The 266,024-nt window shown below is 50.4% G+C and overlaps 1 protein-coding gene and 3 long non-coding RNA genes across 6 annotated transcripts; 1 reads left to right on the top strand and 3 right to left on the bottom strand.

Annotated features, from left to right (window-relative positions):
- Positions 1–83,536: 83,536 nt before the first annotated feature.
- LOC132668955 (uncharacterized) lies at positions 83,537–96,158 on the bottom strand. The gene is made up of 4 exons (XR_009605896.3): positions 95,955–96,158; positions 87,809–87,898; positions 87,202–87,349; positions 83,537–86,775 (listed from the first exon to the last, which is right to left on the bottom strand). It is a non-coding gene; the product is annotated as an uncharacterized LOC132668955 (long non-coding RNA).
- A 67-nt stretch (positions 96,159–96,225) lies between these two features.
- CORO2B (coronin 2B) lies at positions 96,226–229,746 on the top strand. Of its 2 annotated transcripts, XM_060618178.3 has the most exons (13): positions 96,226–97,039; positions 98,523–98,616; positions 166,937–167,137; positions 206,699–206,815; positions 215,876–216,025; positions 216,691–216,855; positions 218,878–218,994; positions 219,120–219,224; positions 219,764–219,860; positions 223,425–223,537; positions 223,876–223,966; positions 224,168–224,307; positions 227,763–229,746. In XM_060618178.3, exons 3-13 carry the CDS (start codon positions 166,937–166,939, stop codon positions 227,892–227,894), a joined length of 1,428 nt encoding a protein of 475 aa, XP_060474161.1. In that variant the 5' UTR covers positions 96,226–97,039; positions 98,523–98,616; the 3' UTR covers positions 227,895–229,746. The 2 variants fall into 2 exon arrangements, with proteins under 2 accessions (XP_060474161.1, XP_060474160.1); XM_060618177.3 differs by lacking the exon at positions 98,523–98,616.
- On the bottom strand, positions 203,079–210,126 carry LOC132668956 (uncharacterized). The gene is made up of 3 exons (XR_009605897.3): positions 209,677–210,126; positions 208,086–208,240; positions 203,079–205,721 (listed from the first exon to the last, which is right to left on the bottom strand). It is a non-coding gene; the product is annotated as an uncharacterized LOC132668956 (long non-coding RNA).
- On the bottom strand, positions 219,853–227,802 carry LOC132668954 (uncharacterized). Of its 2 annotated transcripts, none has more exons than XR_013556338.2 (3): positions 227,719–227,802; positions 220,968–221,074; positions 219,853–220,846 (listed from the first exon to the last, which is right to left on the bottom strand). It is a non-coding gene; the product is annotated as an uncharacterized LOC132668954 (long non-coding RNA). The 2 variants fall into 2 exon arrangements; XR_013556339.1 differs by having other exon boundaries at positions 219,855–220,191; positions 220,530–221,074.
- Positions 229,747–266,024: the final 36,278 nt, after the last annotated feature.

Genomic DNA, 266,024 nt, shown 5'->3' with positions numbered 1-266,024 from the left:
ATAGAATGTTCCTTCCCTGGGGCTTCAGTAATATCATTTCTGGAGCTACTAAGGTTTCTGAAAATGCCTCAGTAGCTGATGAACTGGGCGGGCTCCAAATTCACTGGCCCGTTGCTCACGCATACTGTGCATTTATTTGTGTTCAATACTATTTATTGAGTGTCTGCCCTGTGCCTGACACTGGGGATACTTTGCTGAAGAAAACAGACAAACATCCTGTCCTCATAGAGCTTACTTTCTAGTGGAAAAGGAATAAGCCCACATGGGTACAGAAGAAGAAAGGAGATTACAGCAGCAGGTGAGTGATGTTAGCTCTCCTTTGGAGGGATAACGTGCAGTGAGATGTGGGGTTGAGACATAACAGATAAAGGTGACCCATGAGGAGGTCATAAGGAACGTCCAAGGGTAGAGGCAGGGTGGGGGGTAGAAAGGATTCGGAAGATGATTAGCGACCATGTCAAGATGAGATTGGATCTTATGTCAAACTAGAGGGGGCCAGGACTTATGCAGTAGACTGACAGCTTATTGACAGATAGTAGCTGTACGTCGGGTATGTGGGAAGGAGAGGGAAGAAAAATGTCAAGGTGAGGAAGTGTGAGCCTGACATTTTGGAAAGAGCTATAAAGCTGGGTATACAGAGAGATGAGGTTTCAGTGTGGGTCCAGGCAACCTGGACAGGGCTGAGAAGGCACCAAGCTGAAAATTTGCCAGTGTGGCTCATCCTTATGTAATTCCACTTCCGCTGAATGTAGGGCACTGGTCCTTCTCCGGATGAATGGGGTGCGACAGAGTGGAGGGCGTGGCTCCAGGGCTCCCCAGAGACACAAGCGAAACATGTGTTCTGAGCACCTGACAGGAGAGAGGGATGTCACATCCAGACTCACACACAGTCACCCTCCTTCCTTTGTTATACCAAGACTGTCGCGAACGGGGTGGGGATGAGGTCGGTGCTACCACGGCTGCTGGGGGCGTTGGTCAGGACACCCCAAGTATAGAGGTTAGAAGAGAGAAGAGTATGTGGCTGCTTGCTGACATCTGAGCAGAAGACCCGCGACAATCTCGTTCCGGTTCAGCTCTCCTCTTCTCCCCGTCTGCAACTGGACTTTTCACAGCGACTTAGTAATAATAGTAACGACGAAGGCGAGAGCTCTTCAAATAGCACCCAGCTGGCGTTCATCCTCCCGGAGACTGGAAAACACATTTTTGAGGTCAGATTTTTTTATGGTTGGGAAGTCATTTTGACCAAAGCAACTAGCCTCGTGCTGTGTCATTTTGACAATACGATTTTATGCTCGTTATATTTTTAGTGTACTCTTTCCCCCCATCCTTCGATGGATATTTTCTCTCGTACCACTGTGTGCCAGGGAACTGTCCAAGATGCTCAGTGGGAATGAGGGGACCAGCCCTGGCTCTCTGGGAGCTTACACCCTAATGCAAGATCAGGCTTGGGGAGCCAAGAGGTTTTGTGGTGACCAAAAGGGCTGGGAGTCCTCACTGAGCCTGCTGTGGACCTGCTGGGATGTGCAGCCTTCCCTCCACTCACCCAGAAGACGCACTGGCACCCGCACCACCATCGTTCACAGAATGCAGTCACGAGTGTGCAGGGCTCAGGGAGGTCCCGGGGCTGCTGAGAGAGGAACCATGTAGCAGAGATCGGAGTCCAACGCTGTCTGCTCCCAAAGACCAGACCATGCTGCTTCCTTCTCCCGCTCCCTCTCCTCGGGAGACTTCTCCCTGCTTCCCACACGGGACTCCCCATAGTCCTGGGGGTGGTGGGGAGGGAGATTCACTTTGGGTGTGGCCAACTTCCTGGGGAGACAGCGACAAAACCCCACAGGTCTGGGCGTGAGTCTAAGGCAATGCTAATGTTCCGGTTCTGCCCCTTCGGAACGTGCCCTCCAGTCTGCCCACCGTGGGAGCCCTGGCCACCCAGCTCTGTTCAGCGCTCTGTGCTGAACAGCGCGTCGGGCCCTGGGGACACACAAACAGAGGAACCAACGTGCCCGTTGTGCCTGGAACAGACACATGGTAGCTTGATGAAGTAAGAGCAGGGGCCCGAGAAGGTCAAAGTTGGGGACACTTAACCCTGAGGGAGATGTGCCCAGACTTAAACAGATGCCGTGTTCTCTGTAGGGGAGCTCCCCAGCACAGGTCCGCCATGGCACCCCAGAGCCTAGCACAGAGCCTGGCACGTAGTAGCTGCTCACTAAATTTTCGTTGAGTAAATGACTACAGCCAGGTAGTGAACATGGGTGAGGCCACTGGTCTTGCCTCTCACGTGTCCTGGGTTGTGTGGCCAAGCCGTGGTTTCTCTTCCAGAGGAGCTCTGGAGAGGAACAGCAACCACCACTGCCTCAGGGCTGGAGGATCACACTGTTAGTGAGCCCCTAGAAGCAGAGTGGATTACTCACAAGCTTTGGTTCCAGACAGGGCGGACCGTGGAGCTAATGAGAGAGAAGCTTCAGGGCCCCCTCTTGCCTGGGCCCATCCAAGGCTAAGCATTCTTTACTCAGTGCAGGATATCTGTGAGCCTGCACCCTGGTGATGTCAGCACCACCACCCCCCCCCCCATCCGTAGAGCTTCCCTGAGGACTGTCACTGAGCGTGCAGGTCCTGTTTTGAAAGCGCACGGAGAAGAATCTGAAGGAGCCAGCACTAAGACGCAGGCCTTACCGTCACCCTGCTCCATGGGTACCTGTCTGGCAGGTGGTGGTACAGTGATGACTGGGCAGAGCTGGGCCAGGTGCCCAGGCACGACTCCCTAGGCATAAGCACCAGGTAAGCAAGAAACTTGACAGAAAGTTTTATGTGACATCACCAGTAACAAGCTATGAAGCTGACTTTCCCAAACTATCAATAGCACAAAACACATTCCGATAACCCATGCCGGAGGGAAGACTGAATTATCTTTCTTTCTTCTCTTTAGAAAAGGATTTTATAAAATCCTTATTGCATAAGGAGGTAATCAAAGAGGATGCAGTCAGCAATGTTAAAATATGGGAGGGGGAGGGGCGCCTGGGTGGCTCAGTCAGTTGAGCGTCCAACTTTGGCTCAGGTCATGATCCTGGGGTTCATGAGTTCGAGCCTCGCATCAGACTGGCTGCTGTCAGCCTGTCAGCACAAAGCCCGCTTCGGATCCTCTGTCCCCCTCTCTCTGTGCTCTCCCAAAACTAAATAAATATTTTAAAAAATATATTATGGTATTCTTCTGGATTTTGTGATGTTTGTGTTATTTGCCATATTTTTAAACTTTTCATTTATGATTTCTAATTCTTAAAAAATTCACTTTTATACCTGATTCTGTGTATGTATTCTGTGTATTTTTTTTTTTTTCCCTTGGAAGGTCTCCCCTCCCCCAAACTGTGGAAGCTTCAGGATCCATATAAGGTGGATACATCTGTATAGTGCATGACATATGCTCATCCTTGCTGTGGTCATTGCCTATTTTTTTAATGTAGGTATTTAATAAACACCCTTGAACCTACTACCCAATACCAAAACATAGACGACTGGTGACTTATTTCTCCCAATCCATTTTCCTGCCTCCTTCTGCTGAGATAATCAATATTCTGAAACTCGTATTCATGGTTCCCTTGCTTTATTGTATTTTTTAATGTGTATTTATTTTGAGAGAGAGAGAGAGAGAGAGAGAGACTGAATGAGCAGGGGAGGGGCAGAGAGACAGAGGGAGAGAGAGAATCACAAGGAGGCTCCACACGGTCAGCACAGAGCCAGATGTGGGGCTGGAACCCAGGAACTGTGGGATCATGACCTGAGCCAAAATCGAGAATCGGACACTTAACCGACTGAACGACCCACCCAAGCACCCCAAGTTTCCCTGACTTTAAAACTATACAGTAAAACCTTGGATTGCAAGTAACTTTTTCTGTGAGTGTTCTGCAAGACAAGCAAATGTTTCGAATAAAGTTTAACTTGGTAAAAGAGCGGTGTCTTCGCCAGTCAGAGTGGCCAAAATGAAGAAATCAGGAGACTATAGATGCTGGAGAGGATGTGGAGAAACAGGAACCCTCTTGCACTGTTGGTGGGAATGCAAATTGGTGCAGCCACTCTGGAAAGCAGTGTGGAGGTTCCTCAGAAAATTAAAAATAGACCTACCCTATGACCCAGCAATAGCACTGCTAGGAATTTATCCAAGGGATACAGGAGTACTGATGCATAGGGGCACGTGTACCCCAACGTTTATAGCAGCACTCTCAACAATAGCCAAATTATGGAAAGAGCCTAAATGTCCATTAACTGATGAATGGATAAAGAAATTGTGGTTTATATACACAATGGAATACTACGTGGCAATGAGAAAAAATGAAATATGGCCTTTTGTAGCAACGTGGATGGAACTGGAGAGTGTGATGCTAAGTGAAATAAGCCATACAGAGAAAGACAGATACCATATGGTTTCACTCTTATGTGGATCCTGAGAAACGTAACAGAAACCCATGGGGGAGGGGAAGGAAAAAAAAAAAAAAAAGAGGTTAGAGTGGGAGAGAGCCAAAGCATAAGAGACTGTTAAAAACTGAGAACAAACTGAGGGTTGATGGGGGGTGGGAGGGAGGGCAGGGTGGGTGATGGGTATCGAGGAGGGCACCTTTTGGGATGAGCACTGGGTGTTATATGGAAACCAATTTGACAGTAAATTTCATATATTAAAAAATAAAAAAAAATAAAAATAAAAATAAATTAAAAAAATAATAAAAAAAAAATAAAAGAGCAGTGTCTTGTAATACGAGTAGAACGTGATGCAGGACATCACATGATCATAGCTGAGCCAATGGTTCTTGGAATTCGCTTTGCTATACAAGTGCTTTGGATTGCAAGCACGTTTCTGGAACAAGTTATGGTCACAGACCAAGGCTTTACTGTATTTACCAAATACGTGTGTTTAGCTTTAGTGTGGCTTCGTTTTCAATCTTTACAAAGGCGCTGTTGATGTGTTTGTGTTTGTGTTCATGGCTGGAAGACTCAATATAGTAAAGATGTCAATTCTCCCCAAATTAACACATAGGTTCAATGCAGTTCCTACCAAAATCTTAGGCAGGTACTTTGCAGTTATAGACAAGATTATTCTAAAATTTATATAGAAAAACAAAAGAACCAGAGAAGCTAAAATCATTTTTAAAAAAAAAAGCAAAAGAAATTGGGGAAATCAGTCTACACAATTTCAAGACTTACTAAACAGCAACAGCAATCAAGATTGTGTGGTATTGGTGGAGGGACAGACACATGGGTCAATAGAACAGAACAGAAAAGTCAGAATTAGACCCACACAAATATATCTAACTTAGTTTTGACAAAAATGCAAGAGAAATTCAACAGAGAAAAGGTAGCTTTTCCAACAAACAGTGTTGGTGTAAAACCACTGGCAGAAAAATGAACCTTGATCCAAACCTCAACCCTTGTACAAAAATTAATCCAAAATGAATTATGGACTTAAACGTAAAGCATGAAACTCTAAAACTTTCAGAAGAAAAAAAACAGGAAAATCTTTGCGCTCTAGGGCTAGACAGAATTCTTAGACTTGATAGCAAAAACATGATCCATAAAAGGAAAAACTTGAAAGTTCGACCTCATCAAAATTAAAAAATTTGATTCTGAAAAACACCTCGTTACACCCTGTGGATAAAAAACAAGCTACAGACTGAGGGAAAATATTTGAGCAAACCACTAACTGACAAAAGACTAGTATTTAGAATATCTAAAAAGGTCCCAAAACTCAACAGTAGAAAACCCAAACAATCCAATTAGGAAAAGAGCAAAGGACACGCCTAGACATTTTACCCGGGAGGATACGCAGATGATAAGTAAACACACAAAGAGATGTTCACCATTAGCTATTAAGGTAATGCAAATTTGAAATTTACCATGGGATGTCGCTATGCTCAGAATGGCTAAATTAAAAAAGATAGTGACAGTGCGGAGAGACTGGGTCACTCAATCATTGCTGGTGGGAATGTAAAAGGGCACAGCTACCCTGGAAAACAGTTGGACAGTTTCTTAAAAAAACTACACATACAACTACCATATGACCCAGCAATTGCACTCCTGGGCATTTACCCCAGAAAAATGAAGACTTTTATGTTCACCTAAAAACCTGCCCCCAGATGTTAAGAAGAGTTTTATTTGTGATAGCCAAAACCTGGGACGAACTCGGACATCCTTTGACATGGGTCGCTAAACGAATGTGGTATTAACTGTGCCGAATCTCCAGAAATCATGCTGAGTGAAAGTTACACACCGTATGACTGCATTGATATGATATTCTTTAAATGACAAGCTTATAGGAAGAACGTGCAGCTCAGCGGTTGCCAGGGTTAAGGATGGACGCAGGAAAGAAGTGTATGTGGCTGTAAAGGTCCTTGTGGAAATGATCTGTCTTTTCAAACGTGTCAAAGTCAGTATCTTGGTTGTGATACTGTGCTATGGTTTTACAAGACACTACATGGGGAAAACTGGGTATAATGGTTCTCACAGCTGCATATGAATCTACAATTAATCTACATGTCTTGCAGTTTTCTGGGGGTGGGGGAAAAAGTATCGGTCAAAGTAATTTGAAAAATTAAAGGTGCCCTATGGATTGAACAGCGGCCATGGCTGCTGATGTTGGCCATGACAGTGCCTCTGGTACTGGCTAAGTGCTATGGATCACAAATGCTGTGGTGTAAAGGAACCAAACCTTGTCTTGAACCCAAGACAAAAGACCTGGGTTCAAATCTCAGCTTTACCCCTTACTAAGCCCTTGACCTTTGGCAGGTCATCTGGGGCTCAGTCTTTTGTCCTGCCCTGATCTTCCCCTCACTCCCTGTGGTTCAGACAGGGCCAGCCTGTCCTTACTGGCCAGGGGTGGGCACAGGGCTGAGGTCCAGCCATTCAAGGACTCATCAACTGAGCCAAAATTATTGGTTCTGGTGTTAGGCTGTGACCAAGGCAGGACCAATTAGAGTCTTCCTTAAGCCTTCTTTTTCTTTCTTTTTTTTTTTTTTTTTTTCACCAAAGCTATCATTAAAGTCACTTTCTCTTCCTCTGGGACCATAACTCTAAGAATGACATGGTGACTGGTTGGGATCTTCTTCCCTAGACACATGGGAGAAGCAGTAACTTGATATTGTTCGAGTTCCTAGATGGAGCCAGACCTGAAGCTATTACTGCAATAAATATCTTTTTTAACTTATGCTCCTTTCAGTGAGCCAGTCTCTATCACTGGCACCTAAAAAAAGTACCATGATTGGGGCACCTGAGTGGCTCAGTGGGTTGGAGCGTCTGACTTGACTTTGGCTCAGGTCAAGATCTCACAGTTCATGAGATCGGGTCCCGTGTCGGGCTCTGTGCTGACGGTGTGGAGCCTGCTTGGGATTCTCTCTCTCCCTCACTCTCTGCCCCTCCCCTGCTCGAGTGCGTGCGCTCTCTCTCTCTCAAAATAAATAAATAAACTTTAAAAAAAAAGTACAATGAATATCATTTCATTTAACTACTTTGAGCCTGTTTTATTATCTATTTATAGATAAATATATTTATCCATTGTACAAGTCGATGTAATAATAATAGTAATAATCTCATGGATGTACTTAAAGAGATCATGTGCATAAATCTTTTTCCCCTCCTCCATCCTTGACCTGTTGATTAACTTCTTGGTTGGACTCACAGACAAATTTAAAACAGATGAGACTGTAGTTAGAGGGGACTCACAGGCATCCAGAGCAACCATTCAATACTTAAATCTTTTCTCTCCTTCCCATTTAATTTCCTGAGTCTATTTATTTATTTATTTATTTATTTTACAATGGGGATGACATAACCACTTTTTAAAAAAAAAATTTTTTAATGTTTATTTATTTTTGAGACAGAGAGAGACAGAGCATGAACGGGGAAGGGGCAGAGAGAGAGGGAGACACAGAATCAGAAGCAGGCTCCAGGCTCTGGGCCATCAGCCCAGAGCCCGAGGCGGGGCTCGAACTCACGGACCGCGAGATCGTGACCTGAGCTGAAGTCGGACGCTCAACCGACTGAGCCACCCAGGCGCCCCACCACTTTTTTTTTTAAAGCATGTGTCGTTGGGGGTATAAAATGGCTTGATGCATATCAACGCATTTTGCATAAAATGGAAGAAAATAGTTATTATCTTACAAGGAGCTTGTGGTCCGGCTACAGAAATAGGGAATCCTCCCAGAATCTTCTTGGCAGAGGTTCTGAAGGTGCAGTGTGCACAGAAATAACCTGAGGAGGGGGGCGGGCCGATCAAAATGCACATCTCTTCCTTCTTACAAACCCGGGGTCACGTCAGTGTCACGGTCTGAGCTAGCTGCACTAGAGACTTGAGGAAAAGACCAGAGCACAAGGAAAGGCAACACTTGACTGCTTGCTGCTGATAACCAGAGAAGGAGTCGACAGCAAAGTGCAGAAAACACAGCTGGTGTGGAGTCGGGACGGGCTCCTGGAAAAGGGCTTCAAGGGGCGCTTCTCCCAGAGGCGGACTCAGAGCCACGGAGTCAGGTGCCCTGGACCGGCCAAGCAGGTGCTCCCACGGAAAACCGGTAAGGGAGCCGGCCAAGCAGGCTGTGCCAGGGGAAGAAACCAAACTGAGTGCTGTTCCAGGTCCCGGGAAGGGGGGCTCTGAAATGTGAATTACACCTCCGTACCCCCACATGGCCGGTCATCAGCCGTGGGGCAGGTGGGTGGGGATCGACTCCTACCTCGTCCAGCTGTCCCTGTGGGGACGCTGTCCCAGCATCCAAGCACAAGGCTCTGAGGGTCAAGGGTGCCAGCCAATAGCAGCGAGAAGCTGGAGAATGGGAGCTGGGAGAATGTGGGTGGGGCATTGGCATCATCCATTCCCCGGGCCTGGGACAGCACCTTGAGGCTGGATCTAGGAAGGAGGAAAAGGAGGGTGTTTCAGAATCCTAGACTGAAAGCACCACAGGATGGATTCAACGTGGCCGGAGTTGCCACTTTGCTCTTATTTCTTGTATTCCCAGCAAAGCGCAAATAAGAATCCAGAGCATTTGAGAATGTGATCCACCCACCCCCGACCCCTCCTTCTTAGCCCCCCACCACACACTTCAAAATGAAATATTTTTAGCCGTGCTCACTTGCTGTCTGTCTCTCCAGACAGGGTTGCATAAGAAGGAGCTGTTTTCCTCCCTGTGGGAAGCTGTGCACGGATGGGAAAGCCATTGACATGTGGAGAAGCAGCCAGTGTGGCTTAGGGGGTTGGCAGGTCCCAAGCCTCTCGGCACATAAAGGGAAACCTGACGAATGCCAGGGAGGCGCGATGACTTCACACAGACGCTGATTTACTGCAAAGAATAATGCACAAGCCCTCCCCCTGCCCCTGCCTTTTGGACTTTGGGAATCAGAAAACGTTACAACTGGGAGCCTTTGCAAGCAGATCATCTGGCCTGAACTGGTCATCATAAAGATGAGAAAACTGAGGCCCCGAAGTGGGGAAGGGAAGGGGGCTAATACCTGTAAAACAGAACCACTACTAGGCCCGGGCCCGGTGTTGGACACTTTTCCAGACTGTTCCATTTTAGCTCCACAATGGCTCTGTGGGGTAAGATTATGAACACCATTCTTATAAACAGGGATACAAGCTCAGGGAGGTGACACAGCTTTCCCCAAGTCTCACAGCCAAGCAGGAGCTGAGATTCAAACCCAGGTGCCCTGGATGTCCAGACAGAGAGCCCTTGTTTGTTTGTCTTAATCTTCAGGGTAATTTGGGGAATGATTTTCCAGCCAGCCACGAAAGAGTCTGTGCCTACAGCTTCTCACTCAAGTGTCAGTGCCACAGGGCAGGGCACTGTCCCTTTTGTTTCCTTCTACATCCCACTGCCTAGAACAGGGCCCATAGGTGCTCTGGAAACATCCATCGGATGAGTTAGGTGAGGCGAGCAAGGATTTATTGCACACACCCTTCATGCTAAAGGAAATAGCACTGTCCCTTGGGGTGCTCATGCTAGAGTTGATAGGATAAGATGTACACATGGAAAATGCCAGAAAAGGGTCCTAGGTGACATAGACACATATGAGCTAGGGTTGTCCACATGGGTCTGGGTTCAGGGCAGCTTTGGGGGTGCGTGTATATCACCACTGCACTACCCGCTTCTGCCCCACCTACGCTCCGGCTGAAAGGAACTAGTCCTCACATTTTCCCAGCCAGAGCCTTGGTCTGAAATAGGCTCCTTTGGATTCCCCATGACCCACCAGCTTTCAGGGATCAGTTTAGATACCATCTCCTAGAGGATGCCTTTTCTGATCCCTTCAGCTGGAGGGGATTTCTCCCATCCCTGAGTTCCTGTAACACTTGCCCAGCACCTCTCTGGTAGCATGTGACGCGTCTCCTTTGCTGACCCCCAAGACAGGTATCAGCCGCACCCCTGGAGCTCCAAACACTTGATAAAGAAACTGCGCACGCTGGTGTTCCCTAAGTGTGTAAGGATGAAATGGAGGAATAGTTGGGGACAAGGGTACTGGACAGACAGGAGTGCCTGGTGGTTTTTGGAGTCGGTGGCTATCTCCATGCTATGATTCAAGGAGCACAAGATTCAGCTCCCTTGAATTGAACATTCCTCAGCATGGTGCTGCCCCTCACATCTACTGTTCACCACACACTGCCGTGAATTAAGGTAGGGGTAGGAAGTCCTCTGTCCCCTTGGCTAAATGAAGCCCTTGGCTTAATTTCAACTCCCTTATGGAGAAAGCAGAGCAAGTGATGTATGTCCCCATTTGGCCGTTATAGTTGCAAAAAGGCATATGGCTCTAAACACCGTTGGTATAACAGCCTAGAGAGAGGTGGTTTTCAAACTGCTCCGAGCCACTCTCAGGGTTCCATAAACAACTTGCTTCTATCTCTCATTGCTTTTATGTTTCTCTCATTCAATCTATTTGAATGAATCTTACACGAGGAAGTTTATGGGGTGCCTGGGCCGGTGCTCAGTTGGTTGTCTGACTTCGATTTCGGCTCAGGTCATGATCCCAGGGCCATGGGATCCAGCCCCATGTTGGGCTCTGTGCTAAGCGTGGAGCCTACTTCGGATTCTCTCTGCCTTTTTCTCCCTCTCCCCTCTCCCCTGTTCATGCATGATCTCTCTCAAAATAAAAAAAAATAAAGCAAAAAAACAAAAACGAAAACACACCAAAACACCAAGACAACAACAACAACAACAACAACAACAACAAACAGAAGCTTATGGACCTGGGAGATGGAAACATCATATCCTGGGTCCCACCTGCCTGTCTTTCTCTGGTTATCTGGGTCCTTCCAGTCAGCACGGGTGCCCGGACACGCACAGCATTCAGAAATCTGCCTCAAAGCCCGTATTTCCTCCTCGTAGATCACAAGCTCTTGGAGAACACTGAAACTTGCTCATCGTGTGTTCCCCCGGGACCCAGGACGTATCCTGTACCCGGTAGGTGATGAGTGCTGCTTCTTCTTTAGTTTCTTCACTCAAGAGGGGGAAAATAGAGTGGATGGATTAGATGATTGGAAGTATTGGGGTATCTGGTGAAATTATTGATGAACATTTGAAGGTAATTTTGGAACACTAGGACGAGATGACTATGGGAATATAGAAAAACCAAGTAAAGAGAGGTGGGGGAGGGACAGGAAGAAGGCCATTATTAAATCTAATCCTGCCCCAGGCTGAAGTCTGGGCCCACATCCTGCCACATGAGGGCTCTGTGCACGTGTGGGTAGACATTCATGCTTCGTGTCCATGTTCCATCTGCAACCCTCCAGAAAAGCATCCACCTCTTGGCCACCCCCAGGACCTAGGGGTGTGCGCCCAGCAATGTGGACCCTCCTTGGGAGAGAGATTTCTGGAGAAGACCCCCCACAAGGGGGCTATAAGGGGGCTTGGGGCCATTTAACCAGGAAATTCTGCACTCGTCCCAGGTAAAAGTGCTAAATCCCCTAACTACCGCCGCAGGAAGCGAAGAGATTCTGCTGAAAACAAACAATTCAAGAAATTGCAGGATAAACGTGCATCCTTTCCTTTTTAAAAATCTGAGACTCAAAACCAGCAGAAAGAGCTGCGGCAGGATGAAAAGCCGGGGCCATTAGGAAGAGTAACCAAGGGTGGGGGGCAGAGGGCTACAGGTTTTTGTTTTGTTGTGGGTTTTTTGGGGGGGTTTTTGGGTTTGTTTTTTTTTTTTGCGTTTTAGCAGTATCTTCTAAAAGAATGTGTGTGTGGTACCTGAAATACAGAAATATTAAAAAATTAAAGAGGGCTTTGGTAGCCCTGTGGAGGGTGGACACAGATGATGAGACTAGAGGCAGGGAGGCCAGGGGAGGCCGGGACGAGGGGCAGCAGGACAAGGCCTGTGGAGGAAGTTTTCTGGGGGAGGGGTGCCGAGGCAGGGCCCGGTGAGGAGCTGCAGGTCTGGGTCCCGAGAAGACTCAGTGTTGGGGACCGAGGGGTCAGTTGAGGACAGGAACACCATGGAGCAGACGAGGCGGGCGTCCCAGGCTAGCCTGGGAGTGAGGCGTGGGGTGTGGAAGCCCCGTGTTGCCCTGACTGCGGCAGCCCCAGTGGCCTGCGAGCCCCTCCATCGTCTCCCTGGCCGTCCAGCAGGCATCTTCATGACAGCTTTGGAGGGGACCCGGGCTTCCTCTGGTTGGGGGGGGGGGGGGGGCAAAGAATCCCAGGAAAAGAGAGAGAAAATGATGAAATCGAATCCGGCTGTGAAATAAATACAGCCAATAGTTGAGATTTTTAAGAAAAGGGGAAAACAAAAACAGCATTTGGTACGTGAGTCACCCCAACTTCTCCCAATTACCAGCTTTTAGGTTCCAAAGAAAGCTTCCGACAGAGGAGCCTTGGAATGTCAGTGGTGGTGAGGCCGCCAGGCTCCGACCCCTCCCGCCAACCTCACGTTTGGCTCTTTCCAGTGGAAATCGTCAGCCTGCCTGCCCAGAGCTGCATGCCTCCTCCAGCAGCTGGATGCCAGAGAGAGGCCAGTGGACTGGGAGCCAGGAGAACTGGTGCAAGTCATGTCCCTCTCGAGGCCTCAGTTTCCCCCTGCAAGTGAGGAGGCTGGACTGAAGGGTGTGAAGGCCCGTCTGGCCGCCATGTGGTCTGCTGTGCTTCAGGTGTGGCAGAAGCAGCAGATGTCGGGGCGCCCCTCTGGCCCCCGGGGTGCTTAGACCATTTTGGTATGTTTCAGGGGCATGTTGTCTTCTCAACAGACCATAGAGACAACCTCAGCCCCTGGCAGGGGCTCCCATTCAGAGAAGACTGGGTGGAACTTTGGGGGGAAATCTCTCCACCTTCTGCGTCTGGACGAGGAAGGGGGTCTATCTGTGGGCTCACCTTGTCTGGCCAGGGAGGCTTCTTGAGGTGTTTTCAAGCTTGGAGAATCAGATGGATGACCGCCCTCTTCGGCCGGTTCAGGAAAGGGTGCCGGATGCAGGGGGATGGACCAGATGACGTCTACAGAGCTCTCTGCCCCATTCCCGACTTCGAGGCAAGCTTAATAGTAACTTTTCCTCTCCCCTCCGTCTGCACCACCTTGCTGTATCCGCACATTCCCCTTCCTTATGAAGCAGGGGCTTCACGATTTCCAAGGATTGAAGTGTGCACGGTCAGGCGGTGAGAGAGAAGTTAAGCGGTGTGGGGCGGGGATGGCTGTCATTTCGGTCAGTCAGGACTGGGCGCTGGAGGCGTGGCAGTCATGTTCTGGACCCTCAGCCAGTCCCGCGGCCACGAGCCACCCTTGGTGAGAGCTTCCCGCTGAGCCTAGTGCACCCGTTCTCCTAGTGCCACGTTCTCCTAGTCAAGGACCACAGGGCCCGGGCCTGCAGGATTCCATGCAACAGACCCTTATGCGCTGCTGGCCTTGGTTGACAAGAGGCTCCTGGTAGCCCGCAGCCCCTGCTTCTTGCTAGATGAGTGATCTTTTTTAAAAATATTATTTATTTTTGAGAAAGAGAGTAAATGCGAGCAGGGGAGGGGCAGATAGAGAGAGGGACAGGGGGTCTGAAACGGACTCTGCTGACAGCGGAGAGACTGATGCAGGGCTTGAGATCATGACCTGAGCCAAAGTGCGATGCTCAACTGACTGAGCCACCCAGGCGCCCCCTAGATGAGTGATCTTGAGCCCCAGGAAGCAGACAGCACCTCACAGGGTCTGACTGAGCAGATCTTCCAGAAAGGGCAATTTACAGAGGTGTGCACAGGGGTAAGGGAACCCACGGAGGATGGGGCGGCCCCAGGGGCTCCCGCACAGGATGTGTTCCACTGTAGATGAACCTCTCAGGGCACAGAGCAGCGGAGAGAATGTGGAGGGTGGCTCTGGAGGGCAAAGGCCAGCACACGGGACCTTTCTGTGCCTCAGTTCCCTCATTTGTAAAATGGTGGTGATAACCATCCCTGCGCCATGGGGCTATTGTCCGAATTAAATGAATCAATCTGTGTCTATTGCTTAGAACAGTGCCTGGCACAGAATACTGGAGGTGAAGTGCTTGCTAACAGCCGTATTATTACCACGCTCCCACACAAATGTGTTCCCATCCTCTAGACCCCCAAATTTCCTTCTTCCCTCTTATCCAGATCTCTCCCCTGCCAGCTAGCTCTTGAGAAGGGCCTACTCACCAGTTCATACTAAGGTGTACAGAACTAATAGGCTTCAGGAGTTACGTCTGCCTGGGGGCAGTTGCATTTGCTGGGAAGCACAGCATCCTCCTGAATCTAAGGCTGTAACTCAGCTGATGTGATTCCAGGTGAGCAGCCTCCTCTCCAGCCGGGAGGTTTTGGGGTGAATGCAAGCTTCCTGCGGCCCCTGCCCAGGGACTGAGCTGTGAGCATCTGACAGGACGAGGTGGTCGAGCTCCACCAGTTGGACGCTTGCCAGCTCCTGAGAAGCCAGCCTTGACCCTGAGCTGGAGGGGCCCTCCCTTGCCTTCAAGGCTGGGGACAGCACAGCCAGCGCCCAGACAGCGAGGCGCCTACAGAGGGGTGGAAGTTGAGGCTGATGGTGAGGCCGGGATTTGAACCAAGAGTCTTGATCCCCAGGCCGAGGTCCTTCCTTCACCCCGCCCGCCCCCCACCACTGCCCACTCTCAAGTGCACACCCTTGAGCGGTCAGAGACATCCCTGGGCAGCCGTCTGAACTCATTAGTTGGCCCTGGAGCTTGGCCTTCCAGCCAGAGGGGAATGTGTGACCCAGGAGAGGCTCCAAATGTGACTCAGGCTGACAGTGTGGATGCTTCAGGGTGCCGAAGCCTCTCCTGGCCCCAGTGCCATCGGTGAGTGGGACCCTCTGTCCAGGGCATGTGGCCATGGAAACGACTCCCCGCTCCCACCTGTGGAGGTGCCCCCCAAATGAGGCTTCCATGGACCTCAGAGTGCCCCCCTCCCCCCACCTCCCGGCCATTGGTCACATGCTCTGGGACAGTGTGAGCTGATTGTTTATGCAATGTTTGCTCACAATAGCAACAAGCGCCCCTTTTTCCTTCCACAGACCTTTGATCATAACATGCCGTCACACTAGGAGGGGCTGTAAAGTAGCTGGCAGCAGGAAGCATCCAAACAGCAAGTTGGGGCTCGGGAGAGCCTTGGAAAACAAGCTCCGACTCAAGAAAGCATCCAAACAACACACTTGGGCTCAGGCCCTCTCCCCAGCTCCTGACTCAATGCACACGGCCCCAGGCCTTGCTCCTTGGTGACAGTCCGTCCTCTTCTGCCACACTGCAGTCCCCAACCCAGCATGACCCACACCCAGGTGGCCCCACTTCCAAGGCTGAGAAGAGGAAGCCGTGGGGCAGTGAGGATCTTCGAGATACAGTGAAATCTTATGACATTAAAATCGGAAGTTTCTTGATTTTGCATGAATGCACAGTGTTATTTTTTTGTGGCCCCAGCTTTCATGGGATTCCCAAAGGGACCCTGTGTTGGTCGGGATAGACTAGGTAATGCTGAAGTAACTAATGGCAACAGTGAATTTCCAGAGATCCTTGTTAGGGTCTGTCTCCTGTCCCTGTTCTCCTTCCCTGACATCCAGCTGCCCACCGACGTAAGGACAAACTGTTTCATTAAGTTACCCTTCGTGTAGCAGGCTCACAAGGAACCGGGTGTTTTATGAAGTGCTGTCTTGTTTGATCTTGTGGGGCAAAGGAGGAAACTGAGGGCTCACAGAGGGGAGGTGGCTTGTCCAACGTCACCCAGGTAGTTGTGTAGCCAGAAGCTGGGCTGGGGTTTAAAGCCGAGCTGAGCCGACCCCAGTAACTATAGCGACTGCACTCAACCTCATGCAACCCTCCCAACCACAGTGCGGCTGGTCCCGGGGTCTGTATTGGGCCCACAAGTTTCCATAGGATTTTTATTTATTTGGGAGTATTTGTCAGCACCTCCCACGTGCTGGGGACTGTTCTAGGTGCAACGGTTCAAGTGGTGAATAAAATGGACCCAGGGCACAGGCAGGGGGAGGGAATGGGCTGGGAGTAGTAAAGAGAGAATACCTGGGTCTGAGGCTGGTTTGGAGATTAAACTTGATCTGGAAGGAAGGGTACCTGGTGGGAGATTCGGGCTCCGTACAGATTAGCCAGAGTTAATCACGAGCTTTCCATGGTAAACCAAGTCACCGTGTCTCCAGGATGGGCAACACAGCCGCCTAGAAGGAATTTTAGGGACTGTCCCTGTACCACTGAGCCTCAGATGACTTTTTTTTTTTTTTCAACAGTGCAATCGCATTCAGCATTTTGTCTCCAACAACGTGGGGTCTGGTTTAGGGAAAATGTTCCCCAAATGCTTGTTCAATGCATGAATGAACAAGTGAATGAATGAATGAATGAATGCTGGCCAACAGGGGGCAAGCCCTTTCCATTCTCTGGGCCTCAGTTTCCTCATCTGTCCACTGAGATGTTGTCTCAGGGTCCCGTGACTGCTGGCATCTGATGACTGATGTGGCAGCAGTGTGGCTAGGTGGTGGGAAACCCCACTGGCCCAAATGGGACCTGTGTGTCAGAGCAGGCCACTGGGGGATTTTGCCCCAGAGACAATTGCTCGCACAACTAGCAGGGGAATCAGCCCCTGCCGCATTATTGTGGAGTCGGTGAGGAAGGCTAGGGTGGCTGGACTCAAGGGCTCCGTGGCCAGGATTCACAGTCAGACGGGTGTGACTCCAGAAGTACAGACAGGAAATGTCTTTCCCCAAATACTTCTTCTGCCGGGGCCTGAAATTTCACCGTTTGTGATTTATTCCACTGGGTTCAGCATCGGTTTTGTTTTCTCTTGTTTTGTTTTGGCGAGTGCTGTTTATAAATGCTAAAAACTTTGGCAGAGCGATAGGGCTTTGACATAACATTCCATTCTCCATTTCCTTTTAAGTACCAGCTTCTGTAGTGGGGAAGGGGGGCAGTGGAGGTAGATGCAAAGGTAATAATAAAGACGTTAATATAATTACCACTTACTGAGCATTTACTATGTGATGTGTTCTGTGTATATTGCTTACGTAAGCCCTTACCACTATCCTGTGAGTACAAATTCTGGGCTTCATTTTAAAGATAAGGGAATTGTGTCACAGACAAGCTAAGATACTTGTCTGATGTAACATAGGTGGGTCAGTCCTTTCCTGTTTAACCGCTACACTACAAACCCCCTGGTTGTGGGGGATTATATATAACCAGAGAAAGATACCAAAGTTGAACAGAATCAATGCTAAATAGAGGCATACACAGTGAGTCATGGGGGGAGCTATGCGTGGTCAGAAAGGTGAGGAGATTTTATTCCAGCCTGTTCCTGAAGGAGAAGAAGGGTTTTCATAGACGGAAGTCCTGAAGAGTGGTCAAGACACTCTGCCGTACTGTTGTGCTAGGATTGTCCATAGTCTCCTGTCCTCGGGCTGGGATTTACACCGTGGGCTCTCCTGGTCCTCAGGCCTTGGGATTCTGACTGCTAAGCCACATCCAGATCTGTCTGCTGGTTGGCATTGGGATGGTTAGAGAATACAACCAATGGATGGAAGAAGAGGGAGAGTAGGATGGGCCAGGCCTTGAGAGGCCATGGAATTTGGCAATGGGGAGCCATTGAAGGTTTTTGCACAGTGAGATCTCAGATAAAAAGGCTTATTTAAATAAATTGAAAACAACACCCTCTGCAGGCAGCACGAAAGATGGACGGAGTTGAGTGGGTAGGGCCACGGTATCCTCATGGTAGTGAATGCCTGAGTTCTGTGGGCAGCAGAGGATGGGAGGGAAGAAACTCAGGCAGCAGGGGAGGGGGGCTGGTACAGGGCTTACCAGCTGTCTGGAGGAGGTGAGAGCTTGAATTGGAGGCACAGGTCAGAGGTGATGAGCCAGCCAGAGCCCAGTGCCGGGCCTGAGAAAAGAGGGTAGGTTGCACTCGACCAACCCAGGCAGCTGGGGGGCAGAGGAAGTCCCCCCAAGGCCAGTAGACTCTGAGTATCGCCCTGCTCTGATCATAATGGTGTGCCCTGGGCGGCCAGATTCTTCACAACAGTGCTTCCCAAACTACGGGTGGTAAAGGACCAGGTTTTTGTTTTTTGTTCTAAAACCGTGTGTCCAGCCCAGCGAAGATCAATATTTTGATCTACACCCTTCAGTGAGGCAAGTCCACCGATCATGTGCTTGGAGGTCGGGCAATTTCAAGGCTCTATACACATTTCTGAATGCTTCCCCTCCACCGTTATTTTGACCTCGCTGCAGACCAGTAAAAACACAGTTCATGGACCCTACTGTCCACTTTCACCCTCACAACCACCCAAGAGTTAGGAACTATGGTTCTCGTTGCACAGATGAGAAAACTGGGACCCGGACAGGTTTCTAACCGATCCAAGGTCACACAAAACTAGAAAGTTGTAGCGAGCGGAGATTTACTCTGTCCCCACTCGAGTCATATGACCCCGTCAGGCAGCCCTGTCACTTGACCTCTTTTCCTGGGGTTCTTCAGGTTGTTTTCAGTGCTCTTCACTCCTTTTCTCTGGAGGACGAATCATGCAGTGGCTTTGAGTCAAGAAAAGGAGGCCGTAGAGGGGAGAGCCTTTGCCAGAGGTGACCTCACAGACCATGTCCCCAGGGCACAGTGGCTGGAGCATGCGGAGAGCTCAGAGCCGGTGGGGACCTTGCCAGAGTGGCCAGGAGCACCGACCCTGAGCCGGGCATCATTCCTAGGGCTCTGCTACCAACGTGGGCTGAGAAGGGGAGGAGGAAGTGTCCCATGGCGTCCTGCCCAAGGACAGTCCCTTTAGTGACCCCAGCAGGTATTTAGCAGCGGTTACAAGCAACAACAGAACATCGGAGCACCCATCACCTGCCAGGCACGGGGCGAAGTGCGGAGACATTCTGTGTTTGCTCTTGCTCTGTGGAAGGATCTAGAGGATGAAATCTTGGGTTTTTTTCTTTTCTGCATCGAGTTCTTTCCCGCTCTGAGACTGAGGCCAGGCTTTCGGGTTCCCTCGCCTCAGGGATATTTGCAGAGACGCAAGAGAATGGATTTGGAACAGTCTCCTTTCCAGGCTTCCGGGAAAGCCTACGCTCAGGAGGAGACTGTGTCAGAAAAGGGGACAGGCAGTGCCTCTGGGGCAAGCGAGGTGGCAACCAACAGTGAGAGATCCCAAGTTCTCAGGGGAGGAGCTGGAAGCCGCTGGGTTTGTGGGTAGGGGAGGCTGAGGTCCATTTCCTGGGGCTGTGGGTGAACTGTGGGCCCAGAAAGATTCATTCATTCATTCATTCATTCATCAAATGTTCACCAAAAATCCATCTGTGGATGCATCCGTCTAGGTTCTCAGACTTAAAACAAGTTGGACTTTAGGAAAACAACAGCACACTCATTTCATAGAGTAGGAGTCTCTCCTCCAGCCCCAGGCTGTGATCATCCCTGCAGCCTCTGCTTGCTCGTCCTGCGCCCCACCCCCCCCATCAGGACACTCTTGCTCCAAACTTTGATATTCAGTGGCTCTGTCTCAGCAAAGGATAGGGTGCGTATTCCTTGCTGGAACACGCCAAGCCACTAGAACGGAATCAACTAGGCCTGCACATGATCACCGCTCGCACATACTCCTTGACACCCACGTGTGCACACTTGCCCCTCACCCTCCACCTCCAGGCTAGCTCTTCCCCTTCCTGCCTCATCCCCAGCACATCCTTTCCACATGTTTCGTGCTCAGGCAAGGCACGGCCGCTCTGTACAATACGCTCTCAGCTCTCCGCTCCCATCCTTACGCGGTTTCCTCTGCCCCAGATGATGTTTGGATTTCCCGTTCCTCATCACACCGCAATCTTACGAACTGCCCGAGGCCCAGCTCACGTCGCCTCCACCGGGAAGCCTTCTCTGATTTCCATGGTCAGAATGCATGCTTACCACTCCCTGCCTCCAGCCAGCCTGACTCACAGGACTCACTATACCCTCCTCGCTTTCCAGCCGTCACCTTCCGGTTCCTCTGCACAGCACGCTGCTGCTGGCTACCCTCGAGGTGGCCCACACGCTCCCTTCCCACCAGGCTAGAGTCTCCTGCCCCACTTGTTCCTGTTATCGCCCGGACGACAGACGCACACAGGCTCAGCGAGCGCCCAGCTCGGACAGGAACAGGTACACACAGGCTCCCGAAAGGGACAGCCCAGGAAGTGCCTCCGCTTATGAGGTGGATTGAACCTGCTGGAGGAATGTTCTCCTTTTGAAGGTTGGGGGCTGAATTAACCCGGGGTTTATTGAGAAGCAAACCGACAAAAGAGGGAAAACGATGATGAACTCCTGAAAACGATCAAAGCTGTTCAAAAGAAAATGTAATCGTGGCACACCATGTGTATTATACTTTTTTAAGTTTATTTATTTCTTTATTGAGAGAGAGCCAGAGAGAGAGAGAGAGAGAGAGAGAGAGAGAGAGAGAGAGAGAGAACAAGCGGGGATGGGGCAGACAGAGAGGGAGGGAGAGAGTCCCAAGAAGGCTCTGCGCTGAGAGCCACCCAGCTGCCCCACAACATGTGTTCTTATTTTTATATAATCATAATCATGTCAGTACTGAGCAGAGATTTAAGTGAAAACTGTGATACACTCTGGGAAGTGCTAAGATGCTTGCCTCACTTCCGAAATCGGGATGCCGCATGTTTTCTGTTTTGTCATTTGACGGTACTCATCGACTTCTTAAAACCGAGCACGTACGCGGGGCGCCTGGATGGCCCCGTAGGTGGAGCACGCAACTCTTGGTTTCGGCTCAAGTTCGCGGGATCGAGCCCCGCGTCGGGCTCTGGGCTGACTGCAAGGAGCCTGCTTGGGATTTTCTCTCTCTCCCTCTCTTCTCTGCCCCTCCTTTGCTCACGTGCTCTCTCTCTCTCTCTCTCTCAAAACAAATAAATAGATATTAGAAAAAAAAACCTGAGCGCAGGCATTGCTTCGAAGACAAGTTGACTGCTACTACTCCCCTGTAGCAGACCCTGACATCCGTGCCTCCCCCTGGGGAATCCGTGGCAGAGCCGGGCTGCAGAAAGGGAGCCCCGGCCCTTCAGCGTTCAGGGCAGCTCCCTCGGGAGGGGTGTGGGGAGTCTGCTGGGACACAGCTGATGCATCTCGTTGGGTGTTATTGTCATGCCTCAGAATCGTGGGGCAAACTACTCCTCCTTAACTGGCACGTCCCCTGGTAGGTGGAGGCGAGGCAGAAGACGTTAGGGAGAAGGGTGTTTGGGAACGACGACGGGCAGGCCAGGGATGGGTGTTTGTTTTCCCTCGGAGGCCCAGACACTTCTGGTAACCATTGTTCCCCAGCGTGGTTTTTTGAAAACTCACTCTTTTCGAATTCCACGGGCCGCCCAGACGGGTTCGTCCGTCTAGGAATTTGAGGAGCCGAGAGCAGAAATAACATTTTATGAGAGAAGGGGGGGGATCAAAGCCAGCAGGCTTTCTGCAGAACCCGCTCCGGTCTTGCACTTTGGGGATCGCACCTCGTTACTGGCCCCCCAGCCTCACCAGGTTGGTTTTTAACAAGCTGCCCTCCTGCGTGCTCTGGCTTTTTGTCAGCATTTTCCAGGCAAACTGCTGTTTCTCCTGGTGCTGGGACAAGTCCCCCGTGACCCCAAAGCAGGACCCAGACCCCGCCATCCAAGGGGTCTTGTGCTTTGTCTGCCAACATACCCAGGTCTTCTTTTATGATGTTCTTTTCACCCATAAAGCAATGGCTTCGATTTCTCTACATGCTTTATGGTTCATAAAAAGCACCTCGTTGATCTATGTTATATCATCATGGGATGGGCAAGGATTATCGTTTCCATTTTACAGGCAGGGAAACTGAGGCTCAGAGAGGTAAAGGGACTTGCCCTGATCACACAGCTAGAAAGGGCAGAGTTGGGAATTGAACCCAGGTCTCCTGAGGCCTCCTCCAGAGCTCTGCCCAACATCAGGCACTCTGAAGGTGTGCCAACTCCAAGCAGTTGCCTGTGTACCCTCACCATGGCATGGCACCAGGGCTAGCTTGCCTGCCCACCTGCCTGCTTTACAAGGAACTGGGTCTCCAGGCCTCTCAAGTTCCTGTCCCCTCCCCGACCACAGCCTTCTTTCTAGGTTTCAACTATGAATGCCAGTTGGACAGATAAGGCTAACTCACTCTAAAGGGTGAATGAGGGGCGCCTGGGTGGCTCAGTCAGTTAAGCGTCCGACTTCAGCTCAGGTCACGATCTCACGGTCCGTGAGTTCGAGCCCCGCGTTGGGCTCTGGGCTGATGGCTCAGAGCCTGGAGCCTGCTTCTGATTCTGTGTCTCCCTCTCTCTCTGCCCCTCCCCTGTTCATGCTCTGTCTCTCTCTGTCTCAAAAATAAATAAACGTTAAAAAAAAATTTTTTTTAAATAAAAAAATAAATAAAATAAAAAAATAAAGGGTGAATGAATGCCACTCAACCCCTCCCAGGTCAGAGTAGCCAGAGCCAGGATTTGATGATACTTGGAAAGCCAGCTCTGTCACTGGACAGCTGTGGCATTGGGCAAACCTTAAGGCATTCTGGGCCTCAGTGTCCTTTCCTCTAAAATGGAGGCAGTAATGCCTATCACAATAAGGTTTTACAGATCAGACAATCAAAATAACTTATCACCATACAAAGGAAAAGGATTATTAATATCAGCTATAATTATAGCTGCCACGGGCCCCACCCCTTTTCTATGAAGGAGCCATCATTCTCCCCATTTCACAGATGGGACTACTCACACTCACAGCTAAAATTCGACTTGTCCTGGGTCACACAGTGAGTTGGTAGACATTCCAGGTCTAGACCTTAGCTCTGCTCCCTCCGAGTTCAGTGTTCTTTCACTTTCCGGAAGTCAAACATTTGCCTCCCCATGTAAATACCCACCTTGCGCCTGGGTCAGTCCACGTGGTTCAGCTTGCAGAGAGTAGCTAGCTCATCAATCCTTTCACTAGGAACTCGTATGTGTGTTAGGATTCCTTGGGCTGCAAGTAGCAATCCATACCTAAAACACGAGGAAAATATATGACGTCATACAACCAGCAATCTAGCGACCCCAGAGCTGGTGAGTTTGGGCTCAGTGACATTGCCAGAGAGTGGCAGTGTTGATGCAGCATTTCTAGGAATTCACACAGGCAGGATGGAGCTGATGGAAGAAGGGAGGCTGTTTCCTGCCTAGTATCTTTGCTTGTTAGTGAGGAAGATTTTCCAGAAGCTACCCCTCCTTCCCAAGCAGAATTTCCCTTATATCTCACTGGCCAAGGCTGCATCACAGGCCCGGACTAAACCCATCACTGGCGAGGAATAGAGAATTGCCAGGATCAGCTCAGGCTAATCAACACCCACCCCTGGGTGTCACCTTCCGGAACACATGGGAAGGTGAGTGCCTAAGAAAATCAGGGTTCTGGCAAGAACCTAGAGCAGTGCTGCGCAGTAGAACTTTCTGCCGTGATGGAAACGCTCTGTGTCTGTGTTGTGCAATATGGAGTAGTATACCTACCATTTCAGGCTTGGCGGGCCTAGAGGGGCTATGTGAGTGTGCATGCGTGCACGCGTGTGTGTGTGTCTGTCTGTCAGATAGGTAGCCAAGGGTCTGCTGCACAGTTAATGAGCTTTCCTGGGGATACTTATGTTCTCTTTCCCCCAAAGTGGAAAGAGAGGCTAATTGCAGGTCATAAACTGGTGGGTACAGGTGGAAGATGAAAAGCCCCCAGTGGTCCCAGGTTAAATAGAAGGTGAGGACCCCAGAACCTTGGAGGAGAGGCCCCCACTGAGCAGCCTTGGCCGAAGCAGACACCAGGACCTCCTGGACAGAGTGGGGGGCAGAGACCCTGAGACCTGCCCTCCTCATGTGCTGTCTCCCTTCCCTTGCCCGCCTGTTCCCTTCATCCTTCTCCCTACTCTCCTCCCTTTCTCCCCCCTCTGTCTCTTCTTTCCTCCCCCTCCCTTCCTGTTCCCTCTCTTACCTCCCCCTTCTTTTGTGTCTCATCATCCCATCAGATTTTCAACTGTTGTCAAAGACTTTCTCCAAACCCCTTCTCTTTCCTGGGGTTGCCAAATCCTGCTTCCCCCTGTCTCCTTTGCCCAGCTCCCTGCCTCTAATTCATCACTGTCTTTTCTAGCATGTGACCCTCACTTGGAAGAGGAGCCTTCTGGAGACACAGTCCCTGGACCCCAAGTGATGAGTCTGACCTTGGAAACGCCTGGCCCCCAGAGCAGGACCGTGGCAGGAGCTGGAAGAACGGTTTGGGAAAGGAAAGGGGCTTCTCGGAGCCCCTCAACTCACATAGCACAGTAGGAGGTGGGGACAGCTTGGGGCAGCTGTGGTGAGGACTCCGGTGCTTAGAGATCATCCCTCTCTCTGCATGGCCTGGGATTCTTGGGCAGACCGTGGGGGTGTGAGATGAGGCAGGGTCTTAAATCTAGGCAAGGAAGTCAAGGGACCAGCCACAACTCTTCATAAGCAGGGTGGAAGCAGCTTGAAACTCTCCTCTGGGCCCCCCACCCCTCGCTGACCGAAGTGGTTTCAGCAGATGCGGGCACAATACCAGCACAGGGCCTTGGAGCTGAGCTGGCCCATCGGTCCCCTCTCCTTCCGCAGCTGGAGGACCCGGGCCAGACGAGAGAGACGGGAGGTCCTGCCTATGTGGGCCGGGACCCGGAGACCCTCTCCCTGTTCCCAGCAGGCTGTGCCACGGGTCTCCCTTGTCCCGGAAAGCTGCTGTACCTGACTGAAAGTGCCACTCTCTGAGGGCTCCCCAGATTTCTAAAACCTGGGAGTCCTGTCTGGGCCTATGCAGCTCTCTGGAAGGAGGGATGACTTCATCAGGATGCTTTCCAGGCTTCTGGTCTTTGCCGTATGTTTAAGGGCAAGATGCCATCGCCCAGACCCTTTCAAAGAGCCCAAATGGCTTTCAAATGGGACAGAAAGGGGCTTCTGCTCTCCAGGAAAATCCCCCACCCCAAGTCATAAACAGCCTGGGTAACCCTACCTCGGAGCGTCCACGCCATAAATGCTGGCTTTGTTCAGGGAAGGGGCCTGGGAGAGGGATCAAGTCTGAGCGCGGTGATTGCTTTCCCTCCTGGGGTCTGTGTGGGTGGGAGATGTCCGTGTCCCCGTGCCGAGCAACACGGCCCACCCAGGTGGTGATGGACAGAGCTGGGACCGGCCTGGACCCTGAACACAGAGATGGGGGTTGGGCGATATGGCCCGGCTGGAGGGCTTTCTCACAAACACGCCTGTTCTGCTACCAGGCAGACTGCCTCTCTAAGCAAACAAGTCCCTGGGTCCGGCCTCACTCCTAATCCTCCCTCCATCCATCCCTCCTGCCCTCCTTTTGCGCTGGCACTGACCCTCTAGCGGGGTGCCAGGGCCCCTCGCCCTCTTTATCTCCTTGCCTCTGTTTAACATGTCTCTTCCTCATCTGCTTATCCGGTCCTGGGCTTCTGTCAAGGTCTAAGTCAAAAGCTGCCACTTCCTTGAAGCCCTTCCAGATTTCCAGCCAGAGTTGAACAATTTCCCCTCTAGGTTTGTCGATGACCGACTCTTTTTCAAGACTGCATCCTTGTAATACTAATAGCTAGTATTTACTGAGCACTTACTATGCACTTGTCCAAAGTCTAAGTCTTCTATGATCACTAACTCACGTACCCTTATAACAGTCCTATGAAGTAGGTACTGAAATGATTTCCTTTTACAAATGAGGAAGCTGAGGCACAGAGACATTGAGCAGACTGCTCAGAGCCACACAGCCAGTTAAGTGGCACAGACTGGATTTAGTTCTGGACAGTCTGGGTCCAGAACCTGGGCTCTTTGACCTCCTGGCTCCTCTCTCAAAGTGGTTTGTGAACACGGGGCTGACTTGTGGCTTTTTTTTTTTTAATTTTTTTTAACGCTTATTATTGAGAGACAGAGAGAGACAGAGCATAAGCAAGGGAGGGGAAGAGAGAGAGAGAGGGAGACACAGAATCTGAAGCAGGCTCCAGGCTCTGAGCTGTCAGCACAGAGCCTGAGGTGGGGCTGGAACTCACAAACTGCGAGGTCATGACCTGAGCCAAAGTTGGACACTTAACCGACTGAGCCACCCAGGCGCCCCTGACTGGTGGCTTTGAATCAGGGCTGCACCTTCCCTAACAGGGTGACCTTGGTGAGGTCACTCGTGTAACCTCATGTGGGAAATAGGGACAACAATAGTTCCTATGCTGCAGTATTGTTATGAGAGTTCAGTGAAATAACGTGTGCAAAAAGGCTTTGCACAGAACTCGGCATATGGAGAGCATGCTCAAAAAAGTGCGCTGTGCTTACTGTCCCTACCGTGACCCCTCAGCTTAAAGAATGATCCTGCCCAGGGCGCCCGGGGTGGCTCAGTCGGTTGAGCGCCCGACTTCGGCTCAGGTTGTGATCTCGTGGTTGGTGAGTTCGAGCCCCGCATCGGCCTTGCTGCTGTCAGTGTGGAACCCTCTATCTCTCTCTTCCCCTCCCTCCCTTGCTTATGCGTGCTCTCTCTCTCTTTCAAAAATAAATAAACATTAAAAAAAAAATTTAAAAAAGAACAGTCCTGGCTTGTAGGCCCAAGCATGGAGGGCCTTCCCAGGGAGGCACTTGGCAAAGGACTCACACGGGATGAGCCCAAGTGTAAGGACCACCCCTGCCCAGGACCCTGGCGAGGCCTGCCCATGTGGCACGGGGAGGGGGGTGGTCCAGGCCAGTGCTGCCACCTGGCACTTCCCCGTCTTACCACCCCAGAAACAAGGCACCCTCATTTTCACAGAGCCATAAGGGCAAAATTCCAACATCAGAAAACTAGCCAGCCAACCAAGGAACCAACCAAAGACACTCTGGAAATAATAGGATTGAGGTCAGAGGCCCAGAGTGATAAGATTCCTTTGTGTCTTTTGTGAGAGGAATCAGTCACATTGTCTCCAAGCTCAGGTCTTGACCTCCCGGTTTGTGAGTTTGTGAGTTCCAGCCCCCTGTCCGGCTCTGTGCTGACAGCTCCGAGCCTGGAGCCTGTTTCCGATTCTGTGCCTCCCCCTCTCTCTGCCCCTCTCCTACCCATGCTCTGTGTCTCTCTGTCTGTCAATAATAAATAAACATTAGAAACAAACTAACTATTGTCTTCCTTGCAGACAGTGGAATCGTACTATCTCAAAAGATGTATGTGTGTGGACAATAATCCCTGGAGGTAATGAGCAAGAGTAAAAGGAGTTGTGATGTTAAGTGTGGCATGGAGGGGGATGTGTTTCCAGAACATTCTTTAAGGGTGTTGTTATAGCCCCTCACCCTATTAAAAAACATTGCAGGTAAACAATGTTGTTTCAGACACATTTGTTGTGCTGTACCTGTTCCCCCTGTCTTCTGGGCAAATGTCCTCTCCCCCCAACTCCCAGGTCACGGGGTCCTGGGCTTCTGATTCCACACCTGGCTCCCAGGTTGGACTTGTGACCCAATTCTGGCTTTTTAGAGCCTCAGATGGCTTGGGCCATGGAGGGTGGCTCAGAAGTGAACGTATGAGACTCATTTCAAGGCCTTTGGTTAGAACAGTTGGGGGAGTGTGGGCCTTGGCTGCTGGTGGCCACATGAAGAGGCCTCACCTCCACACAGGACCATCCCTGGCTCACCGCCTCCGTTCGCCCTTCCTCCCCATTTCGCCCCACCGAATTTTAGGTTCCCGTAGCTTGCCAGCGGGGCTCTTACTGATCTTTTCCCTACATGTTAGTGTCTGCTCTGAGAACCCTGGAGCCCGTCCATAGCTCAGAGGGTTCGCCCCAGCACCATCTAGCCCACTGACCTTGAACTACCCTCTCACTGCCCACAGGCTCATCTCCAGCTATCCACATCTGGCCCGGTTCTGCTAGAAATTCTGTCCCCAAGGGAGCAGGGGGACTGCTCTGGGCTGCTCCAGAGTCAGCTAGCAAATTCCTGAAGCCTTAACAGGTTGGTTTTCATTAAAGGCTTGAAAATTCTGGACAGCCAAACACGTCTCTTTGGGGTAATGATATTTGCAGGCCCCGAGCCCTGACTTCCAGCTCCTGGGAATGGCTGCTGTCTGCCTCCCAACAGCCATCACTTTGGGTCCTGGACTACCTGAAGCCTCTTCCACCCTCCTGGAACACTCCAGAGGCTGGGATCTTACTGGATGGAACAGAACCCAACTATTACAAACTAGACATCCAGACAGGAGGGACCAGAGGGCCATAGGCACAGGCCCCAGAACGCACAGCCCAGCCTCAAGCCTGAGTCTCCAGCACAGCCAGCATCTCCCTCTTCCTTCTGCCCTTGGGGGCCCCCCGGGGTACAGTTCCTGCCCTCCCGTCTCACAGGCTGCCGAGCAAACAAAATGATGCGATTATGTAACTGTAAAGTGTCAGACACTGTTTCCCCAGTTCTTTGCAGGAATTTGTACCTCTTTGGTTTGAGGGGTTTTTTTGTTTTTTGTTTTCCTTTGTACAGAATTCAGTTCAGGCCACCCCCTCAGCACCTCCCACCAAGTAATTTAAAGGGAGTGATGCTCCTAGAGCTGGAGGAATAATCATGATTATCTGCACGGACATTTGTGGTGCCAGGGAAGAGACCCGGATCCTCTCATGTGAACCCATGTAGCAAGTGAACAGTTAACTCCGTGGTGCTAACTGTGTGTGGTCTGGCAGCTACAATCAAATCCAGACAGGCCACTAGGGCAGGAAGGAGCCAGCAGATTCAGTGGGCACAGGAATCCATTCACTCATTGGATCAGCATTCCTTCATTCAAAAAATATTTGATGCGCTATGTGCCAGGCCTTGGGGATGGAATGGTGAGGCTGACAGTTGGGGGCCCCTCTCCCACTCTGGTCAGGGAGTAGGCAGTGGTATTGCAGTGTGACAATCACTGCTATGCCACGGGAGCCCACGACAGGGGCACTGCTGTGGGTCCAGTTGTGCCCCCCATGCCCCCCAAAAAAGATATGTCGAAGTCTTAACACCTGGCACCTATGCATGGGCCTTTATTTGGGAACAGGGTCTTTGCAGTTGTGATCAAGTGGAAGTCATTAGGGTGAGCCCTAGTCTGCCATGACCAGTGCCCTTCTCAGAAGAGGAGAAGAGACAGACACAGAGATACTCAGAGAAGACGCCATAAGGGAGGCAGACACTGGAGCGATGTTTCTACACACTAAGAATTCCTGGCAACACCAGAAGCTTAGAGAAAGGCATGGGACACAGTCTCTCCAGAGCCTTCAGAGACAACATGACTCTGTTGACACCTTGATTTGGGACTTCAAGCCTCCAAATCAGTGAGAGGATATGTTGCTCTTCTTTAAAGTTACTTGGTTTGTGGTATTTGGTTACAACAGCTCTAGGAGACTAATACAGGCACGTCACCTGTCTGGAGGTACCAACTTGAAAGCCTTGGAGGAGGAGGAGAAGGAAGACGTGGAGGAGGAGGAGGGGGAGGAAGAGGAGGAGGGGGGGAAGAGGAGGAGGAGGATGAGGGGGAGGAGGAGGGGGATGAGGGGGAGGAGGAGGGGGAGGAGGGGGAGGAGGAGGAGGGGGACAAGGGGGAGGAGGACGAGGGGGAGGAGGAGAGGGAGGAGGAGAGGGAAGAGGAGGGGGAGGGGGAGGGGGAGGAGGGGGAGGAGGAGGGGGAGGTGGGGGAGGAGGAGAAGAAGGAGGAGGGGGAGGAGGAGGGGAATGAGGAGGGGGAGAAGGAGAAGAAGGAGGAGGGGGAAGAGGGGAATGAAGAGGGGGAGAAGGAGAAGAAGGAGGAGGGGGAGGAGGAGGGGAATGAGGAGGGGGAGGAGGAGGAGGAGGAGGAGGAAGAGGTGGAGGAGGAGGGGGAGGAAGTGCACGCCCCGTGGCATAGCAGTGATTGTGACACTGTAACACCATTGCTGGTCCACCTGCCTACTCCCTGACCAGAATGGAAGAGGGGCCCCCAACTGTCAGCCTCACCATTCCATCCCCAAGGCCATGCAAAGTCCCTTTGGCAGGCAGAATAATGGTCCCCCGGAGATGTCCATGCCCTAGTCCCTGGAACATGTGAACATGTCACCTCTCATGGTGGAGCAGTCTTTGCAGATGTGACTAAGATAAGAAACTTGAGGTGGAGAGATTGTCCTTGACCATCTGAGCAGACTCAGTGTAATCCCCAGGGTCCATGTTAGAAGGAGGCAGGAGGGTCAGAGTCAGAGAAGCAACGTGACAATAGAAGCAGAGTAAGGGAGGGAAATAGAAAGACGTCACACTGCTGGCCTCTAAGAGGACACAGCCATGAGCCGGGAAATGCAGGCAGCCTCTAGAAGGAAAGGCAGAGGCAAGGGAACAGGTTCTTCCCCTAGAGCTTCCATAAGGAACCTGCCCTGCTGACACCTGGACTTCTGCCCTGCGAGACCGATTTTGGACTTCTGACCTCCAGAACTGAAAGAGAATAGATGCGTGTTGCTTTAAGCCACTAGGTTTGTAGAATGTGTTACCAGCAGTAGGTGACGAATACAACCCCTGTCTGTTTTGTTTCAGTGTTAGTTTTCACCCCCCAAAATGAGTCCAGTTCTCCCGCGCTGACATTGGCCTCTGCTCCAGCGTCGGTGTTAAATGTCATGTGTGTGTGTCTTGGGGAAATGTACAGTGCTCCTTCATGTGTATATGTTTTTTTTAAAGTTTGTTTATTTTGAGAGAGAGAGAGAGAGAGAGAGAGAGAGAGAGCGCGCGCATGAGTGGGGGAGGGGCAGAGAAAAAGGGGGAGAGAGAGAGAGAGAGAGAGAGAGAGAGAGAGAATCCCAAGCAGACTTCATACTGTCACATACTGTCAGCACAGAGCCTGATGCAGGGCTTAAACTCACGAACCCTGAGATCACGACCTGAGCCGGAATCAAGAGTCAGACGCTTAACAGACTGAGCCACCCAGGTGCCCCGATATTCTCTTCCTTTCTAATTTTTGCCAGGATTATTGGTGTCATAGTTGTCTGAGGGCCATGAGCTTGCATATGCCTTCACATAGTTTGTAGCCACTTGGCATTTTCCTTCTGTGAACTGCTAATTTGTTGATTTGTGGGAGTTTCTTTTGTGCCTTTCCATATCCATATACCATTTTAGTCGGTGAAAGTATTTCCTCCCAGGTTATCATTGTTCAACTTGTACATTAGGTTCTTTATTGAACAAAAATTGTTAATTTTGATGTAGACAAATCATCACTTCTCTTTGTAAGGTTTTGTATATTTGGTGCTTTCCGTAAGAAATCATTCCCCACCCCCAGTGAAAGCCCTCTAGCATGTCTTCTGTAAGATTTTATTTTATTTTATTTTATTTTATTTTATTTTATTTTATTTTATTTAAGACGTTTATTTTTAAGTAATCTCCACACCCAACTTGGGGCTCAAACTCACGATTCCAAGATCAAGAGTGGCTCACTCTACTGACTGAGTGAGCCAGGAACCCCTAGAAGTTTTTAGCTTTGCCTTTTGCAACCAGATGGTATTTACCTTTCTTATAAAGCTTTACAATTTGATCTTGCTGAGTTTTCACTCGGTTCATCCCTAGAGGATTTACAAATGTGTTGCTTTTGTAAGGAGGTATTTATTTTCTACTTATTTCTGATTGATTATTGGTATTTTAAAGCAAGGCTAGTGAATTTTGTGCGTTGATCTTGTATCCAGCCATCTTGAAGAACTATTTTAGTTCTATTAGCTTGCCTGCTGACTGCTAGTTTTTTTTGAAGAATCATAGTTACTTCCATAATAGTTGTATTACAATTTTTATTTTGAGAGAGAGAGAGAGAGCAAGTGGGGCAGGGGGGCAGAGAGAGAGAGAAGCAGGCTCCAAGCAGGCTCCAAGCAGGCTCTGTGCTCAGTGGGAGCCCCAGTCAGGGCTCAATCCCACAACCCTGGGATCACAACCTGAGCCACTCAACCGACTGAGGCCACCTAAGCACCCCATACAAGTTTTTATTTCTTTTTCTCTTTGATTGCATTGGCCAGGCCCTCCAGCCTTACACTGAATCATAGGATCATGGTAGGCATCCCTGTCTCGTACCTTAATGTATCCGAACTCAAATGTACTTGAATTCAAAAAAAAAAAAAAAAAAAAAAAATCTTATTGAATATATTTGCTATAGGACTTAAGAAACTTTCTAAAGTTAGATAAGTTCCTTTCGGGGGTGCCTGGGTAGCTCAGTCTTAGGTTAAGCGTCCAACTTTGGCTCAGGTCACGATCTTATGGTTCGTGGGTTCGAGCCCTGTGTCGGGCTCTGTGTTGACAGCTCAGAGCCTGCTTCAGATCCTCTGTCTCCTTCTCCCTCTGCCCCTCCCTCACTAGTGCTCGCTCGCTCTCTCTCAAAAATAAATATTTTGAAAAAGTTCCCTTTTACTTTTTGCCTCTAAGAATTTTTATCATAAAGAGACGATGAACTTTTCAAATACTTTGTATGCATCTGTTGAGACTTCATGTGATTTTTCTCCCTCAGTTTATTAATGTGGTAAAATACATGCATAGATTTCCTGGTCCTGGAGCTTCCTTACATTCCTGAGATAAAACATTCTTCGTCATGATGTGCTGTTTTTAAAATAATTTGCCAATGTTTTATGAAGCATTACAACTATGGCAGGAAGTGAAATTGCCTACAATTTTCTTTTCTTCCTGTCCTTATAGCTTTGAAAGCAATGTGAATAGGGACCTCTTTCTTCCTGTTAGGACTCCTTTGGGGCTAGGCTCTCGTGCTGCAGGGGCCCGGAGAGGTGGCTGAGTCAATCTCGCCATGTGTTTTCCTCAAATCAAGGTTTTCCTCGGAGAATACAGGTTACTTATGTGTTTATAGAGAGTGACCGTGACCTCCTTTCCCCCAACCTACTGGGGGTCTAAGTATTCTGCGGTGAAGATGTGCTGGATGGACCCACCTGTCCCTCTTACTTGTGTGGTCGATGACATGTGCTCTGCATCAGGCTGTGCTAAGGTCAGACTTGCCAGGGCACGAGAGGTCAGCCTAGAACTGCGGTTTGAGGTCAGTCTGTGGTCAATGAGCATTCGTTCTCTGCGGTTAGGGGCAGCCCTCGACGATTGGGGCCAATACGCAAGGATGGTTCGTGTTCACGGTCGGTCTCTAGGTGGGGTGACTGTGACGGGGCTCATGGTCAGCCTGTGCCTGAGTTTAGAGCCAGTTTGTGCCTGGTTTTAAGGGTGTTTGTGTGGCCAGGGTTGAGGTCAGTCCTGGCTAGGGCTAGGAGTCAGTGTTTGGCTGGAGTCATGGACCAGAGAGTGGTCCCACCACGGGGCCTGAGGCCGGCCTTGGCTCCATGGGCAGCTCTCACTACCCTAGGAACTGCAGGGAGCCCCTGGCTTTATCACTTTGGCCGAACAGCCTCTGCTCTGGGCATCCGGATAGCGTGTGGTCTGGCCAGATCCTCCTTAGCAACCTGGGCCATGGCAAACCTTCGCCTTGCCCTCTCACAGGGGCTCCACTCAGCCCTGGAGATGGCCTGTCACTCTGCTTCCAACACAGCCAGGTGGGACAGCTGTGAGACGGCATCGTCCTGGTCCCCCAGAGCCAGCAACCCCCGGGCCACCCCTCCCCAGAGAAGCTAGAAGCTAACCTAGAAAGAGAGGAACGGGCCATGGAGAAAAATGTGGCTGGTTAAGGCAGGCCTGAAGGTGCCCTCATGTACTACCCAGTGGCACTGCTGTGTGGAGGAAGGGCTCCTGGGTTCAAATCCTACCTTGCCCACTCTAAAGTGAGCCACTGTGGGTAAGTTATCACTCTCTCCAAACTTCAGGGGGTTTTGGTTTTGCAAAGGGGGAATCAGAATTTCTGATGTCACCAGGCGGAACGCAGAAATTGATAGTTAAAACTGTAAAGTGCTATTCCAAAGTAGAGGGTGGTGGCAGTGGTGGTGACCGTGATACCAGAGGCTGGTAACGGTTTCTTCTCCTGGTGGGGCACAGAGTTTCTGCCGCAGGTACAGGGAGGTGAGGGCCAGCTGTGGAGTCACACAGCCTTCGCTTCCAGGCTCAGCCTCTTCCTAGATGTATGTCCACGGACAAAGCATGTTACCTCTCTGAACCGCCTCATCTGTAAAGGGGAACACTCAGCAGAGCCAACATTTTGGAGGTACTTATTACACGTAAGCGCTTTTTGTGAAGTATCTCATTTAAATCCTCATGACATGGTGCAGGTGAGGCTACCGAGGCACAGAGAGGTTAAGTAAACTGTCCAAAGTCACACAGTAAGGGCACAGTCAGGAGTCGCACCGCGGTCAGCTGGCCCAGGTCCTCGCTCATGACTGCCACTCTCCGCTGATGCTCTTGGTGCACACTACTCCCTCCATCCCCGAGTTACCCTGTGGATACTGAAGGAGCACGAGGCAGGTGCAGCAGGGACCGCGCCTGGCCCAGGAGATGAGGAGGAGGGGGGCCCTCCCGGTGTTCTCTGATCTGGCTGCCGGGATGCTGGAACCCAGGAAGAAGAAACAGTATGCTGAACACATAGCACTGTCTCAGCCACCCAGCGTGTTATTGTCCCTCGTTTTACAGATGCGGATATTGAGACTTGAAGATCATGTGGTTCTCCCAAGGTCACACGCCGCAGAGGACCTTTGACTCCTATTTTAGGACTCGTGCCGTGACAGAGGCAGCCTCAAGTGTGGAATGTTCCTGATGGCTGCTTTGTTCTTGCCTCTCTGGCAACATGGTGCCAGTGTCCCTGTCACAGCACAGTGATAAAGATGAGAGCAGGGGTTCACTGAGTGGCCCCTATTTTCCAGGCACTGTGCTAAGACTTTAGACACCTCCTTTCTTTTCATTCTCTTGAGGACGTTTAAAAGTGAGGTCTACCGTCCAGAAGGCCAACCGACACATGAAAAAACGCTCAACATCACTCATCATCCAGGAAATACAAATCAAAACCACAATGAGATACCACTTTACAACTGTCAGAATGGCTAACGTTAACAACTCAGGTAACAACAGATGTTGGCGAGGATGCGGAGAAAGAGGATCTCTTTTGCACTGTTGGTGGGAATGCAAGCTGGTGCAGCCACTCTGGAAGACAGGATGGAGGTTCCTCAAAAAACTAAAAATAGAACTACCCTATGACCCAGCAATCGCACTCCTAGGCATTTATCCACGGGATACGGGTGTGCTGTTTCGAAGGGACACATGCAGCCCCATGTTTATAGAAGCACTATCCACAATAGCCAAAGTATGGAAAGAGCCCAAATGTCCATCGATGGATGAATGGAGAAAGATATATACGATGGAGTATTACTCGGCAATCAAAAAGAATGAAATCTTGCCATTTGCAACTACGTGGATGGAACTGGAGGGTATTATGCTAAGTGAAATTAGAGAAAGACAAATATCATATGACTTCACTCCTATGAGGACTTTAAGAAACAAAACAGATGAACATAAGGGAAGGGAAACAAAAATAGTATAAAAACAGGGAGGGGGACAAAACAGAAGAGACTCATAAATACGGAGAACAAACTGAGGGTTGCTGGAGGGGTTGTGGGAAGGGGGATGGGCTAAATGGGTAAGGGCACTAAGGAATCGACTCCTGAAATCATTGTTTCACTATATGCTAACTAATTTGGATGTACATTTTACAAAGTAAAAAAATAAAATTAAAAATAATAAGGGGTACCTGGGTGGCTCAGTCAGTTGAGCGTCCGACTTCGGCTCAGGTCATGATCTCACGGTCCGTGAGTTCGAGCCCTGCGTCGGGCTCTGTGCTGATCGCTCAGAGCCTGGAGCCTGTTTCAGATTCTGTGTCTCCCTCTCTCTCTCTGACCCTCCCCCCGTTCATGTTCTGTCTCTCTCTGTCTCAGAAATAAATGTTAAAAAAATAACAATAATAATAAAAAAATAATAATAATAAAAGTGAAGTCTATGGAAACCAATTTGACAATGGTGCCTAAGTGGCTCTGACAGTTAAGCGTCCTACTTCGGCTCAGGTAACGATCCCCTGGTCTGTGAGTTTGAGCCCCGTGTCAGGCTCTGTGCTGACAGCTCAGAGCCTGGAGCCTGCTTTCAGATTGTGTCTTGCCCTTTCTCTGCCCCTCCCCCACACATGCTCACTCTCTCTCTGGCTCTTAAAAATAAGTGAAGTCTACTTAGGCCTGAAGACCCCAGGAGGAAATGTCGTAGATGGGTAAACCGAGGCTCAGAGTGGACTCCCATTGTCCCACGTGCCAGCAAGTGGCTGAGCTGAGACTTCTCCTCGGCCTCTCTGGCTCCAAAGCCTGCTCTCATCCCCTCTGTGTTGTCTGAAACCAGGCTGAGACTCTGACCTCTGACCTCTGGGCCTTCCGTGGCCCGCAAGGCACACCTTCGTGTTACTTCGAACTTGTCCCGCATTCTGATTTGGAGAAAATGAAAACTCTCACCAGGCCTACGTCCCAGGGGGTAGCTGAGGATATATTCAAAAGGTCAACATGTTGCAGGAGTGGAAAGAACTTTTTAATACCCTCCAAACTCTGCCTCCACTCTTCCTGACTTTCCTTTCTCCTCGGCAGTAACAGAGTTAGGATAAAAGTGATGATTATTCGAGGGGCATAATCAGGGTCTGTCCCTTGGAAATGCCTCTCCTCCCAGCCTCCTGGGGGTTTTCCAGTTTGGGGGCTGTTCCCAGGGACCCCAAGAAGACTGCCACCATTTCCCTCCACCGCGATAGAAATAATCAGCCCCTTTCTTGCTATTTGGATGGCCATGCTTGGTTGGGCTCTTAAATATGATCTTTGTTTGCAGTGCATTTTCAACCCCTGACAGGTTCTATTTTTACTTCTCCAGCCAGAGGAGCTCTGGGAAGGCGATTCCAGCACAAAGGGCCCTAATTAATTTCCCCTGCCTTTAAATATTTTTTCAAAGTATGTGTTTGAAAAGGACATTAGGAAAAAAAAAAATTTCCATGATTTTGGAGGCGGATTCCAACATACTTCTCACCACTTTCCACTTGGAAAGCAGCCTCCCCCTGCCAGCAGTGACTGGCTCATGCCGTCTGTTTTGCAGCCGTTATTTCTTGTCCCTCCTCCCCACCGACCGGAGGGACCGCCTTCTCCATCCACCACTCAGGCCACAGGCCGCCTTCGGTTCCAGAGTCTGGGGGCCCAGGGAGCAGATGGTCCTGTCTAAGGGCCGGGCAGAGGTAAAGGGGGGCCTCTGAGGGCCAGAATCATGGAAGCACAGGACTGCGCCTTTGGAAAAACCATCAGGGAGATTCCTTTGCCCTGAATCCCCTCTCCCAGAAGGGCCACTGAGCCAAACCATACATGTGGGACGGTGATTTATGGCCACCCTAGCATTGAAATGACATTCCTCACACCGGCCGTGTGCTCGTGAGGCCACAGAAAGCGTGAGCGCGCCATCCCAGGGTGACAGAGAAGCTTCTGTGGTCTAGAACATGGGCTTGGAGGGAGGCCCTGTTCTGCTTCGGGAGTGATTCTGGGTTTCAAGCCTCTTGCTGAAAAGTTGTTTTGAAAGAGCAGAGGCTTTTGAAAACATTCAAGAAAGGCCTTCTCTCTTTTCCAGCTCTGGGTTGCCAGGGTTCGGTTCCAGATTCCCGGGGTGAATCCTAAATCCAGGCAGGGAAGTCAAGAGCCTCGCAGCCCGAGGGGCATCTCAGGCACTTGAGAGCGCTGTGCCTGAAATCCCACGTGAGTGTTTCTCGCTCTAAGAGTTGAGGCCCCATCTCTGGCAAAATGCGAATCCTCTTTCAGCCAGCATGTGAAAAGTGCAGGTGGCCATGACCTAGGGACAAGATCCTCTCCTCCCCTGTCCCTCTGCTTTCGGTCCCCTTCTGTTACCCCTCTGCTTCTCCCCTCCCCCATGTCCCCCCGCCCTGTTCTGCTCCCTCCCAATTTCCTCCTCTCTTCTCTCCTGCCTCAGGGCTCTCCCCCCCTGGCATCTAGATGCTTTCTTCCAGGCAGTCTTTGCTGCTGCAGTTGCACTTGAGCTGCAGCTGAAGAAACACGCTGGGGCTGGTCTCCACCCTAGGGCTTCCCAGGGGCTCCCTGGTAACCCCATGATGACGTCTCTTGCTCCTTTCAGATGGAGCCAGGGGAGGCGGGAGTTGAAGGCTGGCGGCAGGAAAAAACAGGTCTTCTCTTTATAATTGTAAACACGGAGAGGTCAAGGGGCCTTAAAAGACATGGAGCAAGCCAGATGGGCTTGGTCCCTCAGACCCTGGGCCTCCAGACCCTTAGTTCAGTGCCCTGGAATGACCTCCAGTCCAGGAAGAGAAGCTCAGGCTGTGCTTTCTGGTCACTTATTCTAAACGGCACGCCCTAGCTGTCCAGCTCGAGGCCCAAACCTACCTATACAGGGGCAAAGGCAGAGCATGCAGGGTCTTGGGGAGCCCCTCACACTTGGGGAGCCCCTGATCCAGCTGGGCATCACGCATGTGTGGTTGGTCGTACCCCCACGGCCCCCACCCCAGGACAGAAGTACTCTGCAGATGACTCCTCGGGAGAAACCGGGTCCGAGTAGCCTGCGGAGCATGTGGCCAGGGCAGACAAGGGCCAAGGAGATCTGACTTCAGAAAGTTGTGCAAACACAAGAGCAACATCCATAAGCTTGTGTGACTGGAGTCTTAGAAGGAGAACAATGAAGAAATGGGGGAAAAGCCATACTTGAAAAGACAATGGCCAAGAAGCTTCCAAAACTGTCGGGCAGGTTAATTCTACACCGTTAACTCTACATTGATATTTCTGTTCTATTTCACTTTTGTCCAGATTCATTGAGATATAATTGACATATAACATTGCTTAAGTTTAAGGTGTACCTGTTGATTTGATACACTTAACGTATTGAAAAATGGTTGCCACGGTGGCCTTAGCTAACGCCAACATTGTGTCACATAATTATCATTTCTTTTCTGTGATGAGAACATTTAAGATCTACTCTCTCAGCAACTTCCAAGTATATAATACAGCATTATTATCTATAATCACCCTGCTCTATGTTAGATCCCCAGAACGTATGCATCTTATAACTGGAAGTCTGTACCAACTTCTCCCCTTTGTCCCCACCCCCAACCCCTGGCAACCGCCATTCTACTCTGTTCCTATGAGTTTGGCTTTTTTACTTTCCACAAATAAGTGATATCATACAGTATTTGTCTTTCTCTGTCCTACTTATCGAACTTAGCGTAATGCCCTCAAGTTTCATCCATGTTGTTGCAAACACTAAGATGTCCTTTCTTATGGCTGGAGACTATTCCAATGTGTGAGTGTGTGTGTGTGTGTGTGTGTGTGTGTGTGAGTGTATACCATGTCTTTATCCATCCATCCATTGATGGACACTTAGGTTGTTTCCTTATCTTGGCTATCATGAATAATATTAATTCTATTTTAAACCCTAAAGACCTAGGCATGCTGGCTTTAGAAACTCTGTTCTTAACTACGCTGCTATGGCCTGTATAAATTCATAGTGAATATTTCTTTTTTCATCACTGATATTGGGAATCTGTACCCTCTCCCTTTGTTCTTAATTAGTCTTTCCAGAGGCCTATCAATTTCATTAATCTTTCAATCAACCAACTTTTGGTTTTGTCGATTTTCTTTTATTATTTATGTTCTATTTCATTAATATCTGCTTTTATATCTACTATTTCCTCCCTACTATCTTCTTTGGATGTAATTGGCTATTCTTTTTCTAATTTCTTGAGATGGAGATTTACACAACTGATTTTCAGCCTTCTTTTCACACGGGAATTTAAGGCTATACCTCTCTCTCTCAGCATAGCTTCTGCTGTATCTTTTTTAAATGTCTATTTATTTATTTTGAAAGGGGAGAGGGGCAGAGAGAGAGGGAGAGAGAGAATTGTAAGCAGGTTCCACACTATCAGCGTGGAGTAATCTCACAAACTGTGAGACCATGAACTGAGCTGAAATCAGGAGTTGGACCTTTTTTTTAAATCTTTGAAGTTTATTTATTTATTTTTTGAGAGAGAGAGAAGGAGGGAGAGAGAGAGAGAGAGAGAGAGAGAGAGAGAGAGAGAGAGAAGAGGAGGGACAGAGACAGAGGGAGAGAGAGAGAATCCCAAGCAGGTTCCACATTGTCAGCACAAAGCCAGACCTGGGGCTCAAACTCACAAACCGTCAGATCATGACCTGCGCCAAAATCAAGAGTCAGATGCTTAACTGACTGAGCCACCCCGGTGCCCCAAGGGTCTGACTTTTAATTGACTAAGCCAACTAGGTATCCCCTACTGTATAGTTAGGTGAATATTAGATATATTGATTTGAGCCTTTCTTCTTTTCTAATGGAATCCTTTAAGGTTATAAATTTTCCTCTAAGCACAGCTTTAGCTGCACAAGTTTTGCTATGTCATATTTGTCATATCATCCAGTTCTAATTCTATTGTGTTTTTTTCGATCCAGGTGAAGCATGATTAATTTTCCAACATCTGGGAGTTTTTTCATTATCTTTGTCCTACTGATTTTTAGACTTAGTACACTATAGTCAAAGAACATACTTTGAATCATTCTATTATTTGAAATTTGTTAAGATTTGCTTTATGGGTTAGCATGTGGTCAATGCTGATAAATGTTTCATGTGCACTTAAAATGAATCTGTTTTCCACTGATGTTAGCTGCAGCTTTTGTGTGTGCCAGCTATGTGGATTTTGTCAACCCTGTCACCCTGATTTCTAACCTTATAGATTTTTGTTGCTTGTTTCATCAGTTTCTAAAAAAGATATATTAGAGTCTCCCCTTGTACTTGTAATTTTGTCTGTTTCTCCTGTAAGCCCTGTTTATTTTTCCTTTATACAGGTTTAAACCTATAAACAAGGTTTATACAGTAAAACCTTGGATTGCGAGTAACTTGTTCTGCGAGTGTTCTGCAGGATGAGCAGACATTTTTAATAAATTTGAACCTGATGAATGAGTGATATCTTGCAATACGAGTAGTATGTGTCACCGAATGTCAAGTGATCACAACTGAGCCAGTGGGTCTTGAAATTCGCTTTGATATACAAGTGCTTTGCATTACAAGCATGTCTCTGGAACAAATTAAGCTCATAAACCAAGGTTTTGCTGTATGTGTTTTCATGAACATTGTTCAGTTATTTCAAAGTTAGTGACTGACAACCTTAACATCTAGGTACTCGTGGGTTTGTTTTCCCTGTCTGTTCTTCTTGTCTGATTTTTCCTCTTGGCCCGAACTTGGTACACCAGTTTTTCTGATTGGATACTGGAGGGCTTATACAAAAATGTGTGGAGGCTTTGGATGTTCTCATCCTCTTCTGTAGGGGATTCACCCTATCCTCCGACAAGCAGCTGGAGTAGGGGCCGTCTGCCTGCCTCAGTTCAGTCAAGGACTTAACTGACTGAGGCCTAATTTCGGGCTTTGTAAGACTCGGTCTTCCTCTGGTTGATCTTTCACCCCACCCATAGCCCTCCAGCGGTCCCAGCTTTGAACCTAGTGCCATTCCTGGGTCCTTTCTCCTTGGCAAATCATGAATTTAAATTTCGCTTGATGTCTTACCCTGCATAGCTAAGAATTGGCAGATATCTCAGAGAGATGGCCAATTGCCAGATTCACTTCTCTGAATCTACATTGTCTCTTGAATCTTGACTCCTTGAGTCCTGGCTGGTTTGGCAGTCAGGAACTGTGCTTTTGCTTCCTTGCTCTGTGAGATGACCTAAAGTTCTGCTGGCTTCTCTGCCTCCTTGTGGGTAACCTTGGCCAGGCCCTCCACCTCTCACCCTACACCAAGTGTCCCAATGGGAAGAAAGATGACCAAACATTGAAATCTTTCAAAGAGATTTCTTTATTTCTCCAAAATCCTGGCCCCTTGAACAGTGACTACCTTGGGAGTCCTACAACTCTACCAAGAAATTTAAATAAATATTTTATCCAGCTTTTTTAGTCAGCCTCAATGAAAACTTGCCTTTGACACAAGCTTCTCCGTCATAGCCCAAAGTGGAATTATACCTTGTTATCCTTTAAAATATTGCTTTAATGGGGTGCCTCAGTCAGTTGAGCCTGAGACTCTTGATTTAAGCCCAGGTCATGATCTCACAGTTTGTGGGTTTGAGCCCTACAATGGGCTCTGTGCTGACAGCTTGGGGCCTGCTTGAGATTCTCTCTCTTTCTCTCTTCGCCCCATCCCCCGCTCACATGTGTACACACTCTCTCTCCCTCAACATAAATAAACATTTTTAAAAATAAGATAATAATGTAAAAAATAAAATCAAATAAAATCTTGATTTAATGATTTTCAAGTCAATCAGAAGTATTCTTCCCCCCCCAATCCATTTTTGCTGTTCTATGAAGGTACACACAAATAAAGCATATATATTTTCATACACTTTTCAACCCATTGTCTTAGGCTTATCTCCCTCAATCATATTCTAATAAATGAACTTTACAACTGTATTGCATGTATATTTTATAAACTGACATCCTAAGCATTATCCTCTTTGACTTCCGCCTTAATCTGGTAGAGTACATAGGGATAAAATTTTCTAATTTGAAAATCATGGCACTGCAGTTCATAAAATTCATTTAGCAAAGAAGTTAAGAAGTATTCTCTTTTTTTTTTTTAATGTTTATTTATTTTTGAGAGTGAAACATAGACAGAGCATGAGTGGGGGAGAAGCAGAGAGAGAGGGAGACACAGAATCCGAACTGTCAGCACAGAGCCTGATGCGGGGTTCCAACTCACGAACCGTGAGAGCATGACCTGAGCCGAAGTTGGTTGCTTAACCAACTGAGCCACCCAGGCACCCCCGAGTTAAGTAGCATTCTTGAATGAATGCTGCTAATTATGTGGAGGAATTCTAACTAAAATTCAGTCGTTTTAGCTCCAAGTCCAGCCACTCTTTTTTTTTTTTTTTTTTTTTTTTTTTTTACTGTGGGCTCCTTGAAGCCAGAACCTTCTTCTGACTATTCCATCGGGCTCACCAAGGGTCTGAGTACAAAACAAATGCTCTCGGGATGCTTGCTGAATTGATTTATATTGTGTTGCAGCAGCTGATTAGAAGGGGAGGTTCCCAGCCTGACACTGGCCCTAACTATTGCATCAGATTTTTATTTGAAAGGAATGGAGAATAATAAATTAAATTCTGGTGCCAAAAGAAACCCACAGGAATTTATGAGAAATACAACAAATTCACTAAAATTCCTACTCAGTATTTGCTCTTCTCTGTCTTATATTTAGGCACATCTGGGTATAACTAAATCAGATAAGTCTGCCCCTCTCAGTCAGGCAGCTTAACCCAGCAAACCCCCCCCCCCACTAAAACCCCAAAATAAAGCAAACTAACATCATTTAACCATTAATGGGGCCTATTATGGTCTAAAATGACAGGCATATAAATTGAAGCCTTTTCTGAAATAAGTCATTCAGAATTCCAGGGGTGGAGAGAATACAACCTTTATTTTCAAAGTACATTGTCAAAAAGGTCAGGAAAGACTACAGATGCCTTGAAGTGAATTACTGGTTAGCTTGTCATAATTTAGAAGAAGAGAGTGTCCCTCAGTCTGGGTCATGAGATTCAACCAGGCTTTATGAGTTACTGAGTTGAGGCTAAACCAACTCTTGACAGAGGCTTTTACAGGGTTTGGGGAAAATATTCTTCATTCATTAAAAAGTAGAAATGCAATTTCTGCTATTTGCTTACTCAGTGAAAATCCCTAGACTCGTGTCTCAAATTCAACCTAATTCACATCTGTCCCCAGCACAGAAACCACAATCCATGGAGGAGGTCAAAATTGTCAGCATTGTTTATGGAACAGGCTGCTGGGCAGAGAGTGAAGCTTGGCTTGCTGAGTGTTTTTAATTGTTTTAATCAGCTTTATTGAGTTATTATTTATACGTATGTGATACATGTACACATATGCGTATATGCTTATACACAGTAAAATGAATCTATTTAATTTCTTTTTGAATGTTTATTAATTTTTGAGAGAGAGAGAGAGAGAGAGAGAGAGAGAGAGCATGAGCGGGGGAGGGGCAAAGAGAGAGGGAGACACAGAATCCGAAGCAGGCTCCAGGCTCCGAGCCGTCAGCACAGAGCCCAATGTGGGGCTCGAACTCACGAACTGTGAGATCATGACCTGAGCCGAAGTCGGACACTCAACCGACTGAGCCACCCAGGCGCCCCTAAAATGAATCTATTTAAAGGGTACAGTATGAAGAGTTCTAACACATGGATGCATTCGTATAAATAACATCAAAAGCAAGGTAAAGAAGTCTCCTCACCCCCCACAAATGTGCTTGTGCCCTGTCCCAGTCCATCAGAGTGGTCCTCAACCAGCCCGAGGCAACCACTAACCAGCTTTTTGTCACTCTAGCAAAGATTTGCTGTCTCTAGGGTTTCCAGCATTTCAAATGCACGGAATTCTAAGTATGTGTTCTTTTACAACTGGCTTCTTTCACACAGCACAATTATTTTGAGATCCATCCACATGGCTATATGTATCAATAGTCATTCCTTTTTATTGCTGATTAATAGTCCATTATATGCATGAACCACAATTTATTTATCCACTCACTAGTTTATGGACACTTCGGTTATTTTTAGTTTGGGGCTTTTATGAAGCTGCTAATAAACATTTATGTGTGAGCCTTTCATGGACGCATGTTTTCATACCTCCTGGGAAATGCCCAGAGGTACGATTACTGGATCGTAGGCTGAATGCATGCTTCACTTTATAAAAACCACCCAAACCTTCTGAAAAGGCAATACTGTTTTACAATATCACCACTATTCCCCGTCTCCACATCCTTCCAATTCCTGAAATGTTCCGGGTTTTAGTACCAACCACTCTCACGGCTGTGTAGTTACAGGTCATGGTGGTGTTTAATTTTCCTTTCCCTGATGACAATAACGTCACGCACCTTTTCACCTGCTTCTGGCCACTCCTACATTTTCTTTTGTGAACTGTCTCGTCCAATCCATTGGACATTTTCAGTCAGGCTGTTATTGTTGCAATTGTAGTAGTTCTTCATATATTCAGGATATGAGTCCTTTGTCAGATATATGACACGTAAAGTGAATATTTTCCCCAGGCCTATGGTTTGTCTTGTCATTTCTTAAAGGTGTTTTCCAAAGAGCAACAATTTTTAGTTTCGATAAAGACCGTTATGAATTGAGTTGTGTTCCCCCTAAAATTCATAGGCTGAAGCCCTGACCCGCAAGTGAAGCCCATGCTCCTGAATTTGGAGGTAAGGCCCTTTAAGAGGGTAACTGAGGTTAAATGAGGTCATGAAGATGAGGCCCTAATCTGATAGAACTGGTGTCCCAGAGGAAAAGGAAGAGACCCCAGGGATGCAGGTGTGCAAAGAAAAGGCCATGTGAGGACACAGGCAGCCATCTGCAAGCCAAGGAGACGTATCACTAGAAACCAACCTGCCATCACCTTGATCTTGAACTTCCAGCCTCCAGAATCTTGAGAGTAAACATTTCTGTTCCTTCAGCACCCCCAGCCTGTGGCGGACGCTCTAGCTGACTAATACACAGACCAAGTGATCCATTTTTTTTCTTTTCACGCCTTACGCTCTTTATGTCCTAGCTAAGAAATCCTTGCCTGCCCCAAAGTCGCAAAAATTATCTCCTATTTCTTTTTCCTGCAAGTTTTCTAGTTTTACCTTTAGGTCTCTTACTTATTTTGAGTTCATTTTTATGTGTGGCCTTCAGAAGGCATTTCGGTTCATTCCCCCCACACCCCAAATCCAGACATCTACTTATTCCCCCACCATGTGTAGAGACTATCTTTTTCCTTTATTGAAATACGTCAAAACCCAAACACCAATGGAGGGTGTATCTGAATTATTATTATTATTATTATTGTTATTATTATTTTAGTCTTTATTCTGTTCCACTGATTTGTGACTATTTCAATACCAGCACCAAACTTTCCTGGGCTTCATAGGAAGCACCGAAATCAGGTCATAGGAGTCCTCCAACATCTTTTTTTTTCCCCAAATTGTTCCGTCTAGCCTAAGTCTTTTATACTTCCATGTACAATCTAGAATAAGTTTGTCCATTTTTAAAGCGGGCGCCTGCTGGGATTTCGTTGGGATTGCTTTGAATCTGTTGGTCAGCATAGGGCGGATTACTGTTTTAGCGATATTCCAATCCATGAACAGAATATAGTTCTCCGTGGATATGGGTCCTCTTTGATTTCTCCCAGCGACGCTTTGTAGCTTTTAGAATACAGGTCTTCCATGTATTTTGTCAAGTTTATCCCTAAGTATTCCCTGTTATTTGGCAATGCCGTAAATGTTATTTTGTTAAATTTTGATCTCGAGTTGTGGTTGCTAGAGAAAAACAGTTGATTTTGCATATTGGCCTGGTACCCCCTCACCTGGCTAAAGTCCCTCATTGGTTCGAGTAGCTTTTCTTAAAAAAACAATGCCTTAGGATTTTTCTATGTGCCCAATCATGTTGTCTATGAATGAAGACGGTTTCTAATTCAGGTGATCTTTGTTTCTGTTCCCAGTTTATGGAGAAAGTTCCTTTCTGTTCCCAGTTTATCGAGAATTTTTGTCACAAACTACTGCTGAATCTTCTCAAATACTTTCTCTGCATTTATTGAGATGGCTATATGATTTTTATTCTTCATTCTATTCACATGGTAAATTCCACGGATTCATTTTTAATGTTAAAACACTGCAGTTAATGGTTGCATTCCTAGGGAAAACTCTACTTTTGCACGATGTATTATCCCTTAAAATACCACAAGTTTTACTTTGTAAGGATATCTTTAAGATTTATTTAAGGATTAATAATTGGCTTTTTGTAAGTTCTATTTTGTTAATATTTTGTAAGGATTTTTTTGTGTATGTTCATGAGAGATACTAGTTTTGTTGTTGTTTTAATAATGTCTTTATGTTGTTTCAGTATCAGGATATGATGATCTCACAAAGAGTTGGGACGTGTTCTCTCCTCCTCCTCCTTTTTCTGAAAGAATTCCTTTAAAGTTGGTATTATCCCTTTCTTAAAGGTGTGCTGGAATTGACTGGTGAAGCCATCTGGATCTGGAGTGTTTTGTTTCGGGGGGGAAGCTTTTAAATTACTAACCCAGTTTCTCTAATAAATTATGCTTTGTGCTTGAGTTTCCAATTTCAGTTTCAATTTCAATTTTACTCAGATTTTAGCAAAAACATTATGCAGAAGCAGAACTAAGACACCCCCAATGACTTAATGAAACATTACACTTTCAAGCAATTCTTTCTTTTGAAAATTAGATGGCGAAAGCCAACTTAAAAGGTGTGATGGGGGAGACAACCTGAATCCCTGAATCAGCCTTTTTCTCTCCCTAAATCAAGATCAGGTGTCTTCTGATCCCTGACAGTTCAGTGTTTCTTGGAGGAACACAGGCAGCCAAGCTTGAGGATGATGTGACCAATTGATACCTTAGTTCCTGACTCTCTCTGGTCAGGAGATACAGTGTTTCTCATCAGCATGCTTTGCATATTTAGCATCTTGATAAGCATAACTCTATTTACTAATTTTTGCTTTATATGTGCTTATCAATTTAGGAGCAAGTAGCCCCAGCATTTTATTTGCTCATGTTCTTTCGCATTATGCCAGTCCCATCGATCAAAGTGGGCCACAGTAGGTAACACAAACAAGTTGAAGGAGAGATACCACAAACCTCAAGATACGTATTCCTAACACATATAAAGCTACTGTGGGTTTCTTATTTCCTTGTGAGGCAGTTTTGTCTTTAAGCAGTTGGCTATTTCATCCAATTTGTTGATTTTATTGGCATAAAGTTGTTCATCACACTCCCTAACTATGCTGTTATGGTCTCTTGAGTTTGTGGTTATGTCTTCTCTTTCGTTCATTATGTTAGTAATTTTTTTTAAAAAATTTTTAACATTTATTCACCTTTGAGAGACGGAAACAGATGCAAGGGGTGGAAGACCAGAGAGAGAGAGAGGGAGACAGAGAACCCCAAGCAGGCTCTGCACTCTCAGCACAGAGCCTGACGCAGGGCTTGAACTCCAAACCGTGAGATCATGACCTGAGCTGAACCTCAGGCACTCCATCACATTAGCAATTTGTATCTTCTCTCTCTCTCATTCTCAGATGAATCTTGCCACAAGTTTTTCAATTTATTGGTCTTTCTGAAAGCCAGCTTTTGGTTTTGTTGAAGCTCTCAATTATTTGTCCATTGTCTATTTCTGCTCCTTATTATTTCTTTCCGTTTACTTGGAGTATTATTTGCTCTTCTTTTCCTAATTTTTTTTTCAGAATGAAGCTAGAAACATTGATAAAAATATCTTTCTAAAATAAAAATTTAAAGCCAAAAATTTTCATCAAGCAGTACCCCCCAAATTTTATGTCAAGTTTTCTTTTTTTTTTTAATGTTTGTTTATTTATTTTTGATAGAGTGCAAGTGGGGGAGGGGCAAGAGCGAGGGAGAGAAAGAATCCTAAGCAGGCTCCATGTTGTCAGCACAGAGCCCAACTCGGTGTTTGAATTCACCAACCATGAGATCATAACCTGAGCCGAAGTCAGATGCTTAACAACCAAGCCACCTGGGTGCCCCTATGTTGAGTTTTTGTAATCACCTAGTTAAGGTATCTTTGTAAATATCTTTTGTGATTTCCTTTTTTTAGAGAGAGAGAAAGAGAGAGCATGAGAGAGAGTGGTAGAGGAAGAGAGAGAGAGAGAGAGAGAGGGAGAGAATCTTAAGCAGACTCTATGCCCAGCACAGTGCCCAACATGGGACTCGATCTCACAACCCTGAGATCATGACCTGAGTCAAAATCAAGAGTCAGATGCTTAACTGACTGAGCCACCCAGATGCCCCTGTGATTTACTTTTTGAATCAAAAAATGTGTTGTTTAATTTCTACATATTTGGAAGTTCTGTTTAATTCCATTTTGTTGGAATTAAACAGACTTTATTTTCAGTCCTTCAAATATACTGAGATTTGTGTTCATGGCATCTTGATATATGTTTCATGTGCACTTTTAAAAAATATGTATGCTGTTGGTAAGTGGATGCTCAATAAATGTCAGGTCCAATTTGCTCAAAGTGTTCAGGTGTTTTTTGCCTTTACTGATTTTTTTTGTAATTTTTGCTCTATCAGTAATTGAGAAAAAGTGTTGAAATCTTCAACAATAATTGTGAATCTGTCTATTTATCTTTGCAGTTCTATAAATTTTGCTTCATGCACTTCAAAATTATCTTAGTAAAACTATACATGTTTAGGATTTGGGATCTCCTGATGAACTGTATTTTATTATAACTAAATATTCATTTTTTTGTCTCTGATCATATTTTTTCCCCAATACCACTTTTTCTTTTCTTTATAAGTTTCAGATATTATTTTTTTAAATTTTTTTAATGTTTATTTTTTATATTTGAGACAGAGACACACAGCGTGAGCAGGAGAGAGACGGAGACAGAATCAGAAGCAGACTCCAGACCCTGAGCTGTCAGCACAGAGCCCGATGCAGAGCTCAAACCCACAAGACACTGATAGGCAACTTCACGGGCAGATTCTGGCGGCTACACCTTAGAACAGAAGTTAACAAACGGTAGCCTACAGGCGAAGTTAGCACATTGTATGTTTTTTGTAAATAAAGTTTTATTGGAACAGCTGTGTTTACTTTTGTCCACGGTTGCTTTCATGCTACAACAGCATAGCTGAGTCTTTGCTGCAGGGACCATGGGTGGCCTAGAAAGCCTTAAATACTATCTGGCCCAGCACAGGAGAAGTTTGCCAGTTCCTCCTGCAGAGTAAATGGTCAGGGTGCTGTAACTTCAATTTAATAAGTATGTATCGAGTATCAGATGGCTGGCATGGGGGAAGGGGAGAGTCTTGTTCATAACATGGGTACCATTTAGAGGGGCAAGATAAAGTATATCCAGGTAGCAGGTCTCCCACTTACTTGTGTCTCCTTCAGACGTTCAAAGAAATATACACTTTTACTTGTCTTTCCCAGTAATTGATCTGAGCTCTATCAAGTCACCATCCGCTGGGTAACAGAGGCAAGAAACATTATATTTTAATCTACCCCAATAATTCTAAACTGCATAAAATAATTTGTTGTGTGTTTGTTTGTTTGTTTGTTTGTTTGTTTTTGAGACAGAGAGAGACAGAGCGTGAACAGGGGAGGGGCCGAGAGAGAGGGAGACAGAGAATCCGAAACAGGCTCCAGGCTCTGAGCTGTCAGCACAGAGCCCGACGCGGGGCTCGAACTCACAGACCGCGAGATCATGACCTGAGCCGAAGTCGGACACTTAACCGACCGAGCCACCCAGGCACCCCTGTTGTGTGTTTTTTTAAGCGATGCTTGGTTTCATTAGGTAAAAACGTACAGGGTGTGGCAGCTGGGGGAGAGATGGGTCTTTGGATTTTTGCGGTGTCCCCCTAAAGTGCCGACTCCAGATGCAGAGGGTTAGTTTTCAGTGCTCTTTGGGCTGGTAACTGTGAGGGGGTCTTGGGTGTGACCCTGATCTTGGAGTCTGTGGTTGCTCTAACTCATGGATTGCACTCCCTTCTCCTCTGCACGGTCAGAGCCTCCATCGCCCCAACTGATTTGGCCCCACTTTGGCTCTGACTTGATTAAAGCCTGGTCTTCAAGTTCACTCTAAGTGAATAGGTATTTCCCTGGAAACTCACAAGTTTGCGAAAACACCAAAAGTCAACTTTATTGTCATTTTCTAACCTCCTTAGACCCACTAGGAGAAAACAGACAATTTCTGGACCCATTAGCACTTCTTGCACTCTGGGCAGGGCACTGGGACCCCTAAGGAGGGGACCAGGTGTCATTATAACAGCCTTCAGGTTCTCACAGACCTGGATCTCACTCTGGCTCATCAGAGAAGGACAGATAGCTGGGGGTCCTCATTTCTGTTATACGAGCTTATTACAGTTCCGAGGGGTTGATGGTTTGGAAAACTATTCGTTTTTTAAATTATTATATCACAGAATGGCAATCACACGCTTCTGTTTCAGTTTTTGTGCCTAAATTCAAGCATTTGCATTACAGTAGAATTTCAAGAACTGAGAGTCAATAAATTGATAACTGGCACAGATGGGCAGTGCCTATCCATAATTCCCTTCTAGAAAAAGGGAGACATTTTTGCACTATTAATTTATTTTTTAATTTTTTTTTAATGTTTATTTATTTTTGAGAGAGAGAGAGACAGAGCGTGAGTGGGGGAAGGCAGAGAGAGAGAGAGAGAGAGAGAGGGAGACACAGAATCCGAAGCAGGCTCCAGGCTCTGAGCTGTCATCACAGAGCCCGACGCGGGGCTCGAACTCACAGACCATGAGATCATGACCTGAGCCGAAGTTGGACGCTCAACCGACTGAGCCACCCAGGCGCCCCAATATTAATTTATTTTAAAATAACAACAATAATGGGGCGCCTGGGTGGCTCAGTTCAGCGTCCGACTCTTGATTTTGGCTCAGGGTTCATGAGTTTGAGCTCCGTGTCGGGCATGGGCTCTGTGCTGACAGCACGGAGCCTGTTTGGGATTCTCCCTCTCCCTCTCTCCCTGCCTCTACCCTGCTTGCTGGTGCTTGCTCTCTCTCTCTCAAAATAAATAAAATAAAATAAAGTAAAATAAAATAATAATCAATATGATGCATGTTATGAAAATAACTACATTTTCAAAAATAAATAAAATCAGTGAAAAGAGTGGCATTATTTTACATTTTTGGAAATCCCACTGATGTTTGACTTAATGAAAAACAGCTGGATTCTTGTATCTGCCTTTGCAGTCAATCTGCTTTGATATGTTGTTTTGGTTAAAGTATCTGAAGAAATTCTGCTTCTTACCACACACACACACACACACACACACACACACTATGGTAACTATGTGAAGCGATGGATATGTTAGATTGTGGTGATCTTTTCATGATGAATATGTATATCAAAACATCAAGTTGTGTACCCTAAGTATATACAATTTTTTTTATTTGAGAGAGAAAAAGAGAGCACGAGTGGGAGGGGGACCGTGGGAGAAGGAGAGAGAATCCCAAGCTGGTTCACCCTGTCAGCCAGGGTTCAATCCCAGGACCGTGAGATTATGACTTGAGGCGAAATCAAGAGTCCAACACTTAACTGACTGAGCCACCCAGGCACCCCAAGTATTTCAATTTTTATATGTCAATGATATCTCAATGAAGCTGTTTTTAAAAACTTTTTTTTTTAAAGAAAATCTGGCTTCACACAAATATGTAGTTAGAAAAAGGAGGAGTATTTTAAGATTATAAGATGATGGTGAATATCCTGCTTTAATGGTGCACCAAAGTTCAGAAGGTGGTCGTTTCTTAAAGGGTAGTTACAGTGAGGGGTGCCTAGTTGGCTCAGTTGGTAGAACATGCAACTCTCAATCTCAGGGTCGTGAGTTCAAGTCCCACATTGGACCCAGAGCTTACTTAAAAACCAAACAAAAAACCCCAGCTTAGTTGTAATGAATGAGGAACCTGAAATCCTATCAGCGAACTTTTCATACTCTGTTACATTAAAATCCACTTGTCAGTGCGCCTGGGTGGCTCAGTCTGTTGAGTGTCAGACTTGATTTTGGCTCAGGTCATGATCTCACGGTAGTGAGATCGAACCCCGAGTTGGGCTCCATGCTGGGCATGTAGCCTGTTTAAGATTCTCTCTCTCTCTCTTTCCCTCTCTCTCTCTTTCTCTTTCCTCTGCCTCCCTTACTCATGCACTCACTCTTTCCCTCTCTTAAGAAAAATAAATAGGGGTGCCTGGGTGGCTCAGTCGGTTAAGCGTCCGACTTCAGCCAGGTCACGATCTCACGGTCCGTGAGTTCGAGCCCCGCGTCAGGCTCTGGGCTGACGGCTCGGAGCCTGGAGCCTGTTTCCGATTCTGTGTCTCCCTCTCTCTCTGCCCCTCCCCCGTTCATGCTCTGTCTCTCTCTGTCCCAAAAATAAATAAATGTTAAAAAAAAAAAGTAAAAAAAAAAAGAAAAATAAATAAATAAAATCCACAGTCAACTTTGCACTTCAAGTGTGTCTTCTGCCTATGCACAGTCTTCGAACATCACGCACTGAGCATGTGGAAAATATTGGTTCACTGAGTTATTTAGATCTTCCAAATGTTGATACATCTCATTATACAATATAAAAAACAACATGCCTTAATGTCATGACCAACCACAATGTATTGGAAAGCTGTCGATCTCACAGTGGCAAATACAAATTTTCCAAAATTCTGATTTGCACTTGAAAGCTTGAATTTTATATCTGGCGACAATTATTGTCAATTCTTTTCCTTTAAGTGGCAGGCTTAGTTCATTCATTCTCAAGATTGTGTCTGCCAACTACCCGAGTCTGGGTAACTATACTTTATCTTTCAAGTAAAAATGGTGTTCCATGAAAAAATGTCTAAGTTTAGCTCACGATTCAATCAATCACACAAGTCCTCGTCCTCTAAATAACCCTCATACTTTTGTAGGCAGCTGAAGGGCTTTGTGCGTTTTTCCCATTTTGTCACACAGAATCAGAATATTAAAAAGGCATGTACTCAAGTTTCAATATTTAGTAAAATGAATAATTTTAACTGCTTCATCAAGTATATGCTTAAACCGAACATGACTTTTTCTTTTTTTTCCCCCACTGCAAGTATGTAGTGGTGAAAAACAAAATCAATGAGGGGCATCTGGGTAGCTCAGTCGGTTAGGCGTCTGACTTCGGCTCAGGTCATGCTCTTGTAGTTTGTGGGTTCGAGCCCCACGTCGGGCTCTGTGCTGACAGCTCCGAGCCTGGATCCTGCTTCAGATTCTGTCTCTGTCTCTCTCTGCCCTCTCTCTCTCTCTCTCTCTCTCAAATATAAATAAACATTAAAAAGATAAAAATAAATAAACATTTGATAACTAAATATATTATCATGTGATTTTAGGTCCCAAATGGTCATTTGAGTTGAGGGTCCTGTTGGCACCAAGGAATACTATTTTATTTTATTTTTATTTTTTTAAATTTTTAATGTTTACTTATTATTGAGAGACAGAGCATGAGCATGGGAGGGGCAGAGACAGGAGGAGACGCAGAATCCGAAGCAGGCTCCAGCCTCTGAGCTGTCAGCACAGAGCCGGATGCGGGGCTCGAACCCACAAACTGCGAGATCATGACCTGAGCCGAAGTCGGACGCTCAACCAACTGAACCACCCACGCACCCCTACTATTTTATCTTCAAGGGCTCATGAGCCTAGAAGGAGGTATAGCACACGGATGACAAGTTTACACCAAGGGATATCAGGCCGTGTGAACAAAGGTTTTGGAGTCGTTTGCTTAGCTGCAAAAGTGATGGAATAGTTAGGTCATGACACAAGATTATAACAGGCCAAACCCAAAGGAATCCATATCTCTGCAGTCAGCACCATAGTAAAGGTGCCAGTGGTGACGTTGTTTCATCAAAACAACACCTTTGAGGGTTAACTATCCCCGACTACTGAAGCGAGAGCCTTCTGAGTGCTTTGCCCAATGCCCTATGAATTACGAGGCTGTTCCATCTGGCTGGAGGACAAGCGTTCTTCCCGGCCCCGGAGTGGGCTGTGCTAACTGATCCCTCTCACTCTTCCAGATGGTTCCTCCCCTGGTCGCCATGTCATTTCCTCCATGCACGGGCTTCTCGGTGCTCTGTGAAGACTTGAGGGGAGCCCTCTGGGGATCTCTCAAGTTCCTTCTCTCTGTGGCTTTATCTCTCCTCTGTGCCCTATGAATTCTACCTGCCTTGGTCTCCCTAAATTTAGTTCTATCTTCTCAGCTGAGAGGGTCCACTGGGATCTGTCCGTGTTTCCTTCTGCCCATTCTGTGGCCTGGAAATTCTCTCAGGACAGCGGGATGGGGCAATCCCAGGACTCACCTCCTTTGTTTCTTGGCTCTTAGGGATCATTGTTCTTTATTGCTTGAGGTCCGGCATCTTGAAGCCATTGTTTCCTATTTTTTTTTAGTTGTTTCAGGTAAGCCAGTAAGTCCAGCCCCTTACTTCTTCTCGCCTGGAATTGGAAGACCCAAAATGTTCCAGATCTCATCCTACCATGGGCACCCATGTACTAGGCCGACCCATCCTTAACCGCACAATTTCCGAGCTCATCACTTTTTTGCAGTACTTTGCCAAAGGCAGCCAACACTAAGAAAACCACACTGTTAACTTCTACCTTCAAACTTCTTTGTCACCTGCTTCGTTAACTCCTAACTACTTTTCCTAGAGTGCATTCCAAGTAGCCACAGTAATAATTTTACCAAAAGCTCCTCCCCTACACGGATCATCAACTTTCCAGCGTCCAACATCGGTTTTCTCACTGCCTGCCACTGAACCTCTAAAAGAACGCCACATCTTCTGGTTTCGTGTTCGTTTCAGCAACCCTTCACTTCCAAATACAAATGTCTGTGGCAGTAGGAATGGGCGAAGCTAAACTATGCTAGCAACAACCCCCAAATGAACCAGTTTATTTCTGGCTCACCCTGCACGTCCAGTGTGGGCCCGAAGGAGGTGGCCTTGCTGGTAAGTCACTCAGCAACCAGGCCATCTGAGGCTCTGTCTCCACACCTGCCTTCATACCTGCTGAGCCAGGAGAAGACGTGGCCGAAATTGTGCACTGGCTCTCAAAGGCCCGCATAAGGGTCACATATCACTCTGTTCACATCTCAGAGGACAGGGTAACTTATATGGTTTCACTTAACTTCCAACGAGGGCGGAGACATGCAGTCCTACCTGCCATATGCCGACAAGCGGGGAAATAGGAACACTTTTGACCAATCCTAATGCCTACTTATACGTTGCATATGCTCCTTTGATAATCAGTGGATCCATATGGGATTTATTAAGTAACGCTTCACCACCTGGCATGTTTAACAAGAAATACCTTGCTGCAGACTTCTGGGTTGTCAGAATTTATCGTAGAACAAAGGACTTCCAAGGCAGTGCGAATCCAGGAAGCATCTGGTTGGACTAGTGGAGATAACTCAGGAAGGTGTCCGTCCAGCAGGGGGAAGTGTTGCGAGCCGGAAGGGGCCACAAGGACAGTGTCCCAGGCTCAGGTCCTGTGGAGACTTCTCCAACACCGGCTCTGCTGCTTATTGGCTGGGTGACCTTGGACAAGTCGTGTCCCTTCTGCAGCCCTCAGCTTTCTCTCCTCTAAAAGGGGAATAATGTGAGTGGAAATTTCCAGAACAGTGGCTGGCTTGTTCCCTTCCCGCTGGCTGGGAAATGTCTCTCTCCTGGACCGGAGCCCAGGGCTGATTCACAGTCACTATCAGCATCATTCTTAGGCCTGGGCCAGGTCACTAAGCTGTTTATCTTGGTGTCTGAGTCCATTCCTGACATTGTAGAGACATAGAGACTGAAATCATCTGAGGGCCAGGGGGATCACCACCCCCACCTTTCTACCCTCTTCCCCCCACCAACACCGATCACCCCAGGGGCTTGTGGGAGTGACTAAAAATGCAACTCTGAGTCCAGTGAGGCCAATTTTCCCAGGGGTGGAGTCATTGGTTCCCATGGAGACTTTCCCCTCTGCTTCCAAGGAACCTTCCCTTGTGATGACTCTTGAACTTATGCCTTCTTTCCAGCCCCTGTGCCTGTGTCTGAGCTCAGGACTTCCACTCCTCCTCCCTGGGACAACTGTAGAAATATCCCCTCAATCCTGCCCTGGTCTCTCCCCAACCCTTCTCATCCAACCTGCCGGTGATTCCCAACCCAGGCTTCCCAGCTTCGCCTTTGCCCCAGCAGCCTTCAATGGCTGTCCACGTGAGGGGACAAAGCCCCACTTCAGCTCTGGACCCTTTCCCTTACCTCTCCCCAACCCTCTATCTGAACAGTCAGTCTGCTGGACAAGTCACATGCTTGCCTCCGGAATATCCCCTCACCGTCCTTCTCTCTGACTGTCTGCGGACTATTCAGACCCCACCCTGGTGACCACACCAGCCAAGTCCAAGCACTTACGGCCCCCACTGTAGACAACCAACTGTGTAGGGTAGTGGTTAAGAGCAAAAACAGGGTCCACACCCTGGCTCTACCCCTCCTGAGCAAGTGGCTGTATCTCTTGGTGGCTCAGTTTCCCCATCTGTGGAAGGTAGATAATGATGGTGTCTTCCTCAGAGGATTTTTGCAAAGAGCAATTGAGAGATCACATATAATAATGTTCAGTGTGTGTGTGTGTGTGTGTGTGTGTGTGTGTTGCTGGTGAGCTGTGGCATTAGTCATCATTCAACCCATTGATTGACCCACCCACTGGCACAAATGCACTGTACCCCTCATTTTTGCCAGGCTCTGAACTAGCTGCTGGGGACACAGAGATGCCCAGGACTCAGGCCATGCCCCTCGAGGAGCCCTCTTACAACCAGACAAGAGAACCAGGTCAACAAAAAATTGGACACTGTGTGACGTGCGTGTGCAGATCTGTGTCCAGGCAGTGGGGACAGAGAACAGGCGTGGTCCTTCCCCCTGGGGGAGAGCACCTGCTCCGGGCTCCCCAGGTGGACAGGGCTGACGGCACCACACCCTAACTTGACCCCGAATACTTAAAGGATGGGGGCGACAGCACAGACCGCCCAGTGCTCCCTCTGGTGCCTGGCACAGGGCCCCAGCCCTGCAGGAATCCAGCAATATTCATTAAGGTGATGAAGCACAGACAGGTTGAATCATCTGTTGATTCTGTAACTTTTCTGTGCCTCGTTTCCTGCCTCTGTGAAATGTTGGCAACAAAACGGTCCCGCCTTCGTGGGGTTGTGCGGCTTGAAGGCGTAATGATAAATCAGAGTTATGATGCCTGGCACGTATGGGGTGTTCCATCAATGAGAAAGGCACAAATAAATGAAAACCTTTCCTCTGAGCTTTCCTGGGTTTCCCCCTAACTTTTCAATCTGGGGAGGGGGGGTCAATTCATTTATTTCCACTTTCTCGTTGTTTTGATATGGAAAAGCGATTGCTGCTATAAATGTTAGGTCTCAGGTTTAAGTGACTCCCAAGTGTGTGGCCTTCCTACCAGACCTACGTGTGCCCCTGGCATGCATCAGGTGGTAAGTTCAACCCTTTGAATTGAATTGTGAATATAATTAGAATAGAAGAGAATTGCATGCTGTGTAGGAATGGATGCTCCGTGCATTTTAAAGTTCTTGACACAAAGAATGGGGGTTCCACACTGACGTTTCCCACCATCCCTGAAGCTCCCAGAGGTGAAGGCTTTATACCGTCCTCCCGCTGGAACTGGGGGCAAGGAGGTGGTGATGGGGGGAGGAGAGGGGAACAGAGGGACAGCCAAGGCTGCATCTGAAGGAGCCAGAGAGGCTTCCCCTTCCTTACGTCCTGGCCACTGAAATGTTCCTTTCTCAGAAGAGAAAACTCCCTTTCTCTGGTTCAGTAGAGTAAAAATCCAGGGTAATTGAGGCATGCATGCACCCCATGGGGGTGGCAGGAGCCAAGGTCACCTCCTGAGCTCAGGCCCAGACCTCCCTAGCCTCCAGCCCCAAGTTTGTGTTTTGGAAAATGGCACAAGGTTGTGCCAGGGCCCAGAAAGGCTGCCAGGGTCGGTGGCCACCCAGAGACTTGATATTTCCCCAAAAAAAGGTCTCCTAAACCCCCGACTTCACCCGACTCACTCTCCCTTTTTTGCCAACTCTTGTCACTTATTTTCCAGGGCGAAATACCAACAGTGAACTGTCCTCTCTGCTCTCCATTTCCTGAGCAGAAAAAGGACTTGAGGCTTTTTTGTGAACACAGAGCCATTCTCTCGTTAATTGTCCATTATTTTCCAGTACTCTCCCCCTTCGCATTTCCTGCCAGGAGTCTCGCCAGACAAGGGACGGTAGTGTTCGTCTTGCAGATGAAGAAACCCATCTCAGAGACATGGAGTCATTTGCTCCCAAGACCTCCCAGGACTTGGCTTAGAGATTCTGCCGTCCGGTTGCGGGCTTTCCCCCTTTCCTCACTTTTCCAATACGATGCACCGATTCGGGTTGTACGTGGAACGAGTTTCTGTAGATCGAATCCTGGCTCAGCTCCCCCATGGACTTCCCAGGTTTCCAGGGACCTGGGGGAGTCTTGTCAAGATGGGAACAATGGGCCATCCCCAGCCCAGATCCTCTGGCTGCTCCTTGCTCGTTTCCCAAGCTGGGTTTTTTGCTAATTCTAGAGCCTGGGATATCTAGATGGGGCACCAGGAGTCGACCTGTCTTCACTGCCCTGTGGAGCACTTTTTCTTCCTCCCCTGCAGACTGCCTGCTTCTGATACACCGTCTGGTGCTTAATAGTTATCGGACGAAAGAACAAATGAATGTTGCCTTGTTATGTCCTTGATCGACACTTATTCCTGTCCCTCTCTGATGTTACACTCACCTTTTCCTCCACTGACCTTGCCCTTGACCTTAGCTGGTGTTTGCCTTCTGTCCACTCTATCACCTGGTCCTTGGGGCCAGGACAAAAAAAACCCAAAACCTACAAATACGGACTAATATCTTTGGCAACCACTCAGGATATTTTCTTCTTCTCTTGTTAGATCACATTTTTTTCTATTTGATGGATCGGAAAAATAAATTAACTTATAACCTGTCTCATTCCAAAAAAGATCCCGTTTTGGTCTATAAGGTTTTTTTTTAAAGTTTATTTATTTTGAGAGAGACAGAGACAGCACGAGTGGGAGAGGGGCAGAGAGAGAGGGAGACAGAAAATCCCAAGCAGATTCCACGCTGCCAGTGCAGAACCCGACGCAGGGCTCAGCCTCACCAAACTGTGAGATCATGACGTGAGCCAAAACCAAGAGCCAGATGCTCAACCAACTGAGCCATCCAGGCACCCTTGGTTTATAAGTTTAAATACAATACAAAATGAAGCAAATTATAAAACACTTGGCCAGAAGTACAGCCAAGTGAAATGATGGTAAAAAAAAAAATGTAAAATAAAAAATGAGATATGGTTGAACTGGATTTTTTGTTTCTCTCTCTTTTTTTTAGATTAAGTAAATTGAATTTTAAAAAATATCAAATTGTTTCCAGGTAATTTATTTTTTTTTTTTTCAACGTTTTTTTTTTTTTTTTTTTATTTATTTTTGGGACAGAGAGAGACAGAGCATGAACTGGGGAGGGGCAGAGAGAGAGGGAGACACAGAATCAGAAACAGGCTCCAGGCTCCGAGCCATCAGCCCAGAGCCTGACGCGGGGCTCGAACTCACAGACCGCGAGATCGTGACCTGGCTGAAGTCGGACGCTTAACCGACTGCGCCACCCAGGCGCCCCTGTTTCCAGGTAATTTAATTCCCTATAACAAAGTTTAAAAACACACATTTACAGTACTACAAAAATATCCATCACCCAACTAGGTAAAATGCACAACACCTGACATCCAATAAGAAACTAACAGGCATGCAAAGAAGCAGGAAAATATGACCCACTAATGATAAGAAAAATCAGTTAATAAAAACAGATCCAGAAATGATATGGGTGATACATGTAGCAGACAAGGGCAATAAAACAGTTATCATAACTGTATGTTCAAGGCGGTAAAGAAAAAATCGAGTATGTTGAGTAGAGACATGGAAGGGACAAACCAAACTTCTAGAGATGAACAACAGAATATCTAAGATGAAAAATACACTTGATGGGACCAACAGCAGACTAGAAACTGCAGAAGAAAAGGATCTGTGAATTTAAAGGCATGATCATAGAAACTGAATGAAACATGGAGAATAAAAGAAAAAAAAAAAATGAACAGACCCTCAGTGAGCTGTGGGGTGGCTCCCAGTAGCCTTCTGTACATCTAACAGGAGTCCCTGAAGGACTTCTCCCGGCCTATTTAAGATAGACACGTTCAGGGGCGCCTGGGTGGCTTGGTCGGTTAAGCGTCCGACTTCGGCTCAGGTCATGATCTCACGGTCCGTGAGTTCGAGCCCCGCGTCAGGCTCCGTGCTGACAGCTCAGAGCCTGGAGCCTGTTTCAGATTCTGTGTCTCCCTCTCTCTCTGCCCCTCCCCTGTTCATGCTCTGTCTCTCTCTGTCTCAAAAATAAATAAATGTTAAAAAAAAATTTTTTTTAAAAAGATAGACACGTTCAGGGCACCTGGGTGGCTCCGTCGGTTAAGCGTTTGACTTTGACTCAGGTCACAATCTCACGGTTCATGGGTTCCAGTCCCGTGCCAGGGTTTGTGCCTGGAGCCTGCTTCGGATTCTGTGTCTCCCTCTCTTTCTGCCCCTCCCCAGCTGACACTCTGTTTCTCTCTTTCTCAAAAATAAATAAACATTAAGAAAAAGAAAAAGAAAATAAAATAAACATATGCATGCATAATGTTGATTATTGTTTTTAATCTGCACAGTCGTATCCTACTGAACATTTCACTCAGCCACTTGTGTTTTTAGCTTAACTGCATGCTTTTTAGATCAGTCCGTGTTGATATATGAATCTGATTCTTTTAACTTCTGCACCCTATTCCATCGGAGAAGAATACCACATTTTATTTCCCTATTCTTCTGTTAACGGGCATGTAAATTAGCCAGCGTTCTTCCTATCGAACTCAAAGCTGCAAAGAACATCTTTGTGATGGTGTGCTGGTAAATGTTCAACCATCAGCTCTCCAAAAAAAAAAAAAAAAAAAAAAAGAATAGAAGAAGAAGAAAGAAAGAAGAAAGAAAAGAGCCTTGCTTTGTAGTGTTTGTTAATTTCCACGTTGTAAATATTCCCATCACAACCGATGCCACCAAATGCAGAGTTGGGGAGAATCGGACATGATAAGGTCCTGCGGGTTGGAGCCACCAGGTCCACACCTCCCTGTGCGTGTACGTGACCGTTTCTCTAGCAATAGATCTCCAAATGAAGCTGCTTGGGCATTCTCTCAGATTTACCGCTTACTGCCAAATTGCCCTCCAAAGTGGCCTTACTCATTCATACTCCTTCCGGTAGCAAATGAGAGTATTCCCGTCTCCCCGTCTTTACCAGTACTCAGTACCTTCAGACTTCCATTTCTGTCACTGTGATGGATGATGAGAAACGGGCCAGCCGGTGAGGCCGAACCCCTTCTCATGTGTTTATTGATGACCCAACTGCCCTTCACATCCTTAGCCCACTTTTCTCTTGGATTACTTACCTTTTTCTCAGTGATCGCCAGAAGTTCTTCCTCCATCATAGCCTGATCCCTTGCTTGGTATACAAACGGCAGATATTTTTAGTCTGACTTCCTAATCTTTCCTTTGTTGGTTTATGCTTTTTGTAGTTTAAGAAATTCTTCCTCTCCTTCCTCAACTCATAAAGATATTCTCCTCCATGCTTCCTTTTTACAAATCACTTTTTTGTCTTATTACATGAGCGATACCAAGACTTTGCGGAAAAATTGGAAAACATATATAATCAAGGAGAAGAAAAATCACTTACAATCCTCCTACCCATAACCACGTTTGGTATGTTGGTCTGATGTGTGTGTGTGTGTGTGTGTGTGTGTGTGTGTGTACCTGTGCCTTGAAGTGGGCTTGTGATGTCACCCTGCTGAGGGCACCTAGCTGTACAGCTGTAGTTCCCTAGAGTTTGGTTGCACTTTTTAACCTGTCAATCTTCCTTTCTAGCATTTTTTATCTGGACCTCCCAAGCTTGGTTTTTGGTCTATTTAATGGGCTTGTTGATAGTTTCATGTGTCTGCTCTTGTGGCACCAAAATCTCCTGCTGTCTTGGGTAAGGACTTCCAGCTCCTTCCCTCCTGTTCCCATTCTGGCCCTTGGCTAGCCTCCAGCTGAAATGGCTTATGGGGGTCAGGGTGAAGGGGCCACGGGGAAGACAGAATGGGAAAAGCTCTGAGCAGGCAAATTGAATCACTACCATCGAACTTCTGGTGACAGTCGCGGGCAAGTCACTTGGTCTCCCAATCTTGGTAAGCTCTATGCTTCCTGCTTCCTGGAGGGTGCAATCTAGACGTGGGGGGTGGGGTGGGGGGTTTCCATGCCCGGGAGCAAGTGACGTCAGCCAGGAGGCCAAGAGAAGGATGCCAGACCCCAGGTGTGCTTGAAGCTGGGTGTTCGCCATGAGGGATGCTGCTTGCCTCAAGCAGATTTGAAGCTCCTTCTTTCCTGCCAACAGGAAGATACAGCGCTCCCCAGACAAGCCCCAAACAAGCTTGAGGAGCCCCCTGGGATGGATTGTTTCTTCTAGCTGATTGAGGTTCCGGCAGCATTGAATTTCACCCCCGCCCCCGATCAACTTAGGCAACTTATTTAACCTCTCTGAAGCTCGGTTTCATAAGCTATAAAATTGGAACATGATAGCACCTATCTTGAATAATTTATTGATCCGGGCAAAATGAGGCTCAACAGGCACACTTTAATATAATGGCTGAGTTCGGGGGATTCTGGGGTCCCCTGAGAAGAGACGGGCGTCATACCCAGAAGGGCCAGCAGGTGGTGCTGTCTCAGAGCAAATCTCCCAGCCGCTCCTGGGAAGGTTTTCTCCAGCAGGCGGAGAGGTCCCTTTGGGGCCCTAGAACACTGAGATTGGAAGGGCTCTGGAGTCCACCTCCCTCACTTTCCAGAGGCGGGCTCTGAGACTAAACGGGGCATGCTGCTGTAGTCATGACAACCCGAGCTCAACCCCAGGCCACTTGCATCCCAGAGGGAGCTGCTGAGCCCCCCCTGCTCATACTCATCCCACACCTCCAGCCTCCCCACCGCCCACAGGCCACCCCTTCCCCCGTGGGCGTGGGCTGTTTGGTGGGCAGAGCCTGATCGAGAGGTTGAGATGATAGGCTTCCTGAAGCTTTGCTGGATGTGTGTCTGGGTGGGGAAATGGTGCCTGGCCCTCCAGGGGAAGAGGACCCAGACTGCCCACCCCTTGGATGACCCTGGACAGGGTTCCTCTACTCAACCCTTCCTAAGGGTCACTGGCCCAGCTGGATGGAAAGGGGTGCGGTTAGGAGAAACTAAGGCATGACCCACAAGAGGCAGATTAGAGGGCACAGAGCCGGGATGCTCTGTGCTCTCCAGGGACTCATTCTGTGTGAGTGACTGGCCCCCAGCCCAAGCACCCAGGTACCTCACTCTCTGGGTCTGGGAATTGGGACACCCAGCAAGTGACCCCCAGGGGCTCTCCCTGTGGGCCCAAGACACAGCCTGGCATTAGAGGTGGCTCATCTCCCCCTGGAGATCCTTAGCCACAGGTCCCTACACAGGCTATGCACAAGGCTGTGCTGTCCCTCGCTCTTGTTTCCATCTCCAGGAGCAGAGAGAACAGAGAAGGACCGTCCCCCAGCTCTGCCTCTGCACCCCCTTCTTCTTCTCAACATCAGCCCCCTCCTGCATCCCCAACAGACCTGGGCCTTGACCAGACACCTCACTCCCTCTGAAGGTCCTGCATCGTCTCCAGGCAGCTCAGACCCTCAGAGCCCCTGGGAGGGACACTGAGTGGCTGAGACCCTGGGGCCAGGGAGCCACAGGGCCCTGACAGGTAGGTGGGGGCCTGGGCTGCTTCCATTTCTTCAGCCCATGGCCTCTTTGAAAGATGAAAATTGACGACTAGAGTTACAAAGACTGCAGCTTCTTTTAAATACTTCTGGTTCCAGATTAAAAGTTGCCACATCTAAAACACGACAGTGACAAACTCCCTGAATATGACTTCTAAAGTTGAGATTTGGGGCCCTTCGTGAATGTAAGGCCCTCCTTACATTCTCCTTCCCTCTCCGTCCTATAGACCAAGATTAGCTACTGCGGGCTTGGGTGGGTTAGGGGAGGGGATAGCGGTACAGAGACTTGGCCCGAAGCGCGGAGCCCGGAGTCTGCTCCGTCTCTGCCCCCTGAGGTCCTGGAATCACAGAATGTCAGGCCCAGAAAGGGCCTTGGTGATCCGCTGGCTTAGATCCTCCCATTACAGGTGGAGAAACTAAGAACCAAGGAGGCGAAGTCCCTTGCTCAAAACACCCAGCAAGTGAGAGTCAGACCCAGGCCAGGATACCAGGTCTCCTGACTCCCAGGCTTTGCTGCAGTAAACATGGGAAAGGAAAAATACCCAGGAAAGATTGAGGCTGAAACATCCCCTTGTTCCTCTGTCTTCACTTAGGCCAACTCAGCCCGCCTCTCTCCTGATGCCAAATCCATGACCCCGGCCACGGCGGTCACAAAAGCCGTCCCTTTCATCTGCTATCCTTGGTATTTGGACACAGAGGGAATCCGGTTCCATCTAAACACGAGAGCAATCTAGAAAGGGCACAAAGCTCCCAAGGGGCAGAAACGGCCATGAGAGGGATGGAGGGGGTGGGCCTCGTTGCTGGGCAACCAGCTTCATCTGTTGCCTCGGTGACAGTCCCATCAGAGGGAGGCTGTGTGCGAGTGTGTGCCTGCGAGTCTCCAGTCTTCTCAACACCAGCTGGCTGCAACCATCTTCTCCCCGATTGCAAACTGCTTCCTGGACACGATTGAGGCCCCCCCAAGCATGATCAGGACCCTCTCCTGCCTCATTCCCTGCCTTCTCCCCCATTCTCATCACAGAATCTCCCGTGATGAGCATCTCAGCCTCCCCAGGTTGTCAGCCTTTCCAATGACAACAGCATCCTTGATCTTGCCTCCAGACCTTTCCTCTAGCGGTTCTCCCAACCTAGTGGCTTGCTGGGTCGCTGCCTCCTAGGAGCAGAGGGGGTGGGGAAGAGGGAGGCTCACTGCTTGATCAGGATGCTTGCTTGGCTGGGGCAGAGGCTGCCTATGAGCGAGGCCCCCTGCCGTCGGCCTTCGGGTGCCTGAAGAAGCCAGACAGGTAGCCATTCATACACTTCAGTGAGCACCGCTGGCATGCCAGGCAACGTGCCAGTCCCTGGGAACATGGGAGCTCATAGGATGGTCCAGTCCCTGCGGTGTGGCCAAATGGGGGAGTCGGACAAGGAAACTGAGGGTAATACAGGTGGGTGTGGTCCGATAAAGAGATCTCTGGAAGCCGCGTAAGTACAAGGAGAGGTATCTCATCCTTAGCTGAGGAAGAGAGGGGTGTGCTAGGCTGAATAATGGCCCCCCAAAGATGTCCATGCCCTAAATCCCAGAACCTGCGAGGGTTACCTTATGTGGCAAACGTTTACAGGTGTGATTCAGTTAAGATTCATGAGATGGGAAGATGACCCTGGATGATCTGGGTGGGCCCAATGCAATCACAAGAGTCATAAAAAGGAGGCAGGGGCACCAGGTTGGGCATCTGACTTTAGCTCAGGTCATGATCTCGTGGTTTGTGAGTTTGAGCTCCGAGTCAGGCTCTGTGCTGACAGCTCAGGGCCTGGTGCCTGCTTTGGATTCTGGATTCTCTCAAAAATAAATAAACATTTAAAAAATTAAGAAAAAAAAGGAGGAGGAGGAGGAGGAGGCAGGAGCATCAGAGAGAGAGGACCCAGGATGATGTAAACCAGAGGCTGGAGTGACTTGAGGAAGGGGTCATGAGGCAAGGAATACGGATGGCCTCAGAAGCCAAAAAAGGCAAAGATCAGATTTACTGCCTGAGCCCTCTGGGAGGAACAGAGCCCTGCCGACAGCTTGATTTCAGTCCTGTAAGACTCATTTTGGACTTTTGGCCTCCAGAACTATAAAAGAGTGAATTTTTTGTTGCTTTGAAGTTTATTTATTTGGAGAGAGAGAGAACGTGCACAAGCAGGAGAGGGGTGGAGAGAGAGGGAGACGGAGAATCCCAAGCAGGCTCCACACTGTCAGCACAGAGCCCGATGCAGGGCTCGAACTCACAAACGATGAGATCGTGACCTGAGCCAAAATCAAGAGTTGAACACTTCACCAACTGAGCCACCCAGGTGCCTAAATGTTTGTTGTTTTAAACCACGGAGTTTGTGGTGGTTTGTTACAGAAGCCACAGGAAACTAACGTGAGGGGGAAGGCTTCTTGGAGGAGGTGATGTCCAGCAGAGTTTTGAAGAGTTAATAAGAGAGAATCCAGCAAAGGGGCAGAGGAATCAGCTTGGGGAAAGGCCCGAAAGCAGAAAGGCTCTTGGCACTCTCGTGCCCCATGCATGATACAGTGAGGATTTGGGGACGGGGTGCAGGGGGTGGGGAAGTGCTGTCAGCGATGAGAAGGGAAACCAAGGCAGGGACCAGACTACGCAGGGCCTTACCAGCCATGAAAAGGAAGTGTGGATGTCTCCCTGAGAGAAATGGGGAGCCATTGAGGGTTATAAGCAGGGGGTGGCTGGATCCCATTGGAATCCTAGAAAGGTCATTCTGGCTTCCGAATGGAGAAAGGATTGCAGGGGACAAGAAGGATGTGGGGAGGCCAAGGTGAAGGCTGAGTAGCATTCCAGCAGGAAATGAGCTGGAAAGTGGCAGCTGGGAGAGGCAGTGACAGGGTGGAAGGAGCTCAGCAGACTGGTTGATCTGCTACTATGGAGAAGAGTCAAATAACACGGAGGGCTCGGCTTTGCCAGTAGGTGGTGCCATCGGTCACATTTGGGGCACTGGGGGAAGCAGCTGGAGGAGGTCAAGGAGACTGGGCTCAGACACAGCAGTGGATGGACCACCAGGGGTGCGTGCCACAGGACGGGGGCAAGTGGGTGGACTCCTGAGCTGAATCTCATCTGGGCTCCACCGAGGGCTTCAAGCAAAGCCAAGCCCGCAGGAGGCCTGGAGACGCCTACCTGGAGGCCTGGGGGTCCCTCCTGGAGAACTTGCGCTGCCAGGGCCTGAACGGATCTTACCTCCTCCCTCAGGCAGCCCTCCAGCCCAGGCCCTCTCCTCTTCGCAGACCTAGTGAAAGAAGCATATCGGTTCTAAGACCCTATGACTGCCATTGCTTGGGCTGGAGCATTTGGCCAGGTTCCTGGTCTTTGATTCCCTTCATTCCCCTGATAAACCACAGACAGAGTCAGTCTGGGTTTGAGGGAGGGCTTCCCTCACTGTCAGGGAGAGTTGGGGGCTACCATTAGCCCCCTTCACACCCTGCATGACCCCCATCTTGGGTTAGGGGGACTCCATCAGCAAATGACTAGGAAACAAATGGAAAAAGACACTCACCTTTATGAGAAATCAAAGAAATGGCTATTTCACTGCGGAACGTCCTCAGGGTCAAAGGTGGCTGGGCTGGCGGAGACCCTGGGAGCCTGAAGCGTGTGTCTGGAGGGTAGCTTCAGAATCTGTAGCTCGGAAAAGGCTCATTTGTTTTTGCTCAGTAATTTCCCTGCTGGGAATGGGTCCTAAGGAAACCAGCAGGGATGTGGAAGAAAAGATCTATCTACAGAGCTGTATCTCATGGCCGTGTTATAATTGGGGAAATGGAAACAGTCTAACGAATAACAGGGCAATGGTTATGGAATTCAGGGTCCCTCGTAGGAAGATTATGAGGCCTTAAAAAAAGATGTTAGAAAAAAAAAACCTTAATGATGTAGGAAAATATGTGTAATGTAAAATACTTACATCATGTACAGTTGTCTTAATGGTATAAACAAATCCAGCAAGGAAAGTTGCAAAGAAAGAAACTTAAAAGCAATATGCCAAGGGGTGCCTGGGTGGTTCAGTCGGTTGAGCGTCCGACTTCAGCTCAGGTCTTGATCTCACAGCTCGTGAGTTCGAGCCCCGCGTCAGGCTCTGTGCTGACAGCTCGGAGCCCGGGGCCTGCTTCATATTCTGTGCCTCCCTCTCTCTCTGCCCCAACCCACTCGCATTCTGTCTCTGTCTCTCCCAAAAATAAATAAACATTAAAAAAAAAAAAAAAAGGCAATATGCGGAAGTGAAACCTTGATGGGCTATAAATCTGGTACTTTGGGTTTTTTTGTTTTGTTTTTGTTATTTTGTTTCCTCTGTTGTTGCTTGTCTGTGATTTTCTGAATTTTCTACATTTTCTACAATATATAGATATTACTTTCACAAAAAGAAAAAAATAATAATAAACCAAAAAATCTACTGGAAATCAAGAGCGGGTCTGCTTCCAAAGCCCGGGGCTTTCCTAGAACAGATCAGGGTCTAGACCTCACTCCACCACATCCCGTGAGACTCAAAGGGCAGGGAGCCCCTGGGTGCTCCTGGCTCTGACTCGAAGTCACCCGGTGCCCTGAAGGAAGAGAGGAGAGGCCTCATTCCCCCCTGCCCACGCCCCACATGCCCGATGCAGCCCCAACACTTTGCCCACACCCTTCGGTTTAACTTTCTTATCTGCCCTGTGGAAAGGGTATTGTTCTCACGTGGTAGGTGAGGAAACGGGGGCTCAGAGAGCCTGAGGAAGCGGACAGGTAAGTTGCTCAAAGTCCCACAGCCAGGAAGGGTGGAGCCAGGGTTCAACCCCAACTACCCCAGTGTTTGGGCCTAAAGTTAGACGAGGCCGCCCTGACAACCGGTAAACGGCAGAGCTGGGATCTGAACCCAGGCTTGTCTGATGCCCAGGGGTTGCCTTTAACTAGAAGGCGTGGATTTAACTGGAACAACACGGTGCTTGCTGGCCCCGGGTGCACATTAGAGTCAAACCCGTGCAGCTTTGTAAGAATACAGATGCTGGGGCACCTGGCTGGCTCAGTCGGTTAAGTGTTGAACTTCGGCTCAGGTCATGATCCCCTGTCTGTGAGTTCGAGTCCCTTGTCGGGCTCTGTGCTGGCAGCTCAGAGGCTGGAGGCTGCTTCGAAGTCTGTGTCTCTGTCTCTCTCAAAAATAAACACTAAAAAAAAAAAAAATTTTTTTTTAATACAGATGCTGATGGGGCACCTGGCTGGCTTAGTCGCTAAAGCAAGCGACCCTTGACCTCAGGATTGTGAGTTTGAGCCCCATGGTGTGGGTAGAGTTTACTTTAAAAAATTAATTAAAAAAAGATTTTTTTGTAAGGTTATTTATTTTGAGAGCCAGAGAGAGCAGAGGAGGGGCAGAGAGAGAGGGAGAAGGAGCGAGAGCATCCCCAGCAGGCTCCATGCCGTCAGCACGGAGCCCAATGGGGGCTCAAACTCACGAACTGCGTGATCGTGTCCTGAGCGGAAACCAAGAGTCGGATGCTTAACCGACTGAGCCACCCAGGAGACCCCCCCCCCCGCCAGTTTTTTTAATAATAAAGATACAGATGCTGAGGCCTTGCCCCCAAGCCAATTAAACCAGACTCTGGGTTGGGGCCTGGGCATCTGCATTTTTAATGTCCCCAGGTATTTTCAGTGTCCACACCGGATTCTCTCTAAAGTCCCTTCCTACTTGAACTTTCTGGAGGCTGTCTTGTCCAAGGTCACACAACTAATTAGAGATGAAGTGAGAGAGTGGGCCCAGACCTCTGGACCCCTGAGCAGGCTCTCTGTCTGCTCCCTGCCCACTCTGGAAGGTCTGAAGAACAAGAACTCCTGTGCTATTTTTGGAAACGGAGGGATGGCTGTTTCAGCTGGTCCCCTGCCAGTCCCAGCCCTATGTACCAGACAGTTGTCTGACTTCTGCTTCTCTCTCTGGGGCCCGGGCCCAGCCCGCCGCACACCCCACCCTGCTGCACAGCGGGCGCTGGGGTGGGAGGCCCTTTCCCACACCGCCCAGCCTCAGGCAGGCCAAGTCGTCCCGCTTCGTGCGTACCTGTCCTCACCATCACTGAAAACGTTGTGTCGAGAAGGCCCCTGTGCCACTGCCTGCGGACCGGGGAGCAGCCCGTGTCTTCTCCATGAGGTCACGGAACAGATTTGTTGGCCAATGAATGGGTAGGACTCGGAGGCTGAGAGCCTGGCTGCCCCTGGGTCATGGTCCTCCCAGCCTGTCCCCCACTGATGTCCCAGCAAGACCCTCCTCCTCAGTCTCTGCTCCCCAACCCCAGGCCAGCCAGCCGCTTGACCCCTAGACCCCTGAGTCCCCTGCATGTGCAACTGGTCCTCCGACCAGCCCTGCTTCCTCCTGGGTTGTTGGGAGGGTCAGAGTGGATGACAGGCTTGAACCCCAGTGACATGGCCTCCACGCTGGGTGACTTCAGACACCCAGGAGTCCTGATTCCCCCCACTCAGGTGCCCAGGAAGTCAGGGCTGGTGGAGGCTGGGCTCTCCCATCTTGAACCACACCAGGTGGCTTTCCACAAACGGCTAGTTCCCTTCCCCCACTTTCCCCCTCTCTGCAAAAACTGGAGAAGGTTCCAGGCCAGGCCCAGTTCTTTTTGCAAGTGAGCCAACAGAGGGAGTGGGGGAACAAACGAGCCTCCTACTCAAGGTGACCCAATCTGCTTATGTCAGAACTCACGGCTCTCCATCCCAAATCAGTGGTCTCCTCACCATGGACCGGGGGGCTGGCCATTACGGATGGCAGGCGACGGCCCCCCAGGACTCTGGGACTCACCTGCCTCTCACCTGGGTTGCCATCCTGTGTCTGGGCTCAGGAGTCTGTGTGCAAGATGTTGGGAGAGGGGCCCAGATTCTCAGGGTCACGGTGGGGATCAGGGAGCCAAAATGGACCCCCCCCCACTCCCGCCATGGGATATGTGTGCCATTCTTCAGGCTGTCCTGGTTGCCCAAAAACAAAGGAAAGGGAAAACGTAATGGTTAACTGATAGAGGTCGCTGTCATGCAGGATGTGAGTCTCCATCAATTTATGAACGTCTTAATCATTTACAAGAAAAGGAGCAACCTCCAGGAGCCTATAGACTCAGTTTCCTGGAGCCCTACCATCCCCCTCCACAGTGACATGGGGAACAAAGGCAAGAAGAAAATGTAGATCAAATTAAATTTCTTTATAACCTGCAGCCCGCTGACAAATACTTGAGACAGGCAGCGTGAACCGTTCCTCCGAGAAAGTCCCAACTGTCTGGTCTTCATGTTACTGCCTTACTAGGGGGAGAAACAATTTTAGCTCAACAATAGCAAGGCCTCCAGTATCCTAGGAATCCTCTTTAGCATATGAAAGTCCTTTTAGAAATCTCCCTTTCTCCTTCCCTTCCCCCAACCCCCAAGTATATAATCAGTCACTCCTCACAACCCCAGGGCAGCTCTTTCTACCCAGGGTCCATCCCACGTGCTTTAATAAAATCACCTTTTTTGCACCAAAGATGTCTGGAGAATTCTTTCCTTGCTGTTGGCTCTGGACCCCCACCCCTACTGCCAAACCACATCAGTGGTAGGGGTTCTTGTTTTCCATCTTGATGAAATTTATGCGACACTGCATTGTCACCGACGAGAAGAGAAGGACTTTGTTCCCGGCCGATGGTTTCCCCAACTCTACAAAGACAAGAAGAGGTACACGGCCATCTCCCCTTTCCAATGCTCTTCTGATTATGCAAGGCAGAGTCTGGATGGAGGGAAGCAGGGGCTGGGTTCCCTCGGGAGTCAGAGGTCAAGGCCCGTCAGGTCAGTCTCAAGGCCACAGACGACCACCTGGTCCTCCCTCCACGACCTGAGTGCTGGGGAAGACGGTGTGGGCGCATTAGAACTGGAAGGAGTAAAGGTTGGTGCGGAAGGGGGGCAAGTTCAGAAAAGGAAAGGAGAGAAGGCCCACCTATCCCTGTACCCCTGGGAGTTCCTGGCTGGGACCCCAAAGGATGACAGGAGGTTCAGGGGCCGAGAAAGGAGACAAGTGCAGACGAAGGGAAACGCTCTCATTTTTACCGTCTTTCCACAATGCCTACTGATAATAAGGACGCATGGTGGGAAGAAAGATGAGGTCACGAGAGCCGGGGCCGCCAGGAAAGATCAGAGCTCCCACCTCCCGGGCTCCACAGGGAGCCAGCGGGGCAGGGCTCACCCAGGCTTCCAGTTGGGTGGGTCACCGCTGGGAGGCATGTCCCCCCTTTCCCAAACTAAGCCCTGGTGCAACACACACAGGATGCCCTTCTGCACAGTCAGTTGTTACCTTTAGTAATGCAAGTGTAAGCGTACAGGGGCGTGGGCCTTCCCAGCTAGAGATCCACCATGCTCGAAAAGTCCACACATGTAAGGTTTATAAAGCCCAGACCCGCATGGCTCAGGCTAGAGGTGCTGAGGTCAAATGGACCCCCAAGAGCAACCCCGGAAGAGCCAAAGCGCTTTGTGTGAGGAACAAGGTGAACCCCAGCCCATACCCCCAGGGGTGTCTGAATGGCTCTTTATTTCCATGAAATCACCTTCATTTTGCAGAGAGCTCAGCCCACCAGGTTGGAAAGAAGCCTGTTTGGTTATTATTGGGGGTCTTCTCCCCCTCCCAGAATTGCACCAGAATGGGAAGCACTTGTTCTGTGGCCCCGGCTGCCGACATCCTCACTCTCTAAGCCCACGTGATCCTTGGCCGGAGCCACCTCACAGACACCTGAGTACTTCCTGGGGCCCTCTTGAGGGACCAGTGGGCCTCTTGTCCCTACCTCTCAGAACCAGTCCCCTGCAGACCTCTCTCAAGGTCTTGGCATCCAAGCTGAGTCAGGCTTCCAGCTTTTGGAAGCTCTTGGAAACAAACAAACGGCTCTTGTTGGCCGTGAATGTCCCCGGGGTAGGAATATGCAAAGCCTAGCTGCCTCATTGAGAGGAAGGGGACACAGAGCTCAACACAAGATCTGTCCCACTTATGTTCTTGCCAGGGCTCTGAAGGGGACGCGTAGAGAATTGCTCTATGGAGTTTAATTCTCAACAGAAGCCTGGGAGGGCTGCAAATGAGGAAGCTGAGGTTCAGGGCTAATCCACCTAAGGTCCCACGTCTGGAAAATGGTGGTCTGACCTGCGCTTTGTATGCCCAGGTTTTCAAAATTAAGGCCACATCGTAACCATAACAGCACCTTCTCTGAGGGCTTACTAGAAACCAGTCACTGGTCTAAGTGCTTTACATGTAATCCAGGGAGGTAGACACCATTATTTTCGTTATCACTTTGAAACACAGAGAGGTTAAGTGAATGTCCAAGGCCACAGAGCTGATGGGTGGCAAAGCCGGGACTTGACCTTGGGCAGTCTGCCCTCAGAGTCTGCACTGCTAACCAGGCCTCCATAGGCAAGGACAAGGGTGTGGTGGATGATGGGTGAGAAAGTTGCTTGGCATCGTCCCCCTCCCAGGAATGTCATTCCTGCGTTCCCGTTAGACTGAGCAGGCTCCTGGGAGGTCCCAAAGACATACCTCAAGTGGTGGGCGTTTGGGGACTGTGATGGGCCTTTGGCGGGAGGAGCGCGGTCCTGGCAGTTGAGGGATGTCTTAACCCAATGGCAGGCAGGGCAACCCAACAGGTACTTGTGGGCACCTCCTAGAACGGAATGGCAGGGAGGGTAGAGGGGGCACAGGGTCTTCTTCAGGGACCAGTGAGCGAGCTGGGGCTGGCAATGGCCTGGGGGAAGGGCAGGCAAGGGGAAGCTGACAGGTGAGGCTGGGTCCCAAACCGCTTTGGGGATACACTGAGGGGGGGTTCGGTGGGGATCCCCCCATACATAATGCATCTCTCAGCTAAACCCAGACTCTCTGGAAGCTGTCTCCTGCTGCCAATGCCTAGCAGGCCCAGGGGTTCTGCTGGAGCTCCAGATGGCTGGGAGGGTGGGGGTAAGAAGGAGAAAGCAACCGCCTTCCCCTGGAGAGGAGGAGGAGGATATGGGGCCATTGGCCTCCCTGCTAACTCCCTGTGGGCAGCTGTAGGAGAGGTAGGTGCAAAGAGCTGGACACATCTTGGAGCAAATCCCAGCTCTGCCCCGACTTGCTGTGTGACGTTGGGCCAGTTAATCCCCCTCTCTGAGCCTCGGTTCCCTCATCTCCAGGTCCTGCTACCCACCCCACTGAGGGGTTGTGGGGAATAAAAAGAAGCAATGGGTGAGGAAGTGACCCATACAGGCCACGGAGGGCGCGTGTTTCCCTTTCACCGCAGTACTGTCCTCATCTCGGCAAATATTTACGAAGCACGTTTCACGCTGGACACTATTGCGTGCACTAAGAGAGGGGCGGGTCGGCAGATAAGTGTGAGACACAGCCGTGCTTTACCAGAAGAGCCATACATCTGAGGGGCAAGGAACAATCATAATCCAGTCACACCCCTGCTAGTTCAAAGCGGCAGGGTGTTTTACTAATGCTTTAATGCAGAAATTGTCCTGTGCTTTGTTTTGCCGGGAGCAGTTGCATAAGAAAAAATAAGAAACGGGCACATTTTCCCTGCCCCCTGGCAAGAGGAGTGATAGCCTCTGGGGGAGTTTAGGGCTCCCTGGCCCGGGGCAGCAGGTGGGACTTAAAAGCCTTTAATGAACTTACACACGGGCATTTGTCTTAGAAGCCCAGCCCATCTTTCTCAAAGTGTGATCAGTGGACTGAATCAGAAAGACGCGGAGCACAGACTTAAGCACATTCCTGGGCCCCCCTCCTACTCTGCTTTTGTAGCATCTCTGTGATGGGGCATTTCAGCAAGCGGCCCTTGAGATCCGGAGCACGCAGAGGTCTGGGAAATCCTGCCAGGCCACTGGCAGGACAGGCTGGGGGGCACAAAATGCAGGATCGCATCGTGGGCATTGAAAGCTGGAGTTGGAAGGCTGGGGAGGTCAGAGGCCAGGCCACACGGAGCCCCTGAGGAGCCAGGGCCTGGGAGGGACGGCCTCAGTGAGCCCCGGAGGACCAGCCATGAGCTGGGAGACCTTGCAGCCTGCGGTGGGGGGGTCTCCCCGCGCAGCGGAACCAGGCCTGGGAGGATGTCTCTGCCCCCTGCAGCCCCTCTCGGGGAGTGTCAGTGCCAGCAGGGACTCCATGCAGCTGACGTGGTTCTCGAAGTGTAAAATGAAACAAACAAACGAGTGATAAATAAAAATTTTAAAAATAAAATGAGGGCTGCCAGGGTGGCTCAGTCGGTGAAGCGTCCGACTCCTGATTTCGGCTCAGGTCACGAGCTCACGGTTCGGGGGTTCAAGCCCCACGTTGGGCTCTGGCTGTGAGCACAGAGCCCTCTTCTGATCCTCTGTCTCCACCTCTCTCTGCCCACCCCCTGCCCCCTCTCACACTCTCTCTCTCTCTCTCTAAATAAATAAACTTAAAAAAAACAATACAATAAAATAAAATGAAACAGACAACTCCTGTTCCATGTTAAACGCTCAGAGACCAAGAAAAAATGACACAGTGACTTGCGGGAATGTGAAAACTGAACTAACTGAATAGTCTGCTGACAACCAGATCAGGACTCACTTCAAGGCCCTCCGGTCCCCGGGCGCCTCCAGTTTAAACTCTGAACACTTTCCTCAGTCCCAGCCAGCTCGCTGCCTGCCTTAAAAATCCTGTCAGTACTCTTCCCAGATTTCCTCATTTTGGCCCCTGCTCACAGCCTGTGCGGGTGGACTCTCCCTTTCTGCAAGAGGTCTAAGAAACTGAGATTGACTTCATCAGCGGATCTCTGGTGTCTTTGAGGAAGTCCATGGTCAATTGCTTGCCAACAACCTTGGCTGGCGCCTGTGACGTAAAAAGAAATACAGATGGTCTTTGTCCCCCTGAGTCTTAAAACCCTTGGAATTTCCCAAATATTAGGAGTGTCATTCATTAGGAGTCCCTTTAGAGCACACCTCAATGTAGGCTAATGGGCTGACTTAGGATGGGGGCCCTGGATAGCCTCGGGATGGGGCTGGCCACCAGAAAGACCGAGTGATCAGAGGGTTAGAACATTCAGACCCAGACACCGACCTCCTGGAAAGGAGAAGGAGGTGGTGGCCACAGATTAGGCTCTATGTGACCAGCAGGAGTGGATGAGCTTCTGGACTCCTGGAGATTTGGGGAGGGGGCGTGCTCGGAGAGCATGGAAGTTCCGCATCTTTTCCCACATCCCTTGCCCTGGGCACTTCTTCCACTTGGCTCTTCCCGAGTTATATCCCTTGTATTGCACTGGTAAATGTACATAAATGCTTCTCTGAGTTCTAGGAACCGCTTTAGCAAACTGATCGAACCCAAGGAGGGGGTCGTGGGAACCTCCAATCCACAGCCAGTGACGGGGCACCTTGGGGGTTCAGTCACTTGGGAGACCGGCTCTTGATTTCAGCTCAGGTCATGATCTCACGGTTCGTGGGTTCGGGCCTCCTATCCGGCTCTGCACTGACAGCGGGTGAGGAGCCTGTTCGGGGTCCTCTCTCCCCCTCTCTCTGCCCCTTCCCCACTCGTGTGCACATGCTCTCTCTCTCTCTCTCTCTCTCTCAAAATAAATAAATAAACTTAAAAAAAAAAAAAAGCACAAGTGACAATGTGGGACTTGGGATTGGCATCTGAAAGGCCTGGGGGGTAATCTCTTAGGACTGTGCCCTTACCCTGCAGTATCTGATACGATCCCAGGTAGATAGTGTCAGAATTGAGTTAAATGTGTGGGACACCCGGTCAGTGTCCGTGGAGAACTGCAGAATCGCTCAGTGGTATGAGAAAAAACAAAACAAAACAAAACAAAACACTGGAGTGCCTCAATAAAGGTCAGTTTGATTTAGGAAAATAAAGACTTGCCCCCCTTCCTACACTCTGAAAGCCTGGGTTGAACCTTGCCTACTGAGTAGTGGCCCGAATAGGTAGGCTGCATAATGAGCCTCCCGAAGGAACCACCCTTGCTGATGCCTTGACTTTAGCCCAGTGAGACTGAGATTGGACTTTGGGCTTTCTGTAAGAGAATAAACTTGTGTTGTTGTTAAGCCACTAGGCTCGTGGTAATTCGTCAGAGCAGGAGTAAGGAGCTGTTACACCCGCCATGTGAGATAAAGGCTCTGAGATGGGCCGTGGGTGCAGCACGCTCAGTCCGTGTGGAAGAAACAACTCGCCTGGGCCAGGGGGACATGAGACTTCTGCGGTTCTTAGGTGCTTGGTGACAATTGGGTGAGGGAAGGGAATGGCCAGGTGGGAGGCACCACAGTGCGGAGGGCCTTCTAGGCGAGAGTACCGCAGTATAGGTTTCAGGCCAGAAAGGAATGGGCTCTGAAGGTCAGGCTTCCGGAAGGTCGCCTTGGCTGCAGAGAGGTGGAAGGACCAAAGGGGCTTGTGGGGGGCCAGCCACAGTTCGGGGAGTGCGGGTGAAGGCCAGTGTTAAGAAAGGGAGGAGGAGGGCAACTTTGACGGTACCCAAGCTGGGCGCCCACAATTCGAGCTGACGGGACAAGATGGAGGGCAGAGGACAAGATAGTGTCACCCCCAGGGTCTATCTGTCTTTAATCCTTCTCCTCTCTGGGCCTCAGTCTCCCCGTTGGTAAAGTGATCCCTGACAGTCTCACGGTGAACCTGAGGCGGGAGCAAGACTGGCCCATGCTTCCCACCTGCCTCCCCTCCTGGGGGTGTAGTTCCAGAGGGTGTCCACCAGAGGGCGGGGCGGCCCACAGCCTCCTTCACGCCGGGACTCCGAGACCTCCCCGGGTTTCCGCCCAGGCGCACGCGACTGCCTGCGACTCTTGGCATCTGTGTCACTTTGAGTTCTGTCGTAGGAGTTACGGGTGCCGGAGGTTTGTCGGGGCTTAAACTTGTGGCAGCTGGGGAGGGAGGAAGCGGGACTGGCAGGGAGAGCGGCAGCCCCTGACCCGAGCCTCACTAAGTCTGGCCACTCAGCAGGGACCCCTGGAGCCCAGTCGGCAAGCTCCTTCCTGAAGAGGCCCAGGAGCCGCAGCGGCCTCCCCTCCCTCGAAGCACAAACAACCCACTTCCTGGGTCATCCCTTGCCGGCTGGTCCCCCCGTAGCTGCCCTCGGTAGGCCCTCCCCTTCAGGCACAGCTTCGGGGCCTGGGGGCCAGGCGGCCAGGCCTTCTGACTGATGGATTCAGTGTTGAGGGCAGAGCGAAGGACCACCTGAGGCGCCCAGAGGAACCAGGGCCCAGCCCTCCTCGCCCTGTGGTGGGGTTTGCACAAATTAGCACCCACTCTTTGGGTTTCCTATGGCACAATCAGGGTACTCTTCCAGGCCAGCTCCCCCCACCCCAGGGGGGCGGGTGAGGATCCAAAATGGGAGTGTGGGAGGGGCCACGTGTCCCCCAAAGGAATGGCACAGGAAGGGCAAGAGCCCTGAAGCCCTGTGGTTTTAAGGGGCTTGTGTGCTCCCCACACATGCTCCCAACACGACTCCACCTCCCCGTGTTGCTGGGGTCCCAGGAAAGGGAGCTTTGAAAGGGTTTTTTTTTTTTTTTTTTTCCAGAATCAGTGAGGTCCGGGGGTGCTTGTAGAGGAGTGCTGGGCTGCAGACTCTAGGCTGGGCTGGGTCCCTCCGCCCAGTGCCTCTCTGGCACCATGATGCCCATCTGCCATTGTGGAGCACTTGGGCAAGGGCCTGCTGCTCCACTCTCCTGGGTCCAGATGGCCGTCCTGTGCCCTCCTCTCCCGTGCTCTCCCCACTGCCCTCGCCCCCAGCCCCACTCAGAGCCAGGGCCTGGGTAAAAGCCAAGGCTGCCTCCCAGCACCTTCTCCTTCCCGACTGGAGGGTCCTTGGTTGTCATGGAGACCAGGCCTGCCCACGTCCCTCAGCCTTCCGGCAGGGAGGGGGAGATGGCTGGGGTGCCCGAGTGGAAGAGGGACAGATATCCAGATAGAGATAGCAGGAGAAAATCCACCCCCCTCCACACATGCACACACACGCACGCACACACACACACACACACACTCACACGAGAGCCTGAGAAAGGACAGGCACAGTGTATGAGGTTTGTCGTGACTGATCTGTTGTTGGGTTAAGAGAGTATAACCAAGTATGCAGATGTGTGCGGGGCCAGGTGTCTGTGTGAACAGAACATGCCTCAGGGAGCCTGAGCGGACGAGAACATGTTTATCCGATGGTGTGTTAGGAGGTCCTGTTTGTACAGCACGCATGGGAAGGTGTATCTAGTAAAGACGTGCCTGTGAACGTGTACCCGAGCTGTGGTGACTGTGTGCACGTGGGCAGGAGTGTGCATGCACTGTGGGGGGTGTGAGGGCCCGACTCCCTAGCTCCTACGCACTGGGTGAAAAGGTAGACTTCGGGTGCCGGTCATTGGGTAGACGATGAAGTATGGGTGGGAGAACCTTGGGAGAACCAGGAAGGAGCAGGGACCACGATGTAAAGACCTGACTAGCCCCCTTGCCTTCATGGTAATATCGTGCTGCCTCTCCCCTTCCTCCTTTTCCCCAAACTGTAGGCCCCCTGTACCAGGATTGTATTCCCCCCTTGAAGTGGGAGACCATCCAAGCCAGGTCCTGGTTTGTCCCCTTAAATCAGAAGTTTCCAGAGTGTATGGCTTGACATTCTTATTGGAATAGGGTTCTCACTTAAATTTGAATTTCAAATAAAAAGGGAATAATTTTTTTAGTATAAACGCATCCCAAAGAGTACATGGAATTTACTTATACTAAAAAATTACTCATTGTGTCTTGAAATTCAAATTTAACTGGGTGTCCTATATTTTTATTTGCTAAATCTGGCAACCCTATCCTGGAAGCCCCCCAAAGACACAAATAGGTTGGAATGAAGGATAGAAAAAGATATTCTATGCAAATAGAGACCAAAATAGAGCTGAGAGGGTATACATACTAATATCAGACAAAATAAGATTTTAACTCAAAACTTGTTACCAGGGGTGCCTGGGTGGCTCAGTCGGTTGGGCGTCCGACTCTTGATTTCGGCTCAGGTCATGATCTTGTGTTTCATGGGTTTGAGTCCTGCATCAGGCTCTGTACTGACAGTGTGGAGCCTGCTTGGAATTCTCTCTCTGTCTCTCTGTCTCTGTACCCATGCTGTCTCTCTCTCTCTCTCAAAATAAATAAACTTTTTTAAAAAGTTGTTACCAGAGACAAGGACGCTGTATATTCATAAAAGGGTCAATCCAACAAGAAGTTATAACAACATAAACTAATGTGCATTTAGCAACAGAGTCCCAAAATAGATGAAGCAAACGTTGACAGCATTAAAGGGAGAAATATACAGTTCTACAATAATAATAGAAGACTTTAATACCCCACTTTCAATAATGCATAGAACTAGAAAGAAGATCAATAAAGAAATAAAGGACTTGAACAGAGCTATAAACGAAATGGATCTGGAGGCACATACAGAACATTCTAGCCCACAACAGCAGAATCTGCATTCTCCAATGCTCATGGAACGTTCTCCAGGATAGACCATATGTTAGGTCACAAAACAAGCCTCCATGGATCTTAGACAATTTAAATCATCCAGGCCATCTTCTCTGACCACAATGGAACGAAAGTAGAAACCAACAAATAGGGAAAACTGGGAAATTCACAGCTATGTGGAAATTAAACAATACACTCTTAAGTAACCAATGGGTCCAAGAAGAAATCACAAGGGAAATGGGAACATTAGAAAATACTTTGACACAATAAAAACAAAAACACAACATACCAGAAATTCTAGGATTCAGGGAAAGCAGTGCTTGGAGGGAAATTTGTAGCTGTAAATGCCTACATTATGAAAGGAGAGACTTCTCAAATCAGGAATGTAACTTTATACTTTAGGAAACCAGAAAAAAGGGGCAGCTAGTGGCTCAGTTGGTGCAGCATGAGACTCTTGATCTCAGGGTTGTGAGTTCGAACCCCGAATACTTAAAAACACAATCTTAGGGGCACCTGGGTGGCTCAGTTGATTGGGCGTCCAACTCTGGCTCAGGTCATGATTTCGCAGTTCGTGAGTACGAGCCCCGCGTCGGGCTCTGTGCTGACAGCATGGAGCCTGCTTGGGATTCTCTCTATCCCTCTGTCTCTCTGCCCCTCCCCTGCTCAGGCGCTGTCTTCTCTCTCTCAAAAATAAACAAATAAACATTTTTTTTAAAGATTATGAGAATATGAACAATTAACTGTATGCCAAAAAAACTGGATGACCTAGATGAAATGAACAAATTCCTAGAAAGACACTAACTACCAAACCTGGCTCAAGAAGAAAATGAATATCTAAACAGAATTATGAGAAGTAAAGAGATTGAGTCAATAAGGGTAAAGCTCCCAACAAAGCAAAGCCCAGAACCGAATGGCCTCACTGCTGAATTCTACCAATCATTTAAGGAAGAATCAACATCAATCTTTCTTCAATTTCTAAACAATAGAAGAGGTAGGAACACTTCTAACTCCATCTGTGAGGGCAGTGTTACCCTTATACCAAATCCAGACAAAGATGTTACAAGAAAGCTACAGGCCAATATTCCTTAAGAACATTAGATGGTCTAAGTTCCAAATAACTGCAGTATTTATTGTTAAATATGTGTGTGGATGGGGGTGTATTGTAAGTCAGCATTTTTTGCTTACTTACCCTTTAATAAACAGTGTTTTCAACATGTGAGTCAATATGGAGAACTTCCAATTATACAGCAGGTCCTGTATATGTGAGTTTCCATATGGGATTGTTTGGAGAACAACTTAATTACAGTGAGATCTTTCAAACTTCCTCGCATAGTTTGTGTCTCAGTAGATTCAAAATCATCAGTGACTACAGGGTCATTGTCAAAATAAAGAATAGCACATGACTTCTTCAATTCTGTCATCTTTCTAATGGGTCCAATCATGTCAATATTCTCTACCTTTCAGTCATTTTCTCTGATTTTTGGAGAAGAAAAACTTCAGGTTTTGCCAAATAGAGTGAAATGTTTCTAGCGAAGGTATTTTACTGGAAATTTTTGACTATTGAAACATTTGTAAGCCACTATAAGCCACTTAGTTTCAACTAAAGAAACAAAGATATAAACATATTGCAATTTCTACATTTTGTTGTGAAATAATCTCTACCAAATTGATCCTTATATTTAAGACTTTTCCTATTTGTTTATCTGTTGCTTCGTGTGGAAGGGAATCTTCAAGGGTAAGATTAATAATTGTTCTTTCATGAATTATGAGCAAAGATGAATGGACAAATATGGCTTTAGTGTCATGAATTGAATATGATTTGGGAAGATTGATTTAGACATATTTACACATTTGCAGAGGCTATAATGTGATTATTTGCTACTATAACAGACTAATACAGAGATACAAGTTTTTCGCTATTTTCAAAAATATATTAATGTAACTAAAAAGTATTACTCATTGCTATTTTCCTTTTTTCATACTTTTATTTTTAAAAATTTTATTGGCATGAATAAATAAATGTATATATATACACGTATATGTATATATATGTATATGTGTGTGTATGTATGTGTGTGTGTGTGTATATATATATATATATATGTATGTGTGTATGTATATATATATATATATATATATATATATATATACCTCTAAAACCCACTTTTAGGAGTACCTGGGTGGCTCAGTTGGTTAAGCATCCAACTTCAGCTTCAGCTCAGGTCATGATCTCGCAGTTTGTGGGTTCAAGCCCCACATCAGACTCTCTGCTGTCAGCATGGAGCCCGCTTCAGATCCTCTGTCCCCCTCTCTTTCTGCCCTTCCCCTGCTCACACTGTCTCTCTCTCAAAAATAAATAAACATTTAAAAAAAAAACATTTTTACCATCTGTGTTTCTTTTCCAGCCATTTTTATTATTTCTTTCATTGCAAGAGCATAGCTACAAGTTCGCTGTGTCAGGGAAGGGATGACCCCCACACCAGATGTCAGATGCACTAGAAAGGGTCACTGCCTGGAAGAGGCATTTGTCTATGTCCCCAAGACCAGGCCTGCCTGATGCTCTGTGTCTGCCTCACTGCTTTCTGGAACCTTCCTGCCCAGCTAGGAATAATACCTGCTGGGGGGCCCCCAGTCTTAGCCGATGGTTCCACAACATCCCCCTCATCCCCTGGGCCTGGCTGCTTCCTCTGCCATGTGGTTCTCGGCCCCAAGCCAGCAGGGAGGCAGACCAGGATGAGAGCAGAAGGGAGCCTCACGGTGTTAATTGCGCTAACGAATTCCTGCAGCCCCGTCTTTCCGGTCTTTCCTTCACCGCTGCGGGGAGGCAGCTTTGCACTTTGCATCCTGAAGTCAAGCAGCCCCTTCCCCACGCCCTAGGTGCCCTGCACACATGAGAAGGGTGGGAACAAAGAGGGTGTTAATGTTAAAGATAGCACCTTCTCTGTGCCGGGGTCCTTCCTAAGCACTTTTCGTGGATGCTACTCATTTAAGCTTCGCAACAAGGCAGGCATTATTCGGAATCCCAATGTATAGCAGATAAGCAGCCAATATATCCTGAGTCTTTACTCTGTCTAGTCTCCATCCCAGGCCAGGGACAGACTTTCCCCCAGCAGGTGGCTGCTGTCAATCATTTTCTCTGTTTGATAGAAGAAGAAACAGGCCCGGAGAGGTTAGGTAATTCAACGAAGGTCACACAGCCAGCGAGTGGCAGAGACAGGATTTGGACTCAGATGGGGCTGATTCTAAAGTCTGACGCTCCTTACCACCACCCAAAACATCCTCTCTGAGGGGCCCCCCACTTAAAATCCTGTCTCAATCTTGTGGATACAGGAGGTGCCTGTAGAGACCCCGGGCCGTCCCCTCCCCTCCAGCCTCGGGTCACACCTGCAGGGAGTCACATGCTGCAAAGACTTGCTTCTGGCCCTGGATGCCTCGCTGCTCCAGGCTCCTGCCTGCCCCCTCCCTACGCTGTGACCTATCCATTCTCCACAGGCCTCCTCCGTGGCGTGGCGAAAGAGCAACTTAGACTCCCCTGCTCCTGGCTTTCCTTTCCTGGCCTGGAATGTGGCAGCAGAAGTCACAAGGGGGGAGGAGCCCAGTAGTGCTGCCCGGTGCTCCTGGGGTGAATGTGGCAGGAGCCAGGGCGCTGGGGGCCCAGGTTTGGCCTCTCTTGACTATCGATTTGCTGGGGTCCAAAAGGAAGGATTTTGCAGCAACAGCTCAGCACAGTGTGCATTTCTCTCTCTCTCTTGCTCACTCATGCCTGACCCTACTGACCTCGTAGCAGCTCGAGGACCTGGGGGGCGGGGTACAGTGATGCAAAGTATTCAATAAAAAACTCCGACCCGCTGATCCCCACCCTCCTTCTTGGGTCTGACGCTTCCTGTTCTTTGACTTCCACGCTTCAATTTTCTCATCCGAAAGTGGGCATAAAAACAAAACCGGTTTCACAGAGTTCTTGTAAGGAATAAGTGAGATGACGTATGTCACATGCTTTAAAGGATAGTCCTGGCTCACGGTGAGTCCTAGAGGGATGTTGGTTATGGTCCCCATTTGTTATTATGAAGCTAATCCCCAGGGATCAGGCAACGGGGGGCCAACCCCTGAAGGCATGGGGTAAACCTGGAGATTGAATACAAGCATTGGGGCTTCCAGAACCTTCTTTGCCACCGACTAGCTGGGTGACCCAGGGCGAGCTGCCTGCTCCCCACCCCACCTGCTGCTCCCCCCCTTACCCCAATCTCATGCTTCAGTTTCTCACCTGCAAAATCCGGATGGTTGTAAGGATTAAATGAAATAATAAGTATAGAGTGCTTAACACAGTGCCTAGACATAAATGGTGGCTGTTATCATCATTATCACTACTTACTCTCTGAGAGGTTGTCATGGGGACGGGAACAAAGAGCAAGTTTTTTTTTTCTTGGTTTGTAACTAAGGACACAGGGATCCAAAAAGTCAAAATGACTGACCTGAACTCCACCGCCGATTTCTGGCACAGCTGGGATTTAAGAACATAGTATCACCAGTCCCTCATACTAATAAACTGACTTGCTGTCTACAAACTGTCTCCAGGGGCACAGGCTTGTTTATCCTAGCCTGAGACCTGGTCATTTTGCTTCCGTTATTTTTTTTTCTTTTTTTAATGTTTATTCATTTTTGAGAGAGAGAGAGAGAGAGCAGGGGAGGGACAGAGAGAGACGGAGGCACAGAATCCGAAGCAGGCTCCAGGCTCTGAGCTGTCAGCACAAAGCCCAACATGGGGCTTGAACTCATGAACCGTGAGATCATGACCTGAGCCGAAGTTGGACGCTCAACCGACTGAGCCACCCAGGCGCCCCTTGCCTCCGTTTTAGAAAATGGGTTTTTATTGGGGCGCCTGGGGGCTCAGTCGGTTAAGGGTCCGACCTCAGCTCAGGTCATGGTCTCACGGTTTGTGAGTTCGAGCCCCGCATCAGGCTCTCCGCTGTCAGCGCGGAGCCTGCTTGGGATCCTCTGTCTCCCACCTAAGCCCCTCCCCTCCTTGCACTCTCTCTCTCTCTCAAAAGTACATAAACAGACATTTAAAATAGATTTTTATTTTTTAGGGCAGTTTTAGGCTGACGGCAAAATAGAGCAGAAAATACAGACTGCCCGCCCACCCCTGCCCCCAAACACAGACATCGCCTTTCTATCAACGTCCTGCACATGGCAGAGAGGGACATTTGCTACGATCCATAAACCTACACTGACACGTCACTGTCACCCAAAGTCCGTAGTTTGCATCAGGGTTCCTGCCTGGTGTCGTTCAGTCTGTGGGTTTCTACAAATGTGTGATGTCCTGTGCCTACCATTACAGGAGCTTACAGAATAGTTTCACTGTTCCAAAATCCTCTGTGCCCTGCCTGTTCCTCCCGTCTCCCCCTTCGCCCCTGGCAGCCTCTGATCTGTTTGCTGTCTCCATAGCTTGCCTTTTCCAGAAGGTCATGTAGCTGGAATCATACCATATGTGGCCTTTTCGGACGGACTTCCTTCACTTCATGACATGCGTGTCAGGTTCCTCCGTGTCTTTTCCTGGCTTCAGAGCTCATTTCTTTTTAGTGCTGAATGATATTCCGTTGTCTGGATGTACTGTTGAGGGTTACCCACTCCCCTGCTGAAGGACATCTTAGTTGCTTCCAAGTTTGGGCAATTATGAACGAGGCTGTTTACCGCTATAAACACCTCGTGTGGGTGTTTGTGTCGAAGGTTTGTGTCGAAGGTTTGTGTCGATGTAGGTTTTCAACTCCTTTGGGTAAATGCCAAGGAGCATAATCGCTGGATCGTATGGTAAGAGTATGTTTAGTCTGGTAAGACACCGTCACCCTGTCTTCCAAAGTGGCTGTGCCACCTTGCGTTTGCACCAGCGATGAAGGAGAGTCCCTGTGTCTCCACACCCTCACCCTTGTTTGGTGCTGTCACCCTGGGGAGCTTTGCTCCCATTTTGCAGGTGGGGAGACTGAGGTGCAGAGAGGGGAAGGCTTGGCCCCGGCAGTGACAGATCGTCCTCCCCCTCTCCCTTCTCCCCGTGCCAAAAACTCACAGTGTGGGGACCGATGTGTGTTCTTTGGCTCAGGAGTCATTTTTCCGGTGGGCTCTGTGCCCTTCCCAGCAGGCTCGGGGCAGAGTGTCACCTGCAGGGAGAGGCTCCTCTGGTGGTCACCTCAGCAAGCATCTTCGCAGAGGTGATCCTGGAACACAGGGCAAAGCTGCAGGCCGGGCTGTTTCTCTCTCCTTCCGTGGATGGTTGGGTGGTTATGGTAGGTGCTGTCTGGCTTACACTTCCCCTGGGGAACCCCAAGTAGGAAAGTCGGGGCCCTTCCATGCTCTCCTTTCTTTGTCCCCTGGGGGACCACAGAGACTGTGGAAGACAGGCCTGTCCCAGCTAAGCAGCAGGGGAGCACAGAGAAGGATCTGTGTCCAAAAAGACAAGAGACCAATGCGGTGCGGCAGAAAGAACCCAGGTTGGAGCCACACTGACCCAGAGGCGAATCTTGCCTCCATCACTGCCTCTTGGGTTGACCTTGGGCTCCAACTCTCCGAGCCTCCATTACTTCATCTGTAAAATGGTCATAAACCCCTCTAGGACTGTGGGTAAAGACAGATGGAGACAATGGACCTAAAGGGACCCAGCCCCTGAAATGGCTCACCTTGAAATCCTTGACCTTGGGTCCCCATGTCTGATGATGGCAGAAAACACTCATCTTCCCACCTCCAGGGGGCCCTGGCAGGATTTTGTCCTTTGGGAAGGAAGTTTGGAGGAAGACGATTAAGAATTTGAATTAGCACATGCGGCTGCGGGCGACTAAAGACCATGCTCCGGGCTGAGGAAGAGTTTGGGGATGGAGATCATCTGCGAGCTTTTAGAGATGCAGAGGGTTCGTCCAGCCCCAGACCTACTGCACCAGAATCTACATGTTAACAAGATGCCCAGGGCGTTCATTCATGTTTGAGGAGCACTGCCTTAACAGCAAGTTAAGGAGAAGACACCTCCAGCTAGCCTTTACCTACCCCAGCCAATCCACGAGGAACTGTTGAGCACAGAAGGCCAAGGCAGAGAGGGAGAGAAAGAGGCAGAAAACAAAACCCTTCCCAGGACGGCAAAGATCTACCTAGGACAGTATTGCCCGCACCTCATGGAGTACCTTCTTCAAAACTTTTAAAATCCCCTGCTAGTTAGTACCTGAGACCAGTCAGGGCCTACAGTGCCCCCAGTGCAAGATGCCTGGGAGCCTGGCCTGGACCCCACCTGAGCCTCAGTCCCCCATTCGTCTCCTTCGGGTACCCTTTCACCTTTCCCCCCAGGGCATGGGGTTGGCTAGATAACCCTCCACCAGGAGCACCGGGACTCACACTTGGGGAGCTGTCCCAGAGCCCTGTAACCAGCTCTCAACTCCAAGAGGGCGGACGGGTGGGTGGCTGGTTCCCACAATCGGGCTGGTGCTATCGTTTCTGCAGGGTGGAGGGCACGAGAGATGGCGCCACTGAAATGGGGCTGCCACACTGATGAGGAGCGATTCCCGTGCAGACTCAGGACAAGTTCAGGCCTCTGGGCTGCCATCAGTCCGCTGCTGACCCTCGGGCTCGAGCCCTGTGCGTGAGTCTGTGTGATGGCTCTTGCCCATCCATGATTTGCCCATAGTGTCACCTCTGGCCTACAGCACAGCGTGACGGGGGTGTTAGCGAACGACCTTAGCCCTGGTGCCAGCCTCCGTGACCAGCCAGGGCACGTCTCCACCCCAGTGCAGTCTTCTGTGGCCTAAAGCACTTGTCATTCCCACCCTGGCATTCTGAATGGTCAACTTATGACCACAAAACGAATGATCCTTCTCGGTCTCCCACATATTGGGTAAGACTCGCATTTATGGGCATCATCAATAAAGCAGATGAAGACGCTTTGAGAAAGTCAGGGGAAGCCGCTGTTTCTGGACAACCCAACGGATGATGCAGCGTCATGACTGATCCAACTGGCATGAAAGAAACAGGAGCAGGGGGCTGCAGAGGTGAGCAGATCCATACTGTTCTGATAACAAGCAGGTTCCTAAGAACCGCGGCGTTGTGAGTAATAACAGCGTTCTCGTCTTTTTCTCATGGTGGAAGGTAACGGATTAACCAGGAATGACATGTTGGACGATAAAGAACAGGAAAAGAAGATGGCTCTTGGATTCTGTTGGGAATCTTCATCCGCATGGACTGGGCAATAAACAAGTAAGTTAGTTTCTTTTCTCTACGCGTGATTATAAATCTTCATTGATAAATCACCGTGCCCCACATGGGCCAAGAATCGTGTGGTGCATTTTTTTTTAATGTTTATTTCTGAGACAGAGAGAGACAGAGCATGAGTGGGGGAGGGGCAGACAGAGAGAGGAAGACACAGAACCCGAAGCGGGCTCCAGGCTCCGAGCTGTCAGCACAGAGCCCAACGCGGGGCTCGAACTCACAAACTGTGAGATCATGACCTGAGCTGAAGTCGGACGCTCAACCGACTGAGCCACCCAGGCGCCCCTGTGTAGTCCATTTTAAAATCAAATTGTTTATATAGACATGGATCCTCCCCCAACACACAAATTTCCACAAGGCCCCCACGCGCCAAGGGCAGCTCCTTCTGGGGGTGGAGATAAGCCTTGTTCTTGTGAACCAGAATCAGCACATCTTGCAGTGGGCAGAGACCTTGGCCACCATCTGGTCCAAAGCCTGCTCTTTACAAATGATAAGGGGCTGAAATGCAACAATGACACCTCGGGGTATTTAACATGGACGAGCTGGTGAGTGCTGGGAGCTCAGAAAAGGGAGAGGACAGAGTGTCCGGGTGACGGGGGTATCCTCGGAATGAAAGGGCTTTTTCTGCTGAGCCAACCTGGAGGAGACTGGCGCGGAACATTCCTTAGGCGGCGGTAGGGGAATCAGGCACCGAGGGGGAGAGTGAGTAGGACCTGGGGCGGGGGGGGGGGGGGGGGGGGGGTGCGGGCACTGTCGGGGACTCGTCTGGCTAGAGTGCATCTGGGAAGGGCGGCTGGGCTGTAAGCGGATCTCTGAGACCCGTCTCTGAGTCTCTTGAGGCCCCACCCTTGCCCTCCAAATCGAAGAGCTTCTCTCCCATGAGGCAATCTGGATACATGCCATTCTCATTCCTGGGGGCATCTTCGGGAAAGCCAAGGGGGGCTAACCCTGGGTGGTACCTGGAACCACTGAGTTTGCACACTGTTTCAAGCCAAAGCACGGAAATCCAAAGCCACGGCCCCTCTCTGAAGCTGTTTCAGGCCGACTCCCCTCGCCTCCTCCTGTCCCTGACGTGCCTGTAATCTTGTCTTCAGTGGAAAGATTTTAAAAGCCTCTGGCTAAGATTTTGAAGCCCAGGTTAACATTCAAGTACGTTGCCTGAGAGATGGAAATGAAACAGCCCCTTCCTCTCGGTTCTGTGTGGTTTGTAAAGCACCTTCTTACCCGTCCACCAACGGGGCGCCCACCATACTCTATGGTGAAAATCAGTGTTTCTCAGAATCCCAGGAAGACTTATTTAAACACACTGCTGGACCGCACCTCCAGAGTTTCCACATCAGTGAGCCTGGTGTGGGACCCAAGAATCTGCGTTTATAACCAGCTCCCAGGCGAAGCTGCTGCTGGTCTGGGACCCACACTTTGAGAACCACTGATGTAGGTGTGATCAAAGTTGAGGTTCAAAAGGAACTCAAGGCTGGATATGTGGTTCCCAGGTCCCAGGTGGCTCTTTACAAGGAACCGCTCACACCCTCTGTTGGTAGTTGGGGGCATGGCAGGGTGGTTTTCCCCCTTTCTTCTTTTTTTCCCAAACATTTTTCATCTTTATCTATTTATTTCAACTAAGTTCATTTATTTATTCTGAGAGAAAGAGGGAGAGAGAGAGTAAGTGAGGAGGTGGCAGAGAGAGAGAGAGAGAGAGAGAGAGAGAGAGGGAACCCCAGGCAGGCTCCGCACTGTCAGCACAGAGCCAGATGCGGGGTCCGAACCCACGAACCGTGAGACGGTGACCTGAGCCCAAGTGAGACGCTTCACCAACTGAGCTACCCAGGTGCCCCAAACATTTTCCAACTTTAATAAATGTTTGCCAGTCGGTATTTCTAGAGTAGATGGGTTTCTGTAATCTCATTCTGTAAATGAGTAAACCGAGGCTTGGCGAGGCCATGGGGCTTTGGTAAGCCACATGCTCACGCGTGGCAAAGCTTGAGCTAGAACTCAGACCTCCTGATTCCTTTCCCTGCACCCCGGAGGAGTCCTAACCCACAAGCTCCTCAGGCAGATACCCTGTCCCCAGTGCTCTGTCACTGAGATCCCATAACAGTTCTCCGCGACCAGTGTTGTTATTCTTCTCCGTGTTGGAGAGGAGGAGACCGAGGTACAAGGAGGTCAAACAACTGTTCTGATCACGCGGATAGTGTGGGGAAACCAGGATTTGAACCCAGGCATCGTGGCCCCAGAGCGCAGCCCTTAACCGCTGCACGCTATGCAAGTAGGCGGTGTTTCTGGAACACGTCTGTCTCTGGGCTGCGCGTGCAGTGTCTGCCTGTGCAAACCGTCTTCCCTCCCTGCAACTAAACGTGTCTGTTTACCATCGTGGCCCCAGAGAGAGCTGGAAGAACAGACTGGGGGCAGGAGGCGGGGAGGCGCTGACCTCCGGCTTCCCTCCCTGAACCCCGTTCTGTGGCTCTTCCTCCTTCATCCACTTCCGTGCCTCCCACATATGTGCAGCACGCCTGTGGACACACACACCCACACGCGCTCACACAGGCTCACAGAGTGGGGCACGGGTGAAGAGCCTGTGGCCCAGGTGAGGGTGTCCCCAGCCAAGGACACACAGATGTGCCTACTTTCAGGAGGCTCACCGATCACCACCCCTCAGATACAGGGTGAAGGATGACACCCCACGTCGGGGGCCCCCTTGCCAAAGTCGGTATTATGTGCATTGTCTAGGGGCCAGGGAGAAAGGGAGTGAGGGACAAGGAGAGAGAGAGTGGGCGAGAGACGGACCGAGGCAGGGACAGGGACGTAGAGACAAAAGCACACACAGACATGAGAGGACAGGGGGGCAGAGCTGGAGGACAGACAGGAGGAAGAGAGAGCATGAATGTCCAGCGGAGGGAAGGCAAGAGGAAGGAGAGCCCCCAGCCAGGCACGAGGAGCAGTGGAGGGGGTGGGGGGTGAAGGGCAGAGTGGGAAAGGCAGGCATGAGTGGGGTCTGTTGGTGCAGAAGTGTGGAGAGGTCACAGACACGCAGATTCGAGGCATGGAAAGGCGGGGGCAGTGGCGACACGAGGTGGAGAGAACTCGGGAACTGAGGCAGGTAGCGGGGGAGAGAGACTGGGAAGACAATGGAAAAGAGATAGGAAGGGAGAACTGGGGACCAGGAGAATTGTATAGAGGGAAAGGGCCGAAGCGATGTGCTGGAACCACCGAGAAAAAGAGCAGTCCCTGTCCTCAAGCAGCTCCTCCTCCTCCAGGAAGCCCAACACACAAACAGGAAATGACAAAACAATGCGAAAGTGCAGAAGGAAGCTCCAGGAATATGGAAAGTGGCACAGAGGCTGGCATCTGAGCCATCACAGTCCTGGTCATAGTCCAGGGAGGCTCCCTGGAGGAGGCAGCATCGGAGGAAAGAAAGAGGAAGACTCCGATGGGCGCTGAGCGGGGAGCGATGGGCAAGCGTGTCACGGAGACAGGAAGCCTAGGAATTAAAGGGGCTGGGGTGTGCCTTGGAGGGCCCTGTTGGGGCTTCATCCTGAAGGCATCAGGGAGCCCCTGATGGATTTCAAGGAGGCAGGTCTGTGTGTGTTTCCTCAGGGAAGCCTGAGCTGCTGGGTAGAGAATGATTGGTGGGCACAAGATAGGAGGCAGGAGGATCAGTCAGGGAGGCCCAAGCAAAATAAATGGCTGCACTCGGCAGTGGTAGTGGAGATGGAGAGGAGGGGAAGGATTTGAGGGGCAGTGAGGTCTGCGGGGCCTGTCGACCGAGCACCCAAGGGCAGGCGGGATGTGCCTGTAGGTCAGCGGATGGCATGAACGAGGCGGCCAGTGAGCACAGGAGGAACACCCCCTTCCTCTGGGGCTCCATGGCTTTGGAAATTCCCCTCCGTTCCCTGCTACGGTGTAGCAGGTCTGGGATGTGTCCCCACGTCCGTGGGCAAGGACCAAGCCCTTCTCACTCCATACGGTGGCACCCAACATGACACCCGGGCAAATGAACACGCTAGTAAGGGCGGAGCCTGACTTTGAGAGACCCAGCGCCTCACTCTGGGGTGCCGGGACCGGAGCCAAGGGGTTACTAAGGCAGAAGCTAAAGGCGACGTCTTATTGGATTGGTTGAGCCGTTACCCAGCATGTCCCATGTGTCAGCCATGCCTTGTGATTAGAAAGAGAGAACACATGGTCAGAGCCCATCCAAAGAGGACAAATCTACTGAGTTCTGGCCATTATGACACAGTTTGGATCAGGCCACTGTGGAGGTCGTGTCAGGAGAGCCACCTAGAGGAGGTGCCATTTGAGCTGGGCTTTGAAAGATGAATAGGAGTCTGCCAGGCAGAGAAAGCGGGGTAGAGGCATCCGAGGCCAAGGAGAGAGCATAGTCTAAAGCATCGAGGCGCCAAAGTGTCTAGGGGAGACAAGAGCTGCTGTCACGCACTCTCATTTACTCCCCAGTTTGCAGGGCATTCCCTCAGTTTCCCTCGGCTCCCATCGCAGCTCCGTGCCTGGTCCCAGAGATCACCTTCCCATTAGACCACCTGCACCCAACTCCTTTTTCAGGCTCTGCTTTCGGGAGACTCCAAACTAACATGGGCTGCGGGGTGGGAGACCTGGGGCAGGAGGTATCGTGGTATAGACAACTGCACTACAGAAAACGCATTTCTGAGTATCTTCTCTGGGCCAAACCCTTGATTTGGCAAGTGGATGCAGAGTTCTTTGAGAGGGTCCTCACGCTCCCAGACCTCCGTCCTGACTGGGGAGATGAGACAAGAGGGGTGAGCCACCAGCACGTGAGGGATCAGGAACGTTTTCTGTCTGCCTTTGGAGCGCGTCACATGGGTTGTGGGCAGCAGATTGATGTTCCTAATTACATTTGGCTCAAGCTGATATTAAGTATTTGTCTCATTCCCAGAGCCCACAATGCCGGCGGATGGCGGGGAAGGTGCCAAGAGGGATGCTGGGTAGCTGAGGCTAACAATCTGGGATTTTAAATATCCATGAGAGATAAAAGTGGACAAGTCACAGCCATGGGGGAAGGGTGGCTGGTGTTCTTGAGTACCTTTAATGGCTTCCAAGAAGGACTGGAGGGGCCCTGGAAAAGGTCCTGAGGTCCATCTTCCTGTCTTGAAGGCTGACCTACCCAAGACCGTGGAGACAGGGAATGCAACCCATTTCTGATGCTGGATAGCTAGATGACAGAGCTGTTTTTGTGGATCTAATTTAAATTTCTTCTAATGCAGGTCAAAGGTTTATTTTGCTTGATTCGTTGTTAATGGCATTACAGATTCACCAAGCACCAACTGTTTGCGGGGGGGGGGGGTACTCAGTAAGAGGACATGCCTTCATGCTCAGGACACTTGTCAGCTCACCGTCTCGACTGACGGCAAGCTCATGAAAACAAGACTAGGCACTCAGACCCAAAGACAACAGGGGGAGTATGGGGGCTGGAGTTGCCAAGCGTACAGCTTCAAGCAATGTGGCCAAAGGCATGAAGTCCCACATGGAAATAGGAAGGGTGTGCACAGAGGAGCATCTGCTCCCCAAGAGAACTGGTAAGTCATTCCAACTCCTCACCTGTGGAACCAGGACTAAGAGCTGTCCTTCCACGTCCTAGGACAAGTGTGAAGCTCAAACAAGGAAGCAGGTATGACTGCACCCCAGAAGCCACCGAGCCAAGGCACAAGGCTGTGCCTGATCTAAAAAGACTTCTGGGGGCGTCTCGGTGGCTCAGGTGGTTAAGCAGGGGTTCTTGATTTCAGCTTAGATCGTGATCTCAGGGTTTGTGAGAGCTGTGCTGTCAGCACGGAGCCTGCTTGGGATTCATTCTCTCTCTCTCTCTCTCTCTCTCTCTCTCTCTCTCTCTCCCCCTCTGCCCCTTTCCTGCTCAGGCGCTCGCTCTCTGTCTCTCTCAAAAATAAATAACCATTTAAAAAATTAAAAAAGAAAAAACTTCTGTTCAAGTCCTATCTCCGTCACTGTGTAATCTTGGGCAGGTCCTCTCCCCTCTCTTGAGTCTGTTCACTCAACCAAATGAAGATGATAATTCCTTCCTCATACTCTTGCATGTAGGATTACAGGAGGAAATGAAAATAAAAATAGCAGGGCGATCCACAAAGCGCTCTACAGGTGCTGATTACTCTATTATTGTTGTAGTCTACTCGGTGGGCTCCTTGGAGGCAGGCAGCCGATCTCCCCTGTTCTGCCAGCACCTGCCACGGAGCAGGTGCCCCTACGCCACTTGGTCCACTGGGTCCTAGTTCATTACTTGCTACAATCGCGGTAGAGCTGGAAGCCAGCACTTCCGGGCTTGCAGAGGGAGAGGGGTGCGCGAAGATCCCTCCCGCCTCCGCCTCCGCCTCCGCCTCCGTGTCCACTAACCCCTCCTCTCCGGAGTCTCAGCGGTTCAGTATCTGCCAAACCTGTTCTGCTCAGGTGCTCGGGAGGGGGGCCTCCCTTCCAGTGGTTGTCCCTGAAGTCCATCAGCAGCTCCAGGGCATGGTGTGACCCAGGTCAGGATGAGTGTACCACACAGGTCGCGCCTATGTTCCCCCAGAGCAGCGCTGCACCCAAGCGTGGACTCACCTAGGGCAGGGTTCGTCCAACCTCGAGAAGACAGCTTTTGTAACATGGGGTTCCGTGGAGACCGCGTGGCGACGCGGAAAGAGCGGGCGCCAGGAGAAGCGCCTGGAGCCAAGTATGGCCGTGTGCCCTTGTCTAAGTCACTTCCCAGTCTGGTCCTCAGTTTCCTCCTCTGTGAAACTGGCTGCAATTCCCTCTGGGCTGGCCAATCGCTGCGGGACTTAGGTTCAAAAGACTGCTAGCGCGGCCCCCTCCCGCGACCCTGTGCGGGTCCGGCGAGGCCTGCGGCCGCCACGCCCCTCTCCGCTGCCGCGCGGCACTCTCGGCCGGGGCGGACGTCGCCAACCTCCAGGGGGCGAGCCCGCGGGCTTCTCGGCCCACGCGGCGCCTCGGTCGTCTGGCGTGTGACTTCAGCAGCGTCCCCGGGCCAACGGGGCCCTCGAGCGCCGGGGTGGCCGCGCGCGCCAGCAGCCAGCAGGTGCCAGGGCCCGGCCTCTCCCGGACGCGTGGCGTCCGCGGGCGCGAAGGGGTTAAGGCCGCGGGGCCGGGGCGCCAGGCCCGGGCTCCGGGAGCGGCGGTGCCCGGCGGCGGGCTAGCGAGCCCCAGGCGCAGGGCAGGGCAGCGGGCGGGCGTGCGCTTCCTCCTCCTCCTCTTCCTCCTCCTCCTCCTCCTCTTCGTCGTCCTCCTCCTCCCTCCGCCTCCTCCTTTGTAGCGAGTTCCCGGCCCCTCTTCCTCCCCCCGCCCCCCAGCCTGGGCCCTCTCCCCCTCTCCCTTTCTTCCTGCCTCGCCTTCCTGCGGCGAAGGAGGCTCATCTATTATAAATGCACATTCGGGGCTGACATCAGCGGCGAGCGGCGGGCGAGCGCCGACGAGCGGTCCCTGCGCGCTGCCCGCCCGGAGCGCGGCCCCAGGCTCAGCGGAGCCGCCCGCGGGGCGCGGGGAGCGGGGAGCGCGCCCAGAGCTGCCCGCGCCGCGCCGGACCGCTTCCCGCCGCCGCCTCGGGCCCGCGGTGGACCCCGGCCGCCGCCCCCGCACGCCGCGCCCGCGCCCCCGCACCGCCCCGGAGTTTCTGCATGACTGTCACAAAGGTAAGCGCCGCTCGCCCGCCCTGCGCCCGGGACCCGCCGGCGCCTGCAGCCCCCGGCCTCGGCTGCTGGGGGCGCGGGGGTGTGGGCGTGGGGAGGGGGGCACTGGTGCCGGGAAGGTGCGGCGCGCGCCTCCTCTGCTTCCCCGGTCCCTCCAGTCGTTCCGGGCCCCAGGGACTGCGGAGGGAAGGGGGTTGGATGCCGCTTTAGCAGCCGCGGTGGTTGGGACGACATCTCTCCGCACCGGCCCACCCGCGACTGCATTTTTAACCCTGCTTAGGATGCTGCATTTTTAACCCCTGGAGAGCAGTGTTAGGCGGCTGCGTGGTGTCCCCCATTGGAGCGCGCCACGGGGAGCGTCGCTGGCAGGACAGTGGGTGTGGGAACGGGTTTGTCGTCCTGGGGAAGGCCATCCGAGGGGAAAGCCCACCCCACCTGCTGGCCTCTGCCGCCCATCCCGTGAACTCTGGCCCCACTCCAGAGTTACTCAGTGGAGAAGGCGCTCCCCAGCCCCGGGAGTTGCTACCAGGGATAGGACAGGTTCTGTGGCGACTGGCTTAAAGAGGGAACGTGACAGGGAAGGGAGAGATGCGCATTCTGGCAGTTCCCATATTGGAGGAGAGTTCTTGGACTCTGGCACTGGGGCCCAGGTTCATTGGAGAGACTTCGGGGCCTCCCTGGTATGGAAAGCTGACCAGGGTGGTAGAAAGTGCCCAGGATTAGGAGACCTGAGGAGACCTGAGTTCACTCCCCGGATCACCCCCAAACCCTGTGGATGACCTTGGCTGGGCCCTTCTGCTTTGGGCCTCAGTTTCCTCTTGTGGAATATGAGGACGATAATGTGGATCCTGGGGCTGGTGACAGACAGTGGAAGAACCAAGAAGAAGATCCAGGGTGTGAACCCACACTTCTCAGAGCGCTCCTTCAGGGTAAGGAGCTCACAGCCTGGCTTTGGCATTCGGTCTGGCAATCCACACACCCAAGGCCAGATTCCAGTAGCTGCCCACCTGGCTGTCAGAATCGGAGAGTCGGAGGCCAACATGGAGAGGGCAGCTTACTCGTGGTCAGAGTAGTGGACCAGATGGAGGGTCAGCTGTGGAGGTGATGGGAGGGGTGGTCCTGGCTCCTTCTGATAAGCCAGGGGCTACCACTGCCCCCATGAAATCTGCCTGCCATAAGACAGCATGTCTGTTCAGGGTCTTTGAGCTCAGTGCCCAAATTGTCTCTTAGAAACACTGCGGGAAGATGTGCCTGGGGGCTGAGGGTCTGCTTTGGCTAGACCTGCTTTGGCAGGGCTGGCTGGGAAGGATTATTATCATTAAGGTTATTAACGTCGAAGACGCAAGCAGGCCGAGGCAGAAGAGTAATGGATGGGCCTGGATGAGAGATAAAGGATACGAGATTTGTAATAATAGCACTCACATCTGACTCAATGCCTCCCCTGCGCCTCTTTATGTGCATGAGCTCAGGTAGTCTTCCTTCCCAGGAGGCCTGCAAGGAAGGAATGTTCAGCCCCCTTTAAGAGAGGAAGAAGCAGAGGCTCAGAGAGGTCAAGTGACTTGCCTAAGGTCACACAGCGAGTAAGTAGCAGAACTGGGGTTTGCCTTCAGATGCGTCTCAATCTATGGCCTGTGATCTTTCCATTGCTCTACACTGTTGAGTACCCTGGAGACTGGGTTATTCCCATGGAAGGGGGTCAGTCGTTGGAGGCTCAGGCCCTGGGGTGGAGACGCCATGAAGGAGGGTAGTTGTCTGCTAAATTCATTGGCAGGCCAAGCCTCTCGGTATCTAGTGATTATTCACTAATGCCCTCCCCTTTCCCCCACCCCCCGCCAAACCCTTCTGCATGTTTCTCCTGTTTAACCAATGTGGCATCGGTTTAAGCCAGCTCAGAGGATTAAATAAAATCCCCACATTAACCCTATCTTCTCTCCCCTTGGCCAGCCCTTCACAGACCGGAAGTGTTCATGTGGGGAGGGCTACAAGAACAGGAGAAATGCAGGAGAGGGGTCCGGGGGCAGTCCTGCTGCCTGAGAGCCTGCCGGAAGAGGCTCCGCCATGATTTCCAGAAGAGCCACAGTGCCCTGGGAGTCTGAAGCCTGGCCTCTAGTCCTCAGTCACCCACACACAGGCTGTGTGATCTTGGGCCAGTCACTCCCATCTCTAAGCCTGTGTTTTCCCATCTGTGAGATGCAGCAGTGAGTTTCATTGATGTCTTGGGTCCCTTCTGCTGGGCCTTGGTACCGCTTCGGTGAGGAAGTCCGCTCTGATGGAGACTGGGGGGCTCTCTGTTCTGGGGAGGGAAGGGGAGGGGTGGGTCTAGTTATAAGCCAGATATGAAGAAGAATCCTGAAGGGGGTCTGGAAGGTGGAATCACTGCTTACCAACTGGAGTGACAGGCAGGGGAGGAATGGATTAGAGGGCGAGACCCCAGCCCTTGCCGAACCTCCTCGAGCCAAAGGTCCTCCCTCTCTGGCGAGCCTCGGCTGCCTCCCCCTTGGAGTCCTTGGGGCCAGGGTTAGGTGTGGATTGCAGCAGTTCTTATTAGCTCAGAGGGCCTGGAAAGTGCACAAGAGGAAACCAGATGACGAGCTGCTAGAACTTCAGTAGGACTTCCTGAGAGCAGGTGGGCCTCCGTTTTCCATTTACCATCCCCCCTCCCACACGTAGCCCAGCCGCCTTCGCCTTTGCGGTGAGGTCCAGCCGCTGAAGTGGCACATAGATCCTGGGGGGTTCTGGAGGGACCCCTGCCCTAAATGGCACTAGAGCTAAAGAGCCCTGCGGATCTCTGGAGGGTGGCCTTCTCGCCCGATGGCATGATTCCTGGTTGTGACGTTTTTTCAGCTCTATCTTATTGTGTGTAGTTTCGTAAGCTGTCTTAGCTTCTTTATGTAACGAGGAGGAAAAGGAAGAAGAAAAGAAGGGATGCGGCTTCCCAGACCAGAACCATCCACGGGAGTAAGGTCCTTCCTGCCCCCAGTCTCAGTCCAGTATCTGTCCAGAGGGCAAGTCAGTGGTGAGGGAACGAAGGCCGCTTTCCCAGGAGCAGGATGATTTTGTTCTTTGCGTTCTCGCGCCTGCTCTTCATACTTTTTCTGTCTCTGTGCCATTTCAGTCATATGTCAGTGCTTCTCTGGTTCTAAATTGGTTTCTAAACTGCCATCAACTAGAAGAACAGAACAAAATACATTAGAATTGTGTGTAGAGCACAAGTCAACAGGCTATAAGAAAAGTCTGCACGGGCGCCTGGGTGGCTCTGTCGGTTAAAGCGTCTGACATCGGCTCAGGTCGTGATCTCGCGGTTCATGAGTTCGAGCCCCACATCGGGCTCTGTGCTGACAGCTCAGAGCCCAGAAGCTGCTTCGGATTCTGTGTCTCCCTCTCTCTCTGCCCCTCCCCCACCCGTGCCGTGTGTCTCTCTCTGTCTCACAAAAACAAATAAACATTAAAATTTTTTTTTTTTTTTAAAGAAGTCTGCCAGCTGTCATGCAGGACTTTGCAAACCCCTTTTGTTGCTTCTAGGGCCTTTGGAGTGATTTCTTGGCTTTTGTCTGGATGTGACCAGACTGGACCCTGGGGCTTGGAGGTAAGGAAGGTGATGACTTATAGTGACTGGGCTGCCTTGTTCCCAGGTGCGACTTGTTGGGTTAGACGCCAGTGAGCTCGGTGCTTTCTGTGTTCCCACAGTCGGCTCAGAGGGTCAGCAGTCCAAGAACAAAGTGCCCTGAGGAGCAGGAGTGCCTGACGCACCTCAGAAGGTCTTAGGAGAAGGAGTGAGTGCAAGGAGAAGACTCCAGATGCCAGCATCCCCCTCTAAGCAGCCAATTCCAGGTTCACAAGTGTTATCAGCAGTCACACCATGGCCCCTCGTTCCGTAGGTCACCCCTTCTCTCTTCTGTGCCTGTCCCAGCAGAGCACGGCTCAGGGAGGGGAGCCCATGGCTCCTCCTGAACGCAGTGGGACTGAGGACAGGGTTGCCTTGCCCAGGTAGTTACTAACAGGCCTTCATTTGGAAGGTCATGTGTCTCTCGGGCCCCGAAGAGTGGCCCCAAGTCATCCAAATCTCTCCCTTGACAAATAGGGGAACTGAGACCCAGGGAGCAAATTATAACTTGCCTAAAGCAAGTGCTTTTCCCACCCGGCTGCCCTGCAAGGGGGCCCCCAGGCAGCCTGAGTGGGGACAGGGCCCCACTCCAGTCACCCTACTGCATCGTCCTGGCCTGGATGCTGGTGTCTGAGATTCCCTCTGCTGGGCAGCCACCCCCCTTGCTGAAAACTCCTCAGGGGTCAAGGTGTACGGGAGCCCTTGCTACACCCAGGGTCAGGATGGGGAGGAAGAGATACAAAGCCCTCTGCCTCCGACTCCTGGACCCAGGATCTAGCCTACCCAGGAGATGCCTGGACTCCCAGACATTCCACTTCCCAGCACTTCTTTCCTGTCTGGCCCTTACTGGGAGAAGAAATAAGAGAGCAAGCCTGTCACAGAGCCAGCTCAAAGGCGGAGACATTACCCGCACAGACCCAGCTCCCAGAAACCTGGGGGTGGCGTGGGGCTTCTGCTTCTCTGTTCCGTGTACCCATTATACCTCCTCCCTCCACTCAGTTCTTCTTCCAGAGCCCTGGCATTCTCATGCTGAAGGTCTGTGGCTAACATTCACGCATTTGTATCTGAGCTCCTATTCTGGGCCAGGCCCCGTGTGAGGCATTAAGGTCACAGAATGCCTGAGCCACAGGCCCTGCTGTCCAGAACCTTGGAGAAGATGGGTGGGGAAGGAGATGTGCCAAAGTTCTGAGTTAGGAGTCTCAGCGTCCTGCGGGCACAAGCCCGCTGTCGTCTGCATACTTTAAGTGTTCATAACTTCAGGATCTTTCCTTCCTTACTGTCTTTCCCTCCAGGCAATGCAGCTCACTCTCAGAAGAGCTCTGATGAGTTACTTTCTTCCCATATGTGCCCAGATGCCCCGTGTTCTCTTGCCTGGGGCATTGCCACCTTAGCACCTGTGGCAGCCCGCAGAGGCATCTGGGATGCGTTGTGGGGCTCCCCAGGGCCCCAGAAGCCCCCTGGCTAGCTGGCCGTGTGGAGTCAGACTAGACTTGAGCTTGGCCGGTCTGGGAGTGTGGACACTGGCTAGACCAACGGCCTGGCAGCATCGGTCCCTGGCAGCTCGGAGATGGAGTGAGTTTTTCCATTTCTCTCCCAGGTTGGCTAGCCTGGAGCAGACATGGCCTCAGCCACCGCCGGCTCCTGGCACCGGGGCGGCCCAGATTCTGATTTGGATATGCTAGCCACAGAATTTGTCTGGTGTCCAGGAGATGAGAGAATGTGCAAATTCCCTCTGTGCCCAGCCCCCTCTCCTTCCGGCTTCTCCTGATCAGCTTGTTCTGTTCCCCTTCCTTTCCCTGCCTGGGGACCCTGCAGGCTCAGGCCCAGCCCCCCGAGTAGCCTGGAGCCTGGGAAGCTTAGAGCAGCTGGCACGGAGCAGGCCCTGCCAGGCAAGGACAGATGCAAATCCAGTGGCTTCCACATGAAAAGAAGCTGTTTAGAATGAGCCTCTCCTTTGTGGGCCTGGAGTGTGGAACCAGCTGCAGAGAAGGCACAAGTCCGTGGGGTGGGGACAATGGAGGAGGAGCGGTCACCCGCCTTTCTTTGCCCTCTCCCTCCCCCTCCCCCAGGAGGCCCCTGGAGGGGCCTTCCTAATTGGTTTCTGGCTGGCACCCTCCTTCCAATTAATTAACACAGCAACGGGAGGCACCCGGGTCTGCTTGGGACAGTCCCACTTACAGAAAACAAACATGGGCTACTGCACTGAATCCCTCCGAGGGTCCCAGGGTGAGGAGGGTTCCCCCTATTTACAGATGAATAAATAGAGTCTCCGAGTGAAAACATGGCCACACCCAAATCACAGAGCTAATGTGGGTCAGAGCTGGGATGCACACCCAGGTCTTCTGACTTTGAGCCAGAACCTTCACAATCCAATCACTCATGGTCCACATCCTATGAAGATTAATCACCGTCCTCACAAGAATAAGTTATTAAGCAGGCATTGGGCACACTTGATCGCGTTGACTCTGTGCAACCATGAGGTTGATTCTAGATCTGATGAGGTTGATTCTAGATCTGATCCCATTCTCCAGAAGATTCAGACGATCCCATTCTCCAGAAGAGGAAATTGAGGCTCAGTGAGCATAAGTGAATTGCTCAAGGTTGCAGGTTTCGCGGGTGGGGGAGTGGGTGGGGATCCGTACCCGGCCATCTAAGTTCCAGGATTGTATTCTGTCCCCCACCCCCACCCCGTGGCAAAGGGCTCTTGTCTGGGCATCTGGGGCCCTGGCACCAAGGTGTGCTTGACAAGTGCTGCTTGCCTTGGGGGTGACATCTGTGGATGTGGTCTGTTTAGGCTTTCCTGTGGCCTTTGCTGGAGCTGGGAACCGCGTAAATAATTTGGGGGGAAAAAATGTAAGCTGAGCGAGTGAGGAGGAAGGTATCCTGCACGTGGCATCCGACATCAGACGGGGCCTCTTAGGCAAGGTGGCCAGCCCAGGGGGAGAACAAGTGTGATAGAGGCAGGGCCACCTTCTCCATTTCCACGAAGCTAGCTTTGTGTAGGGAACACACAGGTCTGTGGTCCAGACCTGCAGCCCTTACCCTCTTGAATATGCAAATTCCCTCTGTGCCCAGGGTGGGTGGCCCTCTGGAGATGGCCCCTGATTACCAGGGGGCGCTGGTGGCTGAGAATGCCAGCTTTAGAGTCAGACAGATGGCCCTGTATCATTTCCTTGCTGTTTGTTCTTGGGCAAGTTGCCTAACCTCTCTGAACATCTGTTTCCCCATCCATTAATTGGGATTGATAATAGTAGCACTTAAAAGGATTATTATAAAGATTAAATGAGCTGATCCGTGTGAAGCACTTACCACATGCCTGGCAGTTAGTGTTAGCTATTAACGTCGGGTAGACAGAAAATTAAACACGCTTACAATGAGTGTCCTGGGGCTTATAAGATGAGAAGTACAGGGAACTCTGGGAATAACAGCAGAGGGCCTGACCTAGTCAGAGGGGCGGGAAGGTGACTTTTAAGCTGATTCATGAAGGATGAGTAGGAGGTAGCCGGTGAGAGGGAGGAGCTGAGGAGTGGGTAACGGAGGTAAAGGCACAGGCAGATGCCGGGAGTCAGATCACTCGCCAGGAATGCTCCCCACATGCCAGCATTGTTGGTGAGAGCTCAGCACATGGATTTGTTCCTTTTATGCTCAGAGTGACTTTATGGTGTAGGTTACCGTCATCCCCACGTCAGGAATGAGGAAACAGGCACAGAGAGGCCAAGTAAGCTGCAGAAAGTTGCCCAGCCAGGCAGATTAGAGGCTGATCCAGACGTGGGCCTCTGGACTCCCGCATTCTTTTTCTCCTCCTCTCTGTGGCTTCCTGATCTCGGGAGGATGGCTTTTCCGTGGGCCACTTCTTAAAGTCGACCTGGACAAGGGGGGTACGGAAGTGCCACATTCAGTGGTCCAGCCTCTGCTGCCCCTCAGAGAGCCTCCCTGGTTAGAAGAGCTTTGTTTGGAAGGGCAGGGCCTCTCCTGGCTGGCAGGCAACTCCAGGGAGGGGTCATTTGTTTTTCCAGAAGGAAACTTTGCTCTGGCAGGAAAATTTCCACCTTATATTTTTACTGGGCCCGATTCTAACCGGTTTTATTCTCGAAATCTTTATGATTATCTGGGCTGGCTCTTGGTCTTTAAAATAAAACTGTAGGGACATATACACACACGTATGTATGTATGTATGTGTGTGATGTTTCACAGGGCATGGCGCTCGGGCCACAAGGTGTGAACTTACTGGCCCCTGTGTGAGACAGATGATAACACCCTTGAAGGCTCCAGCTGCCCAGCAGGGGGATATGGGGACGCTCCCTCTGGATGGGTGCTCACACTAATCCCTAGAAACAAGCCCCCGTGCTCGGTGTTCAACTCCAGAGCTGTCTGAGGTCATCTGGTCCAGCCCTCTGCCTCCATGGCACGCCACGCTTTCTAGGAACATGAGGCTGACTCCTAATCTTAATTTAGACCCGTTTAACAAATACTAGTTTCTTGTAGGCAGTTCCCGGGCTCTCGCCGGGTGTTAGGTCCCTGCTTTCAAGAGGCTGACAGTGAAATAAGCAGTAACAACAGCAGAAGGCGCTGACCTTTCTAGGGTGCTTTGTTTACCCCGGGCACACAAAAAGTGTTTCGCGTGTATTTACTCATTTAATCTTCCGGTGTTCTTACTGTTCCCCTTCCTGTAGGTGCAGGCACAGAGGCCCAGAGAAGGAAGGGAGGTAACTTACTAAGGTCACCAAGCCGGTTGTGGGGGGTGGGGCGCGTAGCGTGCCTTCCAGGCCTTTCTTACCACTCAGTCTGGCAGGTAGCGGCAGGTAGCGATGACCCTGAGGCCTGTGGCCAGGTCAGGGGATCTGGAGGCAAAAGACTCGGGCTCTGCTCTTGTCTCTGCTCCTCCCTGCGTGACCTTGGGCTAGGCCCTCAACGTCTCTGAGCCTCTGTTTTTCTCATCTGTGAAAAGGAAATTCATTTCTCCACCTCACTAGGGCACGGTAATATGTAAGTAAGGCACTCTCTGTAGATGTCATGAGGGGGTAGTTTAGTGTCTGTAATTGGCACCTGTCCTGCTCCCTTCCCCCACCAGTGTCCCACCACTTTGGGAGTTAGGCAGTCCATCCAACAGCTAACCCCCTTCTCCCCTGCTGTTGTCCTGACTGAAAAACTGTTTCACACTGTGTCGGCAGAAAGGACCAGTTCATCTCCCCCAAACAGCTTCTATCTGTTTTAACTGTCAGGCTACTTTGGGGCAGATGAAAAGTTGCTTTTCCCTCTTCCTGTCCTATTTTGGTTGTTTTAATATGCTTGGGACAAATAATCTGGCTATAAAAATTGGATGTCCTGCTTTCGTTTGAAAAGTGAGGCGAATAAAGCCTCTAAACCTTGATCTGGATCCCTGCAGGCCCGAGCTCCCTCTGGAAGGTGGGGGAAGGTTTGTCCCAGAGCACAGTCTTGCCCAGGTCTCTGGGAAGAGAGACCCAGCCCCCACTGGCAAACGGCCTTGACCTTTGCTCCAGATACATCCTGGCACCCCTGAGGCTCAGACCCATTTTTCCTTTGAGTTTATAGAAAGAAAGACCCTCTACTAGCTTGAGGGATTTGCAGTAAACCATTTAAACATCTCGAATATGACTTCAGAACTAACAGCATTACGATCTGGGATCTGGGGGGAATTTCCAGGACAGCTGATGGAAAGAAAGGTGTTGGAGGAAGGGGACAAGAGGATTTAATTCCTGAGTTTTTGGTTTAGCTTCATGAAGAAAATGTTGTTCACACTTGCCCTGCTGACCTCCAGGTGAAAGATCACGTTGCAGGAATGCATGGGGAAATTTGGGATTCCGAGAAATTTGGAATTCTGGGAAAGGGGATTTCTGTGTACCTGAGGGTCCATCTGATAACTTTTTATTATCACAACTGTGTCCTCTAAAGACCCTGGGTCTGCCTTCCTGCCATAGTCATTATAATGAGTGAGAACAAACTCAAGTTGTTATGGACTGAGGCTATTCTGTCAAATTGGCCTTTTCAGGGTCCGGATCTGCATTAATTCCCCTTTTCTGGGAGTTCCTGTGGGGCCCCCGTCTCTACCACATCAGCTGTAGGTAAAGGCCCGATGTGTTCTGTTGTATGGGAATTGTTTTCGGAGCATGAACCTTGACTCCTTGACTTGATTGTGAGCTCTCAGGCCAGAGATGATGTCTGATTTTTTTGGTATCTTTCACAGCACTTGTCAAAGATGTGGTGTAGACTTTGGGGTAGCCGGTGCAAAATACAAGGTTGGGTGGGATTTTGAGGAAGCCCAAACTATTCCCTGTATGTTGCTGCCTGGGCTAAATCCTTACTCCTGTACGTCCGTGGACTGTGAGAGCTGGAAGGAACTCTGAAGAGGTGTAATGGGGTCCCCCATTTTGCAGAGGAGAAAAGTGAGGCCCTGAAAGTTTTACCTAAGGGGGCACAAGTGGCCAAGTAGGGAGTGGGGCTCCCTCTGGTTGATGGCAGGCTCAGGTTGGGTGAGTTTCAGTTCAGTCGGTTTTTCTAGGCCAAGGGCTGATTCAGAAGTAGGGGAAAGTTTTAGAAAGGAGACCCTGAGAACTTCACCTAGATGGCAGGGGGCACCCGAATGGAGAGGCTCAGCTCCCGAGGTAACCAGCAAGGACCACCCTGCCTGGCCGTGGCCATGGCAGAGGCAGTAGGAGTGAGCTCTGAGGCTCCTTCTGCTTGGCCAGGGGGCTGTGATTCCTGAGATCTGGCAGCCAGGGCCCCCACGTTCCAGGCTGCCACCGTGGCCGCCACAGAGGCCCGTGAACCCCACTCTCCCTCCTGGAAGCCAGCCCTCCTGGCACGCTGGGCTGCAGGCAATCTTTCCCTCCTTTGTTTCTCTGAAACCATTAGAAGGGCCTCTGGGTTGGGAGCCTGGGTTGCTAAGAGCTTTCTTCTGGCCAGACCTTATCACTGGCTTGAGAAGTCTCCGGGCAAAGTTTTCCCTGGAACTCTGGCTTGGAGGGAGGGAGCCAGGGAGGGAGAGTGGGCGGAGGAAACAGAGGGGGCTCAGGAGCAGCAAACAAAGCCACCCCTCTGGGGGGCCCCTGGAGACCCAGAGTGCTGGACAGCAAGCTCTGTGGGCCTTTGCTTTAGAAAAGAGCAGGAATGATGTCGAGCCTGCCCCCCATGCTGAGCGTGTCGCATCCGTTATCTCACGGACCCCATAATTCTGGTGTTACCCCCCGCTTTACAGAGCGGGAGAACAAGCCTCAGAGAGGGCAGCAGTCGCCCCGGCTTGCACAGTGGGAAAGGGTGGACTGAGACCTGACCCTGACCTCTCTGACTGCACAGCCCCACGGACATGCAGAAACCTAGGGGCCCCCTGGCCAGATAGTGGGAGCTGACCATGCTGTGTGATTGCTTTTTTAAGATCACCCTCCCAGCACCGTGCCCAGAACCACTACAGTCTTCAGTTCCTTTGGGCATTTCAGATGTTATTAAAATATAAGTTCCCCCAGGAGGGGTAATACCTTACTTAAGTGGTTATCATTGACTGGGCCCGGCCTGCAGATAGCAAGACCCGAGAATAATGAGACTGGCCACTCGGGAGAGGTTCCCAAGGAGGAGAGTGAGGCGGGAGGGGAGGACCAGTGAGCCAGATTTGCTGGGGGGGACTGAGTGGCGAGGGTGGCCATCAGTCCAAGTTCCTCTCCACCCTGACTGCCCCGCTGTCCTGACCGCTGACTACCCTCCCCTTCCCCTAGGCAAATAAAATGAGGCCCTAGATTCGTTCAAAAAATATTTGCTGATGGGGCGCCTAGGTGGCTCAGTCGGTTAAGCATCCGACTCTTGGTTTCGGCTCAGGCCATGATCTCACGGTTCATGAGATCGAGCCCCACATCAGGCTCTGTGCTGATGGCGTGGAGCCTGCTTGGTATTCTCTCTCTCTCTCTCTCTCTCTCTCTCTCTCTCTCCCTCCCTCCCTCTCCCTCCCTCCCTCCCTCTCCTTTCCTGGCACTCTCTCGATTTCTCTTTCTCTCAAATAATTAATTAAAAAAAAAAAAGGGAAAAAAAAAGTTTCCTGAGCACCTGTGTGCTAGGCCCAAAGCATGCAGCACCCAGCATGAGGGTTACACTCAAGCAGTCCCCTCTGGGGGGAATCCCCGTCTAATGGGGGAGACAGGCCGCCCAGAGGGATACACAGCTGCGGGGATGTGGCAAAGGGAGGCCGGTGAGCTGCGGTGTGGGACGGCAGGGGTGTGTGCACAGAGTTCTGCAGCCAAGGGGACAGGCCGAGGAGGCCAGGGAAAGTTTCTGGAGAAAGGGAAGGTTTCTTCGCTCAGTCTCCGAGGATGAGTAGGCAGAAGCACATGAAGAGGAAGGAAGGGCATTCCAGGGAGAGGGGATGGCATGAACAAAAACATGGACGTGCACACGGGTCTGGCTTATTCCACGAGAGGCAAGAACTGGGTGCGGCTGGGTGGAGAGGGCAGCTTAGCGAGCGGGGGAACAAGGCCAGAGGGGCAGAGGCAGGAGCCAGAGGGAGCTTTGGCTTGAGCCCTGTGGTGGCTCGAGGTGCCCCGGAGGGGTTTTCACGGAGGAGTGAAGTGATCAGACTCGCATTTTGGGTGGTCTGCCCCAGCCTGACCTTAGAGGACATTCCCAAAGCCTGGGCACAGCGAGGTGGGTGTAGGGGTTTCAGGCCCCCAGCCCGGATTCCCTGCATGTATCTCCCTGTGTCTGGGAGAGAGCACCTGTGCCCCTTCTCCCCCAAGGAGATACCCCTGGCGGGACCACTCCATGGTACTGGCCTCTCCCGTCTGCCTGGGGCTGCCTGAAAAGTTGGGTCTGGGGTTTGAGAAAACAGAAGGAGGGGACAGAGGGCCAGAAGTCTCCTGCTGGGAAGACGGCCTAGGGGGAAGACCTCTGCAGAGGGCTTCTAGCGGTCCTCCTAAACCCCAGCTAAACCCCCATTGGGTCAGTCCTGCCCCCCTCTGGTTGGGACTCCGTTTCCCCTTCTATCTTAGGATAACATCACCTAGTCCAAGGCTGGGTGCAGGAGAGAGCTTACGGATGTACTTACTCCCTGTTCTGCCCAGTCTCAGGCCCTGCCCCATCCTCCTCCCTCTGAGCCTAGCGCGCGCACACACACACACACACACACATACACACACACACACCGCAGACTGCCAAGGTTGTGAAAAGCTAATAAAACTTGGGGATTGAGGATCAGGGTTAGAGTCCTGGTTCTGCCATCAGCTTGCCCTGTGACTTTGAGCAAGACCCTGAGCCCCTCTGAAACTTTGTGCTTATTCCCTCTCATTTGGTGTGAATATCAGCCCTTCGCACATGAAGGGGTTTTATCAGTCGGCCCTTTCCATGTCTCTTCCAGACCCCCCCACCTGTGCTCATTCTCCCTCCTTCGGCCAGAGAGCCCTTCTTCAACGAAAATTCTATCCACTTCTTATTGGTGACCTGGCATAGGACAGGGTGGGGTGTGGTGTTAACTGGGATAGGGCACGAGAGAACCTTCTGGAGTGACGGTCGTCAGGCGAATACAGGCACGAGTAACAATTTTTCAAGCTGAACACTTAAGATCTGTGCACTGTGGGCACGTTGGGAATATTTTCATATGTTAATATTAAAATATGAATCTCTTATTTTCTTCTGTTAAATAATCATTGGTGTAATACATTTACCTATTAATAATACAGTGTTAATATTTCATATATTTATATTTGATTTTAAAAGCAAGCGGAAAAAAGATCCTTCCCAGCGTTCTGGTTCAAGCGTCATTGCCCTCCGTCTGTTCCTGTGTTCATTCCCTCTGCAAATGTTTGTGCTTCAGGCAGCCCAGGCATAGAGGTGTGTGCATTGTTGTGGGAGCTCAGAGGTGCAGGACCTGTAGTGGCCCCCATTGTCCTTAGAGGTGGTTCTCAACGCTGGTCGCACATCACCTGGGGAGGTCTGAACGCTTGCCCCCACGGCCGGCTTCGCGGGAGTGTGACCTGTGTGACACTGGGTCTAATGTTCTGCTGGCACTGTCTTGAAATGCTTATTCACTTTTGGTCAAGGGTCCCTACAAATTATGGGGTTGGTCCTTTCTGCCCACCTTCCCCCCAGAATAATAGAATCCGAATCTCCGGGAGGGCGGTCCCAGGCATCAAGATTTCTTCAAAGCTGAATTCCCTTCTGGAGTCATGTCCAGGGGCAGCCCTCATCCCCAGACACCTGGCTGAAACAGAAGCTGGCACCTGGCTCTCTAGAGGCTTGTAACTGAGTTGGAACAATAAGACCTCACACGCGAGGGTGTCACAGGAGCAGTTCCCTCATGGCAGCGGTGGCAGGGACCCATGAGGGAGCTCAGGGAGATGAGGGGGGATCCTTGTGGGGGTGGGATGGTCTTGGAAGGCTTCCAGGAGAAGGTGGTGCATTCGCCCTCCTGAAAATGACGAGAGCAAAGAAGGGGAAAGGAGAAAAGGCAAAGGCAGATAGCATTTAGGGAGGGGAAGGACAGACGGGTCTAGGGGAGGGAGGGAGGAAGCAGGCTGACTGGAGCGTGCACTGTGACTTGCGTGGAGGGAGGTGTGGCTGGGAAGCCAGGGCAGGGCGGGGTTGGGAAGTGCAGGAAATGACCGTCTGAGGAGTCGGAATCCAGTTGGCAACGGGGAGCCGCTGAGTGTTCCGGCCCAAGAATGATGTGCTCCATGGACGTCCGAATGAATAAACAAAAGGAGGGTTTGGGGGAGCCTTCGGGGGACTGGCCTGCTCAATTGCCGAGGTTTCCAGCCTGAGCTCTGGTCCACCTGTTCTTGGACGCTCTGCACCCTCTTCCTCGTGGGCGGTGCCTGTCTGTGCAGGAACCTCGTGTCCCCTGCCGCGTGGTCTTGGGCAGCAGCGATTGAAGCGTCCCCAAAAACAACAGACACTGAGCAGACTATGTTCTCCCATTTCTAGGAACAGCAAGCAGTAGATGGGTAGGCGGGTGGGGTGCTTCTGGTAAAAAACAGGGCCGTTCTCTCCCGCTCCCACCAGGTTCCCAGGTTCCCCAACCCAGGTGGGCATCCCTGGCAGGAAGGGGGCTGTCCCTGCCATCGTGTACTTCCCGTGGCCTGGAGGACAACGCTTTGCCTGGGAAGGGGGTGAGGGTCCTGCCTGCAGTTGGGGAGCCCCCATTTCTGAGTAGCCAGCAGCAGAGCAAATGCAGATCTGTTTGTTTCTCAGCCTCCTGAAATATTTATGCAGGAAGATGAGAAAGGGGTTCTGTTTATTGAACGCATCCTCCAGGGAAGAAGCCACAGGGAACGGGCTGCTTCCCGTGTCTGAGAGCCAATGAGCAGAGAAGGAATTTCTTTGGATTTAAAGCCAGACAGAGCCTGTGTGCTTGCAGAAGGAAGGGGGGGATTTCTGGAGGGGACAGAAGGCCCTCTAAACCCCCTACCTCCGGTCCCAGGAAAGCCTTTCTGCACATGCTTGCCTGGTGACTCCAAATAATAACAACTGAAATCTCAGCCTAGTTTCTATTCTGGGCTCTGCCTCTAACCTGCTGTGTGCCCCTGGGCAAGTTGCTTAACCTCTCTGGGTCTTCGTTTCCAACTCTGAAAAGAGAGAAGTATCTATGCAGTTCTGTCTCTCTGGTTAGTGTTTTTGGAGACTCAGATGGGCTGTGGAACGGGAAGCAGTGAAGGGGTAGGAAGGGGTGCAGGGAGCATTATACCATGCAAAAGTCCCAGTTCTGGTGTTCAAGGCCAGAGAACAGACTAGAGGCAGGACCGAATGGCCAGCCCAGCCAGCAGCCTCAGCTGTGACCTGCGGGCACCGGCCAGAGGGAATGCTCCCAGGACCAAAGCCCCCCCCCCCCCAGGACCCCTTCCCTCCTTCCTTCTCCAGCTGAGCCCCGCTGTTGATGTCCCTGAGAACTCTGGCAGGATTTCCTCCCAGGAAGGGGACGTGAGTGTCCAGTTTGTATCCCCTGGGAGTTGCGGGCACCAAGGAGCAAGGCTGAACTTTCCCCTGACAGTGGGACCGTCCTTGTCTTCTCAGAAGAAAGTCTGTGGCTCTGTGCCTCGAGCTTCACGGCAGGCCTCGGGTCACCTGCTGTCCACACTCAGGGCCCCGGGACTCCCTGTCCTCAGTTTGGCCCCTGGGGCAGGGCTTCAGAGGCTTCTCTTGGGTCTGGGGTTCTGTTCCCAGCTGCATCCCTGGCTTTTGCTGCTTCTGTGTCCCGCGGTGGGCCTTGCAAGAGGTAATAGTCAATCACAGCTTTCGCAGTAGAACAACCTGAATCTTAAGACACAGCACCATCCACTAAGCCCCTGCTCTGTGCCAGGCACTGCGCGGGCTCAGAGAACGCAGAGGGGACAGACTTCTCTGACCTTGGAGGAAGCTGGATTCTGCCTGGGAGGCCGACACAGATACCAGTGACGTGCTTGGGGCAGCGCTGGACGCAGTTCCTAAAGGCCGTGGGGCACTGGGGAGACTGGACAAGGCCTCTGAGAGGAGGTGATGTTTAAGTGTGATGTGCAGGACTTGGGAAAGGGCCGGAGCGGGGGCGTGCAGCGTGCGTAAAGGCAAGGATAGCCGCGCTCCTGGGGTATTCCAGAGTTTTGACGTTGTCCGGGGAGACTCCAGCGTGGAGGGTCAGGGGCTGGGAAGCTGGGGAGGGGGCTAAAGGAGTAGCCAGAGGGGAGGTGAAAACGGGGGCTGGGGCCTGTAGGGGATGAGTGGGTAAAGAACTTTTCATAGAAAAGAGACATGATGGGGGCGCTTGGGTGGCTCAGTCGGTTAAGTGTCCGACTTCGGCTCAGGTCACGATCTCGCGCTCTGTGGGTTCGAGCCCCGCATCGGGCTCTGGGCTGATGGCTCAGAGCCTGGAGCCTGCTTCCAATTCTGTGTCTCCCTCTCTCTCTGCCCCTCCCCCATTCATGCTCTGTCTCTCTCTGTCTCAAAAATAAATAAAACGTTAAAAAAAAAAATTAAAAAAAAAAAAAAAAGAAAAGAAAAGAGACATGATGGCGTCAGTAGATTCCATGACAATAAATATTCATTAAGCACATTCTAAGTGACAGGGCACAGCAACATCAGTGAACAGAAGAGAAAAAGGCCCTGCCCTCAGGGCATTGGCGCTGGAGGTGGAGGAGACAGGACAGAACAGAAATATAGAAATATTAGGATGTCAGGGGGCGGTAAACATTACTAAGAAAAATACATTAGGGTCGGGGCAGAGCAATGGAAGGGGCTATTTTAAACGCGGTGGCTCTGAAAAGGGGGACACGGAGGCCCCGAGTGGAATGAGGGGAGGGATGGAACCACGTGGAATCTGGGAAGACCTTTGTGGCTGAGAGCAGCAAGCTCAAGGCTCAGAGGAGGAGGCTGCTGGTCACTGAGGGCACAACCAGAGTCCCTCGTCCGGGGCAGTGTGACGGGGAGAGGCTCAGAAAGGAGGCTGAGGCTGGGTCTGGGTCACACTGAGTCCCCCTCCCTCCGGCAGGCTGGCCCATGCTTCCTGCTCACTGATGTTTGTTGACTGACTGCTTGAGAGTGACCACTCATTGGAAGAAGGAGAGGAGGTGGGAAAGGTTGGGGGCTGGGAGCCCGGCAGCCACATTGAGCTGATGACCCGGGGCAGAGGCAGTGGCACCAGGGACGAGGACTGTCCATGCTTGGTGATCAGGTGGGAGGAGAGGCAGATTCCCGGAGCCGTCCAGAGAAGAGCCGGGTCCACAAATGCACGGGGCATTACCACTGGGGGCTCCCACATCCCCTCCCACGGCTGCTCGCCTGAGCCAGCCCAGCCCCTGATGGGGGGGGGCCCGCGAAGCAAAGCCAGAGCCTCACATCCCACTTGCCCTCTTGAGGATTCTCCAAACGGGGCTGCGTCCTCCGGCAGGACTGGCTGGGCTCCCCGCCCCCGCCAGCTTCACCGGGCGTCCAACCTCATTAGTATTTTGAGCAGAAGCATATTTATTATTTCCTGCGGGGAATTGGTGCCCTGCTCATTTCAAATTGAGTAAAACCAAAGAGCAATTAAGAGGCACAGCCTTCCCAGGTCAAGGAGGTGGGAGAGGAGAAGTGACGTTGCCTCTTTGCAGGGTGCTGGGCACCTCTGTTCTGGATTGGCCAGGGTTTGGGCGGCGAAGAGGGAGGTGCTGTAGGATTTGAATTCATCGGTAACAAAATACTAATGATCAGTGTGTACTTGGTGCTGAGCAAACTTATACATGCATCTTATGACATTCTTTCAACAGCCTGTAGGGCAGCGGGGGATGGCTTGGGGTGCTGTTATGTCCACTTTATGGATGAGAAAACTGAGGCTCAGAGCCTGCTGAGGTCACACAACTGGTAAACTGATGGGGCCAGGGTTCCAGCCCATCCCCGCTGCCCTACCGAGTCCATGTTAGCTGCCTGGCCGTTTTGTCCCTCAAAAATACTGCATGTAACCCAGAGCTTTTCTTCCTAATTTCTGTTTCCCTCCCATCAAGTAGGGAAAAAAGGACCAAACAAACAAAAAGCTCTCGTTGGGATGGAATGCAGAGGCTTCACCAGAGTAACTAAGGTGAACCAGGGCAGGGAAGGGACACAGCTAATGTCCTATCTGGACCGCGGTACCAATCCCAGGGGCCTACAGCTACACCCATTACTCTTGGTGGGCCTGGGGGCAGCGAGACTGATAGGGGGCCATCATGGGGGTCCGGGCAGGAGGCCCAAGCTGGCCAGATGGAAACCACAAGAGCTGGAGAGGAAACAGGACACAGGGTGACGTTTCGGAGGTGAGGAGTTGGTGGACGTGCGTAAGAGGGAGAAGTCAGCGGAACACTGGGGTTCCTGGGGCACAAATGAGGAGGCAACCCGGATCCGTGTCCCAGATCCAGCCCCCTCAACCAGACCATCTACCTGTTCCATAGTCTTGGCTCCGAGAGCACTTTCAGTTTCAGAAAATCAGATTCCCCCAGAGGCTGAAGCTCAGGAGGAAAGGGATGACAGCCATCTGGACCTGGGGGTGTCCCAGCTCCCAGGGAACAGAGCTGGGTTCTTGGCCAGAGAGAGAGAGATGGGGGAGGAGGCTGGGAGGGAGAGATTGAGAACAAACAGGAAGTTTTGGCATCTCTGCTTCTCTCTCTTGCAGGGTCAGTGATTTTTGCTAATAGCAACCTCCTGGAAAAAAAAAAAAAAAATGGATCCCGTTTTCTCAGTAGAGTAGGGCTGCTTTCTAAAAAAAAACCCTGGATGGGGCGCCTGGGTGGCTCAGTCGGTTAAGCGTCCGACTTCAGCCAGGTCACGATCTCGCGGTCTGTGAGTTCGAGCCCTGCGTCGGGCTCTGGGCTGATGGCTCGGAGCCTGGAGCCTGTTTCAGATTCTGTGTCTCCCTCTCTCTGCCCCTCCCCCGTTCATGCTCTGTCTCTCTCTGTCCCAAAAATAAATAAAAAAAAAAAAAAAAAAAAAAAAAAAAACGTTGAAAAAAAAAAAATAAAAAATAAAAAAAAACCCTGGACCTTAAAGAAGTCTGGAGTGGGGGCAAGTCCCTGGCAAGCGTCCCTCCCAGAGCCCACCAGGCCCTGGGGTCTCTCTGCCTTCTCTCCCCAGCTCCTTACTTCCCATTTGTAGCTCTGAAGCAAATTCCAACCCTCCTCACTCCCTTCCGCTCTCTGTGCCAGGCTCCTTGCTGGACACCAAGAGGCTAATCTGTCACCTGGTCTCTGTCTAGAATGCCGGGGGTTTTGTGCAGGAGCCTTGCCAGGAGAAAGCTCCTATTCTGCCTGAAACTTCTGGAAGCGGGGGACGTTGACACTGTTTGAGGGAAGCTGGGGGTCGAGAGCTAGGGGGAGGTGGGCTGGGGCAGCCCTGCTCTGAGCCTGTCCTGGGTTTAGGCCTCAGCTGGTCTGGGCTGTCCTGGCTTGGGGGTGGGCTGGGGGAAGGAGGCCCTACCAGCCTGGGCTCCTGGAGTCCCTGGTCCACCTGGGTGGCAGTGTTCCCACTGTCCCGGACGCTTAGCTAGGTGTTCAAAGCCTTCCGTCTCTGACCGCGTTTACCTCCTTGGCTCCAGCCCAGACCCATCTGGCCGCATTGGTATGCTTGCTCTCCCCAAATTCAACTTGTGCTTTTCGGTTCCCTGTACTCAAAAGGGCCCCCAATCCCTGCTTTCAAGGCCCAGCCAAAAGGCCACCTCCTTCACGGAGCTTTCTCTGCTCTGTCCTCATTCCAGACCCCGTCCCTTGTCCCGTCACTGCTGTGTTGAGATGGTTATAGCTGAAGATGCCCTGCCTCCCCTACCGGAAGGCAAGCCCCCTGTCCTGAGTGGGAGGGAGCGTGGGATGCCACGGATCCCATGACGTTTTTCTCGTGCCTGGCCCATGTGTGTTCGGGCAGAGATTTTTGAATGACATGTTTGTGTTTTGCGCGGATAGAAGAATCTATTCTGCGCACGCAGCATAGCCTCAGCCATGTGAGATGCATTTGTTGGCAAATCTATCAAAGGGTGCAGAATAAAGCCTCCCAAGCCTGACCCCGGAAGGGCCTGGGACAGATATAGGGAGTTTATTCTTCTCCCTCCTATCCCCCGCAGCTAGCGCCTCGCTGCCCTTGAAGAATTCTAAAGGAGGGAAGTACTCCCCAGGGCCTCACAGACCCCCCGCCCACCCCTCCAAGAGAGGCAGTGGCCTGGTGACCTCGTAACAGCGGTATGCTCCCCTCGGGGGCCCTGCCATCCCCTGGGAGGCTGCCATATGCTTTCCGGACGTCCGGGTCTCATTATGCTCCAACTCAAAAATTCATCTTGTCTAATTGTGCTCAAGGCCTGAGTAAATTCAGGAACTATTCCCCAGGTTCTGGGGGCCTGGAGTTTCCATGGCAACGGAGGATGCGTCCTAATGAACTGCATCCTTGGAGACTGGCTAGGGGGTCCTGCCTGTCCCTCCATGTAGACTGTTGCTGCTTGGCGGAGGCCCCCTCCAGAGGGGGCCTGGGGCTGGGGAAAGGGGGTGGAGGCAGCCTCTGCAGAAGCCACCAAGACCCCTAAAATCCCCCCAGTGCCGCAGGGATAAAAGACGCTCATAGATGATCTCACCACCTCATTGCAGGTCAGGGAGTTTCCCTTTCCTCCACAACCAAATAAACGAACACCCCTTCATCTAAAACACACACACACACACACACACACACACACCCCAAATTCCATTGGTTTGAGTGCCCTTTGGTTGGCAAGTTTTTGAAAATCTGGAAGTTGCTCTCCTCCTTGAAGGCCTGGCTCAAATGCCACCTCCTCCAGGAAGCCTTCCTGGAATCTGTCTCTCCCAGCTACCTGTGCTTGGTCTGTGCCTCACGACTGTTTTTCAACACCGTTGCCGAGGAATGGACTTTGCCAAGTATACACCGGGTTTGCTTCATACCAGGTGGCAGGCTCCTCTCTGGAGCTTCAGATGTGGGGCCCCCCCTGGGGCTCAGAAGGAGAAAGGGGTCTTTGCTAGCAGCCTCTCTCTGCCCTCAGGCCCACCCTAAAGCCCAGGCCTGGGAGCTTCTCTGTTGATGTGGCCCCCAGGGCCTCCGGAGACCCTCCCGCCTCCCATGACTGGGGGTGACAGCCAGGGGACCACACTCTGCCTTCCTTATCTGGGGAAGAAGGGATGCCCTAAAACCAGGCCTTTGGGCAGAGTGGGAACAAAAAGGAGACTAGAAGAAATTAAGACAGCAAGCGGGGGACAGCTCTGGCCCAGCCCCCAGCCCCCGGGCTGCTGGGCCCTTTGGCCCTGCGCCTGGCCCCCTGCAGAAGAAGATTAGCGTGGGAGGAAGGCTGGGGGGGTGGGGATAGAGATGCAGACCCAGCAATTTTCTGAACATCCGCCACACTTCCTTCTCATCTGTCCTGCTGGCTCTTAGTTTCCAGAAGTGACCTGGAGACAGAGGAATGAGAGAGGGAGGAGGGTGCCTATCTGACTTTTAATTAAAAGGGAGAGGATACCTCCCAGCTGGCCTTTCGGGCAGTGGCACTCTATGACGTGGGTGTGTCCCTCAAGGGATGGGAGCAGTGGGCAAGTTTCTGGGTGTGTGAATGGCTGACAGACAGTAGAGATTTGAAATCTGTTCTCTGTATCCACTCCCCTTAAGGCAGCAGACTGTCCTTGAGCACCTGCTGTGTGCCAAGCCTTGGGCCAGGCCCTCTAGGGATGGAGCGGTGGATGAAGTGCGTCCCTGGCCTCTAGGGCTCCAAGGAGGGTGGTGGGGCCCGTGTGTCACTGGGCCTCCCTTCAGCCAACACCCCCTGAGCACCGCCTGTGTGCTGTGCCTTCTGATAAACACTGGGGGTACAGTGGTGAAGGTGGCAGCTTACAGTCAAGGGCAGCATGCCGGCGGGGAACGCAGGGTCTGACCCTCACAGCACTGGATGAGGAATGTAGGAATGAAGGAAGAACCAGGGGCCCAGAGGAGGAGCAGCTAACACAGTCTAGGGGGAATCAGGAGGCTTGCCTGCGAAGGTAGCTCTGAAGCAGAGGCCCAAAGGAAGAGGAGGGTTTGACCAAGAAAACAGTTGGGAAGAGGAAACCGGCATGTGCAAAGGCCCGGAAAAGAGAAACAGAGGCTCTGCAGAACAGGAAGGAGTTGAGTGTATCCAGGGCACATCGGGCCCCAGATGTGCCGGGGTGGGGCCGAGGCCAGCGAGGGCCACCGTAACCCACCTTGCAAGGACTATGGACCTAATCCCAAGAACAGAGGAGGGAACTGCTTACTGGATTTACCCAGAGGAATGACACCATATTTATGTTTAAAGGGGCCACTCTTGCTTGTGTTGATTTTTTTTTTAATGTTTTTATTTATTTTTGAGACAGAGAGAGACAGAGCATGAGCAGGGGAGGGGGAGAGAGAGAGGGAGACACAGAATCCAAAGCAGACTCCAGGCTCTGAGCTGTCACCACAAAGCCCGATGCGGGGCTCGAACTCACAGACTGTGAGATCATGACCTGAGCCGAAGTCGGACGTTCAACCAACTGAGCCACCCAGGTGCCCCGCTTGTGTTGATTTTTGATTAAAAAATTAAAAATATTCCCAGTGTTTCATGGAAGGTCACCCTCTCGGTGCCGTGAAAGGAAACAAGTGAGGGGCAGGGAGCTACCACAGCGTCTGGCTCAGGACACACGCACGTTACCTAGATGTTTTAATTCACCTTGACAACAGAAATATCAGGCCACTAAGGAGAGAGATGAGCACGTCACTGCCCTTTATGATGTATCTTTAACTCCCGTCTGTCCCTGTTGTGTCCCAGGTTAAGCAGGGGCCAGCCATCATGTCCATGGTTCCCAGCGCTCTTGTTGCCCTGCTTGGCGGGGGTCCCCTAGCTAGGTGGTTTCTCCTTTTATTGCCCCTCGTGGGAAAAGGTGTGAGGGCCATAGTTCTCCACTCTAGCGATGGAGGTTCAGCGAGAGAAGTAACTCCCACCCCCTTCCTCTCCAAGAACACAGAGAGGCAATTCCTTTCTGTTTTCTAACACATGGTTCATGGAAGCAAACCTGTTTCTGGGGCAAAGAGGGACCACTTGTACAAATCTTGCGCCTGTGCGCGCGCACACACACACACACACACACACACACACACACTATTATTTCTCTTGGTGGGGCACGTAATTTTATTTTCTGGGAGGCGCACAGAGTTTTGCAATCCCTTGCTTAGAAACAGCTACCCATTGGAGTAACACCTGTTTCCCTTGAGAGGGAAGACTTTAGAGAGCCCCCTGCCCCAGTTTGGGTTTGGGAGGGAGGTGACAGTTGTCAGGTGGGGCCTTTAAGGAGGTATTAAGGTTGATTCAAGTAAAAAGGGTAGCCTTAATCCTGTAGGACTGATGTCCTTATAAGAAAAGGAGGAAGGGCATCTGGGTGGCTCAGTTGGCTAAGCATCTGACTTAGGCTCGGGTCGATTTGTGAGTTCGAGCCCCACATCAGGCTCTGTGCTGACGGCTTATGCTGACGGCTCAGAGCCCAGAGCCTGCTTCGAGTTCTGTGTCTCCTTCTCTTTCTGCCCCTCCCCAGCTTGCACTCTGTCTGTCTCTCACTCAAAAATAAATAAACATTAAAATTTTTTTTAAAAAAAACAAGGAAGAGACACAGGAGGGTGTGGAACACAGAGGAAAAGCCGTGTGAACACATACGCCAGGAGGAGAGGTCTCCCGGGAAACCAGCCTTGTTGGCACGTTGACCTTGGACTTCCAGCTTCCAGAGCCATGAGGTGGATTAAGCCAGCCAGCCTGGGGCATTCGGTTACGACAGCCCTAGCAGATGAACACATGTGGGGATGCTGGGGCTCCGTTGGGAGGTCAAGGGGGACAGAACATGGCGGGAGGAATTCAGAAGGGCAGCTGGTCTCCTTTGGAGGCTCATACTAGAACACATGCACCCTGGAGATTCAGAATAAAAGCGGGAGCTATGGGGTCAGACTGCCGGCATCCAAATCCTGGCTCCTTCCGCCTTCTAGCTGTGCGGTCAAGGACAGGTTGGAAACCGTCAGTTTCATCATCTGTAAATGGGGCTAATAACCGTAGTTGCTGTCCTTAACCCCCTGTTTTACAAGCAGCATTGTGAGCATTAAGTTTTTGCTTTTTTTTTAATTTTTACATCCTAAAACAGTGCAGAGTCTGTCCTAAGTAAGTCCTGCATAAACAGAACGCCCCTCTCCATCCTTATTGTGTTGGCTTGTCAGTGACATCACTTGTGGTGTCCTCTCATGTCACCTGAACTCCAGGGGCACCAGCCGTTGTCCAGAATACGTTAGGACCTACTTGAGAGCAGCATTCATTACCAGCTTCTAAGGTCAGACAATCATTTGGAGCCTCAGGGCCAGTCTCCCCTCACTCCCCCAAACCATCTTCCCCACCTTGAAGGGACCAGGCTTGTGTCTAAGTGACTCCCCTTGTGGCTAAGGAGAGGAACCCTATTGATGAAAAAGATATGACCTCACTGAAGCTATCCCGAGCCAGTCCTACGCAGGATTTCATACCAGGAATATTTAAAAAGTGATTTTTTTGTTTAAAAAAAAAAGAGTGATTTGATCTCAATGGTGTGGTTAGAATATGCACATGTCCTTTCCAGGGGGCTAGTCTGTGTATGTAGAAATAAGCCAGGACTCTCTGTGTGTATAAGCCCTGACTTAAAGCAACCATCCCTCTTCTGTATAAATTCCGCGAGTTCCTTGTGCTAGGATTCCGACAATCGGAAGTCCTGAGAAATGGAGGCACTTCTGATATATTTGGTTCGACATCTCTGTCTGCCTTTCTATGCTGTATATTTATTATTTTGATAGTTACGAGACAACTAAGCAAACGTTTAAGAAGTCTTTTTAAAAAAGAGAGACAGAAACTCCAAACTTCCAGCTGCCCTGGACTGTCCTGGGTCCTGTGACTGTGTACTCCAGCGTCGTAGAAGTCATTATCAAAGACGCATAAAAGCAAAGGAGTGTCAGCCTTTTGAAAAGCAATTTGGCAACATGCATCACAAGCCATAAAAATGTCCATATCCTGTGACCTAGTAATCCCACTTCTGGGAATCTGTCCAAAAGAAATAATCCAAAGGCGGGGAAAGGCTCTGTGCATCAAAATGCTCATCATGGCATTATTTATAACAACAAAAGATTGGAAGCGAAATAAAGGCCTAACAATATGAGACTGGCTAAGTAAATGAGGCAGCATTTATTCAGTAGAACATTCTGCAGCCGTTAAAAATTATAACACCAAAATGATATGGCAATGTGGAAAGACGTTCATGTTAAGTGGAAAGGGAAGGATGCAGAGTTTTTTGCACACCGCGATGATCACTGTGTAAAAGTTCTGCGGAAAGTACGGATGCTCTGAGGCTGAAAAATGGAGGGAGAGTGGACAGGACCTAGAAGTGGGCCTGGGGAGAAGGGCGGGGGATTTGCAGGTGCTCTGAGGTTTGTGAGATCATCCGCTGGGTGGATGGAAGTCCTGTTTACTGGGAGTCCCAGTGGCAGAAGAGGGGCGGATAGAGGTGGGGAGGAGATCAGTAGTCCGTTCCCACATGTCTGGGGAGCATCTGAACGGTTGGGTCTAGAACTCAGAAAAGAGGCCCAGGCCCTGGGGTAGAAAGCCCAGAGCCGGCAGCTTGTAGATGGTGTGAAATCCGAGTGTGGGTGACCTCAGGCAGGAGTTTGGGGCAGTGGTTCTCACCCATGGCACTGTTATGTCGGGGTTGGGGGGGGGGGGGGCGGTCCTTCCTGGCAGGCAAGTTCAGAGTCTCTGGGTGGGGTCACATCAGCATTTGTTCAGAGCTCCCTGGTAATCCAGTGGTGGGGGCCGCAGGATCAAAGTGGAAGAGGAAAGGCGGGGTTTGAACCTGGCTGCACAGAGGACAGGAAAAAACGCTGAGGTAACAGAGAAGGTGTGGCCAAGGGAAGTCAAGGAGAGGGAATGGTGATCTGCACCAACTGCCGTCCAAAGGGCAGCATGAGGAGGCCTTGGCCTCTGCATTTAGCTGTGTGGATGAGGCCCTGCCAGCCCTGGGATTCCGGCTTCTAGAACCGCATGCATGGCCCTGCGGCGCCCAGTACAGGGCCTAACATGCAGGCAGCAGGCTTTAAGCATCCACTCTGCTGAACTGAACAGAACAGTTGTTGGTCGGTCACTTCCCTTAAAGTAAGCGTTTTCCATACCCCAAATTCTGGCACATGGTCTGCGAGATTTTTGAGCCGCTTCTGGGTGGAAGAGGCCACGGAGAAAATGCAGTGTGGATATAGAAGCATTGAAATGATGGGGATGTTTTGCTAGCTCATGGGTACAGCAGGGCAGAATATTTGGAACTGGGACAGACAGAAAAATCTGGAGCATAACTTAACACAGAGTTACACATCCCCCAGTCTCTCTGGTTAGCCTCTGATGGCTCCAGGTAGAGAGTGGTTTCTTGAGCACAGAGGGGTGGGCACGGAAGACGTTTCTGGCATCCCTTGGAGCTGCTGGCACAGGGCAGGCACTTGGTAGGTGTTGGGTACGTCCCTCATTAACTGTGGATGATTCAGAGCCATGGAAAGCGTGTCCCAAATCGGAGAGCACTACAAAAAGGAGCCTTGTCCCAAAATTCTGAGTGTCTCCCTGCTTTCCCTCTGGCTCACCAGGATAAAGACAGATACTGGGTTTGTTTGTTTGTTTGTTTTTTGTTTGTGTTGTTGTTTTTGGAGTTGGTGGAGGGGTTAGCAAGGAGTCTTCGTGGATTCTGTCGGTCAGGCATTTAGACATGGCACAGGGAGACTAGCTTGTCTTCTGTTCCACAACATCTGGAGTCTCAGCTAGGATAATGCACATGACGAGGGGGGACATGAACCTCTAAGGGGCTGGAGTCACCTGGAAGTTTCTTCACTCTGATGTCTGGTGCCTGAACTAGGGTGACTTAAAGGCAAGCTCATCTGGGGACTGGGGACTGGAGCATCTACACATGACAGCTCTGTGTGGCTTGGGCTTCCTCATGACATGGTGGCCTCAGAGTGCTCAGATTTTTTACGTGATGCTTCAGAAGCAAGCGTTGCAGCAAACAAGGCAGAGATGCATGGTCTCTTATGACCGAGCCTCAGAATCACACAGTCCCTTCCACACCTAGATTCAAGGGGAGGGGGACATGGAGCCCACCTCAGAGTCCTTTTCAAAAACTGCTTCTCCGGCTCTCTCCAAGGTGGATCAGACTAGATCTCCAGGAGCAGACATTGTCCTGTGTTCATGTCTCTGGCTTTCCCGAGACCCTCCAGTCTTTATCGTCTTCCAGTCACAACTCGGGCATGTACTTCATGAAGTGGGGGCTGGGGAGTGGGGGTTCGCAGGGCTCAGCCGCAGCTGCTAGACAACCTCATACGGGGCTTTCTGGACTGAAATGCTGGCCTCCTGAGTGGACTTACCACTCAGCCTGTGCCTTGCCTCTGGGCCAGCCTTTCCTGTCCTTTGGGCCTTCAAACCCCAAACCAGACCTGGAGGCCTTCCCAGGGCCCCTGCAGGCCTGGAGGAGGGAGTCACAGGCTGTCCTGTGACCTGGGCTGCGCAGGGCCCAGGGGGAAGTGATCCAGGTTTGGCCTCCTATGGCTGCCAGGCCAGATCCCAGCAGTGGTGGTTACAGTTTCCAGGTATCCTGGGGAAAGGGCCAGCAGGGCACGTTCTCCATCCCCTATGCTCTGCTCCCCGGGCTGGGCCAATCTGTGCAGTATGACCTGATGGCTGGCCCGCTAGCTGGCGGGGAACCCTGCTCTCTCCACCTTCTCATGCGTGTGTGTGTGGGGGCGGGGGGGCATTTCTGTTTTTCAAGAATTTGACTCTTTATGCAGTGAAGTGATTTTTTTGGAAGATGATGTGAGGACCAAGGTCAGGGAACATACCCTCCTCTTCTTCCCCATTCCTTCTCTCCTAGAGAGGGATGACCCTCCGGAACCAGAACCCAGAGCCCCTGAGTGGTTGGAGCCTCCAGGCTTCGTTCTCCACCCCTCCCCTTCCAGACTCCCAATCCCCCTTTCTCAGGACTGATGGGGCTGCAGGAGGCGACGTGGAATTCTTCCTCGTGTCACCATCATTGCCATCATTTTTCACCTCCCCTTGTGGGCATGATCCCAGCCCTTTACCCATCCAAGTAATGACTAAAGCTCGGGGAGAGAGAACCCCGACTCAGACCTGGTCCTCAAGGGGCAGCAGCGGGAGGCGCCCAGGGGGCTGGGGGAGTAGGGCAGGGGTCATGGACAAGCAGTGTTGACTTGCGCCTCTGGGCCTTGGCCCCAGCAGGTGGGGCCTGGAGAGGGGGAGGTGACAGGAATGGCCTTGTGGGGACCAGGGTGCAGGCCACCCCCGTGGGGGCGTATTTGCTGCGGCAGGAGAATTGGTCTTCATCCGCCACGGTCCCGCTCTTGAGCCTTTTCTGGCAGAAGGGGAGAGGATATGGTGACCTGAATCACACACGCCAGGCCGGTAGGAATGGGCCTGCATCTCTCTCTTGGCAGGGTCCGTGTTTAAGGGGCTCTGGCTGCGTGAGCGCTGGGAAAGGGGATCCATCAGTGGTCACACCAAGCAGCTAGTAGGTGGTCACAAGGGTCTGACCCAGGGTGGGGTCAACGGAGAGGAAAAGCAGAGTTGGAGTCGGCGAGCGTTGAGGTCTCCCCTTTGCTGCTGGCCTCCAGCTCCTTCCCATGCTTGGCTCTACGGCTTCTCACTCCCATTCTTTACCCAGAGCATCCTGTGTGACTCAAACAAGACATAAGAGCTACTGATGGAAGGCCGCGGCTCGGGCTGCCCGGGGGGTGAGCTGGGGTCAGTCGGTGAGGACATGGGACTGAGAGCTGCTTTTCACTGCACACGGTGTGGACGGGCCTTCTGGGCCTCATCACGAGCTGTGATGGCAGACAGGATGGAATGGGGTGGGGGCGTGCCAGGAGGTCCCGTTCAGTACACTGGCTTGACCTGGAATCCGCGTGAATCATCCAGATTGGCCCCCTAGCCCAACCCCAAGGGGCTCCATAATTGTGCAACCAGCTTCTCCCCGCCACCCTCCCAGTTTTCTTAGTGGAAACCTGGCCAGAGACTCAGGCACAGAGAGAAAATGGTTGCGGTGGCGATTCCATTTGTTATTCAGAATTAACTAGGTGAATATCTGTGGGGTGAGCGTTGGAGATCTGTCCGAGGTGGACCCTGTCTTCAGGGAGCCACGAGCCCTCAGTAAATGCAAATGGGTGCAGCCCAGAAGTGGAGCTAGGGCCCCCAGGAAAGCACAGGGTCTCTGGTGTCTGGTTTACGAAGCAAGCAGTGAGCCACTCCCTGACCCCATGGGGGATGGGCTGGGGGCTGGCTTAGGTCCCAGGTGCACCCCTTCCCTGCCTACCCTTGATTTGACACCCAAGACCCCTTGCTGCCTGGCCCCACCCATCTTCCCAGGCTGATCTCCTGCCCTGCTCTCCAGATCCTCTGTTCTGCAGCAACAAGCTCCCCGCTCTTCCCCAAGTGGCCCATGATCTTTCCCCTCTTTCCATGCCTTTGTGCCGTTTCCTCTACCCAAAATGCCAAGGCTGCCGCTCCCCTCCCTTGCCCCTGGTTCTGCGCTCCGATTCTGGAATCTGAGTTAAGCTTCGGGCAGACTCCCATGCCAGCTTTTCCTCGACGCCTTCCGCATCTTTCTGTCAGAATCAATCAGGCATTGTCCTGCCTCCTGTGCAGCACTGCGGTTAGTTGTTTAACTCGGACACTTACTGGATTGTGAGTTCTTTGAAGGCAAAAGTGGTGCTTTTTTTCTTAGAGGGAGGTTGAGACCTAGTGGGGTAACTTGGGTTAGGCTCTCAACTCAGCCACTTACCATTTTATGATCGTGGGCAGATGACCTAATAGGTCCGAGCCTCAGTTTTGTTGTCTGTAGAATGGAGACAATAATACTTCCTAGGATTGTCACTAATGCTCAGGGTGGCTCGGTGCCCGACAAGTATCGCATGTTCTGTAAGTGTGGTTCCCTTCTCCTATTCTGCTGGTCCTACTGTTGTGCCTTGCACAGATAATATGTTCAGTGATTGATGAATAAAACGAGTGGCTTGAGCCCAGAAATAAACCCAAAGCATATACAGTCAGCAAATGTTTGATAAGGACGCCAAGAATATACACAGTGTATATTCCCAAAACACTGTGGGAAAAACAGTGTTTTCAGTGGTGTCGAGAAAACTGGATATCCACCTGCCAAACAATGAAGTTGGACCCATATCTTAAAGCACACATAAAAATCAACTCAAGATGGATTAAAGACTTAAATGTAAGACATGAAACTGTAAAAATTCGGGGGGAAAAAACATAGGGAAAAGGCGCCTTTGCATTGGCCTTGGCAGTGATTTTTTAGATATGACACCAAAGCTCAGGCAACAAGAGCAAAAATAATAATTGGGACAACATCAAACCGAAAAGGTCTGCACAGCAAAGGAAACCATCTACAAAATGAAAAGGCAGCCCACAGATTGGGAGAAGACCTTTTCAAACTGTGTATCTGATAAGAGGTTAATATCCAAAATATATAAGGAACTCCTACAACTCAATAGGGAAAAGAACAAAACAACCTCATTTTAAAAAGTGGGCAAAATTTTTATTTTATTTTATTTTATTTTATTTTATTTTATTTTATTGAGAGCACAAGTGGGGGAAAGGGGCAGAGGGAGAGAGAGAGAGAGAGAGAGAGAGAGAGAATCCCAAGCAGTGCAGAGCCCTACACAGGACTCGATCCCATGACCCTGGGATCATGACCTGAGCCGAAATCAAGAGTCAGCCAGCCGCTGAACTGACTGAGCCACCCAGGCACCCCTGGCAAAGAATTTGAATAGACATTTTTTTTTCCAGGAGAGACATACAAAGGGCCAACAGATACATGAAAAGATGCTTACCATCCGTCATTATCAGAGAAATGCAAATCAGAACCATAATAAGATATCACCTCACACCTGTTCATATGGCTGTTATCAGAAAAATAAAAGGTGACAGGTGTTGATGAGGATGTAGAGAAGAGGAAGCCCTCAGGCATTGTTGGTGGAAATGTAAACTGGTGCAGCCACTATGGAAAAAAGTGTGAAAATTCCTCAAAAACACCAAAAGTAGAAATCCCATATGTTCCAGCAATTCCACTTCTGGATACATAGCCAAAGGAAATGAAATCGTTACCTTGAATAGATATCCGCATCCCATGTTCATTGCAGCATTATATACAATAGCCAAGATATGGAAGCAGCCTAAATGACCATTGGGGGTGAATGGATAAGGAAATTGTGATATGTTCGTGATATTTGTGTGTGTGTGTGTGTGTGTGTGTGTGTGTGTGTGTGTGTGTGGAATGCAGCATGGCTCAGCCTTAAAGGAAGTCCTACCATTTGTGACAATGTGGATGAACCTGGAGGATGTTATGCTAAGTAAAATAAGCCACAGAAAGAAAGAAAAAAACTGTATGATCTCACTTATATGTAGAGTCTAAAAGAGCCAAATTCATGAAAGCAGAGAGCAGAATCGTGGTTACCAGGGGTGAGGAGGCGGGGAATAAGGGTTGGTCAAAGGGTACAAAGGGTACAAAGTGGCAGTTATATAGGATAAATAAATCTAGAGATCAAATGTACAGCATGGTGACTATAGTCGATTAAATATTGGAAATTTGCTAAGAGAGTAGATTTCAGGTGCCTTGACTACACACACACACACACACACACACACACACAGCAACTGTGGAAACATGGATATGTTAGTTAGCTTGGCTATAGTGATCATTTCACTGCATATATGTATATCAAATCATTATGTTGTAGACCTTAAATATATACAATTATTATTTAAAAATAAAATAAAATAGTCTTTTAAATGAGCTACTTGATTGACTTGCATCTATTTTGGAACCATAAGATGTACAGATCAGAAGGGACCTTAAATACCATTTGGTTTATGCTCTCTGTTTCATATTTCCTGAAACTGAGGACTGGAGAGCACATGATGTACGGACGGGCACTTGAAGGAGTCTCATGGCAAACCTTAGTCCCCTGGTCCTAGTCCAAGGCTCTGACCATTCCTGACATGTTGGCTGTCCCTTGGGGCCACTGGTCATGGGCACGGCCAGGAGACATTCTCACAGGGATGTGGATCCTTTGTGACAATCCTGCATCTTCAAACACCTCTGCTCTCCCCACCGCACCCTTTTCCCCTACTCATCCAAGTACTTCTAGGGAGTTTGGCATGGTACCCAAAGACGGTAGAGCCCTGGCATTTCCCTGGCTGTGCAGGGATGCAGCCATTAGCTCTAGCTTGCTGATTTCCCTGGAGAAGGTTGTCTCCCGTCCCTCTCTTGTGCTCTTTGTTTTGGTGTCACGTCCCTTCTGCACTTTCCTTCATGCCCCCTCCTCTTCTGCGTCCTCCCCACTTCCCCAACCCCCCCCTCCCCGCCCGCTTTCTCCCTCCCCACAAGCACGCTGTGCCTTTAAGTTCTGTTGGTGGAAACATAGTCTCAGGCTAGATCCCAGGTCCATCTTCTATACCTGAGGGTACACCGCTCCCAGGGTCCCATCTCTCAAGGAACTGATGTTTTCATTTCACTTATTCAAATGGCTTCTCACCTTGCAGAGTACCATACTCTACTCCCCAGGAGAAGAATTCTGGCTTCTGTGAGACAGGTTTGGGGGAGATCAGCATGGCATCAGGCTAGTCCAGAATGTTCACATCTAGAAACAGAGCATCAGAGTGCAAATGGGCCTTAGATCATCCTGTCCCTTGACTGCAACTCGGAGACCCCAGCCAACACCCACGTCAGGTAGCACCTTTCATTCGACACCCTGAAAGGGGCCAAGGAAATAACCCAAGAGGAAGAACAAAAGAAGCATTTTGCACAAAGCTTTATTTGTGTTAGCAAAAAATTGGGGAAAATTCCATGTTACATTCCATGAACATTTCATGAACAACAACCAAGCTAAGCCAACTGTGGTTCTTCAGCCTGAGGACAGGATACGCGCCCCAGCCACTGAGTATGACAGGTGTATGTGCTCACCATGATTTTGCCCCTTCCATTGTATTCATTTTTATATTTATTTTTTAAATGACGTTATCTTTTTTGTAGGGGCTCCTGGGTGGCTCAGTCGGTTAAGCGTCCGACCCTTGATCTCGGCTCAGGTCATGATCTCACGGTTTGTGGCGTTGAGCCCCGAGCCCAGCTCTGCACTGATGACGCGGACCCTGCTTGGGAGTCTGTCTCTCCTTCTCTCTGCTGCTCCCCTGCTCACTCCCTCTCTATCTCTGTCTCGCAAAATAAATAAACTTTAAAAAAAAACATCTTTTTTATATTATAAAAATGATATATGCTCATTTCAGAAATTTAGAAACTCAGAACAGTATAAAATGGAAATAAAATATCACCCTCTCAAGATACTACCCTTGGCATTTTAGTGCCTCTCCTTTCACTTACTGTTGTATTCTTCTTTTTCTTTTTCTTTTTAATGTTTGTTTATTTTTGAGAGAGAGAGAGAGAGAGAGCAAGGGAAGAGCAGAGAGAGAAGGAGAGAGAGAATCTCAAGCAGACTTTGCACTGTCAGCACAGAGGCCAACGGGGGGCTCACACCCACGAACTCTGGGATCGTGTCCTGAGCTGAGTGATCACTGACTGAACTACCCAGGCACCCCACTATTGTGTTTTTCCTGTTAGTGTATACGAGTATATCCTCCCCTGTGTTTTTTTTTTAAATTTTTTAAATGTTTTATTTATTTTTGAAACAGAGAGACAGGGTGTGAGCGAGGGAGCGGCAGAGAAAGAGAGAGACACAGAATCTGAGGCAGGCTCCAGGCTCTGAGCTGTCAACACAGAGCCAGATGCGGGGCTTGAACTCAAGAACCGCGAGATCATGACCTGAGCCGAAGTCGGACACTTAACCGACTGAGCCACCTAGGCAACCCTGAACTTATTATTATAACATTGTGTCAGTGGCATTTCCCTATTGGCCATAATATTTTACATTTTATGAAATGAAATTGAGATGTCTTTTTTAATTGATAACATTTTATAGTTAATTACTTCATTTTTTTCTCCAAAGAACATAAAATAATAGTTGTGTAAGTGGTTGAATTGGATTTGATGAAATCTTATATAAAAGTCTATCATATAAATAAGAACATACTTGATTTTATCACCTTCTTATTCTTGGACATTCAAGTAGGTCCAGCTTCCTAATTTTTTTTAAATGTTTATTTTAAGAGAGATAGAGACAGCACAAGCAGGGGAGAGGCAGAGAGAGAGGGAGGGAGAGAGAGAGAGAGAGAGAGAATCCCAAGCAGGCTCTGCACTGTCAGCACAGAGCCTGATATGGGGCTCTATCTCAGGAACCTGAAGATCATAACCTGAGCCAAAACCAAGAGTCAGACGCTTGACCAACTGAGCCACCCAGGCGCCCCTCTACTTTTGAGAAACATCCAATTTGTGAAATGTGTCCACATTACTGGTTGTTTATTAGAGTGGATTCTCAAGAATAGATACAATGAGACAAAATGAATGAAGGTTTTAAAGGCTCTGGATGCCTTTACCGTGTATGTGTTGACAAGGATCAAAAGTGAATATAGAGGGATGGACGGGCATTGCCTTTGCCAAGTTCTTATTTTCTATGCAGTTCTTTGTGTGCAGTTATCAAAATGATGATCATAAGGACAAATTAGGAGTAACTCCATTTATTTATAGGGAAGGGGGTGCAGGATGGAAGGAGAGAGAGTGGGAGAGAATAGGAGACTGAGAACACCCAGCCCTGCAGGGGAGCCCTCAAATACTGGAATGGATGATGCACGAGTGAGTTCTCTGAGGTCTGGGGTGGGCAGGAGAGCTGTCGGGATGAGGGAAGATTGTTCGGTAAGATTTTGCACACCCCTAAGTTCCTGGGAGCTGGGATCTTCTACCGATTGGAGCAAAACATCTAGAAAGAGCACTGAACAGGGTGGGGCCAGGAGACCTGGGTTCAAGCCTTGGTCTGCTGATACCTTGCTGTCTAGCCAACCTTGAACACGTGACTTGCCCTCCTCACACCTCAGTTTCCCTCTCGGTAAATGAGGGAGCGGGATTGGATGATCTTGGGATCCCTCCCATCTGCAAATGTATAGCTTGGGACTGCCCAGCATGTGGAGGGAGACAGGTGGCAGTGGCTGGTTCATAACTTACCTCAGCCCTCCCCACCCCTGGTGACCCACTTGTTCCTTGGGGCCAGGAACACCTTTTTTGGCATCCCTTACCCAGAGCCATTAACCACCCCTGGGACCGCACAGGGAATTAGTATGGCCAGGCTGAGCATAAGGTTGGACCCCCTCCCTAACCTCACCAAAACTGAGGACTCCTCAGAAACCCAGTGTTCTCCTCTCCCTGGAAAGTTTCAGGAGAGATAGTGGGAGTGATGGAAGATGGAAAGCTTTTAGTCCTCGCTTGTGTGGCTTATCCTCACTGGCCTCTCTAAATCACAAGTCAGAACTCCCCTCCCCCAGGCTCATGAAAGAGGGAGAAATGGGAATCAGAAACAGGAGTTGGGGCGGAGCTGCTCTAATAAAGACCCAGAGTGGCATAAACAACATGGCAGTTTATCTTTCTCTCACGTCACATCATCCAGATGTAAGTATCTGGCTGTCAAGGTGGCTCTCCTTTTCAAAATGGTTAGGGGCCCAGGTTCCTTCTCTCTTTTAGCTCTGTCACCTAAGATGGCTCACCCCATGCCCATGTTTCTACCTGCAGGAAGGGGGAAGAGAAAAGGAGGGTTCCCCCTTCCTTTAGAGGACAGGACCCGGAGTTGCCACATGGTACAAGTGCTCGCATCCTATTGGCCGGGACCTCATCACATGACCACACACTTGGCTGCAAAGGTGCCTGGGAAATGTAGTCTTCCCACACCCCCACACTCCCCCACAACCCCCCCCCCCCTCTAAAAATTGAGACTGCATTACTATAAGAATAGGACAGAATTGAGGACGGGGGGTGGGTGGGTGGTGAGCAATTCCTGCAAAAAAAAAAAAAAAAAAAGGATCTTAAAGCCCAGAGCTTCAGGGCTCCAAAAAGCAGCTTGTTAAAATGATTTAACCAAACTCAGATTTATCAAAATAGATTCAACCAATCAAAATAGAATGAACATGGCTCTTCCCTTACTCACCCCTCGCATGCCTTCCCTCTTTTCTTCCTACACAGCAAATCTTGAAGGACTAATCTTCAGTCCACGGGCGACTGAAGGCAAGGCTCTCCCCGAGGGTCGAGAACAGATTCGGAATTGCAAGCTTTTCCTTGAATTCTTGAGAGCCAGTGAAGTCCAGTTCCACAGAGTTTTGTTTTCACACACAACTAAAGGCTGCTTGCAAATATCCCCCTGTATTAAACAGGGATGATCAAACGATAGTATTTGTAAACCCAAATTATTACATTTGCAGAGTTTATGGGGGCGGGGAGGGGGGCTTGAAATCAGTATTCTACCAAGACTGGTGCCTTTGCAAGACCTTGGCAGAGCTCCTACTGTGTGCACCTTTATGGCTAGCTAGAACTCCCAGAATTCTCAGTAAAGTCATTTAGCTTCGGTGTCATCTTGAGCTGGCTGCGGTGTCCAATCGCTGCTTTCCCTGCTTTTATATTATAAATTGCTATGAGTTTGGCTCCATCACTATTGACTTAATTTGTGGTGGGTTGGTTCGTGTAGCACCAGTGAGTTTATTTGCATATTTGAAACCTATAATTTTTCATTAACCGTTGTGTCTTCAAGTGTCATCTGTGGACCACCTGCATGCAAATCTCTTAGGCACTAGTTAAAATGCAGATTCCTGGGCTCTCACCCAAACCTCCTGACCCAGAGTCTCTGGGAGCAGGCTCCAGAATAAACATGTCCACGCCAGTGAGAACCTCTGAACACATTTTTATTTTTTATTATTTTTTTTTAATTTTTTTTTTAAGGTTTTATTTATTTTTGAGACAGAGAGAGACAGAGCATGAACGGGGGAGGGGCAGAGAGAGAGGGAGACACAGAATCGGAAGCAGGCTCCAGGCTCCGAGCCACCAGCCCAGAGCCTGACGCGGGGCTTGAACTCACGGACCGCGAGATCGTGACCTGAGCGGAAGTCAGACACTTAACCGACTGAGCCACCCAGGCGCCCCAGAGATGCTCTTTTAAAGAAGGAATATGAGGGGGCGCCTGGATGGCTTAGTCAGTTAAGCATCTTGCTCTCGATTTCGGCTCAGGTCATGATCTCACAGATCTCACAGGTCGTGATCTCACTGATGGTGCAGAGCCTGCTTGGGATTGTGTCTCTCTCTCTCTCTCTCTCTCTCTCTCTCTCTCTCTCTGTCTCTTCCTCTCTCTCTGACTTTCTGTCTCTCTGTCTCTCTAAAAATGAATAAGATAAACTTAAAAAAAATAAAGAGGGAACATGAGGACGAAGACAAGGCCACGTCACAAGGGAGAAGCAGCTAAGCCTGAGAGTCAAGGATGTGGCTGGGGGCTGCACTTGGAGGGTGTTTGGGAGGATTGCAGGACTCCCCGGGCTGTCTGGGGACCGCCTGGGTCTCCACCCTTGCACTGTGTGTTGGGGGAGGGGCCGGTTCCAGGGCCCCAGCAGGCCCTTTATCCGCTGCCCTCTGCTCTGACTGGAGCATTGTGTCCTGGCCGTGTCCTTCACAGCCTCTTAGTGACGGGCCTGTTGTCCAAAATGGGCCCGCGGCTGGTCCAGGCCTGCGCCCATGTATTATGCATCACCAGCTCAGACAAAGCTTCTGTGTGTGGGAGCTGGGTGGGGTGGGGGCTTGGCCCCTCACAGAGTTCTGTTTACTAGGCACTGGATGCCCAGAGGGTGGGATGCCGGCGGGCTCTGTGTACAGGAGGTGGGGTTTGCAGTGCGGCCTCTGGGACATCACTGATGGCACAGCAGACCTTCCTGGCTGAAACGGGACAGCCAGGGAGACAGTTGCTTCCACCTCCCAGGGCTCCCAGACCTGCTTCAAATGCACCGTTGGGTCATGAGCTGAGGCTCTCTGGCCAACCCGGGCCCCCGCTAGCCCATAATTTCCTGGGGCGCCTGTGGTGTACCCCGAGGTCCTCAGGCATCCAGGAGACAGGACTAATGCCAACCTTCCTAATCAGAACGGATAGGGAATCAGTCCATTAACCTGGATGGGGAGCCTCTTGAGGGGTGCAGGTGGGGCTTGCTCCTCTCTGTATCCTCTAACTTGGGGGCCCAGGGCATGGCAACCACGCAGTAGATGCTTGTGGAATGAGGAAGGGTTTTTTGAGCCTTCGTGGTAGGCCCACAAGGCTCAGGCTCGGGCTCAGAGGAGAAGCGGAAAGAAGACGCACAGCCCCCACTTCTGTGCTCACTCGCAGCCTGCCAGAAGACATAAACTTGAGGGGGATGAGACTGGCACATTAGGGCCCCCACTGAGGGCCAGACCTGCTGGGAGGTTAACACGCAGGGCATACTCCCTCCTCTCAGCAGCCCTGTCCAAGGAGAGCTTTTCTGTATTCTGTGCTGGAGGAACCCTCCATCCACTGCCCGCAGCCGACCGGAGCGCGGCGCGTTGTGCCCGAGACTGGTTGACCTTCGCTCGGTTAAGCACGGTACCCTGGCTGAGATGGCCCAAGGGTGGCTCTACGCCTAGTGCTTTGGTAGTGAACGGTGCAACGATGGGCGTACCTGGGTTGCCGTGGGGGACACGACCGATCAGAATGATCTCAGAAGCCTTTTCAAAATAATATCCACGCCTCTTCTCTACCACCCGGATGGTGATGTACATTTATAAGGGGTGGGGGGTTACGAATCTTGGGCAGGATGTATGTCGCTTGAGAAAGCCACCCGGTTGTCCCACTTCCTTCTCAGACAGGTATTTAGCCTTATTTTTAGTGTTATTTATAGATGTTAGAATTTTACTGTGACTCCGGCAAAAAGACAAGGCTTTGCTCAAGGCCACCCAGCCTCCAAGGAGTCTTGCTGCCTGGCCCGCTGGCCTCTCTACCATGCCTCACTCCCTGAAAGGCAGGCGGCTGCCCTGGATCCGAGTTCAGACCACCGGCTGGATGCTGTGGGCCATTGGGCAAATCTCCCAAGCCATGGCTGGGACGATTCTGACACGCCGTGAGCGTGGCTGGGGCAGCACATGGGCCGCGACACGTGCGGGGAATCCCATGCCGCAGTCGTCTGTGAGATTCCCATGTGCCAGGGCCCGGCACTGCCCAGGGCCCCAGATCTGGGTCCTCTCTCCTGGGCACCGGCAGTGTCATGGCAGACACACAAGGAGCGATCACCGTGTGCTGACGTGCACTTGGTTCTGGAACAAAACACACAGGCAGGCTAATTCCAATTGCGTGGATTGGAGAAGGCTGTCAGAACGGGGGGTTTGAAAGGAGGCTGTGTGTGTGTGTGTGTGTGTGTGTGTGTGTGCATGTGAGTGTGCATATGCGTATGTGCAGAAGTGTGTGCTAAGTGTGTGCACATGTTCGTTCACAGCAAATTCTGTGATCCCAGGTGACAGGTGACTGGCCCATCTTTTTGATGGACAAAGGACCAAAGAGATAAAGAAATAGTATCCAGGGGCCCCTGGGTGGTTAAGAGTCCGACTCTTGATTTTGGCTCAGGTCATGATCTCCCCGGTTTGTGAGTTCGAGCCCCGCATCGGCTTCTGTGCTGACAGAAGACTGCTTGGGATTCCCTCTCCCCCCCTCTCTCTCTCTGCCTCTCCCTTGAAGGATTTGAGTGTTGGACTAGGGACCATGGACGTTGTTCTCCTAGTGGAGGGACATTGAAAGTGTTAGAGTGGAAGAGGATAGGGTCAGAAGGTTCTGTTTTTACTTGGAGGAAATCTCCGAGGGTTTCCGGGGAGGTGGGAAAGGAAGGAACTAACATATACTTACCTTCTCATTGACTCCTCCGAAGAACCGTGGACGTGGAGAGCAGTGTCCAGGGTCACCAGATAAGGCTCCGGGGATGTGAGGGGTTAAGAAAATGGCCCGGGAGTTGTTGGGGCTGAGTCACAGCCGACATGCCTGCCCCCGAGCCCATGGTTTCCCACGACACCAGCTCCCTCCTGCTCTGCAAAGCAGGACAGGTCTCTACCCCAACACAGGTGGCCACGGGGCGGGGGGTGGGATCGGGGGAAGAGGCATGTGGGCCACTGTGGCCTCTGGTCTCTCCAGGCCCTGGAGTTGGGCCTGACAGCACCTCTCAGTCTGGAAAGGGACCTTTGTACTTGTCTGTGTGCTCCTCTGTCTAAACCACTATTTGTCCTCCTCTCTTCTCTCTTGGTCTGGGGACCAAGGGACTTGTTTCTAGCCCCATCTCTGCCACTACCTTGCTGTGTGACCTTGAGCAAGTCGCTTGCCCTCACTGGGCCTCCACGTTCCCCCCTGTGAATGAAGAGCGGTGTGTGTGCCTGTCTGTGAGTATATGTGCGTGTGTGTGAGTGTGTGCCTGTGTGTGTTCTTTCTCAGCCAGACCAGAGGGGCTCTAGGCCTTTCCTCGCCGTGTTCTCTCCCCGTGGGGTGAGTGATGCTGGAGGGCGTCCTCAGTAGGTGGGCACTAAACCACACTGTTCTTTTCCACCCACACCCAACCACCTCAGTTCTGAAATCCATCCTGGTTTGGCCACCATCCTGCTGGGTGGGTCCTGTGGCATGGGGGTTTATAGTTTGTAGTTGAATTTTGGGCACCCAGGATGCCCTGGTAAATATGCTATTCTGAATTACTGGATTTTCAGATCACTTCAATAGCGTTTACTGAAAAACAAAGGCAAACAAAGTAATGTTTATTGAGTATCTACTATGTGCCAGGCTCTGTACTAAGTACTGGGGACAAAGAAGTGAACCTGACTTGGTCCCTGCCCTCCAGGAACCCACAATTAGTGCCGTTGCTTTCAGACGTTTCTTGGCTATGGCTCCTAATTGGAAAAGCACTTTATATTGTCACCAACTATGCACACACACACACACACACACACACACACACACAAGTATATATTGTGCCTACAAAACCAAATCAAAAGTCAGGCCACGCACTCTGATATTTCTCAGTCTTTTCTACTCTGTCTCATTTTTTTTTTTCAGTGCTGGTAACATCCTACCACTTTGATTTCACAACCTGCTGGTAGGAGGTCACCCTCCAGCGTGAGAAACGCTGGTTGAGTGTAGCATATAGCTCCTATATGGTATTGCATATAAATTATGTGCTGTGGGGAAAGAGGGCAAGGAATGGGCTCTTTTGACTGGGAAAATCCGGGAAGGCCCCCAGTTCAAATGGCACCTGAGCTGGGTCTGGATGAATGATAGGGTTTCCTCAGAGAAATCTGCCTGTCAACAGAGAATGGGGAAAGCCAGCTGGACAGAAGTAACAGCAGGAGCACAGGCCAGGAGGGAGGAGTGCATTGGGGAGGAGCTCACGTTGATGCACCTGGCAAGCGCTTTGCCTGGGTTACCACATTCAGTTCTCATTATAAATACCAGGAGACAAGAACTCTTTATACCTTCATATTGTGGATGAGGAAATTGAGACTCAGAGAGGTTGTGTAACTTGCCTAGGGATCAGGTGGCTACTGAGGTAGAGGCAGAGCCCAGATTTGAACTCAGGCAGTTCTACTGACATTGAAATATGAAGCTCCTAGAGATGTGACCTTAAAGGTATTTGGGGGTTAATTCATGGGGATGCTTGAGTATAAGCCTGAAAATGTTTAATTTCACTCCAGAGGTAAGAGAAAAATAGTTTACCTTTTTCAGAAAAGGAAGGGACATGATCAAAGCTTTATTTGGGGGAAGATCCTCAGCATAGGACATGGGCTCAAAGAAAGACAGGGACACCTGTCAGGAGACGGGAGCAGCATTTTTCAGCCCACTTTTCAGTCTCAGGGACCATTATATCATATTTATCTCAGTGCACTTAAGGACATTGCTTATATATCATATGAAAGGAAAATAATTCGTGTTTCCTTTTTTACTTTGGCTGCTAGGAAGCTCAGAGTTCCAATCTGTGGTATTCTCCATGGAGCATTCAAGAGCTCCAATAAGCTTTTTATGTGTTTATTTTGCCTTGCCTTTATTCTCCTACCCTCACTTTCCTTTAATCTGAATTTCATCACTGCTTGATTTTTCATCTCACTGTAATGTATGCATTCTGGTATGCCTTAGAGCAGGCTTTAAATGAAATACAAGGGAAACCCACTGAAGCAACTGGGGAGCTTTTTTTGTTGTTGTTGTTGTTCAGACAAGATTGGGAGCTCCCGGAGAGTAGGGATTGACTTACCGTCTCCCACATCTTCTGTCCCAGGGCTGGGTGCCAGATGAGTATATCACGTTGATGTAAACCTTAGGCCATCGGAGCTGCGAAGGGCCTAAAGCCTCCTTTCTCCCTCTGTTTCTCCAAGAACAGACAGGAACCACCAGGGATATACAAGATGGTTTCACTGGGGCCTGGGTGAGTGTGGTTGGGTTTAATTGTCACGTATTTATTTAATGTGTACTAGAAAAAATGCAGCTGACACATCGAACCGGTTACATCCTGGATAATATCGCTGAGAAGGGGGCTTGCGCGGATATTTAAATTTTGGAAAGGATCAAGTTAAACAATATTCTTAAATAAATATGGCTCAGGTGATTTACAGAGATGGCAAGACAGTGTTGGCAATGGTACACAAATTGTGAAGTCTGGCAAACGCTGGTTCATTTTAACCCCTCTTCTGACACAGGACGAGGCAGAAGCCCAGAACACCCTCGCATGTGGGTCCTGTAGGTCATTTAAAGCCACGGGAATAAAGAGAGCCTTCCTTCCAGCCTCATCTGGCCCCACATCATGCTTTTGAACCATTTTTATGTTTCCAAAATGCCTTCTGTCTTCTACTCACTTAATACCTTTTACCCCAGCCCTCCAAGGCAGACATAGCCGAGTTGTTTCTCCCATTCTGTGGATGAACAAACTGAGGCCCAGAGCGGGGATCGCCCAGCCAGCTATGGAGGGACCGGGGTTAGCACAGTTCCAGGCCTTCCCGCTGTGTGTCAGGCAGGGTCAGGCGGGGAGCCAGGGTCCGTGTTGAAATCCCCCAACCAATTGTAGAAAGTCGGCTGGGTGAAAACAGGCCGTCTGCTGGCCAGTGTCCGTTTGGGAGCAGCTTGAGCCATGCTCGCTGCTGACTCCATGCCGCCCCGCTTCCCCAACGTTACTGCTTTCCAGAGGAGCCCAGATGTCCTCGCCTGCTTACGAGGGGGTTTGTTTCCCTGTTCCGTGTGGACGGATGATCTCAGCAGTGAACGTACTCCACTCTGACCACCGCCAATCTGCGAGCGCCCTGCGGGGGACCCTCCTGGCCATGAGTAACGAAACCACAGCATTTAGTGAGCGTCTTGGCCATGCCAGGCCCCGCGCTCACAGATGGACGCTCACGTTGAATGAGCCGCTGCTCTGCGGCCGCCAGGGACTCACGGTCTGGTGAGGGAGGCAGACGCATGAACAACTAGCCAGAAAGTAAAGTACTAGAACGGAGGGAGGGACCAGCTCCGCCTGCCAGGGCTCAGAGAGGCTCCCCAGAGCAGGAGACATCCGGATTGAACTGTGCCCTTGCATAGGGCTTGCATAGGGAGAGAGGAGAAGGCATTCCCGGCAAGGGGCCAGGCTGAGCAAAGGCCCAGCGGTGACCGGGAAGGGTACTGTCGGGCTGGGGTACTGAGCTGAGGGAGGCAGGAGCGGAGACAAACAGGACCCCGCTGCTGCCCAGGGTTCCACACTGGCACGGACCTGGAGACCAGCACAGGTGTGGCCGGGGTGAGAACGTGCCAAGGTTGGGATGACGGCTGGGCTGGAAGCAGCCTTTTGAGAACAGGTTGGGTCCATTTTGGTTTGGCTGTTGGTTTGTGTTAGGGACGCAACGTGGCTCAAGACAACAGGCTTTGGAGCCAGAAAGAACTAGATTCAAAGCCCAGCTTCGCTCCTACCAACCATGTGGCCTTGAACGAGTTGTTTCACCTTCCGAGCCTTGGTTTCCCATCTTTAAAATGGGAATAATGAGCCCTTCATCTCAGGAGGGAGAACTCAGTGAGACCAAGTCAGAGGAGGGCTTAGCCCAAACAAAGCCTGGTTTGTAGTGAGTGACCAGTATGTCGCCAATGTTGTCCGTGGTGACGGTGGCGACCGCCCAGGGAGTGGCTGTGTGTGTAAAGTGCACTTGAGAGTGTGCAAGTCTGGACTTCGGTGTGATTTTGAGACCGTCTGGGTGGAGTGTGTGACCACAGCATGAGGATACAAGGGCTGGTTTTACACACCCTGGAGTATAAGTCCCCCAGACGCCATTTGACTGAGGGCTGCCGGTGGCTGAAAAGGATGGGATGCTGTGGGAGTCCCGCCTCTGACACCTGTGCCAAATGACCTTCCAATTTCATTAATTGCCTCTGGAGATGGGGAACTCACCACTTGAAAATAATCCATTCTCTCATTGGACATCACTGGCTACTCATTCGAAACAAAAGCAACTCACCCCTGTGGAGTGCCTTCCGAGTCACAAAACACATCTCTGTCCTTCCTTCCTCCCTCCCTCCCTTTCTTCCCTCCTTCCTTCCTCCCTCCCTCCCTTTCTTCCCTCCTTCCTTCCTCCCTCCCTCCCTTTCTTCCCTCCTTCCTTCCTCCCTCCCTCCCTTCCTTCCCTCCTTCCTTCCTTCCTTCCTTCCTTCCTTCCCTCCTTCCTTCCTCCCTCCCTCCCTTTCTTCCCTCCTTCCTTCCTTCCTTCCTTCTTTCCTTCCTTCCTCCCTCCCTTTCTTCTTTCCTTCCTTCCTTCTTTCCTTCCCTCCTTCCTCCCTCCCTTTCTTCCCTCCTTCCTTCCTTCTTTCCTTCCTTCCTTTCTTCCTTCCTTCCTCCCTCCCTTTCTTCTTTTCTTCCTTTCTTCCTTCCTCCCTCCCTCCCTTTCTTCCCTCCTTCCTTCCTCCCTCCCTCCCTTTCTTCCCTCCTTCCTTCCTCCCTCCCTCCCTTTCTTCCCTCCTTCCTTCCTCCCTCCCTCCCTTTCTTCCCTCCTTCCTTCCTTCTTTCCTTCCTTCCTCCCTCCCTTTCTTCTTTCCTTCCTTCCTTCCTTCCTTCCTTCCTTCCTTCCTTCTTTCCTTCCTCCCTCCCTTTCTTCCCTCCTTCCTTCCTTCTTTCCTTCCTTCCTTTCTTCCTTCCTTCCTTCCTTCCTTCCTCCCTTTCTTCTTTTCTTCCTTTCTTTCTTCCTCCCTCCCTCCCTCCCTCCCTCCCTCCCTCCCTCCCTTCCTTTCTTCCTTCCTTCCTTTCTCCATAGATATTTGCTGAGCACCTACTACTACAGGCACTATTCAAAACCCTGGGAGTGCCACAGGGAAACGAGGCGGACACGAGCTCTGTCTTCGGGGAGTTTACAGCTTCGTTGACCTTGTCTCACAACACCCCTGTGAGGCAGCCGTGGTAGGATCGCAATTGCTTCCGTCAAGGGGGCGCCTGGGTGGCTCAGTCGGTTAAGCGTCCGACTCTCGATCTCGGCCCAGGGCATGATCTCACAGTTTGTGGGTTCGAGCCCCACATCGGGCTCTGCACTGACAATGTGGAGCCTGCTTGGAATTCTCTCTCCCTGTCTCTCTGTCCCTACCCCAAACCTGGGCTCTCTTTCTCTCAAAATAAATAAATAAACTTAAAAAAAAAAAAGAATTGTTCCCATTTAACAGACTGGGAGACTGAGGATGGTGGTAGTGATGAAGACAGCAAAAACTTACAGAGGTCTGGAATGTGTCAGGTGCTTTATATACTTTATGGGAATCTAACCTTCACCTCAACCTTTTGAGGTAAGCACTATTAATATCATCCCCTTTTATACATGAGGAAACTGAGGCTCAAAGAAACTGAGGCTAGACGTCGCCTGCCCGGGGGTCACACGGCAAGGAAGTGGCCCGTCGTGCCCTCCCCGAGGGATTAAGGCTCTGAGATTTGCCAGAGTAGCAGAGCTGAGGCCAGAACTGAAGCAGCTGGACTGAGACCCCGGCCCTTTGCACCGTCGGGAGGTCCTTCGGGAACCCTGGCAGTGTCCCAGCGTGTGCAGGCTGACACGGGTGACCTCCAGCCCTCCCCACCCAGGGCCACGTGTGCCCTGGCCTCCTCAGCCCCACCTCGCTTCACCCCGAGGGGACAGAAGAGGGTGAGGTCAGCCTCTCCCAGCAGCGAGGTGCATGAGGCCGTCCCGGACGACGGCCAGGAGTCATCGCGGGCGGTGGGGCGGACTCTGGTGGGAGACGCCAAGGGCAGCCTGCAAACTCCTTTGCTCTGGAAATCTCGTCGGCCTTCCCCATCGCGGGCCAGATTTCAGCACCCTCGCTGCGACTGGGCACGGGAAGCGCAAATGGGCTTCTTGGTGTGGGGATGGAGAGGAGACCCTTGCTGACTCCTCCCTCGCTGCCCACCCCTGCTCAGTTGGGCCTCCAGCCGGAAGGAGGATTCCAAGCCCTGTAGCAGCAGGATGATGGAAGGCAGGAGGGATGGACCCCATCCTGGCAGGTGGCCTCTCCTCACTCTCTGACTCTCTTATCTCATCCGATCAGTGGGGATTAAAGACGCCGGCTGCCCGGTGTAGATGAGGTAATCCGTGTCGGAGATGCTCTGTAAGCCTGAAGCACCCTACAAGGTTAGACGGAATGGACGATGAACGCGATCAGCAGCACAAAGAGTAATGGGGATGTAGGATCATCAGGACCTTCGGAAGGTGCCACCCACCGTGTTTTCTCTGCCCAAGCTCATATCAGGAAGCACTGTCTCCAGGACCCAAAGCCGATATACCACATATCTCAAGTATTAGTGTTGCATTGAATCACCCGAGGAGGGGCGCCTGGGTGGCGCAGTCGGTTGGGCGTCCGACTTCAGCCAGGTCATGATCTCGCGGTCCGTGAGTTCGAGCCCCGCGTCAGGCTCTGGGCTGATGGCTCAGAGCCTGGAGCCTGTTTCCGATTCTGTGTCTCCCTCTCTCTCTGCCCCTCCCCCGTTCATGCTCTGTCTCTCTCTGTCCCAAAAATAAATAAATGTTGAAAAAAAAAATTTTGAATCACCAAGGGGCTTTTTAAACATCAGACTGGTAGGTTCTGGGTCAGCCCCAGAAGATTCTAAATCCAGCGGCTCTGGGGGTAGGGCCGGGGTCTCTGTTTCCCCTCCAATGCTAGTGGCTGAAGGCCACACCTGTGCAGAGTGGGGACACTACGGGACGAGTGGCAGCGTGCCCAGGGAGGCTTCCTCTGTGCCACACTAACCGGTGGGTGTCCAGAGCGCTGTCACTGCATGGGCAAAGGGACCGGGTTTCCTCAGGGCACCTCACAGGGCCCTCGGAGTCTCTAAACTTGAAGTTTTCCCATAGTTTCTGGTATGCAACTTTCTGTACTGGGGACCAGGACAAAAATGTCTCCGAGTAATTTTTTTAAAAGCCGGGTTTATTGAGGTATGATTTCCATGCAATAAAAATCATCCTTTTTAGGGTGCAGTTCCGCGGGTTTCAGCAGTGACCTAGAGTTGCGTAGCCACCGTCGATTATGACATAGAACATTTCCGTCACACCCTCCCCCAGATTCTGTCCCGCAGCTTTGGAGTCAACACCCCCCTTCCCACCTCTGGACCTTGCCACTGATCTGTTTTCTGTCTTTATTGTCTTGTCTTTTCCAGAATATCAGATAAGTACAGTGTTTGTGCCTGGCTCGCTTGGGTCAGCGTAACATATCTGAGATTTCCCCGCGGCTTCTGGGTATCAATAGTTTCTCCCTTCTTATCCCTGCATAGTATCCCGTTGAATGGATGTGCCACGGTTCATCTTCCTGGGGTAATTTAATCGTCCCTGGCTTTCATCCACAAATGCTATCTAGCAAGAAATGCGATTTGTTTGGTTCACATGCAGACCTTTCTGCTCTGGCTGCTTCAAAAGTCAAAGTAGACTCACTGTTCAGCAATACTCTTTAAATTAGCTACTACATGCTTCTCTCCGGGGGCATAGGTCAAGTGTGTACAAGAGTTACAAGAACCGTAATGGGGAGAGGTGGCTTAGGCATAAGTGGAACACCCCACTTCCCTTCTGAAGGAGCAGCAGCGGGGAACGTGGACTCAGAAAGGAGTCTGGATTTTTAGATGAAGTATCCTGATTTGGGGGCACCTGGCTGGCTCAGTCAGTTAAGCGTCCGACTTCGGCTCAGGTCATGATCTCACGGTTCGTGGGTTCAAGCCCCGCGTCGGGTCTGTGCCGATAGCTCAGAGCCTGGAGCCTGAGTCGGATTCTGTGTCTCCCTCTCTCTCTGCCCCACTCCCACTTGCTCTCTGTCTGTCTCTCTCTCTCTCTCAAAAATAAAATAAAAACATTAAAAAAATTTTTTAATATATCCTGATTTTTTTAATGTTGGCAAGTAATGTTTTTAATCACCGTGCTGGCCCTTTAGCCCCACATCTGCGGGCCAGATTGAGTCCGTGGATCTCTGTCTCATGGCCTGTGGCTTTTGCTGTGCTGAGTCCCAGGGATGCAGAGAGGAAGGATTCTTGCCTCTGAGTTGATCATATACCAGTGGGAGAAACCAGACTGGAAGAGCAGTAAGGGTTCCATGGGCCACGTAAAAAGATATTTTGAGAAGACAGCCCTGTACCTTGTACCCAGGACTATCAGGAAAGCCTCCCCAGATGAGGTGACCTTGAGGTGGACCTTGACGCATGAGTAGGAGTTCGCCCACAGGAGGGACATGCCATTCACGAGGATTAGCCTGGGCAAGAAATGTGGGCACAGAAGAGGCTGGACCCCGCGGAGACTGGTGGGTCGTCAGGTGTGAGGGAGCACTTTGGGCACAGTGATTGATTTAGTTATCAGTGTCTTTCATGGACTTGACCCTGAAATACTGTATTTTCAAGTCAGGAGGTCAGCACCGCCCCGGGTTGTTTTGCTCTCATAACGTATTCTACCAAAGGCCTAACTGTCCATTGTCCTGGAAATCCTGCCACGACCTTCGGTGGACGAGCTGTGGCACTATGGCCAGCATCTCACCCCTTTCCCTTGGAGGCCCGGGGCCCTGGGGCTCTCTGCCTCTTTCTACCAGATGCGCTTGGAGGGCCAAACCCAACTCCTGGGAAGGATTGAAGACCAAATTGCCCAAACGTGTAAATAACTGAAAAGCCGCGCCAACGGCTCGGGGAGTTGGAAGGACGTCATTAAGCCTTGAGGTCGGAAACACCGAGGGGGCAAGGGTCAGCGTCCTGGAGGAGGTGACGAAAACCTGAGACGCGTCCCGACTCACGTTCATGTTCTGAGGCTGCTCTGGCTGCAGCACGTGGGGCCTGGTGCCACGTGCGAGGCAGCCTGACCCGGTTGAGCTTCGCTCTTTTCACCTCCCCTGTGCCCCCTGGGGAGGAGTGATGTCGGCAGAGAGGGGATGATGACACAGGTACAGGGTTCCTGGCCTTGAAGTGAGGTGAGGAGGGGGCAAGATAGAGGATAGAGGCAGGGACCTCACGCCAGGCACTGCCTTTACAGCGGTGGCTCTTTCTTCTCGCCGAAGGGGGAACTCTTAAAAATGCAGATGCCCTGGCCCCATCATTGGTGATTCCATCCCCTTGGCCGGGATGGTCCAGGTATCAGCATGTGCTAAAAAGGAGCTCCCCAGGTGGATTCAGGGTGCTGCGAGGGCTGAGAACCACTGCTTTGGAGAACAGCCGGGAGGCCCTGGAGGGGTGACTTAACGGATTTGAAGAATGAGTAGGAGGCCGTGTAGCATCCAGAGTGCAGGGAACAGCTCTGAGCCCAGGGCCCGGAGCCAGACTCCTGGTTTAACTCCCAGTCCAACCGCGGGACCCTAGCAAGGCACTTACCTTCTCTCTGCCTCCATTCCCGCATGTGCAAAACGGGCACAGCGATGTTGGCCTAATAAAGGTACCGGGGAGTAAAGGTCATTCAAGTGCATCGCTTCTAATGGTGCCCGACACGTAGTAGGCTCTGAGTAAATGTTATTTGTGAAATCACTTCTTACTTACGAAATTTCACTTTTACTTGTTTATGTATTTGGTTGGCTTTATTCTGTGGCTCCCTGACTGTTTGTACCCCGTGTGGGTTTCGTAGGGGGAGCCATCGACGACCAAGACCTCATCCTAACCCTCGGGGAATTTAGAGGGAAGACCTGAGCACGTGAAAAGCGGCGTGCCAGGGCAGGGCAACTTATTCTTCGTGCCCACGGGCCTTGTGAAGCGACCTTCAGTGTGGCGGGTCCCCAAGAAGGAGGAGCATGTTGGCAGGGGGGCACTGGGGCTGTGTGGGGGAGACGCGTCGGATTCCAGAACACAGAGAGAAAAGTGCAGGTGTCCCCTTGGGCCATTTTGGGTCGGGAAAGGGAAGTAACCACGCGCCAGAGACTCTAATGGGGACACTAAGAGAATCTGGCTGCAGCATCAGTGGTTAGTGGAGAGGAGACTGGAACACTGGTTTGCTGAGTGGCATCGTGACAGGTCTGGTCTTTCCCCAGGGTGCAGGATGCAGTGTGGGGTTGGGGGATGTAGGCAGGAGGTGAGCAGGGAGAAAAGGGGCCTGGACAGACCCCGGCTGAGCCCCGCCTGAGGGGATGACCGGGTGCTGGCCAAGCCGGGCCCGCGGAAGGAAGGAAGGGTGGCCCGGGGTGTGCCCCCTGGTGAGGCAGAGCCCCTGTCCTGGTGGGAGGGAGCTGCAGTCTCCCCATCGCCCTCCACATCCAGCTGGGCCCTCCTGTTTTCACCTTCCTGCCCACTCTGGCGTCTCATCAGTGGTTCTTCAACGATCAGGTCACAGAAGAGGTGGAAGGGAGCTGTGTCTCATTTATTCACTTATTCACTCAACAAACAAGCGTTCGTTAAGCCTCTGCTGTACGTAAGGCCCCACGGGGAATGCAGACATTACAGACCTGGTCCTTGCTGTCCGGAAGCCTACAGTCGAAGAGTCCTTGGCCTCATTGTGCTGTGACTGTAACACAAAGTAGGCATAATGGGGTGGGGCGGGGCTAGAAATACAAAGTGTTCTTTTTTTATTATTCTTTTTTTAAAGGTTCATTTATTTTTTTAATAAATTTTTTAAATGTTTATTTATTTTTGAGAGAGAGAGAGCAGGGGAAAGGGAGAGAGAGGGGGCAGAGGATCTGAAGCGGGCTCCAGGCTGACGGCAGAGAGCCAGGCTTGGGGCTCAAACCCACAAACCAAGAGATCGTGACCTGAGCCGAAGTTGGCCGCTTAACCAACTGAGCCACCCAGGTGCCTCAAAGTTTATTTATTTTTGAGACAGAGAAAGAGAGAGTGCACATGTGCATGCGTGCACACAAGTGGGAGAGGGGTAGAGACAGGAGGCAAGAGAGAATCCCAAGCAGGCTCCACACTGTCAGCACAGAGCCCGATTAGGGGCTCAAACATGCAAAATGAGATCGTGACCTGAGCCAAAGTCGGATGCTCAATGGACTAAACCACCCAGGCTCCCTTAGAAATATAAAGCGTTCTGGTGGCTCAGTCGGTTAAGCGGCCAACTTCGGCTCAGGTCACGATCTCGCAGTCCGTGAGTTCGAGCCCCGCGTCGGGCTCTGTGCTGACAGCTCGGAGCCTGGAGCCTGTTTCAGATTCTGTGTCTCCCTCTCTCTCTGCCCCTCCCCTGCTCACTCTCTGTCTCTCTCTCTCTCTCTCTCAACAATAAAAATAAACATTAAAAAAAAGTAACAATGATAAATGTTCGACAATAATGACGCATTGACATAACGACAAGTACGGAACACCTTCTGTGTGCCCAGCACAGTGCATGCATTATCTCATTTAATGCCCACAAGAGCCACCAAGAAGCTGTATGACCTGTTTGTTGAGCATACACCCGGTGCAGCTGGAAGGCTTGGGTTCAAGTCTCCCCTCCACCTCTTCCCTATGTGACTTCGGGCAAGTTACTTAACCTCGTGCCTCAGTTTCCTCCCCTGTAATTGGGGGAGATAATAGCACTGACTGTAGCTCTTAATTGCTATGAAGAGTAAGTTAGTATTTGCAAAATGCTTAGAATAGCGTCTGACAGATAGCAAGCACAACGCATTATATTGCTTCATCCAAGTTAGGAACAAGGAAACAAGAACAGCTTAGTCAAGGGACCTCACAGTAGCTAAGTGTGTTGGGCACATAATGTGTGCCAGGTAACGTCTGGAGCATTCTATAGGCATTTCCGCACTTAATTCCCACATCGAACCACCACTGTGGTTTTAGGAAGTACGACCTATTGCCTTATTTGTCTGGCAACTTGTGACTGTAGTCGGTTGTTGGTAGAGAAAGACCTCTAACCGGGGCAGGATGAGAACATGAGACCGTAGTGCCCGCAGGCCCCTCCCATGTCTCCCGGGATAGGTGTGTGGTTCATCTCCAGACAGAACAGGGAGTTAGAATTGGGTGATAGAAGCACTATGACGTTAGCGTTGGCAGAGAAGAGTCAAGGGTGTGAGACCTGCCAGGAGGCGCTGGCTGAGCCATGGGATTGTACTGGGGAGTACTAAGCAGGTCTTGGTGTTTTGTGAGCTGGTCTGCCCCACATTGGAAGTTCTGGAGTAGTCAGAGTCCGAGAATAACATTTAGGTCAGAAACACAGAAAGGTAATTGGAAAGGCCCTGTGCGTGGCCACCATGTACAGTTGTGCAAGTTGTGCCCTGCACAAAGGAATCTGGCAGAGGAGCGAGTCTAGCGCATGCTTCGCCCCCCACGTTACGGGCTCTGGTCTGGATCTGTATCTGCCCGGAGAGGGGGCACCATTTTCTATTTTCACAAAGTGCCCCACAGACTGGGGTGCTCCTGATTCCTTGGGAGGGATGGATAGACTTTATCTGCAGGGATGAGTCTGCGGAGGTCAGTGGTTGCCAGTGGGCTGGCACCTGACGACCTGCCGCTTTGGCTTCCATCGTGACCGGGAGGACCCGAAGCAAAGAACATAGCCTGGGCCTGGGACAGGGCTGAGACGATGTAGATGGAAGGCTGGGCACTGAGCAACTTCTGGGGCTTCCTGGCGTGCTCACGACGTGGCTGGGGACCCACAGAAGTGTCAGTGACAGAGCAGCCCCTGTGGGGATCCCATCAGGAAGGTTTGGATGGGGCTGAAGAAGAAGCTGAGCCTGTGACCCTGACCCCAGCTCACCATAGAGTCAGGGAGGTGGCGCTCTTGAGCCGTGTGTGTGTGTGTGTGTGTGTGTGTGTGTGTGTGCACTCACATCCAAGTGTGTCAATACCACGAGGGAAAGGAGAAAGAGGACTTCCGAAAGCAAGAATCCCAGTGGGCCGTGGGAGGGTGTCCTGCCAGAGGTACCGCCACCTTTCGGAGCCGCCCAACGGCCATGTTTTGTCACCCACTTTGCTGTTACGTTGGAAGGGAAGAGGCAGGGTGCTCGTGCTTGCTCCTCGTCCCCCAGGCTCCTGCCAGATGTTTTATACACATGACCTCATTTTCCCCTCCACCCCTCTTCCTCGTGGTTTCTGTAGCAATGACAGCTTTCAGGGGAATAAAACAGCGGGGAGGGGATCTCCTTTCAAGTCTCCACAGCGTTGCAGACCCACAGCGTGGCATGTGGGGTGTCTGGGTAGCAGCAGGCAATGGGCATCTGATTCTCGCTCCCCACCCCCGCCGTGATCATCGCTATTACCCTCCCCCGATCCTTGGGACATTTCCAGCATGTTCTGCCACACAGGAGGCAGAGGCAGCTGCCTCGGCCCACCCCGAGGAGCTGTAGGAGAGGGACGAAAACCTTGCAGGGGAATGTAGGGGTCCGCGCTTTTCTTCCCCCCTCTGGCAGAGGCCCCGGGCCGGGTGTGGGCTGGGCGTTGTGGTGTCTGGGCCTCCTCACGGTCTCCGGAATCACTGGAGTTTTGGCTGTGGGGGCAGAGCCTCTGAGACCTAGAGACCTCATATGGAGACATGTCGTAGGCAGTGTCCACAGACTCAGCCATCTGCTGCCTCCTGCTCTTGCTTCTTTTATCAGCTGGGATGCTTTGGGCTGCAAGTAGCAAAACAAAACGAAACAAAGACAAATAGAAACAAACCAACAAATGAGAACAAAAACAAAAAACAGAACAAAAGGGCAACCGGGAATGCCTCGAGCTGTAGGCATATGTCTGTTTTATTGAATGAGAGGCACGGAGCGGGGAGGACCAGTGGCCAGGTGGGGGCTGCCGCCAGGCGATGCCCCAGGTGCTCAGGCAGGGTGAGTCCACAGGGTCAGGGTGCTCGGTGCAGGAACCTCTCGAAGCCAGCGCCCACGCTGGAGGAAGTCTCGACGCATATGCGCCTTCTCTTGAGCTGCCAGAGACGGTTGTTGACCCTCCACGTTGCTGGAGGGGCTTCTCTGTTGGTTCGTAGAAACAGACTCTATTACCCGTTAGTAATGGAAGGCAAGAGAGTGACTGGCGGGCAGGCCTCACAGGCTCCCAGGGGCAGCCACACGACCGGGCATCAGAAGCCTGGAATGACGTTGCAGATCTGCGCGTGCACGGGATCCCTCGGGCCATCCTGTTGGCTCAAGTCTGGCCTCTGGGACAGTGATGAGAGCCCTCTTCCTCTGCCTCTGGCCTCTGGCCTCTGGCCTCCTCTTCCTTGGGAAGGGACTGGCAGTACCCTCCCCCACACCAGCCCACGCTCTGTAACCCCAGGGGGCGCTCTTCACACGGTCAAGTGTGCAGTGCACGGCCTTCGCGGCCTTCCATGGCCGCCCTGACAGCTCGGATGTGCAGAGAGGATACAGAGTCTTTATTTTCTCCAAAGCTGATGTGATCTCATTCAGAAGCCCCGCCTCGCAGAGTCACGGTGATCAAACACATTCAGGCCAGTCCGGGGCGGGGAGGGGGTAGGCGGTCACTGGCATAGCCTTGTGAGGCAAAGCCTCAGCCTCTTTGGGTAATTTAGCTTCTGCTTGAGTGATTCCAGAGGACTCGTCTTTCAGAGCTCCTCCTCGTCTGGCTCTTTTTCAAAATGACATCTGTGGCTATAAGTGGTCAGGGCTTATGTGACCTCAGGTGTTGGGAAGGGGGACCTCTGGCTCTGTGCTGCTCCTTAGACAGGTCCTGGCTAACAACCACTGAGGTGTGGCTGGTCTGTCCTGTCCTGGAGCATTCTTTGAGCACCTGCCACTGAAGTCTGCAACTGACAGACTCAGGGTCCATTTTTTTCTCGGCCCCGGCGGTCCCAAAAGGTGAGCTTTTGTCTCACATCCATCTTGCCCCCAGCCTCTGATGCAGTTAGCTTGCCCGTGCCATGGCAACTTCTTGGTGGCCCATGGCTTTTACACCTTCCATGTCCTCCTTCAGGGACGTGCAGGGGCGGACTGGTGGGTTCTCTCCACCAGCCAAGAGCTGAAGGGGGCTCAGGCTTGCACACCCAGCCCCCTGTGACCCTTCCCCTGGGCCATCTTAATCCTGCGAGGCCACTTCTTTGAATAGCAGTTTCTCTCCTTCCAGAATCCTTTTTTTTAAGGTTATTTATTTTGATGGGGCACCTGGGTGGCTCGGTCGGTTGAGCATCTGACTTCATTCAGCTCGGGTCACGATCTCGTGGTTCGTGAATTCACATCCCACATCGGGCTCCCTGCTGCCGGTGCAGAGCTTACTTTAGATCCTCTGTCCCTCACTCTCTGCCCCTCCCCTGCTGGTGCTCTCTCAAAACTAAATAAAACATCTTAATAAAAAAAAGGTTTATTGGCGTGCCTGGGTGGCTCAGTTGGTTAAGTGTCCGACTTTGGCTCGGTCTGTGAGTTCGAGCCCCGCGTCGGGCTCTGTGCTGACCGCTCAGAGCCTGGAGCCTGCTTGGGATTCTGTGTCTCCCTCTGTCTCTGAGCGCCACCCCCCTCCCCCCGCTTGTGCTCACGCTCTCTCTCTCTCTCTCTCTCAAAAATAAACACTGAAATATTTATTATATACTAGAGAGAGAGAAAAAGCGCAAGTGGGGTAGGGCAGAGAGAGAAGAGAGACCAAGAATCCCAAGCAGGCTCCGCACCACCACTCCAGCGTGGAGCCCGAACCCACGAACCGAGAGATCGTGACCTGAGCTGAGGTTAGACCCTTAACCGACTGAGGCACCCAGGCTCCCCTTCTTCCAGAATCCTAACCAAGAAGTTGGAGCGAAACCCCTCACCCCTCTGCCCTGAGTGCGCCCTCCAACCTAGCGAGCGCGTGGCCCCTGAGATTTTGGCGCAAAGTGTGGCAGATCAGGCCGCACACCTGAACATGAACTTCGCTTCTCATTGCCCTTCACACCCTCAGCCTCTGTCTGTGAGAAGGGGGCTTCCCAGCCTTCCTCTGCTGTCTCACCAGAGTTAGCCAAGGGAGACTCTTCAAGTTGCTAAGGGCAGGGAGACCGGAATGGAGAAAAGCCTCTTAACTCTGGTTCTTAAGATTGTTGTGGAGCTGCAAAATCCTATTTTGGATGTCAGAACCTGCATGTTTTTTATTCCTGCTTTGACCGCCCTAAGCCGCTCTGGATGAATGGATGCTGCCAAGAGGAAGAGGGGCAAGGTCACAATTAGCAAGTGTCAAGGAGCGAAGCTTGCTTACATATCTAAAAAGGAAGAGTGACCCTCTTTATGCCTCTCTGTGCCCTCTTCTCCTTACCCCTTCCTTCTGCTTGTGACTTCTGCCTTGGCCACCAACTGCTGGCTCACGTAGCTCACATTTAAACCATCCAAGGAAGGGGGCGGCTGGGTGGCTCAGACGGTTGAGCATTTGACTTCGGCTCGTGGTTCATGAGTTCGAGCCCCGCATCGGGCTCTGTGCTGACAGCTCGGAGCCTGGAGTCTGCTTCGGATTCTGTGTCTCCCTCTCTCTCTGTCCCTCCCCTCCCTAAAAAACAAACAAACAAACAAACAAACAAACGTCCTCCAAGGAAGGAGCTGAGTGGCTGAGCCAATCACCACTGAGTGTGGGTCTCCCTTGCCGTACAGAGCTCTGGAGCTTAGCTAGAGGTCCTTGTGGGACACAGCATGGCCCCCTAGATGAGGCTGTGTTCCTCGTGAGTCTGGCCGGCAGTGGCTATCCTAGGGGATTCGTTGGCCAAAGATCCAAGAAGGTTCCCCTTAGTAGATGCTTTTTATAAGGCAATGAGTGAAAGGTAGAGAACATCATGAGACCTTCATCAGTCAGTTGGTTTTTTAAACAAACACCTTTTTATTTTCTCCGTGACATTAAGTTTAATCAAAAAGTTTCCACTCTCTTTTCTAGACCATCAGCTGATGAAGTTTCTCCAGTGTCTTGGAGAAAATGGTAATTCCTATGCACACACACACACACACGCACACCCCACACACTTGCACACGCACATCCCTAGGGGACTGGTGAGCCGCACAAAGAATTTATCTCCAAATAAGCTGTGTGCAGGGGCGCCTGGGTGGCTCAGTCAGTTAAGCGTCCGACTTCCGCTCAGGTCACGATCTCACGGCTCGCGAGTTCGAGCCCCGCATCGGGCTCGGCTCTGTGCTGACAGCTCAGAGCCTGGAGCCTGCTTCGGATTCTGTCTCCATCTCTCGGGCCCTGCCCCCTCCCCAAACAAATAAATATTAAAATAAATAAATAAGCCGTGTGCAGGTGGCCTGGTGTCTGCTTCTCTGTGGGCAGGCTGATGCTCTGCCCTGTCTATACCCAAGATGATTAACGGTAGCGTAACGGTCTTCGGCTTTCCCTTTCTAACTTGGGGCACTGAGACATGGGTCGCCTCCCTCTGTTCTCTAGCAGAGACACTAGTCCATAGCAAGAAGACCATCCCGCTCTTCCGTGCCCTCCCTGCATTGCATTCCGGATAAATTATCTCTCGGGAAGGGGAAGGCCCAAGCCAAGTGACCACATTCCTCCTGCAACAGTTTATCAGCCCGTCTTTGCCTGCGCTGACGGGTGACAGGGAGCCAAGGTCTCGTTCCGGGAGGTAGGCCGTCCCAGGGAGCCCTGGCTACGGAGACCGACAAGCGGAAACCTTGGACCCTGGGAAAGCTCATGGAACTCCGCCCACAGGCAGCACTGAATGCCCCCTTCCCAGGAAGCATCCTTGGCACATTGTTTTTGGAGGTTTCCTTGACTGTGCTGGGTCCGACCTCACACACATATGAGCCCTGAGGTGCGCTGGCTTGGGGACACCCGAATGAGCAGATCCCTCCACGGGGAAGGACCCCTGCAATGCAGGTGTTCCGGGGGCTGGGCCGGGAGTCCTGCACATGAGATCCCAAATCATCCTAAGCATCAGGCAGGACATTTCACAGGTGAGGTGCCTTTGGGGGGGGGGGTCTCCCCAGCTCAGCCTATAGCCTCAACTACCGAACAATATTTAAAAAAAAAAAAGTTGCTTAGTTGCTTAGCCTCACCTACCAAGAAACCAGAGGGCCGTGGAGCAGGGTGGGAGGAAAACCTTAGTGAAAACCTCAGTGGAAAGAGAATTGGGCTGAGAACCAGAAGGCTCAAGTGGAATCCCACCGCCTTATTAAGCACTGACTGCATATGCCTGGCCTTGTGCTCCGCAGTCTAGGAATGCAGAATAAATCCCTCAAGGAACACATTAGGCCAACTCTTGGACTGACCCACCCTACAGCAGGGTGGCTGTTAAGGGCAAATGATATCCCTTCAAGTACTATTTAAGGTACAAATGGATTTATATAGTAACTTCGGTTCACAAAGTGCTTCCACACTTGTCATTATATTTCACTGGGGCCTCACAGCTATCCTAGGGAAAATGGACGAATTCTATCCATTTCACAGATGGGGAAACTGAGACTCAGAAAAGCAAAGGGATTTACGAAAGGTCACAGAACCGGGGCTTCCGAGGGCACAGTGCCCCTTGCACCGAAGCTTAGGGGCTTCCTTCACTCCGGGATCACCTGGCAACTTTCTAGAAGGCAGAGTCTCAGGCAGCACCCACCCTGGACTTCCTGAATCACACGCTCTGGAATTGGGGCCCAGGGGGTTAGGCTTTAACAAGCCCTCACTCAAGGTTGAACCAGAACACTGCATATCTGCAGACCACCTGGGATCTAACTAAACTGGATTCTGCTTTAGTTCCAAGTGGGGCCAGGATTCTGCATTTCTTTTTTTTTTTTAATTGTTTTTAATTTATTTTTGAGACAGAGAGAGAGAGAGCACAAGTTGGGGAGGTGCAGAGAGAGAGGGAGACAGAGGATCCAAAGCAGTCTCCACACTGAGAGCAGAAAGCCTGATGTGGGGCTCGAACCCACAGACCGTGAGACCATGATCTGAGCCAAAGTCGGATGCCCCCAGGTAATACCCGTGCTGTCAGTCCACAGACAGTACAATGAATAGTGGGGATCACCTGCGGAGCTTCGTTCAAATGCAGATTCCCTGGCCCCCTCGCAGAGAATGCGATCCGGAAGTGGAGCCCAGGAAGCTGAATTTCCACAGATACCCCAGGAGACTCTGAGATCACTGGGGACTCTCAGGATCCCTTCTCTGGCGTTCAGGCTTGAGGACATCCACCCCAGCCTCGTTTTCAAAGGTTTTCCTCCTCCGCTCCCCGTCTCCACCAGCCCTGAACCACCCACTGATCCCCTGCCAAACTGTGGGTTAAGGGGTGTGAGTGGGAGGCCATCCCTGAGCCAGTGGGGCCCTCCGTTCCTCAAAATAGGTCAGAAGTCTGGCACAGACCGGGCTCAGTGGCTGCAAATAGAAACCATCTGTTGGGCCTGGGCTTTGAGCTCCACTGCCCCTCCCTCACTGGGCAGAGGAATATAGAACCCCAGTGGTGGGTGGGTGTTTCTCTGGGCAAGGCCTGCCCACTCGGGACACTCCCACCGGGTCCGCATGCGGAGGAAATTGGCAGCCCCATGGAATACACACCGTACCCCTTCACCCTTCCTCACCCTTCACCCCCAGCAGGCGTCTTGCAGTGTGGACCGGTCATCATCGTATCACCTTGCTGTGTGATCTTGGACAAATCCCTTTCCCATTCTGAGCCTTAGTCTCTGAAACGAGAGGCTGGATTTTAGGGGACCCAAGGGTGCTTTTCTGCTCCGACAGGCTGTGTGGTTGGTTCCATGAAAGCCTTTGCGTGTCCGGACCCGCATGCAGGAAAAGCTGGGCCCATAGAGGGGCAGACATCTCCCCAGCTTGCTGCCCAGGTCGGATCTTACGAGTTGGGATCTTGTCCTGCAGATCCCCACGGGGGGATGGGCAAGGTTTGTGATCTGGGAGCATCAGGGGAGCTTTTGGAGGCTATGAGGGGCAGTGACAGAGTCGCTTTTCCTCATTCCTGTCATCCCTTCATTCGTTCACGTGTTTACTAAACCTTTATCCATACCGTAATGAGCCTGATGGTGAGCCCTGGAAAAATGAGGAAGAACGAGACATAATCCCTGCCCTCCGTAACATCCAGCGAGATTGGGGAGCAAACACGGGTGTGAGATCTGAGTTCCGATCCCACGTCGGCTCTTGCTGTCAGTGAGAGGAGGCCAGGGAAAGGGGAGCACAGGACAGAATCTGGGAGCTTCAGGAAAGACTTCCCAACTCGGGAGCCATCCTGAGGGCGGTGGGAGGCTGTCCTGAAGAGCCAGGAGCAGCACAGGCCGGCAGCCTCCTCCTCACGTGTCCGGTCCCGCTCAGCGGAACAGGAAAGACGGCAGGGATTCGGGGCAGAAGTCTGCTCCAGGAATAGACTGCACGTCTGGCCAGACTTGCGTTGGGTGATGGGCAGCGTGCAGCATCTATGGGATGCTATCTGTATCCTCCCATCTGCAGGCTGTTGAGAAGGTGCCGTCCCAACCAAGTTCATTCCTGCTTTGACCTGCTCTCTGACAGCATGAGGGAGGGAGACAGGACAGAGCGGGGAGGGATCCCATTGCACGGTGGAGGAGGGCTTGCGCGAGAGGCTCTGGGAGCCGGTGGGAGCGCCGGCCCGGCACCCAGGCCTTCCACATCTGCTGGGGGTGGAGAGAAGGTCATTGGGGTGACTCCAGACCATGGCCTTCCCGGTCCCTCTACATTCTTTCTGGTCAGTAACTATTGGGTCAGTAACTGTTAGGTCAGTAACTATTGGGAGATTCAGTTTGATTATTAGCCTCTACTAGGATGTGACTTCTGGGGGCCAAGCAAGATTCTACCGCCGCTGTCCGATCGAGTTTTTTGCGATGATGAAAATGCTCCGTAATCTGTCCTGCTCAGTGTGTTGGCCCCTAGCCACATATGGCTACTGAACACTCGAAATGTGGTTAGTCCGACTAAGAAACTGAATTTTTAATTTGATTTTATTTCAAGTTTTTTTCGATGTTTATTTATTTTTGAGAGAGAGAGACAGAGCATGAGCAGGGGAGGGGCAGAGAGAGAGGGAGACAACAGAATCCGAAGCAGGCTCCAGGCTCCGAGCCGTGAGCACAGAGCCCGACGCGGGGCTCGAACCCACAGACCGTGAGATCATGACCTGAGCCGAAGTCAGACGCTCAACCGACTGAGCCACCCAGAGGGCCCAGAGCTGTTTGTATTCAAGTCGAGAAGGAAGCTGGGAGCACCTTCATGCTATGGGTTGGGACTGCACTTTGGAACCCTGGGCCTACGTGGAAGTCAATTTGAGAACCTCTGGTGTGAGGAACATGCCAGAAACCTGCATTCCAGCTCAGGTCATGATCCCAGGGTTGTGGGTTAGAGCCCACATGCTGAGCATTGGAGCCTACTTAAGATTCTCTCTCTCTCTCTCTCTCTCTCTCTCTCTCTCTCCCCCCCCTCCCCGACTTGTGCACTCTCTCTCTCAATACATACACACATTCATACATACATACGTAAGCAAATAGTTCCAACTTTGCCTGTTTATTACCCTGTGTGTCCAGTCCCGGGTTCGGGAAAGCAGAGCCAGCTCAGAAATGGAGGAGGGCCAGGTGACCAGCATGCGGGCTCAGGGCCCCCACACATTGTGGGCACCTCTCCCCTGTGTCCTCACGTCCCGTCCTCACAGAGATTTAGGATGGAGGTGTGGCTGATGCCCACACGTTGCACAAAGAGGCCACTGATCCGGGAGAAGGAAGGCGGCTCGTCCCATGTCACACAGCCCGTGATCCCAACAAGACTGAACGTGTCAGCCTTTCTCTGGCAGCACGTGGCCAGAAAGTGGCTCTCCCATAGATCCCGATGGGCCAGCGCAGATCCCCGTGGCCTCCTGGGCTCTCTGGCTGACCGCTCTCCCCCAAGGACGCAGCCGCAAGCTCCCCCCTCACCTGAGTCGGAGACGTTTTTGTGTTCCAGTTAAAGGACTACATTTCAGTCACCATCATCTAGAAAATGTACCCGCTGGCCACAATAAATCATTTCTAGGATCGGAGGACAGGATACAATTTGCTTCCATGTGGAGTGTACATAGTGATTATCTCAGAGGAGAAAAAAGCCAGCCTCCATTTCTTAAGAGGCTACAAGGGCCATTCAGCTGCGAAATGAATGCTCCTTCCTTCCGGGCCCTCCTCCTCTCAGAGGGAGACCGGGATGGCACTGGGCCCAGGGAGAGGCCGCCAGGGAGCAGGCCCAGCAGCTGTGCACATCTGGAGGCCAGAGCCTCTCCCTCCCTCCTCCTGACCCTCAGCCCAGCCCCCTCCTCCTCCTCCTGGCGGATCCTGGCCTCCCCAAGTAAACACTTAATTGAGGTCAGAGCCTCTCCCTTACAGGAGAAGGGGAGAGGCTGGGCCTAGTGTTTGGCAAGCATCTGCCCTGTGCCAGTCACCTTGTATTTGGTGACTTCATCGCATCCGGTGAGCTGGGAGACATTATTTGCATTTTATGGATAGACAAACTGATGCTCAGAGAGGTTGAGCGACTGGCATAAAGTCACACAGCTGACAAATAGTAGGCTCTGCCTACTCTGTAGTTTCTTTATACGTTTGTGTAGTGCCCTGTGTTATATGGAGCGAGGGCGAGGGGATGTGAGTTTAGAGAGAGGCCAAAGGAAGAGAAGATGAGTCCTAGATTGGAAAGAATGGTAGGATGAGAGTCAAAAGTTCTTGGCTGGTCTTGGCCCTGCCACGTTCATAGCTTGTGACTTCGGGCTAGTCTCTTAACCCCCCTGAGCCTCAAATTAGTCACATACGTACTGTATATTTTCAGTGAGGTTATGGTATCTGCCCATTGGTCAGCTGGGGCAGAGGGAGGAGAACGAGGTGGTGTCTAGATTGGGCCGTGGCTATGACGTGGGGGGGCTTCTTGGGGTGGTGCTGCGGGCACTGGTCGCCTTGCTGATACTGTGCCGTCAGCAGCAAGGGACTCGAGGAGCCCTAGACGGAGAGCTGTACTGAATTCAGAGGCTTTGGCCTCCTGGGGACAAGGAGCCCAGAGGAGATGGGGCTGTGTGACCGGCAGGACAGACACACTGCAAGGAAGGCCGTGGACCTAGAGGCACTAGTGGGGAGGGGGGCTTAAGGACCGACCTTCATCCTGTGGGCAGGAGTGGGGCATCCGTTTGAAAAGGAAACTCAAGACCTCAGTAAGCTGAAGTCAGCTCTGGCGTGAGGTTCCTGGGGGAGGCTCCACCGTGTCGCATCCAGGGAACCGGGCAGTTGTGCCTGACCTTGGCTCCTGCCCTCCCCCCATCCTACGAGCTTATTCAACCAGGGTCACTGTGAGGCTCCTGCTAGACAGGATGGTCCAGGACCAGGCCGGGGCTGGGGTGTGGCGGTGCAGGGGACAGAAGGAGTTGGCTGACCAGGGAGCTCACAAGCTAGCAACAGGAGAGAGAAAAATCCTGGCCAGGGCGACAGAACCATGACCCTTGCTGGCCACTCTGACCCCAATGCCCCTTTCTGTTACAACACAGTGTCTTTCACAGAGGAGCTCTGTGATCTCATCTTGGGGCCAGAAGACCAGCTAGTCCTACCCATTTTTCCACATCACCCTGATCAGAGGTCATCCACCGGAATCTTGAACCCTTCCAGGGATGGGAAGCTCACTACCCATCAAGGCAGCTTCCTTTTCCACTGCAGGCAGCCTTAACCGTGAAGAAAGGCATCCTTTTTAAGGAGCTCCAATATGTCTCAGTCTGTGCTGATTGCGCTTGAAAGGTTCAGAGAGGGAGTGTGCGTCCCACCCTCACTAGAATTAGCTGGGGGGATCCACCAGGATCAAGGCTGTGCTTGGGGGTCAGGGGGGGAAGGGAAGAGGGCCAGATTTTAGCTCATCTCTTGGCTGCCGCACTGATTTCCCTTTGAGGTCTGGGCAGCTCCTCCACCCCAGCCTGGGCATGGCCCCCTCCTCGGGCAGAAGAGGGAGGAGTGTTTTCTGTTCCCTTGCCTGCACGCCCATGCAGCTGACCTCAGAGTGAAGTCAGCCCCTTAGCAACTGCGGGTGGCAAGGTCAGCCCCCCGGGGCCTGCGGTCCACCACCCTTCAGAACAAACCCTCAGCGCACCCAGCCGGTCCCTCACCGCTCTCTGTCGGACCAGGTGCTTGGCACTCGTTGCCTCTGCCTTCTCCTCTCCATCCTCGCCCCCACCAAAGCCAAGCGACGAGTAACAGGGCCATCTTTAACCTGAGTCAAATCAAAGCTTTACTCCTGACTCCTAAAGCTTCCAGAGAATACAGGAATGACTTTGAAGCTGTCACAAAGCAACATGTGACAGATCTCTGGAATGTTTTATAACACAACTAACTTGGTGTCTTCAAAAACTCAGTGCCATTAAAAAAAGAAAGAAAGAAAGAAAGAAAGAAAACAAAAAAAAAAGATGACGGGGATGTTCTAGATGGAGAGGAGGCAAAAGATCACCACCAAATGAAACACGTGGGAGCCACGTGGCTCCCCGTCCTGGTTGTTCACAATATGGGAGAGCTGTGAAAGGCATTTGGGAGCACTTTGAGTATAGGCTGGGTCTTAGATGGTATTGAGAAACTGTTAATTTTCCTAGATGTGATCGTGGTAAAATGTGCTCGTGTAGGAAATTGTCCTCCTTTGTAGGAAATGCATGCTGACGTAATAAGGGGACAAGAGTCATGTCATTTGCAACCTCCTTTCAAGTGATTCCACAAAAGAGAAAAAAAACAGACGTGCATGTGTGCACACACACACACACACACACACACACGGGGAGAGAAAAAGAAATGTGGCAAAATGTTAATGATAATTAACCTAGGTGATGGTGATTATTTTACCATTCTCCCAACTATTTTTTTTAATATTTATTTGTTTTTGAAAGAGAGAGAGAGAGAGAGAGACAGAGCATGAGCGGGGGAGGGGCAGAGAGAGAGGGAGACGCAGAATCCGAAGCGGGCTCCAGGCTCCGAGCTGTCAGCACAGAGCCCGACACAGGGCTCGAACTCATGGACCGCGAGATCGTGACCTGAGCCGAAGTCGGACGCTTAGCCGACTGAGCCACCCAGGAGCCCCCCAACTATTTTTCTGTATTGAAATCTTTCATCATAAATGGTTTGAGCAAACCTGATCTGGGCTGTAGAGTCAGGAAGGCAAGAACAGGTTCGAGTCGCCTCGTGGGCTTGCCAACTGTCTGAAGCTGGGCTGGGTTGTTTCCCAGCCTGTACAAGGACAGCCGTAGTTCCTGCCCACAGGGATTGTGCACGGCCCCCGTGCTGCCTCCGTGCCTGGTACAGGTGGATGGCCTCTGCCCCCGTGAGGCCCACAGTGACACCCCCCTTCCCTGATGTCCAATTCCCATGGCACTTACGTTCCACAGTCTGTTTGCCAACACACGACGGTTAGATTACCGTGAACTTGTCAGGCACCGGTTTCATCTCCTCCATACTTGAAAGCAGAATGTGAGTTGCTGCTCTCCTGGACGCCCCTCAATAGCCTGGGCCCACAGGAGCAGCAGTGGTGTCTTGAATGGGACTTACACCTATGTTACCTCCTTTTGATCCTTAGTAAACAACCACATAAAATCACAAACTACGGATCTTGTTTTAGAGTTGGAGCACCCGACACTCAGAGAGGCACAGTGTTTTTCCCAAGGCTTAGCGGGAGTCAGACCGGGGAATGGAAACCCAGGACCGCAGACGCCCGGTTCAGCCCCCTGCCGTGCACGCTTGCTGTGGGTTTTGAGTGAGGTGAGGCTGCAGGCGCAGTGATGAGGACCACGCGGGTCCCCAGCCCTTCTGAAGGCCTAGCCGAGAGGAGAGAATGTCTTTGGAGATCCGGCCCCAGCCTACCAGCCAGTGGGAAGAGGCCAGTGCCGGGCTTGTGGAGAACAAAGCCCTTGGAAAGATACTCTCCACTCTTCCCAGGAAGCAGGCTTACATCATTCTAGGGCCTGCTGGGGCCCAGCCCCGGGAGACAAGCTCGTGGGAAGAACAGGCCTTCCGAGTGCAGGCCCCAAGCCCCGAGGGTTGGGCTCTGGACCCTCAGGCTGCAGCATCCAGCTCAGAAACACTAGCTGGGCTATGAGGGACACCAGTGGGATGTGTTTAAGAACACAGGTATGCCCACCAGGGGCCTTGACCACAAACGCCTCTTTGTATACACCCCAAGGGATGCAGCACCGGGGAGATGGGGGGAGGGAAGAAAGGGCAGAGAGTGGGACAGCACAGAAAGGGGAGGAGGCAGGAGGAGCAGAGAAGGCAGTGGAGGTGAAGTCACACGGGAGGATAGACCTAGGTACAGCCAGCACCCGTGGGCTCCACCCGGAGTAACGTGAGTGTTGTGGGAAAGGCTCTGGAGAGCCCGTCAGGTCAGCTTGCCTGAATGTCGCCAGAGCTCTGGGACTCGGCGTTTCTCAGGAGGCCCGTGTGGATCTGCCCGGCCATGGCAGACACAGGCTGGGGGCCCTGAGGGCCTGGGCGCAGGCCCCACGCCTGAGCATGTTGGGCTCTGGGGGAGAAGCGGGGAGTGCAGGATGGGAGACTGCACAGAGCCCAGCCCTTCCTCTCTCCTGCCTCACTTTCTGCTCTATCAAATGAGCATCCAGAGGGGTGCTGGGCCTGTGCTGTGCACGTCACGGCAGTTTGGCATTGACTCCTCCGCACACGTGGAGGTAGCGGGGATTATTACCCTCCTTTATATAAGAGCCGACGGAGGTATAGCACAGAGAGGTTAAGTGGCTTGCCCAAGTCACACAGCTAGGCAGCAGCAAAGGTGGCAGTGTATCTGGGGCTGTGTGGCTCCCGGTCTGGTCCTTGTTACCCTTCATCCTCACAGCGACCCGTGAGGCCCTGCAGTGAAGTCTGAACCGGGGAAGAGTTTAGTGCTGGGCTGTCATCGACGGGCCTGGCTCAGCCCATCCCAGGTGCCAGGCCGTGGGTTGTGCTTGGAGCGGAAAGAGAAATTGTCGTCCTGCTCGCCAGACATGGGCTAGGAAGTGGCTCCCAGGACCTTGCGGTCTGGGGGAGACTGAACTGCACGCTAGCTGTCTACCCCCCACCCAGGGAGGGGCTGGGCCTGTCACCGGGCCGGGTGCCCAGCAGGTCTCCCCATGGCATCCAGGACTCACGTGGACTACCCAGGAAGAGCAGAAACCAGTCTTCAGTCTGGCTCAGAGGCCTTGGGGGCACCGCCTGCCACCACAGAGCTGAGACTGTCCTCCTGGGAAGAGAGAGCTCGTGACACGTGGAGACTAGTTGCTCAGGGAGAGGTGCTGGCCGTCCAGGGGCTCTGAGGAGTCCGGGGCTGTTGAGTCGGTCCCCGAAGGCTAAGTCGGTCCCCGTAGGCTGGGCAGGGAAGAGCGGTGAAGGCCGGGAATGCACCAGCATGGAACAGGAGTTGGAATTTCTCTTTCTTTCTCTTTCATGGGAACTGTGGAATCTAGAATGTTCCAGTGGAAGGGACAGAGCAATTCCTAGCACTCCCACATCAGACTGGATTTTTGCCAGGTCTATGCTATGGTTTTCATGCTGTATTTTTTTTTAATTGATTCATTATTTTTTAACTTAGCCTTATTAGCAGTAATATCTGTGAAATCGTAGATTTGGCATGCAAGTTATATTATTTCTAACGCAAATTAAAATAAACACGTAACTACTAAAATTTAAAACTTCATCTCTGTACCATGTAAGGGGATCGTGAGTGACCACCTGGGACCCCACTCTGGGCATCGCTGACGTAATCCTGACACGGAATTGATGCCTTGAGAGTGGAGGGGGCTTCCCCAAGATCATGCAGCCAGGAGTGCTGACCAGGCTCCCATCTGGGCTCAGTGCACTTGCCCTCCAGCAGGACTTTGTCGTGACCAGTCCTGCAAACTTGGGCAGGGACCAGAGAAGGCAGATGGAGTGGGTGGCAGTGTGGGCAGAGGCTGGGAGGGAGGGAGGGAGGGAGGGAGGGAGGGAGGAGTGGCAAGCAGGGAGAAGGCCCTTGGAATGTGGAGTGACCTGGGCAGTGGAGAAGGTAGGGGTGAGGTGGCTCAGGGAGCGGGTGGGAAGAGGATTTGTTGGCAGGTGAGGAACCTTCCCTGAGATTCCCTGAAATTCTCAGAGATTCTCTTCCCCGAGATTCTCCTTATTGGATCTGAACTCCTTCCTTCAATGAAGAGACCTTTACGGCTGAGCTCCTGGCGTTATTTAAATCAAATGCAAAGTTTTGTTTTCCGGTTCCCAGAGCTGGTATCCTGATTCTGCGGAAGTGCTTCCTTTTGTGTTGACTTCCCTTGGAAATTTCCTGTAAGGATACTACCCTTGCCTCTTTCTGTCCTGAGATGGGGTGGGAGACATCAGGAGATTTGGCAACAAGGGGAAGGCATTGATGATGGCAAAGTTGGGCCAGAAGCATGTTCATTTACACAGCACTGTTGAGCTCCAGCTGCGTGCCAGGCCCCAGCTGGGGACTTGCGTGTGGCCCGTCGCACGTAGAGACATGTCCACCAAGAGCACTCCTATGTGGGCTCCATCTGTGATGATGCCCATTTATAGGGCTTTCCCCTAGGAGGCGCCATCTTGTAGCGAAGCTGGACTCCGCTGTGGGCTGCCCACTCAGTCTTCTACACACCTATTCGTGCGCATCTGCGTTCTTGGCTGCATGGCACGGGACACGCATGCAGTAGGGGCCAGCTGGTTGGTCGGTTGGAGCCTGTGTCATCAATGGTGGGTAGCGAGGGGCTGGGAGGGGCACCACTCCCTTGTCTAGAACAGGGGCTCTCAAACTTCAATGTGCCTCTGTCTCACGGTGTGTTTCCTGCAGGTGGGAGGAAAGCTGAATTAAAATGCCAATTTCTGGCCCCAGCCCCCAAATACTGGATTCAGTAGGTCTGGACTGGGACCCAGGGGTCAGCATTTCTCACAAATGTTGTACGAGGCTCAGATGATTTTGATACAGGTGATCCTTGGACCACGCGTTGAGAAACCTTGCTCCGAAGGGTAGGCTGGGATAGGAAAGAGTGTCAGGTTGCCAGTCGGGAGACCTGTGTTCAAGGCTCTACTTATTAGCTGTGTGGCCTGGGACAAGTCACTTAACTTCTCTGTGCCTGGTGATAATGGTGAGATATAGGACTAAGAGATTTCTGAGGATGCATTTGTAGATTAGAAGCTCTAGAGAGAACCAGAGGGGGGGATGGTAATGGATGGTTGTGTCTTTGCACCTAAAGGGGGACATCTCCCCCACCCTCATCTCCCCCACCCTCTACTTTTGTGGACACCCAGCCTCCTCTGTCTGTACCTCCCATACTGAATTGAGCACCGTCTTTGACATACAAAAGGCAGCCCATACGTGTTGTTGGGTGGATGGTCTGCTCTGTCACATGCCATGTCCCTCGAAAGTGAAAGGACCTTACATCTTGTCTGGAGGGTGGGATGGAAGTGTGTGAAAAGACAAGAAATGTGTGAGTGCCCTCATGCCGGTCTTTGCTATTGCAAGAGTTTGCTACGACAGTAAGTCCTCCAGCATGGGGCGGGGCACACAGGGGGCCCTGCATTCTCGGAGGCCCTTTCCCTTGTCTCCACGTCCCTCCACCCAGTGCCCAGGCCAGGCCCTTCTGGAAGCAGTGACCTGCCTGATCCTTGTCTCTCCTGGTCCCTCACAGATGTCCTGGCGTCCACAATACCGCAGCTCCAAGTTCCGGAACGTCTACGGGAAGGTGGCCAACCGGGAGCACTGCTTCGACGGTATCCCCATCACCAAGAATGTGCACGACAACCACTTCTGTGCTGTCAATGCCCGCTTCCTGGCCATTGTCACCGAGAGCGCGGGAGGTGGCTCCTTCCTGGTCATCCCCCTGGAGCAGGTAGGACCCGCACCTCCCTAGCGCCGGCTGTGGCCCAGAGCAGGGAGAAACCCTTCTTGGTCACTGTTGAGCCTGTTGCCTCCATTTCCCTCTGCACCACCACCCTCCGCCCCACCATTTTGCTTCCTCGTCATGTGTCGGGTGGCTGTGCCCTCCCCAGGGTTTTCCTGAGGTTCGCCAGAACAGGTGCAGGCCAGGATCCCTGAGACCTGAGATCTGTTCCCAACACTTCCCCAAAGATTGTTCCCGGAAGCGCTTGGACAAGTCACTTCCCTTCGGATACATGGGGTTCCCATTAACTGGGGACTGGGACATCGGATCTCTGGGTGACCCCCAAGACCAGGTCCGGCACTGCCATTGTGTATCCCGGACGCCCCTTTGGTTTGGAGGTGGGCAGGGTGAAGACCCAGCCATAGGCACGTGGGGCGGCTGCAAAAATGACACCCTCATTAAAAAAACATTTCGAGCTCTCTGCTGAGAGGCTGGAAATAATTTATCTTCTCCCTCGTCCCCACTTCCCATCTAAAGGTTTTCCTCCTTCTGTGGCCGCCTTTGTGAATATAGCCAATTAAATCTGCAAAACCCAGATCATGAAATTTTGAAGCTCTGCATTCAGGCAGAGTCCCTGGAGGCCCGTGGGAGGTCACGCGCCTCAGGGAAAGTGCTCGCTGTCAGTCTCGCTTGTTTATGGCTGAGCTCTCCCTCGCCGGCCTGACTCATCTCTACTCCCACCCTCCGCCAAACCACTCGGGAGGAGCGGAAGGAAGCGTCAGTTCTCAAAATCCGCGTCAGTTGGCGGTGGAGGATGGATTTTTCCAGTCTCTCCTACCCACGGTAGGAGAACACAGATTGGGGAAAGCCGTAGGCCATGTCCTCCCCCCACTAAAAGGGGCAGCTGCAGTGACACTGAGGACATGGCCCTGGTGGCAGGAAGCCTGGATTCTGGTGGGCTTTGCCACTTGCCAGCCACGCGATCTCAGGCAGGTCACCTAACCTCTCGGCACCTTAGCTTCCCCTAATGGCAAAACGGGGATGCTGAATCCTCCCCGTGCATGATGTTGGCATGGACTGGGATGGTAGGGTATGGAAGCTCTTTGTGGACCACATAGCATAGGAAAGGAGTTTGGGGATTTTCCTGGCAAAATCGTTAGCTCTGCTCACGGACTTTGCCCACAGATGCCCGCAACAACTCTTAACACGTTCGGAAGGATTCTGAAACGTAGCTCGTCTCCCCTCTCGAACCAGATGGGCTCAGATCTCCGTCTACTTACGGGACCAGCTAAACTCCAGCCGAAGCAGGTCCCCAGCCACGTTTGGGTTGGTCCCAACTGGGGCTCAAGCCCATTGCTGGCACCCCTGCGATACTCCACAGTATGTGTGGCTTGCAAAGGACAATAGTCAGTGGCTCACACTGTAACAAAAATTAATTCCAGATGTCTTAAAGATCTAAACATTAAAAGAAAAGAGAAAGGAGACAAGAGAGAAAAGAAAAAGCTGCAAGTATATTACAGGAAATGGAGAGTATTTTTTTATTATTTTTTTTAATGTTTATTTTTTTGAGAGAAAGAGAGACAGAGTGCAAGCAGGGGAGGGGCAGAGAGAGAGAGGGAGACAGAATCTGAAGCAGGCTCCAGGCTCTGAGTTGTCAGCCACAGAGCCTGACGTGGGGCTCGAACCCACATGTGCGATCATGACCTGAGCCGAAGTCTGATGCTTAACTGGCTGAGCCACCCAGGTGCCCCGGCGAGTATTTTTTTTAAATCACGCAATAAGGAAAGGATTTCTAAGCAAGACGAGGATCCCCAAACCATAAAGGAAATGATGAATAGATTGGAACAAAAAAAGTTTTTTTAAGGTAAAGTTTCTGTACTGCAATGAGACAGGTAAGGAAAATTTAAGGCAAGCCACATCACTGATACAGGATTGGTGCTATATAACAGACAACAGATCCACGTTCAGAATAGAGAAGCAGTCCAGAAAAACCAATGAGAAAAAGAACCCAGGCAAACAATATGAAAAGAGGCAAAACCCAGGCAAAAGAAAACAGGCAAACAATATGAAAAAGTGGTTCACAGAAGATGAAAATCAGTCTTTTAACCTACTAAAATAGGAAAAGATATAAAAGTATGATCATCTTTGGTATTTCAAGGCTGTGACAGAACACATTCTTAGTGTACTTGATGTATTTACGTCAAAGTTACAGGTAGCTTGGCAATAACCATTAGCATGTAAACACGCATATCCACTGGCCCAGCAATCCCACTTCAGGGAATCCGTCCAACAGAAACAGTCTCAAGTTTACAAAAAAAAAAAAAAAAAAAAATGTTTGCAACATTCTTCAGTGCTCGATCTTTTGTATGATTATTTCCTACAGAGAGAAAATTTCTCTCTCAAATTGCTTAAAAGTCTCTAAACTCTTCCTCTCAGTTTCTACAGTGGTACCAACGAGTTTGCTATTGTCAGTAAAAGCACTGGTCTAGAATATGATCAGAATTTGTAAACATTTCAAGGACAGCAGAAAAAACAGGTACTCTGTATGGAGTGTGAGACTCTGGTTGGAGATGACGTATCTGGACACATACGTATGTATTCCACGTACACAGAGCTTTTCAACTTTGTTCCTTCACGTTCTGTGATACGTTGTGTTTAAGGTGACTGATAACGGGCTGGCGGTGACTCACTCTGCCAGTTGGTTTCTGTTGTTTTCTCTGATTTCAGTAAGTTTTCACTCGACAGAAGTGCATGATGGTTCATGCAGCATTTTTATAATAGTGAAGATTGGAAGCAACCTGCAGGTCTATCAATAAAGAAATGTGTGAATGAATTTAGGGGACATCCACATGAAGGGAAGGTCTGCAGCCATCGCAACTGATGATGTAGGGGTGCCTGGCTGGCTCAGTCAGTTACACATCCGACTCTTGATTTGGGCTCAGGTCATGACTTTGCTGTTCTCGAGTTGGAGCCTTGCATTGGGCTCTGTGCTGACAGCGCAGAGCCTGCCTGGGATTCGGTCTCCTGTTTCCCTCTCTCTCTGCCCCTCCCCTGCTTGCTCTCTCTCCCAAAAACAAACATTGTTAAAAAAAACTGATGATGTAAAGCAGTTGTGGCCAAGTGCTCAGCTCAGAATCACTTTATACTTTTTTAAAGTATTGAGGACGCCAAAGAACTTTTACTTAGATGGGCTCTGTCAGTATTTGGCATATTCAAAATAAAAACAAAGGAATTTCAAAAATAGCTATTTGTTCATTCATTTATTTATTTTTATTTTTTTTAAATGTTTACTTATTTTTGAGAGAGAGAGAGACAGAGCTCAAGCAGAGGAGAGGCAGAGAAAGAGGGAGACACAGAATTGAAAGCAGGTTCTAGGCTCTGAGCTGTCAGCACAAAGCCCAATATGGGGCTCGAACCCATGGACCATGAGATCATGACCTGAGCCAAAGTCAGACGCTTAACTGACTGAGCCACTCAGGAGCCCCTAATTCATTTAAAATAACATTAATGAACCCGTTTCACGTTCTCCCAAGAAACATATTTTTATGAAAAATAGCTATTTTCCAAAACACAAAAAATTAATGAGAAGAAAAGCATTGTCTTACCCTTTTGCAAATCTCTTTAAGTTCATCCAGCTTAATAGAAAATTTGCATGTTATATATGTATTTATATTAGATTTGTATATCTGCTCCTGCATTCAGCCTGTTTTAATACCATGCACACAGCCTCTGGAAAACTCTGCTGTATACTTGTGAGAGAATAGCAGTGAATAAGACACATCTTGTCCTCGTATTATTATAAAAATAGTTTCAACCCAACAGAATCCCTGAAAGTCTTGGGAATCTCCCCAGAACACACTTTGAGAACGGCTGATGCAGGAGAGTGTTTGACGCGAGAAAATTTCATGACCAACTGTTAAGTGAAACGAAAAGGTCAAACATCATTAATCTCATTAGAAAATTTCTATTCCATCCATCTACCGAGCCGGAAAAGACTGGGAGAAGATACACTTGATGTTAATAGGGGTTATCTCTGAGTATTGGGATCTCGAATTCTTTCATTTCCTTCTTTTTCCTTAGCCATAGCTTCTAAATTTGTTTTTAGGGGAACACTTAATGTTTTTTATTTTAGAGAAAAAATAAATAAATAAAAGCAGTTTGTTGGCGGAAAGAGGGAGCCCTTGAGTTCTCAGAGGCGGTAGAGAGGGGCTCCGTTCGGCCCTCCATTATGTTTGTTGCAAATGTTTCCGCCCAGAGTTACACATGCATGTAACTTGCTGGAGAAAATGCTAGCAAGACGGAAGTATCTGCAGTGAGGGCGAGGGGTGTCAGTGGGGTGGGTGGCTGAAGCAACTTTTTGATCTAGGAGGTCCCCTTAGCTTGAGGCAGGACCGAATGAGACCATGGGGATCAGGGTCCATGCCCAGAGAGGAGGTCCTCGGGCATCAGGGCAAATGCCTCCCCTCTTCCGCTTCGTGGGCCAAGCCTGCCAGTCTCCTGCCCACTGTGGTCACGCTGAGCCTGCAGGCCTGGCCCAGCTGGGCTGGGGAGAGGCTTACAGACAATAACAATAATGCCAAGTTCAGAACCCTCTCATTATCTGTCAGCAGTAGAGAGGAGCTGTTCCACGAGTCGGTCGATTTTCGGAAGAAGGTTCTATTACTTTAGTGCCAGGTTTTCTTTCCCCTCAGTTTGACAGAAATCACTCTAAAAACAGTTTCCTGAGTTTTTCAGTAGAAACACCGAAAACATTTGGGCCCTTTCTTGGTGGATCCTAATCATGGCTTTGAGCATCAATTATGCGCTGTGGACTCATGAAGGCACACTTTTGTCCCTACTCGGACTGGCTCCAGGCTATTTCCCCCCCCACCCCCCCGCCTCCCCCCAGCAACCAGAAGGCCACAGAACATTGTCTGCTTTTGTAGTTCTTTTCTTATCCACCCCCACCCCCCACATCAGTTATCAGGTGGCCTTCCCATTCCTTTCTTGTCTCTCTGAGAGGCTCAGGCCCAGTGAGAACAGCACTAGCCCGGGAACCCCAAATCCCCGTCCTGAGTGAAACTTCTGAGAGAGAGACCCCAGCCTCTTTGCCTAGGATTTCAGTATTTGTGACTGAAAACTTCTGTGGGGTAGGAAGTGTGGCCACAGCGACTCCAAACAGCGGCAGGGATGATGCCTTGCCTTTGTACAGCACTCTAGCCCAACAACACCTGAAAATCAGTCCTCTTGGGCGGTAGACAGAGCCATCTGCGTTTTACAGATGGGGAAACCGAGGCTGCAGAAACGGGCCTACAGTTGGTCAGCGCAGGAGCTGGACCCGAAACCAGCTTACCAACTTCTGAATCCACACCCCTTTCCACTGCTCAGGATGCTGGTGGGCAGATAAGTTCTGGCTGGCAGATCTTGAAGAAGTGCGTTTGTCTTCCCTGGGGCTCTTGCTCGGGCTGCTGTTGTGAAGGCCGAAGGCTGTTTTTTCCCTAGTTAACATTCTGCCGCCAGCTCTGTCCTCTCTGGAGTGGAATGTTAAGCCGCAGATGGGGGAGCAATCAGCACCCTGATTGCCTGGCACAGCTGGAGGGGCCTTATGAATATTCCAGAGACCAGGCACTGTGCCCAGCGGCCTGATTAACCACTTGGGCCTCCCCAGGTGCACCGCCCCTTTCCTGCTGCAAGCCACCGCCTCCAGATCCCCGGCTGCAGGAAGGCCAAGCTGGAAGCAGAGTTTTTGCTTAGCCAGCTACCTGGTATCCCGAATGACAGCTGGTAGAAAGGCATGAAACCTGGCCTGGACATCAGGAGTCTGCGTCTCCCCGTAACCCAGTGGTTCTCAGTCCCGGCTGCATGCTAGAATCACCTGGGCGGATTTGCAGAGTCTCACGTAACTGCTGCTTTTGAATCTCACCTCAAGTCCCATGATGAACGTAGGGCTATTCTCCCCATTTTAAAGATGAGGAAACAGAGGCTCGGAGAAGTCAAGTGACTCCTTCAAGATCGCACAGCGCACAAGTGGCTGTCCCAGCAGCGGGCCTGCCCACCTTCCAGAGGGTCAGGCAGAGGCGCGTCTGGACATGTGCCTTGTATTGTTGCTACCGTTGTTTGAATGTCTCCAAGGATGTCCTTGGACATTAATTCAACGGGTATTTTATGAGCTCCTCTGATTTGCCAATACCATTCGTCCATCCCCGCTGGAGGCCAGGAGAGCCAGGTATTTCCTAGACTCTGTGGGAAGCTTCCTGTCTGAAGGACTGAAGCAACGGTTTCGGTCAGCAGGAAGAGGTGGAGACAAGTGTCCTGGAGCCAGAAACCAGACAAGATACTGTCGTTCCTTCAGTCACTGGGCTTGGACTGATCACCCAGCCCCATGCTGGGCGCTGGGGCACTTGAGTTACATCCATCCTGGTCTCTGAGAGGCTCAGGGGGCATCCACTGGGGATCCAGGCAGGTGGGAGTTTCCTGAGAGGGTCCTACCCATGTATGTCTTGCTCAAGGAACCAACTCCGTGGTGCGTGGAGGAAGCTATCGAACGTGCCCGTCTTAACTCCTCCCTGCCAGCCGTTCACGATGATTGGGCATTATCCTCCAGAAACTGGGGCCCTGGTTTAAATTATGTTCAGATTTAGCTGCGTATAGTGAAAATAACCTGATTCTGGGACTGGGATGCTAGCCTTGGTCTCTAGGTGGGGGTCACTTCTACCCCTTTGTGCAAGTTCTATGCACCTGCCCCCCACTCCATGCCTGCTGAGGGTTAGTGACCTGGTGGCAAAACATTTCCCCCTTGAACTTGGGTCTGGGGTGTTGCATTCTTCACCCCCAATCCAATCAGTGTGGCCTCTCTTGCTTTTTGTCCCGTCTTTGGTGTTCAAGGGTAGGGGGTCTTAACCAGAGCTAAACAACTGCTCCCCATCTTCCCAGCCCCACAAGAGTAAGTGGTAGAGGTGGGCTTGAGCAGGAATGGTAGCAAAACTCCACAAGGTGTCTCAGGGAAGAGAGCAGAGCCCGGAGCAGGAGAGCAACACAGGATGGGCAGCTAAGAGATCAGGCTCTAGAAGCAGGCAGACCTGGCTTGAATCTCTGCCTTGCCACTTAGTTGCCGTGTGACCTTAGGTGAGTCACTTGACCTTCCTGTGCCTTAGTTTTCCCTTCTGCAAAATGATTAGGTTAGGCCACATGCTCTCTCTCGTTCAGTTTAGCTGTCACGCTCTCTTCCCTTCTAACACCGTTTTGTTTGAATATGTCCTCACGAGTGTGCTGCTGGTAGGCTCTGTGCAAAATACAAGAATAGCTCCTTCTCGTTCCACAAGACTCAACTCAAATGAGGCCAGTTCCATAAAGCTTTCCCCATCCCAGTACCCACCCAGAGACATTCTGTGATCATGGTTATTAGGGTACTTCCTAAATGCTTCATTATTTTCTAAATAATTAGTGTATCCATCTATTTTTCCATCTCCTCACCCACCCATCCATCCACCCACCCACCCATCCATCAATCCATCTGCCCATCCATCAATCCATCTGCCCATCCATCAATCCATCTGCCCATCCATCTATCCACCCACTCACCCATCCATCCACCCATCCATCAATCCATCCACCAATCCATCCACCCATCCATCAATCCATCCATCCATCCTTCCATCCATCCATCCATCCATCCATTCATCTATCCATCCACCCACCCACCTATCCACCCACCCATCCACCCATCCATCCATCCATCCACCCACCCATCCATCCATCCATCCATTCATCTATCCATCCACCCACCCACCTATCCACCCACCCATCCACCCATCCATCCATCCATCCACCCACCCATCCATCCATCCATTCATCTATCCATCCACCCACCCACCCATCCACCCATCCATCCATCCATCCATCCACCCACCCATCCACCCATCCATCCATCCATCCATCCACCCATCCATCTATCCATCCATCCATCCATCCATCCATCCATTCGTCTATCCATCCACCCACCCATCTATCCACCCACCCACCCACCGATCCATCCACCCATCCATTCAACAAATGTTTATTGAGCACCTACTACATTTCAGTCACAATTCCAAGACCAGGGATACAGCAGTAAACAAGACCAAGTGTTTGTCAGCATAAAGTTTGCAGTTCAGTTAGTTGCCTAGATTGGACTGAGAGCCCTGAGGGTGAGGAACATGTCTGACTTGTACAGGGCTGCACACAGCTGGTGCTCAGCTAGGGGGCATCGGGCTGACCTGAGGCCAGGTCCCGAGATTCCCGTGCCCCATCTTCCCAGCTGGGGTTTTCTCTTTGCTGGTCCTGGGGAACCCCTCTCCTACGGGCCCTAGGGACGAGGTGGTGCCCTGCAGGGGCTTCCCAGCCTGAAGGGGACTGCCCCTCTGTTAAAGACCTTAGAACAGTATTACTGACGCAGCTGCTCTTACTCTGGAACCGACCCCAGAAGTTGGCAGACCAGTTAGCTCCATGACTCACAGTACATTCGACGCCTAATAATAAAAGAAAGGTGAAAAATGAGTGCCCAGCCTCATGCTGAAGACTAATAAAATCAGACTTTTTGCTCACCCAAAGCCTTTGCTTCCATTCCAGATTTCTGGAACACTCCCTCCCTATCACTCCCCACATCGGCACTGAGCTCCTCAACCCTGCTGGCTCCCGTGGAAAAGCCTCAAATCTCCATCACTGCTCCCTTCTGCAGACAGGTCTCCCCCTTTCCGGGGGGAATTCAGAGAGCCTTTTCCAAATCCATTTTTCAGATCTTTCCTCAATCGGTCTTTGTTCTTCAAGCTGCCTTCCGCTTGGTGCAATTTGCATCTCAAAGCCTGTGACAGCCTGAATGTACAGTAAGTGACTTTGGGGAAAGGGGGGGGGAGAATTGTGCTCTGAGAGAGAAGTCACAACTTCATTCCATTTGTCTGAGGGCCGAGATTGACAGCCTCGCTTTATGTTTTTCCCTTTTTTGGAAGAATGACTGCCTTTTTTTGAGGGAAGTGAAGGCAAGCTCTTAGGCAGACAGGGAAGTGTTGGTCCCTTATTTTAGTTCGCAGTTGTGGGCTGGGACCCCGGGATTTGAGGTACAGGGGACCAGGGAGGCAATCTGACTGGTGGATATCCTGAGAGGTCAAAGAATCTCACCCCTCTGCCTTGGGTCAGGGCCTCTGCTGAACTGTCTCCCTGGCTTCAGTCCTAGCAGAGCCACTGAGGTTGGAAATAATAGGGCCTGGTTCATTAGGACTTTGTGAACTTGGGCCATGGGCCTCACTCCCCCAGAGGCACCAGCCTAGACACCAGACCCCTTTGCCAGCTAGCTGGATCTGCTCCCCACTTTCCTTCTCAGGCCTGGAGGCTCCCACACCTTTAGAAATCAGAGCTCCATCCCTTAGCTGTGAAACCCCGGGCATGTACCCTCTCTGTGCCTCACTTTCTCTATTTGTGATAATACTGATACTTCTCACGGCGCCAGGATGATTAAACAAAATGCTATATAAAGCACTCAGCACATAGCCTGGCACAGTGTGTGCTCTGTAAGTAGGAGCTTGGTGATGACAAGGGCTTTTGCCCACTCCCTCCTCTTCCTCGGTCCACCCAGGCCCAGAAATAGCCCGTGGGCTTCCCAGCCTGCAACCAGCGAGGGGGAGGCTTGTCTCTGGTTGATACAGTCACTGAGCATTGTAGAGAGGAAGGTACTCGCAGCCCAGTCATTTGTGCCCAAAAGGGAACGGGGCTGGGGGTGTGGGGGCACACTGGCGGGACTGCTGGGAATGCCCAGAGGAAGGGGAACTTGGGGAGGGGCCTGGGGGCATTTTGGCACCTGATCATGCCCTTCTGTAGTCAGCCTGCCTGCTTATGGGAGCCCCCCCTGTCTGCCAGGGTTAAATGAGATAAGGCATGTGGAGGTTTACCGTGACGGCTGGTATACAGCAAGGACTCAATAAACTGAGCTATACCTCGTGTATTGTTAACTACCATAACATGCTTCGTTTCACATCATGGGGAGAAGAGGTGCTGGGGATCGGGACTGGGGCTCTCTGGAGTCTGGCTGGCTCAGATCCAAGGCACAGGACCTCTGGGTGGGTGTGAGTTTGAGATTCTGTGCTCTGAGCCGGCCTGAGGCCTCACAGCCCTCCCAGCCGCCCCTCCTCACCCCCCTCCCCAGTGCCCCAATTCCAGCCTCACGTTGACACATTATCAGGGTCGGAGGAGCCTCCAGTGATCACATGTTCTCACACCTCCTTGTACCCATGAGAAATCCTGGCCCCAAAGAGAAGTGTCTTCCCAGGGCTGCAGGGCGTGCCCAGATGCCCTCGGGGCTCTTTCCCAGGGGTTCTTGCCCTCAGCCCCTGGCCAGAGTCCCAAATCAGACCTACCGAGGTGTTGGTGGTGACAGTGGCTCCCCTCCAACCCATGGGATTCGCATTTGGTTAAGGTTAGGGTAAGATTTAAGGAGACCAAATCCTTGAGACCCAGAGGAATGTGCATGAGATCTGTTCACCGGAAGGGCCTTCCCCAAGCCCTCGAGAGACACTTGCCTGCTCTGTGAGGCGTGAGGCCACGAGGCCTCAGCGTCTGCAGCTCCTGCCTCCTGTGTCCACGGACTCCGGACGCTTCAGGGAGCAGAAGTGATATAGGGGACGGGAGGGGCATGGTAGGGATGGCCTTGCTTAAAACCCTGCATTTTATAGATGGAGACACAGTGGCCCAGAGAGGGCGAGGGACTTGGTCAAGGCGGCACAGCTAGTGGGTGCCCCCACGTGTCAGACGATCAGCTGGGGCCCCAAATCCTTCAGAATCTCATCTCCTCACTGCTCCCTGTCCCCCCTCCCCCAAGAGAAGCACCCAGGCAACAGCAACACCCCAGGGACTTTCTGTGAGAAGCTTCCGTCTGCCCGGACAGGGAGGCAGAACGCCCAGTGATGAGGCATGAAGGTTCTGATGTCCGTGGGCCTGGACTCCACCATTTACTAGCCATGTGCTTTGGGCAAGTTACCTCCTATTCTGTGCCTCTGTTTCCCCAGCTGTAAAATGGAAGACACGCTGAGTCTCAACCCAGAGGCCCTCCTGAGGATTCAGTGAGATGTCACAGAAAGCCTCAGAGGGTGCCCGGTATAGGGCGTGCCCGCGGGCTCCCCACGTAGGGTGCCAGCCCCCTTCCCTCTGGTTTACTCCTTGATCTCGAGTGACTCCGGCCCCAATCTTAGTCTCCTGAGGTAATAGATATAGCACGAGAGTTTTCAAACTTTAGTTCTTAACACTGGAACATGCTGTGCAAATAAACCAGGTTCTTAACGGTAAGGGCGGGGGGCAGGGGGGGGGGCAATCTGGATAAGCCCATGGACCCCTTCAGAGAATAACATTTTTTTTTTAACATTTATTTATTTTTGAGACAGAGAGAGACAGAGCATGAACGGGGGAGGGTCAGAGAGAGAGGGAGACACAGAATCTGAAACAGGCTCCGGGCTCTGAGCTGTCAGCACAGAGCCCGACTCGGGGCTCCAACTCACGGACCGCGAAATCACAACCTGAGCCGAAGTCAGCCGCTTAACCGACTGAGCCACCCAGGCGCCCTGAGAATAACATTTTTAATTACACAAACTAGGATTAGAAAAGAAACCAACAGTACTGACATATAGTTACCAAAATGTATACCAGAACTATGATATAGGAGGATATGTGCTTTTATATTAAGTGTAACACATTAATTAATGTATATTAAATAACACATTAAATAATGTAGATTAAATATAACACATTAAATAACATGGCCAAGGGGAGCACCTCATAAGTGCTGTAATTTCACAGTAGTGCTGAATGTAAGCATTATGTGGGGACAACAGTAGCAGAATATGATGTGATCTGAAAACATCTGTGATTAGTGATGAAAAAGTTACAGGTTCGGCTATGCTTGCTGGGCTTTGTTGCCTACATTTGTAAACAAAGGAAATAACAAATTGCAGTCCCAAGCTGGTGACATTTCTCTCCTGTCCAAGCTCACAGACCTACGGGGTCTGTGGACCCAGATAAAGACCCCCGAGATAAAGTCAGAGGTGGAAGTTCATTGTATAAAATCAGGACAAGTTGGGGCGCCTGGGTGGCTCAGTCGGTTAAGCGTCCGACTTCAGCTCAGGTCATGATCTCGCGGTCCGTGAGTTCGAGCCCCACATCGGGCTCTGTGCTGACAGCTCAGAGCCTGGAGCCTGTTTTGGATTCTGTGTCTCCCTCTCTCTGACCCTCCCCCGTTCATGCTCTGTCTCTCTCTGTCTCAAAAATAAATAAACGTTGAAAAAACAATTTTTTTTTAAATAAAAAAAATAAAATCAGGACGAGTAGAATTGCTCTGGTGAAAGCTTGGTGGGGGAATGGAATGGAACCTGCCTGAGCCCCCCTGACCCCTAAATCCTAAGCTTTGCTGGCAGTGAGGAAGCCTGACTTCTCTGCCTGGTTCCTTGTGAGCTTGGACAGGTCTCTTTGTGTTGCTGGGCCTCAGTTTCCCCATCTGTAAAATGAGCCGTTGCACCCATTGTTCTCTAAGATCTTGTCCAGCCCTGTGGTTCGGAGAGTCACGCTTCTCCCCGCTACTCCGGCCGCCGCCACCCCCAGAGACAAAGGCCTCAGAAGTGTGGGTCTGCAGGAGCCCTGGACCAGAGAGAGGGAACAGCTGGGGCCAGGCTGGCCAGCTCCCAATTGTTCAAGGCAGGAGGAGGAGGAGACGCGTGGTGCTCTCCAAAGCGACAGCTGGGTGAGCCTGGCTGGGGGCCTCGTCCTCGCCTGCCATCTGTGCCTCCTTCCTGCAGTCCGCCAGCGGGGGGGCGGGTGGGGGTGCGGATGGGGCCCGAGGCCAGGCAGCAACCTGGCTGGGAGGAGGAGGGGCCGCCTGAGAAAGAGCCAGGGTAGAACACCGTTGCCTATTCTCTTTCCACCCTCCTTTTTCCCACCCTGGTGGCAGAGAGTCCCGGACGGGGGAAGATGCACAGGCCTGGGTCCAGTTAGGTTACGTAATGGCTGTGTGACCTCTGACAAGTTACTTAACCTCTCTGAGCTTCACTTTCTTCCTTTGTCCAACAGACATCGTTCTTAAAAATCATTCCTGGGTATCTGAATGAGATTTAAATGATACGGGGTAGATGAGGTACCCTCCCCCCCCCACAGTGCTGACAGAGATATAGCACTGTGGGCTCAGGGCTATAAGCTGTCCCGAGAGCACTTGCACCTGAACCAGTGAGAGCACCTGCTGGCCAGAATGCAGCTTTGGGGCCAGGATGAGGCTCTGGGCAAAGGTCTGTAAAACACTCTCATGGTCCCCAGGCATTCGGGACTTCGTTCCAGCTCTTCCCCACTCGGGACTGCCCTTACTCACCAATACCTGCAAACAGAAAGTCTTACCCATTTAGAATAACATCAGTTTCTAAATAAGTATTTCTTTTCGGGGAGTAAAACCTTCACGGAGCTTAAACTTCAAGAGCAATCAGAAGACGGAGAGTGAAAAGTCTGCCCGAGAGTCTCTTGAGCCGAAGTGGTTTAACAGGGCACGGAAAGCAGAAATTTATAAAAACAATGGACAAATTGGACTTCATCAAAATGAAAAACTTTTGCTCATCGAAAGATACCATTAAGAACAAAATGATGAAAAATAAGTGAATGTTTAACAACAACAAAAAAGATACCATTAAGAAAGCGAAAAGGCAAGGGCACCTGGGTGGCTCAGTTGGTTATGTGTCAGACTTTGGCTCAGGTCATGATCTCACGGTTTGTGGGTTCGAGCCCCGTGTCGGGCTCTGTGCTGACAGTGTGAAGCCTGCTTTGAATTCTCTGTCTCCCTCTCTCTCTACCCCTCTGCCACTCTCTCTAATAAATAAGTAAACATTTAAATAAAAACTAGGGGTGCCTGGGTGGCTCAGTTAAGCATCCGACTTCGGCTAGGGTCTTGATCTTGCGGTTCTTGAGTTCAAGCCCCATGTCAGGCTCTGTGCTGACAGCTCAGAGCCTGGAGCCTGCTTCGGGTTCTGTGTCTCCCTCTCTCTCTCTCTCTCCCCCTCCCCCCACCCCCCCCAAAATAAATAAACATTAAAAAAAATTATAAAAAAATTTTTTAAATAAAAAATAAAATTCTTAAAACAAAAAAAAAAGTGAAAAGGCAAACCACAGACATGGGAAGCAATACGTACGGTGAGTATTCCTCACAAAGGACTGGTATCGATAATCTACGACTGCGTTCAAAATGGGCAAAGAAAGAAAGGCAAGACTTAAATGAGCGTCATGTAAAAGTGAATATCCAAAAAGGCCGATAAGCCTATGAAGAGGTGTCCATCAGCAGGATAAACAAATCGTGGTAGATTCAGGAAATGGAATAATACACAACAGTAAGAAGGAGTATCTACTGATACCCACAGCAGCATGATGGATCTTTAAAATACATTGATCAGAAAAAGCCATACACAGAACAGTCCACATCATATGATTCTACTTACTGCAAGTTCAGGACGAGGCGAAAATGATTTACGCTGACAGACGTGAGAAGAGAGGTTGCATTTGGGGTTGGCATGAAAAGACTTTTAGGGTGATGGAAATGTTCTGTGTCTTCATTGTAGTGGTAGAAATGCAATGAGCTGTGTAGAGAAGATCTCTGCCTTTTATTGCATGTAAATATTCCTTAGTTAAGAATTTCACATTAGCGGGAAAGGGCAGGTGCTTTTGAAATTTCGATAGATATTGGCACAATTGTCTCCCGCTGAGGTTGTAACGGTTTACGTTCTCACCAGCAAAGTGTAAGTGTGCCTGTTTCCTTGCCCCCTTAAAACTGGAGTGTTGGCGTACTTTTAAAGTTTTTTGCTAAGGTGATGTGTGGGAAACTTTTCTCAGAGTGGTTTCCAGTAGCATTCTATTAAAAATGAAGTTGAAATATCTTTACGTGTTTAAAATCTATCTGCAGTTTCTTTTGGTGGGAATCGTCTATGCATTTCCTTCATCTGTTTTTCTAAAAGGTCATGGATTCTTTTATCGATTAAGTTATTTGTATATTAGGGAAATTACCCTTTTTGGGGGGATAGGAGTTGCAGCTATATCTCTCAAATGGTGTTGCTGTAATGCAGGTTTCTTGTTTTAAATCTCAAGAGGTCTCATTTACCAGTCTCTTCTTTTATGGCTTCTGGATCTTGGGCCATGGTTGGAAAAGCCTTCCCTTCTCCAAGGTTATACAGTAGTTTCCCTCCATGCCTCCCAGTACTTTTACAATTTCATCTTTATATTTAAATCTATATTTAAATTTACCTTGGTGGGGGCACCTGGGTGGCTCAGTCCCTTGATTTCGGCTCAGGTTGTGATGTCACGGTCATGGGATTGAGCCCCGTGTTGGGCTCTGCACTAACAGCCTGGAGCCTGCTTGGGATGCTTTCTCTCCCTCCCTCTCTCTCTGCCCCTCCCCCACTCATGCTCTCTCTCTCTCTCCCTCTCAAAATCAATAAACTTAAAAAAATAATAATAAATTTGCCTTGTTTGTGAAGTATGAGGTGTAGACTCATCTTAATTTTTTTTTCCCATCTGGTTGTGTTCATACCACTTAGTGAGTCATCCATATTTCAGATCATCTGATTGGAGCTGCAGTCTTTGCTACATTCTACATTTCTGTATGTGTTTGGGCTTATTTAGGGACCGTCCAATCTTTTCCACTGCATAGGATAAATTAGAGAGAGTGGACAACCTTACGATGTTGAGTCTGTGTTTGTAGTTTGCTTGTTCTAGTCCTTTGTGCCCTTTTGTAGTAAGTTAAAATTTTCCTTCAGATAGATCTCTGCATTTCTTGCCATCTGTATTGACTGTTTTGCTGTTGGTCTTGTATATGGGGCCCTTTTTTCCATTATATGGTGCAAACTGGTGACTGCATATTAGAAAGCCATTGGTTGCTATATGTTCATTTTTTATCTCGCCATGTTACTAAATTTACTGATTGTTTATGGTACTTTCTCAGGATATTCTCTTAGGTATCCTAAAGATATTATCTTCTCATTTGCAAGTAGTAATAGTTTCACCTCTTTACTTATAATTTTCTAGCAACTTTTTCTTTTCTAATTGCATGGGCTAGCACCTCTAGGAAAGTGTTAAGCAAATAGTAGTACTTTATTCCTAACTTTGATGAACCTACATCACATGTTTACCCATTAAATACTTTGAGTTGAGATGGGTGCCTGGGTGGCTCTGTCGAGTAGGCGTCCCACTTTGGCTCAGGTCATGATCTCACAGTTTGGGAGTTTGAGCCCCGCATCATGCTCTCTGCTGTCAGGGCAGAGCTCGCTTTGGATCTTCTGCCTCCCTCTCTCTTCTCCTCCCCTGTTCTCTCTCTCTCCCTCTCTCTCTCAAAAATAAATTAAATAAATAAATAAATACTTTGAACTGAGGAAGATAGCTTTTTTCCACCAACATTTTATTATGAAGCTTTACAAACATACCTTAAAGTTTAAATAGTTTTGCAGTGAACACCACCCATATTCTACTATCAACAGCATACTGTATTGGCCAATGCTGGGTGCTCTATTTGTTTGAGGCAGAGAAGGGTCTTCAGACAGAGACTTCCTTGGAGACATGTTGTGTAGTTGGCAGAGGACCTGGCTCACGTTGTGCCATCAGATGATGCTTAAATGTACAAATACCGAGAGTCAGGCCCCAGGCCACTTAGTGCCCTGCCCGAGGTGTCACATAGGCGTCAGAAGTCGAGGGGAGCCCAGATTTCAGGACATGAAGCGGGTGAGGTGATGCTCAGCTCCCCCAGCCCCTTGCCCCTGTGTTCTGAGCTTCCACAGGACCCAGGGATCATGGAGCGCATTTCCAAGAGACACCCTCTTTCCTGACAGCTGGGGGGGATTTCCTTTCTTCCTTCCTTTCTCCGTCTCCGCCTCCTGCCTAGCGGACCCCTCCTAGCAGAGCCCCAGACAAAGAAAGGGAAGCGGCCTGAGAAGGTATTTCCCTCCTTCTCCGGGTGACCTCTTCCTGGACAGCTGGACTGGGCAACAAGGCGAGGGTGTGGGGGCCCGGGGTCTGGGCACGAGGAAGGAAAGGGCCAAGGTAACTGCCTCTCTCACCCCTGTGGTGGACAGGAGACCTCTGCACTGTCATTTTTCTTTGTATATTGCAGTCACCTCCTTCAGTTAAAAGCAATTAATTAATTAATTAATTAATTTTATCTATATATTTTTATGTGTAATACACACACACACACACACACACACAGCCGCATAGTCAGATAGACTTGAGTTCAAATCTTGGCATTGCCAGGAATAAGCTGTGTGACCTTGGGCAAGTTATGGTTCTCACTCCTCCTTGGGGCAGTGGAAGGACCAGTCTGCTTCTGTCAGAGGAAGGCCCATGGCAGACGGGCACTGGGTGTCCCTGTCCCCAACCTCATCTCTGCCGACTCTCCCTCACTTGCAGGGGCCCTCTTCCACTCTGAAAGCTCCCAGGATCTCCCCTCTCTTTCCGGGCTAAGCTCACACCTGCCCTGGCTCCACGGGATCTCCCCCGCCCCCCACATGCACCCCTCCATCCCACCCCTGAGCTGGTCCTGGTCTTACCCACCCTTGTGCCCTTTTTCCTGCTCGCGGTCCTCCCCCCACGGCTCTGGGGCACCCCCTGGGGGAAGCCCCCCGGGACTACCATGTTTCTCCCTCTGGTCTGCCACCAGATTCTGCTCACACCGTGCCTACCACGTGGCTGGCCTCACTCTGTTTTCACACCTGTTCCTGCTACACCCACTGGGCTCCTCGAGACCAGGGACAATGCCCTCCCATCCTTCTGTTCCAACACCCAGGATTCCACCAGGATACTGGGCCAGGATCTTTTAGGACCAAGAAACGTTTTGAGGTACGGGGTGGTGACAAATGTTGGCCACGGCCCGCAGTCTTCTGGACTACAAGCTTTGAATTTAAGGCCCTGAGGGGGGGTAGTGAGACCCTGTGGATAAGACTGAGGCTTCTGACAGACCCCAGCTCAGCCACCTGCAGCCATTCTCCCACATGAAAGAGCAGCCTGGTTGGGCATCTGGGAGCAGTATCCTGTGAACTTAGCATCACGCAACAGGGTTTGCCCTGGGCATCTCGGCTCACCCACAAGCCCCTTCTCGGCCTCAGTTTGCCCCATCCATGAGGTGGGAGGGTGCACTAGAGACCGCGGTAATGTGGGCACCGCCTCGTGCTGGAGGAATACAGAAAGAGCTAGTTCTGTATGTGCTAGGAGGCAGTTGCTGGGAAGGGGGAGCGAATTCAGACCAGTTAGCTCCATTTCTGTAGGAAGAATTGGAATATGTGGCCATGAAGTCAGGAGCTTTGGGGCTTAGAATTCAGCTCGGATTCAGCTACTTCCAAGCTAAGCTACTAGACCCTAAAGCCTTGGTTTCTTACTTCTAAACTAGAGGCAATAAATCCTACCTGACAGGGGTGTTGTAAGAACAACAATTGCTCACACCTGTTGAGGACATACAATGGGCCAGGGACTGCTCCTTGTCTTATTGGAGTGCTCACAGCAGCCCCATGAAACAGGGGCTGCCCCGTGTTACAGATGAGGAAACTGAGGCACAGGATAGCTGGGTAACTCCACCGAAGTCACACAGCTGGAAAGTGATAGAGCCAGAAGAAACCAGAATGACACAGACCAAGAGGTCAGCAGTCCTTGGTGTATACCAAGCCTCGGTCAGCATCACGACCTGGGGCTTCTGCTCCCCTGATTACACACATTTGGCAATCTGCAGGATGCGGGTGGGGGGAGGGGCATGGAGGGAGAGCAGGAAAGGGAGCTCCAAGAGATCAGAGAAGCTTCTGGATCATGCAAACAGTATAGACAGGTGTACAGACAAGGTTTCTGTTCTCAGGAGCTGTGTGGGCCAGTCAAGGAGACAAACAATAAACAAGGAAACAAACCAGTCGTTGAGGTTATTTCATACACAGTAGGTGCTGTGAAAAAAGCCCAACTCAGTGATGTGATAGAGACTTGGGAGGGACATATTAGATAAGATAGTCAAGAAAGACCTCTCTGAAAACTTGGATGGAAAGGAGTCAGTTATGTAAAGTCCACATGGAAGAGTGTCTTAGCAGGAGGGAACAGCGTGTGCTAAGGCTCAAGGCAGCAAATAAGGCCAATATAGGGGAGGCATCATGGGTGATCAGGAGAGCAGAAATGCAGAAGAGATGAACAGTTAGGCAGGGGCTAGATTATCCAGGACCTGGAGATCATACTAAAGAGTTTGAGTTTTTACCTCGGTGCAGTGGAAGCCATTCAAGCTCAAGGTTACTCTGCTTGAGCTAAACAAAGAAATACACATAAATACACATCCCTTAGAAAACCTGAGACAGGATTTGACCTTGAGAAGCAGGGCATCTTGTTCACATTTGGACCATGGTTTATTTGCTGGCACGTTTGTCTATCTGCACATGGGGAGGCTTCCTAATGAGAATGGTTACAGGACCTCTCTCTGGCCAGGGCAGAGTGGGGGTGGCTGTGAAGAGCTTGGTAGACTTTTCTCACCCAGTAGGTGGGATGTGTTCTCTGAAAGAAATGGCAGGGCTTTGCATAAACGCGGGAGCGGGCCAGAGCCAGGAGAGCTAGCAAGAAACCCAGTCCCGCGGTTGCCCCTGACTTTTGGTGCATCACTGGGTGGCCCCATTTTCTTGGAGAGCAGTGCGCAAGGCTGTCTCTTAGCTTGCTCTGATTTGATGCCCCTGGGCCAGAAATAAACATGAACTTACTGGAGAGATCACTCCAGGGTGGTTTGAGGGCTCCATAAAGAAATCCCTGACAGTGTCCTGCTGATAAAAAGGTTGTTTTTGTTATAGATAACCAACCATGTCGGGAACTGGATAGGGACCAAGAAGGCAAAGTAGAAACGTTTAGAATCATTAGTTTTGTATTCGTTTTCCAGTGTTGCATAACGAATGACTGCCAAACTTAGCTGGGTAGATCTGGCCCAGGATCTCTCATGAGGCTGCCGTTCATTTGTCTGCTGGGCTGCACTCAGCTGAAGGCTCGACTGGGGGCACGTAGGCTTCCGGGCTCACTCACAGAGCTGTTGGCAGGAGGCCCTAATTCCTTGCCACCTGGGTCTCTGCGGAGGCTAAATGTCCTCACCCATGGCCGCTGGCTTCCCCTGAGAGGAGATCCAAGAGAGGAGGGCCCGAGGCAGAAACCACAGGCTTTTATAGTTCTCACCACATTCCATTAGCGTCACAGACCAACCCTGGTAAAATGTGGGAGGGGACTACGGGAGTCGTGTCTACCAGGAACTAGAGACTGCAGGGCACCACCTTGGAGGCTGCCTCCCACCACATCCCACGGTTAAAATGCTTTACGGGATCAGGTAGTGTTCTGAGGGGGGACAGGGATGGGGCATAGGCTGATGCGTCAGCTCACAGGAATCTGACCATGCCGGACTTTTTCAGCAGCCCAGGAAAGCGTGATGGGCAATTCACAGAATCAGTGAACAGGGAGGGATGAAAGCACTCTACTCCACTTATTCACTGAGTGCAGCTTGGAGAAGACTTACACCCCAAATAATAGGATTTTCCCCGGGGATAACAGAACGACTTGATCATTTGGAGTGTGTGTGTGTGTGTGAGAGAGAGAGAGAGAGAGAACTTGTTGAACGTCTTCAAGTTGACCTCTTTGAGTACATGTAACCGCATAGTCCTGACTCAGGAGAAACCACAGATGATGCAGTGGCTCAGCTTTGGAAGTGAGAGGAAGCAGCATCACCAGAACCAGGAAGAATGCTGGTCCGGGACAAAGGGGCCTGGGGGGGAGGGAGAAAGAGAATAAGATCAATCAAGGCAAGAAGCCAGGCCCTCCGGGTTCTGAGGTGGGGACCTGCCACCCACAAACCCATCCTTCCCGCTCCCCACCGAGTGGCCAGGCATTCTGGGGCCACAGGTGGAATGTGAGCTCAGTGACCTGCGGCTTGGGTCAGATGGGTTAGTGGAAGGTGTCGGGGTGGCCTGGGGTGACAGTGAGCTCAGGTGGAGGTGGCTGAGAATACACAGCAGCCAGGGGAACCCAAACCCCGAGGGAAAGGGGCTAAGAACAGGCTGTGGCTTGGAGGGTGGTGAAGGAGTGTTGGGAGCCACTGTGAGTGCGGGAAACCCCAGCCAAGAGGCGGGGGGTGCAGGGTCCCCTCTTCTGCCCTTCAGCAGGAACTCTTAAAGGGGTGTCACTGGAAATGTCAGAATTGGAAAGAAGAGCTTCAGGATTTATCAGGATCCATTCTATTTTCTTATAGGTAAGAAATAAAGACCCAGAGAAGGAAAGTGTCTTGCCCAATGTCACACAGCACTGTGGATGACCAACTAGGAAAGAGACTTCAGCTCCCGAGGGCTGGCAAATAAAAAAACAGTTGACTTTTTCTGTGTGGCTCCAGAAGCAGAGTTAGGGCACTTATGGCAAGACGTACAAGGAGGTGGATTTTCATGGCCATATAAAGAAGAGTTTTCTGGTGAACCGAGCATAATAGTGAGCTACTATGACTGTGAGCATTTAGGTCAAGGCTGAAGCGTGTCTCAAGAACCCCAGCCTAAGGAAGAGCCGGTCTGCTAAATCTCCTCCCACACAGTCTAAATACAGAGTTCTGGATGAGGCTGAGAGCAGCGCCGCCACCGCCCTCTGCTGGTGGAAACGCAGTAGCACAGCTTCCCGGCTTGGCCACTACCCTGTCCTCTGACCAGGCGAGGCTTTCCAGATGAGAAGCGACCCTTCCGGATCTGAGAGCTCCCTGCTGGGGCTTCAGGAGAGGGGGTGGGGAGTATCCCCTGCACAGATGTTCCAGAAGGCAGGAGGGGGAAGCAGAATGCCCCACCAGTGTCCGTAACGTGGGAACAAAGCCCGTGAACCACCCTCGGGTGATCTCTGTGCTCCCTTCTGGTGCGCAGGGCCCCCAGAACTGACAGGGTGGGGACTGGGCACCGACCTGAGTGTCTGCAGACCTGGGTGTGGCCCTGGACATAGCCATTGTTCACTTCCCCCCTGGGTGACTTGAGCAAGTGCCCTCGCTTCTCGGGCTTTCACACTGATGGTGGGGTGTGCAGGGGGCAGGGCCTCTGACCACTGGAGAGGCTCATGGGTAGGAGCTCTCCTGTGGGACACAGCATGAAGAACACCATCCTCGGTGATGGCCAGTGACCTCATCAGCCAGAGTCTGAGGTTAAGAGTTTGCACCCACCCCAGCCACCGCATCGGTTCTCACCTCCCCCTCTCCCCCTTTTAGCCAGTAGCCTTAGCTCTTTCTCCTCAGACCTGCCTCAAGGAAAGTCCCCAAAGCATACTCAGAATGAGTACGATCAACAACATCTCCCACCACCGCACTTCTCCGGAGTATCGACGTGTAAAAAGCAGCAAGGTGTAGCACCAAAGGAATTAATCCCTAATGGTGGAGTTTCGGGTATGAGTCAGCTGAGGAGTCAGTGATCCTTTCACAAACCAGTAAGATCTTAGAGTCAAGAAAGGAGGAAATCTTCCCCTTCCCTTTTGTGCTGGCCAGACCACGGGCTGGAAGTACAGTATTGCTCTCAGGTCTATGAGCCATCCTTTAATTGGGAAATAGAACAGAAGGTAATCTGAAGAAGGCAGCCATGATGGTGAAAATACTTGGGATCCAGCATGAATTGGAGTGTTTGTACCGCACCCCCCTTCCGTGTGCTCCAATTTCCAGCGTCTTGCCTTCTGCTTTGCTGTCACTCCTTTAGAAGGATTTCACAGTAACGGAGGGGAAACAAGCCTTGTTACTTCTCCTTCCTCGGTCAGTTCAGCCTCTGCTTGGGCCTGCAAATCTGTCCCCTCCTCTAGCTTATCTTCCTAGAGAAAGCACACGTTTCCGAGGGCAGGAACAGCATTTTCCAGGAGCTGCCTTAGTGTCTGAAAAGAACCGGGGCTCGGGGGGAGAGTGTGAAGTCCTAGGTGCTGCTTTCAGCCCTGATACTTTTTTGCTGTGGGACCTTGTGCAAGTCAATTAACCTTTCTGAGCCCCAGTTCGCTCATCTCTAAAATTAGGGAAATAGTACCTCCCCCCGGGGGAACAGTGAGAATTCCGGTAAGATGTTTATAAATGTGTTTGCAGACCATAAAACCAATGTCTCTCGTAGAATAATACACATAGATACGCCCAGCCCCTGCAAGACAGCTTTGAATTCTGCCTCTCCCCCATGTAACCTTAGGCAAGCCATTTGTAAAATGGAGATAATAAGCGAACACACATTTAAAGTACTTAGAAGAACACCAACAGTAGGTGCTCAGTAGATCTGAATTATTATTACGTCTCCTGGAAAGAGAATTCATTCAGCCGACTGATTTTTGCTGAGCAGCTACTATGTGCCAGGCACAGTTAGAAGCACTTCGGGACGCGGCAGGGAACAAAACAGACAAAAACCCTGGCCTTCTTGGGGCCTACATTCCAGTGGGGGAGACTGACAATAGAGTAAGTTGTATAATGGAAGATAAGGCTAGGAAGAGAAATCAGGGAAGGGGACAGGGATGTGGGAGGGTGAAGGGGCAGTTACAACCTTAAATAATGGTCGTCAGGTGCTCTGATTGGCTCAGCTTGACTTAAATGTTCCTCCTGGTCCAATCAGCTGTCTATGAGGGAGGGGGTGTGAATCAGGCTCAGCTTTAATGTTCATTCTGATCCAATCAGCCGTGTGTGTGTGTGTGTGTGTGTGTGTGTGTGTGTGTATGTGTGTGTGTGGGTGCGTGGGTGGGTGTGTTTGGGGAGGAGCTAACATGGCTGCAAACCTCCCCATCTATGAATAAGGGCCGTAGTTAGGGAGTCACTGTCAGCTGCACAGACACTCCAAGGGAGGACCCCTGAATTCAAGCAGAACCTTCTCCTTCTCTTCCTGGCCCACCTTGGCTTTCGACTTCCTAGAACCTATCTAGCTGAAGGTCTTCTCTTCAGCTATCGGGATTGAGGTGACAGAAGTTAAGGGAGCCACTTGAATAGCAAGGATAACGGCCCCCGTGTACCCCAAGTGTCACTGCCCCCTCCTAAGGCCTAATGTGCACGTGACATCCCCAGGAGAGTTGCTTAGCACCCATGTTGCTGGCCGCTAGCTCACCCTGCAGCCCCACGTAGGGTACAGCCCCTTCCCACCCGGTCTGTGGCCTGGGGCTCCACAGCACAGGGTGTGCGCTCTGGCAGACGAGAGGGCCCCAGTCTCTGTGCTTATGTGAGCCCTCTCTTCCCACTCTCACCCAGAGTCCCCAGGAGGTGGCTTGGGGGCAGGGGGCAACCACAGATGGTGTCCCAGGGATTGGCTGGTGGGGAGCCAGGGCCAAGCTCAGAAGAGCTGCCCACACGGTCTCCTTTGGGGGGCCCCAGACACACAGGCACTGCACCCTCAACCCCCAGCCTTCACGGCTGCATCCGCTGCTGTCCCACACAGACCAGGCCTCGCGGATTTATTGTTTGAGAATCAGAGTAGCCCCGGGTCCCTGGAAAGATAATGGGTCTGGCTTGACGCCAGGTGGCTGGCCTACCGGGGGCTGTGTTCCCCTCCCCACCCCATCCCGCAGCCCAGCCGCTTGACAGTGGGAGCCAGCCCCTGCCCTGGCCCTGTGGGTGGGTGAGGGAGGGTAGGGACCCTCTGGAAAATGTCACCCGCTTCTCACTCATACATCCATTCCATAAATACTTCTTGAGAGTCTAGTCTGTCCTGTCCCCAGCACTGTGCTAAGTGTTGGGGATACAACAGTGACCAAAACAGACAGCGTCACGGAGCTCACATTCAAAGGAGGGATTTCGTTTCTAAGTGGCCAGTGCCAAGCCCAGGGAGGGTCCTTGTCTGTGTCTGATGAGCAAATGGGTGGAGGTTCAATTTGTAACCATAGGCTGTCAGAGCGGGAAGGGCCCCGGTGTTTCAGTTCTGTCCCGCAGACACTCCTGAGCTCGTGTGCGGGGGGCTGCGCTAAGTCTGGGGTCGTGAGGATGGGTTAGGCACCTGCCCCATCCTTGAGATGCAGCCTCAGTGAAGCACAGAACCCAGTACGGGGAGCGAGGGGGGAGGGCGGGGAGGGGGCTGGGGAGGGGCAGAGCACAGGGGCAGGGATTTTGCAGACGATAATGATAACTGAGATTGGTTGAGTGCTTATTTGGTGCCAGGCTGGGCCGAGGGGGGTTACGGTTATTGTCTCCTGACGACACTGAAACGCTGGGAGGAAGGAACTTGCTCGGTCACGCAGCAGTGTGAGCAGAGCCAGAGTTAGAGGCCGGCCTGAGCCGAAGTCGGCCGCTTAACCCACTGAACCACCCAGACGCCCCTGACTCTTGATTTAGGCTCAGGTCATGATCTCACGGTTTGTGAGTTGGAGCCCCGCATCGGGCTCTGTGCCAACAGCCCAGAGCCTGGAGCCTGCTTCGGATTCTGTGTGTCCCCCTCTCTCTGTCCTTCCCCAACTTGTGCTCTCTCGCTCTCTCTCAAAAGTAAAGGGATAAACATTAAAATTTTTTTCAAAATAAATAAACTTTTAAAAAGAATAAAACATAACGGGGGTTTCAAGGCCATTGATGTCCCAGGGCCATTGCCTTGGAGGTGGGGCAGCCCCTGTGGCCTGGTGGACCAAGGCTGAGGGTCTGAGCCAGGGGTCCCCTGCCCTGCCCTCGGGTTCCGCAGCTGCCGTGTGGGCAGTGCCGGCCCAGGACTGAGTCTTTGCAAGGAAGATGCCAGGCATTGGACCCTGCAGAGTCTGCGTGCTCTTGATGGATGGTGGGTTCTCTCAGTGGACAATTCCAAAAAGACAGAGCAGAGGAGGGCCCAGCTCTGAGAAGTATGAATAGTGCCCGAGGATCCACTCCCACTACTGACAAAAGCAGCATCTGGGCAACTGGCAGCGTGTGGTTGGGGGGTTATTTGATGCTGAATACAGACTGACATTGTATTTAGGGCCAGAGGGCATAAGAAGCATGCCTTATACTTCTTAGGTTTTATTTGTATCCCACACTCTGCTGAGACCCGTCCATGGTTTTCTCATTTAAGATGGAGGTGCTGATAAGCTCTTGGAGAAACAACCAGCATCCGTGAAACGAGGCAAACAATACAAGGCGGGGCTAAGTTGAAAAGCAGGGCAGCATCATGGTTAGGCCCAGAGAACCACAGAAGACCATACACCATGTGAATGGTACCCCTTTGATTTGTGCAGTGCACGACCCATGCAACTATATACAGGGGATCTGGTTAGGTCCAGAGTTTGTAGCATTATTCTCACCCATACAGTTTATGGCATTCAACAAAAATTTCCTGAGATCCTACCCTCAGTCAGGCACAATTCCAGGATTCGGGTTACAGCAGAGAACTAGGCCAAGCACCACCCCTTGTGTAGCTTATATTCTGATTCAGAAGTCACCCAGACTGAGGCTTGGGTTCTGGCCTTGCCGCTGTATTAATTGATCCCCCTGAGCTTTGGTTTCCTTATCTGCAAAATGGACACAATGATACGTACTTCATAAGGCTATTGTGAAAAATAATTTAAGTGACACTTGATTTCAGGTCTGACACGTGGAAGGCCCTCAGTAAATGACAGCCAGCATTATCCCCAAGAGTGGGTTACGGGGAGAAGGGCTACGGAAGCTGATGGAAGACGGGCAATCACGAGATGTGGAGGAGTCAGACAAGATGTCTTAGCAGGAGCAGGAGGCAGGGTCGCTCCTGAAGGATGGCCAGGGCATACAGAGGTCCTTTTAAAGATGGGTGTCCTGAGGAATGTGGGGGTGGGAAGTGAGGCAGTCGTGGGCCAGTGGGAACCCTCCCCCCCTGACTTGGGGACCATATTGTCCCAAACCAAGGGTCAGGACACACATGATCTGGCAAAGAAGCTCTGTGTTTCTTCCAGATGCGAGAAGCAGTCTGAGAATTCTGGGAATTAGGGAGATTTCTTGTATTTTATGAGGATCTGACACATAACATTTAACACCGGGTCTGTCTCTTGATAGTCTGAAAAGTAGAACCCCAATAGAGCTGAACAAACTGGGGGGTGAGATTGGGGGAGCGCAGGTGGGACCAGGGTGCGGGCCCCTCCAAGGCCAAACAGATAACCTGGATCTGATGACATAGGGACAAGGCACATGACGCAGTGAGGATTCCTGGTTGCTAGCAACAGAGGTCACGCTGGCCCTCTTAAGCAGACAGGGACTGGGGGGCCTTCCCAGGTTCAAGGGGCTGGGGGCGATGAAGAACCAGACTTGGAACGCTGGGAGGCACCAAGTCAGCCCCTGAGGGTCCCGAGCAGGAAGTGGAGTCAGTCATCTGCCATCCCAGGTGGGAGGTCTGATTGGCCACACCGGGTCACATGCCCCTCCTTGGCCAGCAGAGGACCCTGGGTAGGAAGGGCCCCTCTTCACCTCTCATCACAGAAGGTGAGGTGCTACATCCCATCAGTGGAGTATCAGCGGGAGCCCCCCCCCCCCCCACCACCACCACCACCAAATCAGGAAAAGAACTTGGATATCCAACAGCCCAAATTCCTACAAATGGTTACAACCATGGAAGCTTCTGGAGGGGCCGTAGGATTAAAGCGATAATTATGGAATGCCGACCTCACCCTGGGGTTCGAGAAGAGCCAGGCACCAAGGAGACGAATTGGAAGGCTGCTGGAGTACCTCAGGGGGGTGTGGGCGCCATGGGTCTGGAGAGGAAAAGGCAGATGTGGAGGCATCTGTGGGGCTTAACTTACCAGAGGCCTCGGGAATCCTCTCTGAATGCTGAGAGGTACCCTGACTCTCAGGGGCTTAGCGCACAGCTGTCAGAGCTCTAGAGGGTCACATGGTCCCAGGCAGACATTCAGATGTCCCCATGCTGATCACCAAGAAGGATCACAGGGCTCAAGCGGGACATGGTGAGCCATTAGCCATGCCTGCTGTAGAGACAGAAGTCCTGGGGGTGGCAAGTGGACCATGTGTCTTATCTGGGGCCCTCCAGAATGCCTCCACTCTTCAGAGGGAGAGACTGAGGCCCAGAGAGGCAGGAACTTGTCCCAGGCCACAAGCCAGTGAGCGGCAGGGCTGAGATAAAGCCCAAGTCAGGGGACTCCCAGGCTACTGGCCTTTCCAGTAGCAGCCCTCGAACCTCTTGTGGACTGGACAGAAATAATAACCCCGACTGAGTTTCATTTCACACCGCAGGAGACATATGCAGGGATGTCGCAGCAAGGGCCTCAGGCCAGCGCGTTCCCCTTTCTCTCCTCCTTCTGTGGCCCAGACAGCAAATGGAAGGGATTTTTATATTCTTGACAACATCCCCTTGGAACACACCAGAAGGCCAGGGGTAGGGAGTCTCTGTTGAGATGACCCCTGGTCTGTCAGACGTTCAGGCCTCTGGGCCAAGAGGCAGAGGGCTGGGGCGCCTGGGTGGCTCAGTTGGTTAAGCGTCTGAATCTTGGTTTCCACTCAGGTCATGATCTGTGGTTCTCAAGTTCGAGCCCCGCATGGGGCTCCATGCTGACAGTGTGGAGCCTGCTTGGGGTTCTCATTCTCTCTCTCTCTCTTTCCCTCTCCTTCTTCCTCTCTCTCTCTGCCCCTCCCCTGCATACTCTCTCTGCCTCTCTCGAAATAAACACATAAACTTAAAAAAAAAAAAAAAAAGCAGAGCTCCTGACCTTGCCTAGGCTTCACCTCAGGGTCGTCCATGCCCCCATCCCTCCCCGGGCTGCACCCATTTGGGGCGGGTCTCCACCAGGGCCCTCTCTGTGGCAGGGCCTCTGGGGAGCGACACCAGGCTCACAGAAGGAGGCCTGCTTGGGGCCAAGAAACGGGGAGCCCCTGCAGAGCCTGTGTGGTCGACCCCACGGAGCTCCCCACCTTCCGGGAGAGCGGGGCTCTGTGGCAGGGAGGAGAAGGCCAGACCCCCGTGCTCCTGCTGACGGCCTCGAGAGGGTGTGAGCACCCTCTTTTGGTTTTCTGCCTGAACGAGAAATGTGTTTTTCTACTCATTCAAAGCTACGTCTTTCCCCGCAATTTGCACAGATGCCGTCTTCTGTTTTGTACTTTTTTGTATTTTTCGTGTATTTTTGCCCTTTCTGTTACATTTCCAGCGGTTCACGGGTTTCTGCCCACATCCTTCTTCCCTACAGTGGGACACTGGGGCGTGATGGGGGACTGGGATGCTGGAGACCTCTTTCCTCTGCGGCCTCTCCCCCATGCCCTCCCCCATCACACTTAAGGCCTGGGAGACCAGGAAGCTTGCTCCTTGGGCTGGGGGGCCCTCCCCGACCTCCCTCCGGCTCCTGGGCTCCCTGAGTATGACATAGCTCTTACTCTGCCGCGACTGCCTGGCCCCTCTGGGTCCCGCTGCAGCCCATTCTCCTGTGTTAAACCATCAATGGCTCCCCTTGCCATGGGGTAGAATCCAGACTCTTTCGCAAGGCCAGCAGCTTCCTAAACCATCTGGTGTGGGCCTTCCTCTGAGGCCTTGTCTCTCTCCGCTTACTTGGCTTTCCCAAATACACCCGGGCCTTTCAGGTGCTTGTCCTTCTGTGTCTTCAGCATTCCCCAGGCTGTCCCTGGCTGTGTGCTCTCAGTCCTTTGGATCTTCAGCACCTCCTCTGGGAAGGCCTTCCTGATTGCAGGGTCTCTAGTTCTGGTCTCTCCTCTGTGCTCCCATAGCTTCCCCTCCCCTCCCCCCACATTCCCCCCCCCCCGCCAAAGCACAGGGCACCAATTGTCTGGTTCTTTGTCTTGTCTCCCCCAGTAGGTTAATAACAGCCAAGGGCAGAAACCCACCCCCAGGACATCCCATCAGAGTTCTCAGGCACAGTAGGTTTGGAGTTTTGGAGTTTCCCTACCTTCTGTATGTGTTTTAGCACAGGGGGTTTTAAAAGGGGCCAGTAATCAGGAAACTGCAGAGACAAGCATTAGGCCCCTCCCCAGTACACACACACACACACACACACACTCACTCACTGGTCACTCAACATCTTCTATCCCAGACTCAGGGAGCCTCTTGTCTCTTCTCATGGAGTCTGTAAATGGATACCGCCTAGGATCGTGGACAAGAGAGGCCCCATCACCTGTCTTCCCGGAGCCTGGGAGAACTGTGTCTCCCAGAACTGAAATACCAGAAGCAACAGGATTCCTTACTGCCCTTCCCCACACAAACCCCCTGCCCCCCAGAGCCTTTCCCCCCTCCTCTGCGGGCACACATGCATACACATGTGCAAAGTGCCAAGGATCTTAACTGGGAAAGTCAGCCAACCCTTCTCATCTTGAGAAACACAAAGATAAAAGAAAAGAAGGAAAAAAATCAAAACAGGAAGTCATGAAGTTAGGAGGCTTCCTGAGGTCCTGCCATGAACTTGTCTGTGTCTGGATGAACTTTAGAGCGTTCACAACCCTTATCCCACACTCTGTCCTTTGACTCTGGGTCTACCCCTGACGCTCAGCCCCAGATGTGGTCTCTCAAGGTCATAAGAGCAGAATTATCCAGAATTATCTCCCAGCCTAGGGACAGGAGGGAGCATTTGTCTATTCCCTGGGTGATATTTCTAGGTGCTGAGGATGGGAAGGGGAGTCAGGGTGAGGGAACAGCCTGAGCAAAGGCCCAGCGGTGGGAAATAAGGCGGCAGTCATTCACCCAGCTTGAATTCTTGCTATGAGCTGGGCACTGAATGAGGCCCCAGACATGCGTTTATCCAGGTCACTGACCTCGTGGTGCTCATAGCCTGGTGGCAAGGATGAACCAGGAACAAAGGCCATCTAGGCAGCGGGAGCATTGGAGGCGGGGACGTGGAGGTGTGTGTATCAGCACAGTGTGGCACCAGCAGCGGGGTGAGGGAATCTGTCAAAGCAGGACCAAGCTGGGACTGCAGCAATGGCTTTTATGTCTGAATGAGTTGGGCTTTTCGAGTCTAGGCAATAGGGAGCCATTGAAACTTATGGAGCGGGGGAGTCGTGGCAGCAGAGCCGGACTTTAGGCGAGATTTTGTAAGATGAATTGGCGAGAGAACTGAAGAAGGTAGACACTAGAGGCAAGCAGACAAATCGGGGTCCCACCTCAGGAATCTCACGGAACCGTCCTGGAAGCTCTAATGTGAATTAAAGCCCTCCGCCCAAAATAGATCTCCTAGCAGACTGCCTGAGAATCTGAAAAGCCGGAGAGTGCCCCTGTGGGCCAGACGGCTTTCTCTAAAAGGTTCCTGTCAGTGTGCACATAGGTGACCAGCAAGATAATGGGACTGACCCATTATCTCCCAGTGTCGTCCTTAGAAGGCTTTCGCTTATTGGATTAACTGGCCGAGGAGATCAGGGCCCTGAAGTATGGGACGTGAGACCAGTGCGTTCTGATTGGGATGGAGACAGGGAAGGAGGAGAGTCAGAGGCCTGGACAGAAACGGCCACGTGGGTTGTGTGTGCATGCGTGTGTAAACGTGTGTGTGCACGCAAGCGTGTTGGGGTCTGTCACTAGCAAACTAGGGGAGCACCCACACTTTGGATGAAGGGCACACAGTGTTCGGAGCAAGAGACACCCCGCTTGCCCCCACCGGAAGGGCCATGGTGGCAGTCAGAGCTCTGAACCTGCACAGACTTGTCCTGGCTGTCACTTCCGGGTGCGGTGACCAGGGACAACTTTCCTTCTTTGTCCAGCCACACTTCCCCGGGCAATATTCATTAAGTACCTGTATGTGTAACTGCTTTGTGAGGTGTGAAGGGCTGGGAGTTGGGAGCAAGGCTTCCTTCCTGCCCAGGGCCAGGACGCAGGGGGCCTGACATTTGCCCAAGGCCTTGAGGAGAAGGACTACGCTTCCCATTTTCTGATGACCCCCTCTTATTTAATACCAGCTTACATCTGGAGGAGAGAGAGCAGAGAAGACTGCAAGCAGCCGAACTGGGGGGTCTGGGAGGCATGGGACAGCACATGGCAGAGTGAGTGTGATGACTGACTGGGTGCCCTGCCCAAAGATGGCTCCCCCACCAAAGCCTGGGATTTCTCTGTTAGACCACCCATCCCCTGGCTCAGCATGCTCCATGCCCTGGGCCCCTCTTTATTTTTTTTTTTTTTTAATGTTCATTTATTTTTGAGAGAGAGAGAGAGAAAGAGCACATAGGGGAGGGGCAGAGAGAGGGAGACAGCGGATCCCAAGCGGGCTCCACGCTGACAGAGAGCCCTATGTGGGGCTCGAACTCACGAACGGTGAGATCATGACCTGAGCCGAAGTCGGACGCTTAACCGACTGAGCCACCCAGGCGCCCCAGGGCCCTCCTTTAAATCACGCATCGCCTGATGTGACTGTTACCTTCCTATTTGCTTCATCTGTGCTTTCTGCAGATGAGCCTATAGTAAGTGTGCGGTGATGTTCTTTGATTCCGTGGTGTCCTTACCACAGCCCCTGCATCCCAAGGGTAACTTTGGAAAGCTCTCAGGTAACTCTGACAGCCCAGCGGCCTCTGACCCGGTCTCAGAATGCATGCCTGTTACCAGGTGTTCCCTGAAGCCCCAGCAGAATATGGAACCCCTACGGTCGTAGTTCCCAAACTTGTTGCCCATTGGAACGCTTGGGGATCTTTAAAAAATACTGATGTCTGGCTCCCCCCATCCCAGTCATTGTGATGAAATCCATAGGGGTGCAACCTGGACTTAGGATTTTTTTTTTAACTTCCCAGGAGATTCTAAAATATAACCATGTTTGAGCATCACTAGGGAGAGGGGAGAGACTTGAGTGAGGGAAGGGGGGGAGGGGTCTTCGAGAGCAGATTCAAGGGGATTCACAACAGAGTTGCCAGCCAGCCCCTCCTGAGAAGGTCACGAGACACTCTAAGGTCCTACTTCCGATCTGTGACCACTTTTCTCCCTGATTAGCAAATGTCTCACCTACGGTCTGAAACAGGAGGCAGCAGAACGGAGGTGGCCTCAAGGCAGATAAAACTACGTGCACACTCTTATCCCCGTGCCTCCCAGCTCCTCACCTTCCAGCAAGTCAGTTCAAGAGTTCAGTTTTCTTATCCCTAAAGTGGATTGTTAGGGGAGGGTTAGAAGCATTTGATAAAACTCTGCAGGGTTGTCACGAGAATTAAATAAAACGGTGTACGTAAATTGCTCAGCACAAGGCTTAGGGCTTAGCAAGCCCTTGTCGAATGATCTGTTATTACTGTCCTTGTCATCATTAGTGTTGCCGTCCCACGTCTTTCTGACAGCAGACTGTGTGACTCTCTATGTTCGGTCTGGGTACCGGAGGCAAGGTGCTCTGGCTACAGGCCAGCCTTGCTTCATACGGTAAAAAGTGCAGCCACGAAGAATCATAATGAGCGATAGCCCAGTGGGGTAGGACTCTGGGAAGCCCAGAGAGTCCAGGGGCCACGTTCAGGGTCACTCAGCGGGTGAAGTGAGTGCCCGAACTGGGCCTGCTACCCTACCTCCTGCTCCAAGTCTGTCCTTGAAGTCGCGCTGAGCTGATCCCCCAGGTAAGAAATGTTTTGCTTCTGTGTACAGAATTCAGCTTTGCAGCGATGGGAAATTCTAAGAGGCTACAGCTGCAATGCAGGTTGTTTTGAAAGTATCTTGTGGTCCAGTCAGTTCACTGGGTTCAGATAAGAGCCTGGACGGAGGCCCAGAGCCCCTGCAGCTCCCCCTGGGCAGCCCTTCCAAGGGAGTGCCTGGCCCTCCACGGCCCGCATGCACGCTGTGCCCTCTGCAACCTGCTTTCAGGTAAATAGGCAGTTTTATTCCATTTCGGGGAGTTTGTTTCCCCCAAAAACATTTGTGGGGTAACAAAGGAGTAGAGAAGGCTGTGTGAGCAAACATATTTATGTTCCACAAAAGCTCTGGAGCCGTGTAAATCTGGGAGACACGAGTCTGTGTCTCACTTCTGGAAGACCTGTGCGGTCACAACCAGAGGGAAACACTTTTCAGTCAAAGTTACAGAGCATGCCTGTGTGTGCTTTTTTTTTTTTTTTTTTTTTTTAGCGTTTATTTATTCTTGAGACAGAGAGAGACAGAGCATGAACGGGGAGGGTCAGAGAGAGGGAGACACAGAATCCGAAACAGGCTCCAGGCTCTGAGCTGTCAGCACAGAGCCCGACGCAGGGCTCGAACTCACGGACCGCGAGATCATGACCTCAGCCGAAGTCAGCCGCCCAACTGACTGAGCCACCCAGGCGCCCCGTGTGTGCTTTTAATAATGTCTATCTTTTTGATAAAAATTGTAAATGTCCTGGGGAAGAATTGGAAACCACGAATGTGCAACTAGCCAGACATTGCCACTATTAACATCTTGATGGATTTTCTTACAGACTCCGTGGGGTCTTTTGTTTGTTTGTCTTTAATTTTTTTAATTTATGTATTTATTTTGAGAGAGAGAAAGAGAGAGAGAGAGAGAGCACGTGCAGGGAAGGGGCAGAGAGAGAGGGAGAGAGAGAATCCCAAGCAGGCTCCCCACCATTAGCACAGAGCCTGCAGTGGGGCTCGAACCCACAAACTGAGATCATGACCTGAGCCAAAACCAACTGTTGGGAACTTAACTGAATGAGCCATCCAGGTGCCCCAGACTGGGTGTTTTTTTGTTTGTTTGTTTGTTTTTAGTTTTTTTAATGTTTATTTATTTTTGAGAGAGACAGAGATAGAATGCGAGTGGGTTAGGGGCAGAGAGAGAGGGAGACACAGAATCCAAAGCAGGCTCCAGGCTCTTTGCTGACAGCACAGAGCCCGACGCGGGGCTCGAGCTCACGAGCTGTGAGATCGTGACCTGAGCTAAAGTCAGATGCTCAACTGGCTGAGCCACCCAGGCGCCCCACTATGTGTTTTTTAATAGATGGGGAGCACTGTATGGGTATAACTTGCTTCTGACTGTTTCACTAACCATTAGTTCTTGAGAAATTCCCAAGTCATTAAATATTCTTTGAAAATACGATTTTCAGTGACCTCATAATATTCTGTAATGTTGGTGTCCTATAACTCCTTTGGGCAACGCCCCACCGTTGGGGACTGATTATACTGTTTGCTATGATGAATAACCATGCGGTGAACGTCTTGGCGTGCTTGGCTGCTGATTTTCCTGGGATGAGTTCCCCAAGTGGAGTTATTGGCCAAAGGCTATGAACCTTTCAAAAGTCTTTGCGAGACTAGGTCAAATGCACCTGCAGGAAGGTTGTCCTACTTCACACCCCCTTCCACCGCACAGAGAGGCCTGTGTGCCAGCCCCTACGAACTCTGTCTTTTGGTCGATGAGGTATATTTGAGCCACGACCTGCCGCCACCCCCAGAACCTGGCTCCTCCTTGAAAAGACTCAGGGTGTATGGCAGCCGCCACCCCACATTTGATGTTGAAGGTCTGTCTCCGTGCAGGGGCTGGATTTGTTCTTTGAGGCTTCCGGGATAAGGTCCGCACCAACGGCATGAAGATTTCCCTAGTGATTATAGGATTAGAGACTCCAAGGAACGGACTTCCCCTCCTCACCCCAGGGAGCAAGGTCTGTGCCTCAGTTCTGTTGAGGCTGAAGCGCTCTTTGAGGTTCAAAGACCAGACGGCAGGTTAGACCCCTACCACGGGGGCAGTTCTGTGAACTGACCATCTCCACAGTGATGCTGACATTATGAAACACTGAAAAGCCTTGACTCTGCTCCTTAGACGCTTTCTGAACCTCCGCTCCCTCAGCTGTAAAAGGTGTTATGTGAGGATAAAATTTGATCTCAGGAGGGGTCACTGTTAGCATCAGTGTGTCAGGATGAGAGTGAGTGTAGAAGGCAGTGTGGTGTGGCAGTTACGAACCAGACCTGCGTTGGGTCTCAAGTCGTCCCCCCCCCACCTACAGAAATGGGAACAGGGGGCGCCTTGGGGGCTCGATCGGTTAAGTGACTTCGGCTCAGGTCACGATTTCACAGTCTGTGACTTCACAGACATTGAAACAGAAAACAGCGGCGTTTGGCGGGGGGGGTCTGGGGTGGGGATTGTTCCCATGTAAGAAAAAAACCCAACAGAACCAGCTTCCTTTAGAACGCCTAGTGTGTGCATTTTATTTATTTGGGCTTTAATTTTTATGGCCATCGGAGCGATAATTGTCCAGAGTTCATAAAGCCCAGGGCTACTTTGAGGTCTAGGGTACAAGTGGCTTGTATCGGCTTGTGAGAGCCCGTTGCCTCGCCAATTGGTAAACATGGCCGTTGTTAAAAACCAAGTTATGCAAACTTGCAATTAAATAAATTATATCAGAAACAAAGGTACTGAATGTTAATAACTCATTACCCCCTGGTTACTTTACCACTCTCTGTGCTCTTGAGGAGACTTGTGTCTATTATACGTACATGGTAGAAAGCTTACGTAATGGGTCTGTTGTGAGGCTCTCTACTTTTGGTGACATCACCCTGGTAGATTACAATTAGCGTAGTGGGAATATTTTTGCCACTGGGATTGGCAGATGCTCCAAACCAGGGCCTTTTTCCCTCGGAGAACCAGTTAAACAGTTACCAGCACACGACTGCCTGTAACCAATCCCTCTCCCCCTTTGCTACACACCCCGAGGGGACCTCTGTTCCTTGCTTTTAGCTGTTTCTTTTTGCACTTATCCCCATATTTCTTAATTATATGCTTTCACTGCCTTGTCTGGATTTTTTTAAATCTTAGACATTGTGTGTTGACTTCCTATTATGGAATTTGAGGATCTGGCTCTCTTCCAGCTCAGTCTCCCCTCTTACTACACACACACACACACACACACACACACACGCACTTTCCCTATCTCTGTGCTCCCAGTATGTTATAGTGTAACTCTTGTCTAAATAAATATTCAGGATTTATATTATTACAACTATGTAAATGTTGTACATAAATCATTATCACTATGATTTACATTCGCTTTCTTATACAGCCTTCTTCCTGGGGTTAATAATTGTGTTTTTTAATTTACTTGATTTCTCCATAGAACAATGGTTTTCAGACATTTTTTCTTAGCAGTGGATCTCGTGTTGCAAACAAAATGTTATGTAGAACCCTACGATATAAACAGGAAAAGCAGGGTTGCCAGGTCGAAAGTGGGGGGATCTTCCCTTGAGGGCTGCTATTATGTACAGCCAACCAGGTCTCACACTGCACAACCCTAGGGGGTCACCGTTCACATAAGCAACAATGTGATTTAGTCCTGACAGTCATAATTCCCCACCCCACTGGGGAATGTGTCCGTTGTGTAAGGCGAGGTCCACCTGGGGTATACATTACATCAGGATCATTCTCAGCTTTAAAAAGACGAATTCCTTTCCCAGTGCAGGGCTCTGACCTCGCCCCATTCTCAGTGGACTCCAGTGATGCCGCTTAACCTGTCCGTCCGGTGCATCACCCGCACAGGCTGCTGGCCAGAAGCTGCTTTTAGCTGATGGCCACCTATCGACTGATTCGGTGCCCCTCAGATTTGCCTGGGCTGGGCTGGGCTGGGCTTGGCTGGGCTGGGTGCCAAAAGCTTAATGCAGAAGATTTGCTCGGGGACCGCTCAGATGCAGCCTTTGGGATCAAATGTAAGGGACGGCTCTGTCAGAGGGGGCTGTGAGCTGTGGGAGCAGACAGCGCAGTGCCTGTCTGCGCTTAGAGGTCAGACTGCACGAGGGGAGTTGGCCAAAATGAGTAGAGTGGGGTTCGAAAAGCTTAGCCTTGAGGGTTACCCCTCGGCAGGAACCCCTGATTGGCCTTCAGCCGGGTAAACTCGTGTGAGTTGCTTAAGCTCTCTGGGCCTGAAGGTCCTCATATCTAAATCACAGGGTGTGTGAGAGCCAAAAGAAGATCATGTGTAACCCTGACCAAAGCCATGGTCACATGTGGCTCAGTCTCTGCTTAGAGTCTCGTTTTAAAGAAATAGTCCAACAGCCCAAAAGTCATTGAAATAGGCTTTCCAGCTCTAACTGCATCCCCCCAATAAAATGGCAAAGGGGACCATTTGTAGCTGGTGGTGGTACACCCCAGACCCTTTTCGTCCATTCTGTAATTTTCCCACAATGCACAATGTCAGTGGAGCTCTCCTGAGTACCCCTCGGGTGCTGTTTTCCTCTCTCTCTTTCTCCACCATTGCCACTTTCTCTTGGGTCTGTTTTTTCTCTACCCGTCTCACCGTTGCCGTGTCACAAAAAACCCAGCTGATCTGGAAATGAGCCAATGGAGATTCGGACAGGAAGTGGGTGGGGAGAGGTCATAGCAGGACACACGTTCTGAAATAACCCCACCATACTGGTGAGGCAGAGGGCACGCGAGCAGAGGCTTTACAAAAATGGACTCTCTTCTTCGTTATTCAGTGGAGGAACCTAAAGCAGGGAGGTATGACCTGCCTAAGGTGCCTCTGAGGACCTAACCACTCTTAGCCAATGGGCGGTGACTGGGAAGATCCTTCCTATTTCCTCCGATGCCCCAAAAATCTAGCATTAAAAAGCCTGGGGATGGAAACACAGCTTCTGCCTGTCATTTTCCTTCCCTTCATTAAACGGACTTCCCTTCCCTTCCCTCCCCCCCACCCTCCATCTTTTGTGGAATCAATTCCCTTTGAAGGATGTCTTTCAGGTCATATACATAGCATATAGTGCGTGCCGGGCTTGTAAGGAGCTGGACAATCAGAGACAAGAGACAGGTGATGTCCTCAGTTGCTCACAGACAAATAGAAGCAGGCTGAAATGGTGCGTGATGGTGCCTGTAATAGAAGGAAGCACAGAATGCAATGAGCACATAGAGGAGGAGCTCTTAACCCATTCAGGGATCAGGGCAGACTTCCTGGAGGAGGCATCATTATCTAATCTGCATGAGAATACTACTACCATCATATATCGAGCATTCACTATGATGATAATCTACACACCAAGCACTTTGCTAGGTGTTACCTCATTCGGTCTTCACAAAAGGCTAAGAGGCAGGTGTTACTGCCCTCATTTCAGAAATGAGGAGACTGAAGCTCAGAGAACTTCACTGAGTCTCCCAAGGCCACGTACCTAAAAAGTAGCAGAGCTGTAATTCAAACACAGGCCTGTGTGACTCCATAGAGTATGCTTTGAACCACAGGGCACTGTGTACAGGTGTTTAAGATACGCACTGAACAAGCATCCACATCTGGGAGCGGCACTGGTCACATCGTAGGCAGAGTAACTTATACGATAGTGTTTAGGTGGACCCAGAGACTCAGGCCTCTTTGCTGACTCCTGGAGCAGCAGGAAGGAGCCTCCTGCTGACCCTGGCGCCTCCCTAGAGGGCAGGGGGGGAGTATGGGCACTGGGGGGAGTATGAGAGCACATGCCCCGTGGCTGGATGTGTGGACTGCCACGCCTGCTGCCCTCTAGGCTCTGGTTGTTCAGGTGAACAGGAGCATCTTAACTTGAAACTTTCACTTGGGGAAGGGGTACCTTTTCCTAAGTTGCACAGGGGCATGGTATGGACCAAGGGTGTATCACTCTTCTGTGTCCCCTGCCCCATTACCATTCAGGGTTGGGGAGGACACAGCCACAGAACAATTTGGACCAACCTGGTGCAGAAATGCAGAGGTGAATAAGATAGTGGGTAGGTCCTCGAGGACCTTCCAGTCCAGTTTAGAAGCCCAGAATAAAGGCTCTCCTCTCAGGACCACCCTAGGCCCATCAAACTAATCCCCTGCTCTCTCTCTCTCTTCCTCCTCGGCAGACGGGCAGGATTGAACCCAACTACCCCAAGGTCTGTGGTCACCAAGGCAACGTGCTGGACATCAAGTGGAACCCATTCATTGACAACATCATTGCCTCATGCTCAGAGGACACGTCGGTGAGCAGGAAGGGGCCTCCCCTCTGCTTCCTCCTGGAGGCCTCCCTTCCTAAACTCCTCTCTTTCTCTGTCTTTGCCCTTCTGCCTTCTTTGTCACCCTTCCAGCCAGCCCTGGGGTGGGGAGGGAGCTAGGGAAAGGACGAAGAGAGCGAAGCCACGGACCGTTTGGCAGATCTTGTGCCTTGAGTGTGATTTCCTTTGGAGGTGTCGATTTTGTAGGTGAGAATTAAAACAAGGAGTTTAGGTACGTGATTCGGCACTTGTCAGTGGTCTCAAAAGGAGACCTTCCTCCCTGTGTGTGGTCTCCCTCCTGCCCACCCTGGGCTGGGAAGGACACAGCTGGAGCTGGTGGGGCGGGAGGGCTCAGTGGTCGGTGCACCAGGCACTGGGCTGGGCGGGAGAGGGGGGCCAGTGGGGGAGCCGTCCAGCCTTCTCGTCCGGGTGCAGAGAGCCCACAGAGGGGTGCGGCGACCCCAGCCAGCTCCGTCCCTGCCTGCTGAGGTGTTGGCGACAGTCATCAGCCGTGGGGGGAGCAAACACGCTGAAAGTGGGGGCTGCCTCCTACAGAGCTCCCCCTCTCAGTCTGAGCTGGAGTGTGGTGAGTCCTCCTGTGTGACAGGGGCACTGCCGCCCCCAAAGTGAGGGCCGGGAAGGTCACACAACTAGGAAGCCGAGGAGCAGTCCTCTAAGAGCTGGCTGGACAGCCCGTGCTCTCCCCGCTCAACCAAGTGACGTCATGACACGAGTCCACACCGTCCGAGCTGGAAGCCTCTGCCCGCCCCCCACCCCGCCCCGGTGTCCCGTGTCTCACCAGGACAGCCAGCTGGGAAAGAGAGGAGCAGTGACCAGCTTGATGCGGGGAGGGACAGACAGGCCAGGGCTCTCGGAGCCCTGGCTCCACCTCTGGTCCAAGCTTCTGCCTGACTCAGCGGGAGGGAGGAAGGGTCGCTCGCCCTGACAGCCCTGCCCGGTTCTAGCTCAGCACCTTCTTGCTCTGTGAGTCAGGTGCCTTTTGCTCCAGGAGCCTGGCCAATAAACCAGCTATCCGCGCCCCGTGTCAGGAAAAGCATCAGGCCCCGGCCCCGGCCCCGACCACACCAGCCGAGCGGCCCTCTTCAGGGTCGCACGCACTGACCAAAGGACCGCAGTGTGCCCGCCGTGCTCCCGGATGCTGCCCTTCAAAGGGAGCTCGGCTGTGGAATCCCACGGGCCGGGATTGAATCTTGGCATCACCGCTTGCCAGCTGGGTGACCAAGGGCGTGTGACTTACCCTCTCTGAGCCTCAGCTTTGCTCCTCTGGGTAACGGCAAGAGTGATCCGTGCCTCTGGCAGCCGCTGTGAGGGGGAAAGGAGGTCTGTGCCCAGCATATGCCTGCTGGTCTCTGTCCCACTCCGGAAACATCACCAGCAGAAGGGCGCCACTCGCTGAAGTGCAGGGCAGAATGAAGTCAGAGCGATAGGCGCACGGGGAGGCGGGATTCGTTTTGCCGGAAGTGCAGGCAGGGGACAGGGAGTTAGGGAAAGCTAACTGCAGGCAGAGAAGGGGCTGAAGGAGGCCCGGGGAGAACACACAGGCCTGCGGGCAGGGGCGGGGGGGAGGGGGGGTGCGGGGGGTCATAGTCCCCGGGCCACTGTAACAAAACACCAGACTGAGTGGCTTGTAAAGTGAGTCACTTGCTCACAGTTCTGGAGCTCAAGTCCGAGATCAGGTGCCAGCGTGGTCAGGGGAGGGCCCTCTTTTCCTTGCGGGCCCACATGGCAGACGGGGCTGGGGTCCCTCTGGAGGCTCTGAAAAGGGCACTAATCCCACTTTTGAGGGCCCCACCCTCATGAGTTAGTCACATCCCAGAGGCCCTGAGTCCACATACTGTCAGCTGAGGGGGTAGGATTTCAACATGAGTAGGGGATGCTGTGCACCCCAGGGATCAGGGAAGGGGAGCTGGCGGGCCGGAGGGCTCACGGCTGGCTCTGTAGAGGAGGCCTCCCCTCCCGGAGCCAAACAAGCCCTGGAATGTGGCTTGGCCACCCCAACGCTGGAGTAGCCCCTCCCACAGAAGGTCCCTGAGGCCCGAGGGGGAGCACCGAGTCCAAGGTCACGCAGGGAGGCAGGTACAGGCGGGGTCAGAGCCTAGGTCTCCGGACTCCCAGGCAGCACTCCTCAGCACCTCACCAACAGTCTTAGGTTTACAGATGAGGAAACTGAGGCTCAGCGCCGCGAAGCCTGGCAGTTCAGACCCGTCAAACACTCAGCATTGACATCTCGGTGTCTTGTCTGAGCAGGCCCCGTACCGGGAACCCACCGAGGGCACACGGAGGGGCGGCATCCTCCGCAGGTCCTGGGATGTGCGGGGAAGGAGCCCGCAGCTCCCAAGGTCAGGTGAGGAGGCCAGTCAGACCTGCCTCCATCAAAGCACCTCGAGGGGCAAGACACCCTTCCTCAACCCACTCGGCCCAAATGATCAACTTCCTGCACACCAGACGTGACATCCAGAACCAGGGTTAGGAGGTCAGGCAGCAGACCTACTAAGTGCCAGGCTCTGTGCTACTCACGGGCGGCTAGGGAGGGGACCCGCCGGCAAGGGCTAGAGAGGAGCTGTTTGAAGCAGATCCAGACCATGTCTCCAGGCGGTGCCTGCCCACCTCTTCTCACCCCTCCACTGCCCTCTGCTTGTCTCTCAGAGCGTCCAGAGGACACTGAAGGGAGCCAGCAAGCCCTCCCAGCTCCGTAGCTCCTTTCCCATATGCCCCATCCCTGAAAATCCTCCAGTGAAATCCATCCCCTACGCCCCGACCCTCCCCCAGGGAGAGAGGAGGGCCTCGGGAGTCTGACCCCGTCCCGCCAGAGGTCCAGTGGAACATACCCAGGCCCTTTCCCGAGGGGCTCCCGTCCTGAGGGAGAGATAGGGGCCATAACTCTCCCTGGCATCTGGCAGAATCCAGTCCTTTCCGCCGCTGGGTGATGTCACCTATTGTTGAACGGCTGTGCTTTTTATAGCTTCTGCTGCAGCTCGGGAGGGTGGCTGGCAGGCGGCGGGGAAGGGCTCTATGGGTTTCCAGCCTCGTGCTCCTAGCCTTCCCAGAGGGCCAGCAGCTGCAGAGAGAGGGAGAGGTTTCTGACATCTCAAGGAGAGGGAAAGGGTGGTCCCGGGGAGGGGCGGGGTGGGGGAGAGGGAGGCAGGCCCCTCTCCCTGGCGGGCTGAGCTCAGCAGCTTTCCTCTGCCTTCTCTTCCTCTGCTCCTTTATCCAAAGGCTGCCCTCCCGCCCCACCCCCACCCTCAGAGAGGATGCCCCTCTCCCGAGGCACTGTGAGTGGGATGGGGCAGGATGTCAGCCCTGCCGGGAAGCAGCCAGAAGCCACCCACCACCCTGCCCTTCCACACACACACACACACACACGCACACACACCACCCTCTAGAGAACCAACACTTCTTGGAGCTAGAAGGGAGCAACGTACCCCTTTCAGAGATGGAAGGACAGGCACCCTGAGAGAGGTCGATGGCCTGGCTGAGGCCTCACCGACAGACTTGCCACTCAGGCTCAGGAGTCCATAGGCCTGGGTTCAAATCCTGGTTCTGCCCCTTCCCAGACCTGTGACTTTGGACCAGTTTCTTTTAACTCTCTGCACACAAGTTGCCCCCTGTAAAATGGAGATCATACTGGGCTCAGCATCAGAACGAAATACACCATGGTTCGTGTTTCTTGTCTACTGAGAACTCTCTCTAGAGCCCCTGGGGCAACCAGAGAGCTGGAGTCAGAGACCCAGTGCTCTTTCCATGTCATTCTTTGCTCGCTGGGCCCCCAAATAGGCCTTCTGTCACTGGTTTCCAGGTAAAGATGAAGCTGAATGGTGAACCTCAAAATCCAAGAGAGAAATCCCCCCACCCCTTCCAAACTAGGATTTCAGGGGTGATTTCGCATCTACCCAGCTCACCACCAGCTGGCGTAAGGGCTCCGCCAGGTCAGGGGATGACTCATGACTCATTGCTGAACCTGCTGATGATGTGATAGCAAAACTTCTGGGCTTCTAGGATTCTTCCATTGCCTCATTCATTCAACAGGTATGTGCCAGGCACCGTTCCTTGCGCTGAAGGAAAGGATAGTGACAGGGGATCCTACCCCTGCATGGAGGAGTCGACCATCCAGTGGGATGGCCTGGCAGGTTGTCTGTGCCCTGGCACTGGGGAGCTGCTCTCTTTTTCGGAATCGATAGGCAGAAGGACAAACCGTGCCCTCTCTAAGGTGTCAGATTCAGTCCAGGCGAGAAGGAAGGAATGGGGGAAGCCGCTGAGGTCAGAGCGTGGATTTGAATAGAGCTTGTTAGACTGCAGAGCTCTCCCTTTGTTCACCAGCTGCCCCCTCCCCAGGCACAGGGACACTTGGTTTTGTAACTTTATTAACCATCCTTATCAGCCGTCTCCCATTAGCCTTGTCTGCCCTGCCTGCTGTCTCCCCCACAAAACTGTGAGCTGCTGAGGTGAAGGATACCCTCTCCTGCCCCGTATCTGGTGTGTGTGACATAGGGAGCCATGGAACATATTTGGTTGCATTGAATGTAGCTGACTTAAACAGGGCTCTGAGCCAGGGACCTGAAAAGGGGCGCAGCTGGCTTGCTAGAGAGAGTGTTTTGCCACCTTTCTCCACCCCTTCCTTCCAGAAATCCGGTTTGTCTGCCCTTACCAGGTTTCCTGTTGAATGGAAGTAACTTTCCAGAGCAACCTCTGAGCCGATCCGCCGGGCTCCTCCCCCACGCATCGGCTCTTTGCTTCAAACAAACCCCTTGAAGACCAAGGGGTTGGAATTCCTTTTCCAGTGGCTTAGGCCCACTGTGAACTCCAGCTCCTCCTCTGAGCTCCCATGGCACACAGTGCCAGCTATGTGCTATAGCAGGAGACCCAGCGTCTCGCCCCCTTGCCAGTGATACATTCGATGATGTCAAACGCAGGGGACTTCAGGAGATTAACTAGTATGGCCTCAGCGTGCAGATGAGAAAACTGGGGCCCAGGGAGGGAAGTGGCTGGTATCAGATGGGGGTGAGGCGAGGTGCCTCTCTCCTTCTCCGTGGGACATTTTCCATCGGGTCCCCCAAGCCCTGCCAGGGACCCTACACCTAACAGTCATTGGTGAAAACAGCTCTTTGGGCCTTCCCCTGCAGGCCTTGGCTCCATGGATGGGACTTGGATCCAGTTCAGAGGCACAGACACAACCTGCCGTCCCCATCCCCTTGGCTCAGCCCCTGGGTCCCTAGGCCGAGCTGTCATCCCAGCAAATCTGCTGCTGTGGCTAGAAAACCTCAGACTCCCAAGGACATGAAGCCCAGTGTAGTCTGACCCTACATGGGGCACATGTCTCCCTTCATCATCTAGACAAGGAGCCTGAGCCTCAGAGAGGTCAGCTGGCTTTCCAAGGTCATCCAGCAGCGAGTGGGATTGGAACCGGGGCGGATCCCCGCTTCACAGCTTCCCTCGTGCCTCTACCTTAGCCTGGCGTGGGACATGCCTCAGTTAGCTGACGCTCAGGAATTGGACTGTTCTGGAAATGGGCTCTTCCTGAGACTTGGCCCAAGCGAAGCTGCTTCCTGAGGCCTCCGTGATTAGGTGTGACACACATGGCTTCTGGCCTCCTCCGCTCCCTGCCAGCCTGCTCTACCCCGGTCAGGCTGCGGTTCCCCCAGCCACCGTGCCGGAACCCCCCATGCACGCTGGTCCTGTGTCTGTCTCCTCCCCCCTCCCCACATCCCCAGCCTCTCTTTTCAAACTTGGGCCAACATCCTGTCTTCTAGCCCTGCTCTGCCAAGACCCTCCCCACCCTTAGCCCCCCTTCAGCTCTGTTTCCATGGGTTCTCTGCCCTTAACTGCCCCACTGTGGGCTGCTCAGGAGCAGGGCACTGGGCGAGCTCAGCACAATCCCCTGGCTAGCAGGACTGTGGCTCATAGAGGTGCGCGTGTGGAATGAATGAGTCTGTAATCTCTGTTTCAGAGATCTCTCTCAAAGCCCAGAGGCCACTCTCCTGCCTCAGTCAACACTTAGGCACTGACTGCCTTGGTGTCCACGTGTATATACTCATCTGTTGTCCTCAGGACACGGTATAAGGTGCCCATAGACAGCATCCTCTGCCTCCAGACATGTCCACACTGGCCTTTCATTACGACCCTCAAAGGCTCATCCCTTTGAGTCCAAAAGCTTCCAGAGCTTCCTCCTCCAGCGCAAACAATAAACACAGAAGACGATGCCGAGTATTTCTAGGAACCAAAGAAATGCAAACCCGAAGAGTGAGATGTCATTGTCAACCTATTGGGTGGACAGAAGTCTATTTTTGAAGGTAGAGTTAGAGACCTAGGTAAAGAAGTGCTCTCAGGCTCTGTTGGTGAAAACTGGGACAGCTTTTCGGGGACAGTTTTACAGTGACTATTAAAAAATGAAACGCTTGTAGGCACGTGCCCTACAGAAATATCCACACTCAAGCTTGTATTACAGGACTGTTCGACACAGAGTGAATTATAACAGGGACAAAAGTGGGCAGAACCCTGGTGTCCGTTAATAGAGGTTGATTAAATCCATCCTGGCATCAGGTGCCCCACCCCCCCCCCGGCCACTTAATAAGATAAGGTAAATCCATGTGTCCTGGGGTGGAAAGATGTCCACTACCCGTTATGGGAGAAAAGCAAGTTGCAGAAGAACATGTGTAACAGCCTCCCTCTGGGTAAAAGACAAAGAAGTGTGGGGTGTGTGGTTTGTTGGGTCCTGCTGGGTCCCCTATCACTTCGCTCCCCCAACCCCCACCACCATGCAGGGCTGTGTGCGAGCTCTGGGCTTTGTTTTGTTTGTTTTAAGTAATCTCTACCCCCAACATGGGGTTCAGACTCATGACCCCCAAGATCAGGAATCACACGCTCTACCAACTGAGCCAGCCAGGTGCCCTGAGTGGTTTGTTGTTGTTTTAATGTTTATTTATTTTTGAGAGACACAGAGACAGCGCGTGAGTAGGAGAGGGGCAGAGAAAGAGACACAGAATCTGAAGCAGGCTCCAGGCTCTGAGCTGTCAGCACAGAGCCCGATATGGTGCTCGAAACCACGAACCGTGAGATCATGACCTGAGTGGAGGTCAAGAGTTGGACGCTTAACCAATTGAGCCACCCAGCAACCGCCCCCCACCCCGAGTGTATTTTGTTAACAGAATGATACACCTAAGGGTGACCCCAAACCTTTGATTGAACCTGCCTTTCTCACCCCATGCCTCCCACGTCTGCGTGTGCAGAGCTGGGTCTTCCGGGGAAACACACATGATGTGGGAAATACTCATTGCTAGAATCTGCGGGGGGAAACATCAAGAAGGGAAACCGCCAAGGGAATTCCCTCAGGGGTGCCCCCAGTTCCCAGCCTTCTCCCCTGTCCCTAGGACTGTCTTTGGCTTTCCCTGTTTACTCATGGGCTTCGGAATTATCATTGAACAGCTAACATCGCATAATGACATAACGTATTAATTTGTTGCCCTAGTGTTGGCCACTTTGAGTGTTTCTAAATTTTCCCTTTTGCAATGAACACCTTCATGCATGGAGATTTTTGCTTATGTTGGATTTTCAGAGTGAAATTACTAGGTCAAAGGATACAACATAAATGTCTTTATGGTTCCTACTAAAGATTGCCAAATTGCTTCCAAAAGAGTTACTCTGATTTATAATACTACCAACACCGATGGAACCTACAAGTTCCAGGAGATAATCTTGCCAACCCCTGGCCCTTGTCCCCTCCCAGGGTGGCTATTTTGGAAGGTTATAAATGGTATCTCAAAGCTGTTTTTCCCATTTGTCTCTTTACTGGCCAAGGTGGAGTTCAGATTTTCAAAAGATTTGCTTTAAAGGTGTCCTAAATGGCAGTCACGTGTGTTCTTTCCTCTCCAGGGAGCACGCGATCGATGGCATTACTGACGACAACAATTGTAACGAGGACTAGAACTCCTTAGGTCTTTAGAGCACTTTACAGTTTACAGACTTTGCCAACCAGCATCTCGTTTGATTCTACCGGTAGGCAAAGCAAGGCAAAGAGTTTCCTCTCCCGTTTGTAGATGAGACGGTTGCAACCACGCAGGGTATGCTTGGCCAGAGACACGGAAGTCCCCCACGGCTAACGTCAGTAACGAGGGGGACACTCAGAGATGGCAGAGAAACTGCGCACGTCCTCTCTCTGGGGCCACACGGCCTCTGCTCTCTGCTTCTCCATGTGTCCCACCTTCACTTGGCCCATCATCTCTTTCTGCTGCTTCTTTTTTTTTTTAGTTTATTTATTTATTTATTTGACAGAGACAGAGACCGTGTGAGCGGGGGAGGGGCAGAGAGAGAGAGGGAGAGCGAGAATCCCGAGGAGGCTTCTCGCTGTCAGCGCAGAGCCCGACGCGGGGCTCGAACTCACGAAACCGTGAGATCATGACCTGAGCCTAACCCGAGAGTCAGATGCTTAACCGACTGAGCCACCCAGGCGTCTGGAAGACTGTGAATAGTGGCAGCATCCAGGCTCTGCCCATCCTCCCGGGGGGCTCCAGCGTCCCATCCACCTCTGCCCCTTAGTTCTTCATCTCTCAGGAGAGACTCCGGGCCTCCCAGCCTCCCAGATGGCTTTTCCTCTGCTCACGTGTCCACCCTTGGTGGGGGGCACAGTAAGGGATGGCTCCATGGGGTATCAGCAGAGTTGCTGAGACGGAGGTCAGAGCTCTTAGAAGGGTGTGGGAAGGGAAGCGGAGGCAGGCTTTTCATACAACACTGGCCAAAAGCTGATTACTGTGTGGCCCTCTGGGACGAGCTAGACTGTAGCAATATCCCGGCAGTATGAGTTGTCTAGGGCTGCAGAGGCCTGCCAGAGAAACCCCCCAAAGGCGCAAGAGATGGTCGCCTTCCTCTTGAAGTGCACCCCGGAGCCTCCCCCGGGCCTCAGTCAGGCTCTACCCGCCTCACTGGCCAGCAGATGCCTCACTGGGCAGATCTGGGAAGCCTGGTGTCCGAAGGAGGGGGCCGTCAGGGGCTTCTCCTGGCCCTGCCCACCCAGCCCTCCATCCCTGCCCTCTGCAGGTGCGGATCTGGGAGATCCCCGAGGGTGGGTTGAAGCGGAACATGACAGAGGCTCTCCTCGAGCTGCACGGGCACAGCCGGCGCGTGGGGCTGGTCGAGTGGCACCCCACGACCAACAACATCCTCTTCAGTGCCGGCTATGACTACAAGGTGAGCTGCTAGGCCGCGGCTGTGGGGAGGGGGGCGGGGGTGGGGGGAGCAATGTGGGTCTTGAGGAGCTGCCTGTAGGGGGCGCTGTTACCTTCCAGAGCACGTTCATCAACATTGTCCCACCCGCCTGTCCATTCATTCGTTCAGTCGCTGCACACCGCCGGGCATCTTCTGTGCGCCCTGTCTTTCCCGGGGTCCACGGAGGCTGCCTGTCTGACTTCTCTGGCTCCTACGGGTTGGAAGAGAATGCCCACTCCGTGCCCACACCCTCTGCCGGGCCCCTTCTTAAATCTAGAAGTGGCCGCTGCCCTCCTGGTGGGAAAAAGGAGCAACCAAAGTTGGTGGAGGGAAGAGAACGGCACGCCCTCAAAGAGGCGTGCCAGCCACGGGGCCCTGGCCAAGAACATGAATCCTTCTTGCTGGTAGCAGAAACCGATCCCGGCTGGGGCTGGGATCTGCCGAGGAACAATAGTGGATTTGCGCAGCAGGGAGCATCAGCCTTTGACATAGAGTTTAACGCCACCCCCCCCCCCCCCCCGCCTCCCAGCGCACCCCGACCCTGCACGGGGCGTCTCTCCCGGGGCCACCGGGTGCAGACCGGGACAGACGCCTCACGGCGCAGCCGCAGGGCTGACCCTGCCTCCGGCATGCCCACCCCCTGGCAGGTCCTCATCTGGAACCTGGACGTGGGTGAGCCGGTGAAAATGATAGACTGTCACTCGGATGTGATCCTCTGCATGTCCTTCAACACCGACGGCAGCCTGCTCACCACCACGTGCAAGGACAAGAAGCTTCGCGTGATTGAGCCACGCTCTGGCCGCGTCCTGCAGGTGAAGCCCCACCGTCTTTGAGGGGAAGGGAAGGTGTCGGGATGTGGGGCTTGGCTTTCAGGCAGGCCTAGAGGAAAAGGCTGTGCCAGCTCCCCTTCTCCCACGCACCTGGCCTGCACCCCTGCTGGCCTTGTAGATTCTGGGTGCTTCTCGGGGCCCTGCTTAGACTGGGTGGGGAGAGACCTCAGCACCCTTTCTCATCCCCACTGCACCCCTCTCCCCAGACGGGCTTCTTCTGGCCTGCTCCGGGGGCAGAACTGGTGGCACCCTTCAGGGCACAAATCTTTGGGTATCGCCCAAGTCCCATCGTGTCACAGGAGAGGGGATTTGGGACTCGCTACCCAGGCACCTGCGTGGGGACCGGCCTGAGGGAGATGCCTCAGGGCACCAGCCCCAGAGACGGTTCCAAGCGGGGAGGTTGATGGAGAATTTAGCTCCACCTTGATCTTTGAGTGTTCCGGGTCTTGACCGCGAGGAAGGGATTAGATGCCGTTGGGGAGTAAGAAATGAACTTCTCGAGCACCCACTGTGTGCCGGGCGTGGGGCATACATGGATGGAATGGGAGGGAAACTTTGGGAGAAATGTGAGGTTTACCTCCTACCCAAGAAAGGACCGATGCTTGACCCGGCTGTGTTTCTCTCGGAAGAGTCCGAAGTGGCAAGACCAAAAAGCCACCTACTACCACCGTCGCAGAGAATAACACTCATAGTTATTAGCATCATTAGCATCAACCGCCATTTACTCAGAGCTCCCCGTGTGGCGTGCACTGTACCAAGGGCTCCAGGACGTTACTCGTTTAATCCTCACGACAGCCTTTAAGGGGGGGCGGGGGGGGGGGCGGGGCTCGACTGCGCTTCCCCCTTTCACGCAGGGGAACTGAGCCTTGGAGGGGGGTAGAGACGGACACTCAGTTACGGGCAGAGTTATATGTGGATCCTGAGAAACTTAACAGAAGACCATGGGGGAGGGGAAGGGGGGGGGAAGTTACGGAGAGGGAAGGAGGCAAACCATAAGAGACCCTTAAATACTGAGAACAAACTGAGGGGGAATCGGGGGTGGGGGAGAGGGGAAAGCGGGTGACGGGCATGGAGGAGGGCACCTGTTGGGATGAGCACTGGGTGCTGCATGGAAACCAGTTTGACAATAAATTATATGTAAATAATATAATAATAATAATAAATAAATGAACATTAAAAAAAATTTTTTTTAAAGAATTCAAACCAAGCTGGGGTGGGAGGGGGGGTGGGTGCAGAACCCATGCTGAGCGGAGAAGAAGTTAAGGAGCTGAGAACCCAAGCTCCACCCCACAGACGTGACGCGGGCCAGAGGGGTGGGACTCCTCAGGGCCACCCTTCTTTGACAGACGTGGAACTGAAATCCAGAGCAGGTGACGCCAGCCTGAGTCTTTGCACCACCCCTCCAGCCTCTGGTATCCGACCTGATGCTGACTCATGCAGGCAAAGGGCTGTTGCATGTTAGGAGGAGAAGGAAGGGACGAGAGCCGAGAGGCAGGGGGAGTGGAGGCGGAGGTTGGCCCTGTTAGAAGGAGCCCTGGATGAAGCAAGTTATCGAGAAGTGACCCCGTGAGTCCCCTGTGCTCCCTGGGCTCCTGGTCCCAGGGCTCTCTTGCTCCACAGCACCTGACCTGGCTTCCTCTGGCGGCTGTGACATATCACCACAAACAGGGGCTTACAGCTCTCTCTCAGCTCTGGAGGCTCTGGGAGAGAACCCTTCCTCGCCTCTTCCAGCTTCTGATGGCTGCTGGCTTCCTTGGCTGGGAGCCACATCCTCCAGTCTCTGCCTCTGGAGTCACATCACCTTCTCCTCTGTGTGTCTGTATCTCTCACCTCTTACAAGGATGCTCGCCGTGACCTTTAGGTGATCCAGGGGAGTTAAGGACCCCATATCACAGACTCCAGGGACTAAGGCATGGACATATCTTTTGGGGGCCCCCATTGAGCCTACTACGGTTTCCTAGTATCCAGTGGCCGTGGCTTAGCAGCTTTCTCTGTCCCTGCCAGGAGGCAAACTGCAAAAACCACAGAGTGAACCGAGTGGTGTTCCTGGGAAACATGAAGCGACTGCTCACGACAGGGGTCTCCAGGTGGAACACGAGACAAATCGCCCTCTGGGACCAGGTCAGCCACGGGGAGGCCAGGCGGTGACACGAAAGAGTTGTAGTCCTGGGGGCTGTGCTGGGGTCGGGGAAGGTAAGGGGCCGTCCTGCCTGGACGTAAGCTGATATGGGCCTTCTTCCCTGCAGGAGGACCTATCCATGCCCCTGATCGAGGAGGAAATTGATGGGCTGTCGGGCCTCCTGTTCCCCTTCTACGATGCTGACACCCACATGCTCTACCTGGCTGGAAAGGTAGTCGAAGATTGGGGGGTGGGGAGCGCTGGGGCAGCCTGTTGGGAGACCCCCTTCCCCCACCATTGTGCCCCCCCCTCCTGCCCTAGCCCCTGAGGAGAGCCAGGCTAACCTCTCTGGTCGTCTCTCTCACTCTCTTCCATCGAAACCCGCCCTCAGGTCTGACACTCATTCTTACTGAAGTGTCAGTGACTGACAGTTCTCTCCGAGGTGCACTGGGGTGGGGTGGACACCGGGATAAGGCTCAGAGCCTGAAGTGTAGAGGGCAGTGACTAATGACGGCATTCGAAGCACCTGCCAGGAGGTTTTTGGCAAACATGGCCTCGTCTATCACAAACGCCGTCTACACGCACACACCGCCTCTACCCCATCACCCCGTAAGTCTCCTGTGACGACCGGCCACGGGTCTAGAAGCCAGGTCTCCCTGGTCTTCGGACCACCGCTGAGGCTTTCGGCAGCAGACCCCCGGGACCGGGGCCTGCTCAGCCCAGCCCACCCCCGCCCCCACTTTCCTCACCTCCCTCTCTCCCTGCCCCCAGGGAGATGGAAACATCCGGTACTACGAGATCAGCACTGAGAAGCCCTTCTTGAGTTACCTCATGGAGTTCCGCTCCCCAGCCCCGCAGAAAGGCCTAGGTAAGGGGGTCCAGAGGCTTCCATGGCTGTTATGCTATAGAACAAGAGACTGGATGTTTGGTTCATGGGTCACCCCTGCCTTTAAATGAAAATCAGAGTCAGAAGCCCACAGCTCATGGGCAGTCAGAACCTGCAGATGCTGCCCCTGGGAATGTCCGCCTGCCCTTCTTCGCCAGCCTGTCACCACCCACCTGACTGACTGTCATTCCATGGTGCCTGACATCCTCCATCACCTCTGGTCATCAGCGGCCCACACTGGCTTCATTCCCATTTGCAGATGGGGATACTGGCGCTCCAAGTGGCTCTGAACTCTTGTAAGGCGGTTGAAAAACTAAAGGTCAGAGAAAAGTCTGGGTCCAGACACTTTCCTGAAGCCTTTAGGAAGCCAGGACCCCAGTCTCCAGGAGCAGCTCTGTCCCTGCCTGAGAGGACAGGAGGAAGTCCCAGGGTGTCCTCATCCCTGCACCCCCAGGCTCCCCAGCCTCTAAGCAAATCCTTCAGAGGGTCCAGAATTGATGGAGCGTAGTGAGTTCTTCACACCCCACGTTCTACCACCGCTAAAGTCTTACAGCAAAAGTTTCATATTGCATATGGTTCAGCAATTTCCTGTTTGGGGTCAGAATCAGCCCGTTGGAAGAAGTTTCTTCGGGGGCCCCGTTCCCTCCTTACCTCGGAGCCCGAGTCTGGCTTGTTCCCTCTGGGGATCCGGTGCTACGGATACGGCCTGAGAGCCAGCTTCCAGACCATCAGTGCCAGAAGGGCCCGAGAGCCCACCTCAGTGACTGGCAGCAAGATGGCGGCCCTGAGATAGGCCCAGTGACCATTCCATTGACTTCACCCCTCCCCGACTCTGTCGTCTCCTCCTCCTCCTCACTGTCACCTCTTCGTCAAGTAGAATAAAAAGCATCCTGGACTGTAGAGTCAGACCTAGGTCAACGTTCTGGCTCAAATGTATAGCTCACCCTTCTGGGGCTCAATTTCCCCATCTGTAAAATAGGGAAAAATCAAGCCTACCTTTCAGGGCTATTGTAAAGCTTAGATGGAGAGCACCTGGCCGAACACCTGGCTCCTCCTGCCCTTTCACACCGTCGTTCAACAAACACTTACTGGGTATCAGCCGTGTGGCAGCCTCTAGACTCAGTGGGAAACAGTGCAGAACCCAGCCTTCCTCTTGGGATCTCACATTCCACTGAAGGGAGACAGACAATCAACACCTAAGGAAGGAAAATACTGGATGGTAGTAAGGTCTAGGCAGAGAATCAAATGAGGCAATAGAACAGAGAGCGACTGGGGGCTATTTTAGGCCAGGTAGTCAAGGAAGGCTTCGCCGTGGAGGTGACCTTTTAGGCCGAGATCTGAAAAGCAGGAAAGAGGAAGAGTAGGACCAGCAGGAAGGATCATCGATGCAAAGTCCCTGGGGCAGGAATGAGCCTGGCATATTCTAGAAACAGAACGGAGGTCCAGGTGACTAAGCGTGGACTCTGTGACATGGCAGAAGATGGGGAGAGGCTTGGGACATGAATCTGGAGCTTAGGGCAGGGGCCGGATGCCATGAGATGGGTTAGAAAGGTATAATCACGAGGGGTCTTCAGAGAAACAGATCTGCTGGCTTCCTGGAGACCCAGGAAAGCTGGAGGTGACGTTCGGTCCACGTCCGAAGATCTGAGAACCAGGAGAGCTGATGGTGTGAATCCCAGTCTAAGGACAGGAGAAGGTGACAGGAGCTGTCCCAGCTCAAACAATGAGGCAGGAACAAAAGGGGTGACTTCCTCCCTCCTCTGCCTTTTGTTGTATTCAGACCCTCAACGGATTGGAAGGGGAGGGCAATCTTCTTTCCTGAGCCCACTGATACATACAGCCATCCGTCACACAGGGGAAGGAGTTTGGGTTTTACTGGGAACCCACTGGAGGCCTTTCTTTGTCTTAAGCAGGCGGGTAGGAGATGGGACAGCATGACGCAATCTGAAATGTTAGTCCAAGATTGCTCTGGCTTCTGTAGGGAGAACGGATTTTGAAAGGACAGGAGGCAGGCAGCGAGACTGGTTTGGAGGCCACTGTGGACTTCTAGCCAAGAAACGATGGTAACTAAGGAGGCGGCAGGAAAAGGATGGTAACTAAGGAGGAGGCGGGAAGATGGGGAGAAGATGAATCCAGGTGTTTAGGAAGTCCAGTCAGCAGGACTTGAGGAGGAGAGAGGAACCAAGGAGAACTGTCTCTCCTCGCCCCCCATCACCTGCGGCCACTGCAAAGCATCTGCCATGAGCCAGGTACCTTTCACAGGTTCAGAGTGGCTGGGTGACTCACCCCGGGCAGGTCACCTAGATCCTGCATGGCAGAGCCAGAATTCAAAACCGGCCCTACTGGCTCTAAATCCCCCCTGGGTACCATGATAGTACTTCCCTGCAGCTCCTAGAATTCCGGTATCTAGAAGAGCAGACCTCCATTCCAGTCAAGGAGAGCTGCAACCTTAACTCCTGTTCACATCACGGAAGAAGAAACTAACATCCCCTGCGCTCATGAGGGTGGCAGGCGGTCAATGAGCATCTTCTGGCCCAATCCCCTGACCATCTCGTGAAGGGTCATACTGTTCTCCTCTAACCCGCCAAGGAACCTGAAGCCTTCAGAGAGGCAGTGATCTACCCAAGACCTTCCCAACCAGAAAGAGGGGCAGAGTCAGGACTCAGAACCAGGTGTGTCCAACCCCAAAGCTTGTGTTCCTAACCCCACACCGCACTGCTTCCTCGGTGGGCTTCAAGTAGAGGCAGCCGTTAGGAACGCTGTGGCGAGTGGGGACACACGGATAATACATGCACCGGGCATGCACACCCTGTCAGTCCTAGATACACAACTCGACAGCAGTCTCGGGCTCTAGGGTGTGTGGAGAAAGGGTTCTCTCTCCGTTGTTCTCTCTGAGGACCAGATACACAGAGGCTTAGGGGAGCTAGTTTATTTTAGGTGACAGGCTCAGGGCGCCTGGGTGGCTCAGGGGGTTGAGCATCCGTGAGCATCCGACTTCGGCCCAGGTCATGACCTCACGGTTCGTGGGTTCGAACCCCACGTCGGGCTTTGCACTGACAATACAGAGCCCGCTTCGCATTCTCTGTTTTCCTGTCTCTGCCCCTCCCCAGCTCTCCCTCTCTCTCTCTCTCTCATAAATAAATAAACATTTTTTAAAAACCTTAAAGAAACAAAAAAGGTGACAGGCTCTGTGGTTCTGCCCCAGCCATACTCTGTGACCTGGGGCAAGCCCCTTCCCCTAGACCCTTAGGAGTTTCATCTATGAAAAGAATGGAATAGACTAAACTATCCCAACAGCCCCTTCCAGTTATAAAAGGCCCATTTCGAAAGCATGCACCCTGGTGAGGTAGGACTGGCTTATTTGAGACCTTACTACTTAGAGACAGGGTCTGACTCAAGAAGCCCCCGGTCCACCTGCTGCCCTCAGCATAGAGCATTGCCTCCAGACCTAAGTGCTCAAGGACACTCTTGATCAAGGACATCGGGGAGGAGGGGTGCTGATGGGGATCCCTGGGACCCCATGGAGCCACGTGTGCCTGTCCACAGGGGTCATGCCCAAGCACGGGCTGGATGTGTCGGCTTGCGAGGTGTTCCGCTTCTACAAGCTGGTGACTCTCAAGGGCCTGATTGAGCCCATCTCCATGATCGTACCCCGGAGGGTGAGTGGGGCCATGCTGGGCTCCAAAGGGACCCCCGCATTGAATCCTAGCTGGCTCGCCACGGACTGCAAGCCTGAGGAGCCCAGAAGAAGGTCCTGTGGACTGGGGTCTTCAGGCCCAATCTAGGGTGGGAGTTGGGGGCCGTTCTAGGGTGGGGTCAGTCTGGCTTGCTAACGAATGCAGGGTGGGGATTCCACATGGGAGACACCTGAGTGCAAAGGCTTGGAGGCGGGACGGCGGGAGCTGGGCGGGAGGTCAGCGAGGAGAACCGGCTGCTGAACAGCAGGGGTTCTCACAGCGGCCCCTATGTGTCCACTCTTCTGCTCCCCTCACTGCAGTCGGATTCCTACCAGGAAGACATTTACCCCATGACGCCAGGCACGGAGCCAGCTCTGACCCCTGATGAATGGCTGGGGGGCATCAACCGAGGTACCGTGCGGGTGGGCTTCCCGGAAGAGGCTTCGAGACTGCAGCTTTTGCCTTCACTCGAGTTCACCCATTTCCCCTTTGCATGGCCTCTGCTCGACTCCCCCACGCTCGGCCAGCTGCCAAGGATGGTGTGAATGAAAAACACCATCACACGACACTCGACCAACCTGCCAGTGTGAACGTTTCCCTTGCCTTTCGTAGATCCCGTGCTCATGTCTTTGAAGGAAGGCTATAAGAAGTCCTCAAAAATGGTATTTAAGGCTCCCATCAAAGAAAAGAAGAGCGTTGTGGTCAATGGAATAGATTTATTAGAGAATGTCCCACCCAGGACAGAGAACGAGGTAAGGAATATAAGTTATTACCTCCACAGGTCCTAGAAGAGCGAGACCTTTACATTTCAATTATGGGCTGCAGGCCTTTAAGCCGACTCCATCTGGGGCATTTTTCTTTCTGTGACAAATGCCATAAGTAGCCTGCTATTGGCTTCCGTTGCCTCTGACCCCAGTAAATAGAGGCTGGGATGTGGCAGCGATATTGATGCCCCACCCCCAGCCCTCGCATTCACTAGCCCACGCAGTTCCGTGGCTCATGAATCCGTTTCGGAACGTCGCTGTCATTTGCTGTTCCGGGAGTTATAAATTCCTGGCTAACAGAGGAAAGCCTGGCCTCAGGCATTACAGCGCGGCCTTCCTCCCTGGCACCGCGGCAGCGACGGGGTCTGACAATTTCCTGTTTGGCAGGGAAGAGGCTGTGTTTATGAAAGTACTCTCTGTATCATTTAGAAGGAGGGCAGGTCATCCAGGGACAGCCATAGCTGGGTCTTACCCATGCCCCCCAAAGGCTTCTCCTTTCGACGGTACCCCCTGTCCCTGGTGTCAATACCAGGGACTGAGTTCAGCCCAGCCAGGGTTCACAGATGGCTGCCCTGTGCCAGGCACGTGGCTCGTTGCCACTGGAGTAGAGATGACTACTTGGACTCCACTGCTTTTGATTCCGGGCTCGGCCGTTTCCTGGCTGTGCCCGAGCAAGTTTTCTGACCTTTCTCGTGGTAAAATGGGGATATGAAATGAGGTGAGCATTAAATAGGTATTTTCTAAGAGTCTAGCACTCTTCCCGGCCCATATTCAGTGCTCAATGAGGCTAACTGTATCAGATATCTATTGCTGTGTCAAACATCACCCCAAAACTTAGTTCTTAAACCCACAAACCTTTATTATCTCATAGTATCTCATAATGGACGCCCATGGCTCAAGGTCTGTCATGAGGCCGTGTGCTTAAACTGTCAGCTGGGCTGCTGTCACATCTGAAGGCTCAGCTGTGAAAGGAGCTGCTTCTGAGTTCATTCGCATGGTTGCTGGAAGGACGCATTCGCTCACAGGTTGTTGGACAGAGGGTTTCGGTTCCTCGTGGGCTATCAGCCAGAGGCCTCCCTCAGGTCCTTACCGTATGGACCTCTCCGTAGGGCAGCTCACAGCGTGGCAGCTGGTATTCCTCGGAGTGAGCAAGAGAAGGTGTCCAAGATGGAAGTCATAGTTTTTTTGAAAATGACAGACCATCACTTCTGCCTTTTTCTATTCATTTGAAGCAAGTTACTAGGCCCAGTCCACCCTTGAGGGGAGGGGATAACACAGCGGCCATCTTGGAGGTTTCTTGTCACACCAACTTAACGATCATCACTATTATTTGTCAAACGAAGACTATTCCTGACCTCTGGGACCTCACAGTCTTGAAGGGAAATTTGAAAGACAGACTGACGATTGCTATAAGATATATTTCGTACCATTGTAGGGGGATGTTCCGATGCCTAGGGCTGGGTGGAATCATGGGATAAATGAGATTTGCTTCAAAATAATCCCTGGAGGCAGCGGGACAGGTGAATTGGGTAGGAGTAGAGATGAAGCAAAAATGGTCATGTGTTCTTTCTTGAAGCCAGTTGATGAGTTCTTGGAGGCTCATAGCGTGGTTCTTTCCACCCTAGTATATATTTGGCATTTTCCACTTAAAAAAAAAAAAAACACTTTTTAAGCACACTGAGAAGGTAGAGGTAGGAGAGTTGCTGCGATAGTCCAGGTGGGCCATAACAAGAGCCTGAGGTCGGTTCTAGTACCCAGCGTGGAAGAGGCAGGGGTGAGCAGCGGTGAAATCAAGTAACATTGAGCTACGACTGATTTGTATGAACCAAAACCGACCTGGAGGAAAGTTTTCAAGGGTCTCTGAGCAGGCGACACAGATACCACAACCTGCACTAAAGCTCATGAACCTTCCTTACGGTGAAGAAACTCGCTCAGAGCCTGCTGACTCTGGGTTTACCCCCAATTTTAACCACCGCCGCCGATTGGGATCAACCAGTTAGACATTTAGGCTGTAAATGGTGGACACAGTGGTCTAAGTATGAAGAGAAACTGGAAGTGTGGCACAAAAGAGAAGACTTACGGTTATACGCCTCTGAATGTTGCTAAAATTCATTTCACCCAATTTTACTAAAATTTGCTGTTGCTAATTGTACACTTAAAACGAGTGGCATTTATGGTATGTGAATTACACTTCAGTACAGCTGTTTTTTCTTCTAAACGAAACCTGACCAAAAGGTTAGGCAAAGAATATTCGAGAACTTGGAAGCCACAGGAGTGTGTGGAATCATTTAGCACAGGGGCAAATAGCACATCATCCCTCTGAACAGATGTAACCGGTACTGATTTGATTTAAAAAAAAAAAAAAAAAAAAAGTCAGTTAAAGAATCATAGGGGCGCCTGGGTGGCTCAGTCGATTAAGCGTACGACTTTGGCTTAGGTCCAGATCCCACGGTTCGTGAGTTCGAGCCCCTCATCGGGCTCTGTGCTGACAGCTCAGAGCCTGGGGCCTGCTTCTGCTTGTGTGTCTCCCTCTCTCTCTGCCCCTAACCCACTCGCATTCTGTCTCTGTCTCTTTCAAAAATAAACATAAAAAAAAGAAAGAAAGAAAGAAAGAAAGAAAGAAAGAAAGAAAGATTAAAAAAAAAAGACTTCCCTTTCAGGAGAGAAAGAAAGAAAGAAAGAAAGGGAGGGAGGGAGGGAGGGAAGGAAGGAAGGAAGAAAGAAAGAAAGAAAGAAAGAAAGAAAGAAAGAAAGAAAGAAAAAAAAAAAAAAGACTTTTAGAAAGGTTCCCTTTCAGGGGAATCTGAAAGCCAGTGCCTGGCTGGCTTAGTGGATAGAACATATGATTCTTAATCTCAGCATCGTGAGTTCAAGCCCCACGTTGCGCTTGAAGCCTACTTAAAAAATAATAATAATATGGGGCACCTGGGTGCCTCCGTCAGTTAAGCGTCTGACTTCAGCTCAGGTCATGACCCCACAGTTCACGAGTTCAAGTCCCGCATCGGGCTCTGTGCTGTCAGTGCAGAGCCCGATTCAGATCCTCTGTCTCCCTCTCTCTCTCTGCCCCTCCCCGCTGGCTTTCTCTCTCTGTCCCAAAACTGAATAAACATTTAAAAATTAATAATAACAAAGGTCCCCGTTCCAAATGGCAAGTAAGAGTATTATGTCTGCCCCCCTAAAAGGGTGAGCTTGAGATATGTGGGAAAGGGGCCCATGTGGACTCTCTCATACCTCCCCAGGGAAGTCGGAGCCATGACCTGGGTCCAGAGAAGGGCATGCTGCAGGGACAAGAGCCTCCGGGGACTAAAGCGGGGGCAGGGGGAGGCCTGGGAGAGAAGGGCAGAGGCTGACGGGGAACAGAGGCGGGCACGATACCCACTCGGGAAATTGCCTTCTCACCTGCTCTCTCCCGGCCGCCTGGCCCCTCTCTTCCTCCACCCCAGCTCCTCCGAATGTTCTTCCGGCAGCAGGATGAGATCCGGCGGTTGAAAGAAGAGCTGGCCCAGAAGGACATCCGCATTCGGCAGCTGCAGCTGGAACTGAAAAACTTGCGCAACAGCCCCAAGAACTGTTAGCTCGCCGGCTGGGCTGCCTTCTAAGCTGACCTCCGATCTCTCCGTGGTTTCTACTCGTCCCTTAACTTCCCCTTCTCCGGTGACCCCAGGGACATAGCCGGGACTGGAGCTGGGGACAGCCTGAGGACCCCACCTGCCGCCTCCAGGACTGGAAGCTGACCTTTGATCTCTTGACCTCATGCTAATAAAGTCCCCAGCCTCTCCTGGAGACCCACCCTTTGGCGGCCACCCCAGGAGCCAGCTTCTCCCCTGCGGGGCAAAGAGCACGGGCTCCCTGAGGGGTGTCCTCAATGGACCAGGGAGCAGAGGGGGAGGCCAGGACCCCCAGTACTCACAGAACTTGAACTTTTGTCGCCGGGACGTCTCGGCACTCCCCGCTGGGGCTCCCAACATCCCCTCTGGACTGCACAGAAAGGGCTGGATTAACAGGCATCAGCTGTTTTGCCTCCCCTCCCCGCACCTCCCTTTCTTCCCCGGCAGCCAGCCCCACAAGGTTCACTCACCTGACAAGGGTTGCAAGCAGCCCGGCTCCTTTCTGTCTCTCGCCCCCTCTCTCTTGTCTTCAGGGAATTAAGAGGATTGCTCGCCAAGGCCATAATGACCCCTTGCCTTCCCATGATTCTCTTCAAAGCTCTTGGAACACCCTTCTCCCATTTAACTTGTGAGGTAGGCAGGGTAGGGAATAGTGTCCCCGTTTCACAAAGGACAGAACTGAGGGTTGCAATGGGGAAGTGACTTACTAAGTCACCCGGAAGGTCAACAGTTGGCCCAGGACCAGGACCCAGTGTATCCAGACTCCGGGCCAGGGCCCTTCCCAGTGCGTCACGAGGCGGCTCCCACAGGGGCTTCTCCAGTGCCCAGGTCTCTGTGGAGAATGAGAGCCGGAAGCCACTGCTCCCGTCTGCCCGACACCGGTAATGCCAATGTATCACACTGCCTAGTTGAGGCCCTCCACACTCAGTGCCCCTCTACCCTCCTGGCCCCCACCTGCTGCTCTCACTCCCCAGGTGACTCCCTCAGATGAGGCCTCTTCCTCCTGGAAGCTGAGGCTGAGAGGGGTGGAGCTCGGCCCTGGGGAAGGCAGAGCAGGGGTCTGACCACTTGAGGGCTGCTCCACGTGTGCCCCTCACCGCTTGTGTCTCAGCCACTTTCGGCCTTACACTTGTAGAACGACCACAGCCCCTCGCGTCCGTATAGCACTTTAAAGTTTACGCGGTTCTTTGACACGTAGGGTCTCACTTGAGCCTCACATCCGCTCCAAGAAGTAGGGAGCATCCTCCCTCCATTTTGCAGATGAGGAAAACAGGAGTGGCCCAAGGTCACGCCAACTCTTTGAGACGCCAGATTTCATTTGGTCTTCTACACATTTTCTTTTTTCTTCCCTTGTTTTCTCCCTTCATTGCCCACTACCCACCGAGTCTATAAACACTGCTCTCAGAAAAGCCACAGTCTGGGGGTGAGATCTGGCCTGGGGGGGGGGGTCAAGAGACGGGTGTCCACTCCTCTCTCGTTAGCATTATGCCCCCACACCTGCTTGTCCCTTGGCCGCCCTGCAGCACATCCATCCACAGAGGCCAGGGCTCCCTAAGCGCTGCCCCCCCCCCCCCCCCACAGGTGACCTGGGCGGGGAAAGCCCCACCCCTTGGGCTTTTCCTCCAAGAACCCTCCACCCTCTCCGCCAGCTACAGCAGGGTCTCCTCGCCCTCCACCCCCTGCAGCTAGACAGTGTCCCCTCTCATCTCCTCACACTTCTTGACCGTTTTTTTCTTCCCCGGTGACCTTTGTGGTCTTTTGTGATTATTTATGCTGCCTCCCAAGGATAGAATTGAAATAAAATGTTTTCAACTTCTCACACCCGGGCACGACCATCTCATTTAACTCCACTGGCTCCTGCCCTTGGTCACCATGGCATCTTGATGGTCCGCTTCCCAGCCACAGCTCCTTGCCTTTCTGGAACAACGAGTCACGTCTGTATCTACAGATATAATGTGACACTTTTGTTCATCTACCGCAAGGCTTCTGAAGCAGCACTAACTGACATCTGGGGCCAGATAATTCTTTTCTGTGAGGGCCGTCCTATTCACTGTAAGATATTTAGCAGGACCCGTCAGATGCCATAGCAACCCCTCCCCGGTGGTGATGAACAAAAATGTCTCCAGGTATGACCCAGTGTCCCCTAGGATGTGAACATCACCCCCGGTTGAGAACCACTGTTCTCCAGATACTCGGTAAGCATCCACTCTGGATGAAGCCCTGTGTTGAGGCTGGGGGACACCGATGTCTTACACTGGAAGGATGCCTCCCAGTTTACAAAGCAGCCCTAGCTGCTATGGTCTAATATCATTTCCATTTTCAAGAAGAGCTGTCAAATCCAGAGCAATGACACGTTCAAGGTCATTCAGCTGGTATAGTAGGGAAGACACAGATCTTCTGAGCCCCGAGCCAGAAGACGCACATGCTTCCGGTCCGCCAGCCAGGCTCAGCATCGAGCAGAATCTGTTCCGAGAGGAGGGCCGGGGACCCATCATGAGACAAGGGGAGAAGGGTGGGAGCCGCCAGGCCTCTGGGAGACACTGTCTCACCAAGCCAGGATTGTCACGGAGCAGAGTAGTCAGGCAGCTAAGTGGAGAGACGTGTAGCAGTGTGGATGCCATAGGGAACTCAGAAGAGCCAGAGGAAAGCAAGGAAAGTCTTAGAAAAGAGGGCTGGAGAGGAAATGGCAAAGGGCTGCAGAGAAGCATTGGGCAGGATGCCGGGGACTGGCGGGGTGGTCCAAGCCCAGATCTGCCTCTGACAGGCTGTGCGACATTGAGTAATTTGCTACTCCTCTCTGGACCTCACTCTCTCTTTCTATAAAATGAGGGAATAGGACAATTTTAAGGTTCCTTCCCGGTCTAACACTTAAGTTTCCATTATGCCAGCAGTCGAGAGAATGGGACAAATCTCCAAGAGCCCCCCGCATCCAGCATAAGTAATGCAAACAAGAAATATGTCAGGAGAAGAGAAACAGCAGAACAGTATCATGTGCAGATTTGGGTGCAGGAAAGTACTTTTGCTAAACATGAGTTTGAAGAAAGACACCCCTAGAGTTTCTGCTCTAGATCAATTCACGAAGTCCTGGGCTTGGAAAAAATATCAAGGTCGCTGTGAGTTACTGAGAGTTCTGTCTCCTGGCTGGGATATGCTGAGGAGGATACATTCTACCTTGACCAAGACATCACCCTCCCCGGGTCCAAGGGAGCAGGAGAACCGACAAGGAGTCTGTCTCATGTGTGCCTCTATCCCACCGAATCCCCAATTCTGAGCCTAACTGGATGGCTCTTTAATCACTACTTATCATGGGAAATTGTCCAAGGTCAGGGTCAGATGTGATTTCCCCCACCCCTCCCCGAGTAGCCCATTTTCCCAATTGCATTGTTGAACAGCCCATCACTTTCTCATTGGTCGTCTTTATATCCTTCAGGTCTTCATGTACTAGAAAATACTCCGTGCCTGGTCTGTTAACACTGATCCCTCTTGCCAGTTACGGCTCGCCCACCACATTGCTTTGATAACGGTAACAATGTTAGGACAGAGTCTTTGAACAGGTTTCTACTGCCGTGTTCCCCACCATGTGCCTGCTCCCTTCTTTTCTCCAGGTGAGGACATCTTAGGCTGACCTCCCTTCTCTTCTACGGACAGGTCCCTCCTGGACATGCCTAGAAGCCCTTGCCCTGCCCCTCCCCAGCCCCCAACACCTGCTTGAATTTTCAAGCGTCTAACACACGCCGAGTAGCTGAATTTACTCAGTCCTGGGCTCTGGAAACCCATCAACAGGAAAGAACCAGGCCTGCCCTTAAGGGCTCAACCAGCAGTCAGTCTGTGGGCATCATGTCACCCAGTGGGACACAGAGCCCCTGGAGGCTGGAATGAGCTTCACCTTCTGCTGGCTTCCGTGTGGGGTAGGCGGTTGTTTGGGGATTTGTTGTCTCCTGGGTTCTCTTCCAGCCAGATTCCTGAGATCCCAAGATGGGCTTGGGGCATTTTTAGACTCTCTTCTGGCACAGAGCAAACTTCCCAGGTTGCCAGTGGACCGTGTGGGATGTGGGAGCTTCTTCACTGTGGGAAATGACTTCATATTGAAAACATTCCCGCCACAAGGCTCCTGCTTCTCAGCCTTACTGTGGGAAGGGCTGCACGCACAGACAGGGGCTGCCCGGAGCAGGAGCAGACACTTAACCTCCACCACAGGAAGCATTACCAGATCCTTTTCCTCCAAAGGGCGTGTGGAGCAGGGAGGGGAAGTGGGCCCTGTCTGGGATGTTGGCAGAAGCTCTCTGTTCTCTGTGCATGTGTGTTTCTATTTGGAAACAACCTGCAGCCCATCTTTCTTTGGAATTTTAATTCGGTAACAAACACAAATGGGTCAGCCTTACTTGACAAAGGGGAGGTCAGGTCTGAGCGGTTCCACAAAGCTCAGAGCCCGTCCCTTAGACGTGGCTGCCGCATTGCCTGCTGTCCCCCATTAGCACATAGTCCCTTCGGGTTAAGCATTGCCCCTTGCCAGAGCCCTCTGCATATACATATGCATCCTGGGGCTGGGATGTTAGTATGAGTAGGGTTAATGGGCCCAGTGAAGGAAACGGGGCAGTGAAAAGCGTCAGGCCTCGAGTGGGAGGAGGGCGGTGGAGACCCTGTGGACAGAGATTTGGGATTTCAAGGTCACAGCGATTAAGGCAAGATTCCAAGACCAGAAAGAGTCTGCTGGGAGCTTGAATCCAGCCAGCAGGTGGCAGTTGATGGCCTTCCTATCAGGCCCATTTTTCCTGAGCTGGGTCCCTTCTGCCACCTCCCACGCCACCCCGGAATTCATGACCCAACCATGGGCACCAGGACTTCATGGCAAAGCAGGCACACGAACGAGTCAGGATCTGAAACGCCCCAAGTATAGGAGAAAGGAGGCTGGGAAGAGCAGCCTGGCCTCCGCCCTGCCCCAGCTCAGCTGCCGCCAAGAAGCATCCAGAGGAGGGCGCTCACCACACCTCCTTCCTCTGAGGTGGCCTGCCCAGAGTAGCTGGGAAGAAGCTGGATCCAGGTTCCCGTCCCAGCCCAGCCCAGCCCAGCCCTTGACCTAGTCTGCGACCTTGAGCTGCTTTTTCCTCACCAACCCCTTCCCTTAGGGACAAAGACAGAGAGGGCCTGGAGAGTCTACAATTCAATGAGGCTTGGGGCTGAGGAGGCGGCTGAAGAGCTGGGGAGGCACAGGGTAGGGGAGAAAAGGAGGGGAGGGAGGAGCAGGGGTTCAGGCCAGACCTCTGCTGCCTGGTAGTTCCAGCCCAGCCCAGCCCTGGGGCTCACCAGCGCCAGCCCCGTGTGGTCTCCAGGAAGTTACTGATGAGAGTGACAGGAGCGGCCTGGGGCACAGGAAGAAGGGTCGCAGCCAGACCACGGAAACCCTAAACCCCTGCTCTGGGCGGCCGGACTCCACTCGCTGCAACCAGGAGCCAAGGAAGGAATGGAAGCAGGAGTGGACGCGTCCCTCTGGCTGCTGGGCTGCCCCGAGAGAAAAGAATCAGAGGACAGCCCTGAAGCAGGGAGTGGGGGCCTGGTAGGCCAGTGGTCCAGGGGCGCTGTGGTGGGGGTGCTGGGCCAACAGTCAGGGCAGACTTCACATCTTTGGTCAGGGGGGCAGGGCGGGAGGAGGGGGAGAAGGGGATGGGGGGAAAGGGGAGGGTAAGGTGTTAGGACACCACCCAGGAATGGAACCAGAACTTGGGGGGGGGGAGAGGAACCACCCTCTGACAGACCACAGATGGGGACCTCCACAGAGGGTGGCACCTCCCTTAAACCAGCACCACCCAATGGGGGACCTAGGACAGCATGGCTGCACCCAGCTTAACAGGTGTCCTTTGCATTAATTCAGTTCTTTTTTAATATCTGCCTTTTTCCACAATAAACCTTTTTTTCTTTTTTTTTCAATAAGAGAGGAAGTGTTTTTTAGCTTAAAGGTATTTTAAACACATGTAAGAGCCTAGGATTTGCCACCAACTGTTTTTCCTTGGGATGAAACCTCAGGCTTATAATGTTCGGTCCCCCAGGTAAGGTCGCTGGGGCTTTTCCTACCGCATCACCACTGTTCCTCTGGACCGGAAGAGGTTGCTCACGTGAGGAGCTGGATGGGGTGAGGGGACTTGGGTCTGGCCGGGTGTTATTTCTGTTGGACGCTTGAGAGGTAGGGTCCTCACAGGAGGCTCCCAGCTGCCTGCCACGGAGAGGCACGGCTCACACAGATGCCTGCGGGAAGTAAAGGAGGCAGCAGATTTTCACCAAGCCTTGGCTCAGCCTTCCCTGGATCCCCTTGATGCTGACTTGGCCTTTCTTGATCCCTCTAGGTCTGGTGCCACCCACTGACCTCCTCCCACTCGACCCCAGGTGTCCCCAATCCCTAATCTAGCCTATGGAGGAGCGGGCTACACCGGCTGTCTTCACCTAAATTCCCTGTGCGGGGCATAAACCTTATGACCCGGCATCGAGCCCTTTCTCTTCCAATCAAAACTCTCGGCTTTCAAGAGTCTTGACTCTATTGTGAATTTTTGAAAATTGGCTTGGAAACTCAAAAGCTGAGTAGTGACCATTTTTTTGTTTATGCATTCCTGCTATCAGAATCCTGACCTTCCCTTGGAGAATGTATACCTCAGGCTGGGGGTGAGGGGGAGGGGAGGTATATCAAGTAGAGGCTGCTTTTAGGCAATAGGTTTGAGCAAGGCTAAAAGGCCCACGGTGATCACCGAGCTAAATGCGAAAAGGATCATGAAGTGACCCACCTCGAAACGCCCTGACCAATTACCACCAGGCACAGTTCCTAAGATTACCAATAAAGGGACTATGTCCCAGTCCCATGCTCCCTCATTCGGCCCTGTAATAATAGCCCCTCACCACTGCTTCCTCTCAGACAGTCTCTCCTTCGCTGTCCTGCCCCCTCCCTTGCAGTGTATTCAAGAAACTTCTATCTCTTTTGCTCTGCCTTGGGTAAATTCTTTCACCGGCACAACCAGTCCCCTTCCAATTGGGACACCCCATATTCGGTGCCCCCCCCATCTGATCAAAGCACCGCACACATCAGCGACTGCAAAATCACCAACTGATTTCCAAGATCTACCCTCTCCGCCCCCTACAGCATGCACGGGTGTGTGAACGCACACGTATATAATAACTGGATTGTTAAGATGGCCAGAAAGATTAAGATCACACAGAATTGGGAGAAATGTAATTAATGATATGAAACTGGAGAACAGTGTCTTTTTGCTAATTTCCAGTTAACACCTGCTGGACAGTGACATTACATTAGGTGCCAGTGATATAAAACCGACTGAGATACACAAGTCACTGGCCTTGGGTTTACTGAGGGATGCGGACGTGTCCACGAGTAATTATAATTCAGTGTCATAACTACTATCCCAGAGCTATATAGAGGAGCGATCGAAACACAGAAGACAGACCTCACGGTGATAGGTAACCTGAGCTCTATTTTTTATTTATGGAGATACGATTTACATATAACATTGTGTACATTTAAGGGATACACACCGCGGCGTTAGCTGATACCTCCATCACGCCACAGAATTGTCATTCTTCTTGGTGCTGGGAGCATTTAAGATCTAGTCTGGGAGTCCCTGGGTGGCTCAGTCGGTTAAGCATCCGACTCTTGGTCATGATCAGGTCACGATCTCATGGTTTGTGAGTGTGAGCCCCGCATCGGGTTCCAAGCTGATCCTGTAGATCCTGCTTGGGAGTTTCTCTCCCTATTTGCCCCTCCCCGGTGTGCATGCACACACATCCTTGTTCTCTCTCTCTCTCTCTCTCTCTCTCTCTCTCTCTCTCTCTCTCAAAAATAAACATTTTTTAAAAAGACCTAGTCGGTTAGCAGTTTCGGAGTATATAATACAGTATTGTATTACAACATATTGTGGCATCACGTTGTATGCAATTTCACGGTATAATACAGTGATTACAATCACTATTCTACACATTAGATCCCCAAACTTATTTATCTCCTAGTTGCAAGTTTGTACCCTTTGGCCGACATCTCTGCAGTCCCCTACCTGCCAGCCTCCAGGAACCACCATTCAACTCTCTGTTTCTAGTAAGTTCAGCGTTTTTAGATTCCACCCAGGAGTGATAATCATACAATATTTGTCTTCCCTGTCTGGGTTATCTCACTTAGCATAAGGCCCTCGAGGTCCATCTATGCTGTTGCAAATGGCAGAACTTCCCTCCTTCTAGGAACCTGAGCTGTTGAAGTGAAGGCAGTTTCCACTAGAGAAGAGAGAGAGGCATTCCAGCCAGGGAACAGCATGTGCAAAGTCACAGAGGGGAAACGACTGGCATCTGGCAGGGGAATTACAAAGGACCGGGAGTTGCTGAAGCCACGAAGAAGGCCGGTGAGAAGCAGATCGTCTGCACAGGGCCCTATACTCAGGCTATTTATTTGAAATGCACTTTTAAGCAATGGAAAACCTCAGGAGGTTTTTAAGCATCAGAACGGTCAGTCAGATGAAATCTGCATTCAAGAAAAAGCCGGGGGGGGGGGGGGGGGACGCTGAAAGAGAGAGAAAGTCTAAAGGCAAGGAGGCTGGTGAGAAGCTTCTGGGAGTTCCAAGTATGCTTGAGAATCAGGAGCAGTCGAGAGGGAGCTGGGCTCAGCGTACAACCAAATTCCACACTGTGTGGTGGAGATTAGATTAAAGGGATTATTCTTAGTGGGCCATGATATCAATTTGATGGGTTGAAACCAGCATTTTTTTTTTTTTTTTTTTTAATTTTTGAGACAGAGAGAGACAGAGCATGAATGGGGGAGGGGCAGAGAGAGAGGGAGACACAGAATCGGAAGCAGGCTCCAGGCTCTGAGCCATCAGCCCAGAGCCCGATGCGGGGCTCGAACTCACGGACCGCGAGATCGTGACCTGGCTGAAGTCGGATGCTTAACCGACTGCGCCACCCAGGTGCCCCAAAACCAGCATTTTTTTTAATGTTTATTTATTCTTGAGAGAGAGAGAGAGAGACAAAGCGTGAGCAGAGGAGGGGAAAAGAGAGAAGGAGACACAGAATCTGAAGCAGGCTCCAGGCTCCGAGCTGTCAGCACAGAGCCTGAGGCGGGGCTTGAACTCACGAGCGGTGAGATCATGAGCTGAACCGAAGTTGGATGCTTAACCGACTGAGCACCCAGGTAAGGGTAAGTATCTGTGTGCAGAACTTTTGGAAGTAGTGTACCTGTGTGTCCTGCTTTATGTGTGGGAGGCAGAGAAGGAGAGGGTGGTGTGGTGGGCGGACCGAGATGCAAGGCAAAATGCGTGTTTGTCTCTGAGGGACGAAACCAACCACGTTTGCAAGCCACTGATCTAGAACACGCTAATGGTGCAAAGCAGAGAGTAATTGCCAGCGGGATTCCTGGGAGAGAGACTCGATCCATGTGTTTGGCTGTCAGGGATGGCTCCCCAGAGGGTGTTCGGGAGCGGGGATGGGCATCCAAGAAGACTAGGGGAAGGATGGGGGAGAAACGGGAGCGGCATCCATGGTGGAGAGAAGGCCTTGAGAGGTGGGGCTGGAGAAGTCCTGCTGGATCCTTCCCCAGCCTAGGCCACTTCTAACGCCTCAAGATGGTTATCTTCAGGGGTTAACCTTTCAGTCTCAACAAAGAAAAGCATCTGCTGACAGCTTATCTTTTCGTCCGGCACTTACGTAAAACCTATCTGCCAAATAATCCATGTCTCTTCGGACCTCCCACAGGGCTATCAAGTTCACTCTCGAAACAGCTCCCCTGACTAACAAGCAAGCAACATTTTCCATTTTCAGGGAAACTCTCAAGGGAAAGAGAATTGAAGGAGCTGGAATCTGGGTTCACGTTCTGGCTCAAAAACGCATTCGTCTGGTCAACGGCCATTTCTAAACTCCATTTTTGCCCATCATAAAATGAATTCATAAGAACCACCCAGCCCTTCTCCCAAACCTGTGAGCACCAAATCAAATCACACAATGGGGGGGGGGGGACCTAAATTACCAGTGCAGACCAATTACTTTTCCGGTTGGCCAGAAGGCCCAACTAAGGTCAGATCTCCCAAAGAATAAACACAATTTGGCAACCTTGCCTTGTTATAGCAGATAAGAGAAGCTATTATTTTATCAACTGGCACCAGAGTTCCTTTTAGGGAAGGAAGTGTCTTTGTTTAGGAAAATACCTTCATAGGGCCCTTGGGGGTAGAAGGTGAGGCCCTAAGGACATGGGTGGAGAGGAATAAAACAAAGAAAGCTTAAAAAACTCTGCCTAAGGGGGCGCCTGGGTGGCTCAGTCAGTCAAATGTCCAACTCTTGATTTTTGATTTGGGTCGTGATCTCAGTGTTTGTGAGATCGAGTCCCACATCAGGCTCTGAGCTGGCAGTGGGGATCCTGCTTGGGATTCTCTCTTTTCTTCTCTCTCTGGCTCTCTCTCTCTCTCTCTCAAAATAAATAAATAAGCATTAAAAAAAAAAAAACACCAAAAAACAAAAATCGTAAAAACTCTGCCTAAGAAGTGAACAAGAATTTGGGGATGAGGAAGAACAAAGAAGAGAAAAAAAAAGAAAGAAAGAAAAACTAAGCAAAATAGCCAAAGATTAAAAGTGGAAAGTTGGAGAAGCTTTTTATGGTTTCTTTTTTTGATGTTTATTTATTTTTAAGAGAGAGAAAGAGCACAAGCGGGTGAGGGGCAGAGAGAGAGGGAGACACAGAATCTGAAGCAGGCTCCAGGTTCTAAGCTGTCAGCACAGAGCCCAGTGGGGGGGGGCTCGAACCCACGGAATCAGAATCGTGAGATCATGACCTGAGCCACCCAGGCGCCCCAGGAAAGCTTTTTAAAAGGAGAGATGTCTGGGAGCGCCTGGGTGGCTCAGTCAGTTAAGCATCCGACTCGGTTTCGGCTCAGATCATGATCTGACAGTTTCATGAGATTGAGCCCTGCATGGCTCTGTGCTGACAGCACAAAGCCTGCTTGCGATTTTTTGTCCCCCCCCACCCTCTGCCCCTCCTCCACTCATGCTGTCTCTGCCTCTCTCAAAAATAAATAAATAAACTTTTAAAAAACCACAAAAGAGATGTGTGGCTGCAATCCTGTAATCCAGCCCTCCATTGTAATCCATTCCCCAAATCGCCAATGAATGTCTACTATACAAAGCTACCTTGTGGGAGGAGGGCTAGAGGGTGTCAAAGAGAAGGGGTTGTATTCAACTCTCAGGGGCAATTCTGGGATAGAGATAAAGGTGTGGCCACAATTCAGCGAAGAAAGAAATTGAGAGTCAGAGGCGACACTGAGAAATGGAAATCCAAGGAATTACCAGACATCTTGGAGAAGGCCTGAATTTTCCCCGCCTTGTGAGATGGGCTTCAAACCAATCACATGGAGAGTTGGCTGAGGTGTTAGCATTACACCAGCAGACATTGGAAATCATCAACTATCCGATTCTTATCTATTATCCCAATAAACATTTTTCCAGGCTTCTGTCTGGCTGAAGTCAGTATTATCTGGCTAGTATTGATTGAACTTCAGTCATAATTTAAGCATTAACCACAGAAGAGAGTATGGTAGCTTGTATCCTCTCTTTTCTGACTGCATCCTGACCAATATATGCTCTGGGCAGTACCAATCTAATGCAGATAAGTAATTCCTTTATGATAATAATCTGCTGCACCTGCATGCTATGTAAAACTCTTTACCATTTTAGCTCATTGAATACCAGGTTTTCAAAATAAACTTATGAAGCAGGAAAGATGTGAATTATCAAATGCATATTAACAGTGAGGAAACTGAGGCCCAAAGAATCAAGAAATTAAAATTGGATTAGGTATAGGGATAATTTCAGATCTTTTTCTTTTTTTTGAGAGAGAGAGAGAGAAAGAGAATACACACGAGCATGCTAATGGGGGAGGGGCAGAGGGAGAGAGACAGAGACAGAGACAGAGACAGAGAATCTCAAGCAGGCTCTACACTCAATGTGGAGCCAGACACAGGGCTCAATCTCACAACCATGAGGTAGTGACCTGAGCTTAATTCAAGAGTCAGACACTTAACCGACCAAGCCACTCAGGTGCCCTGATAATTTCAGATCTTAAGGACTATGGGATTGAAAAGATATAAATGCATGAAAAGCCAAATAACAGCATAAAAGAAGTAGGAATAAATATAAAAAGAAATGTTGTAGGGGCTCTCGGCTGGCTCAGTTGGTAGAGCATGCAATTCTTGATCTTGGGGTTGTGAATTCAAGCCCCGCATTGGGTGTAGAGATCACTTAAAAAATAAAATCTTTTAAAAAATTAAAATACAAAAAATAAATGGTATAAGGAAGAACATAATTGCTGGAAGAATGACAGAGGTCACCATGCATCCAAAATCAAAGTCAGCCAGCTCAACCAGACGCCACCCGCTTCTTCCCATCTTCTTGACCTCCCAAGACCATCACTGTCTCCACCAGGATTACCATAATAGCTTCCTCACTAGCCTCTCTGACTCCAGGCTTGTTTTTCTAATCAGTTCTCCAAACAGAGTGACCTTTATAACTTTCAAATCTCCCCCTTTCACTGCCTCTCACCCTTAACCCCTTAGTGGCTCCCCACTGCCCTAATCTGAAGGAGAATTCTCCAAGGTCATCTACAGATCTGTCTTGATCTGGTCCTCTCATCTCCCAGGCTACATCTTTTGCCATTTGTTACTTGAAACCCTTTGCTCCTTAGAGACTGCTATATAATAAAAACATATCTGGCCTTTGTCTATCTTCCTGACACAGAGCTCCTGAAGCATTTGGGATTTCCTGAGTGATAGTATCTTTGGTTATTCATAATAAATCCCTTCCATCACACTTGAGTTTATGCTAATGAGGTGACTTAAGGTGGGGCCCCTAGATAGCCTCAGGATGGGGCTGGTCACCAGAAAGACCAATGATTCCAGGATCAGAACCTCCGCCCCACCCACAACCTGCTGGGAGTTGGGGAAGGGGATGCTGGAGGATGAGGTCTATAAAAACTTGGACAAGACCCTGAGAGTTTTGATACTGGTGAACATATTCAGGTGTTGGGAGGGTGGTACACCTCAACTTCATGGAGACAGAAGTTCCTGTGCTTGGGACTCTTTCTGATGTCTCCCTATGTACCTCCTCATCTGACTGTCAATTTATATCCTTTCTAATAAACTATTAAATGTAAATAAAGTGCCTTCCTGAGTTCTGTGGACTGATCTAGCAAATTATCAAACCCAAGGTCATGGGAACCCCAATTTATAGCCAGTCAGAAGTATGGGTGATCTGAGGGACAGCTGAGTGGCTCGGTCGGTTAAGCATCCAACTCCTGATTTCAGCTCAGGTCATGATCGAGGCCCTCATTGGGCTCCATGCTGAGTGTGGAGTCTGCTTAGGATTCTCTCTTCCTCTCCCTTTCTCTCTCTAGAAAACTAAATAAAATTAAACAAAGAAGAATGGGTGGTCTGAGACTTGGCAACTGGCATCTGAATTGGGGTCATTCTTATGGGAATGGGCCCTTAAGATGTGAGGTTTGTGCTGAGTAGTTAGTTTCAGAATTGAACTGAACACTCAGCTGGTGTTGGAGGATTAGTTGGTGTCAGAAAACATCCAGATAGATTTTTGTTTTGTTTTCCCAATTTCCTGAACTGTGTTTCCAGGCACTCTGCCTCTCGGCCTTTGTACACATCATCCCCTCTGCTTGCACCACTCCTGCCCACCCTCGTGGTCTGGTTAATTTCATTTCATCCTTCATGTCTTGGCTTCTTTTTTTAATTTATTTTTTTAATTTAATTTAATTTATTTATTTTTATTTGAGAGATAGAGAGCAAGTGGGATAGAGGGGCAGAGGGAGAGAGAAAATCTTAAGCAGTCTCCACGCTCATCACGGAGCCCGACTCTAGTCTTGATCCCACAACCCTGGGATCATGACCTGAGCTGAAATCTGACTGAACCACCCACGTGTCCCATGTCTTGGCTTCTATGCTACCTGCCAAGAGAGGTCCTTCCCATCACTGTCGCACATTAGCACCTACACCCTGCTCCTTCATAGCATCTTTGACTTCCCCTTCTCGACACTCATCACTTCACAGCTGTTACTTATATAATTGTCTTCTCCAAAAACGAAGGTTGCTCTGTAACTCACTGATGGGTGAACCATGTCTGTCTTGCTCCCCATCAAATCCAGCACCTGCTGTAGTCCCTAGAGTGTCATAGATACTTAATAAGTATATGGAGTTCAGAATGAATGAATGGAATTCATTCAAATTGTAGGAATTTAGAAGGAAAAAAAAAAAAAGAAATCGGTATAGCTTGAGGTGGTCAAGAAAGAGGTAGGCTAGGACTTGAACAAGTGGAGAAGGTTTCACAGCCATCCAATACATCAGTGATAAACCATGGCTCCTTCCTCTATCCCAGAAGGCAACTACAGTGTGGAGGACAGAGCACTGAACTATAAGACAGTAAAAAAAAAGTTTTTTTCAAGTAATAAGAAAGCACTGATAAAATATAGGGATTATTTATTTGGCGCATTGAGTACGTATGCACACACACACATACAATATTCAAAAGAGAGAGGTTGGTTGAGAAATGCCAAAAAAAAAAAAAAAAAAAACAAAACTAGAAAGAATGATATCTTGGCAAATAAATAAAGTCACTTATATTTGTCCCTCTAGGGCAGAGACTGGGCAGGTCTGCTTGCAGAATATTAGAAAACATGGGGTTTATTTATTTTAAAACACTTCTACTGAGGCATAATTTATGTCAAAGAATTACACATATTTAATATGTACAATTTTATGAGTTTAGATACGTGCAAACACTCATGCTACATTTACCACAAACAAGATAGCAGACGTATCTATCGCCCCTCAAAGTTTCTTTACATCCTTTTGTTTGTTTCTTTGTTTATGATAAGAACACTTAACACCCTAATCATGACTCGAAGTCATGAGGTGACTTCCAGGCAACCTGTAGGTGACGAGGACAGAATCAAACAGGGAAGTTGTTGGTCCCAGGGCCCAGTGAGATGCTGGACTCCAGGAAGTGATGCAATCCCGGAAGTTACATATTGCACATAAAGTGGCAATTCCGGAAGTGGTGTTTTAGTTCCAGTTGACAGCGTGGGAGGCAGACATCCCTGCTGAGACTCTGTGTAGGGATCTTCCAAAGCAAAGGGCTCAGGGTGAGAGGCCAAAGCTTTGCAGGAGATGCAGAGGCTATGGAGGAAGGAGAAGACAGTGCTGGATGTGCCCGCCCCCTGCCCACCCCCCCTCCCCGGAAGGGATGCTCCATCGACAAGTACGTTCAAGAGACGACGCAGGACCAGGAAGCAGGCTTCTCGTAGGCTGCGTATTTGCTCTATGTCATCATGAGGGAAGAACGGCCGAAGAGAATAGACATTTTAAGTACTTCTGTGAAACAACGTTTTAGTTAAGTAAGGAAATAAAGAAAAGGAGAGGAAAAAGGAAAAGAAGTACAAACACCAAGTACCCACCAGTGAGGATAAAGCAGTGAAGGGAAGGAGCTCAAAGATGGAAAATTCTGTCCATTTTTGCTATAAAGCCCTGGGTGTGACTTCCAGCGTAGGGACCCGGACCATGGCCAGAGACTGTAGATTCCTCCAGTTTCTGGATGCAGAGGGAGTTTGTATGTTCAGGGACCATATCAATTCAAGAAACCCCTTCCAGTCACCTTCAGGATAGCAGGGCAGAATAATAAACAGGAAAGTGAGTTACAGGGCGGTAAAACAGGGTCCCCAAGAGACAGCAAGCGTCACCTTTTAAGATCAACAGGAAAGGGGGAAGCAGAAACTTTTTCTCCTGAAAACCAAATTCCCAAATACTCCAGAAAACTCAGAAGAGGAATGAGAGAGAGAAAAAAAGAGCTAAAGTAAAGGAAGAAAGCAAGCTGAATGCCCCCAAGAAGTATAAAAAACGTGATAGAAAGGAGAAGAGGCCTGCACAATTAGGATCCCCTACAGGGTGCTTCCTCCGAAGCCTGAGGCTCCAGAACAAGGTTGGAAGGTCAGGTGTACCGAAACATGCTTCCCGCTGAGACCTCAGAGCACACTTCTTTATGAGAAGATGAAACTTTAGTTCTTCCTTCTCAACGTTGCTGGCAGAGAAGAGATTCCTTAAAAATTCCCTTTACACCATCTCAAATCATCTTTTTCTAAAGAGCAAACCATCATTTTTTTGGTGACTCTCCTTCCTGGAAAACACAAGAGCCCAGCTCTCTTCCCAGAAGCCTGGGTTGACCACCAACCTCAGGGAGGTGCTGAGGGGTAAGGCGAGGCCCCTTCACGAGCTGGGCTGCCTAGAAGCCAGACTACCTTCCTCCTAGGCAGATGCACCTTGCTCTCTTGACATCAGCAATGACTCCTCGTCACCAAGTGAGCTCCCAGGCCGACTCCACCATTCAGCCTGGACTGCACCCATCGAATAAGGGATTCCCTTCAAAAGGATCATTCATAGGGATGCCTGGATGGCCCCAGTTGGTTGAACATACAACTCTTGATGTTGGCTCAGGTCATGATCTCAGGGTCATGGGATAGGGCCCCAATGTCAGGCTCCATAATGAGTGTGGAGCCTGTTTGAGGGGATTCTCTCTCTCTCTCTCTCTCTCTCTCTCTCTCTCTCTCTCTCTCCTTCTGCCCCTCTCCCCAGCTCAAGTGCTCTCTCTCAAAAATAAAAAAAAATAGTAATAATGAAATTAAAATAAAAGAATTGTTCATAGACACCTTGCACATCCTTGTGAAAAATATCTTAAATTTCACTTTAATCAGTAGGTAGAGATTCAAATCAGCTTAGGAAGATTCTAGGGAGCAAAAGCTTAGAAATGGAGGAAACAATTCTAATAGCGTTTAAAAAAATATTTTTTTTTACAGATGGATACATACTTTTTAAATTTTTTAATTAAAAAATTGTTTTAGAGAGAGAGAGTGAGCAGGGGAGAGGGAGAGAGAGAAACAGAGACAGAGAGAGAGAATCTTAAGCAGGCTCCATGCTCAATGCAGAGCCTGATGCAGGGCTTGATCCCATGACGCTGGGATCATGACCTGAGCCAAAATCAACAGTCGGACTCTCAACTGATCGAGCCAGCCAGGCACCCTGAGGCATACTTTTTAAAAATTAAAGTGGGGTTTTTTGAGAGTGCGAGTGAGGGAGGGGCAGAGAGAGAGGGAGAGGGAGAATCCCACGTCTCAGCACAGAGCCCAACATGGGGGCTGGACCTCATGAACTGAGATCATGACCTGAGCTGAGATCAAGAGTGGGAAGCTTAACCAACTGAACCACCCAGGCACCCCTAAACTGTATGTTAATCATTTAAAGAACATTAGTATTTAGCGGCGCCTGGGTGGCTCAATTGGTTAAGCATCTGACTTCGGCTCAGGTCATGATCTCACAGCTCGTGAGTTCGAGCCCCGCGTCGGGCTCTGTGCTGACAGCTCGGAGCCTGGAGCCTGCTTCGGATTCTGTGTCTTCTTCTCTCTCTGCCCCTCCCCCACTCAGGCTGTCTCTCTCTGTCTCTCAAAAATAAATAAACATTAAAAAATTTTTTTTAGAAAGCACATTACTATTTAATAAATGACTTTAGCAGGCAGTCATGCTGAATTATTGTCAATGAATACGGTAGTACAGACCAGCGCTGTTTATCTCTTAATCTGAGTTGGTTCTTTTTTTCACTCACAGGGGCCATAATGCCCTTTCACATCCAGTCGCTTTGGGTGTTTCTGATGATGTTGGTGCAGGTATGAAATAAAATGTCAGGTATCTGGAATTAAATGCCTTCCTAAAATTGTACAAGAACACACACATCATGAAAAAGACTCAAATAATTTGGAAGTATACAAAATGAAGTCCCCTTCCCTACCACTCTTTCACACCTAGGGGCATTTGGGACAAATATCCTTAATTGTTTAATTACCCTTGCAGACCTCTTAATATCTATCCATCTATCTGTCATTGATTGATAAATCACATACTCACACATATCAAAATGTACTCATGCTATGACAACTGCCCAGAAGCTTCCCCTTTCATTCTTTTTGACAAGACAACACACTATGGACATATGTTGAGGTTGTTATATAAAGGTTTACTTCATTCATTATCATGGTCACATTGTCTCCTACAGTGTGGGTTTATCATGATATTAACTAATTCACTATGGGAACTCCAGGCTTCTCAAATATTTTTCCATGACTTCAAAAAGTGTTTTAATGTTTATTTTTGAGAGAGAGAGAGAGTCGGGAGAGGCAGAGAGAGAGGGAGACACACAACCTGAAGCAGGCACCAGGCTCCGAGCTGTCAGCACAGAGCCCGACGAGGGGCTCGAACTCACGAACCGTGAGATCATGACCTGAGCCGAAGTCGGACGCTTAACCGACTGGGCCACCCAGGTGCCCCCAAGCAGCCTGGGAATCTAAACCTGAGCTTAGAACACCTGCCAAAATTTCAAATCCCGGTACTCTCTAATCCAGCAAGTGCCAATTCTAGGAACTGATCCTACAGATACACTAACGGGCTTGCCAAAGGACGCGTCCACAAGGTTATTCTTTGCGGTATTGTTTGTAACAGCAATAGACTGGAAGCTAATAGGAGACTGGTTAAATAATTTATGGCTCATCCACACAACGGATTACTATATAGCCACTTTTTTTTCAAAAAAGAGAGAAGCTGTCTTTGTACCAATACAGAACAATATCCAAGATGTATTTTTAAGCGAATACAAGAGTGTAATAGCTAACGTTTGCACCCTGTATTTCATCAATTCTGGGATGTGCATTTTTTTCACTTTGTTACAGTTTTGAAATAAGGATGTGTTACAGTCAAAGGCACGTCATAATTTAATTGGAATGGTTTTTCTTTCCTAGCCCATGAAATAATGATGTCTTACAATCCATGGCATCTTGGATTTGATGAAATACAATAGGGCTTACCAAGCGCAAGGCACTGTTCGTTTCAATCTCACAACAACCCTGGGAGAAGTACCATTCTTTTCTACATTGTACAGGTGAGGAAATGAGATTTGACCTTGGACAGTCTCACTCCAGGGCCCATGCCCATAGATTCCCGACACCACACCTGCCTTGGATGACAACACCACATATCCCATATAGAGGGCTCACTGCATGCCAGGCCCCTACCCTAAATGCTTCCTACCTGTATTTGCTCACTTAATCCTCAATTACCATATGAGTCAGATGCTATTATTGTCCTCATTATACAGAAGAGGAAACTGAGGCACTAAGAGGTTATGAAATTTGCTTAAAGCCACCCAGCTAAATAGTGGGAGAACAGGGTCTGGCTTCAGAGGTTATTCTCTTAATACCCTTTATGTTGCCTTTTATATAAAAAGAGGGAGGGTGGGGTTCCTGGGTGGCTCAGTTGGTTGGGCGTCCGACTCTTGATTTCGGCTCAGGTCGTGATCTCTCAGTCGTGGGATCGAGTTCCACATCGGGCTCCACGCTGAGTGTGAAGCCTACTTAAGATTCTCTCTCCCTCTGTCCCTCTCCCTCACTAGTGCTGTCTCTCTCTCTCTCTAAAATAAAACAAAAAATTTAAAAACATGGTGGAGTTATAATGATACAATCATATTTGAAAAATGGCGTCTTAGAAGGAATAAAAGAAACAATTACGAGTGTATCAGTAAGGTAGTGGGTAGGAACTAAGTAACTGGGGAGGGGATGAGAAACTAACATTTTATTGTACACCTTTGCGTTATTTGATTTTTGACTCATGTGAGTGTCTTCCATATTTAAGCCAAACACAATGCCAATTTAATGTTGCTGTGTATTAATACACCAGTGGTGTGAGAGCAGTAGTCCTAAGTATCCAGTTAATAAGACTTCTGTATCCATTTACTCTTAATATCTATCTTTTAAGGCTCAGAAGGATTTTGTTCTATTTATTTTATTTATTTATTTGTTTGTTTGTTTAGTTTTAAGTAGACTCTATGCCCAGTGTGGGGCTTGAACTCACAACCCTGAGATCAAGAGTCTCATGCTCTACCTACTGAGTCAACCAGGTGCCCCTGGCTTTATTCTTTCTTTCTTTCTTTCTTTCTTTCTTTCTTTCTTTCTTTCAACTTTAGAAAGAGAGAGCAAGTAGGAGAAAGGGGCAGAAGGAAAGAGAGAGCATCTTAAGCAGGCCCCACGCCTAGCATGGAGCCTGACTCAGGGCTTGATCCCATGACCCTGGGATCATGACATGAGCCGGAATCAAGAGTCAGGCGCTCAACTGACTGGGCCACTCAGGTGCCCCATTTTATTGTTTTAAAGTAGCAATGGATGACAGATGAAAACCTCCATCCATCCTGATCACAATACCATGATGTCAAGGCTTGGGTCCCATCATAACACCACACATATGGCTCTGCCAGACCGTGCCAACACAAGGACGGTGGCACATCGCCCATGCACAGTTCCGCCGCTCTCTTCGACTGCTGCTGCTTCCAGGGAGTGAGCAGCAGAATAGCACAAGCATCAGTTGTGTAGTGCATTGATTTTTTAAAGCCTTTTAACTCACTGTAATGTTCAATTTATAGAGCCAGTGGCTCTCCCGACATTTTTCTCCATCATCATTCAGAGAATCTGAATCTCTTGAATATCTGGGTTCCCCACCCCCCCCACCCCAAATCCTGCCCTGAAAGGCTGGGACTTGGGTCGCCTGTATTTAGATGACACCGTGGTAGCATCAGCTTTAAAGTGAATTCTTAAAAAGCTTTGGCTTCCTAGAAAAGATAATACAATGTCTGCTTTTGATTTGTGTTTAGCTTTGGAAGCTCCCCTGCGAGGACTTACACAAAGGACATGATGAGATCCATTTTGGCTTTGTTAAATGGTTTACTTGAGTTGGTACTCCGCACTGCAGTCTGATGCTTCAAGGGGGCGGGGGAGAAAGCAGCCATTCTTTGAGTGTTGACCTTTCCACGTGTTGTTCCAGCACAAGGGGAAAATACCTGGGTTCTGTTTCTTTCTAGATAAAGTCCTAAATAATTAGCTAACAGGATCCCAGTACTCCTCGATCAATTCCTAGGTCAATTCCTAGTACTCAAAGGACTCAGGGTTCACTGTAGATTGCCCAAGTCATCAGAAGAGACCTCAGCTAGTGCCATTTTTTAGGATTCCCGGTGAAGTTATAAAATGAAGAAGCATCCAAACGGGGCCACAAAATTATGGCATATTTTAAATATACACATGTTTTATGTCAGTCTCTTTAGTATTAAAAAAAAAAAAAAAAGAGGGGCGCCTGGGTGGCTCAGTCGGTTAAGCAGCCGACTTCAGCTCAGGTCATGATCTCACGGTCCGTGAGTTCGAGCCCCGCGTCGGGCTCTGTGCTGACAGCTCGGAGCCTGGAGCCTGTTTCGGATTCTGTGTCTCCCTCTCTCTGACCCTCCCCTGTTCATGCTCTGTCTCTCTCTGTCTCAAAAATAAACAAACGTTAAAAAAAATTTTTTTAATAAAAAAAAGAAAAAACAAAATGTACTATATTTGTGCTACTTGAAAGATCTTCACAGAATTCATAAAAATATTAATTCACAGCACGTGATTGGCAGCGTGCTCCAGTGATGGGCCACAGTTTAAAGGCTCTGGGTTAACATCTGCTTTCAGTTTTGTGGCTGTGTTTCTGTGGTTATACGTATAATCTCATTTGGAAATAAGATTAAAATTCTATATTTAAGATGGTCTGTTACCTTGAGGCCTGGGGAATTCAGCAAAATTCTCGAGGCGGGGAGAACTAATTCCCACAAAACAGAAATTAGAGGGCTTTTGATTTTAGTTCTGCTCTTTGGCATAAGTTCTGCAAGGATTGGTATAAACCAGCTTCAAATCAGCCACATCAAAATTACTAGGATTCGAGTTTATTTTCTTATTAATTCGTTTGCCCACAGAAAGGCATCGAGAGAGTAAATAAGTGAATTCAGCAATGCTGCTTGGCCGTCGCACTTTTAGATTCTTTACATGACGGGTAACTAAGGGTTCACTATAGTTTTTATAGTGTTTACAATATTTAATTAGAATTCTCATCAGCCATTTTCCATTTTAAAGAAGCTCTTTAGAAAATATACCTCCCAAAAAAAAAAGGGGGCGCCTGGGTGGCTCAGTCGGTTAAGCGGCCGACTTCGGCTCAGGTCATGATCTCGCGGTCCGTGAATTCGAGCCCCGCGTCGGGCTCTGTGCTGACAGCTCAGAGCCCGGAGCCTGTTTCAGATTCTGTGTCTCCCTCTCTCTCTCTGACCCTCCCCCGTTCATGCTCTGTCTCTGTCTCAAAAATAAATAAACGTTAAAAAAAAAAAAAATTAAAAAAAAAAAAAGAAAATATAGCTCCCATGTAACGGCAACCTGCAGAAGAACGAAACTGGACCACTTTCTTACACCACACACGAAGATAAATTCAAAATGGATGAATGACCTAAATGTGAGACCTGAAGCCCTAAAAATACCGGAAAAGAGCATGGCGGTGATTTCGCTGACATTGGACATAGTGACTTTTTTTAAAGGTATGTCTCTCGAGGCAAGGAAAACAAAAGCAAAAATAAACTGTTGGGACTGCATGGGGTGCCTGAGTGGCTCAGTTGGTTAAGTGTCTGACTCTTGATTTCAGCTCAGGTCACGACCTTGCGGTTTGTGGGTTTGAGCCCCGAGTCGGGCTCTGTGCTGACAGTGCAGAGCCTGCTTGGGATTCTGACTCTCCCTCTCTCTCTTTGCCCCTCCTCTGCTCATGCTTTTTCTCTCTCTCTCTCCCAAAATAAGTAAATTAACTTAAAAAAAATTCTTGGGGTTACATCAAAATAAAAAGCTTCTGCACAGCTAACGAAAAAATCAACAAAACAAAAAGCCAACTGACTGAAAGGGAAATGCTATTTGCAAAGGATACATCTGATAAAGGGTTAGTATCCAAAATATATGAAGAACTTATAAACTCAAGACCCCAAAAAAATCCAATTTACAAAATGGACGGAATACACGAACAGACATTTCTCCAAAGGGAAAAAAAAAATACAGATGGCCCACTCAACATCATTCATCATCAGGGAAATGCAAATCAAAATTACAAATGAGATATCACCTCACACCTGTCAGAATGGCTGATATCAAAACCACAAGAAACAAGTGTTGGAGAGGATGTTGGGAAGTAGGAAACCTCATACACCGTTGGTGGGAAGGCAAGCTGGCACAGCCACTGTGGAAAACAGGATGAAATTCCTCAGAAAGTTAAAAATGGAACTATCCTGCCATCCAACAATTACACCACTGGGTATTTACCCCCCCCCACCCATACAAAAACACTAATTAAAAGGGATACATGCTTATATTAGTATTATTTACACTAGCTAAATTATGGAAGCAGCCCATGTCCATCTACTGATGAATGGATACAGATGTGACACATATCCATACTATGGAATATTATCCAGCCATAAAAAAATATAAAATCTTACCATTTGCCACAACATGAAGGGAGCCAGAGAGTATAATGCTAAGTGAAATAAGCCAGGTAGAGAAAGACATACGCCATATGATTTCACTCATGTCTGGAATTTAGAAAACAATCAAATGAGCAAAGGGGAGAGAAAGAAGAGAGATAAACCAAGAAACAGACTCTAAACTATAGAGAACACACTGATGGTTACCAGAGGGGAGATGGGGGTGGCGGGATGGGTTAAGTAGGTGATGGAGATTAAGGAGTGCACTTGTCATGATGAGCAGCGAGGGTTGTATGGAATGTTGAATCACTGTATTGTACACTTGGAACTAATATAACAGTGTATGTTAGCTACACTGGAATTAAAATGAAAAACTTAATTAAAAAAGAAAATATAGCTCTCATGCAAATATCAATCCAAACAAACAAACAAAAAAAGGCAAAGCAGGAGGGGTTATGTTATTATCAGATAGAGTTGAGAGCTAAGAATTTTACCCGGGACAAATCATAATGATAATGGGACCTATCTACCAAGAAAGCATGGCAAACCCTAAACGCGTGTGCACCCGCAGTAACGCTGCAAAATATACGAAGCAGAAACTGATACAGTTAGTGGAGAAACAGGCATGCTCACACTGGGTGTTGAAGATGTCAATACCCCCTTCTCAACGATTGATGGAATGACACAGAAAATCCACAAGGATAGAGAAAAACACAACAACCAGTGGGACCTCACTGACATTTTTAGAACATTCCACCCAACAACAGCAGATCAGACATTCTTTTCAAGCATTCGTGGAACACATACCAAGATCTCCCAGGATAGATCACATACTGGGCCATAAAACAAGCCTCAACAAATTTAAGAATTAAAGGCATTCTGAGTTTGTTCTTTGAACACAGTGGAATCGAAGGAGATAACAAAAAGTTACCAGTGAAATTTTCAAACAATTGGAAACTAAATAACACACTACTATAAAAACCCATGGGTCCAAGAAGAGAGGGCAAAAGAAATTTAAAACATACACTGAACTGAATTCAAATCAAAATAAAATATATCAGACACCAGGGTGGCTCAGTTGGTTAAGCACCCGACTCTTGATCTTAGCTCAGGTCTGGTCTCAGAGTCTTGAGTTCAAGCCCCGCCTTGGGCTCCATGTTGGGTGTGGAGCCTGCATTTTAAAAAAGAGAGAGAGAGAGAGAGAGAGAAAATAAAACAGCAATTTGTGGAATGCAGGTAAAGTAGCACTGAAGGGGAATTTTAGAACTAAATGCGTACATTTGAGAAGAGGTAAAATTCCAAGTGAGAGATCTACACCCTTACCTCAAGAACCTATTAAAAGAGCAAAATAAACGCAAAGCAAGAAGAGAAGACAATGATAAAGACAAGTAGAGAAATCAACGAAATTGAAAACAGAAAAACACTGGAATTAAAAAAATCAATGAAACAAAGAGCTGGGTCTTTGAAAAGATCAATAAAGCTGCCAAAAACTAGGAAGATGGGAAAAGAAAAGAAGAAAAAAATGAGAGAACGCATGAATCACCCATATCAGGAACGAAAGTGAGGATCGTACTACAGACCCTGTGGAGATGAAAAAGAAACTGTTGGCACCTGGCTGGCACAGTGGGTAGAGTATGCAAGCCTTGATCTCAGGGTTGTGAGTCCAAACCCCACATTGGGCATGGAGCCTACTTAAAAAAAAAAAAAAAAAAAAAAAAAAAAAAAAAATTAAAAAAAAAGAAACTAAGGTGATACTATGAACAACTCTACATACATAAATTTGACAACATAGATGAAAAAAGCCAATTTCTCAAAACACACAAGCTGCTACAATTCACCTAATGTGGGATAGATAAATCGAGTAGCTCTGTAACTACAAAGAAATTGAATTCATAATTTAAGAATTCCAAAAAAGAAAACTTCAGGCCCAGGTGGTTTCACTGGAAAATTCCACCAAACGCTTAAAGAGTTAACACCAATTCTACGTACTGTTATTTAGAAAATAGGAGAGAATACTTACAAATTTATTTTATGAAATATTACCCTGATACCAAAATCAAATAAAAATAGTACAGAAAACCAGAACCCAATATCCATCATAAATATAGATGCAAAAATCCTAAAGAAAATATTAGCAAATAGAATTCAGCACTATACAAAAAGAATTATACACTATGACAAGGTGGGTTTCTTCCTAGGCTGCAATTTTGGTTCAACATTTTAAATCAATTAATGTAACCCACATGAGCAGTCTAAAGGGAAAAAAAGTCACATGATCCTATCAATCATTGTAGGAAAAGCATTTGGCAGAATTTAGCATCTATTCCTGATAAAGGCACTCAGAAAAAAGGGAATAGAGAGAAACTTCCTCAATTTGATACTAAAAACCTCCAGTAGCATTATTACTGGAGAAAGACTGGATGCATTTTCCCAAAATTCAGGAACAAAGTAAGAATGTTCACTGTCATCACTCTTATCCACATAGTGCAGGAAGTTCTTTCCAGTCAGAGCATTAAGTCAAGAAAAGAAATTAAAGGCATAAATATCAGAAGGAAGAAATGAAACTTCCTATTTGCAGATGATATGATTACCCACATAGAAAACTTTCTTTCTAGACAGAAAACTCCAACGAATCTTAAACAAAAACAAAAACAAAAGGTTGCAAGATACAAAACCAACGTAAGAAATTTCAATTGCGTTCTTATATCCTAATAATGAACATGGAGACAGTGAAATTAAAACTAAAATGCCATTTAAAATTGCTTTAAAAAAAAAACTCCAAAATACTTAAGTATAAATCTAACACATGTACAGGACTTGTGTGCTAAAAACCACAAAACACTGAGAAAGAAATCAAAGAATATCTAAATGGAAAGACAGATTGTGTTAACAGATTAGGATACTGAAAACATAGTAAGGATGTCACTTATCTCTAAACTGATATATGTTTAATGTAATTTTTATCAAAGTTCCACAAAGAATTTTTTGTAGACACAGACAAGATTTTTCTAAAATTTATATGGAAAGGCAAGGGACTAGAATAGCTAAAACAATTTTGAATAAGGAGAATATGGTGGGAGGAATCTGTCTACCTAATTCAAGATTTATTAAATAGCTATATAGTAATCAAGACTGATTGAGGGATAAACACATAGATCATTAGAATGGAGTACCCAGAAATAAATGAATGGATGAATGAGTCTATCAGTCAATCCACATATATCCCCAATTGATTTTTTTTATGTTTATTTATTTTGAAAGAGAGAGAGAGCATGGCGGGGGGAGTGGCAGAGAGGGAGGGAGAGAGAGAGAATCCCCAGCAGGCTCTGTGATGTCAGCATAGAGCCCAATATGGAGCTCAATCTCACAAACTGAGCCAAAATCAAGAGTCGATCGCTTAGCCAATTGAACCACCCAGGCATCCCTGCCCAACTGTTTTTTGACAAGCGTGCAAAAGCAAATTGATTACTCAATTTCAATGGAGTAAAGATAGCCTTTTCAAAATATGGTGCTGGAATGATTGGATACACGAAGGATTAGACTTAAATGTAAAATGTTCAGGGGCACCTGGGTAGCTCAGTCGGTTGAGCCTCGGACTCTTGATTTTGACTCAGGTCATGATCTCGCGATTCATGGGATCAAGCCCTGCGTTGGGCTTAGTGCTGACAGCATGGTTAGCCTTCTTAGGATTTTCCCTCTCTCCCTCTCCTTCCGCCTCTCCCCTGCTCACGTTCTCAATCTCTTTCTCGCAAAATAAATAAATAAAACTTTAAAAAATAATAATAAAATGTAAAACCATGAAACTCTTGGAAAAAACACAGGAGGAAATCTTCCAGATTTAAGACTAAACAAAGAGCTGTTTGTCTTGATACCAAAAGCATTATCCATAAAAGCATGAACTGCATTTCATCAAATTTAAAATTTTGCTCTGCAAAAGACCATGTTAAGAGGACGGAAAGACAAGATGGAGACTGGAAGAAAATATTTGCAAACCACATATTCAACAAAAGACTAGTAACTAGTACATATAAAGAACTCTCAAAATTCAACAGTAACAAAAGAAAGAAGCAATCTAATTGGAAAGGATATTTCACCAAATAGGATATAGTGATGGCAAATAAGCACATGAGAAGATGATTAACTTCATTAATTATTAGGGGGATGTAAATTAAATCCTCCAGGACTTATTGCTTCATACCCATCAAAATTTCTAAAATAAAAAATTGTGACAAAACCGGGGTGCCTGGCTGGCTCAGTTGGTAAAGCATTCAACTCTTGATCTCAGGGTTGTGAATTCGAGCCCCACGTTGGGTGTAGGAATTACTTGTTAAAAAAGTGACAAAACCAAATGCTGGCAAGGATAAAGAGACACCAGATTATTTATACATGGTGGTATTGTAAAATGGTACGGCCTCTGTGAAAGAGTTTGACAGTTTCTCTGGAAACTAAACATGTGACTACCATACAATCCAGTCATGCACTCCAAGGCATTTACTCCAAAGAAATTAAGACTTATATTCATTAGAAACCTATACAAGAATGCTTACAGCAGCTTTATTCATGACCAGAAACTGGAAAGAAAGCAGATGTCTTAGAATGGATGGAAGGCTGAAACGAACATGGAACACTACTCAGTGATAAAAAGGAACAAGCTATGGATCCAGGCATCAACTGACATGGATCACCGGAGAATTATGTTGAGGGAAAAGAGACAATCCCAAAAGGTTACATATTGTATAATTTCATTCATATAACATTCCTCAAACGACAAAATTAGAAAAATGTAGAACAGAATAGTGGTTGCCAGGGGCTAAGGAGGGATTAGGGGCAGGAGGGAAGTAGGTGTCACTATAAAAAAGGTAATATGATAGAGGTTCCATAAAAAATACAAAATAAAAAATAGAACTACCCTATGACCCAGCAATTGCACTACTAGGAATTTATCCAATGGATACAAAAATCCTGATTCAAAGGGGCACATGCACCCCAATGTTTATAGCAGTACTGCCAACAACAGTCGAGTTATGGAAAGAGCCCAAATGTCCATCCACTGATGAATGAATGAATGGATAAAGAAGACGTCCATCCACTGATGAATGGATAAAGAAGATATATATATATGTATATATATATATATAGATATATATATGTATGTATATATATATATTACATATATAATATATATATAATATAATATAATATATATATAATGGAATACTACTTGGCCACGAAAAAGAATGAAATCTTGCCATTTGCAACAGTGTGGAGAGAACTAGATTGTATTATACTAAGCGAAGTAAGTCAGTCAGAAAGACAGATGTTACATGATTTCGCTCTTATGGAGAATTTGAGAAACTCAACAGACGAACATAGGGAAAGGGAAGGAAAATTAAGATAAAAACAGAGAGGGAGGCAAACCATAAGAGACGCTTAAAAACAGAGAACAAACAGAGGGTTGCTGGAGGGGGTGGGTTGGGGGCAGATGGGCTAAATGGGTGATGGGCTTAAAGTTAAGGAGGGCACTTTTTGGGATAAGCACTAGGTGTCATATGTAAGAGATGAATCACTGGGTTCTATTCCTGAAACTAAAACTACACAGTATGTTATCTAACTTGAATTTAAATAATAATAATTTTAAAAAGGTAACAAGAGGGATCTTTGTGATAATGGAAATGTTCTGTAGATTGACTGTCAATGCTAAGATACTGTGCTACAATTCTGCAAGATCTTACCATTAGGGGAAGCTGGGTGAAGGGTGTGCAGAATTTCTCTGCATTATTTTTTTACAGTTACATGTGAATCTACAATTATCTCAAAATAAGAAGTTCAATTAAAAAATATTCAATAAACTGGGGAAAATATCTGTAGCAAACACATAAGGCATGGGATTAATAAACTCATTTTACAAACAGCTTTATTTAAAAAAAATTTTTTTTTAATGTTTATTTATTTTCGAGACAGAGAGAGACAGAGCATGAACGGGGGGAGGGTCAGAGAGAGAGAGGGAGACACAGAATCTGAAACAGGCTCCAGGCTCTGAGCTGTCAGCACAGAGCCCGACACAGGGCTTGAACTCACAACTGCGAGATCATGACCTGAGCTGAAGTCTGACACTTAACCGACTGAGCCACCCAGGCGCCTCTTATAAAAAAAGCTTTAAATCAATACCTTTTAAAAACTTTAATACATCAATGTAAACTTAATAAAAATCCTCCCGGAACAATAGGGAAAGGATGCAAACAGATTAATTCAGAGAAGAAATACAAATCATTAACAAAAATTTGGGAAAGGAAATGTTTAATAATATCCAAAGGAATACAAATTAAATTTATAATAAGATGCAATCTGCTTCCTACAAAATTTTGGCAAAAAAAAAAAAAGAAAAAGAAAAAAGAAAACAACAACAAAAAAACCCAAACAAACAAAACCCCACAAAAACACAACGAAATTAAAAAAATATATTCAAAAGTGACTAAGTCTCAGGGGGAAAAGGGCGCTTTCACATACTACTTGGGGTATGTAAATTGATATAACCCTTCTGGAACGCAATTTGCTAGTATTAAATGTAAAAAACTGTTCCTAACTTTTGACCTAGTACCCAGCTGCAAGAAATCCATCCTAAGGAAAAATCAAAATGTGCTCAAAGATGTATGTACTGTAACATTCCCCCTAGCTTTGTTTGCAATAGAAAAACTTGGAAACAAGCCAACATTTAACAATAGGGAATGATTAACAATTTTATATATAGTACATACATACAATGGAATGTAATACTATCTAAAAAACACATTTTCAAGAAGATTTAATGACCGGGAATGTTCAAGATATGTTTAGTAAGAAAATATACTATGTTGTTAAGTGATTTTCTATGGGCCTTGGTATAAGAGATTTAAAATTTTCGTTTCTAAAAAAAAAAAAAGAATTTTTGTTTTTACTCTGCATATTCCAAAATTTCTATAATAAGCTTTTCTTTTTTACTTTGGCAATACAGAATTATGTGAAAATATTTTAGGTGAATACAAAATACAAAGTTAATGTTGTAGGTGATTAAAAAATCACCCATAATCTTAATTCTAATAACATATCTTTGTTTTGCATGTTTTCTTTATCTTTGTTTCACATGCTATCTCCACATCATTATTACCATCCTGAAAATTTTCCACATACAGAAAACTTGGAAAAATTGTGCATCAAACAGTCATATATTTACTACCTAGCTTCTATAATTAACATTTTGGCCATATTTATTTTATCACATATCCATCAATCCTTCTTATTTTTTATGAATTTAAAAATAAGCTCCAGAAATCAGTGCCCTTCACCTCTAAATACGTCAGCATGCATATCATTAGCTAAAGTTCAATATTTACTTATGGTTCTTACTTTTTTTAGGTAAAATTTACACACAGTGAAATGCACCAGTCTTGTGTTTGACGAACTCTGATGAATGTACATACATTTGAAACACAAACTCTAATCAAGATAGAGAATAATCCTTTCAGCCCAGATAGTTCCCGAGGCCCCTTTCCAATCAATCCCCAGTTGCATACCCCAGAGGGAAAGCAGTGTTTGATTTTATCACTGTAGATTAGTTTTGCTTGTTATTAAAATTTATGTAAGTGGAATCATACAGTCTGTACTCTTTTGCGGCTGGCTCGGTTTGCTTGGCATAACCGTTTTGATATTCTTCTGAGTTGTTGCGCTGGTCAGTCATTCATCTGTTTTTTTATTGGTGGGGAGTATTCTATTATTGGGTCATCCTACAATTTGTTTCTTTATTCACCGGCTGTTGGACATTTGAGTTGTTTCCAGTCTGAGGCTATTGCAACGAAGATACGGCTCTTGTACAGCATCTTGTGCTGTCCTTGCATTCTTGTACAAGTCTTCCTGTGAGCATGTTTCATTTCTGTTGGGTAAATATTCAGGCATGGAATTGCTGAATTAGAGGGTAGGTATACAACTGTAAAATTTAAAGAAATTGCAGGACTTTTTCCAAAGAGGCTGTACCATTTTATGCCCCCACCAAAACCACAGCAGAGTCTGGTTATTCAACATCCTCATCAGCTTTTGTTGTTGTCAGTCTTTCTCATTTTAGCCATTCTGGTGGGTGTGAGTGATAACTCATTTCCCTGATAGCTAATGATGTTGGGTACTTTTTCATGTGCTTATTGGCTATTTGTATCTTCCTTTGAGAAATGGCCTGTTCAAATATCTTTATTTTACGCATTTTTATCTTTTTTTTGTTCTTATTGAATTATACAGCATATTCTCTTTTTCATATGGCAAAAAACTTTACATATTGTTCTTATTTGTATGCATATTGTTTTCTGTTCTCTTCAATAAGTATTGCATAACAATTGCATAACATTTCTCCTTTTTTCCTCCTAGACAGGAGGAAAACGTCACCCATTTTATTTTTATTTATTTATTTATTTTGAAAAGATAACTTCAGTTTTATTAATACCTAATGACTGGTTCTCACCTGGGATACAATACCAGTCATCTGGGGAACTTTGAAAAAAAAATTTTTTTAATTTTATTTTTTATTTTTTAAAATTTACATCCAAATTAGTTACATATAGTGAAACAGTGATTTCAGGAGTAGATTCCTTAGTGCCCCTTACCCATTTAGCCCATCCCCCCCTCCCACAACCCCTTCAGTAACCCTCTGTCTGTTCTCTATATTTAAGACTCTTCTGTTTTTTCCCCCTCCCTGTTTTTATATTATTTTTGTTTCCCTTCCCTTATGTTCATCTGTTTTGTTTCTTAAAGTCCTCATAGGAGTGAAGTCATATGATTTCTGTCTTTCTCTGACTAATTTCACTTAGCATAATACCCTCCAGTTCCATCCATGTAGTTGCAAATGGCAAGATTTCATTCTTTTTGATTGCCGAGTCATTATCCATTGTATATATATACCACATCTTCTTTATCCATTCATCCATCGATGGACATTTGGGCTCTTTCCATACTTTGGCTATTGTGGATAGTGCTGCTATAAACATGGGGGTGCATGTGTCCCTTCGAAACAGCACACCTGTATCCCTTGGATAAATGCCTTGTAGTGCAATTGCTGGGTTGTAGGGTAGTTCTATTTTTAGTTTTTTGAGGAACCTCCATACTGTTTTCCAGAATGGAAACGTCACCCATTTTAAAGTGTCATATGCCTTTTTGCATGCTGAGACAGTTTTAAGAATATTCAGTTCAGGGGCGCCTGGGTGGCTCAGTCACTTAAGCATTCAACTCTTGATTTCGGCTCAGGTCGTGATCTCACAGCTCGTGGGTTTGAGCCCTGAGTTGGGAACCTGCTTGGGATTCTCTCTCTCTCTCTCTCTCTCTCTCTCTCTCTGACCCTACCCTGTTCATTCTCTGTTTCTCTCTCTGTCTCTCTCTTAAAATAAATAAATGCAAGAAACTTAAAAAAAAAAAAAGAATTATCAGTTTGCGTGGTTACTGACCAAATTTGGCAAAATTTACTTTGTCACCATAAAATCTCATGGGACAGCTCAAATTCAGATTGTGCTGAATCTTGAAATCAGGGAGAAGACAAGCCTCCCTAAACTCTGTAGTCTCACCCAATTCCTCCCACTAGGGCTGGCATGGTGGTCAATGACTTGCTTTTTCAATATTTCCTACACGGTGGTCCATTTCACGAACTATTGATCTGTGGGGGAGAATCTGACTCCCTAGTATCAACAGACCCATCAGTTTATCCTATTTAAGAGCTCTTGCTGTGAGGGCTCTAGTTCTGCTCTCTTTTGCCTTGCAAGGAATTGAATGGCACAGCCTGGAGGTGGTCAGGTCAAGAGCAGCCAGGAACCTAAATTATGGAGATCTAAGAGACTTCCGGGGACCAGTCACGGCCGCTGAGAACTCCCAAAATCTGAATAGTGTTCAAAGAAGCAGGCAAAGACAGGTGTTGTGACAGGGGCCCGCACAAGATCTGGGGTGCAGGAAGCGTGAGCAACAAAACGCAGAAACTAATTCCTCCACCAAGCTTCAGGTGCTTAGCCTGTCCACAGCCTCTCCCGAGAAAGGGGGCCCAGGCGGCTCTTTCTGCACAGTTGATAGGGCTTCTCAGTGGGAAGCTGGAGCCCCCTTGGCCTGATTACTGAAGCGCGAGTTGGTGTCCAGGCCAGAACCTGCCCAACAGTGGAGGCCCCCCACTGCTGGTGACTAACCGGCTAGGGCGGTTCCTTTTTGCCTGGGGAAGGGCAGGCCTGATGTGATGTGCGGAGAGCAGGGGAGTGCACTGAGTGGCTGAGGCCCTGGGGGCTGCCATGATATGGGAGTGACAACGTGTGTGTTATATAGTCCTCCAGGGGCCAGGACACAGAAGGGTTGGGCTGGCATGGTGTTTCCCGCTTTCCTCCCTACCGCTGGAATCCCAGCCACGGAGTTTGGGATGCTGGGCCCACGGCGTGTAAGATCTGGCTTAGACATCTGGCCAGTGGATGCGCGCTCATGAGCTCTTGCCGGAACGGCTCCGGAGGGAAGAGTGGCCCTGAGCCCACAGGCAGAGACCACGACCTGTGCGTGGCTAGAACCAGGGAGTGTGGAGTGCGGGGTCCCAGGGAGTCGGCAGCCGGTGGGGAGGAACCAGCAAGCGCAGAGTCCGACGGCAAGCGGATTGCACGAGCTTCCTCCGTGGACGCCCACAAGTGCCACGATGCGAAAAGCCCTGATCCTTTTCCCTGCCCCAGCCCCACCCCCCCCCCACCCCGGCCCCTGCCAACGTGAAGATCCATGGAAGTTGTATTAGGGAGAACAAGGGTTATTCTTCCCCCCCTTCCACCTCTCACACCTGCAATCACGTGAGGTCCATCCGTAAGCAGCTGACGGACCCCCCTCCCTTGTCCCAACTCCAACCTAGTCCTACCCTGAGGGCCCCCCTCCACTGCAGTCCCGAAGCCTGGAACCAGAGACTTTTTCCTGTTCCCCATCACTGCTTCCATGTCTCCTTCCTCTTCCTTTAAAAAGTCGTGAATGCCTCTCTGTTGCTGTTTTCTGCCTCCTCTTTGGCGAGGTGGTCCATCATCTCTTCTCCCGTTGTGATTCCTGTCATCATTCTCAGCAACTTCAATGATGCCGGGATGAACCGTCCAATGCCTCGACCTCTCGGCTCTGCGGCCTCCTCACCTCCAGTGCAGATCTGCTCTGGCGTCCCGCTCAGACACCCACCTCCACGGCCCTGTCCTTGACCTTCTCGACAGTAAGTACGCCCCGTGGGATAGCTCCACTCCCTGAGGGCTGCCTCCTCCCGCACCAGCTCACACGCCTTGGTGGTCCCAGCCCAACAGCCCTTCCACTCTGGCAGTTCACCTTCTCGCACCTTCTCCCCATCAGTCATGACTCACTTCTCTCCTGAGCCGACTCAAGATTCCTGGTCTGTCCTTACAATCTCGTAGACACCCCCTCTCCCTTGCCCACGCTTTATGCGTTAGAATCATCCAGCTAGTTAAACAATTTTTTACAGAGTTTATTTATTTATTTTTGAGAGAGAGGGTGAATGGAGGAGGGGCAGAGAGAGGGGGAGAGAGGATCCCAAGCCCCGATGCGGGGCTCGAACTTCTGAAACCGAGATCACGACCTGAGCCGAAACCAAGAGTTGGGTGCTTTACGGACTGAGACACCCGGGCGCCCCTCATCCAACTAGTTAAATCCAACTCTCTGCCCCCCCGACGCCCACACTCAAGCAGCTGGGCCATGTTGACTGGTCCCCCCTTTAAAGTTGTGGTTTCCAGTCGCAGGTAAATGGGCACTGGCCCCTCCCAGGCTTCCTAGGGGTGGTCCCCCCGTCCTGAACAACCACAACTGTCTCACGCCTTCTGGTCTCTCTTCAAACCCTCGCTCCCAATCTGCCCCCTCCGCCCCCAAACTCCACTGACCACGGTGCCTCCTATTTCCTTCAAAAGCAGCCAGGAACCCTGCCACCTTCCCTCCACCAAATCTACCCACCTTCCTGTATCTACAGCCTTGCACTCCCTTCTCTCCTGCTACAAAGGGTGAAGTGGCGTTTTTTTTTTTCCCTCTGCCAAAGGCTAAAGAGGATCCCCTGCCCCTGGTTTTCCCCAAGATGCTCCCCATTTCGTGTACATCACGCACGCCTCCTTCTCTACTGGGTCATTCCTGTCAACATGCAAACATGCTCCGCGCCTCGGGACGCTTCTGGGATGCAGACGCCGCGGAGAGGTGGCCTGTCCCAGGTCACAGGGCCTCTGGGCTCTAGGCCAGGATGGTGCCCCCAGCTGTGCTGCCTCTTCCGATGTCTTCAAGCATGGGAAGGAACTGCTGTTCCTCCTTCAAGACAGCCGGTGTCCTCCCTCTCTCCAGAGGTAGAGATCTCCTTGCTCCTGAGGTACAAGTCATTTCTGTGGCAGACGTCTGCTCCCAGGGACTATGGAGAGCCTGGTTTCGTCACAGACTTAGGAGTCTGGAGAACCGCAGAGCTGAGTGGGAGGACCGTACTGGGCCTGAGAACTGGATTCCTGAGAAAAGGTGTGAAATTAGTCAAACCAAGATTTGGAGATGAGTCTTTGCTGCAGATCGTTGTAGACTGCAGAGGACTGAGAACTGAGGAAATACCTCTGTCCTTCAGGCCCGGAAGCTATGGGTTCTCACGCCTGCTTGTGCCTCCCTGGCTGTGTGATCCGGAGCAAGCTCCATAATGTCTCTGAGCCTCAGTTTCTTCTGGGAAGAGGAAAGACTACCTACCTCAAAGGCCATTGTGCTGTGAGAATCTGTGGGCCCCGAGACGGGTCGGTTTTAGCTCTCCTTCCGTATTGGGTCAGCTGGGTGACCCAGGCAATTGCGGGTGTGGATAGACCCGGCTATCTGTCTACACGGTGAGACCTCAGAAGTGCACCGGCCTCTGCAGAAAAGGCTGTTTCTGCCACATTGGACCCTTCCTCCTGGCACCTGGGAGTTTGGGCAGGGACTGCCTTTACCAAACTTCCTGTTCAACCTAGGCCTGATTGGGGGGCCTCAGGGCAATGAGGGAAAGACTATCACAATGAAGTCCAGACTAAGGCTTCAGATGTAATGTCATCTGCATTGCTCTAGGACATAAAGCCAAGGTGTCTGCAATCATCCAGCCAGTTAGTCTCAGAGCAGAGCTAGGATGGGAATCCAGGCCTCCTGACTCCCTGAGCCCTGGCCAAGACTCAGAACACCTCAGGAGGCGGGCAGCAAGATTTAGGATACTCCCAGAGCACAAATTCAGTTCTTTTTACAACTAAGATCTTTATCCTGACTGTGGCTGTTGATACAGAGAGTAAATTTTATTGTATGTAAATTTAATTTTTTTTTAATGTTTTTATTTATTTTTGAGACAGAGAGAGACAGAGCATGAGCAGGGGAAGGGCAGAGAGAGAGGGAGACACAGAATCCAAAGCAGGCTCCAGGCTCTGAGCTGTCAGCACAGAGCCGACGCAGGGCTCGAACTCACAGACCGTGAGATCGTGACCTGAGCCGATGTCGGATGCTTAACCGACTGAGCCACCCAGGCGCCCCTATTGTAGGTAAATTTTTAAAGAATGTGGGGGATAAAAGTCTTCCATGTAGATTATTAATTACCAAGTGGTTTTTAGGACTTTGTTTTCCACTTCTTATAGAAAATATGTGGGTTGCTTGGGCCTCTTTTTTCATAAAACTGGCCTCTCACTCTCTCTCCTCTCTCCTTTAAAAATTTTTTTATTATTTTATTTATCATTTTTTTAAATGGTTTATTTATTTTTGAGAGAGAGAGAGAGAGAGCAAGAACGAGCAGGGTAGGGACAGACAGAGGATCTGAAGCAGGCTCTGTGCAGACACCAGAGAGCCCGATGTGGGGCTCGAACACACGAACTGTGACATCATGACCTGAGTCGAAGTCAGATGCTTAACTGACTGAGCCACCCAGGCACCCCCCCCCCACCCTCTTTTTTCTTAAAGTTCATTTATTTATTTTTTAAAGTAATCTCTACACCCAACGTGGGGCTCGAACTCACAACCCGCAACATCAAGGATCGCATGCTCTTCTGACTGAGCCAACCAGGCGCCCCTCCTCTTCCCTTATTAATAGCAGATTTGCTTTCCACTTTCCCATCGCCTAGCAACCAATGAGGTACACAGTAGGTAGGATCATCCTCTTTCTGCAGCAAGTGTGAAAGCCAGGTTCAGATCCCAGCTCTGTCACTTGCCTGTGTTAGCTTGGGTGGGTTACTTAACCTCTCTGGAGCTTCCCTTTCTCAACTTTAAATGAGCATGGCCATACCTTCTTCAGGAGGCCATCGTGGGTACTGAGTCCCCAGTGATGAGAATCCTCTGGGTACTTGTTAACACACAGATTCCCGGCCTCGATCCAGAGCTACTGAACCAGAATTCCCAGGGGGTGAGGTCTGGACCGCTGACAAGCCCCAGGGATTCTTATCAGGGAAATTTGGGAAACATCAGGTTGATTTCTTTAAGGCATTTATTGTTGTCTGCCACTAAGCGGCTAGTATTTATGGAGCACTTGAATGTGTTCAATCTTGGAAATGGGGGTAATAACGACTACCCGATGGGAAACAAGCAAAATAACGTACGACGTCCAGCAGACAACAAGTTCTAAATATATGTTGCGTGTCTTCACTCCCTCATAGTCGTCTGGACTCTCCTAGGCTGACGCAGAATGATCCAGAGGCTCTGTCCAACGGATGT

This window comes from Panthera onca, chromosome B3, assembly GCF_046562875.1.
Source record: "Panthera onca isolate mPanOnc1 chromosome B3, mPanOnc1 haplotype 2, whole genome shotgun sequence".
NCBI lineage: Eukaryota > Metazoa > Chordata > Mammalia > Carnivora > Felidae > Panthera > Panthera onca.
This window is presented reverse-complemented; position numbering and strand designations above follow the sequence as displayed.

Bases quoted from the DNA above. Each gene is read 5' to 3' on its own strand.
- CORO2B (XM_060618177.3), top strand. The intron at 206,816-215,875 runs GTGAGCAGGAAG...TGCCCTCTGCAG, and splicing joins CATGCTCAGAGGACACGTCG to GTGCGGATCTGGGAGATCCC. The intron at 223,538-223,875 runs GTGAGTGGGGCC...CCCTCACTGCAG, and splicing joins CCATGATCGTACCCCGGAGG to TCGGATTCCTACCAGGAAGA.